The sequence below is a fragment of the Melozone crissalis genome, unplaced genomic scaffold (assembly GCF_028551555.1).
Source record: "Melozone crissalis strain CALT ecotype California unplaced genomic scaffold, PUWL_Pcris_2 ptg000018l_1, whole genome shotgun sequence".
Classification (NCBI taxonomy): Eukaryota; Metazoa; Chordata; class Aves; order Passeriformes; family Passerellidae; genus Melozone; species Melozone crissalis.
Window position 1 is genome coordinate 41,366,985 of NW_026535796.1, and position 262,763 is coordinate 41,629,747.

The following is a 262,763-nucleotide window of genomic DNA, read 5'->3' on the forward strand; positions in this document are numbered from 1 at the left end:
AGCTATGACTGATTACATCCCCTCCTGATTCTGCTGACAGTCCATTCCTGGAGGGAAGCCTTCCTCCCACTTGGCATCCTGCTGTCCTCCATCTCTGTAATTAGCTTGCCTGAATGCTGCAGACCTCCCTAACTACCACTTGGCATGGCATCCCATAGTGCTCACCAGCTTACCGAGGAGCTAGGGATAAAAGAGCCTCTAATATATTTGCCCATGCTGTAGACTGTTTTCATACTGGTTTCAGCCTAAAAGCAGAGGAGAAACAGAGCTGGGTTTACAGACAGTATTGTGCACTCCTTGGGGTTTTAACCATCTTAGTTATTTATATGTTCTCTGATGTTGTGGTATATGAGAGCATCACAACCTTTGACTTCCATATCTGTGCAGTAGCAGAGATGAAGGAATTCTTATCATTGGAATTTAATCGATGAAATTCATGCAGTCAAGTCAGGGCTATGCTTGTATCTGTTCAAGGCAGGCTATTTCTTGTAAATGGGATGTCTTTGCAAGCTGTTGTTGCTGTTGTTGCTGTTGTCATGAGAGCTCATAAAACTAACTGGCAGGCAGAGCTCAGCCTCTGAGCTATTGTCTGCTAGAGCCTCCCCACCTTCTATTTCTGTCTCTTCTTGCTCCTGCCCTAAGCCTGCTTTCCATTTCCTGCTATTAGGAACACTGACATGGAATACCATATACACAGTGTTCACCTGAGTGTTATTTTACCCTGTTTTTCTGTAGAATTGTGTTATATATGTTCATATTGCCTGCCTGGACATATAAGGATTTAGGTCTCTGACCTCTGTGCTAAAATATTTTTAACTCATTGATCCATTTCTCATTTGGGTCCTTATGCACACTGCAACTTCAGGAAAGGCTGAGGCACCAAAGTCAGGCAACCAACAGACAGAAGTGTTTGAAAATTAAACTGCAGTAGTTTTAAAACACATGGAACTGTTCATTTAAATGTATCTGTTAGGAGAAATTGTTTCAGATGAGGTTCTTAAATATGAACAGTGTGAGACAACCCCAGCATCTCTGTGTCATTCATGATTTACAATATCATTGTTACAATTATAGCAGTGGCTTGCTGAGAGCACAATAGAAGTAAGAATTAGTTGAAGTTAAGTAAATAAGGTTCAGGTCACGGAGCTCTTAGACTGAAGGAAGGTAGTACACCAGCTTGGTTTTCAGGTGAGAGAAACCAGTTATGAATTTGTTCCCCAAGTTCTGTTGTTAGGTGAAAAAGACCAGTCAATTCTCCCGCAAACTTGGCTCATAATCTTCTTGGTAATGAAAATGAGAAAGGAAAAGAAGACTTGCAGGCTGAATATTTGTTTTGTTAGTGGTCCTCTCTAGCATTCTAATATCATTAACTAGAATGTAGTCAAAAGGGATGGTTAGATTAAAGTATAAAGATCTCGCTCTGCAATAGTCATCCTTCTAGTAGCTAAAATAAACCTTCCTTCTTATGACTCACAGACAAACAGTGTGCTGGGTAACAACTTAGGGGAGACATCTGGCAGGTTGGAAGTGAGGATGGCTGCCATGTGCTTTCTGTTACTTTGGACTTTACAGCATGGAGGTCACCCCCTGACTGCAGCACGCTGACATTGTCCGTGAGGATTGTGTGCCCTCATGGACCAGACAGCTGGGAAGCACACCAAAGGAAGCTGACTCCTTCTGCCACCTGGGATCTCGGTGCAGAAGACAGGTTATAAAACACTGAGTTACAAACCCTGCTGTGGAGGAGTGGGAAATGGAAGCTAATTGCATTTACATGCAGGTAATGTGTTTCCTGAGATGAGAGGATGGGAGATTCACACTGTCTGACAAACACCCCCAGAGCATGTGCACTCACATCACTTCCCTGATCATTTAATTATAATCCTCACTCCACATTCTGAGGAAGAAATTGATCTTCCATTTTTATCAGGATTTAGATATGTTTGCTTTGATCAATTTAAAGTAATCCCTTGATGTCCCAATGAATACCATCCTATATATGCCCTAAATATTGTAAAATGTCATCTCCTCTTTAGAACAAAGCAGAGTGAGAATCTGTCTGAGCTGCACAAAGGTTCTCAGTACCTCTGCTCATACAGAATGATTCATGTTTTTGCAGGGACTTCTATAAAATACTTACTGATGATAATCACTGTACGTATACATTGCATTTTATCTACAAACTCAAGAGTGTTAGGAAAAATTGAGTATGTGCCACGACTTACTAAAAATAAAAACAAGCCCAATGTCTACTGTAGTTCACTTACCCTTCATTTGCACTAGGAAGATCAAGCTTTGAAATGCCCTTTGATGATATTTATCAGAGTTTATTGAAGAGAAAATACACTTGAAAAAAACCCCAACCAGTTCACTTCCATTGCTTCATTTTTTGTCTGTGATTAATTTCTTAGACTTTTAGATGTTTCATTTGATTTTCATTCCAAATGTGTACTGTTTGTGATTATTAGTAATATATTTATAGGTGTGTTCTGTGGAGGCTGTAATCAGCCCCAGGGTCCCTCTGTGCTGGATGGTCTGCCAAACACAGATTACAGTACATGGCCTAGAGAATTTACCTGCTAACTGGAAGGTGTGATCATGGACGGTACCTCCTGCAAACCAGGAAAAAACCAAATGTGTGTAATTTTCAGTGAGAGCTGGGTGACACAATGTGTTGCAGAAGGTACCTCTAGGAACCATGCCTACTACAGAAATAATGTCAGTTTCATTAGCTAGAAAACACGGTTCTGTTTTTGTAAAAAGCACCCTTTTATTCATGACCATTTCAAGTGTGACTTTCTGCCACTAAAGATAAAAATCCTTAAAGTCCAGTTTATCCTGATTTTTATTAGTGTATTTCAGTTCAATTTTACAGCACTCAGGGAAGGATATACTGGGCAAAGAAAAGCTCAGAATATTTAAAATATTATGTTTATTGGTAACTCATCCACAATAACTGAATGCTCAAAGGCTGAAAAATAGATTGAAGACTGAAGCTAATTTTTCTAAACAGGCTTCATTTTTATCAGTGGTATTGAGGAGATTGTGTGAATATGTAGATCTGGACCATAATTAAGTTTTTAATCTAATTCTTTGTCTGTTGTCTTTCTTACTATCTGAGCTTTTCTCGCTGTCTAAACCTACTTTAAAATTGTGTAGATGGTTATTTGCCACACTCATGTACACATTGCTCATTGTGCATCAGCTGGGAGACCCTCAAAGAACAGACTGCAGCTGACATGCAAGCCACAGTAATTGATTTTATGTACCCAGTGATGGCAGAGCAAGACCTGTGCTTCCTTGTGTGAAATAGGTGCTGTGGAAGCACAGCAGTGACAGAAATGCTCTTTCTGCCCTGGTTTTGCTCATTCCTTCAACCACCAGATCTTCACACAGAGGGAGCTCTACGTTCTGGCAAGAGAGCTGAGGAGGGACAGTGAGGGTAAAGGATTTTGTTGGCTGCAAGCAGAAGAGAAGGAGGCTGCCCAGGGACGTCTGTGACGGGGGCTGCCATGATGGGATCTGCCATGAGATCTCTGCCTCTTCTGCGATGAAGAGAATTCCTTCTCAGTATGGGCAGGGGAAAGCTGAAGGGCACAGAGCCACTCTGGGGAGTCCGGTGAATTGAATGAGGTGGGATAGTTGTATCCAGCAGGAAAAAAGTACAAACTGTTACTGTGAAAATGTTAAACTTCTGTGCCTGGGCCTAAGCACGTGGCAGAGAAGATGTGTACAGCAGGGGCCTTTGAAGAAGCACAGGGGAAAGAAGGAGCATCAGATTAAGTAGGGAGGCCTGGAGATGTGTCTGTCTGTGGAACAACCCAACACATTAAGAAATGAAGACAAAGTTGGTGGTGATTTATGCCAGGAGGTTAAACCTGACAGAATAAATGGCCTTTGAAGTCCGTGGGCTGACAGTGCTGGGCAGCCCATGATCATTACATTTAGACAAACCTACATTGGGAGGTTTAATCAAGATCTCAAATTGAAGCACAAAATTAATTGGCTTGCTTGCATGACCTTTGTGTAGCTAACTTCTGCACATTCACAGGGAATATCTCTAGCTCTGATCACCAAAGCACTTCCTAAAAGCAGTGTTACATTATTGAAAATCAAATTTCACTTGGATTAACCTTTAGTTGGGCCCTTAAAGGAGGGGACACATATGTTATGTGTACATAAGGAGGTTGGTTGTTGTTACTGGTGCTACAGTGTTACTGATGGTCTTGGTGAGGGTATAATCACTCATCCTGTGGCTGCATTCATTGGTAAATGCTCTTTGCAATTTCTCAGTAGAGAGAAAGACGCCAAAACCAAACCACTGATGATGATGGCAATTGCTTGCCTTGGTTGTGTAGACCTGCACTGCTGGTCTTTTCCTACCATGCAGTACTCATCAAATGGTGCTTTCTCTCCCCCCCATTTCTGTGTGCAGTGCGCACAATGTAAGATGTTTGTGGAATGAGCAGTTACTCAATGCATTGATCTCTCCTCACAGTTCAAGTGACATCTTTTAAATCCCTCCAGGGATGGTGACTCCACCACTGCCCTGGACAGCCTGTTCCGATGCTGGATGACCATTTCAGTGAAAAAATTCACACACAGAATCTCACAGAGGATCACTTAGGTTGGAAATGATGTTGAAGATTATGTACTCCAACCTTTGACTGATCTCCACTCTGTCAACTAGACCAGAGCACTAAGTGACACATCCAGTCATTTCTTGAACACTTCCAGGGATGGTGACTCCATCACCTTCCTGGGCACCAGGGCATTCCAATGCTTAGCAACCCTCTCTGTGAAGAAATTTCTCCTGAAATATCCTGAGCTGGAAGGGTTTCCACACAGATCATCTAAGCCTAAGTCCTGGTCCTGCACAGAAGAGCCCTGAGAATGTGCCACATTTCTGTTTATTTCTCACACCATGAGAATTAATCAGAAATGGATTATAATCCACTAAATTATCCTGTTTATTCTCACACCATGTTCCTGAGAATGTTGTTCAAATGCTATTTGAACTCATCTTGGGACTGTGACCACTTCCTTGGTTCTTTGTGCTTAAGTTGAGCTGGTAAGCCTCCTGAGAAGCTGCTTGATCAATAGTGGACAAATCTTGTAATGTTATTGCTATTCTTGTTCTACAGTCTCAACAAAGAAACCTGGATGATGAACCTGTTATGAAGTTGAGTAGTGTCTGGACCAGACTCAGAGTCTGGTTTCTAAAAGAAACCAGCAGTTTTGGGAGGGCCAAGTAAGAAGTTTTGGCAGAGCAGCCAGTGGTCAGAGAGGAAGGCAACCTTGAAAGTAGTCAAAGTAGATGATGGAGATCTAAGCTCCCTAAAGAGAGCTGAGCATGGTAATGGACTGCTTTCAACCAGCAAAATTTTCCTCATGTCAAATCTAAATATTCCTTACTGCAATTTAAGTTCACTCCTTTTTGTTCTGTCAGCAGCAGACATGGGAAACAGGTTATTCTCTTGGTCTTTTCAAATACCTTTATTGCACAAGTCTGGAAGACAGTCACTTTCTGCCCTCCTTCTGTACTTAGACTAAATAATTCAAACTTCTTCAGCTTTTCCTTGTGGATATATTGTTGTTCTTGGTTATTCTCCTTACACTTCTTTGTTGTCTTTGTGATTAGTTCTTGAAGTCCAGGTCCCAAATTAGATGCCAGATTGCAGTACAGGTTATACCAGTAGCATGTGCTGTAGGGACTCTTTGAAATGCTTCACAGGTGATATTCCCAATATTTTACTTTCTTGTATTTTGTGTGATCTGTTATCCTGGGTGCAGGATATTCTGTCCTTTGTTATTTGTTTAAATTTTCCCTTCTTCATGTTGCGTTGCCTGTGACTGAGACAAGTTGGCTTCATTACACACACCTGCTGTTCTTTCTCCACTTTGCATTACCCTGCAACTGTGCCATTCACGTTTTTCTAAGGAAGGACAAATTTTCTGAGACTTCATTTCTTCTTGGTCATATTCACTGATTTGCACAGAAAGCAGACTTTATGGTCTTTATTTTGCTGTTCCTCCTCATCCCCTTCACAAAAATGAAGAACACTTATGTCCTAGTCTCAGTTACCTTTTCTCTACATTGTCAACCAGTTTCTCTCTACTGCTTGCAATCAAATGGAAAATGAGCTTTCTTCTACCTATTCAGAATAAGCACATTGCTAAATATCTTCTAAGAGTTTTCTGGACAATCTGTTCCGTATATTTTTTCCCTTAATAAATATGCATATGCTAAATCTCCATGGCTTACAAATTTGTACCTTTGGCTGATTCTGCTAGCTGGTCTCAAAAAGCCTTGTCTGCATCATCTGCCCTGTTGAGTGTTTCTGTGACACCACCCTTGTGCATTTCCTTCTTTGTCATTATGCCTATGTTAATATTACAGTATGGATTATTCCCATTTGTCATTATGCCTGTGTTAATATTACAGTATGGATTATTCCTCTCTCAGTTGTGCAACTTCAGTAGTAGCTGGTTCATTGTATTTAAGATTCCCAGCATTTCTTGTTTATTTCCTGTGTTTCTTGCATTAATAAACAAATATCTGGGATGTTCAGGGAATTGACTCACTGTCCTTCTTATGACCCTTTTGAATACAAAGCAAAGATACCAGTCCTTATTTCTTAACAAGGTGGACTGAACACCTGCCCAGTAATTTGTAGAATAGTGTTTCAGGAATCCAAGTTCTTCTGCTGCTACAATTTATGCAGACAAATGCTCATTTTCAAGCTTTCTCACTGTCTTGCCCTTAAATCACAACTGGAAGAATAAAAAAGAGTTCAAGGTGACACCCCTGCTGCCTCACCCTCACTCTTTGCACCTCACAGTTACTACCTGCCCCTTCAATCTCTCTTCTAGCAGTATCCTTGGCACCTACATGGATGAAGAGCATGAGGAAATTATCACTAAACTGGTGGAGCTTCCTCATCTCATGACCCAAGTCCTGGGAAGAAAGAAGCTGTGAAGCATTGGCTGAAGATATTTTGCCTTTTCAGACTGAGAGGTGTGTAAGACAGCAGTGTTGGCTGTTCCACAGGTGGGACCAGCCTGTTTTGCTCCCTGACAGTAGTAGTGCTGATGGTGCCAGGGGGATTTGCAACTCCACACCAAGCCACAAAGCATTTCAGAGATAAATGAAATGTTATTGACAGGTTTTAGTTCAGAAGTAGTAGTTAATGAAAACCTATGACTCCTACCATGAGATCTGAGACAACGTTAAGAGTGTTAGCAGTGTCTTTTTATGAAAGAAAAAGTGCATGGGAAATCACATAAATACTGACACTAAGATTTTAATGAGTCTTTTAAATAAGAATTTAAGATAAGGAGGTCCTGTACGAGCATAGTGGGATCCTATTATGTTCATAGGATAACTGCTGGAGATGAGGCACTAGTATCCCTAGAACACCACAAACAAGGGTTGGAATTTGCTGTACCTGCCCACAATAAATATGGAATGGGTAGTACTCATATATCCCATGAAAAGCTTGGAGCTAACAGCCAGAGTTACAGCAACAGCCTGAATGAGATGATTGCTTTGGAAGCCCCTTTTAAACAGAAGTGGGTTTAAGCTGTGTCAGATGTAGTTCTGTGTTGACTGATGATTCAAGGGTTTTTGTATGCAGAGTGTAGGTGCAGATCCTAGCAGATAAAGTGAGCCCTGAACACAGCAAACTGAAATTGATAGCACATCACAGTGATTTAAATTAATAATGTGCTGAAAGTCTGGTTTTGCTTACGTTTCAAGATTTTGGCTCTGCCTCCCTTTTTACCTTTGAAGTTAACATTCACTGCAGAGTGATCTTTGTTTTCTCCCAAGCACTTTCATCCTCTGCCTCAGGCCATCCCATGTATATGGGAGGAGATCTGTGTGAAAGGTTTTTTTAAATCCCTCCTTAAAGTTAATTTCTGCTATGAATCTTATAAGCAATGATAAGCTGCTACTGTTTGCTGTGCTGCATGTGGTGTTCACCTCATTACTCACCACTTTCAAAATAAAGGAGCTTCATGTGCCAGAAGATATTACCTTGGTAAGACCAGTTCTGATTCTGTAGACCTTTGCAGCTGTCTGAGGATGTCAAGGCATAATCTGGCTGTGAAAATGGTGTTTTAGGGTAAAGATAGGCCTCTGAGGTTTTGCTGGGGCAGTGAGTCCACCAATTCCTTTCATGACATTGGAAGAAAAAAATGAAGTAATGGCAAATCCTGATAAATTTTCCCCTTGGTGTCTGATTCTCCTCCTACTTCACTTTCTAAAGAGTTGCTTTATTTGACCTGTTTAGATTCTAGCACAGCTTCCACAGTAGTTTGTGTGTTGCTGTATGGATAGAACCCAGCCTTGTGGCATAACATTTGCTGGCAATCCATAACCTGCTGAATTACACCTGTGCTCTGGAGACACCAGTCTAGGATTAGGCATGGTGAACAAGTCTTTTATTAGAGCAATGGAACTAATGCAGCCAAGCTCTTACATCACTGCTTGGGGATATTAACCTAATTCCAGGAGCAGTACAGATATTTAGCAAGGTATTGGGCATTGCTTTGCTGCACAGAGATGTACCCCTAGATTCTTACAGGTAGTATTCACATTCAGTCCATAATTCTCTGCAAGCAAACTTTGCAGGTAAAATCACTGTTGCAAGCAGAAGACAAAAATGTCAAAAGCCTTTAACTGAAATGGATGGCCTGGCTGTGGACTGGACCCAGGATTCCAGCATCCTCCAGTGGTGAACATGGCAATTACTTTGTGATACCTCCCCATAACAACAGAAAAAAGCCAAAAGATAATGTTTTCTTGAGACCTCATGAAAAAGGACCACCTCTGGTGACTTTAAAATTAGGCACAGTACATATATGCAAATTGGATGAATGGAGGTACTGACTAGCCTGCTTTTACAAGCCTCCAGCTGATAACAATCAGCTCTTGGGATAAAATTTTTATTGTCTTGTCCAAAATCCAGTGTGTTGAACAATCATACCATGAGTTGTCTCCTCCCTCTGTCTGGCTTGGCCCAGTGCCACTGTCCACAGTTGTAGAGTGCCAGTTTATACCAGCTGGGACTCCTGACTATGATTTCCTTATTCATCAGGTTCCGAGGGGAAAATATAAATAGTACTTAGTTCTCTTACTGCTCTTTACAGGGAAAAAAAAAAACCAAAAAAAAAAAAAGAGTCTCCTCTACATTTAAGCAGAAGAGAAAAGCTAAATACTGTTCAAGGTAAAGTACTGAAATTTTGGTGTCTCAAGAAAACAGTCAAAAAGATGATCTTGTCCCACTAAAATTGGTAGCAACACTATCACTGACTGGTGGATGTAGGATCAATCTTCAAATTGTCATAAAGGCCCTTTAAGAAAGTCAAATAGCTTTCAGGGGAATTCAGCATTTCATTGCTTCTACCAGTGTTAGCAATATACTGATTATTTCTGTGATTGCAAATAAAAGCAGCAGCCAGTTTGGGTCTTTACCACCCACAGAAATATCTGCTGGAAAAACTTGCAAAATGCTCAGCTTTTCTCCAAGCAGTTGCTTTGTACTGAATATGAAACAGAATGGGAAGCAGCATCCTCCTTACAGTGCCTGCACTCCCCAGGAAGCGCCTGGCAGTGGCTGGTGGGTCAGAGTGCCTGCCAGCCCCCAGCACAGCCAGGAGCAGCCATCACACAGCACTGTGCCACTCAGAGGCTCACACTTTCAGCTGGGACTTAGCTGGATTTAGCTGTGCCAGAACTGTGGGAGAAATCTTAGCCTAGTCATGTTAAGTAATCCCTGCATCCCAGCTCTTACACCATTGACTATTGTTTGAGCTTACAGAACAAAAATGTTGTATACTGCATACAGCAGCCAAAACCACAGCAGAGAATATCTTTTATCCCAGGTTTCAAGCAAGTTTTAAGTTGTTTTTCCTGCTACTTAACAAGTGGATAAAAATCCCTTCCTTCAGGAAAACAAAACCAGAGCAAAGGCATTGTACACCCAATCAGCTGAGCCTGCTCGGTGTTGCACAAGGAATTAGTGCCATCTACAGTGTGAAATGGGTCTTGAAGATGGAAGGCTGTCAGAGGTTTAAACTACACTCAAAGCAAAACACCATGCACAAAAAATTACCTTACAATTCAAAACCAAATAAAGACATGATAAAAATCCAGAAGAAAGTAGATTAAAACCTTGCTATGTATTGAAATAGCAATAGAAAATGTAACATTGTTTAATAAAAGTTTTGCTTTTGAATATGCTTGATTCCAGCATAGATCAATGTATTCATATGTTACAGAATTTCTTTTCTCAGATTGTTTATTTTTGCTGTTGTTGTTCTAACTGAGCTTGAAGTAAATGACAAAATGTCACCTGGTGCCTTTCTTAATAAGCTTTTTGCAATAGCATGTCAAACCTGCTCTGGGTGCTCTGGTATCATTGGTATTATTTACCTCCACTTCAGGAGGAGAGAATCTGAACTCAGTTAAGTAAATTCTATATTGTGTTGTTTTCCTTGTTAATGCAGTTAATCAAAACCTAAGAGCACATTGCCCTTTTGGAGTGCTGTGCCCTTGACCAAGGCACATGAACATTTGATCGGGCTTTACCTATTCATCACCTAGGAAGGTGTCTACATTATCTCTTATGTGCTCTGTTCAGGCAGTAAACCAAACAGGGGATTTTATTTTGATAAACTGAATGATTCGCTTCTTTCTCCTCTTGAACAGTCTCACAGCAAGAGGGCTAAGCCTGATTGCTCTTCAGCCTTTACATGCCATAAATACAAATTGGAATGGAGAATGAGTTTCTGACAACTGAGTGTGGAGTTATCTTAAACTCTTACACAAACTGGCAATTGGGTTCTAAAAGCAAGAGCAGCATCCCAATTTCTGCAGCACCTCAGTGCCTAAGTGGAACATCTAACAATGATCTCTGGGTGACACCAGTACAAATTGACTCCTCCATTTGCCACTACTGATATTTCTTAAATTAAATAGATTTGAGAATAGGAGCTGAAGAAGCAGGCTCTGATCTCAGGGTTTCTTACAACCCTCCTCACTGCTCCCCTCTCTCTCCTTTCCTCTTTCCATCCATTTCCCCTCAGCATTTATATGTCTTGGCACTTAGATCCATTGTTTTCTTATGTCAGTGATACTATGTCTGTGGTACTTAGGCTAATATATGGCAAATTCAAGAACACACTTTCTCCTTTTTTTATACATACTGTGCATAGCAGACTTATTAAATGTTGAAGCAATACTTGCAATAACATAATGTATCAGCCATTCTTTCCAGAAAATTAATAAGAGTTTAGAAATAGCCATTCTCACTGATTAGTATGGATGCTCATAGATCCATACAGAGAGCCCACACCAATTGCGAAAACTTGTTTGATTTTCTGAGCCCAGGACTAGTCAGGCATTGATTCAGGCTATCAAATGTCACTACTTAACCAAGTTGTCTTTGCTAGGAGCACAGCCTCTCAAAGTCGGTAGAGGAAGAAGACAGATTTTAGTTGCACACTGCTAGAAAGGGAAGATCGATACAATTGAAGAAATCAAAAACAATGATAGAAAGAACTTATGGTGTCCACGCTCCTAGTTTTGATATCTCAATAAAATCTGGGGGATGAATTCCCTGGAGACAGGAGCTGAAAGGAAGGACACCATTAATATTTTTTCCTTTAAAATCAAAACAGCTGTAGAATTGTGAACAAGAAGCCTTGTATGTCTGTGTTCAAGGACATGAGAATTAATCAGCTGTTTTTCTCAGAAGGATTATGTTAAAGAAATATCTGCTTTCATTTTTTCTCAGAAGCAACCTGTACAATATCAAATACTCAGTAAATGCTCAAGGCAAAATGCTATCTATAATTAGCTTGTAAATGGTTTGTTTATTGAAAACACAGTGACGACTTCAGTGTTATTAAGGCTGCTTGGGCAATGCTCTTGAGCAATATGTATTCTGGGTTATTAACACACAGCATCTGATCCCAGCATTTGATTCTTCTCTCTGATGCATTCCAGAAATTCAGGAGAAACCTCACTCAAGCTTCTCCTCTCTGAAACAGGCATGGGGCTGAGCTCTGCTGTCCCCAGAGAGGCACAAACACCTGGGTGGTGGCTTGGGTGTTGTTATTACATTGCAAAGGTTCCACATTGCTAGAGCTTCACACCTCCTTGATGTTTCTCATAGGCATCTCCTCCAGGCACTGCCTCTTCCACCTTCTCACAGCAGCCACTGACTCCAGCTCCCCTCAACCAACCCATCCACTCTTTTATAACACTCTTCTGAATGGCTACAGCTGTGGCCTGGTAAAGTCAGGCCTGCTCCAAATCTCTAGTAATTAGCTCAACTGCAACTCCTTAAGGGCTAAGATTACTTTCTGTACTACCTTTATTTTCTGATATTGTTTCCCCCTGCACTCGGGGACACACAGGTTCCCCTGCATGGAGGGTCCATTCACCTTGGCCAAGTCCCATTGATGCATTAAAAAAATTACCCAACCATTTCTTCCAAAGGTTCTTCCAGTACAGCTTAAACAAGTGTTCCACTAAGGTTCAGAAAGAAAAGGTCATGAATTTGTGTTATAACTCATCTAGGTTGTGTCTATTGCAAGGTGTGTTGTTCTGTATCTAAAGAAGCAGCTCACGGTAGAATCACCACCAAATCCTTTCTATTCTACTATAATTATTATTGAGTTGCAATTTATGGAAAAATATTATTGATATCAGGCACATTTATAAATGTCAAATGTATTTAATTTTATTGAAAGCAGATTTAAAAAATGTGTCCAAGTAGAAGAAATAGAATTTATTTTCTTCCAAATATGAAACTGATGCAGGGCAAGTTAAAATGTTAGAAATTTCTCATTAAAAGAAAATAAACCCCAACCTTCAACGATCTTCAAGGTAATTATAGTTACTTCATTTTCAAATTAAATTCTTACGTTTCACCATAGCTCTACAGGTTAAATACCACCATCAGTACAATTGTCCTAAATTTATATTGCTGTAAGAATCTTGTTTTGAATTCTTCTGTATCTTGATGCATCTTTTATCTTTTAAGGCAGTGATAGGTCAGAAACTCATTCATTCCTACTGAAATGTTTTTTTCTGTGAAAAAGCAAAGACAATCACAAATAGTATTTTAAATATAACATCAAGAGATTTATTTGTGGGAATATTATTATAGACAGACCAGGGAAAAAAACCCACAAAATCACCTATGGTTAAAAATTCTCTCTCCAATAATGCCATTGGAGTAATTTTCTCAGGACTGTGGGTCTGAAGATTTGGGATAATGAATGATAATTTTTAGAGAAGTTTCAACATGTGTTTAGTTCTGTATGTTCTATTCTTTTTAAAGTAAGGATTTCAATGTTTATGTCCTGGGAGGGTTAACAATTCTCTGTGCAGCAGACTTGGTTTCCTCAGATGATATTCTGAAACCAAGTACCATGGAAAATATAACCCAGCATTATCTTCCTTCACACTCGACTCACCTTTTTAAATAAAATAAACAAGTGGCCTCACACAGAAATCAAACTGCTGAAACAGTCTTCCACTATTATCTACAATCTTCCCCCAGGAGCAAATGAGGGAGAAAATGAGCTACAAATCAGGGGGTCGTGCTGTCTCTGTAGTTAATTGAAAGTGCTTTGCACTGGCACTAATGGGAATGTTATTACCTGTATCACTGTACCAATGGCTGGAGAAGCTGCCCTAGGAGCTGCTCTCCCAGCTCAGGTGTGAGGAAATGGTTCCAGCTGATGAACAAGGGACCTCAGCAATTCAACAGCAAGTTATTCCAATGACAGCAGTCTAAAGAGCAAATGCTCTTAAAAGCAGGGCTCCGAAAGAGTGAAGGAGAAAGAACCACCCTGTGGGATTTGGGGAAATCCCACATATGTTGGGAAAAATACAGAATGTATTTTTATGGCAGCCAATAAGAAGAAAGTACCTGGATAAGCTGTGTCAGGAGAGTTTTGAAGTCCTCCTGCCATTCTGAAGGGACCAATAACAAATCTAGAAACAGCAAAAGGCTTTTCAAATCTAAACAACGTGAGAAAACTCCTAGTGTTCTGAAGTGGTGTATAAGTGCTATCAGGAGGGTTGGCAATGCAAGTGTGGAGGAGGCTGGAGCAGGCTGAGCATCCCCAGGCACTGCATGAGACAGACTGAGGGAGGAACAAAAGGGCCAGTGCTGAGCCAAGAGCAGCTGAGCATTTTGGGGGACCCTTTGGACAAATATTGTTCAGTGCCATGTGGAAATAGCAGTGCTGGGCTGTCAGTGCCAGGGTGCAGCACTGTCCTGAGTAATGGGGAAGAGTGCTTTGGATTTACAGCTCAGCTCCTGCAAGGTGTGTGAACCAAATACATGCGGGAAATACAAAGATGACCACAGCTCACAGCTGAAGTGCAAAAAATAGCTTTATTCCAACATTTCATTGGCTGGAGGATTCCAAAATCAAACAGAGATACATATGATGCTCATTTTATCAGGGGCAAAGTGTGGCTAGGCCTGAGTCCCGTGTTACAGAAAAAACGGGGTTTGGGCGTGCACAAATCCTCCTCAGGCTGTGTTTTACAATCTCTGAGCTCCTTGTCTCCCTTCCCCCTTAAGGAAGGGCCGCCAGCCTGTCTGAGGAATGTTGTTTTGTTTGTTAACAACACTTTGTTATCTGGGTGAGAAAGCTCTTCTTGAGCAGACAGAAAACAGCCCAAATTGAACACAAATACAGGAATTTTCTCACACTGAGAGAAAATTCCTCCCAGGTGCAAGGTTGGTCTTTGAGTGAAAACGGTGTTAGAAACAACTTATTTTTCTCTCTCCTTGCCAGGCTTCCATTTTTAACCCTTTCATCCCCACGGAAGATTTGATAGAAAAATAAGATTATATCTCATTTTCTAGTGAATGTTCAGAAAGCTGAAAAATAAGTGCCAAGCATGGCAAGATTAATTAGAGACACTGTTGCTATTGTAGGACAGTGCTTAATTTCATTTTAATACAGGAATTAATGTTAGTCTGAGCAGGAGATAGAAAGGAGAATCTCAGCATAAATTTATGAAATTTCCAATCCTCATAGCTGTAGAGAAGAAGAAAGTCAAAGTAGAGAACATGAGACACAAAAGCAAATACCTGAAAACAAGTAGCAGAACTCAAACCCTATTATTTTAAAATATCATGTATCATGTATCTAAGACAATCTCTTGCTGTCCGAAGATCTGGCACAGGGAGTTTGGTTGCTTAGGGTTATCCACCGTGTGCTTAGCTGCTATTGCCTCAGGTGATGAATGTAAATCAGTCTTTTGCTTTCTGGTTACTTTAGGCACATCTTTCACACATATTTATTTCTGGATAAGTTCTGTATCTTTTAAAGACAGGTCGGATATTTAGTGTTTGGGGAGAATTTACAGGAAAAAAAAAAACTTGTTTTGTCCTCCATACAGTCAAGCAATTAAATTTACTGAGATAACCAAACCACAGCTCTGGCAGATAACATGCCAGATATGTCTTTTTAATCACTGATCCAGCTGACAAACTGTTTGTTTGTATAGACTTCTAACTCTTTGCTCTTCACACCTTGCTAGCATATTCTGGACATTGTCAAAAATCCCCCATGCTGAGGCTCTCCCCACCGTCAATGTGTAGCAGGCTGTCTTGGAAGTGAGCTTCAAGGGTGCACTCTGACTTGAAGCCTAGAGAAGGATGCTATAGTTATCTGATTCAAGATTTGATAATTCAAAGCAGGAGAAAGCACAGCAAAAATTAATGAAATTTCTTTAGAAATGAGTAGGGAATCTAATAAATCACCTATTTACTGCAACTGAGTAAAAATCTTCATGTCTGCAAATCACAGGCACAGAATTAATCTATGAAAAATGTCCATCCTGGAAATGGCCCAGTCCGTAGCTGAGGGGAGGATTATTTACTGCCCTGCCTCTCCAGCTCTGAGTGCACAAGTAACACATTTTAAACAGATATGCACAGACTGTCTGATTGCTGTGGCTGACAGCTGGCTAGCTCTAAACCAGCCCCAGTTTGCAGGATGAGTTGCTCAATTAGCACGGTGCTGGTTCCTGGGCTAACAGCCCCTAAGCTTGGGTTAGTGCCACGGCACTGTGGCTCTGCAGTTCTGCATGCACAGGGGCAGACATGTCCATCTCTGTGTCTGCCCAGCTTAAATAATCTCCTACCAGAAATGCTGATAACACTTTTCTGCCTTTGCCTGTTACCCTGTCACACATTTTGCTTTGATGCTGAGCCCAGGCAGGTAATTTCACATTTCCCTGCTGTGGAAGGCTGCTTTCTCAGCAGAGAAGCCTCACAGCTCCACTGTGCACATGGATTAATGATGGTTTGGGCAGGGCGTGCAAGAAGGAGATATTCTCTGCAGTGGGAGCAGGGAAGTATAAAAGTACCTTTTATTCAAGGTACTGGTCATTTATGGGTCAGTTTCTTGAATGAAAGTAGTAAGTGAACAGCAAGCAGGAATTCCAGAGAGTGTTTAATTGGGGTGCAAGCAATTTTTGTGGAGACACACATGCATAGGGGGAAAAAAGACTTTTAAGGTTTTTGTAGATGGGAAGACAGACAGCTTTCTCCACGTTGCTCCCAGCATCATCAGCAGAGGCAGACTCCTCCCAGCGCCCGGGCCCACAGCACAACCCAGCGAGGCCGTGGGAGGCGGCGGCCGCATCCCTGTGCTCCCCTCCCGGCAGCGGGCACGGACACGCTCCTGCTGCTCATCACCCAGGGACTGCGGCCGTGCTGCTCCCACCCAGCTTAAAAACGGAGGGACTTCACTGTCAAGCAGCCTTCATTGAAGGGAATTCATCATTCCATAGGCTTGGAGCAATAGAAAATAACAGAGCGCTGAGAAATTCCCGGCAGCAGTAGTCACTTGTCAGTCAGGATATCCCAGCTGTGCTCTCTCCTCCCCGGGCTGAAATAAAAATAATGGGCCCTGTAAAGCACTGTGGGTCCCGGCTCTTCTGCTTCAGGTCTGCCACTTGGAGCACTCGCTGGATGCACAGCTCCCCACCTGAGGACAAAGTGGGACTGCTGGTGAGTTCTGTCTTTGAAACTTCTTGTTTTCTTTTTTCTCTCTCTTGCAACCCTATCTTCTTGGAAGAGCTTTCTCTTGCTGTTCGTTTTCATATAGAAAATATTTGTTTTCTTCATCCCAGCTAGAAGCCAGCTCTGCCCAGGAACTCCCTCCACTCCTCAAAGAAATTTGTCTCCTTCCATTTCCTAGAAGGGAAATTTGTGCCTGAGAGGAAGGGAATGCTGTCATAGCATCCTACAGAGACATGTCACAAAATCCATTTCTGTGGGGTGCCTTTTATAGTCTTTGATTATAGTCCCCAGCACAAGAAGACCATGTGATTATAGAAGACCAACTCAATTTATTTAACTAAAAATTAAGCACCAACTCTCTGAGTTATTGTATCAACTCCCAGTGTTGGTAAATACCCAAAGCTCCTTTATCTGAGTAGTGGTAAACTGGGCTACTGTAACTATTAAGCCAATAATACTATTCTATAAAGATTTTATTTAAAAAAAACCTCAAGAAATAGGTACAAAATATACTGAATCGGTAGGAAACTAAGATATTTGCCTGATATCTTTTAATGTGCCTTTTATTGTTTTAAATGAGTCTTGTATAATCCTGTTGGTGCATGGAATGGACTAAGATACTTTTCTCTCCAACTGCCATAGATTGCTAGTGCTTTTAGTTCAAACACATAAAATAATCCTCTGTGGATTATTTTTCCTTTACAGTCTGTCACATCTCTGGAATTACAGCTGCAGAAGTTCAATAATACCACATAATTTGCTTGGCAATGGACATCTTAGTTTGGGAGCATTTAAATTTGTTTAGCTTTATTTAACCTTATTTCTTTAATTTAGGAGACAATCATTGGATTCTCAGCAGTTTCACTGGCACTTCTTGGACCACCTGGATGGTTCCTGTGCCGCCTTTCAAGCTACAAGAAGAAATAGAGAACATCCCTTCAAAATTAAGATCTAAAGGCTACAATAAACTCTAATACTCCAAACTTGGACTCTCTTGAAAGTCCCCATTCCCACACTGTCATCCATCCCATGGGCCAGGTCCCAGAAAGCTTTTGCAGGTACTGTAGAACTGGACCCAGATGTTCAGTGGTGAAATGATACAAAATGGTGGCAGGTCTGCTGTGCCATCTGCTGCAGCCTTGGACCAGTCTGTATCTGCCATCAGGACCTGTGAGAAGTGGAAGAGCGAGGAGGAGGAGGAGGACTGTAAACATGCTCCGGTGTATTTCAGTTTGGCTGTTGAAAACCACATCTATCACACTGATTGCTGTTTGACCTTGTTTTTCAGACAGGTGGAACATCTCTGTCAAGGAAACACAGGCTTGTGGTAGACTTAGAGGCACCCTATCAAACGTGCTTGAGAATCCTGCCCTCCTGTGGGCAAGATTGAAGCACAGTAGTAAATAATACTTGTGTGAGTCCCTGAAATACAGGAAAAAGCAGCAGGTTGGCTGATCCTCCACCATGGAGCAAGCTTTGCAGTGCCTGTGTTCCCATTTGTGTGCCTTTCCTGGCTGCTGCTTTGGTGATTCCCTGGTTGGTGAGGTTACAAAAATGAGATTACTCTTTGCCTTTCATCCATGGGTTTTGTCATTATTCCTGCATCCTTTCTGCACCAGCACATACAGGTACCATCAAAAGTTTAAAGTAAATAAATGGGAAAATATACAGAGAAAAAAAAATTATAGTCATCTCACTAAACCTCTGAGAATTTAGGACGATTTTTTGGAGAGTTTTTTTTAATCTTTACATGTGTTCTTTTGGTGTGTTCCTCTTCCACCAGGATAAATGTTTTTCTGCAGGTCATGATTGTCAGGTATTTAAATTTATTTTCAGTTTTTAGATTAAGATTTTTGAGAGATTTCCCCATGATTCCTATTTGCAATCACTATGATAAATACTTTGAAGTCTAGACTAAATTTGAGAAAAGTGTAGTAAATAATACTTGTTATGCCATGTTGTATGTGTAATAAAATAATGTCTTCTAATAATTTCAAGTCTGTCTTGGAAGAAAATACAGAATATCAATCTTTTGTGATGCTTAGGTATTAGCAGAATATAATTTAAAATTCCATTAAATCATTTTGAATATCTAGTATGAAAACAGATTCCTAAAGTAGGGCTGTGAATGTGTGAAAATGTTGTACTTGCTGTACTTCCAAAGTATTATTTTCAGATAAATGGCTTGAGTTCCCTTCAGCCCTGTAACCATGACTGAAGTTTTCAGATGAGAATGGAAACATTCTTCCTGAGTGTTTAAAGAAAGTCATACTGACTTATTTTTTTTCCAAGAAATGATATCTTTGTCACTTAGTTGAACAGTCTGATGTGAAAGCCCAGTTGTGTATGTGGAAAGTTTCCCACAGATTTGAATGAGTGTTGGATATGTGCCTGCATTCCTGGAATCCAGAGGAAAAGCAATGCCAGTAACTGAAAGGCTCTTGGACAAGGAGCTTTGCTCCTGCACACTGTGGGTGCATCCTTTGGATAATAAGGCTGTTTTTCAGAATCTTTTGTAAAAATCAGCTTTGAACATTTCAGTGTATCTGCTTGTCCTGTATCTGGTTTCATCGTCCTTCTCTCACCTAGTAATGCTCAAATAAATCAGTAAGATATTATGTTTCAGTTGTTGTACTTGTCCTCTGAAATTATGGCCATGAGTATTAAGATTGCCTAGTAATAATACATACTTGGGGGATGTGAGCAAAGCACTGACAATTGTGTTTGATGAAATGAGGTAACAGATATATGGGGATGTTTACATTGAAGCAGTGAGAATTTTTAGAATCCACTTACCTGAAGAGCTACTTAAAATGTAAGTGTTTTTCGCAAATATTTTTTTTTTTCGGATTTTCAGTCCACTTCAAGCATTTCTTCCTAAAAGTACTAATGATTACATTTTACAGGCGTTTAAAAATACTTCAGTGTTCATGTAGCTCTCTTTACTGATTGCAAATGAATCTTTAATCCTGGGACTGGAAGCTCTGGGGAATGTGGTGTATAGAAAAGCAAGATGCAAAGGAGAGAAGCCAGGTCATTGCAGGCACCTTCATTGCTGTTAGTTTGGTATGAATAAGCTTATGCTCTTCACTAATTGCAAAGGTGTTTATTTATTAGTCTAAACCAGCCACAGCTAGAGCTGGGCTGATAAATGCAGCCAGTAGTGCCCAGGGCTCTGGCTCCAACAGCTGCTTTTTTCCTCAGGCTTCCTACAGCTGCCCAAGGTGTTTGGTGAAGATGCTTGGTGGGTTTGTCATTTCACAGCAGTGACCCTGCCTGCAGCCTGAGGTACCACTCGGGGCTCCCTGAGTGATGCTGAGGTCTGTGTAGGGACGTCAGTGGAGGCCTTTGCAAAGAAAGGCAAGACACTCCCTCCTGTAATTCCAGAGATGGGGAGCACCAAACATGAAATGCTTGTCCAAGATAAAGCAGCAGGGTAGCAGGAGGTGGAAACAGAGTTGAAGGATGGTTCCCTGCCATGCTTCTCATGGTATCCCTCCATCAATGGGTTGCATTTCTTGCAGATGGGCCAAGACTGGTGTTAAGCTGACTATAAGCAGCACAGGTAACACATATGTACCTAAGGGTAAGTGGCTGAAACCTGTTCTTCCATAGGAACACAAGTAGCAGCCATCCCAGGTAAGGCAGAAGATCTTGTATTGAACTAAACTTTGAAACATTTGCATGCTTTGTGGTTATGGTTATGTGCTGCAGTGTACAATTAAGCTAAAATACTCATAGTTCTGAGTAAGTGGAAGTGTCTTTCAGCCACTCTGTTGTCTCTTCTTAAGGATGGATGCTCTGGATGAGCTTAAATTAAGAGACCCAGTAATGTTCAGCTTATCGTCCATAAACACTCTGGGTCTGCAAAAAGTAGTTGGGGAGTATTATGCAATTGTGAGGAGGCCTGAATTTGCAATAGATAGGACAATTTGTAAGGATCTGCAGATGAGAAAAATACATTCCCATGTGAAGTGCAGCAGCTTCCCTGCAGGCTGCTTCAGGAGTGTCCCAGTTCTATCAGTTTAGTTCACTCTCTGTTTCCACCAAGGTTCCTGTCTCTGATAGTCCAGCTTTTGTTTCATCCTAGGTTACTCCTAGACCCCTACGTGCAGCAAACCGGTTTGGAGGAGGGACCAGACAGGCCACTGGCTGCTAGGGAGGCAGCCTTCAAATCAGGAGCAAGGTCAGTCAGCTTTAGTAGTTACTGAGCCAGGGTCTTCACCTGGGTCACAAATTTGGTACAGGTGTGGTAAAACATCAAGGATGTCAGCAGTGTTGAGTGTCACATGCTTTCTCTTCCCTTCCTTGTGGACAGTCTCACGCCTTCTTTTTCTCTCTGTAACTGGTTTTGCCCAGCAGAGACATCTTACAAATGTTTTTACTTGAGTGTAGAAATACTAAAACAAAGTAAATATCTGGTTTTCTTGATTTCTCTGTTCATTTCTTTGCCTTTGGGCCATGATGCTATGATAGGTTTAAGAAGGCAATATTTTGACATTTGCTATTCTGATTCCTAAGGCATTACTGCCACTACAATGTGCTTTTATTTCACCCATGTAGGTAGGTGGTATAGTCAATTCTGCACAAATCTGATATTAAAGATAAGAAAAAACCCCAGCTGTTTGCAGGGGAGATATAATTCAGCCAGGGTGGTGCTAATTTCCACAAACTTGGTGTGTTAGTTGTCACAAAGACTGTGCCTCTTAGAGCAGTATATCCAATCTCTGATTTTATAACAGTCTTAGTGCATGCTTATCAAATTTGTGCTAATTCTTTATGCAGGTCACCATGTATTTCTCAAACTCCACTGCTATAGCAACAAATTAAGTATTTTGTTCACTTAAAGGCTAATGACATTACTCTAGAAGAGAAACTGGGAGGATTTATCAGAGATTTTACAGTGACAGATGCTGACAAATGTAATAACAAAGCAAACATCCACAGACTTAGCTGATGTAGTTATCAGAATAAGAGGAAAATTACAGTTTTGTCAGTACAATCAAATAACCACTGTATTTCTTAAAGACATTTTGTTTTCCTGAGGTCTTAATTATTCTAAATTGGGGAAAGAAAGAACAAATATCAACATCACAATCTGCCTATTCTGTTGGAAACACAGTACTAGCTAGCAGTGAGACACAGAGCCCTTTACTGCTCCATCTCTCACTTTGAAGCAGACCCAGTCAGTGATGACTGAAATGAATTTGTCACATGCCAGATGGCATAACTGATATGGGTCAGTGGCTTCAGCCAAGCTTCTGGCCACATCATGATCACTTCTGCCAGCTTGTTGTCTATTCTATCCTAATTCTCTACTCTATCCAAATGTCTATCCCACTCTACACCTTCCTTCTCAGAATAGTTACTTTCCTGCCCTCCCACAAGAGGAAGTTTGGGTTGATATTTTTTTCCTGTACATAGTGCTGTGTGATAGTACCACTAAAGGAAGTTTTCCTTGCATTTTTAAGTCTCAGCACAGAGGCTAAAATTGGATATCTTCACCTCAGAAGAAGTTATTTCCCCTGCACAAGACTACACAAGCTGTCAGTAATATTGTGTTACTTTTGTGCAGACATGACTTTCTGTGAGCAAGAAGAGGTGCTTTCCCTGCTCACTGTCTCTTGGCTCAAGCTGGTTGACCCAGGTGTCAGAGCCCTGAGGAACTGCTCCAGGATACCTGCTGTAGCCTGAGTTAAGCCTAACTGTTTGGTTTAATCCCAGATAGGCTTTTTCCTCAAGCGATTATATATTTTACAATCATTCATGAGGATTAATTCTTGCATAGAGCAAAGATTTAGAGACAAATTTAATTTAATATGATATAACTATTGCTGTGAAATGCACTCATATTACCCTGAGGGACTCCATCTGCTGTTTGAATCTGACAGGGAGGAGGTTGGTCCCTATGCAGGAGCTGTTCAGGGGCTCCAGTTCCATACCAGGATCCTTTCATTGGCATTAGTTTAGCCTTGTAAGAATTCAGAAAGCACCATGTAGATTGAAAAATGCTGAGAGGCAGAGAAACCTGCCTCCTCCTGCTTCAGTTCACTCTGTGTTTGGCTTTTCTTATTGCAATTACCCTTGCCTCCCTCCATGCCACAGCCTTCAATTCAGATAGGCTTGTAGAGATTAAAGGAAAAATTTGAGATGTTTCAAACCTGTCCCCACCTCTAATGCAGTTTTTAATATTCCCATCACAATGCAGTTATTGATAATCTCCTGCCAAAAGTTTAAAAAAATTGAGGTATTGGCTTAAAAGAAATGGAATTGGAGGTTAGCTGTTTTTGTTTTGTGTTTTGATAAAACTTAGGTCCTTGCCTCTCATTCTGGCATTGAAATCCTCATTTGTTTCAAACATTGTTTATGTTGCATTGGAGTCTTTGACTATGTCAGGCAAGGACTAGTTTTTATTTAAAATGCAAATAGAGACCCATGTAATTACATGACTCAGGAAGCTGAGCCTTTAAGGAAAACACCATGAGAATGTTTTACGTGTTGGTAACAGTGAACATGTCTGCATACAGATGTGCAACTATATATCTGTGTAAACTGATACAATGATTTATTTTTATACATGCATCAATTCATTTCAATTTATGAACAGTTTAATAAATTTCCTGTATGTGATTCAAGGTAGGAAGGCTTAGGATTTGTATTTTTCAGAAAGGATTACCTTTCTAAAAGTAGATTTGTTAACGCATGGAGATTTTAAAAAAAGGGAACAACATTAGATTTTGTGTCTTTTTGGAGCTGAATACTTGAAAATGTAATTCAAAGTGACAACAGTCACATAAATAGTGACTTCTGCTCTTGATTACTTCTTTTCTCCTTACAGAGAATTGATTTATTCCTGAATTATGTTGTAACTACAATACACACTCTTAGGCAGGCAAAACTTATTTAAAAGCCAGCACAATTCACAGAAAAAATATGTTCCAAATCCCTTCCACACCTTATCTACCTTATCCTGCAAAAGCCACATTTCAAAACAACCAGATATACACAAGTCCATGGGGCATGATAGGATGCACTCACAAGTGCTGAGGGAGTTGGTCAATGACACTGTAAGACTGAATTTTAGTATCTTTTAAAAAGGTCAAAGAAACTGAGAAACAGAAGAAAGCAAGTGTCACTTCTATTTTCAAGAAGGACAAGCAGGAGTATTTGGGAAATTATAGGTCATTTATCTTCACCTTGATCCACGGGAAAATGATGGAGCAAATAATCCTGTAAAGCAGTTCCAAACACATTAAGGACAGGAAGTTTATTTGGAGTAGTCAGTGTGCATTTGCAAAGGGAAAACCATGCCTGACCGACTTGATAGCCTTCTGCAACAAAATTACTAACTCAGTGTAGGAGGAGAAAGCAGAGAACGTTTATCTTTAGCAAGACTTTCGTCAATGCTTCCCCATTACATCAGCAAAGAAAAAGTAATGAAATACGGACTAGGCAAGTTGACAATGATGTGAATTGAAAAGTGGCCAAACAAACTGCCAGGCTCAGAGGGTTTTGCTCAGGGGCAAAAACCAGCTGGAAACCAGTGCTGCTCTGCAGGGAACAGCCCTGGGCCAGTGCTGGTTCGTGTCTCTGCCTGTAAGCCAGGTGATGGGACACTCTCTGCAGATGATGCAAAACTGGGAGAAGCAGCACTTGGCACACCAGCAGCTGAAGGCTGTGCTGCCATTCAAGTGAGCCTTGAGAGCTTGGAGATGTGGGCCAACAGGAGCCTCATGAAGTTCAACAGGTGAAAATCCAGGTCATGCACATCAAGCATGTACAGAATGGGGCTGAGCAGCTGAAAAGCAGCTCTGCAAACAGTGACATGGGGACCTGGCAGACACCAAGCTGACTGGGAGCCAGCAATGAGCCTGGCAAGAAGGCCTACAGGATCCTGGGCTGCAGCGGGAAAAGCACAGCCAGCAGGTCAAGGGAGGTGTTTGTACTGCTCTACTTGGCACTGCTTGGACCTGACTGGAGTTCTGGGTCTGGTTCTGGACTCACCAATACAAGAAAGACATGAAAATACTGGAGTAAGTTGAGGGAAGGGCTAAGTGATGAGGAGACTGGAGCACCTGTCATATAAAAGGGTGCTGAGAGAACTGGGACTGCTTAGCATCAAAGTCAGAAGGTTTGGTGTGGGGAGGGGGTCTTGTCAGTGTGTACAGACACCTTAGGAGAGGCACTAAGAAGATGGAACCACACTTTTCTCAGTGGAGCTCAGTGACAGGACCCAGGCAATTGGCACAAACTGAAATACAAGAATTTCCACTTAAACAGAAAAAAAAGCTTCCTCCTGTGTGGATGGTCAAACCTTTGAACAAGTTGCTTAGAGAAGTTGTAGGATCAGATATTTGAAACCTGGCTGGACATGGCCCTGAGCAATTAGCTCTAGCTGACCTTGCTTTGAGCAGGGAAGTTGGTAGACAAGCTCTCCAGACAATCTTTCCAACCTCAAAGATTCCATGATTCTCTGAAATTTCTGTTCATGAAGCCAAAAATAGCATTTATTCTTACAGTTTTCATCAGCTGGTATGTGAATTTTCCACTCCCCATTATTTTAACGTTAAAAATATATTCTTTCATTAATGATTTGTGGGCTTTAAGATGCCTGCAGCTTTTATGTGTTCTCTTAACTGAGAGTGTGCAGAGGCAAAAACCATATAGACATAAACCTTAGCTGCTTAAAATGGTTTCCAGTGGAGCACTGTACTCTTTTTGTTTGGCATATTCATGAGGATCTTGCTGAGAAACCATGACTTTGGTTCAGCCCAGAGACTTGAGAAATTAATTCCCAGAGTACTATGTTTCTATAGTTGCTCCTTAATGACATTTGTTCACAATATAATGTGTGAGTCTCTATACTTGAATTAACAAGCTAGGCAAGTATTAAATTGTTTGACTGAACAACAGACTACTTGTATAGGATTTATTTAGGGCTTAGACATTGTTTAGACAATGCAGAAGGACTCATAAGCAATAAATTGTTTACCATGTACCTGAACTACAAGCTGTACTATGTAGGACCTTGTTCAGTAAATGAAGGCATAGCTGCAATTTTCAGACACTTAAACCAAAGAAGAAATTTTACATGAGAAATGGAATTAATATTTTCCCAGTATACTCCTGCTTTATCAACCTGAGCGTTTTTAATAAGCTCACCACTCTGGTACATGAACACTTGGTATAATTTAAAGATACTTATGGAAGCTCAGTTCTCCTCAGTGCAGAGAGTTCTCTATTGTAATGAGCAATAAAGCAGTTCAGATTGATTTGTTGCATCAACAGACAGAAATTCAAAGATGAAACCTGTCTTCAATATCTTATTTCAATGAAGTCTGAAAGCCATTTGTCTGTATATTCATCACTTATGCTCCATGTCATGAGACATAGAGTTGGGGGAAGCAGGTTTGCAGCACCACGTGACCTCTGGGCTAAATGACTCTAAATAACTTTTCTTCACTAAATAACTTCACTAAATAACTCTCTTCACTGAATAAAGCTTCTAATAAAAGAAAAAACTTAAATATTTACTCTCAAATATTTGAATGTAAAAGAGAAAACAGTGGTATAAGTTGACTTCTCTTTGGGGCTCACAAGCAGCAGGGAGTGTGGAAAGAATTATGGCCTCCAGTAAGAGCTCTGTTTTGTACCTAATTAAATGGTGTTGAAGAATATTGCCCATGCAGTATTTTTAGAAAATTTCTTTCAGGAAAAAAGTGAACCAGTTAAATGCCAGTGAACAGCATCTGCCCCTTCATTGTGGTTCATAGCACTGAATGTGCATTGTCCCAAATCAGGGCAGCAGTAATTTGGAGGCACTGCCTTGTACAATGAATAACAAAACATATCTATTTTTCTCCACCTCCACAGCACAATTCTCAAGACTCCCATGGCCTGGCTGATGAAATACTGCTGCTTCCACATAGCTTTTTCCGTGGTGGGAGGATCTGAAAAACTGATATGGAAAGTTTCAGAGAAGAAACTCATAGCTCACCGTTAATTTCTGACACCTGGTAAGGTCAAGTCAGGACGCTGGGGAAGCTGACAGGACACACAGCAGTGAAATAATTTCTCCTGAAGCAAATGAGTTTTATTGTTATTACTGTACTCCCACCACAACTGGACAAAGGTCTTTTCATCCCACCTTCGTCCTGGGGCAGTCACCATGGCAGGGACCGGGTGATGGAGGGGGCACAGTCGGGGCTGAGCGCAGCCCCTGTCTCCTCGGGAAGGGCTTGGCGGTGCCGAGGTGCCGGTGCACGGTGGGATCAGGCGGGGAGAGCTGGCCCAGAGGCACCGGACCCAGAGCCCGCCCGCCCGCCTGGGTACGGCTGGAGCCCGGGGGCCGAGGGGAGAACAGGTGCTGTTCCATGTCACGGATCCACAGTGCTGCTCCCGGCAGTGCCACCACCGCTGTCCTGGCTCAGCGCAGCTCCCGCGGAGCCGCCCTGGCGAGGGCACCGCCGGCCCCTCCGCAGCCCCGGGGGCACCGCCAGTCCCTCGGCAGCCCTGAGGGCACCGCCATCCCCTCCGCAGCCCCGGGGGCACGGGCATCCCCTCCGCAGCCCCGGGGGCACCGCCGGCCCCTCCGCAGCCCCGGGGGCATCATCAGCTCCTCCGCAGCCCTGAGGGCACCGCCATCCCCTCCGCAGCCCCGGGGGCACCGCCTTGCCCTTGGCAGCCCCGGCCACCCTGGCGGCCCCGAGGGCGCCTCTAGCCCCACCGCAGCCCCGGGGGCACGGGCATCCCCTCCACAGCCCCGGCCACTCTGGCGGCCCCAAGGGCATCGCCGACGCTTATCAAGGTGTGGATAAGCTTCCGGCTCGGCAGCTCCCAACTCGGCGAGTGACAAGCTCGGCGGGGCCACAGCCCCGCTAGGACAGGTGCCCCGGGACAGCCCCGGCGCCAGCCGGTCTCCCTCTCCCATGGCATCCCATCAAGTCTCCTGTTCCCCGTCCCGTCTCCCACGCCGTCCCCCTGAGGATGCTGTTTGCCGCGGCCGCCAGGCGCGCTGCCCCTTTAAGCGCGCTCCCGCCCGGTCCCGCCCGCCCGCCGCTCCCCGGCCCGCAGCCCTGCGGCACCGGCGGCGGCACCGGCACGGGCACCGGCAGCTCCATCGCGGCCGGGGGCCGGCGCTCCGCGGCGCCCAGGGGCAGAGCGGGCCGGCAGCATGTCCACCAAGGCGGAGCAGTGTGAGTGGGGCCGGGCGGGCGCCGGGCCGGGGTCTGTCCGAGGGGAGGGCAGCGGGGCCGGGGCGCCCTCCCGCCGATGGCGCTGCCCCGCCGCCGCCTCCCGCCCGCTGCTCGCCGGCGGGGCAGCGCTGCCCGGGCTCCGTGTGCCACGGTGTGCGGCGGCCGCCGGCGGGCGGTGCAGGGGGAGGGGGCTGCTGGCGTTCTGGCGCTTTCTGTCGGAGCCGCCGCCGGTGCTGGTGGCCGCAGCCCCCGGAGCTCCCCGCTGTTCGGGCGGCCAGCTCGGGGCGGCAAAGGCAGCGCCCGGGAGCGGACGGGGAGATGAGGGAGCGGGGAGCACAGTCGGTATTGAGGCCGCCGGCTTCGCCCCCCGCCCCACGGCGGGAGCGGTGCAGCCTGCCCCGTGTGCCGGCGCCGTGTCCCGAAGTATGCGGCCACCTGCGGGAGCAGAGGTGACGCACGCCTCGCCACCCTGCAGGTGGCCTTGCAGTGAGATGGAGCCAGAAGAGTCGTGCTGCCCTTCTTGCCCGGGCCGCTCACCTTTCACCGGGTGAATGCACGCTGGGGGTTTGTGTGTCGCCTACAGGCCGCCTGCAGTGCCCGCTCCCAGCAGGATCCCCAGGTGCTGGCATCCCCTGCCCGCGGCCAGCCCGCCTCTGCCTGGTCACGGCTGCTGTAACCACCATGTTGGCTAGAGCTCATCAGAGCAGGAGTGGATGACATGGTGGTTGGTACCTGCATCTGGGCTGTGGAAGTGCTCCCCACTGTGCTCCCCACCCCACCTGGTGTGTCAGGCAAGAGCCCTGATGGAATGCTGAGTAGAAAATATTGGGGTACTTGAGCTTGTCACCCATGTCACAGCTACTTTCTTGCCTGATATAGTGTCATGGTTATGACCAGGCAGTCTGTGACCAGGAGGTTGGATTGAGGTTTGTCACAATGACGTGATGTGATTTGACACTTTGCATGCTGAGACTTGCTCTCTTCTTCCTCCAGGTCACTGAAAAGGATCCTTGTGTTTATATATGCCTATGCTGAGCCCATCTAACAAAAAGAATACCTGTAATTTTTTCTGTTAGGGTTTACTGCTTATTTATAGTGATGAATGAGCTTGCTTTAAAAATATTATGCAGATGTTAATTTATTGCTGTAAAGATGCAGTTCTAGCCTCATAATTAGAGACAGAATATTCTGATTGTGCAGAAGCCCTGAACTGTGCAATGTTTGGATCAGTACCCTTCTGTTGTTGCTGCCTTCCCCATCTTGCACCTGAGTTTTGTAATTGTTTCTTCTTTCCTGTGATACTTATACATTAATTACACTCCCTTCACACTGCCATGTGGAAGAATTTGTGCTACTTTTTGTCCTAGTGCTGGTTCTGGCATTTTCTTCCTTTTCTGTCCTGTGTTCTCTCTTCCTCTGTTCCTAAGGCTTTTGGTCTGCTCTCTTTGAGCTCCTCTTACATATTTTATCCTTGACTGTTTTTTCTTTTCATCCCTTTGTACTTTTCAAGACACTGCATCCAGGCCTGCCATGTCCCTGTTGCTCTCTATTTCAAGATTTACTTAGGGTCCAGATTTCAGATCTTTCTGCCTTCTAATGTTTCTTTTCATGACACTCCAGGAAGAGTATTTGGTTAAAGGACATATCCTGTGCATTCTAACCTGCTGAATGGATTTTTTTACCAAGGCTGCTTCCCTGACTAGTTCTTATGGCATTACCAAATGTCTCTACATAACTTCAAGATTCTCTCACCAGCAATTTTTGAGTAATGGACTCTGACAAGGATGTGTTGGTGTGCATACATCACCACCAGTCAAACTTTCAAACCCCAGCTGTCGCTGTTGTTGCTTCTGCCCTCAGTGAGTGACAGGCAAGAACCAGAATGTCTTGGGAAGGACTCAAGTTCCAAGTCATAATGAATCTCAGTTTACCAAGAGCATCAGTGAAACACTGCAACTGAGGAATCACTGGTTGGAACAGAAGATGTGCTGATCTAAACATGAATCCCACAGCTCTTGAGCAGGTTCTAAGAACAACAGGTAAAATGGTGTCAGTCTGGAGGTTGGCTGGAGAAGCTGCTCTTTTTTGTGACCACACACATCTTGTATTGCATACCAGATATATCAACAGTGAGTTTGATCATTTGACTCTTTGCAGCATGCCTAAGGTGTTCTGTTGTAGTCAAAGAAAATTAATTCTTTATCACCTGAAAAAGCAGTAATTGGTGTTTAGTTGTGGTAAATAATGCCCTGGGAATGCCTGATGCCTGCTGTGTTCCCCTCCAGGACAGTGGAGCAAGCAAGGCCATCTTTGAGGACTCCTAATGTTTCACTCTCAGTTCAGCCAGTGCTGACACTGGGGCTGAGGAGTTTAGTGAAGTCTGTGTAGATGCTGGAGAGAAATCTATTTGTTTTTTGTGGTGGCCCTATGAGAGTGCCCAAGTGCTTCCACAGGGTGACACCACTTTTTGAAGTGTGTCTCTGGGTACTCAGAAACTCAGAAAGTTGGGTCATTCACACACTTGCTGTAACTTGAAGGCTGGCAAAGTTTTTGCTCTGGAGCTTTCCTTTAGAAGTTTCCTTGTGTTCTGGGAGGCTGTGCTGAAATGAACAGAGTTTTGGGAAACAGAACTGGGAAGTGAGGCTGAAACTTTTAGCCTAAAGCTAATGTTTATATTTAGGCTTTATAAATAAGTTTTCTCTTTTGGTATTTGGCCTGATACAATTGCACAACAATGCCAATCAATAAAAATGAATGGATTTCCACCTTTATTAAAAAGAAGCTCTTCTAAGTGATTATAGATACATTATGCCCTTTATTGAAAGTTAGTAACTGTAAGGAGGCACACAGGTCTCTGAAATACATCTAGATCTGAATTCTGTAATAATCTTTGGCATTTTTGTTAGTCCATTTAATTTACAGATATCTGACAGCAAACCATGGCAGCCACAGTAATCTGTGCACCTTGCTGTGCATTGTTCTTAGCTGGGTACTGCCTTGCTCAGTCTGTGTCCTTTACAAACATACTTGGTTTCATACTTTTTTACTCCTCCCACCAGAGAAAGCAACATCACAAAATATGTTTATGAAGTCATTGCTTTCTTAATGTAGAAACTAAACTAGATTAGTTTTATGACACTTAAAATAAATGTCTACCTTTTAAATAATCTGATGAGATGGCCTGCAAATCTGGGACTAAAACTGAGATTAGTGGGCAGAAAGGATGAGGTGTGAGATGAGAAGGGGAAAACAGCCTTGCACTGCCCAAGTCAACCTCTGTAATATGGAGTGAACACATCCTGCCCAGATGTTCCCAGCCCAGTGGTTTGGGGGCTGTGCAGGAAGCAGTTATGGCTGCTCTCACTCAGGATAAACTCCTGCAGAGCACAGGTCGTGTGCCACAGGCCTATGTGGTGGCAATCTGAGTCTGTGTGGCAAAATTCTGTTTTCAGTTGATTGAGGGAGAGGGGAAAAAGTCATGATTGCTTTTAGTTATTCATTAATTGTGAAGTAAAAGATTTAAAGATGAGGAAATATAATTAAAGATGCTTATGCATTTTTAGTGTGTTGTTTTGCATATGCATTGTGACAGTGTCTGTGGTTGCATTTTTGCTTGCTGGTTTCACACAGACCCCAGCCCTTCAGTCACATGATGGGCTTTCTCATTGTGATGAAGCCAGGTAATACCATGAGGGAGACTTTTGTCTGTAGAAGCTTCACTTGCTGCAGGAACTGGGCAATGCCCTCCTTACAGCAGGAAATGGGTTAAAGAATGACCTTGGTTGGATGCTGCAAGATTGGATTTCTTGTCATGCATTCAAGAAAACAGTTTTCTTCATTTGATGATTATTTGAGTGTTCCTTATTTTATGGATAATTGACTTGAAATTGTCAAACCTCATTTGTTGTGTGGCTGACCGTTCAAGGAATCTATTATTTTCTGGATGTGAAAGTCCAGTGGGTACTGTTGCCTGTACTGGCAAAAGGGCTCTCAGTACCTCAAGCTGAGCCTCCATCAGTATTTGCAGACACTTTGCTTTTGGTGTCTGTTCATCAGTCTTTTCTGCAATATGGATACAATGTCACCCATTCTCATTCACCTTGCCAGTGGCACAGAGAAAGAATCAGAAATTCATGAACTGTTCAGCTATCTCAGCAGTGAGGGGCATAGCAATGTCTCCCAGGTAGTTAGTACCTTTCTGTTCAGTGCAGGATTTAATGGTATTCATTCCTTAATAAATGCCATTTGACCATGAGAATAAAACCAAGTATTGACTGATTGCTTGTTTAGGAAGCATGATTTATCTTCCACACTGGAGGAGCCCTGTAGGGGAGCAAGGTGTATCTCTTGGTTTAGTGAAACGCTGTTATAATCCATATGCTTAAGGGCTGAAAGAATTCAGAAGCATCTCCCCTTTTAAGTGCCTGTTACAGTCTTGGTGCAGTTTGAGCACGCTGCAGGGTTCCCAGGCAGCTGTGCTTTCTGAGGCTGTGTGTGCAGTGCAGCACAGCTGGGCAGCCCCATGCAGCCAATGCTCTCTCTGAGCAGAGTTGGTTCATCTGAGTGGAGCAGGAAGAGTTGTGTGTCTGTAGGTGTCTCTACATGAAACTGCTTGTGCTGTATAGGCAATGTAAGGCAGTGCAACTAGGAGGGGTAATAAATTTTTTTTTCCCAAACCTGAACAAGGATTCCTATTACTGTTACTTGTAATACAACAAAAATTTGTTTCAGTGGAGATGTACGCCTGCTACTGCTCTTTGAAATCACGTTATCTGCTTGATCACACTTCCCAAGACAAATAAACAGCAGAAACTTCACTCTTTTCATATCTTTAGTTCATTGCACAAAGTAAATGTATGGCCCACAGTGAATCACATAAGGTCTTTCTGTCTTAGCTTATATCTCTGCTTTGGCTGTAGAAATACTTATCTGTCTCACATGAACCTCCTGTGATCCAGTGACTCATTCATTATAAATGACTCTTGAGATGCTTGGAGACATGGAAGAAGTGCAGAGTGGCAATATATATTTTTTAATTTGCTAGCACTAAGTTTGTCTAATACAGATGCAGAAATTCACTTCCATGTGTTCTCCCTGGCAGTCTTTTACAATTTATTCAGTCAGAACAGAAGGAACAGAGAGATTTTTCTGGTTTTTGAGTTTAATACTTAAATTTAAAAAAAAAGAAAATGGAAGAAACAGACACAAATCTGTCAAAGTCTGCAGAAAGTCTCAATGAAAGTTTTTGTTTGTCTTTTTGTCTTTTATGTAGTTGCTTCCAAAATCCGTTACCTTCAAGAATACCACAACCGGGTTCTCCACAACATTTACCCTGTGCCCTCTGGAACTGACATTGCAAATACTCTGAAATACTTTTCTCAGACGTTATTGAGGTAAGTTTTGACTAATGCTCTTGAAGAAAAAAGAGCTAAAGAGTTGTAGGGAATATTGATTGGCTTTCAATTGGTTGCCAGATTTAATGGGTCAATGGTCAGCCAAAAAGAGTCAGAGCATAATTTAACAAAAACATGGTATGAACGAATCTCTTCAGTGGCTGTTGCCCAATTTGCCCAGTTAAGCCCCCTTACTGAGTGGCTGATTCTAGAATAAACTTGGTTGATTATGCATTTGCTTGGTCCTAAGCCTTAGCTGAACGCACAAACATGCTGAACTTGTGGAGAAAGTGACCTGTAGAGTTTTAGATGTGTATAATCATGGCCTCCTTGACAGTCCTGGTGCCTCAGAATCCCAGAGTGGAGCTGGAGTAGCAAGCAGATCTGGCTTCTCACTGGGTTCAGCTCTTCTGGATTCTGGTTCAGTCCCTTGGAGCAGCAGGAGCAGACACAAAGTTTGTGTACAGATCTGGATTTGGGTGGTTACAACACATCAGGAGTGTTCTGATCCAACATTTTTGATGTAGTCTAATGTTTAGTAATAATACATAGTGCTAAATACCACATGAAGAGAGAATACATTATGAGTAGGAAATACTATTCTTGTCTTCCAAAAAAAAAAAGGAAAAAAATGAGAGACTTTATTAGGAATAATGTACATTCCACAGTGCTGCCTAGTGGATTCATATTTCCAGATTGTTTTCAAAATGGCTGTTGACCATGAATAGGGGATTTTTATCTGCTGGTTTTGGCTGGCACTAGTTTTCACATCCAGAAAAATGCAGTTCAAATTACATTTCTATGCATAGCTTCCTGATTTATACCTGGAAAGATTGTCCCTGCTTTCAAAGGGTAGTTTGGAAATCAAGCTAATTGCCTTATTTGAGGAGGAAACATTAACAGAATACAATTTACCCATATATTTGTACATATACTTCTATGATGTATACAAATTGAGAAGCAAAAATTTAAATATGAGAGAATGAGAACAGTTCATTCTAACATTTAAAGAGCCTGGGATACATAAAGATTTTCTTGACCCTGTTTAAAAGGAGAGACACATAGACGGAAATAATTTTTAGTAGAATGTCTGTTCACAGCAAACTTGAAACCTCCTGTTTACTTTCGAAATTTCAAGAGCAAAACTGTTTGTTTCCCTTCTCATTTAGACTGTTGAAGAAACTTACAGCACCCAGTAGGACTTTTTGTTTGGGGGTTAATAAATTAACTTTTGTCTCATTGTATTGAGCAGTGGGAAAAAATGTTCAAAGAGTCACAAAAGATACTTCTGAAATGTGTCTCTGTTCCCACATCAGGCTGTTATGATGGACTATTTGTACAACACACACTTAAATTGCGTTTAAGTAAGATTATTTATGATGAGACAGCCTTTGCTTAAATACTTTGAGCCTTTAAGCTGTTAAAGCTAGAAAGTTGGACTTGTTTCTGAACATTTTCTCTTTTAGCTGTGACTACCGAGTGCTATAATGAGATATGTTTCTTTTTGGTCAGAAGTTCACTGGGTCAGGATAGATTTAGAATGTTCTGCTTAAAGAAAGCATCTTTCTATAACTCTGTGGTCATCTTGTATAATGTACAGCTGACCTGTCCTGTTGTTCTTCACACTCCTGGAGCAGTGATGTCCTGGGCTTACTGAAAAAGCTTTGTACTTAGCAGCTGTGAGAGCAGATCAGAAATCAGGGCAGCAATTGCACAATTTAGGAAGTCCATTTGTTTCCTTTCATATTCAAAATGGGACTGAACCAAAATCCTTTTGTTGACAATGCTGAACCCCGTGGGGCAGAAGTGATACTCATATCTGATACACAAATGGCTTTGTCCTTCATAATCTGGGATCTGATTAGCCCCAGAACTAAAAGGGTATGAGAAATTAATGCCAGGATCTAAATTTAAGTGGACTGAGTTCTGATGCTCAGGCAAGGTCAAATTCACATTCCAAACCCCTGTAACTGGGGAGTTTGAGCTGTGGGTCAAAGGCTCAGTGCTATGGTTGAACCAGTGTAAGTTTATACACTTGCTGATGCTAAGAAAGAAGATGGATAAAAAAGCAAAACAACACACCCTGTATTTAGTGTGGCAGATGGAAAGAAGGAAACTCCCACCCACTGTGTGCAGATCTCTGGAAGATTTACCCTAAAACTAAACAGACTGGTTAAAAACCTTTCTGAAGAGCGTGTTCAAAAATTTATTTGAATATTTTGCATGCTGAGTCTCTTTTCTGCCTCCTACACTGAGACTCCATTGTACAAGGTTTAATATCAGTAATAGAAGTACATGGTGGAGAATAATCTTTCTGGCTTAACACAGAGCATGTGCAATGAATTTGTGCTGTTAGGGACAAACAATTCTTGGTGAACATGTATAGTCATAGAAATAATGAAGGAATAGTCAGAGAAATTCCACATAATGATTGGGATTTACAGAAGCAGATTTTACTGTTTATTACACTTTTACCTTTCCCTGTTATGAACACGCTGACTGTGTTCTTTTCAGTGGGATGTGCCCACTGTTTTGAATCACATTCATACGTGGAGTCATTTTGCTGGTTAAAGATGGATTGCACAAGAGATTAATTTGCTCCTTTGCTCTGTATGCAACCTCCATAAATTACAAGCTCAGGGGTGGGGGGAACAGATGTGGAATGACTGAAAAAAAAATTCCTTATTTCTATAACAAACATCACATAAAATCACCATACACAATGCATAGCACATTGATTCATTTAATTCTTCTTTAGTTTTCTCTTTGGGAAAAGCATTTCTTTACATTACAGCATGAATTTGTTTCATGCCCTACTCATTTTCAGTGATTTCTCCCTCATTTGAGGAATGATCTAAGGCTTAATAAACATCCTGCAGAAAAGCTTGTTCTTTCACATTTTCCTGAAGAAAATTCTCCATATGTATTTCTAAGTAAAATACTTTGTGTGAGGCATAGTTATAAATGCCATGGTGGCTAATTAATGGTCATTGTTGTGCTGCCTTGGTGAGATGTAATTTCACTTGTAGGCATTTTAGGAAACCTGCCCAAGAAGGCAGTAATTGTGGGATAGATTGCAGCAAAGATATACACATCTTGAAACCAGCCTCGGTAGCTTTGCCCCTTATTGCAGAGCAAGTTCAGTATGGAGTAAGTTCAGTATGGAGTTATGATTTGCAGATACTCCAAATTCTCAGTACTTGGTTGAATTGAACCAGAAGCAAATTGCTGTTGTATCTTGGTCCTAAGGGACCTCCTAGATTTTCAATTTTGGCTCCTCTGTTTATTGCCTTTTAAAAATACAGGTCAGGCAAGAGCCTGGACATAAAATCTTGGGGGTTTTAAAATTTGTTTTTTAATAAATTTGGTGTGGTTCCATCTGGAATTGAGATCTAGTGTTATTGCTGTTAAACTAAAGGATGCCCTGATCAAGATAAAATAAGTGCACTTTGGCATCTAATCCAGAGATGGGCCTGTAGCTCAGTGTAAAAAGAAAGGATTAATATCCTTTCTGGAAATAAGTGCACATGGAGTGATGTTTTGGCAAGTAAAGAGATGGATAATTGGTATTATCTGTTGGTAGACAACAAAGGAATATAGTGCAGTACTTTCATATCTCTAAACATAAGCTATAAAATATGGCAAATGAACATCAAGCAAATTAGAAGGAATCAGCACTCTGCTAATTCATTTTTAAAGTCATACTAGATCTTAGGTGATGTTCTGATAAAAGCATGACAGTGATCATGTTTCTCTTACTGGACATTGGGTAACAGAAACCAAAATCATCTGCCAAATATGTGAGGCACGATTAGAAAAAAAAGAAAAAAAAAAAGAAGTAATTTTATAAGACAGACTGTGTCTGTCATCTCTGACTGCAAGGGTGATGTAATAGTGGCCAAGTAGCCGTGTGATAGTAGCCACTTGGCAAATAATTGTATTTGTAAAAGTGTTTTTTATATATGGCAAATGAATGACACCTTCTCTTAGAAGCACCTTAGCAAGAGTTTGGCTTACTTGTGTAAATTGCTGAATTAACTGGGGGGTAAGGTTTGCTGAGGTGATTATATGGTAGGGATTTCTATACTGTTACAGAGAAGAGAGGTTTCCAGCAGTGCTCTCTCTTGATATAATTCTGCTCTACATGAGTCAGTGGAAATCTTAGTGCTATTGGCTTGTCTTTTATGAGTCTAACACTGACTGTGGGAACAGAGTTAAACCAACAGCAGCTGCTTTTGGAAATCTTAATGACTGAGAGGTGCAAAAGGTGCTTAAAAAGGAAAAAAAAAAGTATTGTGTGTGGGTTAATATATTTAAAAGGTGTATTATATTTTATAGGCACATATGGAGATTATGAACTAACCCTATAAGTGCTTGATAACTAAAATATAACACTGCTTAAGTGAGAATTTATTTCTATTTAAAATAGTGGGGTTTATTTTTTAAATAAATTAGATTACCATGTTTACAACCATGTTTGCAACATTTTTAAAACTACATAACAAGCTGGTTGACGTATAGCCTCTATTTTGATTCCCACTAAATTATTTTTATTTTTTGAAATTATCTCTCCTTTAGTTTATAGTGAGTTATGTTGAATAATAACGTAAGTAACAGCAGGAGTGTATGGTAACATACTGTCTGATCTGCAGTTACGTAATTGGTCTTGCTTGCTTAGCCCTTAGATTTTTTGAAGGTAACTATTTACCCAAGGAGTGTTTGTATTCATAAAGCAAATTGTTTCCTCCCTAAACATGGGCAAAATTAAAAACACACATAAACAACCATTATCATTAGCTCACAAACATATGCTAAAGACCATCTACTATATATTATTTTATGACTTTTCCAAATGTAGTTTAGTTAACATTTTAGAAATATTATATTATTTCTAAATCCATGTGCCTGTTTAAACTTCATTATCTCAAATGATACTGAGTGAGTGGTCATGAAACAGTATCATAAAATACATACAGACATTATTTTAATGCAATAAACATGTGATTTTTAAGACTATCTTAACAAACACACATGTTTATTCTTTGCTAAAACATGTTTCTGCAAGTGCCACACCTATATTTTGCATGTTTTCAGTCAGCTGGCTCAAATGATTATAGGGGGGAAAAATAAATCTCTGAAAATCCTCAGAATCTCAGAGCAAAATACCAGCCTGTTTTGACACAGCTAAACACTTTTGATTCTTAGAATTTTTCTTAACTGTGAAACATGGGTAGGGCACTGAAACATGCATTTTTATATTTTTGCTCCTTATGAACCAGATAACACATGAGATGCAATGAAATTTTCCTAGATGTCAATTTTTAATTCTCTTATCTTGAAGCATGGAAGTAAATGGTTGCTAGATTTGTAGACATGCTGGTTTTGGTAGCGATTGCATCTTATGTGGGATGTATCTGGTCTTTTATTATTTGTTTTATAGTGTCATTTCAATGTAATGTGCTGTTCTTTGTGTCTTTGTTGTCTCTTTTTTTTCTTTGTCCCCCCAACAGCATTTTGTCCCGCACAGGGAAGAAGGAGAATCAAGATGCCTCCAATTTGACAGTGCCCATGACCATGTGTCTTTTTCCTGTGCCATTCCCACTCACCCCATCTCTAAGACCACAGGTCAGTTCCATCAACCCTACTGTTACTCGCTCCCTCCTTTACAGCGTCCTGCGAGATGCTCCATCTGAACGTGGCCAGCAAAGTCGTGATGCTCAGTTATCAGACTACCCATCTTTGGACTATCAAGGACTTTACGTGACACTGGTGACACTACTGGATCTAGTTCCCTTGCTACAACATGGGCAACATGGTAAGCAGGCCCTTGAATGATGCCAGTGCTGTGAATCCATGAGTGGTGCATATATCCAGTGGAAGAGATGGGCCTAAACTGACCTGGATCTGGATTTCAAATCTCCTGGGATGCATTTATATCCAAGTGTTCTGTTTGACTTTCTCAAATAAAGGATTTTTTTTTGCATAATGTGGATTTGGGTTTGAATTCTGAGGTTGTCTGATTTTTAGTGATGTGCTGGTGGTATGTAACTAAAATACAACTGTATGTAACAAAAATTACACAGATGGGTGTAAAAATACCCAGATTTTTAACTTGAATCTGCTGAGATAACTTCAGTCTGTCTTTTTGGGGTGGGTCTCTTAAAAATGCACAGAGAGCTTGCAAATGTGTATCTGGCCTATAAGAAATGCACAGATTGAGTGTTCTGGTGAAGGTCCATCTCTACACAGAATATAGTATATATCTATTTGAAGAAAAAACTACAGTAATTGTGCTTTGAGATGGCTTAAAAATACTCCTGTGTAAAATAGATAGCAACATTTCTGTCTGACTAAGAGAAAAACAATATTGTCTTATGTTTTAAATTAGCTACAAGTGGTTTTGTGACTGTGTTGTATTTGTATTGTTTTCCTTAAGTTCTGCTCTGCATCTGTCTGACTTGGTAACCTGTTAGCCTTTCCTACTGGGATTCGGTAGCCCAGTATTCTCCCTATGTATTAGCCAATATTAATTTCCACTGTGGTATCATGATGCATTACTTACATAGTTCACTATGGGAAGATGGTTTTCTATCTGATAATGCTGCTGAAATTCTTCAGGAGGAAAATTGTTTCTGTTAAGTGCTGAATTCCCTTTGAGCTGGCAGTAGTATGTTTGAATCCAAGACTGCTGTACTAGGAAATGGTATGATGCCCCAAAAGCAGGGCCTTTAGCAAGATACAGGCTTGTTTACTTAACTTAAATTCTTAGAAATGGTGGAGTTAATTATCAAAAAATCTTTTCCTAAATAGATAACATGGTGATGATTAACAATCAGTGGAGACCTGTAAAGAACAAATGACATTGGGCAGTTTAAACTTTTTTTTTATGGCAACACGGTGGCTCACCTTGAGTGGTTTTCCTGTCCCTAGTCACATTTTTGTTGCTGTGCCATTTTACACCAAAAGGCAATCCTGGGACATGATCCCCACTTGAGTAAGGAAAACACTCTAGGAGTTATTACCAGTGGCTTAGCAGCTGGAAGGGTATAACAGTAGGAACTCTTACAGGACGCTCTGCTGGGTCTAGTGTTACTAAATAGTTTAACTTTTTTACTTAGCTGATAGAATTTGGATTTACAAGTGTTATCAAAATGGTTGCTAGCATGTGCTTTGTGTGAGAGATATATGATTCAAGTAATTGTGGCAAGTTGCATTCTGTTTTGAAGTGTCTCCACAGGAGAAATGTAAAATACTCTGCTTAAGAGGGAAGTTAAAGGAAATAGAGGCAATACCAGTTTGGAAGCTGTACTGCAGAGAGCTCTGGGTGTTAACAGTAGATCAGAGACCATAACTCACTAACTATAAATATTATTCTAGCAATGTGTAAACATTTTTTTAATGTATGAGGCACCCAAAGCATTATGTTTATTATTCTAACAGCCCTAGTAAAGCCTCAGATGGAGTAAAATTTTCAGATATGTCTATCTAGCTTCAAGAAAAACATGTAGTATTTGTGAAGAGTCCAGGAAAAAAACACAAGAATGATTTGAGGTCTCTCTCATGTGAACAGTGAGAGAAAACAAAAAATTTGGTTTATCTAGATTAGAGAAAAATGGAAGGGAGATGTGATTATCATATGAAAATATGTAAAGGTTGCTGTGAGGAGAAATAAACTTAACCAATCTATTTGTGGTTAGAGTTGATCAGGAAGTTACACACTTAAATAACAGCAATGGAAATTTTTTTAATGAAAAAGATTTTTTTATGATAAGGATGATTAAGCATGAGGATGAATTGACAGGAGAAGGAGTGAACTGTCTTGCAGGTTTTTAAGAACATTTTAGATAAATATGTGCCAGGAGTAATTTGGTTGACTCATGCCTGGGGCAAGGGGAGATGTCTTGCTGTTTTGTATGGTTTTGTGTGCGGAGAATCAAATTTTGCAGTACAACTTGTTGTTTATTTCTTCCTCAGCTTAGTAATTGATTAAAAAAAATATATATTTTTTTATCAGAACAGTCGGTGTTGTTTGGGTAAGTACAGCTGCTGTGCAAGGCAATCCTGAGCTTTGGCCTGATCAGGTAGTAAAAGAGTGGATTTAGCTGGTGGATTTGTATTGCAGGAGGGTGGATATGTATTGCAGGAGGAGCACTCTGTAGCACTGAGGGTCTCATTAGACTCTTGCATAGAAGGCTGGCCAGAACCACTGAAGTGGGCTGCCACTTTTAATTTTTGCTTTGACCCAGGATGTTTACAGCTACAGATCTCTCTGTGCTTTACAGAGACAGTTTTAAATCACACCAGTTGTACAGCTGAGACTGAAGGCCTCTGTATGTACTTAAGGCTGGGGAATAATTAACAAATGCAGGAGAAATGTTCATACTCAGGCTTCACTGAGTGCTGTAACCTTTATCAGAGGGTTTTGGGCACCAGCTCACTTTCTCATTTGGGAGAGAGTATAAAGATTATTCCACAATGCCCAGATACACAATAAACTATGCCTTCCCTTTGTATCTAAAATGTTGCACAGTTATTAAGTATCCTTTCCAAAGAGTTACAATATGTTTAATTAGAATAAGTACAGAAAATCTTGATAAATATTCCTGTCCTTTTAAGCTCTGGCCACTTTTAGCCTCAGTGGTTTCCCTGGAAATCAAGATCTGTAGTTTAATCGCATGTGGTTTGAAAAATGCAATGACACTTCCTGTAGTCAATATATGTGAGGTATTTTGCAGAATTCTTGAGGGTAATTAAGATAAAGTTCTTATTTTATTATGACTGATAAAGACTAGAATGATTTTTGCAAAATCTGGCCTTCAATACATGTGCTTTTCAAATTCTGATTCTACTAACATCTCTGCTTGAATTCAAGCCATTGTACATTAATCACCATATTATTAATATCTCACTGATTTTAACTGAGTATTTTATAGGCTGTAGCTTTCATATTCCCTTCAGACTCTTTGGAGCAGTGTTCAACAGCTGTTTCCCTCTGTTTAGGAGGGACTTAAAAATAGAGGGTGAACTCACTTGTCTACAGTGATTATCTTTCCAAATTACTTTGAGAGGAAAGCTGGAGTTAAAATATTATTAATTATTTTAGTTTTGTACATAGAAAGTACATAGTCATAATTACATTTTCATTATAATGATTCTATATTTCTTTCATTTTATTCAACAGATCTTGGCCAATCAATTTTTTACACTACTACATGCTTACTTCCCTTTCTCAGTGATGATATTTTGAGTACTTTACCCTATACAATGATTTCAACATTAGCCACCTTTCCTCCATTTCTGCACAAGGATATTATAGAGTATCTCAGCACATCTTTTCTGCCTATGGCTATATGTAAGTAGAACTCATTCTAGTATTGTTCTGTCTTGGCACATAACAGTATCAGACTGTACAAGTCAAAATTTGGTCTGTCGTAGAATTGTAATGGAACATCAACCTCCTTACAAATATAAAATAATGTGACTGTTTTCAAAGTGAAATAGCTCTATTATTTTTGTTTATTGATTGCACTGTGTTTTGGTGTGAATTCTTCCTTCCTTTAAAGTGTGATGTTTGTTTAAGAAATCACTGTTTTCAGACTCATAGAACTTTTCAGTGCCAGCAGTGGGAGTTGTGAATACAGAATCAATGGGCAAACTGCTCCTGAAATAATAGATGCAATAGCAGCATGCATAATTTTTGCATCTGGACTATATCTGGATGTATGAGTATGATTTTTCTCAATGTGATGATGCTGTGGTGAATTTCTGGTTTTCTCCTTCTCTGTCTTCTTGTCACTTTCTAAGTTCTATACTAAATGACTGTGCCTGCAATGTCTCCTATGCATAGAAGTTAGGACTGGATCTCATGGTCCTTGCCTTTTTTCCTCCTCTTTCTTTTTACTCCCCCTCTGTGAAGATGTCACGTGGTTACTTAACATCGTATTCCTTGCTCAGTGTGGATCTTGAGGCATGTTCTGAATGCTTGTCCATGAACCTGACAAAAAGCTTGATGGGACTTACCAGTAATGAGAAATGTAACCATTTTCTGCAGAGAGAATCATTAGGGTCAATATTAGGTCACTTTTAACCAACAAGCCTTTTACTGTGTGTGACCAAACGCTGGAACAGCTTTCCAGAGCAGTTGCAGATTCTCCATCCTAGCAGATGCTCAAAACACAATTTGCCCTGGATGTCTGCTCTAGTGCCTTTGAGCAGAGGGATTGGCCAAGATGATCTCCAGAGGTCCCTTTTAACATCAGCCATTCTGTGATTTTGTGAGAATGTCCTTCTTTACCTCTATATTCCCGATCTTTGTGGAAAAATGTGAACAACTTTTATACAAAGGTCAAAACTAATGTCATTTAAGCATGCAGAAGATGCTGAAAGAAGTATAGTCCAGTGTTTCGAGATAAAATTGAATACAAATTTATCATGCGTATTTTCTGACCAGTCAATGATCTTGGAAGAGTCCTCTAACTCTCCTGGACCTCAGTTTTCTCATGTAAAATATTAATTTTTAGTACAACATAATGAGGTTTTCTCTATTAATTTTGACACATTTAATGACAGTGTGCAAATCAAAAGTGCTAAGATATATTTCATATGAATGTGTAATAAGTACTCTGTGTTAAGAACAGAATTTTGCATTAAACAACTCTTTTTCCCACTGCTGTAACCTGTTAAAGAACAGCTGAAGATGGTGACTTATCCTGTCTGTCCTCAGATCTGTAGAACTATACCTCAGAATAACTTGCTGAGTCGAATGCTTGGTTTACTTAAATAGATGCTGTTCCCCAACTGCCCCTGATAGAGATTGCATCCTTGCATTTGCATTTGTCATGCTGGCTTTCTTCTCTATGTGTTTTGGTGAGATTTCTGTATGAAACCAGTCTGCTGCTTTTTAAATTTACTAATCTAGTACTGTGTCCTACTTTTTTGCTGATGGCTATATTTAATTGCCCAGTTAGAGCTGCCGAGTATTTTTCAATTTAAATACATAAAAATACACCTTTCTGTAATACTTTGGGGGCAATTATTTGTGTGGATAATATTAAAAAATAAATGAGTGGAGTGCAGTGAAGAGATCTATAGTAATCTTGGGTCATGTGGAGAACAGAAAGGGAGAAATTCTCCATTTTCTCTCTTCTCTCCATCATTTCTATTTGAGTGTTCTTTTAATTAGTCTCCTTGTCTTTCCCTGCTGGGAATTATATGCTCCTTTGCAAGGCAAGTGCAGAACCTTTCCTTCCCTTAGCCTTTAGTTCTGATTCAAACCAAAAGGGAGGATGCAAGAGATTGTCTAAGCAGTTGGAGAGCCAGATGGGAGGGATGAAAACAGCTCACTGAGCTGGTAGCTACAGTTCTGTGCTTCTATCCCAAATGCTTGGTATTTGGGTCCTGGCAGCCAGGCTTGGGGAAGTGCTGTGAGGGTGGAAAGATACTTGTGACATCTCTGTGTAGGAGCTTGCCTTCAAAGCCATGTTGCCATGTGAAAGTTCTGCAGGGTTTTTCCAAATATATGCCATTTAATAGTAACCACTTCATGGTTCCAGGAGGAACTCCAGCCACTTCCTGTGTGAGGTAAAAGATACTGAGGTAAAAGACAGTCAGTGCTGCTGTTCATCATTATCTCAGGACAGGTCACATAACCATGGGACTGATGTTTCTGGTCTGCAGCCACAACTTGAGCTCTCAGCAGATCCTACAATCCAAGGCCTAGGTGCACTTGGCTGTACAAGTGATGTTGTTTTGACCAGTCTGGAGGTTCTGAAGGAGAGGGCCTGAGAAGGCAACTGGTTGATGCAGTTTTAGGAACGAAGTCACACTGATCTGGAAAACCAGGAGCACGTCTATGCTCTGTAGATCAATGCCTAGGCATCTTTCTCTTCCACTTTTTTTTTTTTTTTTTTATTTTCATGACATGGCTCCTTAGGAATTTTATCTGCATGAGCTGGAATCAGTTACATGCTATTCTCACCTGATTTTCCTATTACAATAGAAAATTTATTTATTTTTTCCTCTCTTTTAAGTGGGATCTTCAAAACGAGAAGGTGTTCCAGCACATGTCAATCTGTCTGCATCATCAATGCTGATGATTGCAATGCAGTACACATCAAACCCAGGTATGTGTAAACATGCAACATGGTATCATTCATTCTGAAACTATCAGTCAGGAAGTATTGTCAAATGCAATCAGAAAAGTTTTCATTGTGGGAAAAAACTGTGTTGTTTTCCAGCACAGTATGAAAATTATTTATTTTAGTCAAAACTGAGATTTCAGAACATCATTCTGGAAATAATCCTTATGTAGGTAAGAGATCTCTTTGTGATGGAGAAATAGGATTTGGTCCAGGATTGGAGACTCTGATCTACTCACGTTTGACATCAGAATAAAGTACTGATATATATAATGTCAGTGTTGGAGAGAAATACCACTTACCTTGACTACAGAAATTAATTGTAACTGTTTTATACTATGATTCAAATATCACTGAATTCACAACTGGTACGGTTTTTCTAAAGAAGGCAGGTAATTCTGGCTGCAGGCTTAATGGAAACTATAATGAAGTTAAATGTAATTAGGAGTATCTAAACAAAAGTGAGGCAGTCCCTGTTTAACCATTGGGATCACATAACCAAGTTGAAACACTATTTAACCCCAGTGAGCTGTTACATTGCATAATCATCAGCTGTCAACTATCTCCTGTCTTGTGAGGATGGGTAAGATGGTGTGTGTGGAGGAACCCCACACTGCATTGTGTGAGGAGTGTCACATCAGCCTGACTTGATTCACACAGGTAAATAAAAGCAGAACACCATTTCTAAAAGCTGCTTGCAGAAGTCAGGTTTTCTTTCATTAAATGTTCTGTCTTTGTTTTTCTGTGATTTCTGTGTTCAAATTGTGTCAGAGAACAAGTTGCCCTGTGGTTTTTGGGAAGTCAGACATGTAAAGTTGTTCACTTGGCTCTCATGTTTGTTTGATACAGAGTGGCTCCTATAGCCTCTTGTATATGTGGGAATGATCTATTGTTAATGTGACTTCCATTGCTGCCTCAAGGTGAATGACAAGATACCCATTTACACTGTGACACAGGGACAAAGTTCTAGTGAATCAGCAGGTATTTTTCATCTGGATGTGTTTGAAAAAGATCTCCATTGCTGTGCAAAAAGCTGTACCCTCATGGTAATCTTCTTCCTGCATTTTTGTCAGAAAGAAGTTACTAATATTCGGTTTCTTATATTTTGTGATCACTCTTGGGGCATTGATTCTTTAGCAAGCCCTTTAAAATAAAAATATTTGAATAAAGCATAGAGTTCTGGATGGACAAAGCAAAGCCAATCAGCTGATTATGTAACTTCTGTAGCCTGAGTTTCCATGTCCATGTTAAGTCTGTACTGTCTTTTCTCTCTCAGTGTATCACTGCCAATTATTGGAATGTCTCATGAAATATAAGCAAGAAGTGTGGAAAGTAAGTTTATGATCATATATACTTTGTGGAAATGACTGTGCTTGGGTAGTAATAAAAGCCAGATGGCTTGAAATTGAACTGACTGTATGCCAAGAAATTGTAAATGATCTTTATATCCAGTCCTTCCTCTGGATTATGGAGAGGAAGGTCACTCTAATTTTTAGTTTACAGAGGCAGTTCCGTGTTTTATAGAAACGAGCTCTGTTTCCTAAGTACTATGTGGTTGTGGCTCCAGTGAGTGGAAATTTTAATAATGAGCAAGCTTCTCAGTTCATGTGGGACTGGACTTTTATGAGAGCTATTTGTGAGTATTGTTGTCTGAGTCTGCTCTGAATCTGGTTGATTTATCTGTATTTCACCTCTTTGCTCCGTGACTAGACAGAGAATTCATTTTGCTCTGTTAGTGCACTGTGGGATGGGTGGTTGCTGTTGCATGCTCTGATCAAACTCAGAAGCATTCAAGTTGGTCATCTAATCTGTCTCTAAGAGCATACGAAGGAAGCTGGGGCATGAAATGTGTTAATTTTGTGTGTTCAGCTGTCTTTGAACAGAAGTGCGATATATTGAATTGCAATGTGTTACCTTGCAAAAATGAACATTTTGTACATGTCTTTCCTTAGGATTTGCTATATGTAATAGCCTATGGACCATCTCAAGTTAAACCTCCAGCAGTACAAATGTTATTTCACTATTGGCCCAATTTAAAACCCCCTGGGGCAATCAGTGAGTACAGAGGACTTCAGTACACAGGTCAGTGCAGCTGGCTTTGTATAGGCCAAAATAAATAAATTATGAGAAGTGTTAAAGTCACATTTTTACAGTTCTATGATGTATTTGACACTTTTTGTTTGATAAATTTTACATTCATAACAATATGCAATATCCATTTATCTGCATTTTCAAAACATGTCATGAAAAATAGAAACTCAGATCATAGCTAGTAAATATGTTGTCTTCATCACAATATTAATTAAACCTGAATAGGAGAAGAAATAACTATCATGTTTGTAACAAATAGCCTGTGAAACTGCTGCCTGGGCCTCCCAACAGATCTGGTTTATGTTCCTTTCAATTATTGCTTTGGTTGCTTTTGTTGTGTCAGCTGCTAACAGTGCTGCTGTTGCTAAGACTTCTTATCTGGCTGTTACTGTCAAAAAAAGTCATGTGATGTCAGGTGCAGTTAGTACAAAGGATAAGTTCTCAAGGTTGGTTATAGGATGAAAATGGGGGACAAAGTCCAGAGTGCAGCTGGAGTAGGGTCATGGTACAAAGTCCTCTGTCTGCCAGACTGCCCAGAGATACTGATGGGATAGTGCTGCTACAGGGGTGACTGTCCAGCAGCAACTCATTGCTTTTCCTGCTTGTCTGTCTCAACCTGTTTCAAACAATCTCTGTCATATGATGTAGATTTTGTTCACTTTTAAAATTTCTGGACCAGAATGTGACATTTTAAATTATGAAAATGAAGGGTTGGAAGAAACCTTAGAAGACCCCTAGACCAACTCAAGTGCAGCCTTAATGTTCCCAGTAGAACCTGTCTGATCTGTTCCAAAACCTTCCATTGAAGGGTTGATAAATTTTCTTGACTATTTAGAAAAAAGAATTCTTCATGTGCTGCTCTGCATCACTTTTTCCATGCAAGCAGGTCTGTAAACTAATCATGATAGTATTCTTTTTGAGCTGTTACTAGTACTGGATAGGTGGGGCTTTAACCCTTATTTGTAAGTTTTCTGTTAATATACCCCAGAATGGGATGAGTATTATCTGCATTTGCATGCTATTTTGACCTGGGGGCATCCTGTAGAGCATCCAAGTGATGCCATTTGAGCATCCCTTTGTTGTTTACTTCTTGCCATTACACAGCCAAGGCTCCTTCTGTCACTGGACTATATTTTTCCTTTGTCCCAGCTGTGTTTTCATTTTGTCTGGGAAAGTAACTGAATTTACTCAGCTACTCCAACCATCTTGCTTCTGGAGTGGAAGGATAGTCAATTATTTCAAGATGCTGGTGAGATCGAGTCTGCAACAGGAATGTCTGTGTCTTACTTTTTCCATTTTCTTACTGAATCCATGGCTCATTTAATTATACTGCAAATAAGTCAGGCAGGTATGTTCAAGGTTGTTTATTGTAATTATTGAGCTTCATGAGGAATGGCTATTTGTATCATACTCATATTTGTATAGTACTTAGTACAAGAGGCTCTTGTTCTCAATTGAGACTGCTAGACAGAAAGAATATAAATATCTCTTCTCATTTATTAATCAGCCATGTTTTGGTTTTGCAGCCTGGAATCCTATTCACTGCCAGCACATTGAATGCCATAATGCGATTAACAAACCTGCTGTGAAGGTACTGCTCTTCCTTTAGGGGCCAAACCTGCCTCTCTGGGACAGGGGAGGTTGTACTTTTACCCCCGTCATGAGCTGTGGTGGTGTGTAGGTGACCAAAGCAGGTGCTAAGGGAGCAGCAAAGCCTGTTGGCACCAAGGGGGGCACACCTTTGGGAATATGTTCTTTGGCTGCCTCAAGCAAGATGAGGTTTTTCCTGAAACTACTGTGGGAAATCTTGAAATTAAACATGGTGATGGTTGTAGAGTACTTTATAAGATTCTAAGTTGACTACTGGCTAATCCATGTAAATGTTTTCCTGAACACACACATATATGTGTATAAATATGTGCACAAATATTACTATATGCAGGAAACATTGCTTCAATTCTGTAGGTACATGTTCACCTTGATATCTTGATTGAGCTCATACAATGCACCTACTTTGGTTATGATCCTTTGCTTGGAATGTGTCCTAAAGCAAATAGCAACAAAGCTTTGGTTACCTTTTCTGCAGCCCTCTTTGAGGAAGGTAAATTTTATCTTTACTGTTTACAGGCATAGTAAAAATGAAAAAGCTTTGACCAGGCTCACAGAGCAATTTGATAGCAGAGGCAAGAACAGCAGCCCAAGTCCAGTACTGCAGTTAGGTGTAGTGATTAATTAATTTGTATCTAGTTAAATATGTAGGTACAACCAATTTTGCTGGCATCGATTTGTATACTAATATAATTTCTTTAGTCAAAGAGTTCTGCTGTGAGCCTTTCCCACAGGCTGTGCTAGGACATAGTGATGGCACTTACCTCGAAAGTCCTGCAAGGGACCACCTTCCTGCCCACTCCAGTCATTCTCAATGATTCCTCTCTCACAGAAAAAATGTTGAAAGGTGCTTATTGTGGTGGTCACTAGATTCAGGCTGATAACACAGTAGAATAAAATATTTAAAAAGTACAGTTTCAAGCTTTGCAGATTAAGTACCTGCATATTTTTGATTGATCTGTTAGCCTAATTTTGACAGAACCAGTTTTGATCAGTCATCACTCAGAAAAATGCAGCCTGTTGTGTCCTAAGTAGATTATTTGGTTAACAAAGATGAGAAACTGACATTTAAAGAGGTATTTGTCTTTATTTATAAAATCTTGCACTCCAGTGGAGTAAGAGTGATCAGAATGGTTAAGATGTAGTGTACGCACACTACTGTTCAGTGTTTCCTTTGTAGTACAAAACACTTGAACAAATGTGTATGGAACTGGCTCTTAACTGTAACTGTTTTCTGTAATTGACTTATGTGGAAGGATAAAAGCTAATGCAAGACAGTCTGGACCTATGTTGCCAAGGGAACTGTGAGTCTTTGTTCTGTCACTGCAGTTGTGCTCTATACTTGAAAACTGTGACGACTGAAAATTAGATTTTGCTGGAAGAGGCATTTTTGAGATAGAAAAATCTAGACCTTTCCATTACCTTGTCCTAAACAATGTATCCTCTAAGTGCTGTCTTTTTAGGGACAAAATAGTAGCAGTGTATAGTGAATATGTGATGTGAGTATATAGCAAAAGGTACTTATCTTTCAGCAAGTGATAATATTGGTACTGCAATATTGGTACTGTCCTATTATTTACAGGCTCTCAGATCCCTATCTTTGTTAGAAATAGTTTGAGAGTACACCACATGCTGAGTATTTTCTTTCATTACTAAATGCTCTTAACACATATCAAAGCTGTGTTACATTTTATGTTGTAACATTAACATATTGTACTTTTTCAGCAAGCTTCAATGAACGGAGATGTTAATCCTTTTCCTTCTCCGTGTTTCAGATGTGCATTGACCCATCCCTGTCTGTGGCTTTGGGTGATAAGCCACCTCCCCTATATCTTTGTGAAGAATGCAGCCAAAGAATTGCAGGGTAGGTTAACCAAGAGCTGGAAAATTATAAATATTGTCAGACTTCATAACTCTGAAGTTTTGCCTTTTTGGAGTATGATTTGCATATAATTCGTATAGGTAAACCTGTTGAAATGTATGGAGCACACTGCCACTCAATATGAATAAGGATTACAGATATTTACATGATCGGCATTTGCACCTACCTTTAAACAGAGCTTTTAATTTGACATCTCTGAAAAAAATAGATACTGTGGGATGCATTGACTATGATAGGGAAACCTCATTAATGCTCATGAAACCTCATTATGCTTATAAAACGTTTTTTATCCTCATCTATTAGTTGTCATTTAAAACCAAACATTCCAGTGAAATTTCTTTTACAGAGCTTTCACTAATGTTTTGTAACATGTATTTCAGATTAGTCTCTAAGATATAGCATGGAGCAGCAGAGATCAAAGAAATTGATCCAGGATTGGCCAGTACTTGGTATAAATGTACCCTGAAATAAAATAACCTCACTTTGTTTTCATTTTTGGTTGTCTTTTTTACCTTTCAATTGCTACTTTTGTTTGCATTAATATACAAAGTTTACTGATACTTACAGTCAGTGCCTGTCCTTACTTCAAATGGACAAGGTTACAGGTAGTTCAGAACCTAAAGGAGTGTTTTTCTCCTCAGTTTCAGACAACTGTAAATCATACTGGCTGTGGGAAAAGCAATTACATCTCACCTTAGGTTTTTAAGTCATCATTGAGTTAAAGCAGGAAAAAGTAATTGACTAAAGCAGGAAAAAGTAATTGAATTTGGTAGAAGCACACCTTCTAAGGACACACAGAGAAAACAATACTGGTACTTTGGTTTCTTTTCTACATTCATCTGCTATTCTTCACTACCATTTCTTAGCTGTCAGACTTTCAGAGGACACTCTCTTTTAATTTGATAAATTTAGATCTCAAAAGTAATTTTGAAAACCTTGAACATGGTGACCAACATCATCAAAGCGATAATTTATGGTAAGACAGCACAACCAAGAGATGTTATGTAAAGCAGTCTGCAATTTATAAAATTGCATTTGAAAAAAAGCAGCTTCAGAATAATGGCATTCCTACCACATTGATTTATCTAAATTTCCTCTGTACAAAAATAAATCCGTGTATATATATATATATATATGTATATATATATATATATATATATGTATAAAAAGAAAGCTAATTATATATACATTTTACAGGGATCACAGTGAATGGTTGATTGATGTTCTTCTGCCACAAGGTAAGAGATATTTTAAGGGTAGGTACAAACTGATCATAATTGTACAAAACTATGCTGATATTTCTCCATACTGCATTACTTAAACTGCTGCATTCTGTTCAAAAGTGTTGCCTTTTTTTTTAATTTAAAGTAGTTTGTATTTAATGCTGCTTAATGTCCTTAAAGTACTATGAAGAATTGACTAATCCTCTATCTGAAATACTATGCAACTCTTTATGTGTGAGGAAACAGAAACAATTGAACAGATTTTCAAATCTTGACACATTCACAATTGGAGCCAAGTTTTTGAAAAGTACTTGTGTCCCACAGTGCTGTCCAAAAAATGGGGCAAAAATCTTCCAGTAACCTGGATCTGATTTGAAAGCCTTAAAAGCTGCTGAAAATCTGTAACACGAGACTGCAAAGGATATCAAAAAAGGACATAAAATATTTTTTGGTGATCCAGTCATTGATCCAATCATTGTTCTTTGGCCAGTGAGAAAACCTGATATTTTGTTATCTACTAGAATGCAGACAAACCATGTTGACAGACTAGTCAGCATATCATCTGAAATAACCCTTCCAGGGATAGAATGAAGACACTGCTTCTCTCTTTGCTTTGCAAACTGAAAATTCTTAAGCAGTTGAGATTTTCTTGCTGTCTGCTTTTCATTGAAATGTTACCCAGATAAAGAATGTTTTATTTACTTAAGAGAAGCACATCTTCTTAATCAGCCCCTTAAACTTACTGAATCATATGTTGCCAGGGCAACAGATCAAATAGCTACTGCTTACAGGTTGAATCTGCAAACATTTCACTCTGAAATTATGGGCCAGACATAGTGGCTGCTTTGGCATTGTTCATCCATATTCACTATTTTTTTATGCCAAGAGCTTTCACAAGCAGTGTAGGCCCACCTGAGCCATGTCTCCTGCATCATGCCACAGTTGTGTGTACAAGGTGTGCTTTTACAAGTCTGCCTGTGGGGCAGGAGCACAAGCAGAAGGTGGAGGGGTTGCAGAGCACACCACACTTAATGCACTTAAGGCTGTTATTGCATTTCAAAGTAGAAATTGGCCTAAGTGTACAGTGTCCTAACTTCTGCAGGCTTAGGGGTTTCAGTGGTACCTGGAAACACAAGTTTAGCCCAGAGACTTCCTTGCAGGATGTTCATTTTCCCCTGGCTGCCGTAGTAAACCACAAAGATCGTCACTTTGTGTTCATGTTTTGTATGCCTTCCCCTTACAGCTGAAATTTCTGCTATATGTCAGAAGAAGGTAAGATTCAGCCATTTGTGTGATGGGGCATGATTTGATGTTGTGTGTAATGTCATTCCATCACTGTATAGTGCTTTCTTCTTTGTACCATTCCAAAATCTCACAATTTATCCATGAATGCATTTATTGGGGAATGGAAAAAATTCAGCAGCAGGTTTCTTTTTGTTAAAACTGACAATGTTGATTTGAGTTGTAGGTTTTAGTTTAAGTGGCAATTAGTAAAGCAATCCAATTATGCAGTTGAGCTCTGTTTGTATTCTATAACTCTGCTTTATGAAGAGGATAGAACAAGAGATGAATTTTAAATTTAAGTGTTTATGTATCTTCTCATGTCCTTGAAGTCTTGGATTGATCTTAAATTGGGCAAAAATCAAACTGTAAAATATGTATTTTTAAAAATACGTGGACTAAAAATCTTTAGTGCTTGGCTCTGAAAAGGTTGCTGACAAAAAGAATCTGCTTGCAGTACATATCAGCTAATGTGTTTTGATAAGGTTTTTATAGCAAGGGATACAGTGTACAACATATTCCAGTTCTCATGTGGCAAAGAAAACTTCTCTGTTGGGCTGGATTACTAGGTGGCAGAAATTTCAGGTGCTTATTTCAAAGGCTTGTACAGTTTCCTATGATAAGGCAGATCCTTACATAGCATAATCTGTGGCATGGTGGCACCATTTTTTTGCCCTCCTAAGGATCTACCTGTTGCTGCTTGTAACTTAAAAAGACCTTCTGAAGCATAAGCAGGTGTTAAAAGAAATACTGTAAAATTTAGAGGTTGCTCCGAGTCAGGAGGTTGAGGTTGATGATTTAAATGTCAGTTTGGTGTTTCAGAAGAAAAGCAAATGTGACATTGAAGTCCAGACTCAGAATTTAGTCCTGAGCTTGTCTTTCTGGAAGGTCAGTGATGTTTGGCATCAGGAGGCTGCGCACAGTTGTGCTTAGACAGAGCGATTTTGGAAATTGCCAGCACTTGAGCCAGCTCCCTGGTGCTGGCTCTCATCCCTGTTTTCGGTTCCATTTCCCGATAACCTGTGGCCTGACAAACCCTTTGTTATTTCCCAGAACTGCAGCTCCCACGTCAGAAGAGCGGTTGTCACGTGCTTCTCGGCGGGCTGCTGCGGCCGCCACGGCAACCGGCCCGTGCGCTACTGCAAGAGGTGCCACTCCAACCACCACAGCGAGCTGGGGGCGGCCGCGGAGACCCACCTGTACCAGACCTCGCCGCCCCCCATCAACACCCGCGAGTGCGGCGCCGAGGAGCTGGTGTGCACCGTGGAGGCTGTCATCAGGTAATGTGTGTGAGCAGGACCAGGCCTGGGTGTCCATATTGCAGCTCGTGTGCACCGTGGAGGCTGTCATCAGGTAGTGTGTGTGAGCAGGACCAGGCCTTGGTGTCCATATTGAGAGGAGCTCATGTGCACCGTGGAGGCTGTCGTTAGGTAATGTGAGCTGTGGGTACATGAGACAGGATCAGGCCTTGCTGTCCATATTGCCTGCAGATCTGGTGGATGGCACAGGTGGATTTTAGTTTCACTGGGATAATTGGGGAGCAGACATATTGAATATGAGCCAGCAGTGTGCCTTGGTGGCCAAGAAGGCCAATGGCATCCTGGCCTGTGTCAGGAATTGTGTGGCCAGCAGGAACAGGGATGTCATTCTTCCCCTGTACTCAGCACTGGTGAGGCCACACCGTGAGTGCTGTGTCCAGTTCTGGGCCCCTCAGTTTGGGAAGGACATTGAGATGCTCAAGCGCATCCAGAGGGAGGCAACAAGGCTGGTGAGGGGCTTGGAGCACAAGTCCTACAAGGAATGTTTGAAGGAGTTGGGGTTGTTTAGCCTGGAGAAGAGGAGACTTAGAGATGAACTTATTGCTCTCTACGACTTCCTGAAGGGAGGTTGTAGGCAGGTGAGAGTTGGTCTCTTTCACCAGGCAGCAACTGACAGAACAGGAGGACACAGTTCTCAAGCTACATCAGGGAAGATATAGGTTGGATATTAGGAAAAAATTTTTCACCAAAAGAATAATAAAGTACTGGAATGCTCTTCCCAGGGAGGTGGTAGAATCACCATTTCTGGATGTGTTTAGAAAAAGACTAGACATGGCACTTGATGCTATAGACTAGTTGAGGTGTAAGGCATAGGTTGGACTGGATGATCTTAGAGGACTCTTCCAACCTCGTTATTCTGTGATTCTGTGAGTGTTGTCCTGATGAGGAAGGCAGCCTGGAATCCTAGAATTTGATGTTACTTTGTTTCAGGAAAGTGATGACATGATATGGTTTAACATCTAGTTACTCTTGATTAGATTCCTGTATCCACTGCAGGAAAGGTGCATTCACCGACCACAGGTTTGTTTTATAGCTTGCTGAAAGAAGCAGAGTTTCATGCAGAGCAGAGGGAGCATGAGCTCAACCGAAGGAGGCAGATGGGCCTCTCCTCTTCCCATCACTCCCTGGATAACACAGACTTTGATAATAAAGATGATGACAAGCATGACCAACGCCTCCTGAGCCAGTTTGGAATATGGTTCTTGGTAAGAAATTCTTGCTTTCTTCTCTGTTCGTGGTTGCCTCCCCTTTGGTTTCTGAAGTCTGTTTTGCCTCTATTTTTTCCCACACTTCTTGGCTCTAATTGGAGACTTATTCTGAATTGTAAGCAAGAATTTTTCCTGTGAAGCTGTCAGACTTGGAGATTTCATAACTAGTTTGGGTGGAGCTGATGACTGTCTCTGAGTCTGCTACAAAGTATATAACAGAATTATTCACTCTGTTTTTTAATTGAGTTCTGTTTTCTTCTGTTCACAAGTGCCCCCTGGTGAGCAGCATTTTTTTAATTTTAAAAGGCAGTCCCCTAAAAATTAATTTTTCCCCTTCCAGTTTTCAACATCACTTTCTGGAAACAGAGCTTTCTCTCTTACCTCTGAATAGGCAGGAGGATTGTTAGTGGGATGTTGTTCCTTCCTGCAGTCAGCTTGATCAAGTTGTGTCAGTCAGTCTACTCCATTCACCTGGTGTGAATGACAGAATGAAGCCCTGGGTTCTAGCCCTACAGCAGCTACCAGAGATTATTCCAAAACAGCAGGATTGCTCCTGGCTAGGTCATGAGCAGGCCAGGCTGCAGCCTCACAGATCCTCAGAAACTGCATTCTGCAGTTCTTCTTAAGGAGAATCCTTTTCCTCAGGGTCTTTCCAAGGCACCTTTCCTCTCAGGCTCTCTCTTCAGTCACCCGGTGACAGGTGAGCAAATAGCAGGACCCTCATCCATTGTCTAAACAGAGGTAGGATCTCTGGATGGCAGGGTGGTAGGTGTGGAGTTCCATAGTGCCAAAAGAGCTGCTCTGCAGTTTCAAGGAACTACATTAATAAACTTTATATTCTGCTGACATCTTGTGGGTTTTGTTGTTTAACGTTGTTTTAGAAGTAAAGACATCTCTTTTTTTTTTTTTTTTTATTGTGCCATGTACATTTATTCTGTATTAAATAATGTTTTATAAAGACTAAAGGTCTATATTTCCAGAAGTAGAATTAAGTGCAAACAGAGCAGGTCATGTTTCACTGTACATGCCTCATCCCTCATATTCAAAGTGTATCTTTGTGTGGTGGGGAGGAAGAACTCACTGTCTCCATTCTATTCCTCTAAAATCTCTTGGTCTCTCTGTAGTGGGTATTGACAGAGATGACCTCACAGGTTGTGAGAAATCTTGGGTTGCTGTTTTCCTCCATAAAATGACTATCTTTCATGGAGAAACTGGATAAGGAGTCAAGAGTTCCTTTTAAAAAGGCTGCCAGCTGATACTGCCTTTGAGTTAATGCTCAGCTGAGCCAAGCACTAGGAAGAAAACACCTGAGCTTCAACCTGCAATGAAGTAGAAGACTTTACTTTGAATTGACAAGAGGGTTGATAGCTGTCTCAGCTCAAGAAAAATCATGGAGGAAAAACCAATGGGTTCTGGTTTCTCTGGGAAGGAGATCTGTCAGTTTTTTTCTCCAGATATGACACAAACATTGCTCTGTTGTTCACATGCTGCCAGGCAGTGGTCACCAGTTTCAGGTTGCCAAGTGCTGAGGGTGCAGTTTTCACTAGGAAATGACAATGAGCTGTTTGGTGGCTAAAGGAGCTGTTTGGTGGCTGAAGGAGCTGTTTGGTGGCTAAAGGAGCTTCTCAATTCTCCTGTCGTCCGTTCTTTGCATTCAGTGCAGCAACCTGATTTGAAACTTTGTCTCCTGTACCCAGAGGGTGCCAAGAGCTCAAACATCGGGTAATTAATGGCTTAGCAGTGTGCTGGCCTGTGACCTGGGGTAGAAACTTGGTCTCAGATTTGTTACAGCTTTGCAGTCCAGGTATCATTTTAGATAGTTTGGAGAAGGGGTGACAAATGTTAATCATTATGTGGGAATTTCTGAGGACTTAGAACTCATATTCATGCCCCAAATGAAGACAAAAATTCAAGATTGGAATCTTTTTGCAAAGTAAAGATCACTTATTACATTAGGTAGGCATTTTCTTTCAGAATTTTTGAAGTTCTTGATTTGACTTGTCTTTTTATCTGGTACATCTTATATGTGTGTGTGTATGTATTGCATATATTTTACTAGATTTACAATACCTTCTGAAATTAAAAGTAATTTTGAAGTTCAAACCAAAAAGTTTGTCAAAGCACTCTATACTGATTTTTTTCAGTGTTGAAAGTAAACAAAAAATTCAGTGCCTGTTTTTTTTCCCCATTTTATTGTTATTTTCTGGTTAGGAAATGTTTTGTCAATTGTCCTGTACCAACCTCTACTTAAAACTGATCATTTCATTTGTCTCATATGTAATCTGCATCCTCATAACTCTGACAATATGCAAAATCTAGTAAATCAAAAATTTCCCCCCTTTAATTCTAGAAATGAAAGTTGGTTTGCGTTTCTCTCTTCCAGGTGAGCCTTTGCACTCCCAGTGAGAATACACCCACAGAGAGTTTGGCAAGGCTGGTCAGCATGGTGTTCCAGTGGTTTCACTCTACAGCTTACATGATGGATGATGAAGTTGGTAGCCTGGTTGAGAAGCTGAAGCCCCAGTTTGTTACCAAGTGGCTGAAGACTGTTTGTGATGTCAGGTTTGATGTCATGGTTATGTGCCTCCTGCCCAAGCCAATGGAGTTTGCCAGGGTAAGAATGATTTATCTGAAGGCTCCCTTATTTGCTGCAGAGATTAAGGTCTTAAGTAAAATCACCTTTTCTTTCCCAGCTCTGACAAGACAAAGAAATCTCAGTAGTAGAGGGAGCACTGGAAATTGGGAATTTTTCTGTCACAGACATGTTTTATGAAAAGTCCTCTTCTAAGGATTTTTTCTCCTGAGAAGCTGAGAGGCCTCAGGAACAAAATCTAAACAATGACTATCTGCTGCTGTGGACTGCAACAGGTGGATCTGTGATTGGTCTCATGTGATTGTTTCTAATTAATGGCCAATCACAGTCCAGCTGTCCAGACTGTCTCGATCAGTCACAAGCCTTTTGTTATCATTCCTTTTCTATTCTTAGCTAGCCTTCTGATGAAATACTTTCTTCTATTCTTTTAGTTTTAATATAATATATATAATAAAATAATAAATCAAGCCTTCTGAAACATGGAGTCAACATTCTCATCTCTTCCCTCATCCTAAGTCCCCTGTGAACACCACCACATTTTTCCTTTTCACAGCATTTCTAGTTTTACTTTGTTAGAAAGTAGGCATTTTTTACAATGATGTGAAGGCAGTTTGGAAGAATATTATAGGTATTGAAAGATACTGTACATTTTTGATAGCAGCACATTTCCATTGTGCTGCTGAAGTACCCAAACACGTATTTGCTAAAAGGTATCTTTTGCCTACTCCCAGATGTAAGAAACATCCTTTAGTGATGTTTCTTTGTTCTTTGCATACTTCATCTCTGCAGCTGTGAATTAAGGTTTTTGAAATCACACAGTTGTTACTGAAGGGAACTCTGGGAACACTGATGCTAACTTCAGAGACCTAATTTGAGTGACTCAATTAGGATCCCAGTCTGCCATGGTTTGCCTTGTTGCTGATGGAGAGAGAGACTTACCTGGAAGGTTATCCAGGGTGCCTAAGTGCAACCATTGGTACAGCCACTTCTAAGAAGAGTCATTCTTTCTGTCCATTAGTTATGAAGCAGAACTCACCACTTAATCATGCTTTTGTAAGAACTTTTTTTTTCTGAGAGTCTCATGTAAAATGTCCAGAGGACATGTTGGGCTTGGTTCCTAAAATTAAGTGGCTAGACTTGGAAGAGCCATAAAGACTTTGTGTGATGTATTACATCATCAGACATGAACTGTGCATTGTGAGTTTTTCCTGATGTAATGTATGGGATTTGCTGTACATGTGCAGACCAGCATGGATATATTTTACTCAGTAACCATTGCTGCTGGGACACTTAGTAGGTCAGCTGAGGCACACTGAGAGGTGAATGGATGCTTCAAATGTTAGAAACTGAACAAAAGAGACCATGGCTTTGAGGTTAAGGGGTGAAGGAAGGACTGAAGCTCATGCTGTAATCTCTTGCAGTTTTTTTTCTTGGATCCAGCCCTTCTTTTCAGTTTTTTTGCCCCCTACAGCAATACTTAAGACTGGACCAAAAACTTGCCAGATTTGCAAGACTTCACTAGAACATGAAGACAAATAGCCATGAAATTAGCTGTGATGAATGAAGGAAAAATAGTTTTCTGGCTGAGATTACCAGTAATTGCTGCCAAAACAGCAGGCATCTCTAGAGCCATTAGTCAGGAACAGCAGATGTGAGCTGAGGTCAGTTAGAATAATTAATCTCTGTATGCCAATTACTTATATACTTAGAAACATATTTTTTTGCTTCTATCACTGGGAACCTTTGTTCAAAAAACCCTGAACTAACACCCATGAAAGAACACCTTGTACAGACCAAGATTTTCAGAATAAAGACCCAGTACTGTAAAAAGTTTCCCAGAGTAAAAAATTGATGTTGCAAGTTTGACCAAATAAATCTGTGCCTTTTTGAGAATTGTAAATAATAATACACTGAATCATGCCCTGGAAGTGAGCAAACTTCATTTAAGTCTTGGACAAGGCTTTTGTGGACTGTCAGTGAAATTAAAGAGGAAAAAACAATGCAGCTCCATGGCTGAATTCTAAATTCTGCCTTGAAGTTATTAACGATCACCTCCAAAAATTTTCTGGCTGCAACACACTGAGCAAATTTGTGATAGTGAGCAAGTTACAGGGACTAGAAATGTTGTTCGTTGTGGTATTCACATTCTCTGAAAAAAAATTCTTCACCCAGGGTTTTTCTCCTGGGAAGCTGAAAGGCAGCGAGAGGCCTCAGAGAAAAGGAAAACAATTCTTATCTCATTTGCTTCTCCTGTGTTGTGCTCGTGTGGAATGTGTTTGGAGATTGTTTACCCAAGGTGATTGTTTGATTGGACTCCAGTGTGAGTTGTTTTGACTCATTGGCCAATTAGGGCCAAGCTGTGCCAGGACTCTGGAAAAAGTCACGAGTTTTCATTATTATCTTTTTAACATGCAGTAAGTATCTTTTCTGTATTCTATGGTATAGTATAGTATTCCTTAATAAAATACAGTATAATGAAGTAATAAATTAGCCTTCTGATAAGATGGAGTCAGATGCATCATTCTCTCTCCTCATTGGTGGACCTGCATTTACAATAGTTCATCAGTATGGTTTTTTGAAATACCCACAGGTTGGTGGATACTGGGACAAATCATGTAGTGCTGTAACCCAGTTAAAAGAAGGGCTGAATCGAATCCTTTGCTTGATTCCATACAATGTGATAAACCAGTCGGTGTGGGAGTGTATCATGCCAGAGTGGCTGGAAGCTATAAGGACAGAAGTGCCCGATAACCAACTGAAAGAGTTTTGGGAAGTTCTGAGGTATGTAGGCATATGTTGGAATCATTCTGGTTTTGCATATGTTTGTTGAGGGTTTTAGCATTGTAAGATGGTGACAACTAATTAAAATGTCTGTGTGTGCAATAGGCAGTAGTGAGTGAATGCTTTGGATTTGTTTTTGTATCTTACATTTAAAGGATTTAAGTTTGGGAAAGTTTTCTTTTATTGCCCCCCATATCTTTGAGTCAAGAGCCAGCTACATGAATTCTTGTTTGATGTGAGCAATGCATATTTTTAGAAATTTTTAGAAAGCTGGTCCTTCCTGAAGCATGTTGGAAGGACCATCTTTCTCCTCCTTTCCAGTTGATGAGAAATGGTGGGGATTAGTAGAGCTGTATTTGTTTAGCTGATACCTTTCCCTTTGAGCAAAGGAAACACCAGAATAAGATCGGTGGTGGAATCATAATTTTACGTCTAGTTTATGACTTTGATGGTAAAACTTCACATTGCCTTTTAACTGATGACGGGGCTCTGAAACTGACTGTAAGTTCATATTTGTAGGTATTGCTGTAAACTTTTTTTAGTGCAAACATGGAATAATGGACTAGTGAGATGAGAAGTTTTCCAAATTTTGCATTGGATGTTGGAAAAGATATTGCTTCAAATGAAACTGGACATATGTGATATGAATTCTTAAGGTGCATCACCAAATTGAGAGATGGCCTTGTATAGTCAGGACAGGTGGTATCAGCAGCCTAGCTCAGCTCCCGTGGAGGGTGAGGCTGCAAGTAAGATTAGCTTCCTACCAGTTTTTTGTTCTATCTCACACAGTGTATGCCATGCTAACTTAGTGATGCTACATTTTTGTTCTGTTTTTCAGCAAAATGTTTGACACTGAGCTCTGTCCTCTCCCTTTCTCCTTGGAGGAGATGTTTGGATTTATTAGCTGTCGATTCACAGGGTATCCATCTTCTGTGCAAGAGCAGGCTTTGCTCTGGCTGCATGTAAGTGTCCTTGCTTGACAAGTCATGCTGAAACAGCTGATAATTTTGAAAAAGAATCTGCTTTTCTGAAGTTGATGCACCCCTTCTGCCCTTTGTTTAGCTCCACAATATAAGGATGGTTGGTAGACAGACCCTGAGTGTTGTTTGCCAACCCATCATGAGCAATAGCTTAGCTGACAAGGTGGGAAGCAGTCAAAGGTTGCATTTGGTAATCTTGGGGGTCTTTTGTAACCTAAATGATTTTGTGATTCTTTAAAAATGGAAGCCTGGGAATTTCTTTAACCTTTTTTAAAGAAAACCTTTGTTGTCGGTTGAGTCTTTAGGACCATTCAGCTGGCTGACTTTTTTACAGCATTACTTTTTAGTCTCCACAGAATTTGGTCTGTAGATTCTAAAATTAATTCCAGACTCCAGAAACAGCTGTAGTTGTTTCTGCATATGAAGAGCTGGATTAGACTAGCTCTGTACCCACCAAGTTTTCTGCTGCTCTCGCCTTTTTTGTGCTATATTTGCCCACAAAACTGGCATTCACCCAATGTTACAGGGAACTACAGGGATAATCATGTCAGATGAGGGCAATGAATTCAAAAAGGGTACAAAATTTTCCACAGCACCTCAAAATAATACCTGTACTTTTCATTATTGCTTCTTTCCTGCTGAGGGTTATTTTAATTAAACCTCTACAAAGACCAATTTACCTGACTGTAATTTTAAGTTTTTAGGTCTACAGAGTTTTCAAGTAAAGCATGATTTTTTTTTAGATTTTTCTTGAATTAATAACACTTAATGACAAGTGCAAATGAGTTTATATTTATCTGAGTAACAGAAGCATAATAGATTGGGAATGTTCTCCAAGTGATGCGCAATTAACAATTCTGTCACTATGTTGACACCTGTAGGCTACCATTCTGAAAAAATTCTCAGAATAAAACAAACAATTCAGTTTTAAGGAATAATTAAAAAAAAAGTTATTAATTCAAGTATTGGTAATATTTCTGCTTTACAGAAATATTTTTGTGGAATTACTGTACATCCCTGTGTGTTTGTGCATGAAACTGCTCTCAAGGTGCACCAAGTGGACGCCAACAAATATTTTGAAAGTGCCTGTTTTATTTTGCCCTGATTATAACAGAAATCTAAGCTTGCACCTCACCTCATTGAATACCAAAATTAAATGCAGAGAACTTGCTGAGGATCATGTTACAAAATGCATATAAAGTAGCTGGTGTTTGTGATCCAACTTGAAACTCATGCTTTCTTATTTATTGTCTTTCCTTAGGTGTTGTCTGAACTAGACATTGTGGTTCCTCTTCAGTTACTAATCAGCATGTTTTCTGATGGAGTTAATTCTGTAAAAGAATTAGCAAATCAAAGAAAATCAAGAGTCAGTGAACTGGCAGGAAATCTTGCAGCTCGGAGGGTAACTTTTATTTATCCTGCTTATTTTTTTTTGCTTATAACAATCTTCCTGATAGAGTCCACATGAAGAATTAAAAAACATCTTTCAATATGGCAGCATTTGATTGAAAACAGTATACATTTTGAAAATCAAAGAAAATTGGCATGACTTCAGTTAATATTGCTCTGTCATATAAAAGAGTAATGGTAACACAGGTAGGAACTCAGTATCTTTTTCAAGCTGTTTGATTCTTTGCATCAGGAACAAACTGTTATGGACAACTGGTCATCCAGAATGACCTTCTGTATTCTGGTATGAATTTGGTGGGCCGAGGTATGTTTTGAAAGAGTATGAAAGAAAAAATTATTTCTGATTCCCTGCATTTTTTGTACCAAACACAAGAGATGCAGAATGTGATCTAAAGTTGTCTGTCAAAGGCTTATGGTCTGGAAGAAAATATGTACAAATACATAGGTACTACACATACTTGGTCTGATGTGAACTTAATTTCTCAGTAGTTTGGATGAAGTGCTTCAAGGACACCAGGAACAAGGTTGCTGGAAAGATCTGATTCCTTACATTTAAGGAACTAGAGCATCTAGGCAGTTGATGACTTCTTACATGTGGTCTGCTGGTCTTCTGATACAGCTCTGCAGAGAGCACTGCCATACCTAGCCCATGATCACTTCTAAACTAAGCAGAAAAAATGATTAAACTTTCTGTCTGGTCTTTCAGACCATAGCTGGTGTGAAAATTGACCTGGTGTGTCATCTAAGTGTGTATCTTCCTGCAATGCCTAGAAGTTCTCAGGGTGTTTTAGCTGTGGTGTGGGCATGAATCAGTGCAGACATACACAACTTACTGCCATTGTGTCTAGCTCATTTCCAGCTAGCTGTATCCTTGGTACAGTCTAAGTTAACAAAGTTCTCTTGGGGTGGGCTCCTTTATTAGCTTCCTGCTATTAAAGTCAGTGTCCATGGATTATGGAGAAGATCACTGTAACCTGATGGCTACTTTACTGCCTGCACCAATTTTCAGTTTGGTTTTGGATGTTGAAATTCTCCTTAGAGGAATAACATAATGGATGTCAGCTACTCAGCTTGAGAGAATGTATCATCTGGGCAGAATATGGTTCCTGTACTTCCACTGTATCTTATCGTTCAGTGGTGTTAATAAGGGACACCTGTATATTTTGCAAAAAAAGCTACACAAGGGAGTGGCAGGGCTGTCAGAGTTCTTGCTATTTTTGGCATTTCTTATAGAATGAGATTGCTTAAGTGTCTAACAGTCATTTGGACATGTTGATTTTTTATGTTTTCAGGTGAGCGTGGCTTCTGACCCTGGGCGCAGAGTTCAGCACAACATGCTGAGTCCTTTCCCAAGCCCCTTCCAGAGCCCATTTCGGAGCCCAATACGTAGTCCTTTTCAGAGCCCTTTCAAGAATTTTGGACATCCTAGTGGAAAAACAATTGATTTTGAGTGTGAAGATGAGGAAATGAATCTTAATTGCTTCATTCTGATGTTTGATCTAATCCTGAAGCAGGTACTTGCAGAAGAAAAACTTCCACATGGAAGGAATGCTCAAGTTCTGTAGTCACTTTTGGCTCTCCTTTATTCATTCTCCTTAGGGCCTGGCATTGATTCTTTTGATCCTGTATTGATTCTCTTTCTGCTAAGGGCCTGGCATGAAGTGTAAGGCATTTAAGTGCCAGTACAGCTGTCATCTGTCTTTATAGAAATTATAGGTTAATGTTCAAAGAAGTTAGATAGCTCCACATTCAGATTAGATATTAACCTGACATTAGGGAAAGGAACTTCTCCTTGGAGCTTTGTTTATTTTTACAGACTAGAGGCAGAGATTTGTAGATAAGCTTAAGTTATCAATTTTTGGATAGCTAAGTTTCTACATTGTGAATTCAAGGACACTTGTTTTGGATTACAGTGTATTACAGGTAAAATTAATAGATTCTGTTCTTGAAATTGTCTATTTACTCTAGCTTTTTGAGCTTGGGCCTCAACACCAATGGCAATTTAAAACTCTGAGTTACAGTTTATCTCAGATTCTTCTCGGTACTGTAATATAAAACTAGCAGAAATGTAGGAAGAGGCAGATGGTTTGTACTCTGCCTTTTAAATTAATAATAAATCCTTACTCTTTTCACTTTCTTTCAGATGGAACTCCAGGATGATGGTGTCACTTTGGGCTTAGAGAACAGCATCTCAAAAGATATAATATCCATCATAAACAATGTGTTTCAGGCGCCCTGGGGTGGTTCTCACACCTGTCAGAAAGATGAAAAATCAGTTGAATGTGGTCTGTGCCAGTCCAGCATTCTGTGTTACCAGCTGGGTTTTGAGCTGCTGGAGCAGCTTGCTCCCAAGGAAGAAATCAGGCTTGTGGTAAGTAGAGCAGGAAAGAATCTGTATTATTGGTATGCTGCAACTCCTTCACTATTCTCATTCCATTGTGCTCAGGAAGCAAAGCTGCACTGGCTTTTGGCATGAAGGATTTGGGAGGTTAAAGCAAAATGCCATTGAACTGTAAAATTTCCTGAGTTTGAACTGATTCAAAGAACCCAGGGAAGATGGCAATATTCATCCACCATGAACTCTTCCCCCATGGACACTGAAGTGCTGTTTCACTTTGGACATGCATCACTCCAATCCTACTGTGTCTCAAATAAAATGTAAAGTGTTAATACTTACCTTTTGTTAAAAGCAAGGGGTGGATACTTTGAAATGATTGATGATTTTGAGTGAAGCAGCTGTCAAGTGAGCAAGCCTTAGTTGGAGCTTGACTGTTTGAAATCCTGAACACTGTGGGAAAAATGATTTTACTTCAGGTTGAGTATCCAACTTTATCAGACCCAGATATGTCCTCTCCAGTCACTAGTGATCATTAAAGTTCTCTGTAGCTTTGCAGAAGAATTGGAAAATTTCATGTGGTGGTGGTGGTCTGATGAATTTATTTTAAGCTGATATCTATTATATGAAACTGTTCCATCTGGTAGCTGAGAAGAAGGCATCATTCCATTTATTCTGATGCTCATTTGCTGTAGTGTGTTAGTAGCAGATTTTTATTAGCTTTTTTCGTCCATGGAGGGAATAGTGATGACTTGTTATATGTCAAATTTTCAGAATTTCATTTGATGTGTATGTGAGAAGTAGCTATTTTGCACATAGTAGTCAATATAGTATTTATGCTAGAAAAATCATCTCGTGCCCCTCCAGTACAGATTCTCATCTCAATAGCATATTAGTGAGTAGTGCAGTCTTTTGGGTGCTGGGACACTTCCAGACTTCACTCTGAAATTTACAACAAAAATATCACAATGGGAGCCTTTAATCCTGTGCTCCTTGCCACACAGCCTGGAGTTTACAGTTTTCAGTGTAAAAGTGGCTGAGGTAGGTCCTGTCCCTAAGCCTGGAACTCCACAGTAGTGCAGGAAACACCCTGCTCCTGTCTGTTACTCCTTTCAGGCAAGGATGACAAACTTGGTGAAGTATTGGCCCTAGATTGAATCCACTTCAACTCCAATATGGATATACAGTTTCTGTTAAATCAATGTCAGAAACACACTTATTTGTCAGTATACGTTTGCTGATGCAAAATTTTAGATATGCAGGTGATTTGAGTGCATAAATATACAAGGAACTAAACAAAGAATGTCTCATTTGAGCTCAGTTTGTCACACCAAATGTAGCTTAGTCAGCAGGATATGGCCTCATGTATGTAGGTAACATCAAGAAATGAATTTAACTTATTATATTCTTAAAGGAGCCCACAGATAACCTCGAGGATAGTCTTCTGTATACTAGACCTGAGTTTATTATAGGAACTGAAGGAGAAGAGGAAGACAAATCAGCACCAAAGCATGGAGAAAACCCAGGAAATCACACAGAGACCACAGAAAATGCCGGTAGGTAGAGGCTGAAAAGGTTATTGCACTAAGGCTTTAAAAGAAATGCTTATACTCATATACAATACAAGCAGTCTTTTAAGTCCAACAGTGCACAGTCACATTTTTTATCATGCATTTAATTCTTTCAACATATTAATTGGATATGCTGTAAAAAAGTTGATAGCAAGTGAGACTGTCTCCCAAAAGTGTTAAAAGAAGTCTAGGCTTTTTGAACATATAAACTAGCCAAAACGTTAGATGCCACATTCCATGCTATGCAAACTTTGCTGACTGCAGGGTTAATCTACCTAGAATTAATTTATCTCTCATCACCTTGACATCCTTTAGTTTCATTTTGAATTCATAGATAAAAGAATTTTAATATTGTCTGTAACTTACATTTTTAACAGCGATAAAGAATGACACAGAAAGGAAGTTTTGTTATCAGCAGCTTCCAGTTACCTTGAAGCTCATATACACAATATTGCAGGTAACATTGATTGCTTGTTAGTTTAGTTTGTATTGTTGGTGAAGTGATGTCATTGTGTTGAGAGAGAAACATCTGTTTACACAGGAAATGTCAAGGTTTGAAGAACCAGACATTCTTTTTAACATGCTGAATTGTCTGAAGATCCTGTGTCTTCATGGGGAATGCCTGTATATAGCAAGAAAAGACCATCCACAATTTCTTGCCTATATTCAAGATCACATGTTGATTGCAAGGTGGGTTATTATTGCATATTTTGTCTTCACACTTCATTGGTTCTCCAGGTATACATTTTTGTTAGTGTCGAAGAATTTGCAAGTTTACTATGGGAAATTAACAAGAGTGGTAGAGGAATTGTGGAAAGATTAAGAAAGTTATTGCACAGGCTAATTAAGATGTAAATGAAGTCAGGGTAACCCTGCAGTGTCCATCATGGCTACTCCATTGTGAACCACCTCTTTTGCATTGAGTCAGACTCTCTCATATTCAATAATACCATTAACTGAGACTGATGTGTCTTCCTATACTCTACAAAATAAAATAAAGGATGTTGTGAAGGCAGGCACACAGTTTATAGGGCCTTAGCATTAAAGCTGAGACAACAATAGTATTTCACCTTATTTTTTGTGAGGGACAGGAAGTTTGTTCATTAGAGTGAATTGGATTGAAATCTGTGCCTTTTAAGATTCTCTTTGGAGAAAGGGACTTCTGAAGAAAACTAGCTGAGTAAACATCAGCATATCATCTTCTGAAATACTGTTTGTCAGCACTTAACAGCTGCTCTGTATCAATTTCACTGAGCATCTCACAAGACTGAGGGTTTTAGCAGCCTAGAGAATCTGTCCTGAATCTATACCAGCAAATTGTGAATATCCAGCTTCTTAGTTACTTGTAGATGCACATGTTTTTTGGTGTCAAGACAGTTCATGTGGCTTATGTGGTCATGCTGAAACTCCTAATTCGTAGCACAGACTGTGTTCCATGGCAGTTGTCTTGAACTAGGCAAACTCTTTCAAAATGAAATATTTCAAAGTGAGGAATTTTGAACCTAGATTTTCAATAAAAAATGCTGTAGTTGAAGATTTGCAAGTAGCTCTTTTTTCCTACTCTGTTTTTACTACAATCCACTCTGTAGTATTCACATAAATGCCCAGCACGGCTCATAGAGTTTTTCATGGAAAGTTCTTTATATTTAGAAGAAAGGATATCAAGGGAGTGTCTTTATAAGCAGGCTTGCTCTTTTTTGTCTTGCCAGCTTATGGGGAGTTGTGAAGTCTGAATTTTCTCAGCTTTCTTCCCTGGCAGTCCCGCTTCTTCTTCATGCCCTTTCACTTCCTCATGGAGCTGACATTTTCTGGACAATCATAAACAGCAATTTCAACAGTAAGGACTGGAAGATGAGATTTGAAGCAGGTAGGCCTGAGAAATGTACTTTATTTTCTCTTTGTTTCTTCTCTGAAGAAGTAGAGCTTTCTCTGCAGTAACTGAGGAGACATATAGCAGATGGTGAACTTTTTGCTGCTTTGGAGAGTTTTGGAGATAGTTTGGTGGCAAACTATGGCAAAACAGTGTGCAGTAAAATAAAGGGGAAGATGAGACATTTTGGATAATAAAAATCAAAATTATAGCTCTTTCTAGTTATTTTTCTTTGTTACTTTCTCAGCTGTGCATATTTCTATGTATTAATCTGTGTATTAATCAGTACATAAAACATTGCCTAAATGAATATGCCTCTTGTCTCACTGCTACAGTTGAGAAAGTGGCTGTGTTGTGCAGATTTTTGGACATTCACTCTGTGACAAAAAACCACCTACTGAAGTACTCTTTGGCTCATGCATTCTGCTGTTTCCTGACTGCTGTGGAAGATGTCAACCCAGCAGTGGCTACAAGAGCTGGACTATTACTTGACACCATAAAGAGGCCAGCTCTACAGGTGAGTGTGCTACATGGGAAAAAATACATTCCAGTGGAAAGCTGCCTTTTCACCTTTTCACCTGGAGTTCACATGTACAACATCACAGTCCCTGCTAATCCCTCTTTAGGCAAGCATTACTGGTCTTGGTACTTGGCATATGCACAAAATAACCGAGGGGAATCATACTGCCCTAACCCAACTTGGAATCATGGAAAAAATAATTCTTAAGATTGAATCCAACCATAAATATTTTGATGGCTGCAGAGGATTATTGTGTTTGAACTGCTGTTGTAGAAAATGACTTTTTTTTGATTATTTGAAAATAATTTGGTATTTTACAATTAAAAAAAAAATTCTAAGTCTTATGAGACCTTGCTGAGCTCACAGTGAGAAAATATATTTGAGCAAAACCAAACCTGATCTTGATCTTTTCAAGATTCACTTAGACATGTAATATTATGTCAGAGAGCCTGCCAGTCATGATTCTCATGATTAAATATAAACAGAGATTTAATCTAAGAGAGAAAAGCAAGATAAAAAAATAAATCTCATAGAAAAATTCAGTTCTAGCTCTGTGGAGAATAGAATGAATATGTATTTTAAAGATCTCAGGGTTACTGCCTACAAAAAGCTGTTAATGTTTGCTAGTTTAATTCCATTTGGTACCTTTTCAAAATAATTTCCAGAGAAATTGAGTTCAATGACACTATTACTGAACTTGGGTTCAATGAGACCAGTATACTGCACTTTCATATTCAATATGTGGGCTTTCTTATCAAACATAAATCTCGACAGTCCAGACAAAATTCTAGTGCAGATATTGTACAGAAGAATTTTCAGGCTAAGTGCCTCTGATACACTTCACAGTGTAATCTTGCTTCCCCTGTTTAACCTTGGTGATTCATTCTCTTTGTAATTAAGGGCTTGATTCAGTTACATAAATGTAACATTTTTCTCCGATGGGGAGCGTGAGCAAAGCACTTTGATATCATGTACCAAATATGCAGTAGGATAGAACTTTGCCTGTACCTTTGTATTACTCAAAATCTTAGAAAATTCTACATTCAAAATAGGATGCTTATTTATCTCTTTACTTACCTTACTCTCTCCCCGATACCAGTAGCATTAGTTCTGATTTAAAGGACTTGGTAGAAAAAAGGAGCTAAACCTTGATCCTGTATTAACCGACAGGAGAAGTTATGAGCTTTGACCTCCCTTTATTTAAAAAATCCTTAAGGGATCTCATATCTCAGTTATATGTTGTTTTCCTTGTTTCCCTCTATAGGGTCTCTGCCTCTGCCTTGATTTCCAGTTTGACACAGTTGTCAAGGATAGGCCCACAATTCTTAGTAAGCTTTTGCTACTTCATTTTCTAAAAGCAGATATCCCAGCTTTGAGCTGGGAGTTCTTTGTGAATCGCTTTGAGACCCTGAGTTTGGAGGCTCAGCTTCATCTGGACTGCAACAAAGAATTTCCTTTCCCAACAAGTAAGCATATTTCAAATGAATCTGATTGCTTTTTACCAGCTTCTGGAATTTTAGCTGCTTACAAGAGTCTGACAGAGTTGCAGGTCTCATGTATATAAATTCTCTGAAATTAAGTAATCTTTCAGGCCAAAATAAAATAAATTGAAGTTAGCATTTTTTACTTCCTGAATACAGATTAGGCTGTTGCACTTTTGGGTGTTGTGTTTTGCTCATTAGGATGTGATTACCAGCCTTGGTTGAATTGTGGTCTGATTCTATGATCACCTGCAACCCACACTAACCCACTTGTTCTATTGTAGAAGTTCTAATGCTGTCACAGTTGCTGTTCTTCAAGTCCCAGATCATGGCCAGTCCTGTCCTGTGGTGGTCTGTACAAAGTCAGCCCTAGGAGCTGTTTGACCCTCTGAAAAGCCCCAATGTGTGTGGCACAGTGTAAGAGATACATGGACTCCTAGAGCCAGTGCTCAGTTAACTATTTTTGCAGTGACAAATGTTTTTAAATGTTTGTCCTGTTCGTACTTGATTTCTAAATGAGAAACCAAATCTTCCTTTCACTAGAGAGGCACTAAAAATTAATTCATGTATAAATTTTTAGAATGCTGAATAATTGAAAACTTCCTAACCCAAGTGGTGGCCTATAAGTCAGATCTATTTCCATTTCCTGGAGGAGATGGGAGCAGCTGTTTGAACAGTGCATGTTCCCTCAGCAGCCTAATGCTTCCTTCTACATTTGCATGGAGCCCAGTACCTAAAAAAGTTTAGATGCTGTGACTGCTCCACAGGACAGGGGTGGAACTGCAAAGGTATATTCTTCTCCATATGTGAGTAGCTTGACCCAGTGCTGGGAACTGCTAGGGTGGCCTGAGGAGGGTGTCTTGCCACTAGTTTCTAACACCTCTGGCTGCAAATGTAGGGCAATATCTTTAAATAGGAATATTTTTGAGTGATTTAAAATAAGCACAAGAAAATGATCAGATTTCTTTTGAACCTTTTTCTTTGCCGTTTCAAAGAGATGGGTGATGCAAAGGATGGGCTCACTGACTAAAGTCGCTCAGATGATTAAACTCAAAGGGTTCCAGTGCACTGTAGATGTGAGTGTGAAAAAGTATTGGTGATCCCATTAAGACATGCAGTGATACTACTGATAACACCACTGTAACTCCATAATCTACACTCACAGAATTTTGAATTCAAAATCAGGATGGTAGGTGCAGGCAGAACAGGAGGTTAGTAAGGCAAAACTAGAGGCCATGGTTAGGTTTGAGTACACCAAATGTGATCCATACTTGTGAGATTTCTGCTGTTTTAAATAGGGGGCACCTCATATTCTCTTAGCCTGAAATTCAGTTTTTGGCTTCAAGAATCTGTTTTTGACCAGCATAATCTTTTAACACAGTTATGCCTCTTGGAGTTGTATGGTTTTCAGAATGAGAGCATGCACATGAGTACCTTGCAGATGGACCCCGTGGGCCCATTTGAAACTTTCTTGGCTGAAGTGGGACCCGGGGCCCAGTTGCATTTGGCACTTGGCAGCAGTAGGACCCCTCCCCATGGTGTGGAATGAATCCTAACTTGGTCCATTGCATTTGCAAAGCTATCACTGCTGTCAGGACAAACGTGGCCAACCTCAGTGATGCGGCAATGTGGAAGATCAAGAGGGCTCGTTTCGCGCGTAACCGCCAGAAGAGCGTGCGCTCCCTGCGGGACAGCGTCAAGGGACCCGCCGAGTCCAAGAGAGCGCTCTCCCTTCCTGAAACCCTAACCACCAAAATTCGTTGAGTACCTGTTTATGTTTGTGTGACACACCTCTGTCTTCTCCCCATGGATCGTATCCCGTCAATGGGTACACATTGGAGTTGTCAATATTCATCCAGTTGGTTTCTGATAATGAGAAGTTAGGGCATTTGATAAAGAACTTAGACAAATTGTGTCTAGATGTGTCTGTTTAAAAGGCCAGAATAAAATGCTCCAAAACTAGTTTGTCTTTTCTAGATCTTTATTTTTATTTGTGGCTAATATGCAGTAGTTTTGTCTTAAATAGATACAGATTTTACTGAAAAAATCCTCTATTACTAATATATTTATTAATTATAATTATTAATCAGTGCATGCAGCATATGCTAGATTTCTTAAAAACAGCTGTTAATGGCTCAAATGCGTTTTTGAATATATTCAGCATTCTGTTGGTAAGGAAACAATGTCCATGCAACATGTCTTTCCTGATGGCTTCTACAGGAGGACTTAGTGCTGGAAAACCATGGGATTGTCTGGAGTGCCATGCAGATACCTTTCCTAGCAGAAATGAAGCTTATCTATTCTCATTTAAAGAATTTTGCAAACACAGATTATTCTTTATGTTTAAATTGAACCTCTCACATTGCTCTTACCCATGTAATAGGAACTGATAAAACTTTCAGACCTGGTTGCTAGTGAACAATTAACTTAAAAGGTAATTTTCTTTCCAACACTGCAATATATATTCTTTCCAACACAGTACCCCTGAATATTTTGGAATTCTTAGGTAATCCTTCATGACCAATTACTGATGCTGCACAGGGACTCCTGTGTGCTGACTCTTGTACTAGCAAAATTAAATGATGGAGAAAATTAGAGTTATAGAACATAGTGCACAAAATCTGTAGGGCACACAAGTGACATGTTCCAAGCAGTTACACTCACTGCCTGACAACAGTGCATGAGTAAATGAACATAAATGTGCTAGCACTGAATATATGCTAAGTGTAAGATGTCAGTGCTGCCTTATTAAACAGAGTTGCTTTTGTTTTTTTTCTAAAGCTGTGAGCTTGACCAGACATGAGCAGTCTGCACCAGCACTTGGAGGAACACCAGAGCAAACACCAGGTGGGTGTGACAAAAGAGGTGTATTTTGATGGAACAGGAAAAGGAAGGCTCTAACTCTGACTTTCTTACTGAATCATGAGATAAACTTGCACAAGATGGAAGTTGTCTAAATGAATCACGTCTCAGCACGGTTCCAAAAAGTGTAAATTGAAGCTTTGCTCTCAGTCTGTACTGAAAGCTGCCTCCAGTTGTAAGACAGACTTTGGAGTCCGTCGGCTATGCCAGCAGTGCCTCACCCTCCTGTGTTTGATTGCCCACAAGTAAATATTTGTTAGACTGGCCCCATGGGTCACTTGTTTTGAGTCAGGTCTTTGGGTCCTTCAGATTTTAAAGACAGCAGACAGAATGCCTTTGCCTGTCAGTACTGTATATTACACTCTGCATGCTTATAAATATCTCAAGTCCCTTATTTTGTATTTACTGACATTTTCTGAAGATGTCACCCTTCTGTCAGGCTTCTGTAGAATAGGTAGCACAGCAGGATCCAAGGAATCTCTTAATAATTGTGGCTACTGACAGTTATTGCTCTGAGTGCTGTGTAGGCTGATGATTTGGAAATGAAAAGATGTCAGATTCAGATCTTTTCATGTTCTGTCTTCAAGATTTGAAATACTTCCAACAGATGCAAATTTCTAATCAAAATATATCAACTTATTTGATGATCAGCTGAAAAGAAGATACCTTGTCACTGTGGGAGCTGACTAAGCTGTGAAATGAAATAGGGGAATTTCTGAGTTCTCAGGATATAGTCCTGCTGTGCTAGCCTGAGAGCTGGAAATAAACTAGTTCCTTACAGAACATATGTGTGGGTTGTCACAGGCTCACAGAGGGAACAAGTGACATCATGATGCAATAAACAGGTATATCAGTGGATGATTGTTCTTCATTTAACAGCACCAACCACCTGCTAAATACTGGGCTTAAAGGAATTTGTTGCATAAGAACTGTCAGTCCCACAGTAGGCGTTGTTACCCTTTGTGGTTTTATCAGATGTATTTTGGTATTGCTACACTTTACTTTCCAGGCTTAGGTAGTTCATCACCTAAGGTTAAAACAAAGTTTCCACTAAAAATGTGTATATAAAATGTTTCATGCATCTAATAACTACTGAGCTCAAGAAAATTCTGATAATATGATTCAGGATATGACGGATGATTTGGAAACTAGAAGACTAATTACTGTCCCTTTTCTCCTGACCAATGTTTATTATTTCTTCCCAAAAGCTTGTATGTTTGTAAAAAAATTTTTTTGAGGTTTGTTTCAGTTTTTAACGCTACATTGGCAGTACTGAGCATATGTGTTTCAGCTAAGGAACCGACTGACTCCTAAATGGAGGATGTACATCTGTTGTAGAATAACATGTATTTTATACATAGCCCTTGAATGAACCAGTTTTCATGCTCATCTGTTCTTTCTAGATCTAAACCAGGCATCCTTGCACAGTCTAAATGCAAGCTGAATTCAGTGTGCATTCTGTATGGATTAAGCACCAGGATAATGTTCCTATGTTCTGTGCAGTATCCTGGACAGTCAGTGACAGAGTTTCAGTGAAGGGGATCACAGTTGGGATGATGAACCCTGCTATAATCCTGATCTGCTGTTTTATGTTACATTGTGATATACCTTAAAATAATTTGAAGGTGAAGGGGTCTGATATAAGGCACATATGAATAAAGAGATGAATCTTTGGAGATAAGGCTAGATTGAATTAGGGCGTGGAGGCTGTATGTTACCTGGCTGTGTGTTTGGTGATGTGAGAAGGTTTTGATGAGGGCTGGGTTGGATAGGTGTCTGTATCTGTATACCTTGTATAGGCACATACAAATGCTCGTGAATTTTAAGGGATAAAAGTTACCCTAGCCACTGTAAAGACAGAGCTGTCTTGGATTTGCATTCCAAGCTTGGATTTAAACAGCCTCATGTGGTATCATGTGTATCTTCTGTTGATGAAATGAATGTTTAGTTCAGGCCTGATATAACCTAAGACATTCCAGACAGCAGAAGAAGTTTTCCAGACTCTGAAGATCTGGATTAAACTGTATTGTACAGTTTCTGTAGTTTTAAACAAGTAGTTCTCCATTGCTGGTTTTTTGCAGGTTCCTACATCAGAAATCAAAATGGGGTGAATGACATTCCATAGACTTGATCCTTAGTACAGCTGTGACAAATCAGGGTGAAGGTCTGTTCACTCTATCCTGCTGTATAGTTTTCTTTGAGGGTACAGTATGAGAAATGAGCTCTTTAATGCATCAGAAAGTGCAGTAATATTTCTGGAAAAGTAAAATGTTAGGAAAAGTCCTGAGAAGTGTCTGTTAGCTTGTGTTAGAGTTATGAAACACTTTTGAAATTGAATATTTTATCACTGAGCTTCTAAATTACATTGTTCAGCAGGTGAAAATAAAATGGTTTAAGTTTTCAGATTAATTACTCTTTGGATTCTATTTGGAGAACCAGGATTTATTTAGAGCCCAATGATCTTTTCATTCGTTTCATCTTATCTCCTTTATTTTATTGAAAATCTCACAACATGTTATAGAGATGAAAATAAATAGGGCTGAATAATACAGTCAGAGATCATCCTTATGAAAATTGTGTCTTTATGATATAATTACATGGAAAATTTTAACCTGGGTGTAATATTATATAAGAATAAAGATTATTTCTCAGTTTATATCCATGAAGCTAAGATTACTTTCTGTGTATATTTTTGAAGTACTTCTGAAAATGGTTTTGCTTTATTTCTGATTCTAATTATCTCAGAATTCATTGGTTTTGTATCTGTAAATCTTGGTCCAGCAAAAGTTTGGGTAGAAAATTTCCATTTTGAAGGAGGGTTTTTAAGTAAAAATCCCAATGAAAACTGGAACTAAAAATGTTGTATAACATAAAGTTCATTATTTCTTCTAATCCAAATAAGACCAATAAAGGAAAGTTATTCTTAATAGAAGTGGATCTGAAAATTCCTGCCCCCTGCATAGTTTTAATTTTCACCTGTCATAGAAATGACAGCTGTCTCCCATGCTTTGCAAAACAGCCAAACAAACTTCTGTTCACCCATAAATACAAATGCAACACACTTTAAAACTATTTTAAAAAATTACAGACATTGCAGTTTTTCTTGTGAACAACCTAAGACAGATGCAGTTGTCCAGCAAAGGAATCCTTTGGCAGAATAGCATATCACATCGAGAATATAGGTAAATTAGAATATTAAAATAACACTCTTTATTTACAAGTTATTTGTAATACTACAAGTTATTTAAGAGAAATACAGGTTTGTGCTAATAGGGGAAGTCTTCATTCTTTGTTTAATCATTATTTTGTACATCTTTTCATATTTCCTACCCTTGCCATTTCGTACATTTTCCACTGGAAAAGACTGATGTCTGTTCATGTTTACTGAGGAAAGACTGATAACCATACCAGATGAGAATTTAGTGGCAGTAGGATTTGATGGATGTGGAAGAGTAATAACGTTCAATATGGCAGAAATGCACTGGGATGGGAAATAAAGTGCTCCACTAAGCATGGGAAAGCTGAGGAATGGAGATGAGTGACACATTAGGTGTTTCTGTGCTGTTGGACCTGAGGCAACAGAGGAGCAATGTCCTCAGTAGTGCATGCCTGTCTCCTGCAATTTCACCGGCTGTATTTGGGCAGAAATGGAGCGATGAACTCTGGGAAAAAATTCTGGTGTGTCCTGTACCCTATTGTTTGGATTTACAGAGGTTACACAGTGTTCTCCAGTGTTTGATACCAATGTCTCTTGTGCCCATAGGACAACCTTCCCCAGAGAACGATAATACAATAAAAGACCTGCTGCCAGAGGATGCTGGGATTGACCACCAGACTGTCCACCAGCTGATCACAGTGCTGATGAAGTTCATGGCAAAGGATGAGAGCAGTGCAGAGTCGGACATCAGCAGTGCCAAAGCTTTCAACACGGTCAAGCGCCATCTGTACGTCCTGCTTGGCTACGATCAGCAGGAAGGATGCTTCATGATTGCACCCCAAAAAATGCGTGTCTCAACCTGCTTTAATGCCTTTATTGCTGGAATAGCACAAGTAGGTGAAGGCACTTACTAGCTTTTGCTGCTATTTATTATTGCCTGTTGTTGAAATAATGGTAGCACAGCCTTCTTTGTAGTGAAATAATGGCTGAATGAGGTAATAATCCTATGTTGGCGATGAAGAGAGACAGGCAAGATTGATAGGTGATCAGAAGGTGATCAGAATCTGAATTTGTTGTGCACTACCAATGCTTATATACTGTTTTAGGAAGACTAGTAACATTTACTTCAATGATTAGGTTAAAATCACAAACTTATGCATATTACAACATCTCTTGCATGCAGAGTTTAATGAAATTTTTTTTTTCCAGTAAACCAGTCTGATTGAATCTTCTTTTAATCCTCAAAGTTCTGTTTGTTTTTACCAAGGTAACCTGTTATCAAATCTCTTATGCTAACCAGGTCCAAAGTCCATCATCTGTCTTGTGTCCCAATATCTCAACAATCCTACTCAAAATTTCAACGCATTTTCAGCTTGTGAAGAAATTTCTTTCCACTGGTTGTCTAAAGTTGCTGCATCACTGGTGAAGAGATTAGTTTTGTGTGCATGGAGGCATGCAAATACTACCACTGTATGAGAAATTAGAGACTGCTTCTAACCTCTGCCTTCTTTCACTAGCCTTTGAATGCCTTACTTTCCTCATGAATATTTCCTCCTTTGTTCTTCAGGAGAACCTGTTCTTGTTTTGTTTCCCTCTGGAAGATGAGTTTCCCTACGGAAGAAGAGTTCACAGTCTGTGAACTCTTCAACATTCTTCACTTTGCAGGAGACTCATTTTTCTTCCTTACAGTGCACCAGGACTTTCTGTTCTCCCTTTCCTAGGGAGTACTATTGCCATTATGAAGTTTTGCCTATATTGCTGTGATAAATTACCAAGCATATCCTTTCCTTGTGCCTTCTTTCTCCATCTTGTAAGGAAGACCATAATTTTCTACCTCGCAAGACTTTTCTAAAGCTCAATTAATTCCTGCTGATAGAGTAGTGGGTGGTAGTGGTCTGAAAAATGTTTTGCACTTGCAGAATATTCCTATTTGCAGTGGAGCATCATCATCACTTCAGTGCTTTTTCCTTATCACAGTCTCTCATAAAGGATTACCTTAGGAGATGAAGAAGGCTGTGTTTTCAGATGTCCTCTGTAACTTTCAAACATTGCTCAAAGCTATCCTTGTCTCTTCTGGATCTGCAGATCTTAGCAAGATTTTCTGGTTCATGCGTTAGAATCAGTGATTTTTCAAAGTTAAATGTGATGTTGATAGTTGGATAAACTTTCACAGCTGGAGAGATGTCAGGTATTCATATTTTGGGAAGCAGTGTGTTAATGGTGTGTGTTAAGATGGTGTTAATGCAAACTGAGTAGCTGCAAATGCATTGGGTTCCATTGTCCCAGAGCTCTGTGTTAATCATCTTTTGTTTGTGCAGTTTTAAATTAAAGAGTGTAAAAGCAGATTCAGACCTGTTGCTCTTGTATTGAGAGTCTGGAAGTGGCAGTTTAGATCACAGAGCAGCGTCTTCCACATTTGTTTTCCAAGTGTTTTCCAAGTTTCGAAGCCCAAATTTCAGTGATGATAATTGGACTGATTTTCAGAAGTGCTCCTTACTGCAACTGTAAATATCAGCCCCTGCCTTTCTCTTCCACCTTTAAATGTCTCACACAAGACACCTTCACAAATGTCTTGTGGGAGCCAAATTCACCATTTGTGTTTAAATCTTTATAACTGAATTCTGGTTCCTCTGATGTCAAAAGGAGTTTGAGAGCTTCAGTAGTCCAGGGTTTTTTTCTGTGCAGCAGACATCAACTTTAATTTGTATTTTGGGAGAATTATTTTCTTACTGTAAGGCTGCTTTGTGTTTGGAATCACCTTTTCTGCAAGAGAAATGCCATTTGTAATCTGAAGATGTGTTTACAGAGTGAAAATTTAGTGCTGAGCTCTTAAGAGATCGATTTCAGTTGTTCTTCTTTCCCAAGCCATAAATACTTGCTTTACCCCCTGAGCTGCACAAAGGTTGGGATTAGGTTTGCTTGCTTGTTCGCTGATTTTGATTCCAAGCTTGGTTCGAGTGGAGACTTCGATTAGAAAAAAACCAAAACCAAAAATCAAAATTTTCACCGTGAGCTCCGAGTGTTCCGGGCTCCGAAAGCCCGGGTTGCTCGGCAGTGGCACTGTTTGCCCGCGCGGTGGCGCTGTTGCGCAGCGCGTTGTCCCGGCGCGGGCTCCGCCCCGCCTCTCCCGCGGCCTTTATTCCTTTCTTATTCCTTTATTCCTTTCTTATTCCTTTATTCCTCTATTCTTTCATTCCTTATTTTCCTACGGCAGCTTGGAAAATGGCTCTGCTCAGCGGCAGGCGTGTTTGCGTTACGGGATGTGCTCCGTTAGGCTGCGCTCTGCCTCCTTTCTATGGATGAGCTTGTCCTACCCGTGCTGTGTAACTCTCGCTCCCTGGGGGTAGGACGGAATTTGGTGATATAAATCATATATTCGACTGACTCACCCTACATGGATAGACACGGGATTCATCTATTCAGCTCTGCACAAGTATTTGAGACAGCTGCACGTCAAACTGGAGAATTTTACAGGGAAAAACTTCTAGTTGGCTTGTTCAGGAGAGAACTTGAGACCACGAGTTTAGTGTTTGTAAATTAGTCTCTTCTGCTTGTTTTAATAAAACAAAACAAAAGAAGCATAGGCTGTCTGTTTAGATGTAGAGAGCTGCTGATAAAATTCACTAAGTCCACTGAAACTGCAGGGGCATGTTAGATCTTGGGAGTTGTGTTGGAGCTGCCTTGGCTTGTTGCTGCACCTTCCTGGGTGTCAACCAGCATAGGGCAGCATCAGACACAAGGGCTTTGTGGAGCCTTGTTATGGTCTGTTTAACTGCTGATTTCAGCATGTGTGATTTTGAAAACAGCTCATGTTGGAAGACTGATAGGAAGATGATGAAAAATGGCATTGCAGTTTCAAGGGAAACACAGTTGTGCCAGGGTAGTGGGAATATATGGCTTCACTGCACTTCTGAATCACTCCTAGGATTCAAACCACTGGGCCCAAATAGCATGATGCTCTTCAAAGGTCGTGATGGAGGCAAGGCATGTGACCAACAGTAATCACAGCAACCTGTCTGAAGCAACACCACCACTTAAGATTGATGAGCATTTTATTTAGAACGAGATAATTTTCATTTGCTTTATTCTTGGATCCTTTAGGGTTTGTGTGCATAAACTTCTTGCATAATGTAGTAGGCACTCTTACTTTCAGTGGAGAGTGGGAACCTAATGTCATTACCTGATTCCAGAGCCCAGGGCTTAAAAAACCTTAATGCTTAATGTTGCAAGCCTATTGAGAAAAAAAATGAAAACTGCCAGTACAATGTTAAAATGTTAATACAAAACTCCCGAATAACCAAACTACCCAATCCCCAAAACTGACAGGTGCATCCTGTTAAACATGGGATATACATGATATGGTTTTGTATATTGAAGCACGATCAACTTGTGCCATAATACAAGACTATTTCAGCATAATATATTTTATGAACTTGCCAGTGTATCTTAAAATTTAAACTGTGCTGGATGAAAGGCTTTCAGAACACATTTTCTTTGCTTCATTCTGCCTATCTGGCTAAAATGAGAAGATGGCAAGCTGGCAAAAAGCTTCTAAATGGTAGTGAGATTTCCTTAAAACCTTTGATTTCCTTTCACTTACCTAATACCTCAACTGCATTAATTATTTTTTTTAGCATCAGTGGATTTGATTTTGGTGAGGTAACTCCTGTGTTCCTTTCAGGTGATGGACTATAACATCAACCTGGGAAAACACCTTCTTCCCTTGGTGGTGCAGGTGTTGAAATATTGCTCTTGTCCTCAGCTAAGGCATTACTTTCAGCAGCCTCCTCGCTGCTCCCTCTGGTCCCTCAAGCCTCACATTCGGCAGATGTGGTTAAAGGCTTTGCTTGTTATTCTCTACAAGGTGAGTGATCTTAACAAGACACTGTCACAGGAAAAATTACACTTCAATTTGAAATTTGTTACAGAGAAAACACCTAAATGTATGGCAAGTGAGTGGAACTGTAAAGGACAATTTTCTTTGATACACTTATTGCATTTAATTTCAGTGTCTGAAATAGTTGGGATTTAGTCTGTGCTTCTGGCTTCCTCTGTACTTCTTCAGTCTTTATTGTCTTTCAAGTGTTTACTTGAGAGAGGAAACTTTACTGGAGAAAGGAAAATACTGATGTTAAAATAGGAAAATGATGGATGGAGTTCCAGTGAGGAGTATTTTGAGTAACTTAGAATTATTTTAAAAAGAAACAACTGAGTAATGAATTTAAATGGAGGAATGTGCCAGTTTAGCAGTTTGTATTCTTCAGTTAATGCTGTTAAATGCTGTTAGAATGTAATGCGTTTATGCACTGAAATGGAGCTGTGAATGCTTTTGATATGCTTAACAAATTTCTAGCAGGTCTATAGGGTGTACAAGGAAGTGCAGAAACTAAATGTTACTAATATGGACTTTTAATATTTTATTAAGATAATTCTGTGTACATAGCTGACAAGAGTCCTGCTTCTCATGATATATTTGGAAATGTATAGTGAAGGGAAGGCAAAGGGCATCCAGCTGACAATATTATTGTAATTTTTCTGTTTTACTGCCTAAATGTTTATCCAAGGAGAAAAGTTAGTTTTTAAGCTGAAGTTTTTCTCTTTTGCTGAACAGTACCCCTACAGAGACTGTGAAATCAGCAAGATTGTACTTCACCTAATCCACATCACAGTCAATACCCTCAACGCTCAGTATCACAGCTGCAAGCCCCATGCAACTGCTGGTCCTTTGTATAGTGACAACAGTAACATAAGCCGATACAGTGAAAAGGAGAAAGGTACTTTAATGCTCTGGTTTGTATGAGAGCCATTGATTCAATTCACTAAGTCTTGCAGATGTTGTAGAATGGTAAATATGGTCTGAACTTTAGAAAATAATACTTGTAATTGAGTCTGAAGTGGGACTTACCTGATCAGGATAGCCACGTGTGGTAAAAGGATTTCTCAGCTGCTCTGTAGGCTGAGCATAACACAGTGGTCTCATATCTCCCAGGGGAGTGAATGTTACACATAATGGTTCAGTCACCATGCCTGGATAGTGCTTGGCCTTTCCTAAGGCAGTGCTAGCTGATCCTACATCACACAAGGTGTGCAACCAGTGTGACACCACATTCTGATTTAACTTTGTAATGACATGAAATAGTAGCAAATATTGATACTGAAAAGACTATGAACTGAGTCTATAATTTGCTTTTTTCTTTAAAGGAGCTGAAGTTGACAAGGTTAATGCAAATGTGTAGATGGATGTCTAAAGGCAAAAGAAGGGTTCAATAGTTTGTGTCTGATGGTGAGCTCTGTATGTGCTTACGAGGTGTAGCAGAGGTACTGTGATGATATGAACTGGTGCAAGCTTGGGGCTTCAAATGCCACTGTGTCACTGAGTGTAATTCCTTAGGTTTGTGATGTTTGTTACACAATAAGTGTTGGTGATTAACATGCTCTTTTGACATTCTGTAGCCTTCTTTCAACTATTTTGCCTTTTAGCTGCTTATATGCTGTTCACATCTTCCTTCTCAAATAGTCTTTGTAGTATGCAGAAAACTCTTCTGAAGAAAAATCCAAGAAACTCTCTTGTTTTCGTGTCAGTACCTTTTCTTATTTTGCTGCTTGTTGCTTGTGAAAAGATGTTCAACAAAAACAAGAGCACAACATTTTGTTTACCTGAACACCCTATTACTCTGCTCTAGCAAATTAAATCAGGCTTAATGTGGATTTAAACTACATATTGCATAACCTCACTCAGTTGGACATTTTGTATTGCTAGTGGAGGGCTAAAACACAACTGTGGCCTTACTATGAATTTGTCTTTGTTTTGAGACAAGTTAATGACTTAATTCATAATGACTTACTAATGCATTTATAAAGTGCATTAACTTTCTGGATTGATTCTGAGATATTTTAAAGACAAATTTAGGTGCCCAAGTACCCAGCTTGTCCCATGCTGGTTCCCTGGGTGGCCTTGTGTCTCACTTCAGCTTTGTTTCCTTATGTTTACGGCAAGGAGAATAATATTTACTTGCTTTCCAAAGCTGTTGTGAAGGGCTTTGGGCTGCACAGAGGTAAAGGACCATAAATGGGCAAATTTTACTCTGTAAATACTGACTTAACAACAGGGCTTGTTCTCCTTTGTGGAAGGGCTGCAGAAAAAGGAGGATGTAGAAAAGTTTTCTTCGACCTACAAAAAGCAGCGAATGCAATTCCCCAGGGACTTGGATAGTTGAAGCCTTTCCCACCTTTTCTAAAGAGACTTGTTCAATCACTGGTCAGGTAGTGTGTGGGTGTGGGTATGTTGCTGTCATCATCAGAGGTGGTGTTTAGATAGTGAACAGATGAGGATTTTGTTGTCAGGCAGCAAGAATTCATATGCTGAAGATGGATTTCCCCAGTATTGAACTTTTCTCCTAATTTTTCTGCCAAACTTCATTGTGGAGATCAAGTGTACAGACTGCTGTGAAACTGATTCTAAATCTTGTGACAAAAAGCATTTGTTGGTAAGGGGAAGAAGAAGTTACACATAGGACATGACATTAAAAGTGATCTTCTAACTTATTAAAGCCACTTACTGTAGAAATTCTTACTATCAGCCTTGACTGATTTTTCTGTGGAGTCATCATTTCAATTAGATATCTTGTCCCTGATGCCTTTGGGTGGCAGTTTCAGAGCTTCATATGTACTAGCACCTTTCCAGCAATTTCAGAACTGAAAATATTTATGTCTCATTTAAGTCTTCCGTTTTTGTCCATTCTAGCTCTGTGACTTATTGCCCCTTCACTCCCAGACACCAAATGCATTTCCTCTCCATATTTGCTTGCTACAATAAACAAGGCCAACTTTGTTTTTCTTTTGAGTGCTCTGTTTTTTTTCTATTGTCCCAGTAGTGTTTCTTATTTCCTTGGAGATGAATCACTGGATATAGAATTACAGAATGATTCCACATGATAGATTTTTTAAAATTTTTTTTAATTTCTGTTTTGTTTTTAATAGCTGTTTCATATGGACAATATGGCATTTTTTAGATAGATAAATGGATTTGGATCTTTCTTTTCCTTTGCCATTTTCGTCTGGCTGGTCTCAAATCAGTGCTTAATATTTTACTATTATTACTTAGATCAGTAATTTCATAATTCATACTCTTAGGTCTTATTCTATTAGTGTTACCATTATCAGCTTCCCAAGATTATCCATTTCTTCCTTTTTCACTTTCTTATGTTGCTGGTTCATTCCTTACCTTGTAGTTCTTTCACTAATTTCCATCTTCTTCAATTTACCATTTCTCACTGAGCACTACAGAAGTTGTTTACTCAAGTCAGAGTCCCAATCTAGTGTATTTCTTCTAACTAAAGAATCTGTATTATTATATGTATTATTAGTAGAGAAGATCACCTTAGAATGGTAAAAGCTTTGTTATACTTTTGCTGCACTGTAACCCATTTTTCATTTCTCTCAGACCTTAACTCAGGATGTAATAAGAATGACAAATTAAACCAGGGATAAAATTTTCTAGCAAACTTCATTTTTCAATTCAGGTTTAATTGACACTATCTGAGGTTTTGTTACATAGACAGCTTTTCGTTCAAGAAATTGCCCTCTCTTAAGAGTAATAATGTTTTTTCTTTCTCAGCAGAGGAAGACAGTGTTTTTGATGAATCTGATATTCATGATACTCCAACTGGACCTTGCAATAAAGAGTCTCAAACTTTCTTTGCAAGACTGAAAAGAATTGGTGGCAGCAAAATGGTCAAATATCAACCAGTTGAGATGAATGCTCAGAGAAGTATGAATTGTTTTGTTGGTATAAACTCATGTAGAAATAAAATTTCCTACTCTTAGTTTCAAGCTACCTACTATCTTTGTAGAGTTTGTCGCACTGCTTAATTTTAATATAACTACTCTGAAAAACACTCATTTCCCTGAGTGAGTTATCTTTCAGGAATCTCAAAATAGGCACTCCAGAGTAAAAATACCTAAAATCAGCAGTTGTTTTTCAAAACATTACTCTTCTGAATTAAAAAACCAGTTAAGAGGATTTTTTGAATTTGCTTCAACCATTGGGCTGAAGACTTTTTACTTAAATAATTTTTTTTGAGAAATTGATTTTGTTAATAAGGTGGGACTCTATGGTAAGCAAATTTGATTTTGCTGCTGCAAGTGTTATGGTTTTCCATTGGCAAAAATGGGTTTTCAAAATCAAATTTTTAAAATTTTATTTCAAATTTTGGTGTCTGGAATCAATAGAAAAAAAAGTTGAAGCAATTTTCACTACCACCCACCTGCCTGTTTTTTTTTTTTTTTTTTTCATTTAGGTGTTTGCAGAGGGAGGGGAAGTGATTCTGACTAGAGTGAACACTTAAACTTCTATCACTGTTTTTTTCTGCATGGTGATTTGCATGTGGAGTATTTTAAAATATGGGGATAATAATGATTAGGCATATCGTATTTTATGTGAAAATATATGATTCATAATAACAGCAATGGTGATAATCTTTGAAAATGTTCTCAATGAGTGTGTTCACATAGCAAAGTACCAGTGCAGTGGCAGTGCCAGCAGGTGCAGTTGTGCTCACTGCCCTCCTCTCCAGCATGAGGAGGGAGGGCTGGGTGCTTGATAACTGATGGTTCTTGGATCACCAGGGAACAATTCTCTGATCTCCGGCTTGTGCTGCAATATCCTCACTGCCAATACTACCTTTGCTTCTTGAATCAGAGGCATCCATTTTACTGTTCTGCTGCAGTAAATAGTAGGTGTACTACATGCAGCCATCCCAAGTATCTGTGGAAATTACATGCCTGTGACATCTCCTTTCAATGCACAAGATTAAATAGTCCATCTTCATGTACCTCTGTCCAGGATGAATAGACTTTGGACAGCATTTAGGTAAACTCTACTATCCAAATAGCATGTTTTTGTTATTATTTGTTGTAAAAATCCACGTACTTTGGTTCTGAGGTTAAAACAAAATGTGGGCAATTTTGACTAATACTGGGTTTGTGTTTAAAATGTCAGTCATGTTGAATTGTGATACAAAGATGAAAGTATCTGCCAAAAGTCTCCAACTGAGGTAGTATTAGCTTTTTCTGTTTTGATCAGGTGAAATAGAGCTGGCTGAATATAGAGAGACGGGGGCCTTACAAGACAGTATTCTACGCTGTGTGAGAGAAGAAAGCATTCAGAAAAAAAAACTGCGCTCTCTAAAACAAAAATCTCTTGATATAGGGAACGCAGACTCCCTGCTGTTCTCGCTAGACGAACACCGCAGGAAGTCCTGCATAGACCGCTGTGAGCTAGACAAGCCTCCTGTCCCTGCCACACACAGGCACAGCGACTATGGACGCTCTCGGCAGAACTCCTCCACTAAAGCCGAAAATATAGACACACAGGAGAGCCTTCCTCATACAGAGAGCTTCCAGGAAACCAAAAGACCTGTCATACCAGAGGTTAGGCTAAATTGCATGGAGACCTATGAAGTGAAAGTGGACTCCCCAGTTAAAATTGCTGATCCCAAGGAAGATTTAGATCTGATAGATTTGTCCTCCGATTCAACATCGGGTCCTGAAAAACATTCAGTGCTCTCCACTTCGGACAGTGACTCTTTAGTCTTTGAACCACTTCCTCCCCTTAGAATAGTGGAGAGTGATGAAGAAGAAGAAGCAACAAACCCGCTGAATGATGAGGTCTCTGGCAAAACTGCTATTTCATCTCCTTCAACTCCTATCAACGTGTCTGCACTCAGCCTCAGCACAACTCCGCTGGTGCAGTTCAGCATTGAAGATTGCTCCAAAGACTTTAGTTCTAAGGATACAAGCAACAGTGCTTCAGCAGGAATAGAGGAGGTCATTTCTATTTCTACCAAAGATCAGAAGGACTCTTCAGAGTTAGTTAAGCCAGAAGAATTTCAGGACGTGTCCTCTGGAAACTCACTAACTCTGAAACAGAAAAGGGACCTGCTGCAGAAATCATCTGCCCTTCCAGAAATGTCCCTTGATGATAACTCTGAGCTCAGTGTGGAGGAAATTAAACCTAGTGGAACAATTCCAAGCCCAAATGTAAAGACAGTCCTTATTAAAGTCCCTGAAGATTCTGAAAAGCAAACAGAAAGTGATAAACTTGATACCAATACAGAATCTGACACTGAACAAAACACAGAGCAGAAACAAGAAGGGGAGACTGAGGAGTCAGAATTTAAGATTCAGATTGTTCCTCGCCAGAGGAAGCAGAGGAAGATTGCTGTGAGTGCTATTCAGAGAGAATACCTGGACATTTCCTTTAACATCCTTGACAAGCTGGGAGAGCAGAAGGAGGCAGGTGAGCTCACTCACCCAGTCAAAAGGCTTATTTTTGTGTGAAGGTTTTAGTAACCGACCCGTATAAGGATGTGTATATTTACAGTGAGATGTGGGTTTTTATAGCATCTGATGTGCTAGCTGTGTGCTTTCAGGTGTATGTTTCTCACAAGGAACATGCTAATCATTCAGGTATGAGGGATGTGTGAAGGACCCATTTGAAAAGGAAGTGGAGTTCAGTGACAAAAATACTCATTCTGATATCCAAGTAAGGGAATGAAACTCCTTGTCCCCTTTATGCTAGGAGTCAGAAAAATGGTCATACTTGCATGCCTTTTACCCTCCTAATCTAGTCCATGCTACACTGATTGTCTTTTGGTGTAGTGATTTTTGGCCCTTATTTCTTTTGCCAGCATAAGGCAGTGGAAAGCAGAATGGATCACAAAGTGTAAGGTCGAGCATTAGACATAGACATACACATATATTTTGTTTTTATACACTAAAATCTGTTTGTAGCCTTCTTTGTACTGAGTATCCACAAAGTTTTCTTGGTCTGTGTTTGTTAAAGGTTTATAATTCAAACATGGACAATCCTCTGCATACCCTAAGTGTATGTACCCTAGAATTTTACTATGTTTTTTAACATATTAATGAAAAAGGACAGAATCCTTGAGGCCTCAGTTCCTTGTGGCTGTTGAAGTGAGGGGGAATATTTATGCATTCCTGACCTCACTTTTTTCTTAAGTGCTTCAGAGAGAATCACAGTATAAATTTTTCTTAGGATATTCCACTTTTACGAGGTGAAATTGTTCCGTGTAATCATAGTTACACTGTTCCCTTTATGTTTCAGGCCTGTTGTCCCATTTATGGTTCTAATAAGCTGAAGAACTACTGGAGCTTTATAAAAATTAAAGAGAGCTGAGTGCTTTTGAGCCTTTCATGTAGAGAAGTGTGGCCTTGAAAGAATTGTGCAATTAGACTCAGTGCTTTTTTTTGACCATTAAAAAGGGCCAGTTTTCATGCAGTAATGAACACTGTTATCCTTGAAACTGCTTGGAAGGGCCGTTCCAGTTCTGAAACACCACATGAAACCTTTTTAATGCAGAATTTTAAACTGTGAATCTTCAGGTCAACAGCCTCTTGAATGAAAACTGGAGGCATGTTGGAGTTAAGGCTTTTAAAAGATGCTAAGCTGTCACTTAAACTAGCTTTGTCTCAGTGGTCTCTCTCTTATTTCCATGTTGGTGGTTCCAATAATCACTTGAGTGGGATCACTATCAAACTCTATGTGCATTTATTAGTCGTGAGCTCTAAAGACCATAGGCAGAAGTCTCCTTTAAAAAGTGATTTTAAGAAATAGATCCCTGTGCCCCTATAAAAATTCTTATGACAGACACACTGAATCGCTTTAAAACTGCTGGGAATACCAGATGGTGAATGGATGACTGAAATGATGCGAAAAGGGCATCTAGGGAGAAGGGAGATTAAAAACTTTGTTGATTTTAAATGCTGAGAGTTTAAGCACAATTTTCACGTGCAGATCCTGCTGCCAAAGGACTTTCAACGCTGGAAATGCCAAGAGAGTCATCATCTGCACCAACCCTTGAAGCAGGTGTTCCAGAGACAAGTAGTCACTCTTCCATATCAAGTAAGTTTACCTCTGGTTTGAGGATTAAAATCAAAGTTACTGTATTGTGCACGAGGTGCACAGCATGTAAGGCAAATTCCTTCCTCTGAGTTCCTTTGATTCTTCAAAGTACAGCTGTTTTGGATATCATTAGAACTGTTAAATCTCTGGTGATCAGCAGCATTTTAACAGGTAGTAGCTAAAGATTTTCTCTTGGGACATGGCAAGTTTGACAAATGTGGTTTTCTTGAATTAAAGTAGGTAGCAGTTAAAAGCAGTAATTCACTAAAGCTGAATGTTTCTTTTGCCCTGTGAGAAAGCATTGTCAACTGTCAGTGCACAGAAGCAGAAGATGAGGGTCCACAGGGCTGTTACTATGGCCTTTGGTACATTTTTTTGCTGTACCTTAGGAAAAAAAAAATCTCTTGCAATTTTTGTAAAATACCTTGAATGCCACTTCCTCAGCTGCTTGCTGAAATGTGGTAACTCTTTGTCTGAGATTCCCATAAGCATTTCAATTGAAAGTGAACTCTGTTGTTTGCAGTAGACATCACAGATGGCTTAACAGAGCACACGAAGATAAGATGTTAAGGTGGAGGTACCTGAACAAAATTCAGAATGGTGTGTCCATCTAGGTGACCCATCTGAAGGCCAGCGGGGCAGAACTGTGGCTAGTAGAAAAGGGAGGGAAAATTACTTCCTCTGATACCAATGAACTGCTAGGTCAGCTCAATTGTCCTGCTGAACTTCAATTTCAGATTGCTATAGCAATATTAAATTTTAGTTTTGGAAATTCATCGTCTGCTGATTTGATTGGAAGGGGTGTCTGGCTTATTAAAGGAAGAATGTTATTTTAGACATGCTAGTTGTGTACCTCCCCAGTTTTCCCACAAGCATCTCAGGTCATGTGCATCTCATAGAGTACATTTGTTGGCCACCTAATGGTACAGATGTCACTTACCAAAGCAGCTGAAGAGGGTCCAGTTAAGACCTATTTCTCTTGCTTTTAGCCCAGTGCTAGTGATTCCTGACCTATATGATGTTGAACCTGCATTCCTATGTAAATATTTCTTTCCTCTTTCTGGAAACTTGCCTCAGTGTCCAACTGCAAGAAGGGATAGGAATTCTTCCATTGTGTCTGTTGTACATTTAGGCTGAAATGATTTTAATCTTCTACTATGTATCCTTACAGTGCTTTGCATAGTAGGCCCTGATCAGGCCTGTGAGCACAAGGCACTTCTGTAACACAAATAGGTAATATAACCTGGCCACACAAAGCATGCATCATTGCAATGGGAAGATTTTGCCTTTGGACTTCTCTCTTTGAGTAGAGAATTCTACCGAACTGACCAGATCAGTAGATAACAAATGAAAAATGTTGCAAACCACTGTATGAAGGTTACTCATCTTTTAATGTGCTTGTTAGGTTTCTTCCAGAGAACCTGATAGAGGAAAACTTCCTCCCTGTCATGGTCTAACCCCAGCCAGCATCCAAGCCCCAGGCAGCCGCTTGCTCTCGCTCCCACCAGTGGAGAGAATGGGAAGAGTAAAACCTGGGAAACTCATGAGTTGAGATAAAGCAAAACCTGTGCACACAAACAGAGCAAAAAAAGGAATTTATTCACTGCCTCCCATGGGCAGGCAGGTGTACAGCCATCTTCACAAGAGTAGAGCCCCGTGACAAGTAATGGTGACTTAGGAAGATGAAATCTGTCATTACAAATGTGTCCCCCCTTCTTCCTTCTTTCACCTACTTTATATACTGAGCATGATGCCATAAGGTCTGGAATGTCCCTTTGGTCAGTTTGGGTCACTTGTCCTGGCTGTGTCTCCTCCCAGCCTTCCATGCACCCCCAGACTGGCAGCACGGAAAGCAGAAAAGGCCTTGTCTTTGTGTAAACCCTGCTCAGCAATAACAAAAATATCTCTTCATTATCAACCCTGTCTTCAGCACAAATCCAAAACACAGCCCTGTACCAGCCACAGCTCTACCAACTCTACCCCAGCTGAAACCAGATCAGTTCCCTTTTGCCACTAGTCAGTCACAGGCATGCAGAGTCACATGCTGGTCCACAGCAATCATGATGGATCCAGCGCTGTTCAAAGGCTGGCAACTCTGATGTGTTTTGGGTTTTTTTTTTTTTTTTTTTTTTTTTTTTTTTTTTTGTGGTAGCTCTCTGGTGGTTTGGATTTTGGTGGGTTTTATTTTGTTGTTGTTGGTTTTTTTTTGGTTTTTTTTTTGTTTTGTTTTTTTTTTTTTTGTTTGTTTGTTTTTTGTTTTTTTTTTCCTTATCATTGTTTGAAGTCATTGCTGTCACTGAGAAATCAGGTAAATAATCCTGGAAATCCAAACCTGCTCAACAATAGCCTGATTATGTGATATATTCATGAAAAAATTTTAATTGCAATCACAAAAAGCTGCTAGAGAAAATTCAAAGAGATAATTTTCTCTATTTTGACAGTCATCTGCACTCCAAGCAGTCTTGTCAGTTCTAACATTAATTGCTATTCTTTTATCAGGAAATTCTATGCTTGATAAAGTGATAAAGCATCTATTTAAAATCATTGTCCTAGAAATGATGGAAATTCTATTTTACTCTTAATTTGCTGTGAAAGGCAGCTGCAAAATAACTTTCAAAATTGAAGCATGGAATGGTCTCTTGGCCTGGTTCAATTCTACAGGTTCAGTTATACCAGGGCAGCTTTGCAGGAATGCTGTACTTGGGCCAAAAAATGGAGTTTAAATGCACTTCAGAAGGATATAACTGGAAAGGATGTAATGAGTAAAAACATAAATATTTCATCGAATGGAGTAATTTCAGTGCAGATTTTAACTGAAGTATTTGTTTTGGTTGTTGTTACTCAAGGCCTGTGTTTGTTTTGTTTTGTTTTTGAGGGAATACTCTGCTTACTCTGAATTCTAAACTCTTTGATAGAAAATGAGTAGAGCAAGTTTAGGAGAAGGCACTCAACCCTTCTTGACTTTCTGAAAGTTGCAGTTTATCCCTTATCTGTACTTCTTTGTCGCAGTTAATAATATGAAATTCTCTGTCTAATTTCACAGCTTAGATGGTTACTGCTCAGAATTTTATAATGGAACTACCTGATAGTTATTGGTCTTTTTAATGATGTTGAATGTAATTCAACAGATGAAAATGATAATTCAGAGAAGATTTTAGTTTGTTGGTCTTGCTCTAAGGGCCTGTTGAGGAAAAACTTAAAGCTATTCTCAGGGAAACATTTTAAAAGCTTTCCTGGATACTTGTGTCAGCAGTTTCACAGGCCTTGTTCAAGCAGGGCCTTAAAACTCTGTCTTCATACAGTGCGCAATGATTTTAGTTTCAGTTGTGGAAGTATACTGCTCAGGCTCAATTGTCCAAGTGAATGTTTTATGCTTGTTCGATTTGATTTTTTTAATGAATAGAGAAAAAAATGAGAAAGTCAGAAGTTGTGTATGTTCTCTTTCTTCCTCAATGTAATTAGAGGAAATAGATGGAATCATTTAAGTTGGAAATGAGCTTTAAGATCCGTGAGTCCAACCTAACACTACCAGTCCATCACTAAGTCATGTTCCTAAGCACCACATTGATATGAACCAAAAGTCTTCAGTCTCCCTTATGGTTTTACTCTGAGTGACACATATCTCATAAATATATCTTTTTAATGAAGTAAATTGTTGGATGAATAAAAAATTGGATATTTGTTGCTTGATGGCTCTCTATAAGATAAATGGCAGTGAAGTTAGAGAAGGGTCTCATTTTCAAAGGCTGCTGGCTTCACCCATCAGCAGGATGTGCAGGTGCTCTGCCTGAGGGGTGGGGTATAGGAGGCAAGTTCAGCTCGTGCCTCCCGTGAAGGATGCTGTGGTACACAGTGTCAGTGATTTGCTTTCCTAGGGTCAGCATGGACACAGCAGTCCTCATGCTGTACTGGGAGGAGACTGAGTTTCCTTCCTTGGTACGATGCATGTGAGTGAGGCTCGAGTGTACATTTATTGCCTCCCAGCATGAGAGTTTTGGGGTAGGATCTTACCTCTTCCTAGATGCCAAGTCTTTTGATTAGCTTTAATAATATTTGGAGGCAAAAAGGCACTGACAGTTGACACAGTGAACCCAAGTCTCTTCTGACTGATGGCATTGGGGCCACAATTGTACCCTGTGTAGCTGTATGAGAGGTGCATATTGAATTGAGCAAGATCCTTAGAGCCAGCCCTCATTGCCATTTCAGAATTTATATCATGCTGGCTTGTAAGATCAGGAAATGAGTGTAGTTCTAAATGTTGTCTGAGCTCCTGAAATCCTTTTGCATTTCTGACTTGCAGCTCAGTTCAGACAAATGAAAAGAGGCTCTTTGGGAGCTCTGACAATGAACCAGCTAATGAAGAGGCAGCTGGAACACCAGTCTAGTGCTCCCCACAATATCAGCACTTGGGATACTGGTGAGCTGCATTTATTGTTCTTTATTTCTATTTCCTGAACCAATTACTGTGTAACAATCCACTTAAAAAAAAAAAAGAAAAAGGGAGTATTTCTATTCTACCATTGCAAATAAGTGATCAGTATCAAGTCTAAAGTGAATCTTTATAGACAGTACAAGATTATCACCTAGTAAGTGTTGGAATAGTTACATGTTTGGGAGGTACAGTGTTGTCCCTTTAATTGTACATATTACTCAGATTATTTCCTGGTCTCATTGGAAGAAATGGAATAATCACAGTTGAATTCATTAGGTATAGGATTTCATCCCTGGTGCATGGAATCATTTATTTGTATGTCTGTTTACAATGGTGTTGTTACACCAAGAGTTGTGCCTTCTACCAGTCAGTTTTGTTTCTCTTTAAAGAAGTTTTCACCAACTCATGCTGAACACCTGAAGTTTCTGTTTACTCACTGCTTTTTCTCCTTTTAAGATAAATGCAAAGCAATGAAAACTAAATTAAGCATGTAATTTATTCACTACTCATTTCATTTGTTTTTTGTTTTCTTCTGTATAACACTTTTAGTTGTACCAAATTCATAGCAGATGTCACTAAACAATAAATTCCTTTTGGTTTGTCAAAAATGCTAGATATTTTAGTGCCCATTTTGATGTTAGTGACATAAAAAATTCTACTTCTCAGGAATTTATCAGCAGATGGCAGAGAGAGATCTTTCCATCCTTTCTCCATCTAGAGAAAGGAATGCTTCAAATAATGTATGGAACTTATAATGCTGAATGAATGTGTTACCATCAGCCCTGCACAGCTGAGTTGAAATTTTTGGTAAATTTAGTCTTCAGCATCAAGTTCCATCAAACTAAGCTGTGTAGCTGAAGAGTGGCTAAAGATATGGGGCATAGTTCAGGATTATCCTTTCTATTCCAGTCTGCTGAGTAGCATGCTCAGCATGAGACCCTTAAGTCATAAAGGTCAGAATTTGCCAGTGGTAACAATGGAGGTTTTGTTCTACAAGCAGGTAAGTTTATTTATTGAAGAGACAGAGCTGGATCAGGCAGGGTTTTAGAGATTTAAAAGTTACTGCCTTTGTTCTGCAAGGAGTACTTGTATTCAAAATGAACAGGTCAAATACTCCAAACTGTTTAGAATCTCTGTCTAGTTAATCCTGTTCCAAATCTGGTAGCTTTTTTCGCAACATCTGTGACTTTTCCCTCCAATGTTCAATTCAGCTAAAGGCCTTCAAGCATAGAGAGGCGAAATGAAATGTTCCTTTCTGGAAAGCTTTGCATCTCTCAGTCTCTTGTTCAACCACTAGCTTCAAAGTAAACTTTTTATTTGGAAAGGCCTTTTTGGATTTTTTTTTTTTTTTGACAAATGCTCAGTGTGACTGTTTGTCATTTCAATGCCACCCCACAATTTTAAGACTCATTATAGTCATGCATACCAACTAGGAAGTAGTCCCATCCCACATAAATATGTGTGTTTGGTCCATGCATGCTTTATTATTTTTTAATACCTTGGGTGGGTGTCATGTGTTTCTTCCATTCTTATTTCAAATCACTCTTTTCCCAAGCTTGCTGTCTGTAAAAAAATTGTTTTGTGCCTGGCTTCAGTCAATACAAAATACCTCTTCTAGTGTATTGGTATTTCTGAGCACTTGTTTCTTCCTCTTTTTGTGGCTCATATATTCCATATCTTGTAGAATCTTTATGGCTAGCACTTCCTTTCCTGTTTAATGACTCTTGTGTAAAATGCCTTTTTTATTAGGTTGTCTGTGTCCTTTTTCCTGTATGGACTTCTTTTTTTTTTTCTTGCCCCTTCCTTTCTATGCTTAAAAAATTAACTATTTCCTTTTTTTAATTTTCTTTCTCTTTTTCTATAGCAGTTGTATAGTTGTATTTGTCTTTCTCTTGTTTTAACTGTTTAAGACTTGTGGTGCAGTTGACTGGTGACAGGTGCTGGATTTGTGGTTCTGGAGACTGAAGTTCTTTCTTTATTCACAGAGCAGATACAGCATGGAAAGAGGCTGTGCAATGTCCCTGTTTGCCTAAACCCAGATTTGGAGGGACCACCACTGAGAATCAGAGGTTAGTTCAGTGTCTGTTTGACCTGGTCCTCTGCCAAGACTGCCAGTAAGATTTAATGGTAAATACAAAATGGTGCTGAATTTTGTGTTCTATTCAGCTGTTAAAACCCTCAGCTGTCCTGCAGAAAGTATAGAGTGGCTGGATCTCATTTCTGCATAAACTCTTCTCCCTCACAGCTGAAATACACACGGACTGTCTTAGAGCTCTGCAGTGGGGCAGTGACCTACTTTCTTTGCCTAAATCATGGTTTTTTCCTACTGTTCACTGCACAAGAGAGAACATTTTTGAGTAGTTAAGTCTTATTTGAACATGGTAACATGCATTATGACTGCTTTTAGCATTTGTGTGCTGCAGTGGAACTTACATCTAGAGAATATGATAGTGAAACTTTGAAAGTCATGACAGACAGATCTTTATCCATCTGAGAGGGGAAAAAACCTGGATACAAAATCTATACCTCTCCCCTGCATTCTGGATGTTGTTCTACATTACTGGAGTATTCTAGTCTTCCTGAAGTATCTGCTTATATCCAATAAAACCTTAGGGAGCAATTATAAAGTTCTGAACTATGGATGTGAAAGAAATGTTTCCTTCATGCTTCATAAAATGGTTATTTAAAATCTGCCTTATTCTCATTTCATTCCACTTATGTTGAGTTCAGAAATTGTGGGAGCTTCTTAGCTTATTTTGCCTGAGAGCTGTTGTTAAATTTGCTTTTCCTGCAGTAATCAGGGTTTTGTCATAATAAATTCCATCTAAATCTTACATAGAGAAGCTTCCTCATGTTTCCATAGTTAAATATTACCAGAGAAGGTTAATGTTGGCATTAAATCTGAATCTACAGATTGAAGCAACCAGAAAGAAATTTGGCAATGGATTACTTAAACTGTAATTCAGGAAAGCAGAACTTGGAGAAGTCAAAGAGTTTGGATCTCCCATAATACATGACTTTTCCTAATGAAATAAGCATCTATCAGAAATTAGGTGCACAAAAATTGCTAAGGGCAAAGTGAGCCCCACATGTTGGCATGATCACAGTTGCTGTGTTTGCAGCTGAAAAACTCAGCTTTGAAGGATAAAGATACTTTTGAAGATTTTCCAATGGAAAGCATTTCTAATGATCAACCCTCCAATGTTCTCAATTCCTTATGAATTATTTCTTTTCTCTGTCCTTTCCTGGTTTATCTTCTGTGGCTCTGTTAGGATAGTATGAATAGATTGATGACCTGGTGTTGAGACAAGTGAACTTAATTCCTTCTTCATGTAACTGAGAACTATGGGAAGTTAATTCCCAGCATGTTTGGGACAATTCTGCAAAACTTCTGATGTACAGTCTTGTAGCAACTGTAGAATCATATTCCCTACCTAGTAGATAAAATTGCATCCAGTTTCCTGGAATTTTTGGTTATGTTATCTTCCCCCGCCAAGGATTTATCTATTTTTAATTGATAGTTCTAGGTAATTGGAATAATCTGGCAGAAGCAAGGAATGTGCTTATATGTCTTTTTATAGACACAATTTATTTCTTATTTCTAGGCATAGTAAAGCCATTATGGGTCTTCTTTAAAAGTCTGCTCATCAAGCATTTTGGATTTCTGTTTGATGATTATTTTCTTTATTTAATTCTTTTCCTAATTGCCTTAAGGTGCTACAAAATCTAGTTTGCTGTCAGCACCCAGTATAGTCAGTATGTTTGTACCTGCACCAGAAGAATTTGCTGATGACCAGCCCATTCTGATGACTGACAAGTAAGTGGGTTATTTTCTCTCCCTTCAAAGAACTAGCTGAACTTCAAATGTGTCAAGTAAAGTGTAGATATACTTGATGCAAATACAGAATCCATTTATCTCTATGCTAAGTTTTTTTTTTTTACCCCAAGGTAAACATTTTCTAAACACTGCTAGCAAGATATGTTTTCAATTCAGTAGGATCTGGATGGTTCTGCACAGGTGAAATGATGACTCAGGCTATTGTATGTCCACAGAGGTCAGGGGAAGCACTTTCCATCTTACTTTAAATCAAGGGTTCCTTGTGATTCATCAGAAACCTCTTTTTTCTGAGAGGAAAAAAAAAATAAATTCCATTTAAAAATTTCTTTGGGTTTCTGTTGAAATCAGTAGCAGTTGATGTGTCATCATGTGTATTCCACATAGCTTTTTTAATGCTGATACTCAGTGATCCTCAAAGGTTTTGCAAACCTCTATTGTTTGGTTAAAATGCCTGTAAAGGGAATGTTAAACAGAAATGTACTCATTTAATAGAGAAGTAAAGCAGTCAGCAGGGAGCCATGCAATCATTTGTTCAAAACTTGGGAAGAGAAACCCCAAGCTCCTGTGTGTGCTCAGTCCAGTGGACAGACAGACATGCAAGGGTGATCACTGGAGAAAGACAGGGCCATTGTGCAGTCTGTGACTGCTAGTGGACCTTATTGTGTAACAAAGTGAAGCATCCCAAAGTTAGTCTGGTCTGTGGCACTTCCCTTGGCCATTTCACCAAAGCTCAGGCACTACCTATTAACATACAGACCAGCTGGGCTTGACTTCTATGACTTTGTTGCCATATTTTCTTTATGTTCAGTAAAAAGGTAAGAAAATTGTCTGTTCAATTCCATTAAGATAAAATCTCACAATCAATTGGAGTCATTAGCAACTGATTGATCAAATTAAGGCAGCCTCCTTACTGGGCTGAGATAAGCCGATTTCCCACATTGGTTTGCCTTTTTCATAGGTTGTGAAAGCCTGTCTCATCTCTCCCAGATCTGACATCCCCTTTATAATTAGACATTTTGGAGCCTTTTCAGACCTTCATCAGTTGTCTTTGAGCATTTCAGGAAGGATAAGTGACTCAGCAGCAAATCTGCCCTGGAAAAGGAGGCTTTTCTGACATCTAAGGTTCTGTGCCCCTGAGAGGTCTTTTCATTTATTTCTTAATAGCTGTAACTGCTGTGGGAACCAATCAGATCATTGTTTTCTAATTGTAAAATTTGTTATTCATAATTCATGATTGACAGGAAGGGCAGTGTGAAATTGTTCCATCTCTTTAACATCATCTGTGAGTGTCATTGTTTGTGTCCATGGTGCCTGGGCCTTAGCCCAAGCTGCACAAATTGACTGTGCTCACATTGTGAAGGGCCAGACTGCTGCAGACTCCTCTTGGACAGTGCAAACTGATACAGTCCCATAGAGGAGGGAGCTGGAGTACAATTACCAGTGAAGGACCCAAAACAGGGCCTGCCCTGTGGCCCTCTTTCATTTGTCACTAAAGAAACAGGCACTGTAGCTAGTGAGAAGTTTTATTAATCTTTGAAATCTATGGACTGTCACTAATTATAGAAAGATCACAATTACATTGTCTTTCTAAATAAATGTGGAATAGAATGTACTAAGTAATAATACTTTTAAAAGACATAATTATACACAGATCTATGTATAGTAATGCTTTGTTTGAAATTTGTTAACATCAGGATTGAAAATTTCCTTGCAGGTGCCATGACTGTGGGGCTGTTCTTGAAGAATATGATGAGGAAACACTCGGCCTGGCCATAGTTGTGCTCTCAACCTTCATTCACCTCAGTCCAGACCTGGCTGCTCCTCTGCTGTTGGACATCATGCAGTCTGTAGGAAGGTAAATTCAGGACTTTCCTCTCTCCAACGAGATTGAAAGGATTTTGTGCCTGGAACTGTGTTTACATAAACTTCAGTATACAAAGGTGTATATTTTAAAACTCTTAAGTGAATAACATCTGGTTTCGTCTTGTGCCTTTGTTACTCATCATTTTATAAATTTCTTATGTAACTTCTTCCACTGTCAGTTCAATTTTTGGCAGCTCCTTTGATATTCTCCCCTTTTACTCTCCAAAGGGAAATTTCAGCTCAGGAATCTCCTCAGCTTGTCCCACTGTAAGCAGTGATGTAAAGAATAAATTCAGATTTTCTACAGTACCCTTATTTATTTACTATGTTTGTTACCTGAACAGTGACTGGTGCAGCAATTGGTGTGCTTCTTAAGCTTGAAAGAAAAAGAAATTCTACTGTTAGTTTTTATTCTTCCTGCTCGCTGCTCCTTAAAATGGTTGGGTGGTATTTTTTTTGTCCTGCCTCCTAGATTTTTTTATACCCCATTTGTCAGAATTTATGCTCGTCCGCTTTCATTTGAGAATTTGAAGCAGGACTTTATCTTTTTGAAAGAAGCCTTCTCTTTTCTAAAAACCTCCCTTACCTTATTTTCTTCTGCTCTGTTGAAGTCTTTGTTAACAACTAGAGTACCTTGGCCCTGTGTTTCCAGTGTAATGCTCATAAACAGCTTCTGTGTCTCTTACAAAAATTGCATTCTCTTGACTCCCCCCTTGTTGCTGCTTTGACACAATTTTTCACTTTTATGTGGCTCCTGCTTTAGAAGTTATGCAGGAATGTGGTCAGCTTTTCTGAACTTTGCTCCTGGAGGAGTGTTGACTCCTAGGTATGATCATTCATTAGCATACCTGACACTCCTCAAGCTTTTCAACCATATTTTGTATGCTAGGTGAAAATTTGCATTGGGCTTCCAAACCAGCTGCTGTGTGAAATGGTCTCAGAAAATCTTGAACATTTGCTGCCATTATTTTTCTCTTGTTACTTTTACCAGTGTGCATCGGATAACTGGGGTGTACCATTACGACTGAGTTTTGTGTGGTTGCTGTCTTGGCCACTTCCCCAACTTCTTGCCTCAGAGGTGGGATGGATGTGATGGGGTGTTCCAGAAAGAATTTCTGAGCAGCACTAGACGTGCAGAAACATTGCACAGCTCTTCTCCTCCATGTTCTTTTTGGAGGCTGAAGTTCAAACTGCTTGACTGTGGCTTCTGCAAGGGCATGGATCTCCACAGCCCTGCTTCTGCTCTACCTCCCAATTCCATTTAAACACAGCAGCTCTTCAAGTCCTCTATTTCCATTAACTGCAAGGCTGCAGTTCCCTGCTGTCTCCGCTAATTAACTCTGATGGAGGCAGAGTTTCTGACCTAGACGGATGCTGCCCATTCTGTGTGACTCTTGTAAATACAACAGTACTGCAGCCACAGAGAGGAAATAATTTGGAAGATGGATGAGGGATAAGTGGGCTACCTTTTTCTGTGTTTTGAGGGGGAAATTCTGCATCTTTAGAGTGAGACAGCTGATAGTTTTAGAACACAAGATGACAGTGCAACATGAGATATTCCTGGTAAATGTCCTGTCTTGTTCCTGCTGGTTGGAATTTCTGAAAAATTCTAAATACAATAACAGACTCCCCACAAAGGAATTACTTTGAAAATATGCCAAATAAGTAGTGAATATAAGCAGAGAGGCATTCAGGTGCTTCATATATGTACCTTGCTCTGTCTTTCATCGAGTGGTGCCATATATATATATATATAGCTCCAAGTACCCATCCAACAGCAGAAGGGAAAATGAATTAGACTTTTTGCACTTTTATTCTTACTAATAGAGCTGCTACTTTCATGCCTAGAAGGGGAAATAAGGAGTTAGGAAGTGCCAGGTGTTTCAGGACCTAAACAATACACAGAAAGATTTTTCAAAAGTTATTTGGGTACCCACAGGCATAGATAGGCATCTGTTGGGATTTTCAGAAGGGAAAAAATTTCTGGGTTCAGGTTACTGACAATTAAAGGTTGAAGTGTTTCTAAGACTCTGACATGCATTTAAATTTATGATCTGGTTCCTTAATCAAGATTTTTGACTTGGTTATTCTTATTTAACTGATATTTAGTGAGATTTAACTTTCCAAACATTAAAACTGTGTTTGAAGGCTAAATTTAGGCTTGAGTTAGTGAGGAACTGTGAAAAGCTTAACTTCTGTTCCTAACGTGTACAGATTTGGACACATCCATTTCCTGTTCTGCTTTGTGGTCTGAAAAGTGGAGGCAATGATGAGAGTTCATGGCATTTGTGTAATAAAATATTTAGAGTGGTAATGATAAATATATACAGACCGTACATTTTGGGAAGTTTCAGATGTTCCCAGGTGTTTACTGTAGTTCATGTCAGGTGAAGTTTTTCCAAAGTTGGAAACCTCGTGTTTTGTTTGTCACAAACCCCATGCTTGCACTATCACATTCAAAAGGAGAGAAAAACATTAAACTTTGATTTCTTTTAGAAGAAAGATTTTACATTGTTGTGTTTCTGTACTTCAGTAGGTTTTGGAAAATAGGTGTCATGTCTATTGGGCATGTGATTGGTCTCATTGCATTCTGCAGAAATTCTCATGTGCCTTAATGTCAGCTGATGCTACAGTCATTCCAGAATAAAAGCCATGATTGCTTGGTGGTAGCTTCAGACCTTTCTCACCCAGAATTAGCTTTGCACACCAGAAATAATATGTTGTATTTTAGTGTGGATTGCTCTTAAGAATACTGAAGTCAGGAACTCTAATGTGTTTTTCTGATTTATGCTAGAACAATGGAAGATAATAAAATCTTTAGTCCTCTGCACCATCAAGTTTGAGATTATTGCATTGTTGGAAGTATGTTGTGTCCCCAGCTTGTCATGCATAATTCATGAAAATCACCATAATTTTGGTTCATGCTGTTGCATTTGACTGAGCTACCTTAGGGTCCTTTTTGGATTTTATTAGTTGATTAGAGAGGAACTGTCTTCAGAACAGGGGGTGACCAAGGATGAGCAACAGCTAAGTCCAGGATAAAAGGATCATTAATCAAAAAAATCCCATTGAAGTTTAGATATAAAATAGTGTAGCTCTGTGAACTTTTCCCTTAGACTTATCAACTTATATAATCTAAAATATTGATTTGCAGCAGAACAAAGTAAGAATTTTGTTTTATGTATAAGGGATGCTTCTAGTGTCCATCTTTATATTGGCTTTACAGTGTACAGCCTTTTAGTGACTTTGGGTATTAAAGGTGTTTTGCTTTGATATTGTAAGCCCTGATTCTATTCATTTACATGTCCTGCATATTGAAGTGCATGATTTTACTTTAAGATTGTGTTCAGGATTTTCACTGCCCATATTTGCCTTTAAAGTCTATATTTAGGTCCTAAAATAAATGATCTGATTTTTTGAGAATACGATAGTTCTCATCTGACTTGGGAAGAACTTGTAGGTAATTAGTGCTTTTGAAATTAGACTAGTTATTTAGGTGCCAATATCTGAAGCTGGAAGCTTCAATTTAGAGGGCCAAGCAAAGACTTTTTGCTTAGTCTGTGTTGCTGCATTAATCAGAAACTATTCAGTCAGTAGGCAGCTTCTGGCAAGCTTTTTTTCTCTCTAAAAAAATTTGTTATCCATGATATGCTGTAGGGCAAAAACATTACTTCATTATCCTTGTGCTAGTAGAGGGAGGCAAGATTTGTCTTTAGAGCAGTTGAGCATTAGTGAGACTGCAAGACTGAATAGAGTTTATGTCATGCAAATATGCTTTTTCTGAATTTATGTGCTCTTCAGATCTTTATGTTAACATTTTAAATGTTCTCTAAAATTCATGTGTGCTATTTATTTAAAATGGCTCTTTATTATCATACTTAAAAATAAAACACACACACAAAAAAAGGAAATGAGTTTCAATTTCTTTTTTGTTTTTATTCCAGGTTGGCATCAAGTACCAGTTTTTCTAATCAAGCAGAAAGGTACGGTAGCAAAGGATACCTTGACAAAAGTGAAACAATCAATCTAAAGCATCATCTTCCCTGATCTTAAAATCAACAAAATTTAACTTTTAAAAATGTTATTTAATATTTGTGAGTAAAAGGAAAAAAATGCCCTTTATACTTATTTGAAATATCCTGTATTTTCTGGAGATAAACAGGAGCCCATATTCATATGTGTTAAAGCTGGAAAAAATCAGATTCAGATGCTGTTTGATCTTCACAATTTCAGTGCAGCTTTTTCTAACTGGTTCTGTGTTCAGTATTTATCTTGATAAGCTATCTCCATAAATTCAATCAAGTGAATCCTCCTTGGCCATGGAGAATCCCTGGTAGTGATGCCTCATTATGTAAATCAGATGCTGAATAGGATAAATTCATTTTGTGAAGCTGTAAAGCATGTTAAGATGTGCAATTTATGAGTAAATAGATAATACTTAGGCTTTTAAATTAAACCATTCATTTATGAATGATTAGGGAGTACTTCATCTTTTGAAGGAAACTGCAAGAGGCAAATGAATATTATAATGCTTTTGTTTACCTGTTCTTCATGTGTTTCATGAAAAGCCAGAAACCTTATTATGTGTCACTGAAATACACAAGGTGAGAGCAGGATTATATTTCAAATTCAGATGACTCACAAATAAAACTATGTGGGGAATCAGGAAAAATACAGGTATAGATTGAGACAAATACTTTAAGTATGTGTATGTAATTTTTTAATCTATTCATAGTTGAGCTCAAGTCATGAAATCAACATGCTGTACTTTCAGGATCAGGACACTTCTGTTTTTGAGTGTCTCACTCATAACTGAACAATTCCATATTTAAAAATAATAGCATCATCTTTATTTCCTCCATGTAGTCAGCAATGACAAGTGTTTAATCTGCAATGCAATTTTTGTCTTCTTTTCTTTTCCCTCATTTTCAGCATGATGATCCCTGGAAATGCTGCAGGTGTGGCCAAGCAGTTCCTCCGTTGTGTGTTCCATCAGCTGGCTCCCAATGGCATCTTTCCTCAGCTCTTCCAGAGCATTATTAAAGGTAATGTGCAATACCTGAGAGCATTTCTGACCCTCAGTTCCCTCTGTATGAGCAGCCAGTGCAAGAATATCATTCAAATTTCAGATGGAAGCTTCTTACGGACCTTGGCTACATCTCTGATGGACTTCAGTGAGCTGAGTTCCATCGCTGCTCTGAGCCAGCTGTTAGAGGTATGTTGACAATTGGCTGTGTTAATGATGCTAATTTTATTAGAATTATCAGGGTAATTTCTCCTCATTTGAGTTCAAACTTGCTTCATGAAAAACACCGAATTTTTGTTTTGTCCTCCCTGGAAGTAATTAGGCTGTCCTCACCACTGGTAGCGCACTCCATTCCTTCCCCAAGCACTGCTTTTTGTTTTCAGGAACGCTTCTACTCATACATCTCAGTTCTCCCTTTTCATTTTATCTGATGATGGTTTCCCTTAAGTATTCAAAAAATCTATTGCCTGCCTTTCATTGACAGCCTTCTATGCAGCTGGCTTATTTCTACTGTACCATTTTTCCTCCTGCTAGAACTAGTCCCTTGCATGTGTCCTGTTCTTCCAAGAACATGGCAATTGCCTCATACAAGATGTTGGCATCACTTTAAAACTGCTCATGTCTTTTCAGGCCTCACCCTAGGACACAAGCCACAAAAGCATACATGGTCTATGGAATATTAATGAATGTATTGTCTTTGAAACTGTCTAAAGGAAAACATGAAAAATCTGCTGCTGAATACTTTGAGTTTTGCTTTTTTCTACTGCCATGCCAGTCTAAGCAGATTATGAGTTAAGACCCTGCTTGTAACATTTAGGCTTTCTTTTTGTCAGACCCTGCTTGTAACATTTAGGCTTTCTTTTGGTCAGAACTTTAGGAACTCTAGACCAATTTTCACATACATAGCTCAAATTCCCAGCACAACACTATCATTAACACAGTAGAAAAAGCATGCAGTATTTGGTCTCAAACTCAGCATTTCCAAATGCCTTGTCAGGAACCATTTCTGCACATGTATGACCGTTCACAGCTCTCATTTCCTTTCCCAGGGTTTAAACAACAAAAAGAATTTGCCAGCAGGGGGTGCGATGCTCCGCTGTTTGGAAAACATTGCTACCTTCATGGAAGCCTTGCCGATGGATTCCCCCAGCAACCTCTGGACCACAATTAGTAATCAGTTTCAGACCTTCCTTACTAAACTCCCATGTGTTTTGCCTCTTAAGGTATGATGTGCGGGCATCTGAAACAAGCTATATTGCCATTGGTCAGAATGTACTGAAACTGTGCGTAAATTGTGGATAACCAATCAGGGTGGGTTGTTTGGAATGTTTCCTAATGATTCAGCTGATGTTTCCAGAGGACTGGATTTGTTGTATCTCTGATCCATCTCTTTAATTATGTTTTCTGTGTGTAACAACAGCAACTCTGACAGGGGGTACTTTTCACTTCTTTCTCCTATGTATTTCCTATGCCCTGTCTCTGTCAGATAAGAATACTGCATTTGAGACAATCAGTATTTAGACAGTGAAAATCCATCTGATTTTAACTGTTGAAACTAAATAAAACTCTTAAGAAGAGCAGCAACACCTAATTCATTTGCTGAAAGTACACAGTAGTAAGACAGGCAGAGAGAACTGAGACTACTGGGACTTGGGCCTAGCCCATTTGGCTGACCAGGGTGTAGTTCTCTTTGTAATAGAATATTGTTACAGAAACTGAATCCAGAAGCTCTGGGCTCTGATTAATCAGAGCTCAGAGGACATACACCAGGATCTTATCTCCTGGTGTGTATATTTTAGAAAACACAATAAAAACTTCTGAGTCTTTCCAGTAGACTCCAGTAAATTAAATGGAATTCTGATGCACTTAATCTGTTTGCTGTGGTTTTTTTCTGTACATAGAAGTGTTGTTCTATATGGGCTGAGGGATCCAAAATCTAAACTTGTGACTGATAACATTGTCTTTTAAATTGGTTGTCACCACCTGGCTACATGAATGATATTAAATTCCTTGGCACTATTATGCAATAGTCAGATCTTGAAACATCTTTAGATTTTGGTAAATTGTGGCATTATCCTTCAGCTTAATTTACTAAGCCAAACAGGCAATAACCATTCCCTCTGTGTACTAGCCACCCCAATCTGCTGCATCTTATGTAACTGAAATAAATAAAAACAAATTAATTGGATCTTAGTGGTTCCAACTGCATATCCACCATTCACAGAACCTTTAGGTGTAGGGTTTACTCTGATTTCCCTTTTATTCATTGGAGGTATTATTAGTAAATACAAGTAAAGCAATTGCTTGCTCTTGAACTTTCAATCTCCTGTTCTTTTCTTTAGGGTCATAGGGGACCCTTTGATATTATAGATGTTTACAGCAGGGGTGAGGCAAGACAATGGATTGATCCTGAAAAGCCCATTCAGTGCTGTAACCTGTGTGATTTACTTAAAATAAAGATTACATCATAAGGAACAACTTAAGGAATCTGAAACAGCAGCTGCCAGGGCATATTATAATGTTGCAGGTTGTGAGATATCTTAATATGTAAGGGAAAATATCATACTCCAGAACAAGCATAGACATATACAATAGGGTTGGTTGTGTGCCCCTATGCTGTGTATGTTACCACTAAAGGGGCATGATTGTGCTCAAGGATAAGCCAGTTTAGAGAAGGTAATTAAAAATCAATCATCAGGGATCATTTTTCAGACTTCACTTATAAGTTATTCATAGCTGCTACCACTATAAGCAAGATATGTACACAGAAGGGCACTAACTTCTTTTCTTTTTTGTCTTCAAATATGTTCAGTGTTCTTTAGACTCTAGTTTAAGAATCATGATTTGCTTGTTGAAGATACCTACTACTAGTGCCACCAGGGTAAGTTCCAAGAAGACAAAATTCTATTGCCTCAGATACAGCCAGCCTGTGCAATTGTATGAGTGTGTTCATTTCCCCTGGCTAGGAGAGCATTATATGTAAGCATAAAATTGTGCAGTCCAATACTGTTTGGAGAATGTTAGGAGCTTTGGAATCTAGGTTACAGTGAAGTGGGGGTAGAATTACATTCTTGTGTGGGTGTGAATGTATATCTTCTTAAAGATTTGATGTTCTCTTTTTTTTCCCCCCTCTTCTTTTTTTTTCTCTAAAAAAAAAAGATTAATGAGCTTCCTCAGATGTTTTTCAGTACAATTCCACTGAAGTCAGTGAGGTTTTCCTACATAAACTGTACAGCATCTCTTATAAACACTGTGTCACAAGTGGAACTATTTTCTAACTTTTTGTTTCTAACTTCTGACAGAAGCATGAAGGCATATGATACAGCTGTTTGCCCAAAACAGTGTGAATCCCAGGCAGATAGCCTCTGAGCTAAAAATAATGCTGTTCCATTCAGGCATTTCAGAGTTGGAATGCTTCTTTGCTGTTTTGGGCAACGGGTTATTGATTTCTGTAACACATGTCATTGCAGAGTCTTCTGGAACCTTTTTCAAAATTACTGAGCTTTGTAATTCAGAATGCTGTCTTCACTCTGGCCTACCTGGTGGAACTATGTGGTTTGTGCTACCGAGCCTTCACCAAGGTAACAGTGACACTGCATCTTCCTTTAGGGACAGGTGAAAATAGGACAAAGTAGTGCTTCCCACAAGTAGTTTGGAAGTAAAAATGGAATCACTATCAAGTTTCAGGCTTGTCAACAGATTTAACATAGTTTGGTTAATCAAGTAGTGATGATGATATAGTACCTTTTAGTAATGCTGAGTTTTACATTCACAGTAAAGACACAGATGATGGGAACCTGCTGCAGATGTTGCTCAGAAAAGTTTTTTAGTGTGATTTTGTGACTTGGACATTTTTTTCTCATATTTTTGATATACCTGGTATTCATGCACCACATGAATATCAGTCATATCTTTCCTAGTGCACAAGTTTAGCCATTCACACTTGTGAGTAAAAACCTAAATATTCCTGGTAGTGCCTTTGGAGAGCACAGCTGTGGGGGGAGCAGTAGACAACTGACTAAAATGGGAGACTCCAATTTAGGAGCTTTCCATCTTAGATCCTGTTCATTCTGTATTGGGTATTTTCCTTTGGCAGGCATGGCTGTTGCTGTGTAAAAAAGAGAACAGTATATGTACACTTTTAAAAAGTTTTAAAGATTCCTAGATGAAGGCTATGGTGTACAAATAGCAGTTATTACTCGGATTCATTTTTGTAGCTATCAGTGAGAAGTTTAACAATAAAAAAGCAATTGAGCCTGTAATCATATATACTCCATTACCTAGATTGTCAAGGTACTGAACAAAAATGTTGCTTTAGCTACTAAGTGCACAGTTTTCCATCCTTGCTACATTTGTCAGAACAGTAATTAATCCTCAGGAAAAACTCTGTCATAAGTAGCTACATGATTTTTTGTTTTGATAATGTACAACTGGAACACGCATACTTTCAGTCTTGTTAAGACTTAAAATATCACTGTACAAATAGTGAAGAAGAAATGATTAAAGCAATGGCACTCTTGTGGAAAAACTGCACCACAAGAAAATAAGAAACATTTTTACCAAATGTAATGGCTTGAAGCATTAAACAGAAATTAATTAACAGTATGTTTAATGACAGCAAGCAAGTTCTAGCTGTTTGTCTAATTTGAGAGAGAAAAGTTTATGCTGTGGAATAATCCTGAATACAGAAGAGATTGCCTAGCTTTTGGAATTATTTTGAGTTGTATCTATAGTTAAGGCTTTGTGCAAGGCAAAGTGAGTAAAATGTTAACTTGAAGTCTAATATTGGTTTTTTTCACTGAAACAGAAAAGCCTAATTTAAAACTGAAGCAAAGATACCCCTCTTGCATTTGTGGTCTAATCAGAGTTTTTCATATATCTGCTAAATTGTGACCAACAGGAAATTTTTCACTTTCTTCAGGCTCTGCAGTTTCAGAGGAATGTAGTTAAAACCATGGTATTGGAAAACTCACACGGGTTTCTTGCATGCTTCCTGGTTGATTATTCTGTTTATGTAGTGAGTACTTAATTGCACACAGGAAGCTTGGATTACAGTGCTTGGTAAATCTTGATTTAGTTTAATTCAACCTGATGACCCAGAAATGGAAGCATTAGGGAATGTTCTGCATTGTATGGCCACAGAATAGTTAATTTAGTGGAACTCCACACTACATTATCCTTGTTATTTTTGAAAGCTTATCGTAGTTTTGCCTTAGAAGTGTCAAATTAATGATTGCAGTTAGAAAAAACACCAAATCAGTTATGATGTCTGTGTTTCTCTACAGTGGAAGCCACTGTATGTAAATAAGAGTGTTGTGGTAGAGGACCACATAGAAGTGAATTCCAGAAGGAATATAATTGTGAGCATTGAAACTATTCAAATGTAATTGCTTGTTTTGCAACTTTGAGTGTGCTGACTGGAACTAAACAGCAACTTTCAGCTAAGCTGTGGAGGATTCTTGTCTTTTCAAAGAGCAAGCTACTCCGACATGCACTTTGTGGAGGTCAGTGCTGTACAACCACTCCAAATCTTTTTTTTAGGAAAAAAGATCCAACATTTTCCTAATAGCCTATGGCAGGAATATCTGAGTTTCTCTTGTCTTGGAGCCTGAAGACTCACGTCAGTCTGATATTTCCTTGTCTGAGTTTCTGTTCCAGGTCAGCAATTTGGGTTTTTTTGTGCCTTTGGAACTCTCAGTTGAGAGTACCATCTCTTCTGTGGATTGTAATCTTATCTTTAGTTTTCCTTTCAAGTGTCTTAAGGTCCTAAATGGACACTTTCTGGTTTTCTTATCTCTTAGAACTGCAGAAGCTTGAACCTAAACTTAGCCTTTTGCTGGTGTTCTATTGTCCCTTACTAAGTAAATGCAGAGTGCCACATGATTTTGCTATTGAATCTTTTAAAGAATATTAAGAGGCATATCTTCAGTATTTTTAATTACTGCAGTATCAGCAGTGATAAAATAAAGATTTTTGCTTTATACTGGCTTACTTGGAGGACACCAATCTCCATTAAAGATCCAATTGACTCCTATTAGTAACTTTGGACCCTGAGGTACTACTGAACTTCAGTAGTTTCATGTTCTCCATATTGACATATGGTTAGTCACAATTTGAAGGTTGCAAAGCTGTTTTCTGTAAGGATACACAGACATGTGAGAGAGTTGATTTGGCTGAACAGTGGCTGAAGTAGTGTATTCTTGACACTTCTGGTATCAGATTTATACATGTAGCTCCCCTGGATGTTATTCTCAAAGAGTAATGGCCTTCTGGCAGAATATAAAGTTTATACATATTTATCACCAACAGGATGATAGGAATAAGCAGACATGGGTAGGAAGGATACTCTGGGCCATTGACTTATATGTCATCACTCCTGATGTACAGTGCCGGAAGCAAGAGATCAGATGTCAAAAAACCATTTTTCCTGACTTTGCTCAATCTCTCTTCATGTGCTTAACAAACTTTAAGAGTTTAGACTGTGAGATAGGAGACTTCTTAGAGAAAGAGGCAGTTAGCAGTTGTATTATCCCTAAAGCCAAGAAAAGCTGGGGTTCATGAAGCCTATGCTTCTTTTCCAGTGTTCTGACAAGCAATTTGTTATGGCCCCGTTATATCCTGTATAGCATAGATGTTGGTATGTAAAATAGCTGAATGCTTTTGAAAGAATTATGTCTTCCTTCTTTTTAGGATATGTAGGCTAGGTTACTCATAGGAACTTCTGTCCACTCTTTGGGGGGGACGTAAATGTCAACTGACTTGAGTGTGGCACTGCACAGTGTCTGTGTCTCAGCTCTGGGAAGGCATTTGATGGTGAGAAGGGATACTCTTCCAGGGAAATTCTGACAAGTAATCAGGATTTGTTTACACTGTGGGTATTATGGACCATTCTGGTTCTCGATTCCCACTCAGAATATCACAGTGTCAGAAAAAGTTCAGGTAATGATAGCAAGAGTGATCAAACAGTTTGAGTTCCACGTACGAAGCAACTAAGTCAGAGCTCTTTGGTCTGAAAGAGCAGCAACTGATGGGAATGTGAGAGAGGTCTGCAAGGTCCCAAGTGATCCAGACAGGGCTAGGTAATTTCATTCCTTTCCAGTGTAAAGAACATATTAAGTTTATAGGAACTAGTCAAACTAAGTAAAGGGAACTGATTCTTCAATAGTGTGTGACTCTTTACCATTTGTGCTAAAGGTTGGCATGAGTCCCAGAGGTCAATGGACAGTTATGTGGAAGAGAAATACATTGAGAGTTTTGAATTATACAGAAGCTCAGAAGTTCCCTGAGCTGAAAATAGTTGGTGAAATTATACATGCTTGCCTTGTTCTTATTCTTTTGCTTCTGCTTATGGCCTTGTTGGAGATAACTTACTGAAGACATTTGTTCCCATCTGACCTCTCCTGGATATTCTTATATTGTATATTTTTTGTCAGAGCAGCACTCATGCATGTGAATGTGTGACTTTTGAATATTTGTCCCCTCAAGAAATGGTTTCATAATACAGCTGATTCTGGAGTGCTAGCTTCCTGCAAGTCTAGCTGCCTAGACTGCAGCAGTATAGTCAGACAAGGACAAGGACTGCAGTTTGGGACCATTCTGTCATCTTCTGTCATCTAAATATGTTATCTGTCTGCACACTCCATGTAATTGAAGAGGAAACTAGGAACTTGAAGTATGGTCTCTTGATTCACAGACTGGCATCATGTTCCATAAGTTCCATGGAATATACACCATTCTGTTGTTTAGGCACCTTCTCTCAGATCAAGGCCTGATATTTAAAATCTGTTTTCATTCAGAGATATGTGGGTGCTGTGGGAGGCATGCACTGCTGCTGCAAGCTTTGTTAGACAGCATGCCACACAGCTAGTGTGGGGACAGCAGTGCTCTGAAGAGGAGCACTGGTGACTGCTTGGTCTGCTGCAACAAAAGCTCACTCTCACTTTCAGCTTCTCCTGTGTGCAGCTAGAGGTGGCCTTCAAATTCTCTCTCACTAATTAACCTCATTAAACTTCTCTGAGGAAGAGACAAATAATCTCATTTTACAGATTTTGTGGAGAAACTGAGGCCCTGACTGAGTAGGAATTTCCATACATTTAACTTAAGTGAGCAGGCAAGTGCATAGGATTTACAAGATGGAGGATATCAGGTTTTAGATTTTAAGCACACTTTGGATATGCTCTCATTATTAGACCATTTATTTCATCTCTAATGGTTGTCTGAAATAGAGCACGGCGCTCCTGCTTATCAAAATTCTTGAGTTGCTGTGGTCAGTAGCAAATTATGGGTTTGTTTGATGTTTTTATCTTATTGTCTAAAGTTGGAGAATGTCAAAGTAAGATGTATAACAAGGCCATCTTATCTCTTGTACCTCCTTGCTGAGTCAGCCCTACAACTCTATTCTTAGACTTCTGTGTTCTAATCTCCGCTGGCTGATTTCCCCCTATGTTTTAAAGTGTTTCTGTTGTAGCAGCTGTAGCCAAGACTGGTTTTATTGTGGAAGTGGAAAAGTACTGCCAGTCTAATGAGTAGAAATAGATGGTCCAAGCCGCTGTAGTGGAGGCCCTCTTTTGTTAAAGGGGAATAACAACAGAAAGAGAGTGTGGGGAAATATAGACTGATTTTGGCAGCTTCAGTGAAAAAATAATGCTAAATACAATGCCAGTTTTGTTCTTCTGTGTAATTTCTTACTGCTTTCCTCTTTTTTCTTTTCATGGGACTCCTTAATGAAAGCTGTGTTTGCATACCTGGGTTTTATAACTATTTTATAAAATCTGTCTGTAATTCATGTGTGAAATACTAAATCTTGGATATAATGTCTGACAAAACAGCAAAGAAAAATCACCTTCATTGATGTCTGTTCATTAAGTCTGTAGAATTATATAAATTATGAGTGATGTTGGCTTTTTTTTTTAGGCAGCAGAGACTGGTACATTTTTGTAATTTAGTTATTCTCAAGCTTAGATAAAAAGTATCTTTATGGTTTACTAGTGGCTGTCAGTGAATTTCAGGACATTCATAATTCTGTGTTTTTTTTGTTGCAGGAAAGGGACAAGTTCTACTTGACACGCTGTGTTATATTGGAGTTACTGCAAGCACTCAAGTTGAAGTCGCCCTTACCAGACATGAATCTCTTGCTGTTGGTGCAGGTACAGGAAATTCTGATGTAATTCTCATGCTGATCCTGTCTGGGCCCAGGTTCAGGAGTGGGGCAGAGGCTGAAGAACTGAGTCCAACATGGTTACAGAAAGTACCAGCAATGTCTGGGGAAGCAAGAACTTTTTATTGCAAATCCAGTTGCATTTGTATGCATTGGTGCATAGATTTAGGCTCCTACATTAAAATTTAAGAAACTAAATCTGGAATCCAAATTTCTCATAATGATAATGACCTGTGCATCACTGCTGATATATTGAAGATCAAAGAATATATCTTGAGTTGGAAGGGACTCAGAAGGGTTGAGTCCATTGAGTTTTATATCATGTCCTGTTGGGGCAACTGCCCCTGGTGCTGCCTTTTCTTTATATCCTAGCCTGAAACCCTGTCACCGGCTTGTGTGGGAAGGGCTGCCAGTGAATCATGGGTCACAACTCAGTTTCTGGCAGAAAGTTTGTCTCCAGTTCCTGAAGGCCATTTTCTTTTGACCTGTAGTTTTCCAGCAACGAATACATTGAAAATATTTCTGCTGCTTTCATTCTGTGGAGTCAAGCTACCCTTGGAAAATATGAGGAAATAAGATACAGACTTATGAAAACTTCTGCCTTCAAGAAGGCAAGTGTGGCACAGTTTGGCATCACAAGCCTGTCACCAAAACAATTTGCTGAAGTCTATAAAATGTAATCACAAGCACTGGGCTCATTGTTCCAATGAGATAACAATGATATGCTAGAAACTTAAACTTGGAAACTTAAAATTATAGGGACCACCATAACAGCAGTTCATAAGGTCCAGGTGAGGTATTTATTACATAGATCTCCCATAATGCTCCCAGCATCACAGCTGCATTCATTCCTTCCCTTCCCACTATAGGTCAAAGCTTCACGTAGCTTACTATGGACTCATTTTCTTTTGAGTACTGGTACATTACTCATAGTAAGTAAATTATTTCCAGTTGACAGAGAAATCACACCGACAAATGAAATAGTATGGCAGTTAGGATAACTCTGAAAACAATTATTATGCCATCAGTGTTAGGGACAGAAGTTGGGAAGGGAAGAATAACATGGTTTTTTTTCTTTTGATGCTTAAAATCCATTTAAGTTAAAAAGTCCAAGTTTGTCCTTTTTTTTTTTTTGCTAATTATTATTAAACTCAAACTTACTTTTTTCAGTCCCAGTCAATACCATCAAATAACAACCACCAGCCTCTTTCTGTCTTACACCTGCAGTGATGCACCTTCATACCATTGGTACAGTGGTTTTTGTTGATTTGAACTGATATTTCCTGTATTACAGAATAGAGCAATTATTCTGCATTACTTCTATAATTCAGTCCTGTGACTACCCCAAAGCATGAAAATCCCCTAGTTTGGTCCTTCCTGAATTTGTCATTTGAGAATGCCAACAGGCCATGTCAATTTTGGCAGTGGGGTTTAACTGATTTACACTTGTGCTTCCCATTGAGTCAATTGCCTGAGAGACCCAGTAAGCAAAACTCTCTTACATCACCTTATCTCATAAAGATAAAATGGTATTTGCCTGGGTTTTCCTCCTAGAACTGTTCCCATATGCTGTATTCACTTTGGGATGTATTCATACCTTACACAACAGCATCTAATGTGGATATAAATGTCTTTTATGATGTCTCTCTTTCAGAGGCTGATGAAGTGATTCATATTTCCTGCCATCCAAAGCAGCCAGCTTCTGTTTTTATGCAGTCAGTGGTGAAGAATAGGGGTTGTATTCAGACCATCTGCCATAGATGCCTACTGGAGGCATGATGACTGCTTCTCCCATTGACTGTAAATTGGCAGCTCTCAGTAGTATGTGGTCTGAATCACTCAACAGCCTCTGGAATTGCAACACCATAGTAACCACTAACCCCATCTTAAGCACCACTGTAATTTAAGAAATCTACCAGTAAAAATGCATATGTCTCTTTATTTTTTAAATATTCTCTGCTGCCATTAATAGAATTAAGGGATTGGTTCACCTCTTTACCACACAAAGCCACCAGGCTATTAATTCAAATTGTATGCTTTTGAATGAATAAAGACATAGCAGAGTTAACACAGCAGCAAACGGAAATGGTTTTAATTTCCAGCAGTCATTTCTCCATGGACATGTTAGCCTGTATGCAAGATTCTATACAGACAGTGCACACAGAATACAGAGATTCTGTCAAACTGCTCCAGATAACAAAGGAGCTATGAGCACTTTAATTTAATGATAGATCAGTCGTGGGCTGACTAACAAAGGAGTTCCTAGAAAGGTACATTTGACACCCACGTTTATCCAGATTACATAGTGCCATCAGCGTCACTGGTGACATTAAGGCTAAGATGAGAGTTAACTTTGTCCCACTTTACAAAGAATGAGAATTTTTAACCAGATCACTCCAATCTTTGCATAGGTGTTGTGGATGATAAAGGGCACATTAAGACTGTCTCCGTGATTTGTCCTAGCAAAGGAAAGCCATCATGTACATGCTGCTGTTCCATGGGTTTCCATAGGAACTGCTTCTTCACACAGCATTTCGTTTCCCAGTACTTTTCTCCTGCTCACATTTCATCAGCACACATCTTTAGGATTTCCATTGACTTCAAATTGTACTGGTGTGTCTTTAGAATTTGCTTGTTCAGTCAGTCTCTAAGAGTCAGTGTACTTGGTCTGTTCTGTTGTAAAGCTTGTGGAAGTGTAAGAGTAAATTCTAGGGCTGTAAAGGATATTTTGAAATACTTTCATGGGGAGCAGTCAGTCACTGAGAGTTCTGCTAACATGCATGCATTAGACAACCATAAAATACGGTAGTCAATATCTGTCTCAGTTTGTGAAAGTACTGCGGTATCAATTAACTTTTTAATCAGAAGGAAGATTAAGGCTTAGACCTTAGTCGACAGTTATTTTCTGTCTCTCTTGCTTAGAAAGTTACATTGCATCACTATGGACAAAAATTGTTCAAGTGCAGATGTAATGTTAGGACAAGAAGTTTAGGAACAAACAAATCATTTGCAGGGTGTCCAATGCATTATTGAAGCTTATAATGATTAAATAACAGAATTAGCAAGTTTAATGTACGAATGATGTGGACATTGGAGATTTTAGATCAAGGAATCTCTTGAAACAAAAAGATTCCAAGGAATCCCTTGGAAACAAAAAGAAACAAGAAAGAAGATAAAATAAAAGCATAGGAAAAGCAATGAGGGATATTCTACTGGAGTAGCATGACACTGACCATGTCTCAGAAACAGCTTGTTTATGTTGTATGGTGCAGAAGCTATATCACACTATACTAGTATGTTGTCAACTTCAAAACTCTTCATATAATTAATGATTGTAGAACTTCAGTGACATGTTGTAATATCACAGTGAAGAATATGGCACCCTCCCTTATCCTTCTCTATCATGGTTCACTCTATAATGAGAAAAATGTTTGATAAATGGAAGAAATAACAAATATATATTTTTTTCATAAAGAAAGTCTGATTTGTTACATAATATTCTTCAAATTGCTTCTGTACTGCATATGTGTTAATTAAGCACATTAAAGTCAGATTTTTTTTCAAGAAAATTATCTCATTTATAATGGTGAGTTAAGTAGCTTGTTTATAAAGAAAGAGATCTCTAAAGGCAAATGAATAAAAGCAAGAAGAGATCTGAACTGATTTTAATGAAGTAATGAATAAATTATTAGTGTCTTCAGGTTCCTCAAAAAATAATTTAAAATAACTTATCTTTAATTCCTTCTTAGTTTGTTTGTGCAGATGCTGGAACAAAACTAGCTGAGTCAACAATCCTACATAAACAGATGATTGCCTCAATGCCTGGAGTAAGTACTGAATCAAAGTCCATTTCTTAGTTCTGTTGTTCTGACTTTTAAAAAAAATACATCTTATTCAGCTTGCTTTGCTTCATTTTAATGCTCTTTCCTTTTCATTTCTCCTGATTGGCAAGATGGATTACAGGCAAGGTTGAGATGCTTCATTCTTTTTATTAACAGTGGAAAAGTTCTGAATTTGATGTTGCTTCCCTTACTTTCACTGATAACCTTTAGTCATGTAACTGACTTCAGTGGAACCTGTGCTCAGAAAGACAAATCAAAGATCTGCAATTCTCAGTGGGGAGCAGACCAGCTAAATGCATCAAAAAATGGTAGCAGGATGGAAAGCTACAAGCCATTGCCTCCACTCTCACAAAAGATTATCTGATTAAAGAAGGGAGTTAATGGTATTTTCTAGTAATATGTAAGTCATTCATCTATATCCTGCTGATGAGTGTAGCTAAATTACAAGTACTCCTTGCCTGGGCACTGAATGAGTGCCCTGGTGAATATGGGAGGAAGTAGCACAATGGGAGGTCTTGACTTGTTCCATGGCACATGTGACTGAGTACCCAAGCAGATGGAAGAGGGTTAGCCAAGGTTTGCTTTACAGGCTTAGGGAGGAAAACTTGTTTCCCTTTGTGTGTGACAGCTTTAGGGATGATTTAATAGGATCTTTCCCATGTATCTTCTGAAGTGCGTGATTTTTAAAATGCCAATCTTTAATAATACCTTTCCTCCCAACAGGATATTTTAATTTATACTTGCTTTGAATAGACTAATACTGGTGTTACAAGGTGTGATAGGAGCATGATCATTTCAGAAGAAACCATAGAAAATTAGGCTGCCTACTGCTTGCATGAAACAGAATAGGTTGTTGGAGAGAAGTCTTGTGCAACTGAGCATTTATTTTCAGAGACTGGAGTGTAGTCTCTTTCTTAATTCTGTTATTCAATATTCTAGAACCCAGGTTGAATCCTTAGAGCACATAAACTGGATGGAAGATATACTGACAGGGTTCCCAATGACATGTTTTACTGCTTTTTATTCTGTCATGGAAACTGAACAACATTTGAAAAGCCAGGAGGTGACATAGTAAGGGAACATACAAAAATGAGGAGTGCCCAGGTCAGTTGTTTTAAATATAGAATTCTAGCAGTTTTTCTGATTTCAGCCACTAAAACTCAACTGTGGCTTAATAATTCTGTGACTAAAACTAAATCTAGTTCATTTGTATGCTCAGATAGGATAATCAGCTTCTATGCTTCAAAGTGCAGGTAATCAAAAAGAGGTCAAAGAACAGTAGTTTTCTTCTGTAAACTTTACTGCAGAGCTCTGCCCTGAGCCTATGACTTGGGATAAAGTAGATTTTGGTGACTTCAAAAAGATATCTGATTTAATAATATGATCATTTAGCCTCAAAAGTTAAGCATTTCTTTTACTTGACCCCTAAGAATGAGGCATCCATAATTCCTGTTGAATTCAGGTAGCATTTTCTTCACCTCAGACTATTAACATATAAACAGAGGCTTATGTGATACCTAGTGGGTTGGTAGCATCACCTTTGGAAAGCTTCCCTGCAGGGCTCTCTGATCTATTCAAAGCCCTTATTTAATCTGACAGCTTTCTTCTGTTGACTGCTTTATGCACCTCGGGCTCATCTTGTGCTTGCTAAGGGCCAGATTCACATTTCTCACTATTCTAGGAAAAGGATTATGAAAATCTGTAGTGCACAAATACAGCAAGCACCACATTGAGTCCCTTTGTTTTCCCTTTGAGGTTGTTTTTGCTCTGGCACAGGTGGCTTCTCAGTAAGCTTATACCTTTATGGTCTTACTGGAACACTGCATAACTTAATGCCATTAAGATGCTGTATTTTGAATGCTTTTTCTTCAGGAACATACAGGAAATATTCATTGGTTTTTGCGTAAAGGAAAAAACAGAACACATTTCAGTGATGTTCATTTTAGTGATGTTTACACATAAAAGACCTGAAGTTATTTAAACCGTTTTTCCATTGTGATTAATGTGAAAAAAGGACATCTGTGCCTGTGACTGAATTTTGTTTTCTTTGATTGTAACTGATTGGTTCTAATTGCAGAAATGCTCAGCTGCTTGAAAAACCGAGCTGTTCAATTCTCATGAGTTTTTAAGACTTTGATTCTGGACCACCGTAAATTTCAGGATGACATACCAGAATATTCTTGAAAGTTTCATCAGTTGATCTTTTATTGCTGTCATAGATAAGAGTATTTTATGATGCATGAAGAAATTACAGCAGCTGGGCTATCTTCTCATACTATAATCAGATAAGAGGAGATAATACAGTGAGAAGAAGAACATCAAAGAATACCTATTCCTAATGATTTTAACTAAAAAGGAAAATAAAGAATTTGAGACAGACTAATTGTATTCTGGTGAAGCAAAACCCAGTATATTAACTTATTTCTTTTATGTTTTAGTGTGGAACAGCAGCAATGGAATGCATGAGGCAGTATGTTGGGGAAGTGCTGGATTTCATTGCAGATATGCATACCTTAACCAAATTGAAGGTTGGTTCTGGCATATACTGATCTAAACTGTGTGAGTTTTTTGACAAAAATATGTTTTCTGTAAGGAACCTGCCTGGGAGACACAGTAGGAAGTATTTGAGGGTGACTGACAGGTTTTTTTTCTTTCTCTTGTAAAAAAATATTAGTGCTGTTATAGATTAGAGACTTCTGTGGCATCAGTAAAAAGTAGCTTATGTGATGTTGAAATGGAGGCTGATTCTAATATAGTGAGCACATAATAAAAATGCAGGCATGATTTTTCTGAAATGTTGATGATAAGAAAATGTCATACCAAAGTCACTGTGAGAAGTAGTTGTGTTTAATATAACCCAGGGAAACATAAAACTCCCTGCCTCTACAACTAAGTACACGCCTGTGGAGGAGTCCTGTGTCTCTTATAGATAACAAACAGACTCTTAAATTTATTGGAAGTTCAGACATAATTAAAATGCAGTAATTGACCTAAAAAAAAGGGGGTGTCCTTTTTCTAATGGATGCTGTTGTTCTCATTGTCAGGTTATATTCTTTTGAAAAACCAAATAGCTTTAATGGCTGTAGTCCAAACTGCATTTTGGTTTCTTTATATTAGTTAGATGACAAATTTTTAAGAGGAGTGATAGGAAAGTACTTCTGCTAACATAAAATATGTTATTTAGGAATGCATTTCATACAAAGATCCTAGTAATCATTAGCTAATCAAAACCTAAAATCACTGTTTCATGGAGGAACTTCATGTCCCTATTAAATTTCCGACAGAATGGAAATTCTCTAAAATGTTTTGAAAAATAAGTAGCCTAAGTAACGTTGCTGCTCTGAAGCTCATTTATCAAGCAGTGAGATGAGATTTTTTTCTAGTTTCTCATACACTCACTTGTTCACTGTCCCTACTAGTTTCTCATACACTCACTTGGTCACTGTCCCTCTGGCCCCTCAAACCCACCTTGTGTCCCAGAGGGGAACCATATTGCATATTAATAATACTTACCACAAAGGAAGAATCCCAGCTAAACTGAAACTTGTGTCTTGAAACTCTTTGTAACTTTATTTTACTGGACAAAATATTCCCTTTCTTAAATTCTTACCCTGTTGGCCATGATTTCCTTTGAATTTAAGAAAATCGTCTAAGGGATGCAGCCTGTTATGCTGGAGTAGAAATTTACTTCAAAGCACAAAGTAATTAATCATTTGAAGTTGAACTGGATTGCCTTCCCACTCTATTCTCTTAAGTTATTCACCCATTTCTATTAAAGTTCAGAACTGCTTTCAGAATAGGTAGCAAATGAATCATAAGTGAGGCAAGAGATACATCTGGTTTGCTAGTTCCACAGGAAAAAAAAATCAGCTTACGTGAAACCAAGAATGGGGAAAATTTGTTTATACTTGCAAGTATCCTCTCTCCCGTGTAAATGTTTCTGTAGAAAACTTTCTGTCATTTGGACTTTCTTCTTCTGCTCACCTCCCTTGAGCTGTAGTCTGATTTTTAGAATTTTTCTTACAGTGCTGAAGTCTGGTGATTACTTCTTATCCTCAGTGGGACTATTTGTTTTTAAAAATTTTATATATGGATATAGGTAGAACATAAACTAAAACTTAACCTAGTTTTTCCCTTTCATGTTTTGAAATGGGACGAGAAGCTTCCCAAGTCAGTCATCTGGCCATTTAAAACTAAGTCAGAAATTCCATGTTGTTTTGATTTAGCCATGCAATACAGCAATCTGAGGACAAATTAGCTTAATAGGAGAGTCAAATATAACCATAGTTTTATGTATTGCAAACAATAAGCTTTTCTGTCTTATAAAATTAAAAGGCAGTTTTTGTTTAAAGAGATAAAACTTCATGGTTTCAACATGTTTGAGAAAATATTTTAAGCCTTTCTAAGTTTACAAATAGTCAGAACTTCAAGCAAATTCATAGCATCTAGATTCAAATTCTTGCAAGCTAATTTAATATATTTACTTACATTGCTTGGGTTTTATAACAGAAGTGTTATAAAACTCCCTAGAAAATGAGTCTTAAGACCATCTGGTTGTACAATTTCTTGCAAGTGTGTATTATCAGCAGCATTTGGGGTTATAGTTAACAAAGAATCCTATATGATTTATAGGATCAGTAACAATCCTAACAGCAGAAGGTGATTTTCAAATGTTGGTTTTCAAATTTGGAAATTTCTACTCTCTGTAAGAATTCAGAGAACAGACCTGGTTGGAGTTGTTTATTTATATCCAATGTCTTCTTTTGCATATCCAAGAATAATTTTTTGAAAGAGGCTAATTATTTTCAGTCCTGTATATTAGGAACTACTGCACTATAAAAAAGGTATAAATGTTAATTCTCAAGATAATCTGATTTCAGTGTACTGTTTCTATTCAGTTTGTTATGGTTTCTTTTTCCCTTTGAGATAACATCTTAATTGGTAAAGCTTGGCAGGATTTTATTTAGAAAATTCCACCATTTTTGAAGATTTATAATGTATCTGCCTTCATAACTGCCTATCCTTTTAACCTGTCTGTATAACAAAGTCATTAAACATTCATGCTGGTACCTAGGGGTTTTTCCCTTCAAAGAGATTTAAGTAAGTGCAATTTGAGAGTGTAAGTTTCTGTGGTTGGATACTTATCTGGTACAAAAATATTATTGGTTCACTGATTTTTATCCTGTTATAATAATTGGATAACTGATGACCTGATTTTCTTGTGCAAAGCATATGGCTCTCCTTTTAAGCAAGCAACTGCAGTCAGCATGTGTTCTGTTATAGTCTAGTACCAGAAGGTAATGCAAAGTTAGCTGAATAGAAATACAGAAGTATCCCAAGAAGCAGCAATGAAACATCCCTAAAACTGCAAAGCAGAATAAATTATCTTTACAAGCATAAATATTTGAATGTTTCTTGGTGAGAGGTCTGGCCATTTTATTGCCAGAGCTTAAAGGCATTTGTAACTGAATAGTGCAGTATAGCTGACTAGTGCAATATAGATATAGTGCTGGAGAATAACTGAGAGCTTCTTTCTGAACATGTAAATGGGATATTGCACATGGAAGGCATTTCCTGCCCAGATGCTATCTTGTTAAATGGTTAGATAATTTCATTTTTACCTAACCTCTCTGGATATGCAAGCATTATTTTGTATTTATCAGCTGTTGAGTTTGCTGATACAAAAGCTGCCTATACATTTTGCCCAATTTATATTATGCCTTTATATTGTTATATTATGGCTTCTTTGAATTGTGGCCCTCTGTGGAAAGATCTGCATCATAGTGGTGTTACTAATATAGGGATTGGAGAATTTTAAAAAATCTGAGCTTTGTTTTGTAGACACAGTTTGTAAAATTTCTGAGCTTTGTTTTGTAGACACAATTAGAGATTCTGGGAAGGAATTGAAGGAGAGTGAAATAGAATATGCTGGGTTTTGGAAGAATTTAGTTCAAGCAAAATATTCTTTTTGGGTGGGTAGGAAATCAGATCTTTGCCTTGCAGAGTCACATGAAGACTTGTTCTCAGCCACTGCATGAGGACACCTTTGGTGGACATCTGAAAGTTGGTTTAGCTCAGATTGCTGCTATGGAAATCACCCGGGGGAACCACAGGGACAACAAAGCTGTGATCCGGTACTTGCCTTGGCTCTACCATCCTCCTTCAGCAATGCAACAAGGGTGAGAACACTTTTACACAAAATGGAATACTAAAATGAGTTGGAAATCTTCACAAAATTATGTTTCTATAGCCAGATTCTATAGATAAGACCCACACTAGGAAATGGTGGCAGTGGGACATTGAAGCAGCTGCTCAGCAGCTCCCTGATCCTTAACTGAGGAGTTTGTCAATATAATATTTAAAGTACATGCCAAAGGGATAGTGGAGGTAACTCCAGGGGCTTGACTGGAGTAACACTGGAAATTTAACTTGATTCTTGGTCTAGGTGCAGACAGTGAAAAGCACACAGGCACTTGATCAGTCCTAGAATTACAGAAAATATTCTCTGAATTATAGACAATACAACAGGAAATGGCCATTGAAATTGTGGAGTACAAATGAGTGAGAACTGAAGTGTAGGCCTACTGATGTATGATAAACTACTAAGTTCACCTGGCTACAGTTAAATGAGAGAAATCCTGCTCAAGACATGTTTTCTGTCCCTTTTCACTGAGAGAAATCCTGATGTACACTGTTTTATTTTCTAAAAAAAGGAGAGTACTGTCCCTTGTGTTACAGTGACAACAAGTGACTTGTTTTGAGTGTAGTCAAGTGGACTATGTTTAAACAAACCTCTGTTCCTGTCCCAGTTTTGTCCCAGACTAACTGTCCAGGATTCTGGGGACTAAGGTGTTTAGGCTCCAGTCCTTTTAGATACATCTGCATCTGCATATGTGGAGAATATCTGCTTTAGGAGTGCTTAAATCCTTGCATTTTAGTTTCTTACATGTTAAAAAAAAAAGGAACACATGTTTTGAATTGAAAGTAATGAGTTACTTTAAGATTGTATAGGGACTTGAGGAAGAGCATTGTATCAGATTTTATTAAAAACCAAAAATTAATGGAATGCCTCATGGGTAATATGAGTCTTTGACAATGACAGCAAATTAGAAACTAAAACCAGCAGGGAGAGTGGCCTAGTAAATAGTGATTTATTGATGGAAAAACAATTATCATTTTCCTGTGCCTATGAATTCAAATGAGTATTTAGTCAGCAAAGGGACAGACAAGCAGCAAAGGGACAGACAAGATGGCACCAGTAAAGGGCTCTTCCTTTTTAGATTATCTAGGCACACTGCTTTGCAATTAGACACTGCACTAGGCAGTGGACAAATACTTAAGTGTCACAAAAGAGCATAGTCCCTGCACTCAAAAACACAATCCAAATGTGCAAGGAGATGCCCAAGAACACAGAAATTAACTCTGCTTTACCAGTGGAGAGGTGGAACACAGTTGAGGTAAGGCAGCTGCATGGTGTCCAGGGGAGCTGAGAGGAGCATTTCCACTTGGGCAATCCTTCCCATCTGATATCTGTGTAAAAAACTCATTCTGTATGGGAGCAATGAATCTGTGAACGTTTTAACCTTTTGTAGAGACTGTTTTTTAGACCCACCAAATAGGTTCTATTGGACTTGTATGTGGTATGTCAAGGCCACTAAGATCTGTGTGGTTGGAATCTTCCCAATGATCTGTGTCTCCAGCACACTGAGACTGCATCTGCCAACTGTGCATAAGGAGACTCCATATTTTGGGGAAAGCCAGAAAACTTAGTATCATTGTAAAATCTGCTCTTTCTTGACAGGCCCAAAGAGTTCATAGAATGTGTCTCACACATTCGTTTGCTGTCCTGGCTACTTCTGGGGTCTCTGACACACAATGTTGTCTGTCCAAATTCTCCATCATCTTGCATGCCTATTCCACTGGATGCAGGTTCACAAATTGCTGACCACCTTATTGTTATTCTGATTGGGTTTCCAGAGCAATCAAAGGTAAGGGATTATGTGTTTTAAGTAGAGATGTGTTTTGTATTGGCCTTTTTGCAAACATTTATTTTTAGTAAGATAAAAGGAGGGGTAAAAGCTTAATAAAACCCAGGACCCAGGGAAAGAAATCTCTGTACAGTTTTTCTTACATGCCTAGAAGACTGATGAAATTAGTACACTTAAGTTTGAGGTTTGGCTATTTCAAAATGTCTGAACACAGGAGTGAGGAATGAAAAACTGAATTCCAAATTGAAGCTTTAGCAGTGACCATCTCTGTAGCAAATCTCTCAGATAGTTATTTATTCTTGTTGTATATTTGCATTGGATAGCATGTAATAATTTTATGATCAAAATAATTATAAGCAGTGATGATTCAAGCACAACTTTTTTCTTCAAGTTTTCAGGACAAGAAGAGTTATTACAGATTATAAGACATTTGTGACAGTAGTTAAACACAAATATAGCAGCAGTCTTTGACACCAACTAGGTTTTTATTAGTGACAGAAGCAGAATGATCACACATTTATCTTATACCTAAAATAATCCTTTCTTTCCCTCCACTCAGCCAAGACACTTGTGCTTCCCATCCATTTCCTTGGCCTTTTTTTTTGCTCTTTCAAATACCTCTTTCCAGTTACCAAGCAACCATTGCAATGTTTGGTGCAGTCATGCTGCCACAGAGCATGAATCCCTCTTGCTCTCGCAAACTGAGAAAACATCTCTGACCAGAAGCATCTTTCTTGTAATGAAGTGGTTAATGTCCAGCAGTCCTGGAGGCTCAGACACTGTGATATATAACAAGGATTAGCAAGGAGCCATGCTTGAGTATGCAAAATGAATTCTCTTTCCTTGACTGTTTCCTTGTGACTATGAGCAGGCCCAGCAAAGCAGAAATGGATGGGAGATTAACAGAAGAGATGTAAAATCATGTATTTTATATGATAATTGTCCTTTCAGGTTCTGAAGTGGAGTCATATGTGCCAGAGCCTTCAGGCCTTCCACAGATTGCAGTGGAGATTTCCATTAAGAAAGTTTCAGAAATAATCCTAAATATCTGTTTTGCAAAACTAACTTTCTTTTAAAAGGACTGACCTTCATGCCAGGCACTTAGATGGCATGGGAGCATATTAGCAAATGCAGTTTTTATAAATATAAAAAAATATAAAAAATATTTTATAAACATGGAAAAGAAAAAGATGTTATCAAGTGTACTTGACTTACTAGTTCCTAATGGGAGGGAAACATGGGAAAGTGAGGGGCAAAACTGCACAGCAGGACACGTGACAGGGAGTGAAAGCCTCTGCACTGTCTCCCAATTGAGTTATTTAAATAAACATTTTCTTCTATTTTCTGTTTTTACAGACATCTGTTCTGCACATGTGTTCCCTGTTCCATGCATTTATATTTGCTCAGCTCTGGACAGTGTACTGTGAACAAACAGCAGTAGCTCCGACAGTCCAGAATCAGAACGAATTTAGCTTTACAGCAATCCTCACAGCCCTGGAGTTCTGGAGCCGAGTGACACCCAGCATCCTGCAGCTAATGGCACATAACAAAGTGGTAAGTCAGGTGCTGCAGACAGATTTAGCACAGATTAAACTCAGAGGAGGCTTGGCTCTGTTTCAGCGGAATACAACAGGCTATGAATAGCATCATAAAGTGACTTTGATGCTTTTGAGAAATTAAAGGATAGCTAATTAGTAGTGATTTAACCTCACAGTGGGCCTGAAACAGGATGTAGCCAGAATCTACCTGAAACAGCATCAGGAGCTTGAGCTGCTGCTTGTTGGATTATGAGCTCCTTGCATCACATCTCATTTTGTACATATTCCTGCTCTTAAATGTGGTCTGTTGTTTTATCTGACTCTGCCTTATAGCACAAATGAACTGTTCTAGGATAATTCTGTGAATATCCATTTGGTTATTTTTTACCATGTGATGGTGAAAAAACACTCAACTGCTGACAATTGGCCACCCATAATTCATGGGTTATTCATCAAAAATAAGCTACATAAATATCTCTTGAAACATTTTTGAGTAATGAATGACTAGAAGGAGGTATCTCTAGAGATAAGATTTAAAAGGGAAATGTTCACTGTGTCCAGAAATCATCCATATAATTTTCTTGGAAATAACCTTTAAATGTTTGTTTATCCCAAATACTCTCTTCTGTTGGAGCAACTTTGTACAATAAGAACCCAGAGGGCTTCCAGCAGCCCTCTCATAGCTGCTCCTTTGCTTACCCCTGACTAATGATTCTGTGTGCCTGCAGGCTTAGGGTTAAGAGCTTGTTTCTGATGGGAAAGGCCTGTTGTGTTTCCTGACAGTCCAGACATCCCAGACAGTCATGACAGATCAAAACTTTTTAACTGAGATGTTCACTAGTAGTTCTGGCTCTGGAGAGCTTGAGGTTAGCTTTGGGAAACATTTCTACACATGGCCCATTCCTCTTAAGGTAGGTCTTAAGGTTTGGGTTTTTAAGGTTTGCTGCTACTAAGGTTTTCATTCCTGGTTTGTTTGGGTTTTCTTTTTATTTTTAAATGTAGATCTGCTATGTGTATAGAAATTGCTTTATATAATTTCCCTGTCCCCATGTGAAACATCTTCCATCCCAGGCAGGTATGGACCTTGCCCTTGTAATTGTAATTGCATGGACTGCAGTTGAAAGTCTTAGCCAGTTATCATTTCCTGTGTCTTGTCCATGTCAGGCAAGAACCACCTAAAGCTGTCCCTAGATGATATTTTAGCCTCTGACATGGTGGGTGTCTGTGGGTCACAAGCCATTGCTGGGAACAGCAGTTCGGGAAGCTCCATTTGAAGGAATGGGAAGTGTGCATTGTGTTTCCAGCCAGCCAGTTGTTTAGTCAGATACAAAAGCCTCTTGTCAAGCCCTAGGATGAGAATATGACTGGGAAGTCCCAAGTTCCAATCCTTTCTCTGAAAGTATATCATTATGCAGCTTTAGAGCCACAGTTATTAAGCTCTCTGCCTCAGCTCTTGCTCTGTGAAATGTAGATAGTAATACTTGCCTGTCTCACTGGGGTGTTGTAAGGTTAGTTAGTTAGTGTTTGTGAAGCACTTTGAAGATGAAAAGCACAACATAAAAGCTGAGTTTATTATTATCAAGAGGAATTTACATGTAGTTTAGACAGGCACTGTAAATAGTCATTGCTGGCTCAGGATGTTTGTCTTGTACCTGTGACTTTACACAATATAAAACATAAAAAGCTGTCTGCTACCAAATAACTGATATTTGCATCTGTCATACATTATGATACAAAATGGAAGAATTATGGACTAGCTGTCAGTTCAAAACAATACATTGTCTTTTGATGGGGGATAAAAAGATGGGTGTTGTGAGGACGTTAATTTTCAAAGATTAAATAAATAAAAATAACAATTTCTGACACATAGATTGATGAGAATTGCATAGTGAAGACATAAAAAACAGTTTGTGATGTCTGAAAAGAGCAAAGCCAAAGACAGCTTGTTTTGATGTGTGGTAAGAATTAAAATACATCAAAGGTTGAAATACTTAACACATAGCTGTTACCACATTGGGGTAAAACTAAACAAAGAAAAACATCCCATATGTGCTCATGTAATATTTCATCTTGTGTGTCAGTGGTTAATAAACTGCCTAGCAAATACAGTAAGATTCTTCTTAGAGGCTGTTGGCTTATCTTACTACATTGTTATGCTGGATATTTATTTGGTTTTACGCTTGATTTTTCTTTTCCAAGATGGTGGAAATGGTGTGCCTGCATGTGATCAGTTTAATGGAGGCTTTACAAGAATGCAACTCTACTATCTTTGTAAAGGTAGGCATACCCTACCCTGAATATGTACTAAATTATATTGCCTGATTATTCTGATTTCTAAATGTATTGTCCTGTGCTTTCTCTTCCACTCAAAATGCCACAATATACCCTAGCAGAGCATACTGAAAAATAAAATCTGTGCTAAGACCAGACCACAATCTCAAATTCAAGTTCTCCTGATTTTTTTTTAAATGAACATCTAACCTGCTTCCTATTTCCATTGCCACCAATGTCAGTAATGATCTTATTCTTCTAATAGACACAACTAATGTCACTGACTTTGAGAACCTCTAGCTACAGCCTGAATTTTCAGCCATTCTGCATCTTTTACTCAGCAAAAGTCCTTTGCTGATCTCTTCTGTGTTCTGAGACTCACATTCTTTTAGGTGGTTAACAAAAACTTTTTGCTACATTGATTTTCCTGTTATTATATGAGTTGTGTCTTTGGAAATCCATAGTCAGTTTTCCATCACACTGTTTGCAGAAGGGTTGAGGTAGTCTCACAAGCATAAATCAATTTTACTATCCTTTTTTATGTTTTCCCAGTGCAAGAGAGTTTCCACATAAGTAGTTAAGGTTAATATAGTTCTTCTGTTGCCATAAAGGAAATTTCTGACTATTGCTTTACTCCAGTCTTTTATGATTAAGCAAGAATTGAAAATAAAGTAGCTAAAATTGAAGGTCTTTATGTCAACATGAAAGTATTCACACTCATTGTGAAAATACAGATTTGTAATGGCTTGATTCACTACAGAAATTCTGTCACTAAGGGCTGTTAAAGTGATTATGGCTGTGTCTGAAAGACATATGGGCTTCTCTTTTAGCCAGTCCAGGATGTTCAGAATTTGACAAAGATGAAGAGTGGCTTTAAAGCTGTGAAAAGAGAGGCCTTTAGGGCCAAATCCCTGTCACAAATCAAATGAATGCTTTCAGGGGGTTATGTTTGAGAGCATATATCAATATAATGCTAAGTCAGGTTAAAAGGACATTGTTGTTACTATAAAATCAAGCTCATAAAACTGTGGAACTCTGAGTTAAGGTGCTAAGCTTTCATGTTTAGTGGGTGGGAGATGGAAGAGAGAATTTGGGTGACCAAATCCCCTTTACCTAGTGAAATCCTGCATGAACAGTATACATGCATAACATTACTGTAGGATTCATAGTTCCAGATTACTATTTTTTCTGAACTGATTGTAAAAATATTTATTGTAGATGTGAAAAATAAGTGCCATGATTTAGGGACTTACTGTATGCTTGAAGTCCTTCAGAGACACAGTGATGCAAAGCTTATTCACACAGGAACCAGTGAGTGGCTTCTCTAATTAAAAAAAATCAGATTTGAGAGAGTCTCTTCTTCAGTGACTGTGAAATGAAAGTGTTGAACTTTTCTGCTGCTTTTCTATGTCAGAGGAACTGGGAAAGTGGCTATACCAGGTTAGGCATTGGTGTTGGAGACCAGTACCTTGCTGGTCACATCTTTGACCATCAAATGCATCTCTGAGGAACTTGGGTGTCTACAGTGAAGACAAGAGCAGCTTAAGGCCTTTTGCAGAGACCCAAGGTTTTTAGGCAGCCCCAGAAGCTGCAGTGTAGCTTTTTAGGGAGCTGGACAGGCAGCAGATTTGGAGAGCCAGAACAGCACCGTGACCAGCCTGTTGTACAGCCTGGTTTCCCTTTAAAATTTAAACTGGAATCAATATAGTTCTGTTGAAAATATAAACTCAAAATTTTGATAGTGTCTGACAGCACTCTATTCTTCCAGCTGTTCTTTCTGACTAGTGTTTTGTATTCTTCCTTTGTGAAGAAAATCTGGCTTAGGATTAGTTAACAAAACTCAAGTGCTTCCATAAAAATGTCTTCTTGTGTGACTTATCTATCTGGCAGCTGTAGCACTAGAGGGTTTGCTTGCTTGTGCATGCAGCAGAATGTTCATTTCCTTAAATATGTCCAGACCCTGCAAGACAGAACTGGTGCTGGAGGACAAAGATCTGTATCTGACCTTAGACTTGTCCAGAAGAGATATTGATAAAAGCTAGTTTCCATGAGTGCCCTTTGCAGTCAGTATTTTTGGACATGATTCATCTTGATCTATTTTAGATACTTGCTTTGGGACAAGATGAACTGAATGTGAAGTGCTTGATTCTCTCAGCTGACTGTAAAAGTTGTCCAGTGAATTGGTTCAGATGCAGAGGGGTACCCTAAGTTTTCTACCTGGCTTCCCTTCTTGCTTGATGTACTTCTGACCCCAGTCCTGCCTCCTCTGGCTAACTCCACAGGAGCTCCATCAGTGCCAGACTGAATTGTCAGGGATGTTTGTTGATGGCAGTGGGGTGTGGAGCATGGCCTCCCAGACCTGTTCCCTCCTCACCAAAACCACACCTTGGGATTGTGGTCACTGAATCTTATTGAGCACTTCATTAGTGTGAGAGCCCATGGAAGGGTGTGCAGAGCTCACACATCTGCTGCATCTGGCTGCATTCCAGCTCTTTTGGCATTCATCTGTCTGTAAATGCTGTGGTTTGACTATGGTTTTTCATGTGGTAGACTAAGTAATGAGTCCTGACAGAGTTGCATGATTCTCCAGCAAGAGAGCACTGAAATTGAAACAATTATCATTCCTTGCACAAGGGAAACAGCTCCTTATCTAATGTTGTCAATAGTGATTAGGTTTAACTTGCAGCTCCAGTAGCATAATTGGTAAATTGCAAATTTTAATGCCATTTGGAGGAACATTTTAGAACAGTAACCTCAATGGTTAAATTAATATTGAAAAAGATGAATACTTTTGCTAGAAATGCCTCTCTGGCTTTCATAGGGCTGTCATGTTTCACTTCCTCAGAAGAAACAGTTCTATGAAGAGCAGGAATCTGAAATATGTGTAACTCCAGTCCAGTCAGAGCTGACAAATTTTCAGACCTCCTCACCTTGTCATTCTGGATAGATTTTACCTGTGCTTCCCAGCCTACAGAATATCTCACATTCCGCAGTGAAGCGCTGATGTGACTAGTGGCTTAAAAAATGTTGGTCACCCTTTAAATATATGACCTGTTGTTAAGAACCACCGCATTTTTTTCCCATTTCTTGATGTATACCTCACCATGCAAAATGTTTAGTCTCTTTATTCCAATATTGCTCACCTGCACATACAGAAACACCCTTACAAGTAAAGTAATAACTGACTTCCTGTAACAAGTTTAATTCTGTGTTTTCATCATTACCTCAAACAGGATATCCATAATTGCTACAGGTGATTCATCAAGCTATAGACAAGGGAAGCTGGCTTCTTTACAGCTGAGATTTACCTTCTCCAAGCACTTAAAATAACCCCATTTTCAAATTTGTGGTTCAGACCGTGCCAATTCAAATGGCTAAATGCATTAGATGTATCCTTCTCTGCCTCACAGTAACTGTAGCATGTTTACAGTCACTTGTACAATAACAAAATGCACTTCTTCTTGCAGCTCATACCAATGTGGTTGCCAATGATACAGTCAAACCTAAAGGTAAGTTGTTTCTAGTGCCTTGCCCTTTTATAGTATACACTTCTGTAAATTTTAAAATAATTTACATTTCTGTAAATTCTGGAAATAAGATGTGTGAAGACAGATAATTGTAGTATATGCAGTTGAGATGAAGCTCTGAAGTGTGAGCATTTGCTGAGACACTTGCCCTCTAGTCAGTACTGCTCTATCCATTTCCCTTCTGGAGCATTTTCCTCTCCCCAGGTTCTGCACTGGGGCCTTTCCTTGCTATTTACTGAGGTTGGTTGTTCCCTGAGCTGTGGTTTTTCTTAATGCCTTAGGCTTGAGAGTTCCCTGACAAATCAGGGTCGGGACTCTTGACTCAGGAGATAGATGTGGGTTCTAGAGAAGATACTGTGGGCCTGTTTTCTTGGGTAAAACTACCATCTGGCCCTCCTTGTAAGGGAGAGCAAGGCGGTGCACTGTGGTTTGTGAGTCAAGAGATTTTTGGTGAAGAGAAGAAAATTTTGGAGTTGGTCTCAGTATGGAGTTGTGTCTGTAAACACATTTGCCTTCCATGGCAACACCACAGGGCAGGATGTGGAAGCAAGAAATTTGACATGGGGAAGTGTAAGAAACTCCCTGGCCAACAAACCAATACCCTTCACATTCCTATATTAATGTATGTGTTAAAGGTAAGAAACTAAATGCTTTGCATCATTTCAACAGCATTTATCTGCTGGACTTCAGCTCCGCCTCCAAGCCATCCAGAGCAATGTCAACCATCACAGCCTGAGGATGTTACAGGGGTCAGGACAGATGAACAATAGCTCGTCTGTGCTCCGCAAGTGGCTGCAGTGCACCCAGTTTAAAATGGCTCAAGTAGAAATTCAGTCATCAGAAGCTGCATCTCAGTTTTACCCTTTATGATGCATGTAACTTGTTCCAAAATAGTCATTTTTTAGCCTAGCAATAACAGGGTTAGAGCTGTAAAAGACCTTTTGTATAAATCCATATGCAGAGTATATACTGTATCTACACTTTTTAGCCTAGGACAGATTGTGAAAAAGCTTATAATGGGTGAAGCTAAGAGCCTGCTCCTGCCAGTTCATAATTACAGTTACTCAGGATCAACAGGTTCTAAGTCTGCTTTCATGAACATGGATTGGACTCAAATCTACCATATTGTACATATGTCTCTGATCATTGAAATGTTCTTAAATGTTCCTTTACATTATTTTTGAAGCTAAAAAAAAATCACTTTTCTTTGACTTCTATTTTTTTTAAAAATAGAATTGTGGGTATTCACAAACATGGAAGTGCTATGTTGCTATTTTTTGACAATTACAAAAGAAAATAGGGTTTTTAGGAACCTTTATATAAGTTTTTAGGGGGGAGGTGTTTTTTTTTTTTTTAGATTCACAGCTGGCAATGCAATAAAATCTGTCACTATAAAACAGTGATGTTCTAATGAGGCTTTTTGTCATCATCTTCTGGGAAAACAGCAGCTTGTAAGGAGAGTTGTTATGAAGTGCACTTAGAAATTAGGTTGTTAAACTGTGCCAATTAATTTGTGGGTTTTTTTTCAGTACATTTTCCAAAACTGCCAGGTCTGATTTATTATTTTTTGAAATACTGCTTTTACTTCATTGATTCTATGCTGCTCTACTTTGTAGGTTTCATAGAAGCCTCTTAATTTTGTGACTACTCTATTGTATTCTTCTGTCAATACTTGTATACAGTGCAATTAAAAAGATATCCCAAATCTATTCTTATTGATGTCTACAGAATTTATGTTGCAAACTTCAAGAGGAGCATGATTGGACTTGAACTTTTGCATAATGATATTTACAAATCCCAGCATTTGCATACTGTTGCATACATGATGTTTAATAACAGATGGATTTTAATATCATTAGGAAACTCAGCCAAAGCCCATTGGAATCTAAGGAGAATCAATTAACTCAGTGGATTTTACATAAAATCTTGAAAGCATAATGATTTGCCATCTCTTGTAATAAATACTTAAATCTGTGCAATCCCAGTCGTATTTTCTGTATTTATTGTGTAATGCACTGTTTTAGAAAAATAACAAACATTAGGTTGTATATTGGAATGGTATTAAATTCATAGTCTTTATTACCACTCTCACAATCTGCCTGAGTATGTTTCAGGTTTTGTGAAGAGTCAGTATTCCCTCAACACATTTGCTAAAATGAAAGTGGAAATGTTTGCAGATATGCCATTAAAGTAAGGTTATGCTTTACAAAAACAACAAAAATAAAACCAACCCATGAAACAAAGGAAAATCAGGCATGTGCTAGCTTGCTTAAAATATGCCCCTCTGTGTTCTTTCAGTGGAAAGAAATTGATTTGGCTAATCTAAAACTGAAAGCAACCTAAAATTAACTACATGGAGGCTAGAGATGAAAAAAAAGTAGGGATAAAAGGAATGAGACATCCTCCCACTGAGTCAAGGTTCAGAGTGGACCCCCTTGCCAAAGTGAGCCCCAGACGTGACCAACAGTTTTTAGCCTGAAGGTTTAACAGCACTTAATTGACAGCTAATTTAAACAATTTAACAAAGTATTCTATAAACACACCAACTCCCTTAGAAGCCTATCTTACTAGACCTAACAAACACAAGAATCCAAGAGAGAGCATTCACAGTACCCTTACTGCAGCACATTCCCATCCCCTGCTCAGCAATGCACTACTCACCATGGACATACTGAGGAGTTTGTACAAGGTCCCTGTGAAAAATCCCCCTGGAGTTCAGTGAAGTCTTTGGGTGCCTCTGCATCTTCCCAGCAGGTGGTGGGGAAAGTGAGCTCCAAGGAGTGGGGGTGGCAGCCCAGGCTCCATCAGCAGCCCCTGCTCAGAGGGGGTGGCCTGAGGAGCTTTTCTGAGATCATAGGGGCAGGGAGGGGGATGCACCAGCACTGCATGCTCTTGAGCTTCAACTAAGTTTTTTCTCAAATATTAACTGTCTTTCTTGTGTCCTTCTTTCATGCAGGATCTTACCTCTTGGGACTCTTAGCTCTCCTGTCTTATGTTTATTCCCCATATTGTGTTCATTAATATCTAGGTACTTCAGAGGGGTGCCCAGTATGATTTCCTGAAGGGTTTGGGGATTTTCTCTGTAATGATTCCCTCTAGGCCCTTCCTTGCTCATCTGCAGAATGCTGGTGGTTGAGCCATGTTTTGTTGATTGTGGGATCCCTTCCTTTCATCCCAAGGTCTGTCACTCGCTCATGGGGGTGCAGTACCATACTGAGTGGTAGGCAGCTGGAACTTTGGGCAAAAAGGAGCTGTGGTCTGTGTTTTCAGTGGGACTCACTCCTTCCACCCCTCAACTCTGCTTCAATTTTGTACCTGCCACACAGGTGGTACCTTTGCTAAGTAACCACATTGATAGGGGGCCCAGGTGTAGGGGTGGGGTCACCCTCGTGAAATGGAAGTGCCGTTGCGCCCCTGAAAGTGGGACATGTAGGAGAGAAGTTTTTGTATTTTGATATGTTGTGATGTGGTGAGTCTGAAAGACAACTGAAAGACAAGGAGAGGGAGAGAATTTGAGGCCCTCGGGTGTGAGGTGGGTGAGCTCAGATGGGTGCAATGGGAATTGTGGAAGCCTAAAGGATGAAGAGATGATTTGCAGGAGAAGAGCAGAGCCTGAGAAAGCTTGTTGTTAAAACTCACTGCTGGAAAGGAGAATCTATGGTGGATAATGCATGGAAGCAACATGGTGAAAGCTTTTTCCCTGCCTAGCAAAATCTGCTTCAAAGCATCTATGTACAGACTGGCAAAATTCAAAAAGAATGCAAATACAGTGGTGGGCAGTTTTTAAAATTAAATAAAAGCCAAAGACAGACCTGCTGAATCCAGGTCTTTAAACAGTTTAACACTGTGGGAATTGAGATTTGGTTTCAGCTCTGGGTTTAGAGATAAGAGTTGGTCACAGAAACTGCTCCCATGTTTCAACATAGGATTTAGTATGTATCTGTCACTGATTATAATTAATATGGTTCTTATGGAGCTGTTATGCCTAGGCAGATTGGGACTGCAAGTTATTAAGAAGCTGCTTTAGTGTAGGGGATATAGCCTGGAAGATGATAGGACCAATGATTAGGGGTGTTTGACTAATAACAACAAATAACATGGGGCTTGACCAGATATGTGTGGTTTAAGACTTCAGGAAAATCTTTGAAGTGCACTCTAGGGATGTTCAGAAGCACAGAAATCTGCATTAGTAGTTTTTTAAAGCACTGTGAAATGTATCTTTACAGTGCCTGAGGTCAATATACAACTCAAATGAGTCACTCACATTATCTCTCTGAAATAGCCCAGAGCAGCAATTCTTTATATTCTGTAGGAAGATTAGGAAGTAAATAACATTTGGTGTTCCCTGAAAATGCTCCCGAGCAGCAGCAGCAAATCTCTGCCCTGCCAGGCTCCCAGCAGGGCTGTGTCTCGGGGTGTGTGGCAGCAGGAGCAGAATCCATCCTCTGCAGAATCACAGGGAGCTGCCATTTAGCAACAGTGTTCAGTCTTCTGTCGCAATAAGCTGCTTAAATCAACGCTTGTTACCAGGCCTGACCTAGTAAAAGCATTAATTTAGTGTGTGCTGAACTGTGAAATTCCCAACAAGAAGGGGCACTTTGGATGAAGCAATGGTTAAAGCCCCGCTGCTGCTGGGTTACATAACCCGTGTCCTGAGCGCGAGGTTAATGTCTGCGTGGGCATCTCCAGGGCCTTTCCTGTGCCTCTGGAGACAGCCAGGGCCTGAGCTACACCCAGGGTCACACAAACAAAGGCTTTTACAGCACATCACTTGCTACCTACATGCATGCCTTATCTTATGGGTACTGTCTGCAACATATCCTTAGAGCCGTGGCAGTTCAAAGGCCCTAAAAGCACACTTGGTTCTCTGGCTTTGTTTTCCATGCTGTGACAGCAGTCAATGTGCTCTAGGACTGACGAGCATTCTGAGACAGAAGATGTCTCTGAACTCTGGCCTGCAAAGCCTCCTTTCAAGCTGGATGAAGATTACCAGAGCCCAGGGCTGTTTGTCTTTGCTAGCATGTCCTGGAAAAGCGTTCTGCAGCCAAGAATCCTGTGCTATTCCCCCAGCTGCACGCAGCTCTGGGAGAGTTCTATCCACAGTTTTTCTTGTTGCCTCTTAATATGACTCTTGGACAAAGCTGAAGTCTATTTCATTTCAACAGGATCTGAATCTTGATTACACAAGAGCTGCTTAGTCAATGATGTGGGTCTTGAGATGAGCAGTCTGCCTGAAGTCAGGCAGAGGCAGCAGCACTACAGTTTGCTGTTGACACTTGCATTTGTCACTTGGCTTCTAACTGAATTATTCTGTCCACTTCTGCCTCTCCCTGCTGAGTACAATTTCAGCTGGAGTCTGAGCATCAAGGGACAGCAGTGAGAATAGCCATTGAAGGAGAAGGGGTCCTGATGCTCCCCAGCTGCAAAGTGATCAGGAAGAGAACCTGGATCCACCCTTGGCACTGGCCTTCCCAGGGTTTGCTGATGGGGAGTCAGTGGGCACCACTGGAAATGCCTCAGGCCAAAGAACAGAAGGCCACGTGACAAAGAGTCCTGGCCTGCCTGGTGCCCCTTGTGCCTTAGTCCTGTGGCTGTGGGCTGGGGGTTCCAGCTATCACTGTGTGTGGTTTGTGAATCAGAATATGTACAAGGAACAGGAGATTGTGAAGAGCTGGCAGAGCCTGGAAGAGTGGCTCATTTCTCATCCATACTTACAGAGCATTAACATGGAAAAGTGGAACCCATGACTCAGTCACTGGAAGTCTACATTGTGTATTATTTTACAGCATTTTGCTGGATCTGATAGATACCAGAGGGCCTTCAGCCAACTGGCAAGCAGCCTTCAGTGTACTGCCCCAGGTAACTGCTCTGACACTGCATTTAACCAGCAGTGTCAGAGCAAACCTGACAAGCCATGACTGTGAGCTGGGAGGCTCTGAGTTTGACAGACACCATGGAATGCTAGGTCAGTTTTTTTCAATGTATAATTAATTGTCTGGACAACATAACTGTTATGGCTGTCCTGCAACTTTAAATCCTTTCAGAAAGGCACAGTAGCATGCCTGTGAAGTTTGACACACAGAATAAAAATTTTATACTTAATAGAGTTTTTAGATAGATTAGCTTTTGTGGCAGCTCCACTATTTTTGGATGAAGTCAAATTGATTGTAGTGAAGCACTTTACAAAAGGTTTGCTACACCTGTGAATCCTTGTCATACAGGAAAGTATCAGTAAAACAGAACATAAAGGACCATCACTAAAAGAAATACATTGTTTATTGAAACTGTTACCTAATTTCCACTACTAACAAAATCCTGTGTACACAGTGTTGATTTGTGATGTCCAAAGCAAGTACAAAGTGCAGTTTTACTGAAGTCTACAGAGGGGCACAATTGGTTCCTGTTAGGGATCAAACCCCTATGTATGGCTCAGAAGGAGCAAGGGTTGATATGGTGAAGTGACCCCAGCAATGTGTGTTCCAGGTGCTTGTGGATCCCAGGGAGGTGTCACATTACACTGCTGAACCGATGCAGCCATGATTTGATCTCCTTCCTCCGGATACATTTGTTCAACACCGAGTGTTGCCATCATTGTGCAGCAAGCCAACAATGGAGGTTTTCTTCTGAGCCTTGTGTGTGTGTGTGTGTGTGGCACATTTGTTCCCCTGCTCTCGCCTCTTGGTTTACTCTGAGCACACACAGCTCAGAGCTCAGCATTTTCCTAAATCATCTTAGTGCTCCAGGAGCTGCAGCTCAACCTTTGCTCAGGAGATCCTATTAACTGTACCTGCCCAAAGCATTTTCCAAGCCTTTCAAGGATAAAATCATTCTATTGGCATTTTCTTCCCTGTGATCACTACCCTGAAGACATCGATGTTGTTCAAATGTCAGATGTTTATCTGCTCTGTGTGTCACTGAATAACAGGAGCACAGACATGTTTCCAAGCTTTCCTAGGAACAATGTTAGAGGACCAAATTATTTTACCAACTAATTTTTCTAGGCCAGCATTTAAATTTAAAACAGTTTATTTTTTTTCCCTTGCACCAGGCTCTCTATCAGTCCCAGGCCCTCTATCAGTCCCAACATCTATGCCTGCATCCCAGTCAGAACTTTCTCACCCCATCTCTAATGATTATTTAAGATCTATTAAGGGTTGTGAGGGTAATAAAGGCTATACAATATGCTTCCTACTGAATATATGAAATTCAACCTATGCATCCACAGCATTAACAGATAAAAATTTCCACCTAGAGACTGCTTTCTTTGGAATCTTTTCTGCAGTAATATTTATCTGTTTCATTATAACTACTTTAGTATTTTTTAACGTTTCTGTCAAAATGAATTGCAGCTGATTCACCTAATGTGTACTAATTTGCAAATTAATTCTATTAACTGAATTAGGCTTAACTGATCTGTGTTGTCCAATTGTTCATGTGACTCACCCCCATCCACAGACAGGAGGAGTAGCCTCAATGGGTTATTGTTCTGTTCCTTTGAATCACAAACCAGCTGCTAGTTTTCCCCAGCTGTGAGGCTGAGCTCAAACATTGGGGCAGCTGAAGATGCTTCACTCCAAATGAGAGGATTAGATGCAGGGAATTTAATGCTGCCTCAAGTGTCACAAGGCAGTGCAGAACGACATGGCTTGGAAACCACAGCAGCATTTCAAGGCTCTGCTTGGTCCCAGCTTGTGTTGTCCTGTGTTCTGTGACATCTGTCCTGGGCTTCACAGGGAGTGTTACAGGGCTACTCAGAACGTGTGAAGGAGAGTAGGACAAACAACCAGGTGGCCTTTTGGCCTCTGTTGATGGAGCAGCCTCAAGTGTGGCATAATGATACTCCCTCACCATTCAAAACAAGCAGGGGTTTGGTGGGATTATTGTCTCCATCAGCTCTTCATGAATGCACAGAGCATGGCCTGTAGGGACATGAAGGAGGAGCTATTGCTATTCGTGCCTTGTTCCAGGTATGAGTAGGAAAGGTCACACTAAGATGCTTTGGGATGTGTAGGTGAACCTGTGCAAGTCTGAGGCTTCCCTGACTAACTTTTCCAGCAGATAAACCTGGATCTCAAATTTTACCCAGAAGTTAGTTTTTAGGTAAATGCCAGCATTTTGGGGTATGTAGAATGCAGCTCTAGTAAAGGGTAGCTCCAGAGATTGGGAAATGAACCTTTAATGTTGGGACCTTTACATCCCTTGTAACTAGTTTTACTTTTGTCATGGAAGAGCTATTTTGGATGGTACCTGGAGCAGAGGGAAACACAGCAGGCACTTCAAATACATCTGTATAGTTTGAGCTGAGGTTAGAGCTAAATCTAAGAGGCTTTTGTCATTATTCCAGTGCAAAAGGAACAGCTGATCTGAGTCACAGACAATGTGAAGGATCCTGGCATCATTGAATAAAAACCCTAAATATGATTTATCTGAGTTTCTCTAAGCCAACAGCATCTTACCTAAGCTGTCACATGCTTCTGAAGTGGATCCAAATCTTATATGCCCTCCTAAGTCCACCCTTAGCAATCCCAGTAAAATATTAATTTTCAATGCTGCTGTCATATGAAAAGCTGAAAGTACCAGTGAAGTGTGTTGATTTTAAAAGTGAAAATTAAGTCTTGAGGGAGTCTGGCTAGCTCGGAGGGTTGTGCAATGCACTGAGGAGCCTGACAGCCATTGCTGTCTCAGAAGAGAAGGGTGGCTCATGGCTGAAGAATGCTCCTCACCCATGGCACCCTCAGGGGTACAAGCCTTGACCTGTAGACTTTTCTGGGCATTCACCTCAAAGGGAGCAGGCACTTGAAAATCATTGCAGTTCTGGGCTAAACACCTTCAGTTCTTTATACTCAGATAATTTTTTTTTGTTTGTTTTAGAGGGTGTTCTGTTGCTGAAAATCTCTCTTTAAGAGCCTTAATGGAGATGGATAGCAATTTAAAAACTCCATAAAGGAAAATATATTTTCATCATTGAGAGAATTGATTTACGATTTTTGAGATAGAAAGTGTACTTCAAATTTGATGATTGCTTCTCTTCCTTCGTATGTTTAAGCAACATCAACATAGCTCAGAAAAAATGCAGGAGTGATCCCCAAAGTGTCTTTGAAAATACCATCTTTTTCTGCTCTGAATACTGCAGAAGCTTCTCAGAACAACTTTTTAATTAAAACAACAAAATGTGCCACTCACCACAGAACTGAAGTGGCCTCCTCTTTGCCTTCTAAGTAGGAATTATGATTTCAGCTCCTTCATCACCACTTCTACTAAGCAAGAATCAAAAGCAATCAAGTCTGAAAGACCATAGGAATCTCAGATTAATACAATCAGCCTGCCAGTAGGGAGTCGACTTCTTTTTTTGGTATAAAAATAGCAAATAATAATGCCAAGTAGGTCCTTTTTATTTTATTTTAATTTTTAAAATTTTATTGCCACTTGCTTCACACCATTAAATGCTTGTAAGAAAGATACAGTAACTGCAGCTATTATGGTTAAACTTTAGATGAATGTACTTGCCAGAATATAAATGAAATCCTATATCACTTTGCTCATTTTGTTTTGTTTTCCCCATCCTAAATTAAATTACAGAGAATTAAATTTTTGAAGCATGACCATTGCACAGAGAATTATTCAGCTAAGACCTGGCCACCTGCAAGAGGTTCTCTCCTCCCTCCCCTTAAGCTTGTTATTTATTGTCTCTGTTACTAATTAGGTTTCCTGACTTAAACTTAGTTTGCAGATGATGGATTTTAAAGAATATTGTAAGGGACAGGACATCAAGGTCAATATTTGAAATTGGCAGAGAAGTAACCTTCAGAGGGCTCATGCTTTGTGATAGCCAAGACAGGGAGAGGCTGTGGGCTGAGTGGACAGTCTTGTTAGACGATTTTGTTGTTTTTTGGAGGTTTAGGGGGGGGGTTTCTGTGGGTTTTTGGTGATTTATTTATTTTTTTAAATTTTTTTTACACCCTTAAATCACAGCATGCAGCAAATGGCACTTCTGGTAGTGACACCATAGTTCTGAAAGTTAAAAGCCTCACACATTAAAAGCAGCACCTGGTATGTGAAGGGCTTCCCCAGGCATCTGGGCAATGCTTCCAGGGTGGAAAAGCAATATATTTTCTTCAATCTAAAGGTAAACTGACAAGGAGCACAAGGGAGAGGGAAGCACTATAAGCATTGTAGATAAACATTGACTGCTTTACTGAGAATTCAGAAAGCATTGCAGGGCTGAATGGAGGAGAGTCATAATTGGATCCATGGCTAATTCTGCAGCAGTGAGGTGCAGTAGCAGCCAATCTTTCATATGTATGAAATGGAAAATTCCACTTCAGTCCAGTTCTGGTGCTAGATCTGCTTTAAATAGCTATTTTCTCCTCCATTAGACCTAATGACTTCATTACAGTCTCTTGCAATGTAAGGCACTGCTTGGAGCAAAGAGGGTGATTGGAGTACAGTCCTCCCCTGGTTTCATGGTTCAGGGCACCCTCCCAGGAGCAGAATTTCACCATTTTGCCTGTGGGGGCCAGGAATCATAAGGGGAGTATTCTCCAAGAGTGAGCCCAGGCTGAAAGAGCAAAAATTAATTTAGACTACATGTACTTCTGGTGGAGTCTCTGTTTCCTAGACATCTGAGCTGTTTGTCCAGACTGGACAGTTTCCTTCCCTGACTGATGTGGTGGTGCCAGAATTTCTCTCCTTTGACTTCTACACTACTTTACCTTTTGACATGACAAACTGAGGCTCTAACCTGTGATCAGGCCAGAACTGCTCAGGCAGTTGGATTAGGTGATCATTGTGGGTCCCTTCCAACAGAAATGATGTATTTTATTGTATTGGATTCTATTCTATTTTATTCTGCTCTATCCTAGATCTAGGGTGCCATGTCCAGGGCTGGGAATCTGTGACTGTTGCTGGAGGCTTTTTTCAGCATCACCTGCCATCACAAAGATACACAAACTCTTGGCTGGATCTTCAAAGGCTTCTGTAAGACTTTGTCCTATGAAATGCATGTGGCTGGGACTAGAGCCTTGAGAATCTGCCCTAAGAAATCTAATAAGTTGTAATAGTCATGACTCATTCATATACAAAGCTATAGCCAGGATGACAATCTGAAACAATCTTGGAATCACCATTCAGCTGGTTTACAGAATATTACAGTAACTCATGCAGTACTGACAGTACAGCCCAGGTATTTCAGGGGATTTTGCTCCATACTTGCTTGTGATATTTTGGTATTTATCTATGCGAAGTCTCTGTTTTTCACACTGAGATTAAGTGGACAGAATCACTCATTTCAATCACTCTTACATTAGTAATAATCCATCTCTCCCCAGCAGGTTGATTAGGTACCCTGGATAAGGCAGCGGCAGGATCTGCTGTGACAGGAGGGACTGACTGCTGAAACACTGCTGTCCATGGAGGCAGCTCATTTGGGGAATGTCAGCAGTGCTGAGATGGAAAGGATGTGTTTGAGAGCTTAGGAGCTAATGAGGGGACACACTTCTGGCTACAAGAGAAAGCAGAGGACTTGGAGTAATTGTTGCTGTTTTTATTCCAAGTCACTGCTCCTTATTGGATTAGCCAGGCTAAAATCCCCTCTAAATTAATGCTCAGGAACAAAATGTTTGTAATAAAATAAATAATATTTATGTAATTAAATTTGTTTGTCTTCAAAATGTCTGATCTCCTTTGCTGTCACAGAGAGCCATATTTTAAAATGTGCTTACTTTGATACTACATTCAATTCCAGCATATACAGCTTTAAGTTGTCACTGAAGTACTGAAACAACTATTTTTTGCTTTTGTGAGGCAAACTGAATAAGATACTTGTATTGATCTACTCTGTAATATACAAATGGGGAAAAAATGGTTTCATCTGTGGTATTCATTGAGATACAGTGATTACACTGACTCTAGTAATGGTCAGCAGCCAAATGACCTTCATGGGAATGCCCTGGGATAGGACATGGAGAAGAGAGGTCTGACTTCCATCTTCTTTGTCATACTGCAAGGGAGGCAAGACTGGCCTTCCTCAGAGCCATTTAATGAAAATTGGGTTTTTATTTGCAAAGCCCTCTGAGAGCTGTCAAAGGAACTTGCCCACCCCCTTGCATCTGTGTAAAGATCTGTGCACAAAAGGTGGTTCAAAAGGAATTTGAAGACCCCATGAGGGGGAGATTGGAGGTAGCTATGGGGTCTCAATGGGTCAGTGGAGGGAATTCCAAATGGACCAGTAAGCAAAACAAATAAAGCCAAACCAAGCATCTGTTAGGCAGGTTTTAGTAGATTCCAGTACTTCTAGAAAGGATATTACCCATTCAACAAAGAGATAAACTTTTTCTGGATGTGATACCTGACTTTGAGGGCATATCAAATTAAATAAAAAAGTAGATTAGCTCACATATCACATGGGGCAGAAGGTATTTAATTTATTGAGCCTCTACAGATTGCATCACATTTTGAAATTTAGAAGAGAACTTATAGTCTAGATTGAATCTGACTGTACTTCATGCTAAAAAGGCTGATTACATCCTAAGAAGGGCAGTTTGATATGTTTTCATAACAATATTTTATTAGTGTTAATAGGCAGCCAAATGCTAAACAGAAGATTAATTGAATCAACAGTCAGGGAAGAGCTGAAGTTTGGCTGGGAAGTCCTTAATGATCAAAATACAAATTGTGCAGCACTATCAGTGATAAAGACCCATAAATATTTCTGGGTGCAATATTTCTTCCTCTTATGAAGAAAAGAGATGTTCTTGAATTTAAACAAAGGGGAAAATTGGGAAAGAAGAGTCTTAGAAACAAAAAGGCAGAAGGAGGAAGCATGAGAGGCTGTGGGAATAGCTTGCATTTTCTCTAGAGATGGTTTTCAGTGTTGCGAACATCTGGTGCCTTCAGTGTTTTGCATTACTGAAGTTCTGGATCCAGAGCTACCAGTGGTCATTCATGACAAGGTACTTTTCTGATGCCTTCAGGGTGATTTGTAGCCCTGAAGAAGCTCCCTGGTACATGCAGGACACCTGCCTGTGATGCTTGAGTGGAACATTAAGTTGCTGTTTCTGCACAAGGGAGTTGTAGCCTGTTTTCCTCCTCAGGGACAGTGTGTGCAGTCTCTCTCATGGGGCATGATTTGCTGATTGGAAAATTCTGCTAAAAATACGAACCTCTTCACTCCTTCAGAGCTTGGAAATGGAGTTACCAACCACCCCAAAAGACCAAAAAAGATGGAACTTTGCAATTACCAGACCAAAATCCGGTGCTATTGTTCAGCAGTCACCAGCAGTGATAACAGCTTTGGGTTGGGCAATGGAGTGGGTTCAAAGCATGAGGGATGGCAGAATCCAGCCCATAGAGGCAATCCAACCTGCATTTTTCTCCAGATATGTAAGAAAATTGGGGGTTTTGGGGAAAAAATGTTGCTGCTTAGAAAAGCAGACTTTTAATTTCCTTAATTTTGATCAGGTGTTTTTGTTAAAGGTTAAGGCTTATATAAAATTCTTATCCTGCAGAAAATATTTTCTCCTCAGATCCAATTTCTACTCAATTTTCCTCAGCAGAACAACTTCAGGCCTTGCATGGCAGAGGAGTAACACCTATTAAGCTTCAGTGGCGGGAGTGATTAGCTTAGCAGAGATGTCACAGGGCACCTGGCTTGCAGGCATGAGTGTGGAGTAACAATTCAGAGACAATCAGGTAAAGCCCAAAATAGGCAACTTCTTGATCAATGAAAGAACCCACTCAGAAAATTAAATTGCTAAAAGTCAAGCTTGGTCATTCATCTTCTATAGAGCCTGATGGAGTAGGAAAAGCAATAGAAAAGAAGCTCTCTGCCCTCTGAAGGCCTGCTCCCTGCTCTGTAGGATTTGCCTGCTCCCTGCTCTGCAGGATTTCTTGCTAAGTGCCCTCTGTGCAGCTCCTGCAGGTGTGTGAGTCTGTGTTGGAGCAATTTATTTACCCATCCCAGAAACAGTGGTGGAGATGCTGTGTCCCTCACCTAGGGGAAGCTCTGGGCTGGTGCAAGCTCTTTCCTCTCCTGATCCTGACAGAGAGGCCAAAGGGACCCTGAGCCATGCACCCACTTCTCCTGCCATGACTAGAAAAACTTCCAAGCTTTTAATCTCAGAAACTTCTGGGGGGAGGAAAGGAGCAGAAATGTAGTGAAGAGCCAGCAAAGCCTTTTGAGGCCTGGCCTGGTGATGGAGAGGACACAGTGGCACAGTCTGCTGGCCTGCCTGCTCCCCGGCTGGCCCTCCCTCTCTCTGGGATGGGCATGTGGGACTCTGGTGCTTGCTGTGGGCTGAGCTCACTGGCCTGCTTGCTGCACTGGGAGTGTGGTGTGGAACAGCCACCCTGAAGGACAGCTGCTTGTTCCCTCAGTGTCACAGAGAGTCAGTGTCCATTGGCTCTGGTGGTGGCTCTACGGGATGGAGAAGAGGGATGATGGGTGTGCTCTTCAAATATATGAATATTTATACAAAACACAGATGCAAGAATGAGTTATTGCAAGGGAATGGAGTCAGGTCCTCCTCCAAATGTGTGCCTGTTTGTACTCTGGCATGAAAATGGGGGTGTTACTTCCAGTGATTTTTCACTCAATGCCAGCTAAGATACATCTGTACACTGCTGCACTCAGAGCACAGATGTGTCTTCACTCTCCAACTCAATGTCTTTTCAACACACAGGGCCCTTGGGAGCCCATGGAACACTTTTTGGGAAGCTGTGAAAGCTGATGAGAGCAAGCAAGCTTGTACATACCTGCAGCAATCCCTGTATTTGATGTTTCTGGAGGAGGCTTTCTGCAAACAGGACAGACTGGCTGCTACCTCCTTTGGGATGTCTGCTGGGGGTCTACCTTTGTTCTTTGTGTCCATGTTTTGTGAGAAGAACATGACAGAATGGGGTTTACACAACAGTAAATGTCTCCCTGCTTTAAAAAAAATAATTAAAAATTCAAAAGGAAAGTTCTTTTGGATTGAAACCAATTGTTAAGGGAGGAATAAAGGAAGTTGTTTACAAAGTGTGGGTCACTGGTTGACAAGAGAAGAGAAAATAGAATTTATGTAATAGGTCACATAGGTCACACTGTTCAAATTTCAGATTGTGACTGTTCAGAGGAAAATTTTATCAGCACACTGTTTGCAGAAGGATATCCAGATATTGGGGTTTGTTTGGATAAGAAATAATGAGAAATCTTCTTGCATGAAGAATTAACGATCCTAAATGAAGAAACAATGTCAAGTCAGAACATCAGCTGCTCAACTAATTAGCTTAATGGATTTGGCTCTCTCTAGAGAAGAGTGGTTCTGCATCATTTTTCCTTGTGGTTTTTTGCTTGTTTGTCTTGCTGTTGTTTTGTTCTTTTTAACTCCACATTTGAGCAGTGTTAATTTTAATCTGATTTTTCTGATTCTGTGTTGTCTCAATACCTCAAAACTTCTGTAGAACATTTTCACATACAACAAAAAACCAAGCCCTGCTGACATTAGACCATGAGACACAGTTTAAGTTTTATGCCTGTTTGGGCAGTGGAAGCCTAAGAGGCTTTGCCAATTTTGCTGCATATATTCACATTTTGACCTTTCTTTTTATGAAACTGATAAATATAGCAAAATTGATTTTCACATCTTCAGGGTAGATAATTTTCTGATTGAAATGCTTCTCTGAGGCATGTTCTTTTTTGTTTTATGAACTTTCTCCCCCTGCTAGACAGAAAAATAGAAACCTTCCTGTCCTATCTGGTTTGGACAAGCAAATCAAGAAGGGATGCAGATGTTTAGAATGGTTACAAGAAAATGCCAGCATATATGTTCTCTTTAGGAAAGTTAGGAAAAGGTACACAGCCTTTGAACTGCATCATCCATTGAAAAATAAATGTGTTTCTTCCAAAAAGGAAAAAATGCCAAGGAAAAAAGCAGCAAGAAGAGGCAGTAATTTCCACCGCAGAAAATTAAAGTGACTGAATAAGGCAAGTAGTCAGGTGATGTCAGAAGAGCAAAACAAGAATCAAGCAGTGAAACACAGCAGAGCACATGGGGAGGGCAGTACATCCAGTACTGCTGTGGAGATCCCCTGTTTACAGAACATTAATCAGGCAGTGATTGATTTTAAGGAAAGGCTGGGTACTGTGCATAAAGGAGCCTTGCTATAATAATGCAGATAAACTGGCGCCCTGGAACCTGTCTGGAGAAGTGTTCTGTGTTTGCCTAAATAATGGAGATAAGGTAATGAAAAGCTCTGGGATGCTGGAAGCATCCTTGGGCTGAGAGCACAGGGCTGTGCAGGAGCAACCACAGCCACATGGACAGGGAACAGAGCAGATGCAGGCTCAGAACTGCAGCACTTTTTCTTTCCTGACAGTTTGGTGAAAGGAGAAACAAGTGTCTTTGCTGTCAATAAAACTGAAAATCCTTTGCTCCAGTGGGAGGTGACATTTTACAAGGTGAAGATAGCAGCTCATTTCTATGAATGGAGCAGATTTATGGCAGTTGCTCTATTTTGAATGAAGTAGCACAATTCCATGGGAGGGAAGATTGAAGCATGAAATATTAGTGGGGCAAGACTGTGCACTATTTCTGTTCTTTGCTGGCAATCAGAAATTGATAAGTTACCCATAAGACAGTTCTTTCTTTCATTACCTTGGGGCTTTTTAGTGAAGAAAAAAATTGCTATATACCATCTATAGAATATGTAAAGTAGGAAAAAAAGTCACTCATGATAACAGAATCAACCAATAAAAAAAATCAAAATATTGAACAAAAGAGGAAAAAGAAATGAAAAGAGAACTAAATTTTGAAGTGTGGTTTCAGTTCTGTTGCCTCAATCATTTGAACTTAGCGACTGGAAATGGAATCAGACAAATGACTTTTTGCCAAGTGTATCCTTTCCTACACCCACTGCCAGTAAACCTAGGGTGCACGTTCCAGTGGGAGCTAAGGGGCTTTGCCTGAGCAGTCACATTTGCCTTCAGGGAGGTGGTTGCTCCATATGGAAATAATTAGTGCCCTGGGGAACTGGAAAAAGAAATTTCTTCTGACTCCAGCAGATGCTCTTTGTGAGCCCTGCATCAATGTCTCCAAAATAGCTGTTTCAGTTTGCCTCAACTTTGAGACTCAATTCACCAATGCTGGCTAAGAGAGTGAGCAGTCACACTCTGTGACCCACGAGGGGTAATGCACAGTCAGCAGGAGATGGTTTGTCTGTTACCCCTTTCACAGGGGTGAAACCAGGGCTTTGATGTTCCACAGATTTCACAGGATATCCACAGCTAGGTCTCTCCCCTTGTCCAAACCCTTAAAGTGCAAGCTAAATCCAGAGAACATTTATGCTTAAAACAAACAAACAAAAAAAATGAAGTCCTTTATGATATGACATCCATGTAAGCAATGAGCAGAGAAGAAACAAAATGGTGGCATGAGCTGCAGAGCTGTGTCTGGAGATGAATTTCTGGGTACCTGCAGTCCATTGGAGCCGGACATCATCCACAGCCTCCTGTGCCACTGGGGAAGGACAGAAGGGCACATCTCTACAGCCCCACACAGGTACCCACAGCCTGCCAGTTGTCCTGGGGAAAAGCTCCTGTCAAATCCCTGATTCCACACAGCTGGCAATGTCTCCTGAGGCACTGTTGGTTCGTGGATGCACATGGTTCTCATTGGGGTGCTCTTACATTTAAGAGAGAGGTTTTAAGTTTGGTCTGAAATTGTGGCACTTAGCTAAAAATCTGTCTTTTTGTTGGGTTATTTTGAATGACAGAGAGGAAGAACCAAGAAAAGAAACAAACACCTTCCTTTACCAGGTTAGTTTCAGATTTCAAAGACTCAGTAGCCTGTTTCCTTTATTCTACCAGTAAAACTGATGCCCTGAAAGTTGTACCAAGAATGCACAGGCTGGCCTAGTGCTCACCACTCAACATTAATCCAGAGAGGAAGACATGATCTGCACCATGGGTTTCATCAAAACAGGACAATTTTCCCCACAGTGCTTTTCCAGAGCTGTGACTTTCTTTAAGGATGGCTCCACACAGCACAAGGGGCTGCAAGGCTGAGCCAGAGTGGTCAGGTGGAGAGTGCTGAGGGATGCTCATTGCTCAGCTCTGTTGAGTCAAACATTCAAATAAAAAAAATATTAGCATCCACTGAGAAAATCATATTTAATTAGAAGGGAATGAAATGAACAAGCAGAATAAAAAGGAGACCAGAACTTCTGCAGAAAGGAAGTTGAAGCAATCCATCTGAGAATTCTCTGAATGGTTATTATTAATAACACTGAGCACTTATGTGGCATTTTTTGGGTCAAGTTCATTGCTGTAAATCATCACAACAAATGCAGAATGTAGGTTTTCTTCAGCATCCAAATGTCATGTCTAATGTATATTAGTTCAGTATCACTATCATAAGATAAGGGGGACAATTCTGTCTTTGTTATTGAAGGGCTTTCCCCTCTAGCCTGCAAATAATAATCTCACCACTTATGTATCACTTGTGTCTGTTTCATGGCATATGAAGTATGGAATAAAATGTACTAAATTCTAATATGGAATAACTTTTCATCTCCAGTGTAGTTTTCAAATATGTTCTTTCATGCAAAAGGATATTTTAGACAACTATATTATGCTTTGGTTTCCACAAACATTATGTTCCCTACTCCAAGCCCCAGAACTCTGTGTGAAACAACTCACTCTCTTTAGTCTGGAAAGCCTGATCATGAACCCAGCAGCAGTCAAGGTATTACACCAGCCAGGTCCATGGGAAACCAGGCACTCAGACAAGTACATTTAATGCACCACTCTGTAAAACCCATGAACCACACAACTCTGCTTCCCCTCCTCAGCTCCTCAGGTCTGGCAGCTTCAGCAGATCCTCAATCATTAGCAGCCACGATCGTCTGCTGGGCACTGCAGTTTCTGCAACACCTTTAATAGTTACAATTCCCCTCTCTGATCTAACATCAAGGGTTTTCAGCCTCAGCTGGTGATCTATTTCATTCACACACATTACTTGCAGTCCAGTGTCTTAATTCAATCACAGTTGAAAATTAATACAGGTCAAAGCAAGATTTTACATAATGATTGTTTTCCAGACACACTCTGGAGACTGATACATAATCTGACAAAGTATCCTGAAGCAGATCTCACCATGTATAGAGAAGTTGTTTGTGTAAGCAGGAGACCAGTTAACAGGTTGGAAAACAATAGTGACACAGCTATTAAAAAAAAAAAAAAAAAGTGTTCATGCTACAAATAGCATTGACAAGAACATTCCTGGAATAAAGGTGTATTTTCCTGGTGTAAATGTGCTTGAGTTTTAAATGTTTGGGAAAAGGTGGGTTGGTAGCTAGTGTATTTTAGATTTTCTCTTTTTTTAAATTTTTATTTTTACTTTTTTATTTCTGCTGATTAAATGCAAGTCCAGGCAGAAAATCCCTGAAAAGACAAAGCCAAACTGAGTGCTGATTGTTTCTGAGCTTTCCCGAGCTGATGGAGTGTCATGTTGTTTTCAGCTGCTCGGTTCCCTTGGAGAGAGGGCATGTCTGTGCAGTGTGTGCTGAATTCAGGTGACACTGACAGACTGCAGCCATCAGAAGGGTCGAGTTGGCTTTTGGGGCAGCTCTGGTCATTCCTGTTGACAGCGTGTGAGCAGCCAGGCTGGGCAGACGTGCAGCTCCAGCCCTGGGGCGAGCAGCTCGAGGGGCGTTCGCTTCCTTACGCTTCCAGTTCCTTCCCCTCGTACCAGAAACTGCTCAAAACAGGAGGAAAAACTGATTTGAAGGGGGTATCCTATGGCTGCTGCAGTAACCTAGAAAAGAATAAGGATTGTAGGGAGAGGGGCTTCATGCTCTAATGTATTTGCAACCTCTCCATTTCCATGTTCACTTCAACAATGAAGCGCTGCCCTTGCCATAAGCTGGGCTGAGACCTTGGGCTCCTCTCCCATGTGCTCTCCACACCCCCCTGAGGTCCCGGTTGGGGTTTCTGTCTCCAGAGAGAGAAGCTGAGCCTCTGAGCAGCCATGGCTCCACAGCTGCTGGGAAAGCTTGTGCTGTGTGTTGTTCCAGGCTGGGAGTGAGGGGAAGCACCGGGGGCTCTTTGGGTGTCCCCTCAGTGGGCGCCTCACCAGATTGTGCAAGTGACCTCAAAGGAATTGACTGCCCAAGAGTTATTATTTCTAGGCAGGCTGAACTAAATTGTATCCATGCACACACACACACACACACACACACACACACACACACACACGGTGTTTTCATCACATTTATGACATTGTATAAACACAATTTGTTTTGTATTAATTAATTGGCTGTGTTTGCCAGAATAAAGTTGCATTTTCTTCACCAATTTGTATGAATATGCCCAATTTTGGATGGACAGTTTGTATTCTGGTTACTGATTATAATCACCTGATTTTAAATTATTTTCCACTAAGAAGAGTATCAGACATCACTGGACTGGATACCACCCACCCTGCCAAACTGCCTGAGTGCAGCAGCATCTCCCTCTCAGCATCAGTAAATTCAGACTCTGTGACCTTGTCCTGTGCTACAGCAGTTGTCCCTGTGTGACCAAGGAGAATGGGGCTCTTCCCAAAGGCACAGGTACTTATTTCAGGGTAAGATGGGTTGCCATCTGGAGTTGCTATCTTTCTCCATTGAAAACAAGGTTCTGGAGAGCTTAGAGATATTAAATAGTACATTTTCCAGTTCGGTTAAAATTAGATGAGAGGAATCCTGCCTCAGGTGCTTAGGCTTCATAAGTCACAGGTGTTTAAAATAAACCTCTTCTCCCCTGTAACAACTGACAGTGCACTATTATTGATATTCCTCAAGGTACTGACAGCAAAATGGAACCAATTCAGATCACATGGTGCTGCCAGAGAATCTGTCACCATGTTTAGACATCAGCCAGCGCAGTAGAAATACCAAATGGGAATTCATCACAACACTCATCTTGGTTAGTCAAAACTCCTTAGACTCTCTAAGGGAGTGTTGAATTTAGAGCATTGTTCAAATTTATGATTGATTAGTTTTCTGTTTGTACACTAAGTAGCATTTCATAAAACACTTTTTTTTCCCCTTCAGAAATGTTAAATTTTAATTCTAAAATTGCTTGGCTCCATCTGGTATCTTATCAACACAATTCCAACATGACATTACAGTTACAAAAATAAACTTCTGTGCTTTTCCCCATGCATATTACTATGGAGTAGTTCTACTGCTTTTAGAAGGGCCACTAAAGGCAGCATGTGCACACCATACAATCTCTTTTCTGCTAAGGTCTGTTTCTACCAAGATGAGAGCAGCAAACTTTCTTGCTGAGCACCAGTAATTTTAAACTAAATTTACAATGCTTTTTATTTTCCAAAAGTATAGTTTTAAAAAATAAATGAGCTGAATTGCTTTTATTTAGCTCTATCCCTGACTTTAGTCACATATATTGAATAGTTCTTGAACAAGAATTGACTGATATTCAGTACCTTAATTTTAGTTGGAATGGTAGAGATGAAGCAATCATACCTCAGACAGGTTTTTCAGTGGACTTTTTATCCAGGATAAATGGCCTCTGAAGAAGGGAAACCATGAGTTTCCAGAAGCTTGTAACTGGTGATGAAAGCATTGATCTTCTTGTCAAATTTAATCCCAGCTCCAAATACCCAAGGAATTAGAGATTCTCAATAAAACAGTCAGAAGTTACTTCTAGGTTTTGTTTCAATATTTTCTTCCCCCAATATCATTCTTGGAAGCAACAGGAGTGTTCTGCAACTCCTGGACAAATGCAAAGGTCAGCTTATAGCAGAGTGTTAGCATGGAAAATTTCAGCACAAACTGTTCACACCTTTGTAGGTTATAGGCACACTAAATGCTGGGTCTTCAAATAGAATGACTCAAGGAAAAGTACCACTGTATCTGGCATCCACATGTAGTGTATGCACTTTTTGGGATTTTACCATCCAAACTTGGTCCTGCATAATATTTAAGATGAAGATGGGGTAGGTGTGATGCATTCCTGGGAAGTTTTACAGGTGAGTTTTCAGCTCCAGAGATTTTCTGCGTGGTCATTGCAGGAACACCAGAAGCATGTAGCTTGCCAGAAGACTTTTACTTGATGATTCCTGATGTTTTCTTCACCTGCCTCTAAAAGTTTCCAAAGGAATGACTTGGAGCAATCCAGACCTGTGTCTATCAAAGCTGTTTTGTCTGCCAGCCAGATGGTCAATAGGTGAGGGTGACCTACTGCTTCCAGGGCAATTTCCTGGGGACAAGACAAATAGCATTTCTTCCCCTGGATCCAGAGGTCACCAGAGACAATGCATTTAGAGTAAGCAAGGCTCTGAGACATCCTTGTTTGAAATTCCACCTGAAATTCTTGTGTTATAGTTATTATTGTTATTGTACCCAGTGTTTAACATCACTAAGCTATCACCCCAGCAGCCAAGATCTGTCTCCATTTGTGGGCACAGAGCCATGCACCTCGTGTTGTGCTGCAGGGATCTGCTGCTGGCGGCCAGGGTGGGCAGGGCAAGCAGGGGGTGCTGGGCAGGGGGCTGTGCGGTGCCTTGCTGTGCATGAAACAGGCACAATGAGGGGCTTCCTGCTCTCCAGCCTCTCCCTGCCACCTGAGTGGGCCGTGGGTCCAGACAGGACCTTCTGCTGTGTGGGTTCAGTGCCAGGACCTTGGCATGGGGTGAAGATTTCAGCTACCTCAGTGTGGTAGGGGCACCTGGCTTTCATGGGCAGCTGCTTATGAAAATGTTCCATTTTGCTCCTGAATGCCTGCCTGCCTTTCAGCTACCTCTGGAGAGGTGAGCAGATGGGTGATCAGGTGCATTTATGTTTTAATCCCTTGTTAAAAGGAACACACAGGCTTTGAAATATTCTGTTTTTAGCAAATGGCTGCAAATAAGGTGTGAAGCCCACAGCCAGGATATGCCCCTCACTCTGCCCTTTGTACTTCTCTCACCCTCGTGGTACCTCCTGCACAGCCTCCTCCTCTCCCCCCTTTATTTTTTTAATTTTCTGGTAGGCATATCAATTAGATGAGAGCTTTTCCTTTTAAACATTGGGATTTTCACTCGGCCTGCTAAGGCTGTCAGGTCTCGTTTGCTGCTGAACAGTTCATGCTTTGGTGCTGGACAATGCATGAATGTTTAAATTGCCTGAAATGTCTAATTGAATTATCCTCAAATTACAAATCAAAATAGGGGAGGCTGTCTCTGGCTCACAGGCTCATTCACTGGGATGTGTCTGCCATGCTGCTGCTTTTCTTTATATTTTCTTTTCTGCTTCCGACTAGGCCTGTGTTAAATGAAACTTAAATCCTGAAAGCATTTCTGTTTGAGTGTGCAGGGGGAAGTGATGCCCAACCTAAAGGGAAATTTATTCACGTTCCGCCTCTGAGTTCTCTTTGTGCTGCACAGAAATAAATTCATGAAATTTCTATCAAGGCATAGGAAAGGAAAACAGCCAGCTGCTATTTGCAAAGAAACTTCCTTTCTCTTTCAGCCACAGTGATATATCATATAAAATACTTTCAGGCAGATATATATAAATACCATTTAACTATTTTTTTTATGACAGCTCACAGATTAAGGAAACCAACTGCCATAAAAAAGATTTGATATATCTAGCCAGAACACATGATAAAATCAGCTTCCTAAAGCCTTGCCACAATACAACAAGGGAGAGATTTAAACCCGTAGGATTTTCTTCTCTAAGTTCTTAGAGGAGGCAGGGCTGGGTCTGCCCTGTCCTGCACCCTCCCCAGCACCCCTGGAGGCTGACCAGGACTCTTCTCAGTGCAATCATGCTTCTTTCACGGATGTAATACTTTTTATAGAATTTTATAATATGTGATACAGGGGGTTTAAGTACCTACATCCAGCCTCAATCATTTTGTTACTGAACCTTAACTTTCTCAATGACTGCCTTAAACAAGGGCTCAGAGTGGGTGCTGGTGCTGCACACTGTGTCCAGCACTTGCACCATCCCTCCTCTCCCCAGAAAATACCCCTTGAGAGGCTGCACACTTCATCAAGGCACTGCTGCCTCCCCTGTGGCTCCCAGCACATCCCCTGTGCTCTGTGTTGGCTGCTCAGGTGAGGAGCCCATGCCAGGGCTCACAGCTCTGCCTGGGTCTCACACCCACACAGGCAGGGCTGGCAGGACACTCAGCCTAACCAGGGAAATGCCAACCCCCATGGATATATCAAACTGGGGCTGGGCTGGCAAGACACTCAGCCTAACCAGGGAAATGCCAACCCCCATGGATATATCAAACTGTGCCATGGGGCAAGACAGAAACAGCAGGACAAGAGTATAAATGTTGCAGTGAGTGCCTTTGTTTTAACTAAAGCCAAAAATAAAACAAGTTCAGAAAATGCCAGCTATCTTGATATTAATATTCTTAGAATTTTTTTCTGAATACTAAAAAACTTATTTTCAGGCCACTTTCAAGGGCTACTTCTCTGTAAACTCATAATTAGAAAACTTTTTCTGTGCTATAAATATGGTTGAAAACATTACAATTATGAAAGAACCTTAAGGAAATGGCATAGATAAAATCTTTATTAATGAAATATCAGCTCTGAAGGGATATTTTTTGATAAGAAAGAAACTTATATTAATAATAAAAATGTTAACACTGCAGTAATTGAAGACTAATACATACTATAACATCAGTTGTCAGTTGTTTTTTGTTGTTTTCTTTTTCTAAAATATTTGATTGCTTTGTGCTCAAGGATTATATCTGCATGAATCAAGCATGACCAAATAAAAGCATCTTTCAGAAATGGAGAAAGTTCTGATTTGGAACTAATTGTACTGGGCATCTTTTAAAAAGATGTAGACCTTGGCAACACATGCCCAGATGAAACCAGTGAAAAGCACTCCATGATTTTATACTAGCAGAATCACAGAATCCACATCTCTCTCATTATAATTTCTCTCTCCCTCTCCAAATGATATTAAACCCCAGTAATCCAATTTCTCTCTGGCTATCACAACACTGGTTCCTAGTGTTGGGGTGGTGAAGGAAGAGCACATCAGGCAACATCAGGCTCTTCAGCACAGCAAAGTTGCTGCACCTCATATTATTTAGCAAGGTTTGCAGCTGTACTCAAGACATAACCCTGGTTTCAGGTTTGGAGCTCTTTTACTGTACTCTAATCAGATTTGCACCCAATCCTCCCATTGCTTGTTGTGATCATCTCATCATGACTAAAGCAAGACAAGAGCTCAGCCAAACAGCAGTGAATTTGGGGCTGACAGGGTTAGTAGGACTTGAGGGACCCCACCAGGGTGTGCCCTGCTCTGCAAAGTGACATTTTTCTGCCTCTGCAGACTGGGGGTAAGGATGTTGATCCAACAGTTTTGATGTCTGAAGCAGGTGTCCATGCCTTCCAGAGGCATTTTCTTTCTCAGTGGTCACATAGAGATTTTAACGTGAAAGTTTTCTTCTGCAAAACCTGTCTAATATTTAAACCTGACAGATACCACAGTCTGTGGCATAATGGCTGTTGCTGTAATTCATTAAACTGACCCCCAACCACTTTGCATCATAGAATCATAGAATTGTTTAGGTTGGAAAAGTCCTCTAGGATCATCAAGTCCAACCACTTATGCAGCACCATCACATTCCCCACCAAACCATGTCCCCAGGTGCCTCATCTATGTGTCTTTAAATAATTTCAGGTTTGCTGACTCAACCACTTCCCTGGGCAGCTTCTTCCAATGCTTGACAACCCTTTAAAGGTAGAAGTTTTCCCTAATATCTGATCTAAAACTCCCCCTAGGGCAACTTGAGGCTGTCTCCTTTTGTCCTATCACTTGTTCTCAGTGGAAAATGACCTCCATATTTCTAGAACCTCCTTTCAGGTAGTTGCAGATAGAGATAAGGTTTTCCCTGAGCCCTTCTTTCTCCAAACTAAACATTCCCAGCTCCATCAGCTGCTCCTCTTAAGACTTGTGAGGCTTCAGACCCTTCATGTTCCTACCGTGCTGGATGATTATTATTACTCTGTCTTATTTAAGATTTTTTTCCAAACTGGGACATGAAATAATTTCTAAGGTATCAGCAAAAACTGTTAGGGAATAATGTCTTGGGAACCAAAGACAACCAGAATGCTTCCCTATTTAAATAGAATTCTCCCCTGCCATGGCAGGTGCCAGCTGAGCTCACACAGGTACCTGGCAGTTCCTCAGGAATTACTTCAGCCTTACTTCAATCATGTCTGGTAAATTTGGATAACAAGAGAAGTGCCTTAAGAGGCACTGCAGCCATTCCCACATTCAATGCTGTCAGCTACATAACCAACAGGACACAGCTAAGTTTTTACAAGTACATTTTTATTTAAAATAAAAATTAATTATGGTGCCTTTTTAAAATAGGGTACTGCACAATCTGTATATGCAACACAGTTTTTGGTACAGAACATACTTATTGAGCAAAATCCTTAAATACTAAATATACATTAATGGCTTGTTTGAGAAACATGACAACATTAAGTTTGATATTTTTTTCTCTTTAGTCATTTAACCACTGATACAGATTTCCTATAAACAATATTTGTTTTCATCTGTACATGTGGTACACAGTCAAGAAGGCAGATCTTAGAATATTTACATTCATGCATTGATTTAAACACACTATTTTGCAGTTTAAAATAATATATTTTTGTTTGTACAGGTGTAGGGAGTATAGTAAATACATATCTACCATAGGTCTGATTCTCCATTGCTTGGCAGCATCAATGGTCATGACTGGGTTGGAGCAGGGTGTCCCCACTTTCTCCAGGTGCTGTGACCATGTAGTATGCAAGAGTGGACAACCAGGTCTCTGTATAGATATATATCAATATATTTATATTTTATACTTTGTAGAACTTTCCCCTTCCTTTCCATGTCTGTTTTTGCAGCATCTGTCCAAGGCAGAAATGCTTCCCTGGGCACACCACTGTGTCAGGTGTGGGACAGGAAGGGCAGCAGGGCTGGGGCTTCAGCTCCACCTTCCTGTCTTGTGAGGAACAAGGAAACTCAACACTTGGCAGCTCAGGCCCTTGAGGTGCATTCCCTGCTAGTGTGATCCTTGAGAAGAGATTTGGAGCTGCTGCTCTCCCTCAGACTGGGGGCAGCAGTTTGCTGACTTTGTCAGGTGGTGGGCAGAGCACAGCAAGCACCTTCTGTGTAGGAACTGGCCACCTTCACATCTGCTGGGGATGTGACTATTTTGTCAATGGAGCTAGGCAGGTCCTTTCTACCCCTGATATTTTAGTGGCTAAAAAGGAACTCAGAATGCTTGTAAAGCTGCATTTTGGGTTGCCAGTTCCCCAGATGCAGAATCACTGCTTAGCAAAGTGTTCATGTATCTGGTCTATTCCTTTCCCTTTGCATTTAATTATAGTACAGTAAGGAAGCACAGAAGCCTCTCTATATAAGCTTTGTAAGTAGTCTGTGGAGTATTAAACACAACCTTAAACCCCATCAGCAAGCCTCAGAAATCATTCCTCAGTGACATCCCCTGTCTAGCCTTCCTCTTCTGAAGAGTTGTGTCTGATTCCAGTACACTTTTCCCAGCGCCTTTCTCAAGATCCCTTTGGTGCAATGTGCCCAACTGTACCTGGGCAGGAATCTGAAGGCAAAGCTGCCCCATGCAAGATCTCCCACCTCTCCTGCCATGCTGCCATGTGAGGGCTGAGAGCAAAGGCTCTGGGCAAGCACAAGAGCAGCTCTCAGCCCGTCTGCTGCTGCTTTTCTTTTATGCATTAGAAAAGCACATGAGGAATGCTTGCTCAGGAACTATTATGGCAATTATGTGCCCGAGACATTTATCAGCATGTTGCATATATTGATACTGTACATCCACCTAGCAAATAAGCTGCTAGCTGTGTATTTCTCTCCAAATGCTGCTGCAGAGCTGGTACCTACTTTTATTGTGATTATACAGATGGGTAAACTGAGGCACAGAGAGGCAAAATTACTTGCTAGTAAACAGCAGATCAGTGGCAGAGTTGGAAATAGATCCTAGGCAGCATGTGCTGTGCCTTGCAATGCCCTGCCTCTTCACTCTCCAGGAAGTTTTTAAAGGTTATGTTTTCCTGAAGAGTTTTCATGGGCCCTAGGCTGGGTTTGCTTGTGGGTTATGTCATCATCAGGGTCTTCTCTAGTGAGGACATTTTATCACTGATACCACTGAAAATCAGACAGTTTAGTGACCATCTCTTTTTACTCTTTTTTGCAAAAACAGACATATTTTGATGGACATAATTACCTACAAATCCTTTTTGTGATTTTGACCTTACAGAACATGCCTTTAAAGCTGTATTAGGAAACAAATAAAATCAACAACCTTTAGGAGAAAGTGCTAATCCTGAGCCCATATTATGCTCAACTTATCTGCATTCATACTTTATACTCTCAGATAAACATGCAACCAGTCTCAAACTATGCCACATTTCTACATTTAGGCTGAAACCACTGGAGTAAAAAAAGAAAGGCAAACATAGGTAACTACACCAAAATAAATGTTATAGCTTAAAAATATTCTAGAAATATACTTGCAATATTTTTATTATAGTATTTAGGGGCTAAGTGCTTTAGGCAATCGACATTTGGGATACTAGACTCAAATTGTAAATTGTTTAATTTTAATCCCACTTTGGATCTAAGGATATATCACTGTGTCTTGCACAAGCACACAACATTAATGTGGCTGGGAATGATCATACTTGTGGTTACTTGCCTCCTTTCACATTTGCAATTGCATTCACTTCCCAAGAAAGTCTAACTTTAAAAAATAATTTTATGCAGTTAAACTTCTACATAGTGATGACAGACTAAAAAGCTAAATTAATAACTACATAAATTTCTCAAGAGCAATATATAGCAGCATTTCATTTTATCATTGAAAGGGTACTTGTATTTACACACACCCTCTTGTTTGACAGGTAATAGAAAACTGCAGATGGGCCTGAGCTGAGACTGCTGATTTGAACATTCCAGAGCTTTTTTGGGGAAGATCTGCAGAACATTGTCTTCCTCTACCATCACACCAAACTCTGCATCCCAGGGACAGATTACCCACAGGCCAGAATGCGCTCCAAATCCAGGTCTGATTTCTGCAGTTCAGGCACATCCTTGTATAAAACTGAAAGCATTGGTGTGTTGCAGTACTGAGGGACAACACAGCTGGGGCAGCCAGGTCCCAGAGAGAGACTGCACCCGTGCCTGGGAGTTACCCACAGACACAGAGACCGAGTGGTACCAAAGTTTTATGTCCAGACAAGACGCCAGGGTGTAAATTTGTCTTTGACTGCATCACTACTTTCAGCACAGAGGTAAATGGAGACATACAGGTGGAGATATGACACAAAGGAACGTTTTCAGGAGGTAGGGAAAGACCAGCTCTCAACTAGTCTCATCACCTTTATCCTAAGGGCTACTTGCTGAGTCTGACCTGAGATCCTGCGTGAAATGAATTTGGGTAGATTCAGCTTTGCTTTAAATAGTCTGCAACCCATGTCGTGGAAAGTATACTGAACTGTATGCTGAACTTGGCACCACTGTCAGCCTGAGCTCAGGAGAGGCAGAGACCGAGGTAATGTGGGCACAACCAGCTACCAGACCCTCAAAATGGTCCTACAAGCCAGACCTACAAGCCAGACCTGCAACGTCCTCAGTGCATCAGTTCAGGAGACTCAACACTTTGAGGGAACAACACTAACCAGCGAAAGAAGAGAATTTCAAAGGGCTTCTAGTCCTTTCAGCACAATCCTGCCCCAACACTCACACCGAGATGTAAACAGTATCTTTCCTGTAGGAGTTTCCCTGGGGAATCAGCGTGAACACACAGAAACAAGGAGTTTCACAAAGGAACATTTTTAAAGATAAAATAAAAGTGTGGCGCAAAAAAGGAGGCTAATTATGAAGTCATAATGTTTAAAGCACTTCTCTTTCAATAGCAATGCTAATTGCTAAAATCTTACATTTTAATTTCTTCTGCCTGAAAACTTCAGCCATGAAAGCTGCATAGTCACCAGACCACAGATAAATTTCTTGGGATGAGTCACAAGTTCAGGGCAATTTTGCTTGATTGTTTAACAGAAACCTTTGTTCCCTTTGTAATAACAAAATAGTAAGAATGAAAGGAATGAAGCATCAGCGTATGAAGCTGCACAGGCTGGAGAAGCACAGAGGTGACACCTCTCTCCATGTAGAGGGAGACACCTCCCATTTAAAGGGAGATACTTCCCTCTGACCCATCTGTGATAAACTACTGCCACTCTGGCAGATCACCCTCTCCTCAAAAGATCCTGCTCCAGAAGCTTTTTGTGACACTCAGTTCAAACACAAAAGTAGGGGAAGAGAGGAAGAAGAAGGAGTGGGAGGCATGGCAACATGGCTTTCATGGGATGCAGCATGCAGTGCTTATGCCTTTGTGAGGCCTTTCCTCTGGGCAGCCCAGGTGGGTGAGCTGATCCTCCCCTGGAGCAGCAGCAAGCCTGGAGAGCAGCCTGGTTTTCTCTTCTGGATCACTGATGAGTGCGCTGTTTCTGAAATGAAGTCCTTGGCCACAGAGCTCCCTTGGTTGCCTCATTTCACCCACCTTGCATACTCTGTGTGTGTGCTTTGAAAGTTTGCCACCTCCTGCGCTTGGCGGGCTCCCGGGGATTATACGACCGCATTGTTATCAACTGTTTTGTTGTTCTGGGAGGAGGTCATTGCATATTCCGACCGACTGGTTCCGTTCTCTTCTTTTCTCATTGGTTTCCTTGGGTGAGCCCACGTTTGGTGATGTACAGGCAGGGAAGGGAGAGAAGAAAAACAGAGATCAACATCCTCTTTGTCAATACAGATCGAAAGCCAGGACATGTAAGGTACGTAATAATACCACCAAACTTCTGTCTATTTTTCCCTTTCTGAACACAGTCCAAAGCAGCAGATAATTTTGTCAAGCATCACAGTCCACCTGCAAGGTGACATGTCTGATGCTAAGGTGTCATGATGTGTTTTTGGTGTCCCCATGCCAGTCTGTTAATGGATACAGGTGTCCCTGTTGCATGAGATGAAGGCTGCTGGAAGGAATGTCTTCCACTGCCACCTGCATGTCTGGAACACAGGCTGGGATGCTGGGCTGGGTGCTGGGTGGGCTCTGCCTTGGGGCAGTCATGACCTTCTTCCTCAGAGTGTCATATCATTCAAACTGGGATGATGACCAGTCATGTCCACCAAGGACCCAAGTGCCTCACTGATCATGAGAACACCACTGTGTTCAGTCACTAGGAGTGACCAGTGCAGATATATACACACCTGTGGTGACCATCCTAGACAATCTCCACAGCCAGTGGAGAAAAACAGGTGCTTTCAAACACAGTTCAGAACAGCTTAAAGTGGATACCCAAAATATGTCAGATGCTTTGTGCCCAAGGCATTTGTGTGTCCCTGCACTGTCAGTAAAGGCAGGCTAGTCTGCTAGCCCAGATAGAGGTGTCTTGTGTTCTAGGGGTCTGAGCTAGAGACTGAAACATGGTGCCTGCTGTGACCTACCATACCCAGCACCATTGCCTTCTTGTTTTGTTTAGTGGCCACTCCTGCTACTTGCTAACAGAGTCCAGGATCACTGTTAATTGTGAGAAAATTCAGGAAATTCTCAACAAGTGCAGGAAGCTATCAAGCATCTGTACATTACAGAGCAAAATAATTTATTTAGGATTTTATAGTTACTCTGAAAAGGGACACCTGAGCTTAAGTCCCATAACAGACCATGTTCCATGGACATGGAACAGACCACTTCCCCCCACAACTTCCCTTCTCAAAAGTGGCTTAACTTGAAGCTTTAAACATAGTAGGAGGAAAAAAGCTTTGTGCTTTCCACACAGATATTTCAGACATGAGTGTCTTGAGTTTAAGGTATTCCTGTGGGCAAAAAGAGGACCAGATACATGTACTACAACAATCATTCTCTGCTATTGTTCTCATCAATGTTTAACAAAACAAACAGCAATTATTACAAAATGGTTAATGATATTTGATTTCAGCAAAGTATTAATGAAAGCTTTATGGAGAGTGATTACAGGTACGTAAATTTGTTTGCTTGTAATCTCAAAGAAAATACTTCCACTTGTGATATTTTGTGCCTCTACCTGGTAAGAGTTAAAGCTTGTTAATATTAGTCATGATTGCAGCTATTAGAGAAGGGAAATGGAAAAGGAGACTAAGAGTTAAGGAGACTGAGGGCTTTGATAAACTGTTTTTCAGTGCTCAACATGCAGCGCCTGTCTGAATCTGAAACAAGGTCATGGGGTCTTTCTTCTGAGACACTGAAGGCACACATCCACCACGCCACATCCCTGACAGGAAGAATGGGGAATCTGATGGCAGTGCTTATTTCTTGTCAGGGAGGAAAAATGGAGCGGCTGTCTATACATCTCTGCTGCTTTCAAAAATTCTTTTGTTTTTCTTTTCTCTCAGTTCCAAACCTATCAATAATTTAAAAATGAAGACATTTTGGCCACTTTTACTTGCTGTTTTTCTCCTATTTACTCCTTCTTTCTTTGATCTCCTATGTTTCTGCCCCTCTCCAGTTCCATTTTTTTTCCCTAACTAGACTTCTTCTTTCTTTATGTTAAAAAATGTCTTCCTCTCATTTTATCTACATTTTTACATTTTCTAGTAGTGATTTTAAGATGCAGTGCTTCAGTTGTCCTGAAATTTGCACTCGCCCTTCCCCAGGCTGGTGTCCCAGCACAGACCTGGGTGGATTGGTGAGATCTCTCTGCAGACCCTGCTAGACAGGTGGCCAGGGATGTCACACCACTGGCACTTGCATGCAATGGAAGAGTATTTTTTCAGAGCCTGCAAATAGGGGAATGGAGATTTTATCAAGGTTCTGCTTCTGCCTTATCAATTGCTCAGGGTTAGTGCTAGCAAAACAAAGCACTTATTTTCCTGAGTCTCAATGAAAAGACTATTGTTAGATGCAAAAGTTCAGGCTTGGAGACTGCTCTGCTTAACTCCTCTCTCCATTTGTTTTCAAATGCACAACAGGCAGGGATTTGGGGTCAGACTTGCCCCAGGTACATAATTTAAATCACTGGCTTGGCACACTGGTATGCACTTGTCACCATGATGAAATTGGCCCATGTATTTAGATAGACAAGGTCATTTTGGCTTGTTGTGATTTTTCAAGTGCCCTCTTGCATTAGGGCATTGGCTCTCTGTGTGCCACTAGTTCTGACCCACTAACTCTTTTTACTCCAATTTTTGTTCACTGTTGAGATCCAAGCATGCAAAGTTTTTTGCACACCAAAGAGAACCCTTTTATCCTATTTTCTGCGTAATAAGCCAAATTGTGCATCATCTTCCAAAGTGTAATGCTTCCAAGCCCCCTTTCAGATGATAAACTATGGACACACATTTATGCATTTCCATTCCAGGGTTGCTCTTGATTGGTTAAAGGGATGTTTCAGATTAGTGAGGAAATGAGTAGGGAACTATTCATGGCTGTGACATACTCACTTGGTGGCAGGCGAAACAGGCTTTTCACTAATAAGTGGTTTGCATTGTTTTACAGTATAATTTGCTATACATTGTTTAGCAAACAAATTGGGTCTTCATGCCAAACATCTGTCAATGAAACTCTGGCCATGCAACTCTGTACAGCTCAGCACATGCCTGAAATGGTGCCTCAGAGTCCATAATGACCTCTCCACCATGCATGCATTAACTTGTGCGAGTCCTAAAATCAAGAAAGCATCAAATAGCTGTTTAACAGTGTATTCACACATCAAGCTAAAATTTCAGATGAAGTTCCGATCACATTATATATCTTATTTATCAAAGAATTTCATACTGTCTTGTCACATTGGCTTGTACCAATCCTCTGCAGAGTCCTGGACAAAGGTCAATGTACTGATGCACATTCAAACACAATTTTTATGTTCTATGTTTAGAAAATTTTTTAGAGGAAACATAGCTTTTGGCCCTTTATTATGTCTAGTCACAAAACTTAGTTTGTGTATTTGACAAAACCCTCCTTGCCAGCTTTGGCTACTGTGTCAATATGGCATAGGCCTACTGTTTATAAGGCAATTATGTGGTAGAGTACTAGGAAAGGGCTTCACCTTGTGTCCCATTTGTACACACTTCAGAAAATCTCTGTCTATGACTACTCAGACAAAATCAAGTAAAAACAGAGCAGACTATTAATTTAATCATGACTTTATCCCACCTCATTATAGGTGTGATAAATTAAGCTTTGAGAAGAATAAGATCACTTTGACATGGGAACAGAACTTTTGTCCTGAACTGTAAAACTGCAAGAGAGTTTAAAACTCCCAGTGCAATCCACATTTCATACACTTCCAGGTGCTTCATGCTTGAAAGGGATGAGAGTTTAGAATAAAACCTGATTTCATAAGACAGCCTGAGTATTGCAAACCTGTTTCTGCCAATTACCTCCATAGCAATGTCTCTGTTGAGTGCAAGAGCATCCAGCCCAGCATCTGGGAAGGCTGGATTCCAAGGAAATCCAATTAAGCTAGGAAGGGGTGACCTTGGGCTGGCAGCAGAGACATGCCAGGATCTCAAATTCACCTCCTCCTGGGGTTCCCATACCCGACTCAGCACTGCCAGGAGACACCTGTCTCCACTGGGGGATTTGCTGCCATGGATTATTCTCTGGGGAAATACATATCCTATTTCTTCCCAAACAGCAATAGAGGGTCATTCTTCTTTTCAGGTATAGTTAGAAAAGGAAAGACTGGTTTTTTGGTATGCATTGTTGGAGGGGATGACCAGTTCTCAGAAGTTCAAAGTGAAACTTCACTCTTCACTGAGCAGTACAAAATTGTAAATTGTAAAAGCCAACTAGAAAAATCTCTCGCTATGTACGTATATACATGAAAGATTGCACTGTATGGGTATCAGTATCAGCTGACAGATTTTACCCAAGGTGAAAGCTATGAGGCATCTCCCTACTGTCTGCACAATTGTATTTGTGCCAATGTAAGGGGTGCCCATGCCAAAAATCCCTTTGTGTTCTCAGTTCTTCTCAGGAAGGTGCTTTAGTAGCATGTAAGGAGCTTGTCTCTCTCCTGATCGCTGTTTCACTCCTGAACAAAGTTCTCTGGGCAGCTCCATTTGGCAGCCCCATTTCTGGTGCTGGCATGGGCTGGGTTGAGTGCCAGTCTCTGGGGCAAAGTGGCTGAAGGGAGAAGGCAAATCAGGGAGCTATTTCACTTACATGGCCAGTGATCTCAAAGCCCTTCTTCACAACCATACTTCATTAGCTATCAACCCACAAAAGATACCAACTTTCAATAAAATTGGGTGTCATACAATATACCCATTTGCTTCATAGGACTGGTCTATCCTCAGGGGACATATAAATAGAAATACCCAGAAATATCCGAGCTACCTATATACCAGTAGAGATCAAGCTGCAGTGCCATCTTCCCGGGTTACAAAAAGTCCAAGAATCAGGGAAGATATTTGTCCAGTTTATTTCCACTCAGTTTCATCTCCAGGGCCAGGATGCTAGCAGAGGATGCTGTGGCAGCTCTGCTGAGAGCTCCAGGCTAGACTTCACTGCTTGAAGTCCAGACATGATGATGTGTGGGCTACAGTCACACTTCAAATACATCCCTATTTAGCAGACAGGAATGGAAGAATACATTTTGTCATGTTATTCAATTACTAGACCATCACTCTGCATAATCTGAATGTTTATAAGAACATAAAGAACATGAATGGAGGCTGTTTACAGCTCAGTACTGGGGGCGTTCATCAAACAACTGTTTGATTCATGCTGGCCTCAGTCATCAGAGGGGAATCACCTTCCATGAGAGCAAGTGGTGGGACAAGACAAGTTGCTTCCTAAGACTGGTTTGTGAACAGGACTCCTGCTGGAGGAGCTCAGTGCATTGACAACAGTTGCCTTCAGGGACACAGCCATTAAATTTGTGTGCAGCCACACACAACCAGCCTTGCTGGCCAGCCTGGTGCTATGGCTTAGACATGTGGGGCTCATGTTGGAGGAGGACACTTCTCTGGTGAAAATCTTCAGAATCATGGAAGGAATCAGATTCTGACTTCCACCTTTCACCGTCTCAGAGACACGTGAAAAAAAAAATCAGACTGGGTACATTTTATTTGACAATGTGAAGACAGAAGTCAAAGAAGAAACCCTAAGGATGAAAATTCTCCGGAATCTTAGTTTTTCTCTATTAAATTAGCTAATGGCCATATGTGACCATCTATCTGTCCAGAAAACAGGCAGCACACTATCATTACTCGTAGGAAGAGGTTACTGGCTCTACTGCCTCCCACATACAAAGCAAATGTTTTACAGTTATAATAAAAAGCAGCTCCATCTGGACAACTTTTAGCAACATACTCACTACAGCTCAGTGTTTGTCTCCTAAGGCTTTTACATGTATCCCCCATATTTCCATCTCCACTCAGGTTACACAGATAGTCCAGCATCTAAAGCACCTACAAACTGTCTTGTCCCAGTGTTTATTACTTTTTATCACAATATATGCTTTTTTTACTTACTCTTCCAAACTAGAAAGTGTTATAGATATCTTGGATGATATTACCTGCAGCATTTGAAAGAACTACGTCTATTGGGTTATTTTCAGTTTTAGACATCTGATGGAGTTCTCCTTCCTCAAGCTGCACTGCCCCTTTGCCCCAAATAAAAACTCTTGTATGAATCAGAAAAGGCCATTCTTTCCCTAGAGACCTTTGAGTACTTCAATCTTAGCCAAACTGAACCAGTGGTCAGATGATAAATAATATTTACAAGAGCAAGTAATCATACAATTTTTAACATCTTCAGACCTTGTCTGTCTTGTGTGGAGAGGGGGAGGAAATCTGTGCAAGTGCTCTATATAGTGCTAGGATGATTATGCAAAAAGGGAAAGTCTCTTTCACAGCTCTGGAAATCATGTTGCAGGATAGCTCGACATAGCTCCAAGATACCAACCCCCAAGGAGGGCTTCTTCTCTTCTGACTGTTCACGTGAATGTTTTTTAGCCTGTGATTTACAGCTAACTCGGCTCTGCCTCACAGCCAATTTTAGCTGACCAGCTTCTGGAGGATATTTAAGCCCTGATGGCATGTGGGCGATTTCTGTTTTGGGCTGGTTCACACTTGAATTCCCCTCTGTGTGCATGGATTGAGCCTTGGCTGAGTGTTTCTCTCATGGAAAAACAATCCATACTGCTGGGCAGCCATTCATCAGCACTTAGGGGGCTCCCTGGGCTGGTGCACTCGGGCTGCAGCACATGGGGGGCAGATCTCTTCCTGCAGAAGTGCGGCTCTCTCAGCCCAGTCACTCTGGGCATGTATAAAGGATGTGGACTGTTCAGATTGCAAGTAATTACAGCAGATTGCCGAGCCACGTGTGAAATTTAAGAAGTGGAATTTAGTCTCCATTTATTTTCAGCTGTGCAAAGTCAGAGTAATTCCACAGACTTTGTTGGACTTGAGGAGGATTTGTTCTGATGTTACACAGGAAGAAGATCTGTCCCTGGGAGACAAAGGTGATGGATGCAATCCCATTTCCTACCAAGTCTTCAATTAAGCTAACTTCACAATTATGCTCCTACATGAAGCCAATCTTAAGGAAGAGAAGCAGCTTTATTATTATGATGCTGGACAATTAACTGACATAATTGATAAAAGTACTTTCAGTGACCCCTCACATAATAACCCACTCTTTGCATTCCCTCTAATGATCTTTAAAAGGTTTTATTGACTGAGGAATATTACAGCTGACATTATCCATTAGGTAGAATACACTGTCAATATGTTTTCATTATAAAAGGAGAAAAATGAATGAGACTAACATAAAAAAATTAACTCAATGCCAGCTTTTCATACTGGCAAAAAGCTACTAAACAAGATAAAAATAAATTAAAAAATTAATTTAAAAAAAAGACATTCAATGCAAGAAATAAAGGCACTTTGAACAAAGCCAAAACATGTCTGGAGGATGGTCATGGCCATGGCCATGCCTGGCAGTGGACTGTGCCCTGGCAGTGCCCTTTGGGGATGAGCTGGGCACGCTCCTGCTCCTCAAAGGCCTGTCCTGGTGCAGAGCAGTGCAGGCAGCTGAGGCACAGTCATGGACCTCAGTTCATGGCGCACCCACCATGCTCTGCTAAGCACTGCAGGACCAGTCTGGGATTGGAAAATGTATGCTCCACCCAGAAAAATGGGATTATTTGTAAGTCTACTGCATTAGGCATGATCTGTACCCACAAAACTGAGACATACATGTTCTCACAGGTGCTGGAATGAGGGCAACAAACTTATCCGTCACTCTGTAATACAATAACACCAGTGGAAACCCAAACCTAGGTCTCTCTCTTAGTTCTTTAAAATTCTCTAGACCTTCTGGAAGAGATTGAACAACTATTCAATGCTTGCTATCTTCAAAGTGCTTAACAAACATTAACTAGGAAAACTGGAGAAACATTAGAAGGTCCTTACAAAAACAAGTCCATATTGGAAGGGAAAGTGGAGGAGGAAAAAAAGAACAGGAATTCCCTACCATGTTTGCAAAATGAATGGCTGTTGACGGCTGTGCTCTGGGTCAGGGTGAGCACCAGTACTGGAAAAATGTGGGGTTGAAATAAGGGACAGAGAGAGGAGATGAGCAAGGGCTGCTCCTTCCTGCTCTCTTGCTCTCTCTCAAGGACAGTACACCCCTCATCAGTCAAGTGACTGTAGGAACTGGCATTTTAAACAATGGACTTTTCCATCCCCCAAATTATGGCACTTTGTGTCCAGATATTTTGCTGAGTGCAGATAACTACCTTGCCATTTAATCACTGTCAAACATAGGCAACAACTTGAATGATGGAAGAATGAAGAATGAAGCTACTGCTGTTTCACAGAATCATTTAAATATAATTCCATGACATTATTTGAATAGTATGATAAATTTCTGTCGAAATGAACAAAAATTCTTTGCAGATCTTCTGTTACAGAAAGAAGAGTGTCTGCAACACAAATAAATGCAAGGAGCTGAAAAGAAAATTAAAACTCATAAAATTAACTGACCTTTGCAGCTATCTAGATCACTTTGCATTTGAGGCAATCTGTCTCTGCCTTCAACCAGACTGAGACCACTGATTTTTCATGCAGCTGCTTCTGGCTTTCTCTACTCACAGCGAAGAGTCTTCAGAGCCAGATCCTGCACTTTGCAGGATAGATGCAAACACAATGTCCATGCACTGCACAGGATGATCCCAGCCTTCCCATGCTCCAGGTGGTGCAATGGGACAAGTCCATGGAGTGACAGAGAAACCAGCAAGTCCTGCTCACTTTGACGTCCATGCAAAGGTTTGGTTTTGTGCAGCTTTAGACTATTGTAACTGGGGACACCTTCTGAGGAAGAATTTGAGTTCAGCCAGTCTCCACACTGGCTTCTCAGGGCTCAGAGCAAGTGAAGGAAAGAAGCCACAGTTCCAGCTGCTTGGGAGTATTAACATTTTTCATAAAGGCTTCATGCCACTGCCTAAAAAAAGCAGACATCAAAGGCAGTAGAATTTCTCCACGTGGGTTCTCTTTTCATGGCCTCTTTCAAAGGCTGGAATGAGGAACTACCCTATTTTCCCACTCCTACATCTTACACAGCTGGGACCAGACTCTTTACATACACCTGTTCACACACATCAGACCCCTCTGTCCTCTCCATCACCTGGCATTAGCTTGGGGCGTGGATGTTGTGATGCCCATCCCCATGAATGACCTCTGACATGGCTAATTAGCCAACAGCTCTCCAGGACGGGCAATCCAGCAGCATCATTCTCCAGCCCAGCCACGCCAGAGCGGGTGGCCATGTGCCTGCTGATGAGGGGACTCTGGGGTGAGAGCAAGGCAGGGGTGCCATGGACAGGGACCATCCCAGCAGATACCACGCTCTCCCATGGCAGCTCTGCCCACGCTGCCCCAGTGCGCGTCTCCCATCACCGCAAGGCTCTCAAGCAGGGAGCTGAGCGCTGCTTAGCAACCCCACAGCACGAGCAATGCTGAGCACTGAGTACAGGGTTGTGGACAAGGAAGGACAGAGGCAGCAGGAGTCAGACTGTGCAGCCCCTCGAGCAGTGGCAGCACAGCTCCAAGGGGCTCAGGTGTGGCTGTGGGTGATGCGCACCCCATGGGTGTCACAGATGTGCAGAGGGGGAGCCTGTCTGGGCCTTTGCTCTCCGGACAATGCAGCTGTGGGCAGCAAACAGCAGGGCAAGGTGAGGGGGTGTGAGATGTGATCTCCCTTCAGCTGGGACCCCCAACACCAACTCAGCTCACCAGGAGTTGCAGTTGTTCAGCCAGTGGAGAAGTCAGGTTTTACTGCTTGTACACAAAATGCACTGCAAAACCTTTGTGGAAATAAGAGGCAATAAGGCCAGCAAGGAGGTTTCCATGGGATTATTTTTGTGCACAGGGAATTTCTGGGTGATATGGAGCTGGAGTATGGATCTACACCCCCACCCTACTACCATGGGTACAATTTTCTCTGAGTCATAAAAGTATTGAGACTGCAGGCTGCTGGGTTCTTGCAGGTCCTAAGCTCAGTCATAAACTCAGATACTCCAGATAATCAAGACAGAAAGTTTATTCAAATGTCTCTACACACTGTGCTGGGTATGCCACAGACACAGCTTTGGCTTTTCACTCACTTGGTCAGCCACAAGCACTCTCACATCCGCTTGCAAAAAGTATGACTGGCTAAAAAAATTAAATGAATGTCTAAGAAAAATTTATTTCTTTGTCTTTAGGAAAAAAATGTAATAAAAACATCATGGTGAGCCTTGCACCTCTCCTGTATATTTCAAAGCTCCAGTATTAACTTGTTTCTTCTATTTGTGTTGGGGTAAATCAAGAATGCTGCAACTAATATAATTAGACCAGCATGAGCATTATATTCCGTCACAAGTGTGTAAAATCCACCCATGGCTATCAGAGTTGCATTGAGGCAGACTCTCAAAAATACTTGGCTATATGGGTAGACTTCTGCCCATTCAATGTGGCACCTGCATCTGCAGTAGAAAACAGAATAAATGGCAAGTTTGTTTCTGGTTACACTGAAAAATTCATTTGTCACATGACAGACCATAATTCTCTACAGATTTCTGTTGGCACCTTTGTCAACATATCACAAATTAGGAGTAAACAAGTGCAAAATGATCCATAAGAGACTTTTCTCTGAAACAACTGGACCACTTGTTTTATGCTAAGGACTTAAGCCTCTTGGAGGCTTTCAGTGTTCCTGGCTATGAGAAACAGTGGAGCATTTAATCCATTTATGACCACAAACTTTCTCCCCAGCAGAATTTGTGAGTTTCTATAACTTAGAAGAGACAGAGCAATCCTGCCTTACAACAGTTACAAAAACATGTGGTACTTACAAAAGTCTTAGACTGACAGCACTGGAGAGCAGATCCTTCTGCTTTTTTGACCAACACATTCTGCACAGACAGGAGCAAAACAAACTGCTCTGCACAGCATTGCCCATGTGGCTTGGCTGAGCCATCTCTCCAAGTAAAAGGCTATTTTATCCACTTCGCTCATCAGCCCTTGAACTGTCAAAAGAGCCTAACAAGAAGTTGCAATACTTTTGATATTCTACTTAAAATTACACCAACCATTCTCCATCTTGATGCACCCAAAAAGCATCAGGCAGCACACACTACCAGTCCCCTGTCCAAAATCCCCACTGATGCCACTGAATCAGCAGAATAAATACAGCAGAGCTCTGGCCTCAGGTCAAGCTGTAAAGCTCTTCAACAGCTTGTCTCATAAATACAACCCTCAAAAGTTGCACAACCAACATCCAGACTTCAATACTGCTTGGTAGAACAATTGATTTTCCTTGTATTAGCACTCAGTTTTCATCAAGCAGTGATTTTACAAACTCATTTCTCAATGATTGAAGAATGGGATCTCCTGCAGAAAGACTGGTTGCTCAGGGTATTTAAATTATCTTTAGTAGATTATCTGCAGCCTCATTCCAAGGATGGGAGTCAATTCACCACTGGGAGATGATTGGGCATAGAGGGAAAGCAACACATGGGGATGTTGGGCTTTGGTTAGAGGTGACAGAAGACCTGGACAGTGGTGTTCAGTGGTTGATAGTCCTGTTGTTGATAAACATCAACATTCAGACTGTGGAATCAGGCCACAATGCCAAGACCTTTCCTTACTTTTCCAAAATATTCAAGTCTGCCTTTTTCTCAGCTGCCCTCAGTAACATTTCTGGGGCCTTTCTATGATTCTTAGGGATGACTTAGGGATTGATCCCTTTTGCAGACCTGATCTGGTCTGGCACCAATGAATTGCATCAAAGGCACAGAGATCTGCCCCCACAGACCTTCTTCTTCCCTTTGGGCATCTCCCACTCAAACAGTAGTTCTAAACCCATCCTTTCCACCAACTATCTCACTCTATCTTTTGAGTAATTACTGTCTGTCCCTTCATCCGCAAGGAATTAAGGCACCATTTCAGTACAAACTCCTTTAATGTGTCAGGGAGCATAGGAGAGATGAACAATTTCAATTCACCTTGACCTGTCTGTCATCAGTCATGCTGTGAATTGCTCTTCAAAGCAATTAAGTACATTTAGGATTCTGTCCTCTCTGCTCAGGCTAAACAAAACACTGTTTTGTTGCAATTAATACTGACTTTGGACTAGACAATGCTTAGTCTCAGTGGCTCATAGGAGATGACCATGTAGAGGAGTACACAATTCTTTCTCTTTAGGGGAGTGAGTGGTACAAAACTGGCTGGGGAAAAAGTGCAGGGCTATGGCCCTTTTTAGTGGGACATAAATCCCACCATGGGGCACCATCACCACAGCCCCCACTGCCAGTTCTTGGCCTCCTTAGAAAGTCTCAGTGTCTTCCCCTTGCAGGTATCTTGTTAAAGAAAGCCAAATTTCAGAACCTAGCTCCTGCTTCTGAAACTATGCAGTATACAGGGGCCATAAATCATACACAAATGATAAGCACCCTAAAAATACCTGAGCAATGAATTTTAAGACAGTTTAAATATGACCTGTCATTTTATTTCAGTACAATATTTTCTTCCATTTAATTATTATTTGAAGATGAACTCAGCACCTCCTTAAGGAAGTGCCTATGTAGGCATTTGTGGCACCTTTTTCTCAGACTATGAGAAACATATAAAAGTGGCTTCACAAAGTTAGAACAGTGGATAAAAGGTATATCATGTAAAGCTTGGCTACCATCAGCCCACTTTCCCTGCTGGTCTAGCAGGAGGGCTCTTTGGCAGCAAACCCTGCAGTACATCTGAGAACAGATGGATCCATCCTACCTGAAATCCAGCAGAACCAAGGAGCCACATCACCAGGCACAGTGACCTGCTCATGGGTCATCTCAGACTACAGGGATGTTCCAGAGATACTGAGAATATATTTTTCACATGTTTGAAAGCCATCTGAAACACTCTCTGACAGGCTGAATAGGTGGCACATCACTTGTCATAAAGACCAGGATGCTCAGCTTTGCTTTCCCCTTCGAGGTTTGACAGATGGCTCTGTTATCTTAATTTTATACAGGGAGCCAGGGATTTATTTTTCCCTTTTATGTAAATATCTTACTCCCCTCACAGACACTGACACACCAGTGAGCTGCAGAAATAGGATTACACACTGCATGTCCCGCTCTCCCCCATCTCACTTGCTTATTTACCAAACTACTCTCGTTAATCCTCTTTACTGTGTTACTTCCCTCTTCCCTCTAGTCTTAGTGTCTTAGGTACCTTAGATTCAGGTACTTGCAGATGTTAAAAAAAAAGCTTAAGAGACAGTCACCTCTAGAGCTGATTAAAATCAATTGAATTCCACTGATTGTTTTTGGATCTGCATTGATTTACACCAGATGAAGGTTTCTTAGAGCTGCTGGCATTCACGGTGCACATTCCCAAACCAAAAACCCACATAATACTGAAATAATCTGGTTTTCTCCACCCTGTGTTAGTTTATGGATTGTCTTTAGACCTCCTGCTTTTACTTCTTGATTACAGTCTTTGGGGAAAGAGTGAGAATGGCAGGTTTTCACAAAGACATGGTAGAGAATGACTTGGAAGCATTCTAGATTTTGAAGCAGTTATTCATCTGCTCTTTCTATGTGTTACAGAAATCACTGGTTGTGAGATCACTTTTTTTATCCATGAAATGTATGGAAAAGTCCCACAGCTTACATTGAGGCTGAGCCTCTGACAGTGATTAAGACTGTCCTAAAAATCTACAAATGTCACAGATGGTGCTAACTGACTATCGCTATTTTTTTTCTGATGTGCTATGGAAAAGATTCTTAAAAGAAAATCTAAATTTTTTAAAAAAGTGGAAATAACCCTCTAACACCAAGACCATAGAAAACAGCTATTTCTCTACTGCCAAACTGAGGGTGCTTTCATCATGTAGCCATGCTGCAGCCCAACACAATATCTCCCCTGGTGCTAGATCCATGCAGCAGCACACATCTGTACCTTATGTGCCAGTCATGTATGTCCAGTGCTGCAGTCACCAGCCACACAGAGAGGAAATTTAGAAGTTGCTTGAAGCACCTTTGAATTGTCACTTCATATGTATCTTCCCAAAGTTCAACCCATCAGAGTATTAAAGTTGATGGATGTAACTTGGTCAAAGTTCCCTCACAGACCAGAGAGGTCAAATCCATTCACTGGGATGGATTTCAGCATTTCTTAGGACCATGTCATATGGAAGAACCTGAGTATGTCCAGTATTTCAGGAAGAACCTGAGTATTTCCAGAAATGGAGGTAGAAGTGTATTTTCTTGGTTCTGGTAGTTATTATATACAAAGAAGCACCAATCCATGAGGCTGCATTTTATTACAAATCACTTTAGTGCCTAAAGTTGGTGATACATTGAAGTTTTAGCTTTTATGAGGGAAAACAGACTACCCTAGAAGACACAGTTTATATATAGATTGAATAAAAACACAGTTGAGTTATGATACCTCGAGGTCACTGCCTCTCTTCTTGCTACAGAAAAGCAGACATAAGAGACTTTGACTGGGTCTGGCCCTTTGAAACCAGTAAATGAGATTTCAACTTAAGCACAATAGGATTTTTCTTTTTCTTTTTACTCCAAATTTGATTCTTATGAAAGTGAGGGATTAATACTACAAAGCCAGACTCAATGCAAAAAAATCCCTGCCCGCACTTTGCTACTAAAGCCTTTAACCCTTGTCACACCCTACAACCAGAGGACTGCTGTAACTTCACTCCTCAGCACCTCTTCAGTGGAGGGAGGAGACAGATTTGTCAGAGGCGCTGCAGTGACAGAGGTCCCAGTTGCAGGAGATGTGCAGGAAGGAGGGCCCAGGAGGAGAAGGGCAGAGGAGAGCTGGGGATGAGGAAGGACAGGGCAGAGCATGGTTATGGGGCCCAGAGCTGGGAACACACAGGAGGAACTCTTGGCTTTTGCACCACCCAGACTAATCCCCTTCTCTTTCTCTAGTCACTTCAACCTTCCAGCAAAAAACAAGAGGGAAGGATTTCTCACATTAGCTAAAGCCAATTCAGCTCAATGATATGTAATAATACTGTGTGGAAGCCAGAGATGCTTTTCTTGTGAAGCATCTGATCTTATACCCAGCATATATTGACAGATATCTTTTACAGTGGATCAAGAAACCTGAACTACTGGGGAATGCTGCCAGGCCCTTCAGGGCATTCTTTTAGCAGAACTGTCTTAGCAAGGACTCATTGATGAAAAGAAATGCTCTAGTTGCCCTGTAAAATTATAATTAATACGATTTTCTTTCATAGCTGTCCATTCCACATCTGAGCAGTTTTCAGCTTAGCGTTTGTCAGCAGTGTGAATGTCAAAAATAAGAAGATCTAAGAGGAATTTTCACTCTTTTCTGAGCCTAATGCCTGTTCAAGCAGCTGACTTGTAGGTTGGTATTCATACTCTTGACAAATAATGGGTGTCCTCATCAAGAATCAGTATTACTTTGCACTGAAACAAAGCGTGAGACTGTATGTGAATTCCCCAAACCTTTGCAAGACAGCTCTAAATTTGTCTCTTTTAATTTAATTTCTGTTCCTCCCATCCATTGCTCCTATCTACCAGCATCACAGTAGATTTGAAAATCAATTCCTCGTGAGGCACAAGTTGCCCTGGAGAGTTTCTGCTCTCATACAGATACTTTGCAGCCTTGACACAAATCATTCACAATTTGGCAGTGGGTACAAATTGACAAATACAAATGAGCAGCAATGGTAAACCAAAAACTACTGGTGAGTGTGAGAAGTGTGAGACTTTGCACTGCCAATCTGAGTCCTCCAAAGATAATTTTTCAAGTGCAGTTGCTAGAGTGAAAGCTGTCCAGCTCCCCCAAAATAATGAACATTCATTTTAGCTAAACTAGAATAGCAAAAATACTTATGCAAATTTAATAAGATCTAAAATAGAGACTTTCTCTTCTTGCTGGAATTCTCCCTTTTTGATGCTCTTCCAAATCCTGCATAAATTTTTCAACAACCACAAGACACATCCAATGCTCCACCATTGTGATATCTCCACCAAGGCTCAACAAAAATCTTGCAATCATGTTCCATGCACATAATATTTTTCATGAAAAGTATTTTTACTTATTTTCCTTTTTCCCCTCACTCCAAAATATTCTCACTCAGAAATCAGGTAGTTCAAAAAAGCTGTCATTTAATCCAAGCTGAGATTCAGATGTCACTGCAGTGTCTCATGAGAGCCGTGGATGGGAATCCTGCATTCTCTACTGCAGGGTGGGTCACCTGGATGTACCAATAGCTCCCAGCCAAGACCCTCACAGTATAAAACTGTGACACAACAAACACTCAGATGTGGGATATTGTCAGAGTCATACTAAATACAATAGAGGAGAAATGAACCTTCATCCATCTGGCCTACAATTCCCACAAATTACTTTCTCTTCTGAATCAACCCTTTGGACTTGCATTTGGAATCTTAAAATGGAGATGTTAAAGTTTTGGCCTTTTCCACCAGAAACATAAATTTTTATTTAAGAAATTATTTTCACTCATATTTTTCTGTGTAGCTGAAGTCAATATTTCTTAACTACTTGAGGCCTAGGCAAGTGCAGCTATTGCAAAGACAGTGGGCTGAAATGGCCACTACACACTGTTGTACATAGGCTTCACAGAGGCTTTTACACTAAGAGAAAATGGTTTTGAATTTCATCTGTAGGTTATAATTTTGAGGCAAGAATAAATTAGAAGTACAGTCTCCAAATGAAAAACTACACCTATTACCGTAGATTTTGAGTTATGAGAGTTTACATTAATTTGAAATGCTAAAATTAGTAATGGACCTGGGCAAAGAATCTCCCATGCCACATGTAAATTTTGATCATTACCAGAAGTAGTGTTCAAATACAAGTAATACAGTGTTTCCTACCTCTACTCTTGGCCAAGCCAAAGCTCTCCACGTTCACCAGCAACCTGCAGCAATTTGTCTTTGGGCAAGTTGTTATTAATCTGAACAATGTAGCTCTGTCCTGTTTCTAGTGTTTCCCTTCCTTATGCCCATGAGTGCATTGAACTACAACCTTTACACATGCAGGATATGGTACGTGAAGTGACTTTCCGATGAAAACACACACTGGCTACAGGATGCATTTTGCCTTTTGGATGCCTTTAAACTAAACAAGATACCATGAGACAATTCTTGGGCCTTTAAACTAAACAAGATACCATGAGACAAGCCTTGGGTCAGGTTCTGTGAGCCTGCCCTGCCCTAAGCACAGTAAAAGCTTCTGGAGCCTTACCTTTTTATGGCTTTGTAGCAAATGATGACAACTACAAAGAGGAACACTAGTGTGGCACAGCATACTGCAATGATAATAATCAGGCCTGGCCACCAGGTCTCTTCAGTGGGACAAAAGGTAGACTTGGGAGCTGTAAAAAGATAGTGGAAAAATACATTAATTCTCCCAAATCAACAGGGTATTAACAATTATGCTTCAGTCACTCACACAGTAGCACTACACCAGGATCTCAGACGCATGCAAAGATGTTATTTCACATTTAGGACCCATTTCTCTCTTTTTCCCAGCAATCAATTTCTCTTATTGGTACCAAATATTTCTTGTCACAGTCCCCAGATGACCAAGTGTGTCAGTGTTATCTAAACCTGGTACCCAGCACGAAGGAGAAAGGCTCAGCTCTGCTACCCGAGGGAAACACCATCTTCCTCTGCATTCACCATCTCCAGGTGCATCAGATTTAATTTTAGAGAGGGATATTATGCTGATAAGAGCATGTTTTCAAATCCCATTAGGGGAGGTTAGTTGGGAGCCAAAGCAGTGCCTACCAATCTGTATTGTAGCTAATATTACTGTAACCTTGGAGTGAGGAAGGGGGTTTTGTTTTGAAAGAATATGAGTTCTATTACATTTACTAATTGCTTTCAGAGTACTATAGTCGACAATCTTATTTTCCTTTACACTACCTTTGAATTCTAAGCCAATTGTCAAGATATGTTAATATTAAGAAAAGTTAACTTGTGGAAATATAAGCTGCTATTATTATATTTTTCTTATTACATTTAGGGCTAGAATTGTCTATTTAAGTACCACTCAAAACAAGAAATATTTTGTATCTGGTGACATTTAGTTAAAATATTTCCCTTCAGGGCTATGTTCCTTTTCCCATGCTTTGAGGGGACACATTTCCTGAAGGATGGTGAGTAACAGCCAATGCCTAGAGCAGTATTAGTGCATTGCAGAGGAAGGAGAGAGCCTTAGCACAGCCCCTGCAACCATGTAAATTCCATGAGAATTTTGGTCACCTTAAGTGACATTTAATAATGAATCAGTTGGTGAGACTGTCTTTATCTATATTCACAACTAAGTAGGTGAGAGAATGAAATATAGCAAAAGGCTCTTTTATGACTCTCATTCTTTAACTCGGTACTCTGAATGTCCAGTACACATCACAAAGAGCTGCCCAAGATAAAATACATCATCAGTCCAGTATAATTTATTGTGATCTGACATCTCCTCTGTCTCCTGTGTTTGATTAGAAAAGATACACATACACTTGGATTATCACTCAATAGATTAAATAATGAATGACACAATTCTTGAGGAAACTTCTTTTTTCCAATTGCAAGATATATAGCAGAGTTGGCAACATTCACCCCAAGGAATCTACAGCAGCACCTTAGGAAAGACTAGGTAAAAACTATAAGAAGCAATAAAAGTAATAAACCCAACAGCTTGACAACTAGTGTTTCCCAGCTTCCTCTTTGGAAATGTTCACTTCTAGAGTGCCCCAGCAACTGAATTTCTACTTTATTACTATGTCACTTGAGGAAGTCTGCTTTCAGTGGGTGATGGAACTATTTACTGTTTTGATAAAGCTAAATGATTTTGATATTCTCTGGAAGTTTTCAGTGTTGTTAGATTCCAGAACAGAATGCATTTCAAAGATGACAAAATGTTTGCATGAAGGAGCAGGCAGTGCCAAGGTCAACTCTACCCTTCAGGTGCTGTCCTGAAAAACACAAAAGGGAGCAGTGAAGTGAAAGGAAAAACACTGATCAGCAGGTGCCGTGTAAAATTTGATGAGAGCACTGAAGATGGGAGAAGTGGGGCTATCCTTCTCCAGCCCTGGTTCTTCTTCAAAGGCAGGATCAACCAAACTAGTCAGAAAGCACAACAGCGGTGAGCCTGGGCTGCTCTCAGCACAATAAATGACACTGACAAATGGCAGAGGCAGGATACAAAGCCAGGCTTGTCACATGTCTGTACACCATGTAGTTCTTGATGGTTTGTCACAGTATTTTTCCATGGAGAATAAACAGATATATGTGGAATTGAATAGTAAACATTTCTCCTAGATGCAGTCATTAATGACAGAAAAATAAGAATTGCTAATGTGGAAGTGATGCCTAATCCACCTGGCTCAGTTCCTTTCCCCACTGGTCCAAACTGGACACTCAAAAAGAAGCACAAGAAATCATGCTGGAAGCTACCAAGCTGTTTCCTAGTGACTTGTGGTTTCATACAAATTCAAAAATTACTTTATATTTCTACTTCTTATTAATGCAGTGCTAATCTTGTTTTCCTTTGAAATGTCCTTTTCCAATAAGCTCCCAGTTACATGTGCTTTTCTGCCTTTCTCAATATGTGTTCACATACCCCTCATACCCTGGCATTTCTATGTCCTTAATGCATTTCTCCTCACAATTATCCTCTGAGGAAGAGCTGCATTTAATCTCCTTACGATGATGGGAAAGCTGAGCCTGGATGACTCCTCTGTGTGCAGCTAGAAGTGTCAGCTCAGAGGGGAACTTCCCAAAGAACCAGCAAGGTGCCTGGGAAGAACCACATTTTCAGAGAGACACTCCTAGTGAGTCCTGCACTGAGCTGTAGGAAGGCATTGATGTCCCAGCTCCCTGGGGCTGGGGAGGCTCTCCCTCTTGTGCTTGTCCACCAGATCCCAGCTTATCACCTGCACCTGGGGAGAAGGGCTAAGCCCACAGGTGTCAATGAGCTCTCAGTGATGAGAAATTACCCTGTGCGAGGGCACCTGCAGCACCCTCTGGCACTGTATATGGAGTAGCAGTGCATTTCACAGGCACTCCCTGAAAGAGCACACACACAGGGGTCCCAAACACTCCTCAGGAAGATACTGACATCACTACACAACACACTGAGCACAAGATGAGCACACATGTAAATCCCAGGGAGATACTGACATTACTACAAAACACACTGAGCACAGGATGAGCACACATGTAAATCCCAAACACTCCTCAGGGAGATACTGACATCACTGTGTAGGGGGATACAATATAAGCCATTTGTTGTCATTATAGTGCAAGAGTCCTATTGTTGTTACTTTGCAAGGGTTCCATATTACTAGAGTTTTGTACCTCCTTGATGTTTCTCGTAGGCAGCTCCTCCAGGCACTGACTCCTCCTCATCCTCACAGCAGCCAACTGACTCCAGTTCTCCCACAAACAACCAATCCACTCTTTTATAACATTCTTCTAATTGGCTACAGCTGGGGCCTGTTAAACTCAGGCCTGCTCCTAATCTTTAATAATTAGCTCAGCTGCAACTCTTTAAGGGGTAAGATTACTTTCCATGCTACCTTTATTTACTGATATTGTATCCCCCTACATCACTACAAAACACACTGAGCAGAAGATAAGCACGCATGCATGTCCCAAATGCTCCTCAGGGAGATACTGACATCACTACAAAACACACTGAGCAGAGGATCAGCACACTACCTATAACAATGTCAGTGCCCATTTTTTTCATTGTCCTCACCTTTGATGAAGTGCAGGAGAGCAATTCTCCTGGTTGCCTCCTTGTTTGTACCACCCCTTTCAAACCCATTATAAAACCCCAAAAGCTGTATATTTCAGAGCCAAACTGTGCCCTTTCCCTTGAGCAAAGAAAGAAGCCACAGACTGCTGTCCCTCACAGAGGGGTACCTGGGGAGTGGAGGACACCCCTGGGTGCCACAAGTCCCTTTGTCATCCCACTGGGCTGCTGGGTGCTCTGTGGTGCTGGGGTTATGAAACCATAAAGCTACACACAGAGTAAGTGTGGCACACATAAATTGAGTTAAAAGCCAGAGAACCGATATGTCACAAAATCTAACTATAAATGGAAAGTCACTGCAGGAAGAATGTGGTTTTTAACAGTGACCTCCCCCTTCAGCCCCCAAAATAGGGTGATGAAACTGATACAGTTTGCAAATGACTCAGGAATGCATTCAACTACAAATGGAGACAAACATATTTAGATTAGAAATAGGGTAATTATAATCATTAAGGATAATTAGTCATTACCATAGTCTATCATTTCTGATTGAGTATTTAAACAAAAAACTTAGTTTAAGGTACTCTTTTCATTTTTACTTTAAGAAGTCTAAATTCAGCTAAGGAGATTGGACTCAGTATAAGACTTGAATAAGTAAAGAAAATGCTCTGGCTCTGGAAATTCCACATGAGTACAATGCCTTTTATCTCTTGGCCTTAAAATTTATGAAGTACAAATGTTGGTTAGGTTTACTTTGAGAGGACTATCACCTTCTCCTACTCCCAAAGGCACCAGGCCTAAATAAATACAATGAGCAAACAAACCCATTTAAGCCCTGTGGTGGGTAGATGGATCCAACTTATTCAAAACAAATTAACAAAAAAGTGTTTTCAGTTCAAACAGTTCAGCATCACAAAAATCTTACACCTGCTTTTTTTGACTAAATTTGTTTTGAAGACTCAGCATAAAGACACAGCTCTGACTCTAATGTTAGAAGGTATCTGCACACAGCTGGCTATAGTCAGAAATGTGCATACCAGAAAAGATTAGCTCAGCTATTGAGGGTTTCCCTCAATGTCTAGGCACAAAAATAAATGTTCTATCACTGGAAAGAATGTTTCCATAAAATTCCCAAGAAGTTCTCTGATTTTTTTTGGATCAGATCTCAGTGGTCATTCTCAAAATTGCTCTGAGCTTCCAACAAAAAACTGTGATGAAGCTGTTTTAATCTTCTGGGGTAAGCATTAAATAGTTTTGTGTGTGTTGTAAAAGTGATACATGTACTGCCTGAGACAGAATCTAGAAACAGGACTGTGGATCCTTGGATACACCATCAGGTTATCTTCAGTGGTCATGGCTGTAGTTTATAAAGCTCATCATTTCAAAATCTAGAGCTCCCATAATTTATTTTGATTAGTGTTATTACTTTCCATTACCATATGGGTTTAGGCTAATTGCTCTTTGCATGGGCATGCTGGGACATTAACAAGCAACACAACCAAGTCTGTCAGGAGACAGAAAGGGCTCTCTGAGGGGGGCCACGCTGAGCTGGTGGCCCTGAGCAGCTCTTGGCAGTGCTGCTGAGGCAGGGAGCCTGCACCAGGGCACCCCTTCCCACTGCCAACCCCACAGCAGCCAGCTCTGCAAAGCACAGAAAAACAAAACTGAATAAAGCAAAACAAAGCAAAAAAAAAAAAACAACCCCAAAACAAAACCAAACACGGGGCTGAGCCGGAAAATAGCTAAGGGAGGCAGTGACCCGTGCTCCCACATGTAACCCTGGGGAGGTGTCTCCAGTGGAGTCTGTCAGTTCACTCACAGTCTGAGACCCAAGCAGCAGAGTGTCCACTGATGTGATGGGGAAGGGTGACAGAGACCCCCCTCACCTCCCTACAACAGCAACTTCGTGCCTAAAGAAAGGAAGAGCACTTTCAAGATAAAACTGATTGTTTTTCTTTTGCTCTTATTCCTATTCTTGCAGAAAGGTCAAGAGTGCTGTAGTAATCATCCTTATGAGACATCTGCCTGTTTTTAATATTGTATACTCACAACAGGCTAAACCCTGCCATCTCTGTGCCTGAAGCATTTCTCTTGCTATTGTAAGGCTGCCTGAATCAGCCATGCACTTTTAATTAGCATGCTAGGAAGCAGGATAGGATTTTATTTTTAAGGCAAGCTCATATTCCAAGGCCCTCAAGTGTTTTATCAATCCTGGTTGGAAATTAAAAGGAAGATCCAGGCAGTGTGTTTTCAGCAATCTCTATGTATGTCACATATTCTAGAGACCTGTTAATCTTCTGGCAAAAACAGGGTTTGGGCCCTAGTCTCATCTTCACTCTTATTTATTATTTTGATATTCAGGTAAATTGTATGTTGATGTCCCATTTACAAGACAGAGAAGACACTAGTTCCTGCAGCCATTATCACACTGGGATGCAGCGACAAGCCCAGAAAACATGGAGAAGTTTTAATGTGATTTCAAATGTCAAGGTGTATGAAAAAAACTCCCAGGACACTCCAGAGTCCAATCTGACCTCCCGGTTAAATATGGAGAAGGATTTTGAATGTGTTACAGTTTGGGTCTTTTCACATCAAGGCATCTAATCCAAGCTCCTGTGGAATAGAGGAGCTCAATTAATCCCCTGATTAATATGAAATAATTTGGGTTCTGTGAAGAAAAACCCTGCAGAGGAAGTTACACAGACACCAAGGCTTGGATATTTACTCTAGGCATTGCACTGTGTAAAGTACAAGAAACATGCTCATCACATGCTCATATCTTTTTTGAGAAAGCAGATTTCAGTCCTGAGCCTGAGGCCTCTTGCCTACTTTTGCATAAGGCCCTTCACTCCCCCCAGCAGTGTAGATTCACCCTAAAGTGAGTGCTGACTAATTTAATGATGATTAATTTCATTGTATGATAGGATGAAGCCTTAGGCAGCTAATAAAAAAGGTCCAAGGGCTCAAGTGATGTAAACCAGCAGAAGTCCACCCAGCTGTGAGACTGGTGCCAGCTGAGGACCTTGTCCCAGCATCTGCATGATGATGCTCAGAAGAGAAATGTAGCTGAAGGTCAGGATCAGTGTCTCCAGAGCCCTGGAGGCTGAGGGCTCTCTGGGAACAAGACTGGTTACCTAACCCAGGGCCTTGGGGAGAGATCAGTGAGTCAGTGTCAGCTGAAGCATCCCCTCCGTTTGCTGCATTTCATCACGTAGGGACTGCTACAGATGTGTTTGGATAATGCATGCACGAGGAACGTGCTGCGTGTACCCAGGGCTGCTCACAGTCAGAGGCAGCCAGCAAGGGAAAAACAAATCCTTTAAAAGAGCCTGCTAGTGGAGTTTGTGGGGCTGCTAGACTTGATACAAATATAGATCTTCAGCTGTTATTCTAAAACACATTGTGAGAACAGGCAAAGTATGTGTTCCCCTCCACACTCTTGGATTTAAGTGGAAAATCTCCTGCGAGGATGGGGGAGAGGAGGCTGACCAAGAAATGGGTGACCTTGGTGTGTGTTCCAGGGGCAGAAAGCCATGACTGCACGCACGACCTGCATCCTCAGGGCACCCCAACGCACAGGCCCTGGGGCTGTGCTTGGCCAGAGGGAACCCTGAGCTCACCTTCATGTGAGGCAGCCCTTGGGCTGGTGAGCAGGGACAGACAGCCTTGCCAAAGGAAGGACTGGCATTTTCCACACTGATGGAGAAGTGGCCTGTCTAGCTCTGTTTGGTTTGGTTTCTTTTCACTCCCTTACAGATTTCTGCCCTTCCTGTTGCCTGTAAGCCCAGGGCCATTTCCAGAGTGCCATGAGCAGCTGGGTAAGCAGCCAGGCAGTAGCGGTGTGCTCGGCACAAAGCCCAAACTGATTTATGGCCTCCCTGGAGTAGCTAGGTTAAATAACACTGGTAGACATCAGCTATTCCTGTAGCAGATGATACTTCTGTTTATCACACTTTGTTGCAGACAAGTTTATATCATGCAGCTGCTCCGTGCATATGTTCCTACTACACTTCTAAGGGGGATACTGCAATCACTACGCAGCGGGAACTTCTGCTATAATAAAAACATGTGTGGGAATGATGCTGGAGAAATTCCCTCCCCCGCAGCTCTTACACTGTAGATACTGTTATTCTACACTCTCAGTTGCCTCATCTTGTTAGTTTTCTCCTCCTTTCTAAAAACATTTCTCTTCTGAAACAAGAAACACACCCAGTTTTGTGCCTAGGTATGGAGACTGGAGTGTTCAGGACGTGAAGGAAAGGGGTAGATCTGCAGGAATTTTCTGAAGGTCACAGGCACAAGAGGAGTGTGTGGCTTATTGCAAGAAACAGAACTGGAACTGCAGGTGAAAAAACCTGAGCATGGACAGTCAGTAAGGAAGAGAGCAGCTGGTTGGGGGAGGTTAAGTGTGATGCTCCAGATCTAAGCTTTAGGAGTTATTGAACCTGCACACATTTAGATTTGGATTTAGCAATAGATTTCACTAAAGCTCCATGTTACTGTGTTTTCTTGGTAGGTGTCAGGCAGGTGCTTCTCCTTGGCAGATTTGGGATTCTTACAGAAAATGAATATATTGTTAGGACCAAAATAAAATAATAATAGGTAAAAATATTGGTTGGCCAGACATAAGTAAAGCACATTGTGGGAAAGTGGCTTGTGCAAACTCACTGCAGCTCAGTGAGAAAGCCAGAAAAACAAAATGTCTTTTGACTCCTGGCCAGTCCTCCTCTCTGGATTGTATTTCCTCTTCTTTGGGAGTAAACACAAACAACTGATTTGGCTAAAATGACATTACAGAGTGGAAACAGCAAACTCCCTTTCTGACTTGCCAGGCAGGCGCCAGATCTCTGCCCCAAGCCAGCACAGTGACACCATGCCCAGCAGCTCAGTGCAGCCAAGCCCTAAGGTCAGAAACAGGGCAGGATCCCACAGGATGCCCTGGAATGGCTGACACTAAGCTTATGGGATAACCTGTCTTGGTTTTGTACAATTGCAGAGGGAAACTAGAGAACAGTTCAGAGTTCTACATAAATATGGAAATATGGCAATGTATAGAGCAGAGCAGTCAAGGGATTGTCAAACAAAGTAGGAAGGGAAAGTCTGTGCTCCAAATGATTAACAGGCTGAGGGCCAGACCTGCCTGCCTTAATCCTATTAGGTTGTTGGTGAAGCTGATGGGACCCACCAGAACAGAGGTACCCCTCAAATAGGGGCAAAACATGCTTTCAGCTGCTGAGGTCTTTTGGAGGGGAGCAGGGTTAGAGAGCACAGAGGGAGAATCTGTTCTCTAAAGCATCATCTGGAGAAGCAGTAGCATTTATAGACCTTGTGGTAAAAAGGCTTTTAAGGAGATTACATCATAGCTAGCTTCCGTGTTAATACTGAGCTCTGGCACTTATCTTTACAATGCATGCTCACATCAGCCAGTGCCCTCTGATCTGACTTTGTCTGGTGTTTTTCTAACCAGCAGTCTCCCCATGAGACGTTGCTTTTCACTCCCCATCTGATTCTCTCTCAGCATGAAGGACTGAATTGTTTCTACCCTGACTGAATCACACCCTGTCCCTCTCTGTCCCAAGCAAATGAGAACTGAAGCCTGTGCCTTGCAAGGCAGCCTCCTCCTTGCAGCAACACAGGCATTTGGGAGAACCTCATGGGCTTGGTCACATCCTCTGCCCTCCACAGAGGATCTGGGTCACTGCCAGGCTGGGCAGCACTGAGAGAGCCCCCATGGCACCCCCAGGAACCCCAAGTGCTGCTTCTCCATGCAGCCATCACTGAGGTGAGCCCTGCCAGACCTGGTGGCCTGTTTGCTGAAATGGAGGAGATGTCGATCAGATTAGTGGGTATCTAACAAACAGGTCACAAGTGCCAAAGCATTTGGTGTTAAATTAGTAGCCTGGCATTTATTTTAGAAGGTAACCTGGTTTCCACAGGTTCTTAGCACTCTGAGAACCAGGATGCTTTAAATTGGCTATGAAGATATACAACCTTAAGTTCAATTTTCTGCATTTCATGATACAGGCTTTCACCTCTCTGTACTTAGGCACCGTGTCACTGCAGAAGACAGAAATTCCCCTCAGGAGGTGGTTCCAGGCTCAGTTCTCCTCCTTGCTCACTGGGTGATTTTGGGACAATTTCCACTCCAGCCTTGTTTCTCCTTCTCCAGGATGGGAACAGTAGCTCCAGCTTTCTAAATGGTTGCAAGGTGTAGGGATAAAATGTGCAACATAAGGCTGCATGTCAGCACTGCTGCTATTTCTTTCCCAGTTCTTTCATAGAACAGCCTTACAAGTACCCACTTAAAAGTACTTCATCTATATTTCCACAAGAACTAGCTGTAATTACCTGACCTTCCTGTCAACCACCAATTCAAGGAAACACAGCAGCAAGGCCATGGTCTGTGACAGAACAGCACAGCACAGCACTGACCTGGAGACAGTAATTCTCAGTTCTTTTGAACAGAGGCACCACTGAGAGACACAGAGATGTGCCAGTACCATCCATCTCATTGCACAAACACACACTCTAGCCCTTCAGTGGCAACTGATGTGCACAGGCATTTTATGGGCACTTGCAAATCTTCAGTGAGGAAAGATCAGTGCTGAACACAATCTGCTTGTCCTGCCAAACTGTGACATCACCATGTTACAGTGATGAAAGTGAAAAAGCATCCAGAAGAAAAGAGGCCTGAAAACACTGGACCTTCATACTAAATCTGCCATTTCAGCACACTTGGGCTTATTTCCATTATCAAGCACACACATGTGTACACAGACATGCACACAGATATCTGGGGGTTTTTAGCCTGGAGAAAAGGAGGCTCAGGGGAGACCTCACTATTCTCTACAACTGCCTGAGAGGAATTGCAGCCAGCTGAGGGCCAGTCTCTTCTCTCAGGCAACCAGCCACAGGACAAGAGGACCGTCTTAAGCTGAACAAGGGGAGATTTAGGTTGCACATTAGGAAAAAATTCTTTAAAAAAAATGTGATTGGGCATCAGAATGGCCTTCCCAGGAAGGTGGTGGAGTCACCATCCCTGGAGGTGTTTAAGGAAAGACTGGATGTGGCTCTTAGTGCCACGGTCTGGTTGACAATGTGGTGTCTGGTCATAGGTTGGAGTTGATGATTTCAGAGGTCTTTTCCAATCTAAATGATTCTGTGACCCTGTGAATAACTTCAACATGGGCAGGAAGAAGTTTGCTTCTGGGAATTAGATATGTAGAGACTACTTTGAGCTGCCAGGGAAAAGGACTATCTTTGCTTGCAGGCTTATGGCACTGTGCCCTGAGCTACTTAACATCAAACAAAAGCAGGGACCAGTGAAAGAAATAAAGGGTTGCTTCCAAACTGGAACTCACTAGGTAGAGGACATGCATTTTCTCACCTCAATCCCATAGCCAATACCACCTCCCAGGTCCACTGCAGTAAAATAGGTATAAAAAGAAATGAGTCTTCTAGACAGCTTCTCCCCTGTCTTGCTTTCAGGCTGTTTCAGAGGCTGTTTTAGGGCAGAAGATGGACTCATCATCAGTACCAGGAATTTCTGGGAGAAACAGGCTCCTTTGTGGTGCAGTGCAACCGCAGAGGGCAGCTCATGGGGAAACAACTGCCAAAGAGCAAAGACGCTAAGTAGAAAACTTGCCTCATCCTCCCTTGTGACCTGATGGCCACCACTCACCTCAGATCACAGTGAGGAAGTGATTAGTAAACAGTAAACAGATTAGTAAACAGTAAACATCAGTAAAGAGCTGTCCAGTCCAAACTAAGGTGGATTGGACCATGGCTTGAGACACTTGCTGAGAGCTAAGTGGCTTGAAGAGCTTATTCAGCATCTATCTGCATTTTTAGGTGATAAAAGCCTTTAAAAAACTAGTCCTTATTTCCACTGTGCCTCAGATACCCTTGGGTGAAATCCATGCCCCAACAGGTGCCATGAAGGCAGGTTCTGGTGAGCCTGTTAAGGTTCTGTGGTAGGGGAAGTTGTATGGACACTGTAAGCTCATGTAGTGAGCCTTCCCTGGTTGTTAATTCCCTTATCTGCTGATATACTCTCCTTTTCAGGGTTTTGCTGGAACTGTATCATCATTGGCAGAGGAGTAATAAGACAAGCCAATGGCAATAAGACAAGCCAAAGTGCTGGATTTTAGTGTGGGTTCATGTCCAGCCCCTCATTACTGCATGGTGATGGTGTGGCTGCAGGTGCTGCTCCTCAGGCCTGGCACAGCCCTCACTGTGTGATGGTACAGCCTCCTATTCCTTGGGACAGGACACAGCTGATCAATTCTATAACAATTACCATTACTTTGGAGCCTAATAATAATAATAAAAATAGTAATAAAAAAAATAATCTTCAGTGCTTGACACTACTAGTCTCAAACACAAAGTTTACAAGGATGAAAACATTATCTCTGTTTCAGATATGGTAACTCTGGGTGTCTGATATTGTAGCTGACTCTGTTGAGACCTCCCAGCAGGTTGGTGGCAGAGGGAGAAGCAGTGCCCTGGACACTCTTTCCCCATTCCCTGAAGGGTGGGCAAGATGCCTCCTTTGTGGGAGTCACAGTATGTCACCCTCAGGCCTTCAGAAAGCTTATCAGTCTTTCAGCTCTTACACTGAACAGACCTTGCCATCCAAGAAGGGATGATAGAGGCCGAAATTCAGGCAGCTGAGATGTGATTTCAGGAATCTACACTCTTACAGTGATGACCAGTCTTTTACCAGCAAATGATTAATGGACACCTCAGGGCTGGCAGATTCAATCTCACAGAAAGATGACAGATTTTCTTGGTATAATGTTTTATATACAGATTGAATTAAAGTCCAGATTTGCCCAATTTCTTAGAGTTCAACAGTATTCCCATGAGAGGTGCCATCAGTCACAACCTATGCAAAGGGAGTAAAATTCAGTGCTACTGGTATTAAGTCATTAACTTGTAGATCCTTAACAGCTTTTTCAAGAGCTTGAGAACCTCTGGGTAATAGCAAAGATTAGACAAACCTCACGTCTTAATGCTGACACTTTCTCAAAATTAGCACCTTCAGGGAAGTCTGAGACAAAAACAACTGCAGACTGAATTTCCTAAAACAGATTGTGGAAGACTTGGAAATACTCTGCATATTTTCCTAATGTGTTAATAGGACAGTTTCTAAGGTACTGGTTTATGTCCATCTTTGAAAAATAAATGGTTTTCCTGTTGGGCACCCCACTATATGAAGAGAGTGACTATAACAGACATATACTTTAGATTGGTAAGTGCAGATGGCTTTAAAGAGTTTTCACTTTACAAAGAAAGCCATTTTGCAAATCATATGTCTATGTTTTAGGGAACAGCCAGCTGACTGTGTAGCTGATACTTCTGTTGATGTATGGCATCTATATAAACATAATCCTCCTATTTGATATTATGTGGTTTATTCCTGGTATTCCTTCAATAACTCAGTTATTGCTGGAATTAAGGGCTACAGTCATCACTTTAAAATGTCCTTTAAAAGATCAATGAATAATTCCCATTCCTACTGCTCTCAAGTTCCTTTTCCAAATTGTATTCAGATTCAACTTCAGGGAAATTAAATTGATGACCCACCCAGAATAAAATGGAACTGAAGTGTGAAAGGCCTTCCAAACCAAGTGTAAATTTAATTCTAATATAAGTAAAATTACATTTATCAACTAATAATTTTTCATGCAGTTTCCATAAAATACAGAACACTTGAAAAGGCAGTTACATCACATTAACAGATCGAGGCATTTCACCCTGCCAAATGCCCTCATATGAAGTCCTCAATTGCCACTCAGTGTATTTGCAACTCCTGGAAAGCTAAAAGACAAGGCACAGGTTTCTTTTCAACCACAAAGGCAAGCAAATTGGTTACAGGTTGCTACTGCACTGCCCCCAGGCTTTACACAGACCATGACTTCCTACTGAAACCTGCACCTGGCCAAACTGAAACAAGAGTTAAACCAAACCCTTTATTTTTTATAAATAAAAATGTGCATCACTTTCACAAGGAAAGGAAAATGTCCAGGGATGATTCAAGAGAATCTGCTCCATTGGTAAAAGTCCAGTTTAACAGCAGCATTTGTCAAGGAACAGATCTTTGTCTAAAATTATTTCTAACCAATGAACTGATGAAATACCAGCTCTATTTAAAAGACACTTCAAAATAATAAAGTAATTAATTTAAACAGCCATTAGGGATCCACAATTTGCTGCTATATTTATGTAGTTATAATGCAGTATGATTTACTAGTGGAAGGGTTAAATTAACTTGCATAATTATTAAATACAGATTTTGGCAGCAGCATCAGTTATTAGCTGATATTCATACTATATTAATGGACACTGTGTCCTCACTTTGGGATAACATCAGGAATTTCCAGACTACCGCTTCCTTGACCTGCTACACTGACTTAAATATCACCCTTGAGCTGCAATTACACAAGCAGGGCAACACCTTTATATCCTGTTCATAACAACACAATGCACAAAACCCTTACAAGAACATATTTCTCCAGGTCTGCTTTAGCAGGGTCAGCTGCTTATCCCTTCCTGCTGGAACAGCTTGTGCCAATTAAGCATTTATTTCTGACTTGTCAAGATGAGGCACAACTCCTTCTGCCAGGAGCAGGTGAACCTACAATTACTTGTAAATCAGCAGCCTCTGACTCATCAGTAACTTCACTGAAGATTTGTTATCTTCTTAATCAGTGGAATGGTAGGCATGTACAAATGGACTGCCATCCACAGAAGGAATTAATGTCTTCAGCTTAGCCAACTCCTTCTGCTTAAAAAAAAAAATCAAGATGTTGGAGTGTGCATCTCAGAGTAGAAAGGACTGTTCTATTGCAGAACCAGTTTAATATGTGATGGTTCTTTTTAAAAATTAGACAATGCTTTTAATCTATAGACAACAGTACTCCCACTGATTCGTGCACTGCAAAATCTGGCCTGAGGCTCTTACTTTTAAATACTTCAAAATGCATTTTCAAGAGAGAGGATTTTTCCATTATATCAATTTATTACTGTATGAAAAATTCAAAACAAATATGCAAGGTCCCAGAGCAGGGGAGATATTCATCACTTGCCTAAATAACAATCAGGCTTGGCAAAACAGTTCAGAATTTATTGTGATGAAAAACTCTGAAATGGGAAAGCACTGGAAGCTGTGACTGACCATCTGGTCTTACCAGTGTCTCAAACAGAAAGAGATTTTACAACTCAGTAAGAGGAAATGTTAGGTGAAAGAGTGACAGCAGAATCCTAAAATGAAAGTATTAGTATGAACCTTTCCAGTTTTACCTGCTTTCTAATCACTAATCCTGCTCTTCAGACTTAATGTAACATCTTAGATGCTCAAACTATTTCAAAATTTGTATTTGATTGCTGCTTAAGGAATATCCTCACCATAAATAATTTTCTCATTTTGACTCAGAGGTGAGGCCTTGTAACTTTTATTCCTACACCAGAAATAACTGTGCTTACTGGAAAAAAAAAAGGCAGGACGTTGAATTCTATATGTATTTGGTGACAAAATCAAGTGCCTGCAATTTAAGGCAGAAAATCCAATCACTGCATTTCTGATTTAGATGGGTGAATTCTGCTTAATCCAGTCTTGGATGCTTAATGATTTGGTTCACTGTGCTAAGAGTGAAGGCAGCATCTGTGATGTGAAAACAACATGATGGGGACCTGGACTAGACTCTACCTCTGCCATCCTCCATGGCTCCAGGCTGTGGGCTCAGAGTTCAATTTAGATTTGAAAGTCTCCAAATCCTACAGCCAGTTCTGCGAGTCACATTCCTCCAGTAACACAAAAGTCTATGTGGGAGATGACAAGAATTGAATTTTGGTTTTGCTTTGTAAATTATGAACAATGCTCTCACACAAGACGGCAATTCACAGCATGACAGCTGTGTTACCAAAACTGGAAGGGCTTCCCTGTTTCAGCATTCTGTTTGCATTTAAAAAAAGTCACTGTCTAGACCAGACTTGCTCTCACAGTAACAGTCACTACTGTAAATGTCTTCATGCAGGAGACAATGTGTCCCCTGCCATTTTGGGGCATTTTAGTTCTCTGCTGTTCAGGTTTGGTAGTCACTGTGCAGGATGGAGGGAAATGTCTTCTATTCTAAAACAAACCCAGCCCTGCCTGTTTGCTAACAATTCCTTTGGGCATCACTTGGGAGAAATCCACCCAAGATTCCTCTAATATGTCCAAATATGTCAAAGATGAACAAGTCTTTCAGGCAGAAGGGCAGTAGGTGAAGGGTGGTCCTGTCAGCTGAGCACTTAGGGCCAGCAGCTTTGCAGTGGGCGCTTGTAAAGATAGAGCCCTCACAAGATGAAATGCTTAACCAAAGGGAAACTTAAACTCAGAGCTCTCTGAGGTGCTCAGCTCCTGTTACAGCAGCCTACATCAGACTGAGCCAAGCTGACCATTGGGCATCTCAAATCTGAAGACACATCGTGGCCTCTAAGAACGTTTCAATTAATTTTGCAATCACAGCTTCCCCTCCACTCCTGGGGGATAATCAGACCTCTGCCAAAGACAAAAGTTCTTTAGGCACTGAGTAGGCAAACACATCAGCATCCACATACAAGAAAAGCAGTGGTGAGCATCAGGACCAGGCTCAGTTTTCCTGCTGGAATAGCAACATGGAGACAGTATTCAGCATAAGGTTCTAACTCATTCTTTGAATCCACAGTGGATCACCTGTGCATTTCTACCATCAAGATTTAGGACGAAGAAAATCCCAAGGAAAAACCATTTCTTATTCTTTTATGTCCTAGAGCAATGCAATGTTTATTTCTATAACAAGTTCTTGTTCTGAAAGACTATTTTAACAATTAGCAAGACATCTGAAAACTTTGTTTACTTGAAAACCTACACAAAGTTTGAGAAGTTACAGACTATTCCTGTTCTTCAGATTCCTGTCTAATATACACACATTGTGGCAGCCCAGAGATGAGTGGCATTCCTCAGGGGATGGTATTAGAACTGGTGCTGTTTAACATCTGTGTCAGCAACACAGACAGTGGGATTGAGCACATCCTCAGCAAGTTTGCTGATGACACCAAGACGCGTCATTCACTCAGCATGATGGAGGGGATGGATGCCATCCAGAGAGAGCAGATGCCACCCAGAGGGAAGGGATGGCATCCAGAGGGAAGGGATGACATCCATAGGGACCTTGGCTTGAGCAGTGGGCCTGTGCAAACCTCGTGAAGTTCAACAAGGTCCTGCACCCATGTTGGGGCCATCCTGAGTACAAACAAAATCTGTGAAGAGAACAGACTAAGAGCAGCCCTGAGGTGAAAGACTTAGTGGTGCTGGTGGACAAGACGTTTGACATGACCTGGCAATGTGTGCTCACAGCCCAGAAAGCCAAGTGTGTCCTGGGTGCATCAACACAAGCGTGACCATCAGGTCAAAGGAGGGGATTCTCCCCTCTACTCCACTCTCGTGAGAGCCCATCTGCAGTACCATGACCATCTCTGGGCACAGCATAAGGAGGATCTGGACTCACTCCAAGAGGGGCATGAAGACGATCGGAGGGCTGGAGCACCTTTTCTATGAGACCTTAGATGTCCTTCTATGAGGCTGAGAGAGCTGGAGAAAACTCCAGGGAGACCTTATAGCAGCATTCAGCACCTGAAGAGAGCCTACAAAAAATCTGGAGAGGGACATTTTACAATGGCATGTATGGCTAAGGACAAGGGGTAATGGATTTAAATTGGAAGATCATAAATTTAGATTAGATGTTAGGAATAAATTCTTTACTGTGTAGGTGGTGACGTACTGGAACAGGTTGTCCAGAAGTGTTCAAGGAGCACTTCCCCATCCCTGGAAGTGTTCAAGGCCTGTTTGGACGGGGCTTTGAGGATCCTAGTCTAGGGGAAGGTATCACTACTCATGGCAGGGGGGTGAAACTAGATGATCTTTACAGTCCTTTTAACCTGAACCATTTTATGAATCTACAATCTGTCCCAAAAGATCTGAATGCCCTTATCTTTCCTACTTGCACTAAAGGGACCCTACAGGCTTTCTGAAATGAGGCTGTACATCTGAGCTCATACAGCTGCCAAAAGGTTTCACCCTTCTTGTAGCTGGTCATTTTTATTTTGGCATTTTCACCAGTCCAAATAATTAGTTAATTAGATGCTCTGTCTCCAGAGATAAAGATTTCACTCTGAAAAACAAAATTATACAATTACTGCATGGAGATTAGAGTCCTCTGCAGTGATGTCATTCACTTTGGCCTTGCACTGACATGATTGTGCTTGATCTCAGCTGACAGCTCAGGGCAAACTTCCACTAAGGTCAGGAGCTGTAAAGACTTCACTGTGCACCTATGTGCCAGCATCCAACCACCAGAGACTGGTTCATGTATCCAGACTCAGCTCAAGCTTCCTCCTCTAAATTTTGACTGAAGCAATGTTTGAATGAACACTTCCTTCATCCAGAGAGCAGACGGCAACACCATGGACTCCTTGTCCAATATGGGAGAAAGGTAAAGCAGAGACAGCAAATGTTGCTCACCAACAAGTGAGGAGTCCAGTCAAGAACATCCTTTCTCTTCCTTGTACCATTTTTAAAGAAGTCACTTCTGATATTTTTTTCATAAGACCTTACACAGGTTAAAACTGATACTGACTACTGTGTATATCTAGCTCTAACCCCTTCCCCCTTTCCTGTTTTGAAAGCCTGGCTTTTACTTCCAGACAAAGTCCTTTCTTCTTTGCAATGCCTCTGGAGAAACCTGCATGCTCACAGAGTATTTAAGGTTTGACAACAGCAGTTTTTCAGATTTTTAAGGGTCAACATCATTTGAACTAGCTTAATCTCATGGGCCCATGAAGCCTGGTTAGAAATGCTGCCTAAACAAGTATTCCATCCACCTTGTCTTAGTCTTGGCTGAAATCCAGAGACAAGGAGAAAAGCAGATGGAGAGAAAAAGACACAGTTAATTAAAGGCCAGGTTCTGAGCATCTCTATTGCCTTCAGGTCATTACAGACATATCTAGGGAACACACTCAATTTCATTGAAAGTTCCTTCTTCCTTTGCTGTCAGCATCTAAGTTTAGTTGGCCTTAGGCCCCTCAGAGCCTCATGAGCTTTCCCTTCACTTCATCAAGGAGCAGTTTTCTAGGCATGGGTTAAAGAGCAGGCTGCTGCTTGCATAAGGGCAGTTACTCCGGAAACATCGATGTGCCAAACCGTCTGCAGGAGCTGCCACGGGCTCAGGGACCATGTCTCCTGACAGCCCCCACCATCACACACTCCCCAGCATCCTAGGCACTCCTAACATGGGCTGGAGTCCCTCTCCTCAGCCCCTGGGTAAGGTACACATCTGTATCAAATCAGACAGCAGCATCTCAATGGGATGACAAAAAACTACACCTGAAATGAAGGTCAGGGAAGTCAAAGCTCAAACAGCCCATGTGTCCCACTTTGCAGGAAAAGGTGCAGGTGAACCAGCAGTACTGAGAGACCCAGCATGGCTGATGGCATCTCTCATCTGGATACTGTAAGGCAGATGGATTCCCAGGAGGAGGCACAGGGTTGTGCTGCCGTGATGGAATTGGCTGCAGAGCAGAGGCAGTGAAGTCAAGATCAGAGGTTGGATGGGGCACCATAAATGCAAGTGGTCCGTGTGAAGGAGTTAAAAATGTAGGGAAAGGAGACCTGGGGTCATCCCTGAAGGAGGAAAAAAGCACTCTATTTAATTTCCCATAGTCATGCGGTTTCATTCACTTATTCAGTGCCTCCTCAGGATGTGCTGAAACACTCCCCACACGTTCTTAATGTAAGTACCCAACTCTAACAGGGAGGTGTCTCCTAAACCAGGGAAAGCTGGTGCTCCTAACACTGCTTTGGTTTTAGACTGCCTGCTAAGCTGTGTGATTCTACTCATTTTCTCCAGAGGGAATTAGGTTATTTCCCCTCAGAGTAAACACAGCATTTTCCAGCTATTATATGTGAATTCTAGGATTCTCTAGATTTAATTTAATTTAATAGATTCTGTATAAATCTATCTGCAGGAAGCACAACTAAAGATTTGTTGCTGGATCAACCTGTCAATACTGAAGTGTGTAAAGAGACACTAAATGTACTATAATTGTTCCTAAAAGTCCTCACAGCACAATAAAAGCCTTTCAGGGAGTGATTCAGCTGCTCACAAACAGTTATGCAGTGCCATCCCATACAAACCAAGTAGGGTTTGTAAAACAATCAGGTGAGACTAATAGAGAGGACACATCAGAGGGTTCTCTGATTTTCCACAACAGCAGCTTGAGGCCACGTCAAAGAGCACTAGATGCTTCATACAGCAGAAAACTGAGCTGTCAGGGTCTGCAGTGACTGGAGAGGCAGGATTTTTGCATCTCTTGGCTTTAACCACCCAGCCCAAACCATGGTAGCTGCTTTAGAGTTGATCTAAATCTCCAGCAATATTCAGTTTGATTGCAGAGGGAGCTTTTAAGGACAGTACCTAGCAGACTGCAGCCTTTTGTGGCTCACAAAGCTCTGAAAGCAATTCCAGCATTTTTATGTAGTACCTCATGACACACACACTGTACCTTGTAAGGGTAAAAATCTTGCAGCTCCTGGACTGCTGCTTTTTTGCAGATGTCTTTCCAGTACTAAACTTCATTCACTTAGCAAGTTCAAAGTGCAAATCTAGCACCAACCACTTCACAATAGCTTTTGGCTCTTTACTTTCCTCTCCTCTGAATACCTTTTAAAAGCAGTGTCTATAACATCAATATTTAACCACAAGGCTTGTTGTTTCTCCCAAGGAAGTGGATTGCTGTACACATGGACTAAATCACAGTGCCTAGACAGCTGATGATAATGAAAGCATCATTCAAGATGAGACACTTGATTGCTACTCTAAAGCTTACCAGTGAAAGAAATGTGTAATCTCTTTTTTTCATTGTATTTGAAATGAAGCCACTTCCTTAAGTATTAGTCATCTGGATTTATATAGCTCATTTTTAGAACTGTGTTAGCACCTGGCAATCCAGCCTGAGAAAGCATCAGGCTATCCCAGTCACAAGCCCATTAGATTTCTTGTTCTTCTTTCTGCAATGTGTCACAGACTTCTTTTTTTCTGACATGATTTACTTCCCACTTGACAGGGGACAAATCCATGCACTCAGAGCAGCTGCCTGATGGAGGGGAAGCAGCCTGGCAGTGGTGCTCCCTTCCCAGTACAGCTGGTCAGCAGGGCTGGTCCCTGTGCCAACACTGCCACATCTCATCCCCCTCAGGGTAACAGGGCACCCCAGGCACAAGAAAAGAGAGTGACAAAGTACTTTATTTTCTGGCTGTGATACAAAGATCAAGGTAATTTTCCATATTACTGCCCCTGACATTTTCCTGAACATTGAAAGAGATTTTTCCTGCTCTAAAAACTATCCCTTTCTGCTTTCCCAGCTGTCTTTGTACTTCCTTTCCCAAGTGTTTCACTGTTGGCTTTTCTTTGCCTTTGCCTTAATTTTCTGCAGTGTAGCACAAGTACAAAGCATGCTCCTGGCAGAAAAGACACTGAAAAATTCTGCTTGTCCTCTGCCTGACTACAAGCTGTGCAGAAGCCTTCTTCATGTCTTCTGCACATCTGGAGTTGCCGCTGATAAAGACAAACAGCCAGATGATGATACCTAATGATTTATTTTTCCCTGGAGGAAGTGCTGAGGATACTGGATACACTTTGCAACACTGCTCCCAGGGGAGTTTACATAAGCAGGGAGAAGAATTAATAGGCAGCCTTACAGGGAGAGACGAATTTATGAAAATGCAAAAGCATTAAGGAGATTTACTGGAACACCAAACTCCCTGAACCCAGTGGGTGCAGTAGAACCAGGAAGGTCTCTCCCACAGTGCAGGGACCATGGGGACAGATGTCGCTCTCCAGAAATTATCTGTATGCCAGGGATCACAGGAATACTGATGTGGAAAGCAGCTGCAGAGCTAGCCAGCAGGAACTGAAGGCACCAGGTGTGCTGGGCATGGGGATGTACAGCTGGAAATAAGGAGGAGCTCGGATGCACTGAGTAAGGCTTGGGAACACTGACTTGTATGAAGAGAAAGAGATGAGTCTTAGCCTGCATGTGCATTAGTGGGAAAGCTGCTCACTTGCCATTGACTCCTGACATGCCTCCTATTTTTGTAACAGTTGTAATCAATTTAAAACCAGTGAGCCTGAGTCACTGCTATGGTAAACTGTAGTGCCCCAGTGTCTTGACAACAGTCAAACATACTGAATGGTCTAGACAGAGTGTTTGGATTTTTGTCTGCTTATAAATTAATTTGCCTTGGAGCACCCAGACCTTCAAGCTGCACACCTGGCAAAAAAGGGGTCATGACACTGAGGGGGCAGCACAGCCCTGTGTCTCTGCAGGAATGCATTTCCCAGGGCTAGGGGATTAGGGAACCATGTAAAACCAGGGAATCATATCTAACACAGTGAAAGGAGGGAATTTCTCTGGCTTTCCTCCAAAAGTCAAGCATTATTCATTGATCAGAAAACAGATCTCCATCTCTACTGAGAACATTTCTTCTTCCATTTGCTAAGTGGAAAATGACAAATGAGCTAGCTGTGCCCTTTCCCACATCACTTCTGCTGTCTGTCCAGGTGTCCCCGTGCTCTGCCCTCCTTCAGCACACCCCAGCAGCATCAGCAGCTACTTACTTGGCACCGCCAGCAACCTCGGGGGCAGCGGAGGTGGAGGAGGCGGTGGTAACAGAGGAGGTGGCCTGCACTGGCAAATTTCCGGGCAGCTCTCTGTAAATTTCTCTGCTACAGGCTTGGAGCATGACTTCTGGGGTTCACCCTGAGTGATCTGTGAAGAAACAAGTCATTGCATGAGCAGCAGAAGAGTGAAAACTGATGAATGTGTTTTTTAGGCTTGAGTACCTGAGTGGCACCTCAAACCTGTAGCGAGAACTGAGCTAAAGCTCCTAAGATGCCCCTTCCCTACATGGCCCACATTTGTAATATTTCTTTTATTTAACACAATCTCTTCAAGAACTCTTTCCCTCAGTCAAATTTGGTTGAGATTGGCCAGCTGGTTTCTGAGTTATTATGGGCTAAGGAGAAGGCAGGCAGTGGCAGACAATACGATTGCATAAGCCTTCTTTCCTTAGGAAAGCCATCTAGCAGCATGCATTATTCACAGGGTCATTGCTGCAAGCCAAAGAGAGCTATTAAAAATTACAAGACAGTTAGGGTCAGGATTATGTTCATTTTCCTTAAGACAGAACTGAGAGCCAGAGGACATCCCTCCTCTGCTTCGCCAGCCTCACTTGGAAGTTTAGAGAGCATTCCACGGGGTGTTTCACTTCCTGCCAAGAGGGGAGGCTACCCACATTTTAATCATCTGTGGACCACAGCAATGACATGGTTTAAATGGAAATGCCACATTGTAGCCTCCTGTGAGATGCAGTGTTGGTTAATAATAAAAGTGAAGATGAGGCATTGCAGAACCCAAGCATAAACATCACTTGGCCATGAGCAATGATTTAGCCAGTACTGGTATACAATATATTCAGTAGCTTGATCTAGTCACGACAAGGACTATTTATTAACAGCATATTTTTCTTATCATAGAAATATTTACATAACTAGGGATTAAAGGAATATTCAGTAAAATTCGGTAAAATGTAATGTTTCAAAATGGAGTTAGTCCCCAATGAAAAGGAAATTTGCTGAGCATCACAGAGGCTTCTGAGAGGTGTTAACTTCAGAGGTCTCTAAGCCAGCTCTTTCTGAATGACTTATACAGGATACAATTTCGAAGAGACAAAGCAAAGCCTAAAAGATTAACAAGCATGTTATCTAACAAGCACTTTGAATGTAAGCATTAGGAGACCGCCTGGGACAGACTGGTGTCCTGCTGAAGCTAAGGACAGTTATGCTAGCATATTTTCTTGTCAAGTTTGGTCTCAGGCGAGTTATTGTCCTAATAGTTTTGGCCTAACATCACCTTCTTTAATTAGCTTTTTTCCACAACACGTTGGTCATTACAAAGAGGATGTCTCATGCCATGCTCTCTGATCTGTTTTAGGCAGGCTTCTCATGCCTCTATGGCAGGGTCACCCAGGGTTGCCTTCTCCCCACTTCTCTCTGCTGCCCAAGTTTTGTTTCCCTGTCCCTGCCAGCTCTGGGCACACCGTCTGTCTCCTCTCCCCTTCCAACCCTGGCCCCCAGCACGGCCAGCGTGCCTGTTCCACGGCCCACAGCTGAGCACCAAGGGGGCTGCCCTGCCCTGCAGGAAAGCTGTACACATTGTTTCATGTATTTCTGGCCAAAAAGAGAGACGTGGCTAATTAAAACAGCATCACTGCACAAAGGACGTGCTCACATGCGTAGGAGGTTTCTAAATGCAGAAAGACGCATTACTCTGGCCTCAGGGAAATGGAGGTAGGGCTTTGTTGATTAAATATTATAGGGAGGGAGCAAAGAATAGAAAAGGCTACGTGTAGCTAAGTTGGAAGGACAGCTCAGCACAGCATAAGGCAGAAGGCTCAGTTCTTTAAACAGCTTGTCTAAATCTATTACCAAACATAGGGAAAAACAAATTCAGCACAAGTGCTTTCCAACTTTCCCCTTCACCATCAGGTAACAGTAAGAGGATGGTTAAAGATCATCCCAGACAGCTTCCAGGAACTTACACAAACTCTGAACACTCTAATGAATCAAAGTGACTTGGCTGTGTAATCCCTCATGACTAGTAATAAATCTGTCAGCTAAGAAGGTTTATTTGTTTTTAAAGTAAGTGATCCCAGGCAGCAGAATATCCTCCATGCTGCTTCAGCTCTTCCAACACTGCTCACACGAGGGTCTGGGGTTCAAGGCATGCTCCCAGGAACAGCCCTGTGGAAGAAGTGTCCTTCCCTGCAGTGTGGGGGCATACCTGGGGGCCCTCCTTGTTCAACAGGTGTGACAAATTTACTGTGCTGACAGAAGGAGGTGGGGCAACACCTCTCCGGTGGCGCTGGCAGCTGATTAGGAAGCAGCTATTCACTCCTAGCTACAGCCTGGGCCCTGGGTTATCGAATCCTGAGAGCTCAGGGCAGTCACGCAGGGGACAGTGAGATGGGAGAAGATGGACACAGGGAAGAATAACCCTGAGCAGACTTGGAGCCAGCTTCTTTTGCAGATCAGAAGCAGCTTTGCATATGTAAGTTTGAAGACGGTGCTGGTATGACAAAGCTACATTGACTTACTGCTCTAACTTAATATCAAGCAGAAGGAAAGACTTGCTCTGTCTTTTTTTAGAGCTATTGACTACTTTTAAATCCCTGGAGGCTCTCCTCCCTTAGGCTGGTAATAGAGTGTCCTCAGAAAATAGTGGATAATTTTCTCAATTACTTTTCAGACAAGATTAACACTATCATGGCCAGTCACTTGCTACTCCTGCTCCTGTCTACTTTAAAAATATTATTTTAGAGAAAAAAAAAAAAAAAAAAAAAAAAAAAAAAAAAAAAAAGGAAAAGTTGCTTTATTTCTCAATACTTTAGCCTGAACCTCTATAACAATTTCCCATGATCATTTTTAAATAGCCAGGAAAGAACTGACATTTAAAAGCATGGGCTTTATCACCTATTTGTTTCCCTTCTCCTGTCACTGGGTGAAATGTGTGGTTGTTAGAAGATAGAAGTAGGACATAAATATTACCTTGATGGGTTTGTCTTAAAGGCTTTGTTTTAAAAACAAAGATATTTTAAGTTGGTTGAAATCTGCCAAGAAAAGGAAATACACAAATCAAGGTTGAGGGCCTCAGGGAGGAGAGAAATAGTCAAGGACTGCAGCAAGAGGACAGAATACTAACAGTAATATAAAGCAGCAGATAACAGTAGCAAGATAGAATCAGGGAAAAAAGGAAGGCATTTTGCTCCTTTTCAAGGAAAAAAAAATCTCCCTGTTGATGTCTATTAGTCTTCTTATGAAAGAAATGAAGGCTATTACTTGTGTCTTCTAAAGGTAAGCAGAAAAAAATCACTAGAAAATATGCTTTAGGGAACAATCTTGCTCTGTCAGGAAATGATGAAATAATACTCCATTGTTTCTTTCTTACTGCTTGCAATTCAAGGTAAACTGCCTTTACAGCATGTGGCAGGAGAAGTGTTTTGACAGAGCCACACCTTTCTATGGCCAGGTCAACTAAATGAATCTGGCCTCACACTTTACTGGTTATTTGCTCTGGCAGACTCTCCCATGGCCCCAGAATGGCTGTGGAAGAGCTCTGCAGGTAAGGTTAACTGGAATTCCAGCAGGCTGCCAGGCAGTGTGTGGCACAGGGGTTGCCTTGGCAAGGGATCACTCTGGAGATGGATCCACAGGGTTTGCTCCCTAGCTCTCCCAGCCATTCCTCTGCTGCTGGAGGGGCCATGAACACCTTCTCTTGGCCTATATGAAACTTGGTTGCTTGCTTGGCACGAGGCTTTCTTAGCACACTGAGCAGTTGGCCAGTCTAGGCATATGCTGCCTGGACTTCAAGCTGATGCATTTTTCCCCTGCTCTGAAAATACATAGAGTTGACTTTTATGGATTTGTGCATTTGATGTGAACGTGTTTTGCAAAAAGAACAAATGTTTTAAAATATTTATGGAAATGAAAATCTGATCCACAAATGTCCAGGGAAGAACAAACAGAAAGTGGTAACTGGTGGTTTCCTTTTGCAGTCTGTCTCTGAAGTTTATGTCTGTGGAATATTTCTCTTTAATCCACAATTTCTTTTAGAAACAGTGATCCTAGTCCTGTTTTGCATACCACGGAAGAATAAATCTGCATGTGGTCAGAACTGTTTAGTATTTCAGTAGAGTCCCATGGGGTTGCAGCAGTCCACAAGCACGTTCTACAGAGTGGGATGGGAAAAGAGGATTAATACAGTCCCTGGAGGGTGGCCTTCTTGTGACTTTTTTTAATCAGGTAAAAGGAGGAAAGCTTTAACAGAAAAGTGCAGTTGACTGAAGGCACAGAGACCTCTAAAAGCCTGCTGATGTAGCAAGAGCTTTGTCTCTTGGTAGCAGTCTACAGAGATGAGATGAGATGAGATCTCACTGCTGCTGCATAAATCCCAGGACAGCTCTGTGCAATTCACATCCGTTAATCCAGATCCATGTTTACAAAACCAGAAAAAATGTGTTCCTGTTATTTATCATGACTCTTTCTGCACTTTTTAAAATTATGTCAAAAGCCTCCGACAGAATCATCCCTTCCCTCTGGTCACAGAACTGGCTACCACGCTAATAAGAAAAGATTGTGGGTTTGTTTTGGTTTTGGTTTTAGTAAGACAAATGTTTCTCCTGTGATTAGCATCTGACTGATTCTTTTAAGTGTCTCAAGGAGGGAAAGCTGAGGTGGGAGGGAAGGCTATGCCACAGTAAGTCATTGTGGGGACAAATGCATGCAGAGGGGCTGGGGGATGCGAGAAAACAAACACAACACGCCTGCTGCTAGAGATGGAGCAGGGCAGGGGAGCAACGATGCAACAGCACAGAATTAGTCAAGGAGATAACGGCTTGTGAGAAGATAAGAGCAAGGATTATGACTCAACATGGGGAAGGGAACCATGGGAGGGGTTCAACCATGAAGGAATTTCAGTCACAGGAAGGATGGAAGGCTGGCATGCCAGTGAGTGTTCCACACCTGCCCTCCCCATTGGAATCTGCTGACGGGAGCCTAGTTTTGGGAAAACTGGAAAAAAGCAGGCTTAGTGTTTGTTCTTCCACAGAACAGCGGGCAATTGCACAAGCACAGTTGATGAATGGGTCATTCATCCAAATAACAAATTATTGCAAGGAAAGGCTGGTGAGCTCCTTGGCTTTCGTATTTCTCAGAGCCTGTTTCAATTTTTATAAATGTAATTGTTTTAGAAAAATAACTTTAGATCATGCGAGTAGTTTGCCAGAAATATGTTTATCCAAGGGGTTTTTTTCTCTGCTCAATTGACTGATAGGGAAGAGGTTGCAGGAGGCATCTCTTCTCATCCAACTGTGCTTCCCTGAGAAATTCAGCTATAGTTTAACTTAAGATTAGCTATCTAAATACTAGAGGAGGACAGCAGGAAGGTAGTGCTGGCAGAAATTTTAATGACAGGACATTGCTTTAAAGGCTGTTTTTGTTGTATTTCTGTTCATCTTAATCCACAAGGAGCACAAATCCTCTTTGTCATTCATGGCAAGAGACAAGATGCTAAAACAAACAACATCTCTCTAATCTCTTGGGAGTCACTAAGTTTAGATCAGGGAGTAAAAGATGTGGAGTCTCCACTTTGTTTTTCCAAGAAAGAAACTGTAATTGGTCTGTTCTTGAACGGCACTTGGCTGGCTCATCAACCACTTCTCAGAAGACTTATATTATAAATAAACTTTGAAATATCGAAGTGACGCATTTGAGATGAGCTTTGCTGCTGTCCTGATTCTCCAAACTGGATGGGCGCTCTCCCTCACTGTGTACCAATTTCTCCCAGTCTCTCTTGCTGGCCACCCACATTACAATCAAGGTCACACAAGACCACGGCTTCGGGGTTGGCAAAAGCTGATTCAGCCCTTTACCCAGAAAACCCTCCATTCAATTCGCAATCAATACCGAAACCCCGCGGCAAGGCACGGCCGCCGGGGCTCCGCTCCGCCGCTGCCTCTTCCCGTGCATCTTGCCACCTACAGCAAAATGCGCTCCCCAGCCCTCCGACCGCCGGCGCGCCGAAGAAACTCAACTCCATCCTGCTGGGAGCGAGCGCTCTCGGACCGAGTTCAGCGCTCCGGGGCTGGCACGGCCGCCCGTCCCGCAGCACCGGCAAGGGGGGCCCTCTCCGGGGACAGCAGCGGCTCTCCCGGCTGTGGGGCCGCCTGCGCGACCACCGCCCCGCCACGGCCTGCTCCCGGCATTGCCGGGGGTGCCGGAGGGGCTCTGCCCGCGCCCCCGCGTTTCCCCCGCCCCGGCCCCGCCGCCCCCGCGCCCCGCAGCTGCGAGCGGGCTCGGGCGGCCCTACCTGGAGGGACCCCCAGAGCGGGTGGAGGGCACAGTGCAGCAGCAGGGAGGGCCAGCAGCAGCGGAGCAGCCCCAGCAGCTGCCGGAGCAGCATCCCTCCTGGGCGGGCGGGCGGGGGCGCGGGCTCCGGGCGACCTGGGGAGGGAGCAGAGCGAGCCGGCAGCAGAGGCGTTGGCTCGCACCCATCCCCGGAGCGCGACTGTCCCAACTTTAATTCTGGAGGGGAGGGAGGGAAGGCGGGAGGGAAGGAGGGGGGGAGGGAGGCAGGGAGATGGGCGGGTGGGGAGGGGAAAGAGTGGTCGGGAAAACCCAGAACCCTGCACGTCCCGGCTCCCTCAGCAGGGAGACGCGCCTCCACCCCCGCCCTGCCCGCCTCCCTCCCCGCCCGCCCCGCCGGCTTCCCCTCCCCGGGATGCTCCGGCTGTCGCCGCCGGCAACCTCTCCGTGCCGGGCGCTTCCCGGCCGGCGCTCACCGCTGAGCTCGGGGCTCCCGCTCACACGGGAGGGGAGCGGGAAAAGTTTGGAGCCAGGCGAGGAAAAAAAGAGGCAGGGCCGGAGCCGGAGGGGAGAGGCGGGGAGAGCGGCGCGGCCGCGCAGCCCGGGCAGTGCATCTCCCACCAGCCCGCCGCCGCTGCTGCAGTGATTTTTCAAGCCCATCGAGGCAGTCCCTTCCGCGCACGGCTCCCCTCGTCTCCCCCTCCCCGCCCGGACCTGCGGCCCCGGGAGCGCCGCACCCGCCCCGCGCCCTCCCCGCCGCCGGGAGCGGGACCCTGCCCAGGGAGGCGCGGGGTGGAGCGGCACCCCCGTCCTGGAGGAGCCCCCAACTGCGGCCGGGAGGTTTTGGGGTTGGTGGTTGTCGGTGTTCCCTTCTCTCATGAGTGACGCGAGGGTTTGTCCTGTAACAGGCGGGACACGGGGCTGGGTCGGCCCGCTGTCTCTGGGATGAAATAGGGAAGACGCTTCATGGCATTTGTGGTTCTCTGTTCCAACAAAACACGCGGAAATGTGTAACAGTGCATGAGGGGAAGTGGATGGATAGACCACCCTCCAATATCAAGGCACCACAGGAAGAAAACAGTAGGAAATCAAGGATGAAGATGGTTTTGCTTCCAATGAAGCACTAAAAGCAAAACAGCTGTTTTGTGAATTGGGCTATTGCTGAAAGTTGGGCCTTGTGGGTATCAAGATGACCATAAAACATTTGTTATTGGGTCCATGACACAGGGATCTTGTTTTCAATGTTTCAAATGCAGTAAAGCACATGGGTATGAACAAAATACTAGTTCCAAGGTTTACATTTCATACTGAGAGATGAATGAGTTTGAGAATATTGACTTTAGTTTTCCTTTGTATTTCTTGCACTCACTCAGCCAAGTTTAATCATCAGTTTCATAAAAATCTGCTCAGAGAAGCAGGAATAGAAATACATTAACCTCTGAACTGATACACAGCTAAAATTCTTTCTTCATACTACTGTTACATTCATTTCATGTCCATTCATTTCAGCCCCGACAGGCACTGTTTTAAAATGTCAGGACTATCAGGCCCAGCAGCATTTTACAAATGAGAACAGCACCCTGGAATTTAATGGTGCTACACCTGAGTTGAGGTGGAGTCGTTGAACCCAGGCATTTGTTTGTAAATCCCTGTCTTGTGGTTTTCTAAGATCAGAATTCAGAGAGGCAGAGACATTAAGATCTTGGGTATAGACAGTAATTGTACAGCAAAGATATTTTCTGTAATGATGCTGAAAAAGATGGCGTCCTTTTCTGTAAGCCTACTGTGTAATACGCAGGGCTTAATATATTGTGCTCATTCAATTATAGTTTTAGTGAGCTGGAGTCACAAGAGACAGCAAAGCTTTTCAGGCTTTCTGGTGATTTCCTGAAGGTATTTCAGCACTTGGTCACAGTACAGAACATAATAAATTGCACCATCTGTATACATAGTACTTGGTTCCTGACAGAATGAGAGATAAGGCTTTAGGCATTGTATGCCAAAAAAATACAACACAGATTTATTTTCTTTCAGTATTTACAATGCCTTAATGTCTGAAGAACTGTGGATTTTCCTGCCATTAGCGACTGTCCAAGTAGCTGTCTCAAAGCACTGTTCCTGTGGTTCAAAGACAACCCAGGGAACCGAGGAGACAGAGCCAAACTCAACCCACAGTCGCACGGAAGCAAGCGCAATCAGGGATATTGTTCTGACACAAACAAGAGCAGAGTTTGGCCCAGGTAATCAGTATCTTTTCTGTCTCACACTGGTAATTGACAGTTCACTTGGGAAAATGATTGGGCTGCAAATTCATTAAATCCAGCCTCTGGACCCAGTCATATGGTCCACACAGAAGCATATTTCTTTCCCATTAGTCTGAATGGCTGAAGAAAGGGCTGAATGTGTGCCCTGTTCTTGTCCACACGACCCCAGTACTTTTCATTAATTACTTCGGCTTCTCTGTAGTTTCTATGGAGAGAAAATAGAGTCCAGGAAATTTTTCCACTTAAAAGGAAGATAAATGATATAATTCTTGCAAGACTGTAGGCCCTGAATCAATGACAGGCTTGGAATATGTTTTGCTTAATAATGCATTAAGTATTTTGTAGCACCAGGCCTAGTTTGTGGAAGAACATGATGATTTGTCTGCAGCAGTCACACTACTGAAGTATGGAAAAGGATAATGGCTAGGACTACCATCCTGGAAACAGAAACAGGATTTCCTGGGGTGTAGTCCCACTACTACCAACTCCCTCTGCTACTTGGGCATATTTTAAAAATTACCTATATCGGATTCCCTGCCTGTCAAAACAACACAATGAGATCCAACTACCCAAAATTCTTGCTGTGTTTGATGGGAAAGGCAGTAACAAGGTCCTGTCCTCTGAAATGTTTAGTTCATCACAGAAACATGGAACAGTAGCAGATCCTTTGCTGGTGTGGTCAACAAAGGTCTGTGCTCTGGTTCAGGGCTCAGGAGATGAAAAGTGATTTGTAAGTGTTACAGCTCAAAATAATAAACTCTTTTAAAAGGGTCTTCTCTTTTTTTTGTTTTCAGCAAAAGACTGCACAAACAGCATCATTCAAGCAGTTTCTTGAAAAATTTAAGTCAAATATTAATACTCCACAGAATAATGACCATTACTCAATTCCCCTTTCATCTTTGATCTGATTACCAAGGAAGAATATTTATCTTGTTTGCTTCATGTTTTTATTTTTTAAACAATTGCTGATAATCAGAGAAATCGTGATTAACACTTCAATGGAGCAACTACTCCGGAAACATTAGTAAGGCTTGCAACACTGATTAGCTGTACTTATAAATATTATCATATTTCTTTCATCTAAGTAGCCATAATAGCCTTTAAGAGGCTATTTATTTTGTCAGTATTGATGGAGTTTACAACATAAATTCAAATGTTCAGAGAGCACAGGAGAAGGTTCTCTTTGATGACTTGTCTAAACTTTATTAAAATCAATAGATATTCCCCAGTCTGACTTTAGGCAAATTTGCTCCCTATGTTTTTAGAGATATCAGAGGGGTTTTAGCTGAAGCCAGTAGCAGAGGAAGCAAAGGCAGCCTCCTCTCAGGCTCTGTGGTCAGACAGACCTAGAAAGAATCCACTTAAGCAGTGTTTTACTAATGATGTTTTTGGACGCAAGTCAATGAACTCAAGAAGAGTGTCCAACCTGGTGAAATGCTAGAAAACATAAACATGCTAGAAAACAATTTAGCACTGACTTTTTAAAGCCTTCGTTAGCCTGGCATGGTCTGTCCCAGATTAATTTTTGGGTTTGAGTCTAGAAAAACATCAGCAAGCAGGTAAATGTACAACATCACTTTTGCTTGCACTGAAATGATTTTTGTTGCTATTTTTAAAGGATATTTTTATTACTCCATATATATTAAGCAGTGCTTTCAACATGTGGAAAGAAAATTTACTGGTTTTGGATTTCAAGTTTCTACCTAGCAATCCAAAATTTATTGCAATACTTTTAGAAGACCAGGAATTAATAAAGATCAACAGAAAGAGTGGAGGAAATTGCATTTCTTCAAATACCATAATCTCTTCCCAGGGAGGGGAGAGAATTCTTCTTGATGATCCCAATTATTTCATAAAACTGAGGACCATACAAGTAACAGATTTGATTTTTGGAAGATTCGATTATTCTATTGTTCAATATTTCCAACTTGGGAAAAGATTCCCAACTTTGAGGATATCTAGAATACATTTGGATAACAAATGATTCTTTGATTTTCATGATATTAAAGTTTTGGAAATGAGTTTTAAGTTTTATAAGTACCTGAATTTCCATAAGTGCTCTTAAAGTTCTCTCAGATAAATTCAGGCTATTGCGCTGCACCTGGAAAACAGTGGCAGGGTGCCCCTTTTTCATGCTATGGGCCAGGAACACTGTAATCAAAATCAATGTTTCCATGTCAGGTTAGGTGAGGAATGAATAGCACCAACATGGAAAGTTATATGTAATCTTTAGCTTGTATTCCCTCACCTGAAAGTACAGGACATGGTAGATTTTTATTCGTGGTCAAAAAAGCTGTGGCTATACATCATACAAGCCTGTTCTTGTATTTTCAGTTTTCTGACTCTGAGATGTTACTATTTCAGTGATAAACAGACCTTCTGCTTATTAACTTGCAGTAGTTTCTCACATTTTTTTCTCTTCAAAAATGGATTTTGTCAGCACTATCCTTGCTCTTTGTTTATAAATATGTGTGGTAAGGTAAAATGTGTGGGATTAGTTATTAAACTCTCCAGAAAAATCCTAGATGTAAGGGATTGTATGCCCCAAATATGTCCTATTTTCAGATTTATCAATTGTTCACACAACACATTACTTCTTACATATATTACATTTTCAATCACTTGTGACTTTATAATGAAATCTCTGCATGCTCAGTGAACTGCAGGTTGCAGAAATCACTTAAGTGCTATGTCACTTTTTCACTCATTATACATTGCCGCTCTGGTCTAAAAGATTAAATACTTGTTATTGGAATGTGTAAAAGATGGTATGAAAGCATTGCATTCACATTTTCTCTTGGACTCTTTTTGCCTATATCTTATGGAAATGTAGGGATGGCAAGGACAGGGCTAAGTAAATGTACAAGAGTCTAAGCAGATCCAGATGAAAGGCAAGGATGGAGAATCACTGCTTCTAAAAAAAATTATCAGTATAGCTTCTTTTTTTTAAAGTCATTCTTCAAGGAGAAACCTGTACATATTTGGTCAGACTGATCTAATTTTGGGTACCAGAATAATCAATCCTAAGCATCAGAATACTCCCTAAAACTACAAGTCCAAAAGTTTCTATGCCTACTGAAAATATGTGACTAAAACTACTCTGTGCAGGTCTGTATATTTGAAAATGTTTCATTAAAAAATCCATGAAAAATGACCAGTTTAACACAACACTAATTTCTCTTTCTTTCCACTCTCTACTATTTTTTACCTCTGTTTCTAGTTGACATGATAGCTAGCCTGAAAAATTAGGAACCAGATTTTAGAAAGCTATCACTCTGCAGATCTCAGGTGAGGAATGTCCAGCCTGTCATTGTTACTGCAAGCACATAGATCATCTGGATTCATATCTGGGTTCCAAGATCTAGGGGGCTGCAACACTAACCCTAACCCTAGAGAAGAAAAGGCAGCCTTAGGCTATGGTTGGCTCCAAGGAAAAAGCTGTGGAGGAAGCCATGATGCGGCAGTTTTGCGCTCCCCTTGGGATACCTTTTGCGGCTGCAGGGTTCCTGGAGCTCTGAGCGTTGTGGTTTTCAAAACCCTAACCATAGGCATAACCCTAACCCTAAGCGTAGGCAGGAAAGGCAGCATTAGGTTCTCGATGGCTGCAAGGAAAAAGCTGTGGAGGCAGCCATGTTGAGGCAGTTTTGAGTTCTCCTTGGGATGCCTTTCGCAGCTGCAGTGTGCCTGGAGCTCGGGGCTTCCTGGTTTAAAAAACCCTAAAGCTAGGCGTAACCCTAACCCTAACTCTAACCCCTGGTCTGTGAACCAGCCTAGGGTTAGGGATGGTCCCAAAGAAAAATCTGTGTAGGCAATCATGTTGTTTTGCGCTTCCCTTGGGATGCCTTTTGTGGCTGTAGGGTACCTGGAGCTCAGGGTTTCCTGGTTTAAAAAGCTCTAACCCTGGGCGTAACCATAACGCTAACCCTAGGCCAGAAAAGCAGTCTTGGGCTAGAGCTGGCTCCAAGGAAAAAGCTGTGGAGGCAGCCATGTTGAGGCAGTTTTGCGGTCCCCTTGGGATTCCTTTTGTGGCTGTAGGGTGCCTGGAGCTCAGGGCTTCCTGGTTTAAAAAAGCCTAACCCTAAGCATAGGCAGGTAAATCAGCCTAGGGTTAGGGATGGTCCCAAAGAAAAATCAGTGGAAGCAGCCAGGTTGTGGCAGTTTTGTGCTCTCCTTGGGATGCCTTTTGTGGCTGCAGTGTGCCTGGAGGTTGGGGCTTCCTGGGCTAAAATACCCTAATCCTAGGTGCAACCCTTACCCTAACCCTAGGCAGTTAAGTCAGCTTAGAGTTAGTGAAGGTCCCAAGGAAAAACTGTGGAGGCAGCCATGTTGTGGCAGTTTTGCATTCCTATTGGGATGCCTTTTGTGACTGTAGGGTGCCTGGAGGTCGGGGCTTCCAGGTTTAAAAAGCCCCAACACTAGGCATAACCCTAACCCCAACCCTAGTCCGGTAAATCAGCCTAAGGTTAGGGATGGTTCCAAGGAAAAACCTGTGGAGGCAACCATGTTGTGATAGTTTTGCACTTCCATTGGGATGACTTTCACAGCTGAAGTGATCCTGGAGCTCAGGGCTTCCTGGTTTAAAAAGCCCTTACCCTAGGCATAACCCTAACTCTAACCCTAACCCTAACCCTAGGCAGGTAAATCAGCCTAGTTTTAGGGATGGTGAAAAGGAAAAAGCTATGGAGGCAGCCATGTTGTGACAGTTTTGCATTCCCCTTGGGATGCCTTTGCGGCTGTAGGGTACCTGGAGCTCGGGGCTTCCTGGTTTAAAAGACTCTAACACTTGGTGAAGTCCTAACCCTACATACTAATGCAGTCTTGGGCTGCAGCTGGCTCCAATGAAAAAGCAGTGGAGGAAGCCATGTTGTTGCTGTTTTGCATTCCCCTTAAGATGCCTTTTGCGGATGCAGGGTACCTGGAGCTCAGGGCTTCCTGGTTTTAAAAGCCCTAACCCTAGCCGTAACACTAACCCTAACCCTAGGCAGGTAAATATGCCTAGGATTAGGGATGGTCCCATTGAAAAAGCTGTGGAGGCAGCCATGTTGTGGCAGTTTTGCATTACTCAGCTCAGCCTTTTGTGGCTGCAGGGTTCCTGGAGCTCTGGGCTTTGTGGTTTTCAAAACCCTAACCCCAGACGCAACTTTAACCGTGACCATAACACTAACCCTAGGCAGGAAAGGCAGCCTTGGGCTACGGCTGGCTCCAAGGAAAAAGCTGTGGTGGCAGCCATGTTGTGGCAGTTTTGCACTGCCCTTGGGTTGCCTGTTGCAGCTGCAGTGTGCCTGGAGCTGAGGGCTTCCTGGTTTAAAAAATCACAACCCTAGGCATAACCCTGAGCCTTACCCTTGACAGTATAGGCAATCTTGTTCTATGGCTGGCTGCAAGGAAAAAGCTTTGTAGAAAGCCATGTGGTTGTAGTTTTGCATTCCCCTTGGGATTCCTTTTGTGGCTGCAGTGTTCCTGGAGCTCTGGGCTTTGTGCTTTTCAAAACCCTAAGCCCCGGCGAAATAATAAATGTGTTATTAATTGTTGTAAGAAAATACTGGTGGAAACACTCTTTAACTTTTTTTTTCTATTCATCTACTCGTAAATTCCACAACAGTGCATTTTTAAAAAATGCTGTTCTTCTGGTTCTTTAACAACACATTCAACAACATGGCATACACTGTGATGAGGTGGATGAGATAATCTGTGCTGCTGACAAATATGTGACATTTGTTAATGGCAGGGAAAGAAATATGAGGCTGGTCCGATGTCTAACAGCGAATTTTGGTGAATATTTTACATCAGCTAAGGTTAAGGGTTAAGAGCCAGAGTCTGAGCAGGTCAGATTATAATGGATCCATCCGTCTCATAACAAGAGCTATTGATTGGTTATAAGCCCCATCTAGTGCAGGACCATCACAAAGACAGCACCAGCTGGCCAGTGACCTCCGGTGCAGTCATAGAGCACTCGGTTTAATGGGGAGAGTTTCTTTCAGAAATCTTCATGCTGAGCACCAAACACTGCTCTGGGACAATCACTGGCAGGTTCCAGTGGCGTTACTGGTAGCAGGTCCCAGGTCTTCTAGTAAGCCTTTTTTGTATGTAATACAGGATTTTTTTTATATATGAATTCAGAGCTGTCCAACATATTTGTAGCCTCCTGCCAGTAAATTGTGGTTTTATTTGCAGATGGAAAGGAAAACCCAGTGATTTGTCAGTCATTTCTTGACTATTACAGCTTGTTAAATCTTTCCAAATCTTTTGCATTTCCTGTGTCTGAAGTCTTCTTGAGGTACACCAATCCAGTTGCCCACTGCTGTAATTTCTTAGATCCTGTGTGGTCTTTAATATCTGAAGAAAGAGAAGAAAGATACCTAAAGTGGTGCCTATGCTTTCTGGTATGCAGAAGGTATCCTGGAATCTGCCTGCTGACAGTAGGTGGTAGGTTAGTGTTCAGTGAGATATTGCTGGAATTTTGTTAGAATAGCGCAGTAGCTGGGAGCATGGCTCCTTGGGGCTCAGACTATCTGTCAGAGGGACTGCCTGACAGACCATGCTGCCTTCCCTGTACAGAAGGCAGCCAAACACATGGGTCTTACAGCACTGACAATTGCACTAATCTTGGCTTGGCCTTTGAAGAACATAGATAAATGCTGCTATGAAAGTTCATAAATCTACATCATAAAATATTTCAAACATTGAGGTATGATGAAGCATTTCACATCTCTTGGTAGCAACCACGTGTTCCTAAACCAGTCCTACCAGGCTTCCCTGTACAGAAGGCAGCCAAACACATGGGTCTTACAGCACTGACAATTGCACTAATCTTGGCTTGGCCTTTGAAGAACATAGATAAATGCTGCTATGAAAGTTCATAAATCTACATCATAAAATATTTCAAACATTGAGGTATGATGAAGCATTTCACATCTCTTGGTAGCAACCACGTGTTCCTAAACCAGTCCTACCAGGCTGTGCCTGTGGGTTTCTGTTGTCCCCTCTAAGTAGGACAGGGTCAGAAGGCATTTTTCTGGCAGCAGCGCTCTCTGCAGGGGTAGACCTGGAGATATACACAGTGCAAAGAATTTTCTCAGCTAGACATAAGGGAAAGGCAACAATATGTTTAGGCAACAATCCTAAGAAAAAAGGTATAAGTTCTGAAGTACTTTACCTTGAGCCTATGCTACGGATGTTTTGATGAAATCAAACAGAGATTACACTGCCTGTAACTTCTTTTATGTCACATGTTGGCACTGTAATGCCAAATTGCTTCCCTGGCAGAATCTTACGCAAAATGTGGGGATGTCTCTTACTAAGGCCACCAACATCAGCAGGCATGTGTCAGCAGTTTCAACACACCTTTTTTGCTCTGAATCAGACAATGGATTTAGATCTTATTGCATTCTAAAAAAAAAAATAAAATTATCTCCTATTAATAAAATCCCAGTTATTATCTTTAGGTTTCTAAGATTAGTGTTCTGTCTTTTTGTTAACATTCAGATCCTTGATCTGTTCCTTTCCCTTTTTCATCTTAACAAATACATGCACTAGGAAGAGGAAGAAATCTCTCAGTAGGGTCTGGCAGTCCATAGTTCCTCCAGCTGAAGCACTTACACCTTGAAGTACTCTTTATTTTGCAGTCTTTGTCTCACCAAACAGTGAGAGAGCTCTCAGGAGGTCCCAGGAAGACATTGATTTAGGTTTCCATCTTTATGACTCCTAACATCAGTGCCCACACTCTGTTCCACACAGCCTGAGGTGTGCTCTCTCTTGCTTCAAATTTCCATTCTGCTCAGCCTACTGAAAACCAGTGAAGGAACGTGCTAAAAAATTCCAGTGCTTTCTTTGTTGTGATGAATGATGAGCAACATAATGGCTTTGCTAGTACTAAGAATTCTTGTCTAGTGAGAAAATTTTGGGGGTATTACTGTATTTGCAATGTATTTTCCTGCTGCTTATTTGCAAGATATTTGCTTGCTGCTTACATGAAGTCATGTAAGGTATAATCAGAGAGAAGGAGGCTAGATATATTTGTAATTGCTCTATCACTGGATATTTTAAAGGGTATTAGAAATGCATCTGTAAGGATCAACAGAGCCTGAACCCATTTGAGGACTGGAAGAGTTATCAGATTTACCTTTTTCAACCCTTTTTCTTTCCCCAGACCATCAAGTATTAGTCTGGTGTGTTGGAAGTCCCTGGGAGCCACTAGCTGCTTATTTGAAAAGAAATGCACCTAGAGCTGTCCTGTAAGACTGACATCATCATGCTTTCATCTCAGTGCCTCCTAAGCATTTTGAGATCCTCTAATGAAAGTTATTACATAAATGCATAGCAATCTATTCTTAAATGTTTAAATCATGACAGATTTTGAATACATATTTTTTGTGACTCAGTCATGAATTACAACAATTTGCATACAGTATTTTCCTATATTCAGCATACCCTCCTTCTCATTTAGTCCTTCTGACTTGTGCTGCTGTAGTGACTTTAAACCTGAATTACAGAAGCAATTTTGGAGTGCATTGCTGTTAACTTGGTGATGAGTAATCTTGCTGTACCTATAGGCAGGAATAATTGACAATTTTTTATAGTGAGGTAAGAGGAAACCCATAATCAAAGGAAACATTTCTCTATTTATGAACAAGCACATCCATTTTACTCTCCTTGTGTCCACAGCTATAGTGGCTGTCTAATGTGAATATTATTTTCTTTTGCTTATTGCTGCAGTGCCAAGGGATAAGCTAATATTAGGCCTTCACTTAATAAGGCCCTGGTCAAATGCTGAGGAACAAGCAGGGATGCCCCAGTGCACTTACAGTCTTAAAGAGAAGAACAGTGAGAAGGCATAAAATGCAAGCATTAAAGGAAACTGAGAAGCAATTCTCTGTCTTTGAAATAAGTTTATTTGCAGAGGGTAGCTTAATATTTCTTGGGAACACCCTGCTGTTCCCAATCACCCCCTTAGCTGGCTTTTTCTGGTTTTCTCTACAAAAATTGGCCAGGTGACAGCAGCAGTCCTGCTAAGTCCCAGCTGTGGGAGAGAAGCTGACATGCCTGCAGCACCTATATGAACCCATGCCTGTAGAGCAGTGTCCAGTGAACTGGAAATCCACAGTCCTGCTCCACACACTTGTCCTAGACATCTAGAAATGTAATTCTGCCATTGTATACTGGATATTGAAGGCAGAAGCCCATTGTCTTTGTTGTCTTCAGGAAGAATCAGAGTTAGGAACTCCCTGGGCCTGCTATGCTGATATTGATAACAATATACCCCACTGTCCTTTTGAATGTTTTTGCAATGTCTCCTCCCACCAGGAGAGGAAAGAGGTCCTGAAGATCATATACCCTATATATAATATAGGATCCTATATATATATATAATATATATAATATAATCCTCCTTTAATTATGAAGGATTTTAACAGTGATTATTTCTTGCCTGGGAGACTAAATGTTTACTCTTGAGATAAAGAATTGCCTCACAAGAAAGCTGTTTTACCAGATACTGGTTTGCCCCATCCCTCTCCTGCACCTGAATATATTTTCATAACACTTATTTTTGCTGTAATAATCCAGCATCTGCTATGCTGTCAGTCTTGCACAGAGCTATTTAGAACAGCTAAGGGCTGATTTGAGTCCCACAGCAAACAGGCTGGGTCTCTTTCCCCTTTTCCCTCCTTTTTCCTTCTACAGGTTAGCCTGGTGCTGATCTCCCCTTCTTCCAGCCCTGTTGGTGAAGACAGAACTCTCTGAGGTGCAGCTCCAGAGTCCCAGGGCATTTACTCCTGGCCTCCTTTGTGGGGATGGCAGCACTGTTCAGAGTGTGCATTAGTCCTTTTCTCTCCAAATCTGTGGTGCTGGAGCAGGATTAGCTCTCAGCTAGCAGAGGTCTTGCCCCTTCATCTTTCAACATGTGCCTGAGTCATCAGGCTTCTTCCAAGGCATCGCAAGATAAGCAGTTATTGGATCCCATTTTGGTGCTTGAATCTGGTACCTGGCCTCACCACTGGAAGTTTGGAAAATAAGTCACCATACAGATGCAGAAAGAGAATATTTGCACTAGAAGGATTTTGCTGGAATTACTTGGGGTAAGCTGACAAACTCTGTGGGTGCATTTTCACACTCAGGCTTCAGTGGGGTCCTCTGTGTGCAGAGGCCTCCAGGCATTTTCGACTCTGGTAACATCTGTCTCTTACAGCTCCAACTCATTTCTGCAATTAGCTGAAGCACAAGAAGACACTGATTCTCTCTTTACAACAAGTTTTACTTAGAACAAAGTAAAATTTTAACTCTGACTTGCTTGAAGTAGAGAGTTCTGGTGAGCACTGTCAGACCCTACATCTACAGGGTGAGAAACTCCATCAGCAATGGGCACACTGCATATTTTAATTTTGGAAAGGGAGAAAATTTGTGTTCAAAAGCTCTCTCCAGTGCCAACCATCTGCTTTCAAGAACATTTCTCTTTGTGCTATTTCTATGAACTGGGGGTGAAGTGTAGCCCTTTTCAGTTACCCATTCATGGTCTTTTCATTTGTTTAAATTGCTCATCCATCTTGTCCATCAATATGTTTCTTCGCCTAGCACAAAGATAACAAATTCCTGTGCCCATAAACACTCTGGTCCATAACTTCTCTAACATAAATATGCTTATTAACTTTTCTACAGGATGGCTTCCATGAGGAAGATGGCATATGTGCACACTGGAAGGAAGATAAGAGTCTGAAGTAATTGGATTAGCTGTAATAGAAAAATGGGTGAGCTGCAAGGATGGAATTCACCCAGGACTAATTTGGAGTACAGAATATCAGAGTGCTGCAAATCTGATAGCAAATGATGCTTGTTTAGATTGCAGATCAGGGGGCTTTATAAGTGTATATCTAAGAATGAATCTGTATATCATCTGTAGGATGTAGCATCCGTGCACCTACAGATATCTGCATACAGCATTCTTTGATGAAAGGGTGCCCTGATGAATATGTTTATTCAGGCTAAGAAAATTATAGGAATTCCACTATATTTCAGAATCCAGTAGAAATAACTGCCCACAGATTCTGAAATAGCTATGTATACTTCTTTCCTTCATCTCCTTACCTTTAGCTTTCAAATATGGAACAACTCCTGCTCCCTCAATTGGCATCAGTGAGAGGTACGGCTTCTAGGGAACCCTGTATGTTTAGTTATGGGGGAGGTTTTTCAGAGCTAGCTCAAAAAGAACAGCATTGGCTTTTAACCCAAGAGAGATCACTTAGAAACAATTTTTATAGAAGAGTTCAGTAATTCTTCCAGAAGAGAGACTGCAAAAAGACAGCCAGGATAACTCACACACTGGGTACAGGATAACTCACACCTGTGACACAGACACATCACCTGGACAAGGTGAAGTTGCTCAGTTCTGTTGACCCATGAGGACCAATGATACCTTGTGTTAAAATTTAAAGATTCTGCTACATTTTGCATTCTGTATTTCTGCTCTCCAGTTACTCATAACTCCTCCTGTTGACAAAAGATTCAGCTTTCCTACTGATCTCCTTCCTGGAGCAGAGGTAATTATTGCCCACAGTGAAATCCAGGACCTGGCTCATGGGGACCTGAAGATTCATGTTCAACGCTGTGGCAGGTGCCCCAAGAGCCAGTTCTGTGGGGCCTCTTGACAGCTAGTCTCAGCCAACACTGCTATAATGTCTGCCTAGGGCTGTGTTGCCAGGGATGGGGCTTTGTTTCCAACCCCTCTTTGCCCTGTTTTGCTTTCATTTGATTTATAGTTGTCTCTGATAGCTGAGATTAATGTGGATTTTTCTTTTACAGGGGAGCATCGCGTTAATTTTCAGATTATTTATCGCTCCAGCCACATAAAGGAGATAAATCACCGTAGAAAGAAAATGTACTCCTGCATGCAGTCAGCTCAGTAAGTTTGCCTAAATTCATAAAAAGTTGCCATTTAATCTCTGTCTGAGGTTAAGTCCTGTGAAACTGTGACTGAGCAGTACAACAGTAGTAAGCAGGAACACAGGACAGGAAATGCCTGCTTCCATCTTTCAGAAGCACTCAACCCTTACTTCTTTCCACAGGCCCTTAAGCTTTTATTCAATGCTCAGTGGAGATCAATATAACATGCCCACAGCTCTCTCTTGAATGGAATAAATTGATTTATGTATTTATTTACATAGCTATATAACAGTGTATTTTTATGTAATATAATGTAATGCATTTTTAATGTGATATAGCAATGTGATTTTTTAAAAAAAACCTACTCACCTGCAAATGGCCCTCTGTATAAAGGATCAAGCAGGTGAATATGCTCATTCACCAAAACATTTTTCTGAGTATCATTCATGCCTTCCATTTTACACCAGATCAGTACTGGTCTGACTGCTTACATTTTCAGATAATTTTCCTCCCAGGCATATATGAACCTATCTATTTTTCCACCTCAACATCACCTGCAAGGTAGCTTGGTATATATTGACTTCTCAATCTGGCCGGAACTGGCCATTTTGAGATAGATTTGTAGTAAAAACTTTATTTTATTTTGTACAACCAACCAGTCTATTCCTCATCCTTGTGTTGCAGTCAGTTTTGGTGTCTATTTAGAAGAATCAGAAACAAATATGCCTTGTTATCTTGCTTAAATGTAGTAAGAGACCCAGTTCAGGGTCATCTAGAGTGGCAATGACATCCACTACCTTTATGTTCATGTACCTATACAGCTTTTGCACTTTGCAGTCCATGCTGATTTTGGAAGACTTTCATACAGAGGATAGTTGGAATAGTTGCTGTTATTGCCTACATGGCATCCAACAGCTCCATGGTGTTGTTTCTATGCTTATATATTTATTTCAAATAAATTTAACAGATCACTTCTATTTGTCAGCAATTTACATTTTTTTATAAATAAAAAAAAATCCTTTTTTTTTTTTTTATTTATAAAACTTGTCATGTCTCCAACCCTGGATATTGAACTAGTGGAGAAAAACTGGTGTTTTCATTCATCCATTCAACTGCTTTTGGTGAACATCCCAAAATGTCATGTTTGATTTTGCTTTCAGATTCTCACAGAAAAATCTGCCCGTTCTAAGGAGATCTGGATAAAATTAAAATAACCATTAGATGAGAGGGTTGTTTCACTGTGATTAAGTAAAGCAGAGCAGGCTTTTGCTGCAGCTCCGATGAACAAGAATCAATCCCCTGCTTGTTTCAGCTCTGTGCCCATTCATATCTCTGGATACTTATGAAAAGCATTACTCATAAATCAGAGAACACCCTAACCTTTTTGCTCAGTACACATGCATTTGAGATCTGTATAGCTTAAGCATCTCTGTGCTCAGCAGAACAACTGGAGGAGCTTGCAAGTGTAGCAGATAGAAAAATAGCTAAACACAGGGACTGGAGTGCACTCATGGCTGACACAGACCCAAGCCTGTGATGTGGTCACTGTGAAAAACAGGAGAGAAAGGCCCCCTTCTAAAATTAAACCAAGCAGAAAACAGAACAAGTGTGAACTGAAGTGATAAATTACAGAAGACTTCATGTGGAGAACTCAAATAAATCTCTAAATATTTTTAGCACACTCACTTTTCTTTCAATAGCTCACCAGGAGGTTCAGTGGTCTCACCTGGCATCTTATTAATCCTGCACTGATTGGTGAGCATGAGGGAATGGAGCAGCACTGGCATCTGGGTTAATCACAACTTCTAGGAAATCGTGAAAATGACACAGGAGACACTTCACAAATGGTGAGCTGAGGTTTTGCTGCAAAAAAGGGCTCTGTTTTCACAGCAGGTGGTCAATAAATCTAGCAGTGTTATGGACCATAGCTATAAGTCAGGTTTCAAATTTTCCCAACTGCAAGAAGCATCTGTCTTATTTGGAGTCAGAACACAAACAATCTCTGCTGCAAGTGCAAGTTTTAGTTTCTCCTGCATTTGGGTTGCTTACATTTGTGTCTTTTACTTGGCCTCTTCTTTGAATTGTAATATTTCAGAAGACTATTTTTGATCAATACAATCCTTATGCAGTGCTGACTGATTTCCTTATTTTGAACAAAAAATCTCTTTCATAAGCAATTCCCAATAGAAATGTTCCTTTTAGTCTTATGCACTACTTGGATTTTTCCTCAGGGATGGAATGTTATTTTTCTTTTTAATTCTCTCTAAACTGCTGACACTAATGCTCTCTATAAAACTTGTTGTAGGCCCTGCTCTATATCTTGTCTATATTTGGGATTAAGGAGAATTATTATCATGTGGTCCTAAAGCAGCTTTTTGAAGTCTTGAGTACACTCTCCTGTCAGGTGAGTACTGATTATATATTATAGAAAAAAATGGTTTTAAAAATAGATCCAAGAGTGAGAAAAATCTGAAGGCTTGAGATGAACTGTTAGGAGAAACAAGACTGGGAGGAATTTGCTGTAAGAGAAAAATCCTAGTTCCCAAGGAGGATGCTCAAGTGGATAATGCTTGTTTTTCTGAATGGAAGCAGCTGTGGCCCAAGAGGTGACACAGTGGGGCTAAACACCATGAGAACCCAGGACACCTGAGCTGACTTCCCATCAAAATACAAAATTTGGAATCTGGAAGTTTGATTCCATTCAAGGGGACTGGGAACATTCACAGCAGAAACCAGTGCCCCACTCAGAGAGCTCAGTGCGGAGGCACACATATGCTACATACATAAATATACACAATCTTGTGGGAAACATATCAAGCTGAAAATCCACCCTTTGAACCAGGCTCTTTCCAGACACCCCAAATCAGACACCTAAATATGGAAACAGCCTCAAAACCAACCTGTTTTAAAGGCATTAGTTTAGCATTTCTGCTGCTTTTGGAAGAGATATGTGAACTCACAAAAAATATTTCATGCCTTACACTTAAAGTGATTTCAAAGGCAGTTACTCACTAAAGAAAAGAAAAAGAAGGTACAGTGCCTCTTGATAGTCTTTAAAACACAAGTAAAACAGAATTCTTTGTGTTTTGTGAAGGAGAAACCTCAGGGGTTAAACACGCAGGTCATGGAGAAAAATGCTTTTTAGTGCAAAAAGAAAGGTTATTCTGAATGTTGTCCTCCTGAAACTGGTATTCCTCACCTTAAGTATGGTGACTGTTCAGAATTTATAACCCTGATAGTTTTAACTAGAGCAAAATATATATAAATCGATCAATATGTTTAATTGCAAATATGACAGAGATAAATCCTTCAATGAATCACTGGCTCAACTTCTTGCTTGAAGTTAACAGTAATTTAATTAGATTTGACTTCAAAAAATACCTTAGCATGATTTAATGGTATAAATAATGAGCTGTTCAAATTGCTCACTGAAAACATATTATTTAAAGAGGTATTTTAAATGTAAGCAAAGAGTAAACAAGCTGTGTATTTGATGGGTTACACATTTCATTCCCAGCAGACCATTTCACACTGGGGAGTATCACTAACTTGTCAGTGTGATAGAGTGGCATGAACAGGAGCATCAAAATTGGTGGTTGCAAGGCAGAACGTTTGTGATCTTGGGAAAGACATTTCACTTTGCAGTGGCTTTTAATCTGTAAAATAGAGAGCAGGGGAAAAGTAATGAAGCTCTTCTGGAGTCTGCAATAAGTTATTGTTTGTAGAACACTTGAGGGTTGTAAATGCAAAAGGTGTTAGAGAAATGTTGTAACTTCAATTATTTCTAATTTTTTTTTCAAGTAGGGGTCAGAACCTCAGATTTAGTAGGAGTTTGTAGCTATATTTGTTCTTTTCTGTCTTCCTTCTTTTTCTATTTCCATCTTCTTGGAGATTTTGAGCAAATTAAAATCAAACTGGCTGAGAGCTTGTGAAGGTAATGCTTTGAGAAGTGTTTTATGTTTATTGAATACTGCTCTAAACATTTGCCAAACTTCTCTGACTGAGGTTGCCAGTAAAGTTTTGGGGTTTTTTTTCTGTTTTGAACTCTTGAGAATATCTTATCTGTATTCCTCCCATGCATCTAACTCAGAGTACATGAACAACTGCAAGCCCTTCTAAAAGTCTCATTGAGTGAGTTTTTTTGGGGCCTTACAACATGACAAAGAACACCGCATGCTGAATCTTTGTCCTTCCTCTGGTTCCTCCTTGTTATGGCTCCTGGGGACCTGGTGACCCCTGCAGTGTCCTGTGTGCTGCAGGATATTTCCTGGTCAAGAAATATTTGTACTCACTGTAGACAGGACAATTATAATTCATATTCCCTTCCAAAGAAAAGCTATTGGTACATTATTTTAAAAAAAATATTCTTTTCTGCTTGATTAGTGCTGGCTGTCATAAGACCCAGACTGCTGGGTCATAAGCCTCAAGTCTGACATCTCTTTTTTTCTTGTAGTCATTAAAAGCCTTTCAGGAAGGCAAATTTAGTAGCAAGACATCAGTGAAACATAGGCTGACTCCCATTGCGTAATGGTAACCTCTGTCTCTGGGAGTTATTAGCCAGGGTGACAGGCTATGCACTTATTTATTCTTCCAGTGGCAGTGAGATCAGAGCACAAAGGTCCCTTGGAGACTGTTCCATCTCAGTCCTAACTGGGGTATTTAATAGTTTCTACCACAGGCCTATTAAGGTTGAGTGTGAATTCTGTCCTATTATCTAGAAGCCACTGTTCAGCAGAGACAGCCAAATCTTTTAGAATATTGTTATTTTTTGTAAACTAGCCTAAGGCTTTTGGGTGAGAAAAAGAGAGAAATAATTGCTTAGTGCTGGGAGAGACTCAGGTAAAATTTAGAATTCATCCCTATCTATTAAAGTGGAATAATTTCTATATTGTATATTCAGTAGAATAACGAAAAATTAGATTTGTACTTACAGAAGGAAATGTCCTTTTTTCTTTAATTGGTTCCTACTAGGAGAACACCTGTCAGCACATTCTATGACTGCATTTCAGTCTAATCCACCATTTAGGTGTTTCAGCCTAAAAACACCTTAATGATTAAATTCTCTCTCTGCAGTACATGTCTCCAGGGGACTCCCTCCCCCTGGCACTAAAGCACACCTTGTCATCTCAGAGTTCAAAGCCCATTCCTAGGCAGTGCATTGCCAGAATTCAAGAAGTGTAATGTTTTTACAAGACTGTGATTTTTTTCTTGCCAAGGGTGCTGACTTTTTGTTCCAGTATGAATATATGATGGAAGACCAAGCTGAGAAGCTCTAAGTCCTCAGAAGTCCTCCAAACATTACCTGCTTGATGCAGTTCAACAAATAGATAAGACTGAAAGTTCAATATAAACAAGACTTTTCCTCATGTGGTTTACTGAAGATGATTTGCAAAAATAAAAGAAAAAAATGAAAGAAGCTTGGCCTTCTCTCTGCTGCTTTTTTATGAGTAAAGCTTGACAAATATCTATTTCCATCATCTGGCATTGTCACAGTCACATAAAAAACATGTGCAGACTATCTCATTTATCAGTCTATTTTCTGGGTGTTTTTATAGCTCCCATAAAAGCATTGTAAAGCCCAAGGTGCCAGCCTGCATGGTGCTTTGGGCTGGTTGGCATTTCCACCAGATATTCTCTGGAGGATAGAGGGTACATAAAGGTAATGGATAGAAGGGGCTGCTTTAGGTGAGAGGAAAAAATTTACAGACATCCTAAAAACCACAGTGCATTTAAGGTATGGTTTGAAAGTAGAGTAAATCAGAGCTATCCTACAGTCAGCATGGCACATTCCTTCTTGTGACATACATTCTACCACAGCAGTAACATCCAACCAATCACCTTCACTCCTGTTTTTGTTGTATTGCCTTTATTTGCCAGGGCATTGTGCCAGATTTGGTAGTGTCTCTGAAGCAGCAGGTCAGGATATAGATGTCTGACAAAGAAGAGAGGTCATGTGGAAAGAGCTGGTTATTAATTTTGAAGAAGAATGTGTGCTCATGTCAATAATAGCCAAACAAGAGGGTGGCCTTAGGTAAAGAGGATGTATGGAGGGACAAACCTTGACTATGTTAAGCATATAACCTGCATACAGATCAGCAAGAGTGTTCTAATTAACTTCAAGGGGAAATGTGTTAGTTGTGAGTCTAGAAGGTGATGATTTAAGAACCTTTGCTATTGTACAGCTGCTGCTGTAGGAGGGAACACACAGACCAATCAGCTTTATGTATATCCTCTTACCCTACTTCATATATCACTTCTTACCCATAGAACACTCCAGAGAGACTGTGCTCTTGCAGCTTTGTGGAAAAGAATGAGACAACTGGTACCCAAGCAAAATGTCCTGAAATATGTTCTTACATTAAAAAAAAGTATTCTCTTGCCTTGTTCAGCTCCTGTCTATAAATCTTCTTTCCTTGGCAGGGTTATTAAGAACAACTGGCTGAAGCAGCAGTGTTGTTAGCTGAGATTCTTGCTGTCCTATGAACCTGTCAGCCAAGTTACAGGAGTAAGTATAGAGAATCAATAGTCTTTTGGGCAAAGAAAAAGAGCTGACATTGATTTTTCCAACTCTGGCAGGTGCCTTTCATACTGTGCCCTTTGATGTGTGATCAAGGCCTGCCTATGGCCCCACTGCAACCTTGTGGGGTGTTCAGCACAGGAGGAAGGAGAGTCCTGCAAAGCCACATCTTCCCTATCTTTCACAAACTAAGGAATGGGTGAGTTTGATAGAACTTCACACTTTCAAAGGGATAGATGGGATTGGGTGAAAAGGCTCCTCTTACTCTTTCCTGTCTTGGATATCTGACCATCTGGCAGTGTTCTGTGAGTGACCTCAGTGGACTTCTGGAGAAGTCTTCTGTCATAATTTAATATATCTGACTGGGTAATAAGATACGGTCCAGAAACCACCATTAAATTAATAATTGTAGACTACAGTCCCAGGCTATGTTACAGAATAACAAAAACTTGAACTTGCAAATGAGTCAGGTTACTGAGAATTAACACAGGCACAACCAGAGAGGTGGTCTACTTATATTATGATAATAACACCAGGCAGACTCATGATATAGTTCCTTCTTTGCCCCCATACTTTCCTGTCACTGCTCCTTAAAAGCACTAAGTAATATCACATTTGGCTGATGTTGCTTTTCAGACCTTTTGGGTGCTTGCTTTTTCTCAGCTCAACTGCATTTTGAAATGTTATGCACCTCTGCAAGAGCCCAGTCAGAGGTGGGTAGAGGTTTTACTTTGTAATGATTATTCTAAATTCTAAATGCCACCTAGTAAAACAATCTCTCATAATTTCACTGCATTAAGTATTCTTTGTTAGTTCATTAACCCTGGCATTGTCAGCATGTTGCCACAATCAAATACAATTTATTCCATGTTGTGCAAAGAGAGCTGAGGGCAGATCTCACACTGGGCTGTCATCTAATGGACCTCAAGCACCTGCTAAATGTAACAGTGCACTGTGCACAACATAGGCATCTAGCAAGGGGAGAGGATGTATGTGCTGGAGATGACCTGGTATAAATTCAGGTGCTGAGCTGGGCACACCCAGTCCTTTGATCACAGTTTCATCAAATATCTGACAAACTTTCTGAAGCCCAGACTGGTTTCCCTCTTGAACTAAAGCTAAACTAGAATTCCCACAGGACTTTTTCGATTTTGCTTACTTGAATGCTGTTCTCAGAGGAGGAGAGAACTGATGTACAGGCTTTGCTCAACATCTGTGGTACTTTTCAAACCACAGATAATCAGTGGAAAATGCAAAATGATATAATTTGCATCAGAAAGATAACTGAAAAGCCTCTTACTCATATTAGTGGGCATAATTTAGCCCTTTGATGTAAGAACAACAAAAGAATATTAAGGGCAAATTCTGTTTTGTGTAATATGTGCTGATAGAAGAGCTGAATCCAATGACATCTTGCAGATTTCTGCCACCTTTTTGCATGTTGACCTGCCTGTGGCCAGCTCCCCAAGGTCCCTGTGCAGCAACATGTGAGGAGAAAAGCCTCAGGCCCAGTTGCTTGGAAAGGATAACTTCCTCAGTGCAGGGAGTCAAAAAGACATGCTAAAGCCAAGCACCCTCACCAGTGCTGCAAAGGGAAGGAAAGGGATAAAAAGCACCCTGAGAAACTTCTTTTCAATCTTGTTATAGTAAGAATAATTGAACGGAGCAAAGTGTCATAAGCAATTTGTCTCCGTGTGACAGACAACAGACCTGTTTTGAAGGTGATGATTACACTGACTTCCCAGCAGAAGCTCAATCAAATCTGTGGTTATATGGTTTCCTTCCAAACTGGAGAACAGAGCAGTGCTGCTGTTATTTGATAATGATTTTGTGGGTATGAATTTATCACATGCTTTCTACTTGGGCTTCCCTTCAGTGGTTTTGTCAGTCCAGACTCCATGAGCAGGACCACCCCATCTCAGCCAGGCATGTCAGCTTGCTTCAATCCTTTCTGCCTGGCTTGGACAAAGAAAATACAATATTCCACAGTATTTAGGCCATGTCAGTAGCTTTTAGGAGTCATCATCTCCAGCGTTGCTTATGCTCAGGAGATAGCATAGTAAGAGGAAAGTGCTGTATCTCATAGGCTGTAGTGTGTTAAAGGAAGATAAAGCCAGTTATGGACACGTATGCAAACAGAAGAATAATACTAAGCACTCTGAGCTCAGTAAATTGTGGTTTTGGTTTACCTTCTGGACCTTCCCTACAGCCCATATTCCTCAAGATCACTCAGTTTTCCACCAGCTATTAGTCTTTACAGATAAAAGATGAATTCTGTTTAAAAATGTAAAAAAAGCATTTGTGTTTATTGAAAAAAACCAATGTTACGATGATAAGATTTTACAGGTGAATATGACTCTTATGGGAATCAACAAGCCTTTCTGTTACCTAAGATACCCTTTTCCAGAACTTCAGTTTTTTATCCATCCTCTTAATGTCATTTTATTATTGCATCTGAATCAAAACACTCTGCTAAAAGTAAAAGCAGGCCTACTGCTTTTTCTGCCTAGCACCTATTTCTTGATTTCATTTTGGTGTCTGTCCAGAGTTCTTTACTTTTTATTTGCACCAGTTAATATTCCAAGCTGCCTATCAGATATCAAACTTTCAGCTAGAGGCATAATGATATTTTATTGCTAGTGATTTGCCCATTTGAGCCTATAAACCAGCAATCAGCATTCTGATGACAAATAATGCAGGTATTTATCATTGCAAATAATGGACATAAGTTGGACTTCACCTACTTGCTCAGATTATTGCTGAGTTACGTCAGCATGCACAAAATCAAGTGTTCTGACATCAGAGACTAGTATAACTTCCATGGAGTCAGTAGATCTGTCTGAAAGTGTAACTTAAATGAACAAAGTGGTTCCTCCTGCTCTTGTTGAACTAAATGGGGAAAAAAACCCACTAAATCAACAGGATCATGATCCGGTCACCTGGGGAGTATCTGTTTACAGAGAGACCAGTTCTTCACAGAATCAAAGAATATGTTGAGTTGGAAGGGACCTACAAGGCTCATAGAGTCCAGCTCCTGTCCCTGAACAGAAAAATCCCCGAGTCACACCGTGTGCCTGAGAGCATTCTCCAAACTCTTCCTGAACTCTGTCAGGCTTGGTGCTGTCACCACTGCCCTGGGGAGCCTGTTCCAGTGTCCAGACCCCCTCAGGGTAAAGAGTCTTTTTCTAATATTCAATCTAAACCTCCCCAGACACAACTTCAGGGCATTCCCTTGGGTCCTGTCACTGTCACCAAAGAGAAGAGATCCATGTCTGCCGCTTCTCTGCCCCTCACAAGGAGGTTGTAGACTGCAATGGAGCATTGGCAATGAGGCAACCGAGGCTGTAGTTGCTATCTCAGTGAATAATTAATAGCTATTTCTGGGTTGGGCATTTTATTATTTATCAAAAAACACCACTTCATCAAGGCTAAGGAGTCTATTAAAAACCTTATGCTTTTGGGAAAGCCTGTGCCTTACAAAGTGTAATGAGAACAAATGCCTGAACCTTGAGTGTTTAGAGACAAGGTCCCCAGTTGGATGGAAGGCTGTTTAACTTTTTTCACACTGGCAGTGGCCTTGGGAAACAGGTATTACCTCGCAAGGCTACTGCTGTTGGCTTTGGAATTTCTGGAATTTCTCAGAGATTGAGAAATAGGGTTGGGGGTGGGGGGAACATGGGGAGAGACCCAGGGCAAACATTTACCCAAGTTGCAGGGCATGTTACCACCTAGGCAGCACCAGCTGGGCTGGCTCAAGTTGTAGCAGTAAAGCTTTGATAGTTCCATTACACCAGCAGAGAGTGGGAGAACAAGGACATACTCCCTTCAGGCTTGTGCTCTCTGTGCTTGGTGTGGAGACTCCTTTCTTGGGCAGAGTTTGTGGCAAGGCATTGCATCTGCTGATTGACTTGACAGGCTGTGCCCTCTGTAATGCTTAACAGACCTCCTGGTTCCTGGGAGAAAATAACTTGCTCTTTAGATATAAGAATACTCCTACTTATTATGTTCCCCTCAGACCTGATAGGTCTGACTGCAAACACAGCAAGGTGGAACGCTCCCTTTTGCCTCCTGCACCAATGAGTTGTGTGCCAGTGGCCAGGCAACCAGTGCTGTGGGAAAAGGGTCAGTGGGTGCACACTGCCTCATGCAGGAGGGTCTCTCGTCTGTCTCCTTCCTACTGTAGCAGCACAGGCTCAAGGCCTTAATAAAGTCACAGCCACCTGCTGAAAGTCTTAATTTACTTACTGACTTTTGGAAAATACGTATACACAGAGGGCAGCTGGGTAAGGTTCATCCAGAGCCCTCTGATGCAGTGTTTGAGGTGTCAGTTTACAGCCATACTGGAAGCAAGCTTGAACACAGGTATCCGTGGGTGTGTGGGAGAGCTCCCTCAGGCCCTGGTGTGAGATGAGCATCCTGACCCTGGCCTCTGCCCCTTGTTCCACTCAGCCTACCTCCCTGCCCAGGAGAGCCAGCCCATTGCGCTCTGTTCCTGCTCCCAGCGTCCACAAGGCAGAAATTGCTAAACGTTGTTTTGACTCCAGCTGGCCAGGAGAATGAGTCTCAAAATCACCTTAGCTCCGTGCATGCAGACAAGGAAGTCATAATATGTCTGCATGTATCACATCCTTGGTATTGGGAAGGCATTTGTAGTAAAGCTGGAGGTGACTGGGATCGGACTCCCAGACTGCAAATTAATGTAACTTGCAGGGACATCACTGAGTCCAGAGAAGAACAGATGGCACTGCTCACTGAAGAGCTTCAGAATAGGATAAGTCAACTTTTAGTACACTGCAGTCATGTTTAACTGGCAATATTTCTTTGCAAATGGATAAACCAGGCAGTTCCAGAGGCAATGGTGAGCCCATAAATTGCTCGCATGTTTTTGCAGAATGGCTTGCTACTGCTTTATGGTCAAAAATGTACTTTCTGCAGTCAATGCTCCTGAAAGCTTTAACAGGGTAGAGTCTACTGTCTGACTATTGCCACAGATTAATCAGTCCCCATCTCCTCCAGTTTTTGCTCTGAAGTCTGGAAATACATTTTGTTTTTACTTTGGGGAAATCTATTCCTGAAGTTTGTTTGTTTGCATTTTTTTGTTTCTTCTTGTTTCATTTTGTAGCATTCAGCACTGTTGAAGTAATTCTTTCCCATGTTGTTCCTGTGCACTGCGCTTTTTAAATTCCATGTAGCTTCATATTTGTTCAAGCAGAAATGCTTAAAATCCCTGGCAAGGGGTGTTGTTGTCAGGGGTAATCACCTCCCTGCAGAGATGAGAAGTACAAGGTGTAAATGAGTATCTCTGCTCCCAGAGGCCGTGTTAGCCAGCAACAGCCACGCTCCAGGACGCATCTTAGAGGTATTGTGGAATGTCTTGTTTTTTCACATAAATCATTTAAATAAATTATCATGATGGCTGGAAACTGCTAGCTGATACTAAAATGTCTCAGATGAAGACAGAAAGATAAATTTTTTAAGCGCTTACCATCATGACATGTTCCATTAGGCCCTTATTTAATTACCAGCAAGGGGCAGTGTCAGGGAGGGGAGCAAGGGGGTTGTGAAAGGATTTTCTCCTTTAGAAGGAGAACATTGAAGCGTGGATTGAGGGGCAAGCTGAAGTCAGTACTGTTTCAAAAGAGTGAAGCTTCCTGGCATGCCAGCCCTGTTCTGTAGGGGTACCCGAGGTGGCTTTAACTCGGCTGCTGGGGCAAGCTTGCCAGCAGGCACACCCCTGTGCAAGCCAGAGTTCTGCTGCTTTGCCAGCTCCTAGTGTCATTGTCACAGGAGATCTTCTAGCCTTGTTCTCCCTTCAGATCACAGGGAAGGTGTCAGTCTCATCTGCATGGATGAGATTTCATCTGGATCTGTCCCCTGACAAGCACAATGACTTTAGTCTATCTAGGTCCGAGGTGCAGTTTTACTTTTTGCACTTTTAAATTTAACTTTTACTTAATTTTTATTTGATTTTTTAATTTAATGTACAGACAAATAGCACTTCCCATCCTTCATTTTTGTGATGAAAAAAAGTCTGTTGAAAGACATTGGGAAGGCTTGGATACCACTAGCTCAAAAAGAGAGTACTGGGGCACATGTAGGGAAGGAGATCTGCTGTGCCTTAGCCAACCTCTTCAAGCAGGTTGCCAAGGGCAAAACACCAAGCTGTGGAAAACAAAGCTTAAAGAGTGTGTTCAAAATGCTCCAGAGCCTGGGTCTGTCAGGTGTAGACTGTGTCTAGGGGCTCTCACAGAACTCAGCACTTGGCAGGCCTGGTTGTGAGTTGTCACTTATGGCTGGTGAGATTCCAGGGGAAGGCACACTCTGTGATTCACGCACGGGCTGTGTGCTGCACTCATTTCACAGATCAGCCACAGGTGGTACACAATCAGAAGTGGTCTCTGACAGCCACGAGCATGGCTCTGCTCACACTGCTCCAGAGCCACCCCTTCCAGACAGCTCACCATCCACAATCCCCTGCACAGCAGAGGGCAGTTCTGTCAGCTCTCCATCACCCACAACTGCTTTATCTGCAGCGAGGTGGACCTGCTGGACCTGCTCAGGTACCTGTGGCACAGTCTGCAGTGGGCTTTTCCCCTTCTCCCCAGCCTGTCTGGGCATCAGAGTCCCTGGATTAATCCCCTGGATACTTCTCACTGCACCAAACATTGTATCCTGAGGTGTCACCCCTGCAGTGAGTTCAAGTGAGTTCACTGAAATAGTTTTTATTCCCTCATAATGGCAGTGTTAACAGGGACTGATCCCAACTACCTTCCTGTTTGATGTGCAAAATAAAACAGGAGACCTCAGGATTATGCACTTAGAAAAGGTGTCCCCATATATTTAAATGAAGTAGGGTGCATGAATTCATTATGACCTGAAAGCTCTTCTACACTGCCTAAGTAGTACAACAGCTTCAGATGAGCCTCAGGACTAGCTGATAATGCATATAGTTGAGAAAGTTTTTTTCCTGCATCTACATACAGCTGCAGAGCTCCAGCTTCAAAAGAGCATTCATGCAAAAGGAGGTACACTAAATGAAGCCAAAAGCTGCAAAAATATCATCAACCTAATTTACTTCTCAGTTGCACCACTGCAGTTCTCAGGACTTCTCTTCTGCTATGTAGAGAGGAAACAAACTCTGCCTTGGTTTAGGCATTATTAGTGATAAAATGGAAATAATAAAGCTTAGCAGACATTTTTGAATTGCACAGAAAATAATATCTACAGTATCATAATTTTAAAACTTAAAAGGTTCACTATGATCATAAGATTGCTATGATCACCTTTTCCGACTCCTTTGTTCCATTTATTTTTTAATTTTTTCAATCATTTAATAGAGAATTGTGTCTTGCTGTAATTTTCATAAGCCTGCAAGCAACAATCATGGCCTTGCTACTTCTTGCAAGGAATTGGAATCAGACCCACAGTTAAATCTGTCAGATATTTGTATTTAGGTATGTAGGAAATTAAGAGCCCTGTAGCTGTGATTAAAACACCTCAAACTTCTTGCTCATTTTTACATGCTGTCTTTATACGTCTGTGCAGGGAGACAGCACATATCTTAAATTAATTTTTCATCCCTGTTAAGGAAGCATTTTCCCTGCACCTTACACAGGGGTTGCTCCTCTTGCTCTGGCAACTGCAAAAATTTGGTGGCTCTACAAAACATGGTTTCAGTATTCCAACCCTCATGACCACTCAGGTGGTTTCAAATCCACTAGTGGGACAAGCTGTTGGCAGCATGAGCTCTCAAACCCTGTCAGGGGGGTGAGGAAATTCCCACCACAAAATGGTGGGAATTTTGTACAAGACACACTGAGAGGACAACAAGCTACACGTTACTGTAATGTGGCTGGCACTAGGGCAAGTTCTGTCCTGTGTCCTGGGGTGGGACCTGCACACAGGCTCTGGCACGTCCCCTCCAGCAGCCAGCCCTACTGCCATCAGCAGCCTGAGATGCAGGATGCCCTGGCATTGGTCACAGCTGAGCAGGATGGAAAGTGAAACTGCCTATCCCTGATCCCTTGTGAAACTTCCTACATGGAATGATCAAACCCCAACTCACTTCCCTTCACAGGACCAAGACCCTGGGAAGTGAAGTCCTTTGCAGTCCTGTTTTCAAGGGCAGGTCAGTTCACTGCACATCCCAAGATGCAGGCAGAGCATATTTTAAAGACAGTCCTTTACTTCTGAGATGAAAAGGTCATGAATATCAGTCACTCTCAAATTCAAAAGACTGCTTCATTTTAAACAGGGAGGTGAAATGTCACAGGCTGAAAATGTCACTGCAGCCAGTGCTTTGTCCTGAGAGTGTCAGAAATGCTCACTGTTAATACAGAGACCCCTACAGTTACTGAACAACAGCCCCCACTGGCACCAGGGCTCTTCCCGTAAGTCCTGCAGAGCTGGACCTTAAGCAAAGGTGTTCCCATGTCCACAGTGCAGTGCAAGTCACTGGAGCTGAAAGATCAAGAGATGGGGGAATAAGGGACATACTTCAGGCCCTGTCCCTACCCACAATGTGAACAGTAAATCACTGCTGCCATCCTGGCAGGAGCTGAGCTATCTCATTGGAGCAACAGAAAGAAAATGATAAAGAGACAGAGAGCACCAGACAAGAACACCAAGAGGGAAGAAGACTCTGCTTCCCTCCTGAGCAGGCAGGGTGACCCGGGCTGTACCTGGAGCCAGCCCCACAGCATGTGCACAGCAGGAAGGGGCAGTAGGGCTGCTGGGACCAGGGCAAGGCTGAGAGCTCAGATATGTACAGTGTATGTGTACAGTGATGAAAACAGCACGGGCTGACTTTTGCTTTCATCACTGCCCAGGAGCAGCCTTGAGGTAACACTATTTCCCTGCACACCCAGAAACCTGAGAGACATGAGTTACATGAGTTTCCTGCTGCCCTGCTCCCCTGGGATGCCCACAGCCCCAGAATGGACTGCACCATATCTAGGTCCCAGAAATCAGTAGGGACTGAAAATGGACCCTTGGACCAGAGGCATGAGGAAGATTAAGGTGCTCTAACACCTGTCCTCTGATGCTAACCAGAATTTCAGCTGCACACCAGTATGTGACTGCTGAGCATAACCAGGTAACTCAGCATTTTGAGGGCTCTGGCAGAGGCTTTTAAGAACACAACTTCAGTCACATCCTCAGGATGATCTTCACTTACTTTCAGTATTATTTGTTATGAATTTTTGTTCCAAATCTGCACAGGGGTAATCGATTTCTTCCCTTCATCTGAGAATAGGGAAGAAGTGAATCACAAGCCAGCAAATGTAGTCTTTCTAAACAGAGATTTTTGTTTTAGTTAAACTTTGCAGCATCTTCAATGAGATGTTCTTGAACTTGCATTTTCCAGGCATTTAAAGGCACCATGAATTACAACATAATTGAAAGATGGGCCTGTTTCTTAGAAATGAAGTGTAACCAATAGCCCTTGTCTGCTGACTTAATAGAGAAGCTTAACATTATTATAACCATATTAATAACAAGGCCAGCTAGTCATTAGCAAGAGGAGTTCATTCATTGCAGCTCTCTGACACTTTCCAGCTTGCTTTTTCGTGCTAAATGAGTGTTGCTTGTGCTCATTTTCTATTCAGATAATTCCCAGTAGCAAGATAAACATATGGGTGAGATCCTACTTTTCTCTACATCTAAGTAAGAGCTGTTAGCAAGATGATGATAGAAAAAAATGAATCTATGATGAAGGAAAATACAAAAAGGAGAAGCTAAAGCTCAACCTGGACAGAAGACTAAAGGAAAGGACAATGAAGTCCTGGCCCATTAAGGTTTCTGTGTACTATAATTGCTGAAATAAGGATGAATAGTTGATGGGCATGCTTGTGCATTAAAATACAAAAACAAGTTTAGAAAAAAACTCCTGAATCAATTTTCAATTTTTAACTTTGTTCAATTGAATTTTTTTTACTGTGGTTTTCTTTATTTTTGCTCCCTTTTTTTGGTAACTGCTATCCTGAGAAGTGCATTCAGATAACAAAATCAAACTCAGTCCAGTGGTGAAAACAGGCATTTAAAAGGTTTTAGAAAGTCACTGTTACATACAGACAAACAAGCAGATGATAGTGCTGATCATTTTGTAGGGCCAGTTAACTTTTTTTCTTACAAAAGGTTTGTAAAAAGGAGATGTTTCATTCAAAGCAGTGGGACCAGGTCTGCCATGAAATTTTCAAACTGCACTTACTCTCTGTGCAGCTGACATGCTGCATTCACCCTGTTGGTGGCTGGCTGCACTGACCTGGATGTAATCACTTGAACAGTGAGTCACAAACCCGAGAATGACTCTACTGCATGAACAAGGTATTCCTTACTTGTTACACCCCATTTCAAAGGTTTCAGTCACCCAATCAAGAAACATGACACAATGTGACACAGCTGAACTGACATAAAATTAATTAACCCATTAGATTAAACATGGGTAACCTAAATGGTCCAGGAAATAATGAATGGATAATTATTGATTAATTCTTATTAAAAAGAAAAAAAAAGCTTTATTTTAGTCTGAAGGAGTTTCTGACCAGTATGCTCACATAAATATGAACTGAAGCAATAGCAAGCAGAGAAGAAAGGAACGAATGCATCTGCATCAAGTCAATGAGGCTACCATGCCAGAAACCCTTGCAGTATTCAACCAAGCCTGTCCTAGAGGTGGTAAACAGAAGTCAAACAAAACACACGTTTAGGGATAATTTTGTGCCTAGATGTTGTGAGATCACATTGGGTCAGTTCAGTTCATGTAAAAAAAAGTCTCTTGATAGATCAGTTCTTCCCTAAAAACACATTTACCAGCACCTCCAGTTTGGTCTGCCAAGTGCTGGTAGAGACTGTGCAGAGAACAGGGTCTGGTCCAGGCTATGGCACAGGGGACTACCCTTATTTGAAGCAATCCTACCTGGTGACAGAGAACACCCATGATTCTGTGCAGCTTTCTCAGCTAGTGTCTGAATGAGATACACCAGGTGTGTTCAAAACCTCGGAACAATCTTCTCTCTCAAGCAAGTCCTTGGTCAGCTTTGCCTCTAGAGAGACATTACAGAATAACGTGTTGATTCTTAAACCAGATTAATAATAGCAAATCCATATAAACTAGGAGTTAATCAAATTCCTGAAGATCATGAGCAATTCCATGGAAAATAAAGATTCTTCTGAAAGAATATTTCCACCTGCAGGCTGCTTTTACCAAGCCATAGCTACTCATGCTAGTGAACCACTCTGGTCTCTTCTCAACACTTCCCTGCCTGGAATAATGGTTAATAAAATTCTGTTTGTCCTGACACAGTTCTCCAAATTTTAAATTGTACAGAGAGATGATATTACTTATTTCTATTTACTTTCTTTTTAGCAAAAGTTGTATCATTGCAGAGCCATGTTTCTGTCTTGAAGCAATTGTTCTAAGACTGTTCCAAGGTCCAGCTGCAGAAAATGTAAGTTTGTGAGAGAGGATGTATATTTGGAAGGACATCTGACAGCTTGTGAGTTATCTAGGCTTGAGAAGGTGACAACTGGGTTCTAATATCTGAAATTAATATTGCTGGTTTAATTACCAAATAAATATTTGGAAATGTTCTGTGAGCTGATGAGGTACTTTCTTTGGGCGCTATTCCTCCTGCTTTCCTTGCCTTTCTTTCTTTATACCTGCCTGATACTGTACCCCTAATGTTATCAGTATTCATTTACTAGAAAATAGGAAAAGTTACCTTTCATAAAAGCTTTTTCATTCTGCATAAGATAGAGTGCAAAATGACTGCTTTTTTTGCTGGGGAAAAGAAGAAAAAATTCTCTATTGCCACAAATCACTGTCTGCATTTTATGATACTGTATCTCTCAGAGCAGCTGCAGTCTAGGGCAGGGATTGCCCTTCTTCAGCAATATCTGTGTTAAACAGCTGGAGATAAGCACATTCAGAGCCTTACTGAGAACACACCTGTGGAGAGTTTAGTTCAAGAATGGCTTAAAGAAAAAGGCCATGAGACATACAATTGAGAGAAAAGTAAGAGGAAAAAGTAAAGCAGTCCTAATGCAATTCTCAGCCTTCTGATTTCTATAAACAATTAGACTCTCTTTATAAACAATAAAGTTCTCAGACTGTCTTCCCATAACAAGCAGAACACCGTCTCTGGGAAAAGATGACACCCTGGGAACAGATGTGAAAGCTTTGGGAACACTGGTTCTGTTTTTAATAAACAATTGTAGGTATTCTAAAACAAAAGGAGTGGTTAGAGTTTTCTCTGTTAGCCTATCATGAAATTGGATTACAGACTATGCATGAAGTTCGTTAACACTGTTATTTAAGGTGATTGATTGATCAATAAAATGGGAGTTCAATGCATTAGAGGATGGTCGTTCTCCCTCCCCTCATCTCCAACACACACCATCGCGTTTCCATTGGCAATGAGCAAAGCATCTACAGTACTTTCCATCTAAAATGAGCTTTACTGTAAGCTAAAGATACCACCAACCATGAAAAAATATCATGTCAGGTGGGCAGCAATCTCCTGAAAGCATGGTGGCTCTTGCCCTTACACATTAGTAATAAAATTCATCCCTGTGATACTCCAATAAACACAGATGCTTACTTGCACCTACAAGGGACGTTTTTCTCATTCCTAGAGTTACAACAAAGGTGAATTTGAAACAAAAAAAGATGCAAGACTACAAACAGCAGGGGTACTACATGATAAGGAGATGGAAAAATCACACAGTTGCAGATACCTCTATGTTTACTTTTTTTCCTCTCCCTTGCTCAGGTTGTGGTTCCTGTGTTTACCCGGTAGCTGTCAAGGACTACATGAGCCCACATGCTGTGCAGCAAAACTGCATGAGCACAGGCTGCCTTTGATGTTTCTGGGAGGGCTCATGGCAGAGTCTGGATCTGAACATCTCCCCTGATCAGTGGCTTTCTGAGCTGCTCCCCCGGGTCACATACAGGCTCCTGTGGACAGCTGTGGCATTGTTCAGGCTCGCACAGCTCCTGCTCTGGGCACAGAGAAAAGAGCCCCCTCAGCCACAGCTGGGCTGTCAGCATGAATAAGGCAGGCTGGGTTTGAGCCTCCAGGGACAGAGAAAGGACTTTGCGCTCACCTGCCCCAAATCTACCCTTTAAGCAGGAGGAAAGAAGATGACTTAGCTATTGTGGTGCTCTCCTTTTCCTGGGCCATTTTGGCATGAAAAGCTACTTAATTGGTTTACTTCACACTGACTACAGCAATGCTGGTAGCTGCCAAAAAGCCTGCTGAGCAAAAAATGATGGTTCCTAGCTATTCCTTGCTCTGACAACCTCCCATGTAGAAACGGGGCTGGCTGGCTGCAGTAGCAGCAACATTTCTGAGTCAAGACCCCAAAGTAATCCTTAGTAAAGGGAATTCTACCATGAGGACATCTATCCCTCTGATTTTCCATGCTGAGGCAATATTAAACCGCCCTCTATTCAGTCCCTTTGGTACATGCACCTGCTGTGTTTGACTTACTGAGAGAGATGAAGTGACCCTACAGTCAAATTCTGAGCTACACAACCAGTTCTCACAAACACTACTGGCCATTTATCCTTTGAGAGAGCTGCAGCACTGGGGCTGGGCTGAGGGCTAACTATGCTCTTGGGGATTTTCAGGTCAGATGACATAGGAACATGCACCGTTAACTTCCTTCTTCAACAATAAAGTTCTCTATCATCTCCATATGGGATCAGCCTCCAGAAAGGTGTGCAACAGGGGGAGATGAAATGAGGTGTCTGGCTGAAGTCTGTGTTAAACTGTCCCTGGTGCCCCACTGCCCCAGGGTCTCCAGAGGCACAGAGGCACCATTCAGTGGAGAGGAGACAGGTTAATGGCATATTTTGTATTTGTGACCGTGTGAGATATATGGAAGGCAAAAAAGCTCTGTCTGGATTTATATGAACAAGACACCCATTGAAATGCTTCAGTATTTTCAAAAAAATCCTGATTAAAAAGTTGGCTTCACTTCTAGCTCCAAGCAGGCAAGGACTGCAAATAAGACATAGCCTCTCTCCTCTCACTCTTCTATTGGGAGAATTTTGCATAAATTAAAATTAATGCATTTTTTCAACTAGGTCAGTGAAATGTAAATGTTCTGTTCCAGGGAGGATTATACATGTAACTCAGTTAAGGGATGCACAGCACAGATCAATCCTGCTGCATTTATCAAAGCTGAGCTGTTTGGAACAGAAAGCAACCAAAGTTTTTCTACCAAATACTTCATTGCAGTATCTGAAAGCTCGTGGGGCTGAGGATGGGTATTTGTCTCATTCCAGGAAATCTTAAAGTCTTTGGCTTTTGTCTAGGTGTCAAGTATGTCTTCAAATATGATCATGAAATCTGTGTGTTAAAGTGGGACAGCAGGAACAGCTCCATCACAGTGGTTTTAGCTCCATTGGGAATGTGCCTCCTGTGTTTGCAGACCAGGCACTGCAACGTGAGACTCAGCAAGTTGAACAAAATTGAATTTGTGCTGCCCCAGGAGCTTGTCTACTCCTGCTGTAAAGCCCACACCTGGCTGCTGGCAAGTGTGTGGTGCCCTCAACAATTGCCTACTTTTTGTCTTAGACCCCAGATTCTGCCTGGATGCAGATACTGTGCTACTGAGCTACTGCATCTGAACCCCTGACAGGGCCAGCAAACAAACAAATAAGAATGTAATTTTCTCTCTCTCCGCCTGGACTTTCTCCTGTGCCACAAATCTGCAAGCACGCACACACACACACACACACACACACACACACACTCTCAAATGTATGGAAATGAATGGCCACCCTGACTTTCACCAGGCTGGAGAGAAGCTTCAGAGGTAAGCAGGATGTTGCTGCCTTCAGAACTGGACTGGGAGTTTTGTTTTGATGGGCTTAGTACTGGATATTCTGGTGTAAGGAAAGATGCTGTGACTGAGACCATAACGCAACAGCAACAACAAAATCTTCTCAAAAAATATTTTTTTCATGACGGATGACACTTTGAATTATGTTAGCTACCCTTAGAACAGCTTAATCTTCTAAAGAAATCATAAATAAACCTTTCTGAGTTGCAGATGTCTTTTTATGAGGATCAAAACAAAATTGCTATCAATGCAGAATTGTCCCAAACAAACTTTTAAATAGCAGGTAGAGAGAACTGGACCTTGTTTTTCGTATAGTTCCAGTATGCCCCTTGCCTTGCCTGGATATATTATAAAGTAATATATATTACTTTATAATATATCCAGGATGCATTTTCCCATTCCTTCAAAAGAAAATGCTCTACTGATTGTGATTAAAGGTCTCTACAGTCCAGGACCTGACCTCAGATGTCAGCCCATGTGGATATTTAAAGACGTGCATAAGAACAAGGCCAGTCAGTACACAATGGTCTGTGCTTTTGATGATTGATAATTTCAGGAGCCTCTGAGCTACAGGTTAAAGGCGGATATTTCATCTTAATACTGGTCCTATATGACATTATTTTGTCTAAGTTTTTTAAACATATTTGTGCAAGAACAAGTTGCTGTTTTGGCAACAAGTTCCATCGTTTAATGCATAATGTGGAAAATTCCTTCCTTATGGTTTAGATCTACTGTAGGATAATTCAATTTGTTACCCCTAATTCTTGCATTGGAGAAACACAAATAAAGCTTGTCCTGTTTACCTTTTCCATGCCATTAGTGATTTTATACACATATATCAATCTCCTCAGGTAGTCTTCTTGCCAAGCTGAAAAGCTCTAATTTAGTCTTTCCTGAAAAATACACTGTTACAAAACTCTGACCATCCTTGCTATCTGTTCTATATCTTTTTGAAACTTATCAGATCGGGGCTGTAATATTATTTTCTGTTCTACTTTATTGTGTTCCCTCATTCAGCAACTCCTACTATCCAATTTGCCTTTTGACTGTTGCAGGGCAGTAAGTGATGTTTTCAAAAGCCTCATACCTTAATTTTAGTTACCTAAGATCTTTCTTAAGTGTTTCTATCTAGAGACTGTCACTGCACATGTATAAGTAGAGTTATTTTTTCCCTAAGTGCCTTACTTTTTACTTGTCAATATTGAATTTCATCTGGCACTTCACTGTCAGTTGGTATTACAAGCTCCTTCTGCAACAGTCAGCTTTAGCTTTGATTATTGTGAATAATTTTGCATCATCTGCAAACTTTGCCAGTATTCACACATTTTGACATGTCACATACAGAGGTGGTGAACAGCACCAAGCCCAACATAAGCCCTTGGAAACGCCTTTTGTAAATTTACCACCAGTCCAGAGAAAATGTTGCTTTATTTATTCTGTCACTCATACATCTACCTACCACATTACTCACTTTTGCTCCTTGAGATGGTGGTTGGCTTAAGCTCTGCTTTGGTAGCTCAGCAATTTCATATTTGAGCTCTTTTAGCACACTTAGTTGGATGGTATTTTGTCCTCATTGTTTGGCTTGGGTCCGTTTATCCACAAAGGTTTGCTTTACAGAGATTGTCTGTGATTCTCTTTGCCCACAGTTGTTCCACCTCCCCATCAAAGCTTCAGCTCTAGCAACAATGCAGGTATAATTACCTGTTTATCAGAAATGTCAACCTTTTGCATTTTCCAACAAAATTAATCCTAAGGGTTCTGTACACCTAGACTGAGCTCTTCAACTGAGGGTGATTTCTCTACCAGCTCAGGTATGGGGACTCCTTCAGTATCCAAGAATGAGCATTCTGTTGAGCATGGGAGTGCAGTGGAGTAGCCTTTTGTATTGTACCAAAGAAGAGTGTTAGGGAGAACTGACTGCTGCTAATCAGAAGTTCATTTATTAGAGTCCATGTGAGTAAGTCTGTGCTGACATCTGTGCAGTGCACAAAATCTGTGCTCATGTGTTCCCCTAAAGTGGGATCTGGAGCAACACACATAATATGCTTATACCTCTTCTTATAAGTGAGGAGACTTCTAGCAGGACAGCAAGTTGCATTTTCAACCTTTTTTTCCCATTCATTCTCAGCACAGGCAGCTCTGTAGTCTACAAGTCTTTCTCTAACAGGCAGGTGCAGAGCTTGGCTTCAGTCAGGCTGGCAAACTGGTGAGTCTCTTCAAGTTTACTTTGTGTCATCCCTCTGTGCTAGAACAAACAGCAGTCACTAGGCTGAGGACTGCCAAAGTTGTGCCAAAGCGCTGTTTGTATCACTCTCTGCTGTCCTTGAGTGAGCTTCACAATATGCTTTCATGAAGAAAACAATACAAATTCTGGTAAGTATTTTAAGTATAAAAGCCTCCTCAGATATAAAAGTCTCATCAGATATCAAGTCTGTTACATTACATTGTCAAGGTGCAAATCACACTGCAAGTAATAGACATTTCAGCTACTCTCAGAAATAGCTACAAATCTTCTCATTCACCCCGAGCTACTTATTATAGAATTTTTGTGAGTGAAGCACTGCTTAAAAGCACCATCCACCTGGATTCATTTCCCTGGTTTTCATGATGGATCAGACCAGGACTCCCAGTATCACTGTCTCTCATATGAAGCTCTGCTCATGCCTGGCAGTTCCTTGCACAGATCTAGCTTGTGCAACAGTGACAGATGTACCAGGTTCATTGAGGGCAGAAAGAAAAAAGAAAAATACCAGACCTAACATCAGACTTGAAAATTAGGTTTTAGACAATGTATTCTTGTTATTTGTCATAAATAATTGAGTATTTTTTTTTCTTTATTTGAATTCTCTCTGCAAAAGATAGTTGAAAAGACTGTGTTAAGGCTAATAAACATGATTTTTTTTTTTGGGTGGTTTTAGTTTTTTTAATGCACCATATTAGAGTTCTAAGTCCTTTACATTCTGCAGAAGCACATACCAACCCTTGCTGCCTCCCATCAACACCCACTATAGGATCCCAGTGGATATAAACACTCTTATATCCCAGGAAAGCAGAGTGCTAATCTGTTCCAAGTACCCAGCTCTTGTATTTTTAATGAAAACTCAAGATGGAACCTAATTTGGTAACTGTAAAAATCCATGCTCATTTAAAATTTGGCTTCAGTAATGAGCCCAGAACACCTGGAGCAAATACTGACTCCAGCAGAGACTGATTCTGATCATCAGTACTTTAATATTGGCTTTGTGATTTGCTCAGTTTCTTCAGTGCAGTATGTTCTGCAGACCCCATTTTCCTCTGTCAATGTTCCTGATGCTTTATGCAGGATTGGTCCTGAAGAACTGGACTCAAGCACCTGGGAAGTGCTGAGTGTGCTCAGGCACCACTGAACTGAGGGAGCTCTGAGGCTGGATTGCTCAGGCGCCACTGAACTGAGGGAGCTCTGAGGCTGGATTGCTCAGGCCTCACTGAACTGAGGGAGCTCTGAGGCTGGATTGCTCAGGCATCACTGAACTGAGGGAGCTCTGAGGCTGGATTGCTCAGGCACCGCTGAACTGAGGGAGCTCTGAGGCTGGATTGCCCAGGCATCACTGAACTGAGGGAGCTCTGAGGCTGGATTGCTCAGGAGTCTTTGAACCTTCTGCCCAGCAAGGGACCCGTGGACACAAAAGCTCGTTTGTTCGCCCGCGATGGTTTCTCCTACTCCCCTGGTGCATTTTACACGAGCGGGGAGAGGAGAGCACCTCCCGACCGCACTCCGCATCGCCGAGTGAAGAAGAAGAGGGGAGGGCGTTTGTTATAAATAACAATTAACGCCTGATGCTGGCTTTTCCGGCCAGAGTAAAGGCTGCGGCTGCCCGGCCAGAGAGCAGCACGGCCCGGAGGCAGGCAGGCAGGCAGGCCAGCAGGCACGGAGGCAGGGCAGGAGGCAGGCAGGGCAGGAGGCAGGCAGGCAGGGAAGGAGACAGGCACGGAGGTAGGCAGGGAAGGAGGCAGAAGGGAAGGAGACAGGCAGGCAGGGAAGGAGGCAGGCAGGGAGGCAGGCAGGCAGGCCAGCAGGCACGGAGGCAGGGAAGGAGGCAGGCAGGGCAGGAGGCAGGCAGGCACAGAGGCAGGCAGGCAGGCAGGCCAGCAGGCACGGAGGCAGGGAAGGAGGCAGGCAGGGCAGGAGGCAGGCAGGCAGGGCCCGAGGCAGGACGACAGGCTGCAGGACGGCAGGCCGCGGGCGTGCAGCAGGAACGCCGCTCACGCTCGTGGCAGCGCGGCCGGGCCCAGTCGGGCTCCCGCAGCGCCCCCTCGCGGCCCCGCCGCCGCACGGCCCCCTCGGGCTCTCCCGGCCATCCCCGGGAAGGGCGCACGGGCGGCCGGGCTGCTCCCGGCGTTTCCCACAGGCGATGGCCACCTACCTGGGTCAACAGAGCCTAGGAATCAAATGCACCACTCTGAAAGGCAGACCTGACATACCCACTTAGCCTCGGTGCTCAGCTCAAGGGTGCGCACTTGAGACCATGAGGGCAGTGAGGGTGGCAGCAGCTGGCACTGTAGAGAAGTGCCTGGTTCTTCAGTCTCTATGATGATTATTGCCTTTTCTGTGGAAGTTTCTCCATCTACCCAACCTGCGGAACAGCAGGCCCTGAAAAGCTTCTTGTGCCCAGGTTGCTCATCAAGTGCAGTGTGCACTTGGCACTTCTCATTTGCTGGCACTCACCTCCTATGGACTGTTCTAGGGGTTCCCACAGGGACCCTCAGTAACAGCTGCAGCCCTTGTCACCTTCACATATTCCTTTGAAGCATAAAGTCAGTTTTAGAGAAGGACACTTCCAAAATTGGGATGGAGGGATGACACTGAACATGGTACAAGCTGGTTCTACTTCCTTGTGCAACAGCTGCCTACTGCAAAGGTGGCTGAATTCCCCAAACCATGAACAGTGCTAAAGTTACCAATCAAGACAACAGGGAGTGTAGAGAAGATTTAGAAATCTGTAGTTTTGTCTAAGCCTTCTGCATGTATAGTTCAGCCCAGCTAGGGTGGATACTGAGTCTTTATCTTAGCATCCCTCCCGTAGGACACTTGGGACTGCAGGAGCTCCCTCATAGCTTTTGTACGGCAAACCACCAAGAAAATTTGAAGATCTGGTCCGAGAAGAGGGTTGTTGTTCATCAGCTATTTCTGCCATTATAGGTACGGAAGGAATGTTTTTTGGTTTGACAATAATGACCAGTTATTTCTAACTGTTTCTCAACAAAGAGAAACTAAAATAGTAGCTAGTATTAGCTTTTATTGTCTCTATCAATCCTATGTATGAAATACCTCAAACAAGTGTGGGTCCAAGGTCAATCTGTGCTGCACAATGTCTGAGCTGGGACTGCTATGCCACAGAAATGCAGCTTGTTACAGCCTCAGTGGCTCTTTAATGGAAGGAGAAGAAAGAGATCAAAGACACCCTTTTGCTCAGACACCTCCTGGCTCACCCTTTAGAGGGGATGGTCCAAGTGCTTTAAGCAAAGCTCATCCTCTCTGAACTCCCCCTGTGCTGAGCCAGTTCCTGCACACATCTGTGGGTGATGCTCACACACCAGCCAAACCAAGGCTCTTGCCTGCTCCACACTCCAAGGGCTGATTCACCAGCGCTAGGGGCAGACACCGTGTCTGGAAATACAGCAAGGGAGGCAGCCAGAAGGAATTGTTAGGGGCAGAACCACACATTATGCCTTGCTAGATAGATTACTGCCTGCCTGAAGCCTCATGGTCACCCTGGCATGGGGGCCAGCCCAGGGCAGCACTGCCTGGGGCTGCCTGCACCTCGTCCAAGTGCAAGTGCAGCCCCAGCTGGGCTGTGGTACAGAGCCATGCCCTGTGGTAAGAGAATGCAGGTGCAGGAGTGTCAGGAGTGTTGGGCTGGGGAGCTGGGAGCCCAGCACGGATTTCAGTGCAGAAACACCCATGGGGAGAAGCCTTGCCAAAGAGAGGGGAGCAGGGAGCAGGGCTGTGAGCCTGGCCAAAATGTGGGCAGGAGGAACACACTACCCTTCTGGTCTGGCATGGCTCTTCTGTACCATGCACTCTCCTTCCCTGTCCAAAGCCCATTGTGTGTTTCTTATTCTGCAGCTTTTAACAGAACGTTGCCACCCTTTCATATGTTTATATTAATGTCTGTATTTTCTGAATTCTTTTTGCATGTCTGTTTCTCTTCAACAGACACACCCTGTCTGGTGTCATGGAGTTCATCCTGCTCTTGAAATACTTATTTACTCCAGAATTATGTAAAGAAACCTATATTTGGCCCTGTTGCTTTTTTTCAGTGCATACCTGCCATGTGGGGAGACAGAATTTAAACCTTCAGAAGGACCAAGCCAAGGCCATGCTTTTTTAAAAAGCATTATCTTATTTACCAGAAAGCGAGACAGCGAAAGGCAGGATGGGCTTTGATCACACCCAATTATGGAGCATAATACTGGATACATGGTTACAATATTGTCATGGGTGCTTCTTTTTCTGCCCAGAAAAACAAAATTCTCCTTAAAGAAACAGCTGTGTCCTGCCTGCAGCCTGCAGAAGAATGGCATTAGTCACGTGCAGTCCAACACGTAGCACAATTGTAAAGTTCTCTCTGTGAGACTGACAGGAGCTATTCACATCAGCCCCCTCCACCATCTGCCTGAATGGCAGGCTCTGGGGCACAGCAGCCCCCCCGTGCTGTCTGCACGGCCTCAACACTTACTGCCTGCTCAAAGTCTGTCCCCAAGTGCAGAAAATCAGGGACTGAAAGCAAAGAGAGGATGTCACTCAGGTCAAAGCAGACTGTCAAGAGGGGGAAAAAAAAGGAGGGTGGGGAAAGAGTCAAAGCTTCATCCGCTGGAGTGCCTGGCTGCTGTTCTCTCGGGAGCAGAGGTGTTAGTTTCAACAAGAAGGTGTGGAGGATGAGGAAAGGGAACAAGTGGATAGCACAAGAATGGCAAGAAATCCCATATTCTTTTTCCCTGAGCTTAGAGGACTCAGCTCTGGGGCAGCACCAGGCTGTGTGAGTGTCAGTGCCAGGGAGGGATGTCCCTGCTGCTGTCTGCAGGCCTGCATGCTGGGTGCAGGAAGGAATGCTAAGGCCTTTGGCTGCACCCCTCTGCAGTCACACACTGTCAGACATCACTTTCAAATGAGCCTGCAGGTCCTGGAATGGACAAGCTTCCATCCCAGGCTGGGGCCAGGCTCTTAGCCAGTTTGAGATCCTGAGTGCCATCAGCACCACACCACCTTCCTCCCTCATCCCTCTCCCCTCCACACACTTTGAAGGTCAGACTAGATGAAGGAAAATTCATTTTTATCCTATGACCTGATTTCCCTTCTCATTGACAGACAATAACATTTTTCCTCATGACAGAAATTCCTGCTATCAGTTCCTGAGCTCTGTGGCTCAGAGTTACTGCAATCCTTTCCTCTCCCATTGCATTCACCTTTAAGGTCACCCAATTATTGCAGTGTGATGTTAAATAGCATCTTCCATTTTTATGCCATCAGTGCATCATTAATGTCTTTCCACTTCAGTCACTGTCAACATGCAATCTAAAATCAGGATTCCAAAGGAAGAGGTTTAGTGGTCTTCCTCCATACCAATATTACTCCTCTCCAGGCCAGTACTTCTGGTTTCACCATGAATCATCACCACCTCCCCTCAGGTTCTTGGCTCTCCTTTTCAAGTGTGAAGACAAAACAGAGACTTAGGCAAGTTAAAACAGATCATGCAACTAAATTATCTTTGCTTTTAACTGCCCATAGTTGACTGGACAAAGAAAAGGAACAATTCACATGTGGCACATCTGTGATGTTCCAGCTAACTTTCTAACATTTCAAAACAGTTGGAGCCCCATTTTTTCTTTGCTTCAAAGTCCACATCCATTAGGCTCAACAAGGAGTTACAGTACTGTCACCCAATTGGGGAAAAATAGTTTAAAAAATTTATAAAACAGTGGGAATTTATTTTTCTCCTCTCTTCCTCTGTATCCCCTCTGTACTGCTCAGTCGTTCACTGAGCTGCCTTTTGCTTTCCCAGCACAATTTAGGCGTTCCTGCTATTTGAAATGCTTGTGGCACTGATGGGGAGGGATCTCTGCCCCAGGTAATGGCGTGCATTTTCATTAGTGGGTGTGCTCACATGGCTCAGGATAAACTAATGCTGGAATACCTTTGCTAAATGGGCCCCTCAGCCTGGAAAAAAACTTTGTGAGATTTTGGTGTAGAAGCGACTAAAAGTTGACAATGCTTACAAGTAGTGACCCAATTAAAAAAAAAGTTTGCAGATATATTTGTGCAAGAAAATCTTCTTTCCTCTTTTCTTCATTTAGTCTCAAAGGAAATGCTTCATTTTAGAAAAGGCCTGGCTGCAATTTTCAAGTGAATGAATTTATTCTTGTGCTTTACTTAAAAAAAGGAGTTAGAAAACTTTACATACCAAAAATTCCCAAGAAGACAGCTGTCAGGAGGTGACATGTCGGATATGAAGTAGCTCTCCAGCTGGTCCCTGTCTGCATGCTGGGAAGGCATGTGGAGACATTTTTTCAATTGCTGTACTAGTTTGACATGTTCACAGTGGAAAATGATGTATCATTCTTGAGCCTTTGCTTGGTGGACACTTCAAAGTGCATTGGATCCTCATAGAGGAGTGCCCTATTGTTAATTGTTCCTTTCACATGTACATTGGGATGAACATGGCGAGAGCAGCGAGGAACAAAAGGGCTCCGGTGGCCTCTTAGAGAAAACCCTGTGCAGCTCAACCTGAGTCTGACCTTGAAAGGGTGGGTTGCTCTGGTTTTCAAATCCTGCTTGCTGGTTCATTCCCCTCTGGCACCCCACTGTTACCAGCTGCAGGGGAATGGGATGGCAAAGCAGACAGCATAGCAAGGCGTGGGGAGCTCCTCCACCCCTGCCATGTGCTGCCCAAGGAGCCACATCCTGCACGAGCATCCTCCTGGGAGAAGATGGGCATGGCTGTAGCACAGGAGCTCAGAAAGGGCTCCTGCAGTGAGTGTGCTGGAGGTGTGCAGGTCTGTTATCCCCCAGTAAGCAGGCAAGTCACATCCACCCTCCTCAATCCAGCCAACCCACTAGCCCTCAGGCCCACAGCACAGCCTGGGTTCTGGAGCCCCCATGATTGGATGTAGGTCTCATAATACATGGCACGAGTTTCCCAGGCCTCTAAGGACATAGTTCATTAATATCCTGACATAATCTTTGTCTCCCAGGCACCTGTCACTTATCTATCTCTCTCCCTTTTTCCCTTGGGAAACCAAGTATCTCTAGTGGGAGACTGCACCATGAAATGTGGTGTCCCAGGCTGAGTTTGAAACCTCAAGCACAGGAGCCGGTTTATTCCTGCAAAGAGAGACATGACCCCTTGGTATGCATCTCTTTGAATGAGCTGAACAAAACCTCTCCCTGCAGCCTCAACTGCACAGAAGTGTCTGTGCAGGCCACACAGACACTAGGAGGAGAGAGGCACACCTGCAAGTAGCAAATCAGCCACTGTGCTACAGCCATGCTGCCAACAGCTCTGCAGCACATTCTGTTGCTGACCCAGGGTGTCCCTAGACCAGAAACACCTCAGCCTGGGCATCACCACATATGGCTCAGGCCAGACTGAGAGAAAAGGTGTGAGTGGGATAAGTGAACCAACACAGGGATCATGAAGTCATCCCTGAGGCCTCTGCCCAGACTTTCATATAATGGCATAGTCTGGATCTTGCCTTCCTGTGATGAAAACTGGATAAATAGAAATAAAATAAAATAACAGTCAGTAAAATACATGTAAAATGCGGTTGTTTTCATCCCTCAATGCTCAGGCCTTTGATGCTTCATAATGGTAAAACAGATTTTACTTGCAAAATGTCTTGGACTTCAGTCCCTGCTTTCCTCAGCACACATCAGTGTTTGGTTCAGAGCTGGCAGTATGTCCCTGATGATGGGTACATAGGTGCTGTGCCCCTATCCAGTCCTCCCATCTCTGGGGTACTGGGAACTGGAGAGCAGGAGCAAAGCTTCTTCAGCTGTGGGAGGCAGCGGGTGCTGGCTGGCATACAGGCTCCTGCCAGCTCTGTGTCATCAGTGCACACCAAGGGCAGCTCTTCAGCTCTCCTTTTCCTCCAGCTCCAGGTTTTACTGTGCTTTTAAGTAATTGTCACCCCTTAGGGACAAGCCTTGGAGAAGGCAGAGGGCTTGCATAACTCTGGATCAGTAAAGGAAGCAGTTCAATTAGCATTTCACACGCCTTTTCTTCCCTCTCTTCTTACCTTCCCTGCAGCGGGCATGCTTTCCCCTTAAAGGATTGTCCTGTTTCTGCTCCTTGCCAGCGTTGGCAGGGTGACAGTAGTCGAGTGTGCAAACTTGTGCTATTGTCCCCAGGCCAGGGGGAGTCATGGAGACCCACTAATATGACACAGGAAAATGTTTGCTGATGGCAATTCTATGGGCTTTGTCTAACTCTTTCTCCATCATGACGACTCGATTTAAGTCTCTAACTGTTTGACTACAGATGCAAGAGTACTATCCAACTCCATCCTTTTGTTCGGGTAGTTTGAATGGGTAATTCAGCTTTTGTGTAACTCAATTGAGGGGGCAAACATAAAGACAAGATTCTTGAGCGCTCAAGCTCCCTTTCCATGGATATCTGCACATCTCTTTAGAGATTTGTTCCTTTCCTACCTTTTTGTGACATCATCCTCCCCTTAAAAAAAAATGCTCCGATGGGGAACAGTTAAAAGTAGGCTAGTCCAGTCCCCCGTATTATATTGTCCCGTGCCAATGAAGCATGTTTAGTATCAGCCCACAGACAGCTTTCGAGAATGCAGAGAAAAGGGTGTCTAAACTTTCTTAACTGATCTTCAGCATTTTTGCTTTGGATTGTGTAATTTTAAAATGAAAGGTTTTCATCGGGGTGAAGGGGATAGGGAGAATGGTAGAAATCATGGGGAAATGATTGTATTTATTAGCTGTCTTTCTGCGGCTGTCCCCATGGAGACAATTTGTGATGGCAAAGAATGCAAGGAGGGGAGGCTGATGCCTGATTGGGATGCTTTGTATTTGGCAAAGTGGCTTCTGATTGGCCTGGGAGAGCCCCGAACTCGCTGGAGTCGATATTCATTCAGCTTGCTCAAGTGCTTGCTAAACTACATCCAAACACTGGCGGGCCCCGGCTGCCTCCGCCGAGGTTGGCGGTGTGTAACCTGCCTAACGAGATTAGCAGGGAAGGGGCTCTCTCTCTCTCTCCCTCTCTCTCCTCTGCAGCGACGCTGCCGCAAGCACCGGTGAGAAAAGCATCTGCCGCTCGCCGGGTGAGTGTCCGTGCTCGCTAACAGGGCGGCCACCGCGGCTCTGTCCAGCTCAGCGCTCCCTAACGAGATTAGGCGCTGAGCCGCTGTCCCTGTGAGCCGCTCCCCGTGCGGGGTGTGCTGTCCGTGTGAGCCGCTCCCGGTGCGGGGTGTGCAGGGCAGCCGTGCTGTCCCTATGGGCCGCTCCCCGTGCGGGGTGTGCAGGGCAGCCGTGCTGTCCCTATGGGCCGCTCCCCGTGCGGGGTGTGCAGGGCAGCCGTGCTGTCCCTGTGAGCCGCTCCCCGTGCGGGGTGTGCAGGGCAGCCGTGCTGTCCCTATGGGCCGCTCCCCGTGCGGGGTGTGCAGGGCAGCCGTGCTGTCCCTATGGGCCGCTCCCCGTGCGGGGTGTGCAGGGCAGCCGTGCTGTCCCTGTGAGCCGCTCCCCGTGCGGTGTGTGCCGGGGCAGCCGTGCTGTCCCTATGGGCCGCTCCCCGTGCGGGGTGTGCAGGGCAGCCGTGCTGTCCCTGTGAGCCGCTCCCCGTGCGGTGTGTGCCGGGGCAGCCGTGCTGTCCCTATGGGCCGCTCCCCGTGCGGTGTGTGCCGGGGCAGCCGTGCTGTCCCTATGGGCCGCTCCCCGTGCGGGGTGTGCAGGGCAGCCGTGCGGGGCCATGGGCTGCGGGCACGCGTCCGCTCCCACGGCAGCTCCCCTGCATGGCAGCGCGCCGACCGACAACTTGTTTGTGAGGCTGAGAAGTTTGACATGTCCTCCGTCCGTTTGCTCAGTGCTGTTTGAACCAAAGCTTGTTGCTCAAAAGTCTGCCTCTCATGCTTCGCAGGTTTGCCGTGGTTTGTCTGAAGAAGGATTATAAACTTTTCATGGGAAATTCTGCGCGGTGCATTCAGTGAGATGGCATCGGACAGCGAGGTAAAAACTCTACTGAACTTCGTTAACCTGGCTTCGAGCGACATCAAAGCGGCTCTGGATAAATCGGCTCCTTGTCGCCGATCAGTTGATCACAGAAAATATTTGCAGAAGCAGCTCAAGAGGTTTTCTCAGAAGTACTCACGGATCCCACGGTGTCACCCCAGCAAAGCCCCTGAGTGCGGCTGGCGCAGGGGGGCAGAGGACCGGGCCCGCGGCCCCCTGCCCGAGGCACCTGAGCCCAGCCCATACGGCGGGGCTGCCGCCGACAAGGTGATGCAGACAGCTGAGGCAGAGGAGAGAATCACCGGGGAACGGGTTTTGCAGGAACAAAAACCCGAGGTTGCCCGACCCGACCAGGTGCCCATGAGGAAGCGACAGCTCCCCGCCTCCTTCTGGGAAGAGCCACGGCCGGCCCAGAGCCTGACGGCCAGAGCCTTTGCTGCCAGTCCTGAGGGGCTGCAAGCCCCCAGAGACCCTCCTCCCTATGAGGGGAAGAAAAGCAAACGGAGCCCAGACGCTGCTGGCCCGGAGAGCCCCCCTGACACTGCGCCACATGCCGGGGACAAGGACCCCGCCGGGGCCCTCTCGGGCCGAGTGGGTGCTTGGACCTGCTGCCCCTTCCCCTGCCCCGGGCCAGGCGTGTACCAGCCCCCGGGCGCGCTGCCCCCGTCGCCCTTCCCGGGGCTGGGGCTGTGGAGGAAGAGCGCGGCCACGCTGCCGGCGGAGGTGCCGCCCTTCTGCAAGGAGGCCGATGGGCCGGGGCAGAAACTCTACAGGCCCATGGTTCTGAAACCCATCCCCACCAAGCCCGCCATCCCCCCTCCCATCTTCAATGTTTTTGGCTACCTTTAGCGGGGCGGGAGTCGGAGTCATGCCGAACACGACAGCTCCCGAGGGGGGTTCGGAACGCCCGGCCTGCCTCCGGGCATGAGCTGAGGGCAGCGCCGAGCCGCAGGGGAAGGAGGCCGGCCATCGCACCCTGTGCCTCGTGGGCGGGCCGCAGGGAATTAGGAACTGCCGGGAAGGTGCTTGAGCTGCACTCTCCTCTCCGTACACGGGGGTGAATCGGGAATAAACCTTGCCAAGCCGGTGGCACGGAGCATGACCAGGTCTCTTTCATGGATGGGCATTGTCTGAGCCGCGGCGAGCGGGGCTGCGGGCCACTCCTAGCCGTGCTTGTAACACCTAGGAGACCTCCTCCACGTGGGAACATCTTTCTGGGGCTGCCCTGCGGCAGCAGCAGTGAAATGGAATGAATTAAATGAATTCAAAGAGTTTTTGTCTTTTCAAGTAATTCCAGAGAAGTCAAGATATTCAGGTCATTTCGTTTTGCATGCAAGAGACTGGAAGGGTGGTATTTGATATAAAAACCACTTGTGATTGATTCAAGCTCTTGTTGTATGTAAATACTGACAGAATTAAAAGATAAAAATAAGGGAAGAAAGAAAGTAATTTTAGTTTGGTTATTCTGCAAATGCAGTCTTGCTTTGACTTGCAACTGGTGGGGAGATATGAGGGCTGAAATCTCTGCCTGTTCAGATTTATACAAATCAGAAGTAATTTCCCCATAAGCAAATCTTAGCTAACTACTAAGTAATTAGCTAGTGCTAAGATGGTGAAATGAAAGTGGGATGAATTTCCACATCAGGAATTGCTCTGCATCAACAGAATAAATGAGGAATATTATTAGTTTAACACAAAACCATTAGGTGTGATGGAACAAAAAAGTAAAGAATAGACTGCCTTAATTTCTGGCTGAGAGATATCTTTTTTTTCCCCCTGATTTTAAGATGTTTTCACAAGACCTGGCTGTAAATGTTTTGCCTAGCATTTTCCTAAATTTTTTAAACAAATTTGCATTGGAGAATTTATTAGGAAGTGTTTTTAAGTTAGATTTCTCTTAAACCCATGGAGAAAGTGGTACTAAGACACAGAAATGAGATATAAGAGGTTTAACACTGCAAGTGTATGTGTCTATTTGGTTATACTGGAGTAAATCACTGAACTCAAGTTTATTTTGGGACAAAAAAAGACCAAAGAATGGACACCCATGATCTCCCAGGGCCCGAATATGCTGTTGCTGAAGCTAATGGGAACTTCTCCCAGGACTCAATAAAAAGTGGCCTTGTTTGGTTTGGTCTGTGATTAGCATAGCTCTCCATGACTCCTGACATCTCTACAAGGGGAAAACCAGAAAATGCTTCATTTCACTGCATTGCAGTAATAAAAAAAATTATAATTGAAGCAATTGTAGAGTATCATTTTGTATCTTCTAATGGCCTTGGTATTATATAACCAGGTTGCAACTTTTATTAGGATATGAACTACCACTGGGATTAGCTCAGTTGGTTAGAGCCTGGTACTAATAATGCCAAGGTTGTGGATTTGATCCCTCGATGAGCCATTCACTTAAGAGTTGCACTTGATGATCCTTGTGGGTCCCTTCCAACTTAAAATATTCTATGATTCTACTCCCAGGCTAAAAGTGGTTTACTATTTCCTTAAACCTCACCTATCTCACCAATGTTCACTTCTATTGAAACAATGTCTGTAATGTGTTTGTGGTGCCGGAAAACAGTAGAAATAGTGATGGCTTTCAATGCTTTCTCCCCACTATGGCACTTCATTTATGTATCAAGCCAGTATGGACTGCAGGAGAGAGAGCAGGAAATGTCTTTGGTAGCAGATACCTGCAACTAAATGCAAGGTGTGAGGAGCTAAAGAGCCAGTCTATGGGTCAAAGACTTCAGGTTAGCTCTTGATCCAGAAGTAAAGATTGGAACATACTTAGATGCCTTTCCCTTTTTGGGAAAAAATCCATGAGGAAACTTTGTCCCTCTCCAAAAGGAGTGTAACAGAAGCCAGAGCCATTGAAGTTAAAGGAAGGAGAACAACAGCTTTTCATTTACAGTCCTGTAGGTAAGGGATTTTGTTACATGGAAATGGGGGGCTTTTCTCACATCAGTAGCTCTATGTTGCTGCCATAATCCAGATGCAGCCAGATGCTGAACTCTGTTTCAGTACTATCAATGCAGAGCAGCCTCCTTGGCATTGGTCTGGATTTCCATCTGGGTGGCCAGACCAGCTCATGGAATGAACTACTGGTATTGCAGTAGTTGCTGTGCTTAAGTGTTGTTCCTCCTTGAGAAATTAGGGAAATTTCTAAGTGCTGTGGATCACACCAGAATAAGGACTTTAGTAAAAATTAAAATACTTGGCAAAGTGAATAGCCTCTGTATAAATTTTATTTCTGAAGAAATCCAGAGGAAGAAGAGAGTTAAAACCAAGTTTCTATATTTTGAATATTAAATTCCTAGCTTTCTTTTTTTTTTTTAATTTTTTAAAACTCCTTTTTATTTGAATGTATATTGCTCCACGTTCTCCATGTAGTAGAAAAGTGTGTTTTAAAGTTATGATGAAGGATTGAAACAGACCATTCTAAATTACCTCTGACTCAAATATTTATGCTCCTACACTCAGATTTGAACTAATGTTACTTTTTCAAAATCCTTTGTGATATGGAACCTTCCCCCCCAGCCCAAAGCAGGCAGTGGCCCTTGCTGGGGCTTTGAACCGGAGCAGCAGTGAAGTAAAACACAAATGAACAGAAGACAATTGTTAAGTATATTCAAAATCCCTGAATGGGGATGTGTGAGACTTTCCAAAAGGTTTGCAAATAATAGCAACTCTGTCTCCTCTCTAGCAATACTTACTGTTCTCTCATTAACAATGAGAGATTAACAATGGAATTATTAATTATTCAAGCTTGGATTGATTCAGAATTTTTCTGGGTATTTTTGTGTTTGGCTGGTCGATGGTTGATGTTGCTATTCAGGACAGCTGATAGTCCTTAAGAATCTACTTGTTTATTCATACATTGTTTGAAAGATGGAAACATAACATTTGAGAGCTGCTATTTACTAGAACAGTACAGATTTAAACTTTTAAAAACACAACACCTTTTATAAATAATGGGAAGGGGGAAGTAAATGAAAAAACTTTCATACAAAATAAAACTAAAAAATCAAAAAAGTGCACAAGAACATCAAGTGAATTGCACATGTTGCAGTAAAAAAAAAAAAAAAGCACAGTAACCTGGTCATGAAATATTCCTAGAACATTTCACATAAAGTCATCATCTCTGAAGGAGTCTAACTATCACACTCAGTGAAACAAGCCACTTTACCTTGCACTAGAATTACTGATCTGCTTACAAAGCCTGGCTTGCCTGGGTTTTGGAGTATTTTTCTTTTCACAGTAAATGTAAATAGATGCATTAAAGGCACATTGAATTTGTGCAGATTCAGTATTGTGCACAAAATAATATGTCAGTGACTGGAGTG

The 262,763-nt window shown here is 41.3% G+C and overlaps 3 protein-coding genes across 13 annotated transcripts; 2 read left to right on the forward strand and 1 right to left on the reverse strand.

The window, feature by feature from the left end:
* Window positions 1-28,184: 28,184 nt before the first annotated feature.
* On the forward strand, window positions 28,185-136,082 carry UNC79 (unc-79 homolog, NALCN channel complex subunit). Of its 11 annotated transcripts, none has more exons than XM_054276462.1 (52): window positions 28,185-28,264; window positions 33,537-33,657; window positions 39,168-39,472; window positions 42,839-43,009; window positions 45,687-45,779; window positions 47,071-47,126; window positions 47,747-47,876; window positions 49,412-49,476; window positions 51,269-51,357; window positions 52,573-52,613; window positions 53,842-53,870; window positions 54,933-55,159; window positions 56,232-56,403; window positions 58,790-59,020; window positions 61,590-61,780; window positions 62,619-62,742; window positions 64,022-64,162; window positions 65,463-65,684; window positions 66,314-66,541; window positions 67,920-68,061; window positions 68,454-68,533; window positions 68,618-68,766; window positions 69,786-69,943; window positions 70,282-70,463; window positions 71,731-71,932; window positions 73,527-73,706; window positions 74,729-74,794; window positions 78,573-78,859; window positions 82,648-82,830; window positions 83,578-83,740; window positions 86,584-86,736; window positions 88,051-89,265; window positions 90,784-90,891; window positions 95,192-95,308; window positions 97,309-97,392; window positions 99,038-99,140; window positions 100,876-101,016; window positions 104,969-105,007; window positions 105,957-106,069; window positions 106,154-106,239; window positions 107,100-107,273; window positions 108,863-108,931; window positions 109,521-109,631; window positions 115,092-115,196; window positions 118,957-119,034; window positions 121,488-121,577; window positions 125,053-125,228; window positions 126,851-127,037; window positions 128,394-128,591; window positions 130,775-130,852; window positions 134,314-134,355; window positions 135,043-136,082. In XM_054276462.1, exons 1-52 carry the CDS (start codon window positions 28,243-28,245, stop codon window positions 135,241-135,243), a joined length of 8,118 nt encoding a protein of 2,705 aa, XP_054132437.1. In that variant the 5' UTR covers window positions 28,185-28,242; the 3' UTR covers window positions 135,244-136,082. The 11 variants fall into 11 exon arrangements, with proteins under 11 accessions (XP_054132437.1, XP_054132438.1, XP_054132444.1 ...); XM_054276463.1 differs by having other exon boundaries at window positions 86,587-86,736; XM_054276459.1 differs by lacking the exon at window positions 28,185-28,264 and adding an exon at window positions 29,072-30,303.
* Window positions 136,083-164,011: 27,929 nt separating this feature from the next.
* Window positions 164,012-210,792, reverse strand: PRIMA1 (proline rich membrane anchor 1). The gene is made up of 4 exons (XM_054275521.1): window positions 210,700-210,792; window positions 204,393-204,543; window positions 182,182-182,311; window positions 164,012-165,124 (listed from the first exon to the last, which is right to left on the reverse strand). The coding sequence occupies exons 1-4, from the start codon at window positions 210,790-210,792 to the stop codon at window positions 165,025-165,027; spliced, it is 474 nt and encodes a 157-aa protein (XP_054131496.1). The 3' UTR covers window positions 164,012-165,024.
* Window positions 210,793-258,402: 47,610 nt separating this feature from the next.
* Window positions 258,403-259,272, forward strand: FAM181A (family with sequence similarity 181 member A). Its single transcript, XM_054276280.1, has one exon. It carries the CDS (start codon window positions 258,403-258,405, stop codon window positions 259,270-259,272), a length of 870 nt encoding a protein of 289 aa, XP_054132255.1.
* Window positions 259,273-262,763: the final 3,491 nt, after the last annotated feature.

Bases quoted from the DNA above. Each gene is read 5' to 3' on its own strand.
- UNC79 (XM_054276459.1), top strand. From the start codon at position 30,264: ATGAATCCCACAGCTCTTGAGCAGGTTCTAAGAACAACAG. The intron at 47,877-49,411 runs GTCAGTGCAGCT...TTGGTTTTGCAG, and splicing joins CAGAGGACTTCAGTACACAG to CCTGGAATCCTATTCACTGC. The intron at 65,685-66,313 runs GTACTTGCAGAA...ACTTTCTTTCAG, and splicing joins TTGATCTAATCCTGAAGCAG to ATGGAACTCCAGGATGATGG.
- PRIMA1 (XM_054275521.1), bottom strand. From the start codon at position 210,792: ATGCTGCTCCGGCAGCTGCTGGGGCTGCTCCGCTGCTGCTGGCCCTCC. The intron at 182,312-204,392 runs GTAAGTAGCTGC...ATCTTTTTACAG, and splicing joins GAGGTTGCTGGCGGTGCCAA to CTCCCAAGTCTACCTTTTGT. The intron at 165,125-182,181 runs GTAAGGCTCCAG...GGCTCACCCAAG, and splicing joins TGCTACAAAGCCATAAAAAG to GAAACCAATGAGAAAAGAAG.
- FAM181A (XM_054276280.1), top strand. From the start codon at position 258,403: ATGGCATCGGACAGCGAGGTAAAAACTCTACTGAACTTCGTTAACCTG.